This window comes from Callithrix jacchus, chromosome 5 (assembly GCF_049354715.1).
Source record: "Callithrix jacchus isolate 240 chromosome 5, calJac240_pri, whole genome shotgun sequence".
NCBI lineage: Eukaryota > Metazoa > Chordata > Mammalia > Primates > Cebidae > Callithrix > Callithrix jacchus.
The window spans coordinates 127,805,994-128,094,351 of NC_133506.1; the positions used below are offsets into that span (position 1 = coordinate 127,805,994).

Below are 288,358 nucleotides of genomic sequence, written 5' to 3' on the forward strand. Positions count from 1 at the left end.
AGAGAACAGGGTTTCACCACGTTAGTCAGGCTGGTCTTGAACTCCTCGTGATCCACCCATCTTGTCCTCCCAAAGTGCTGGGATTACAGGCATGAGCCACCATGCCCGGCCTTTAAAATAGTAAGGCTGACAGAGTTAGAGATGGATATACCCATCATCAGGGTTGAACAATGGAAAGATCTTCCCGCCAGACCCCAGTTTGCAATAGTTAAAAAACTGAGTCACACATGTGAGTAATGGGATAAAAGCCAGGGAAGACACACAGCCTCACTCTAGTCCCCAATATCTTAAAATTGGGAATACCAAGACCTAGAAAAATGTATTATGAGTCCTCTTTTTAGTCTTGTTTTTCTCAACACCCCAAAAGACATTTAAGGAGAGTATTGCTAAAAGCCCCAGCCCTTCTCCCTGCAGTGTAAATAAAAGGAGCACAAACAAGCAGCCATATTTCCTCATATCCCTGGGCTTTCTCTCTACCACACACACACACACACACACACACACACACACCCTGTGTTTGCTGCCTGTCTTCCTTTTTATGGCTCGAGTCAGTTTGCACAGATGGTTTTTGAATTGACTTCTTTTAAAATAACTTATATTACAAAGTTGGTTTTCTGTTCCTGCCAGCCTTAACTAGAACCATTTCTGTTGCCTCCTTAGTAACTCCCATCCCAAGCAGATCTTTCTGTCTTACACACACACACACACACACACAAGTTTATTCTGGTAAACTCCTACTCCTGCAGGAAATCAAGAAGAACCCATATTTTGACTTTTATACAGAAGTATCATCCCAGTACTTAAAAATATCTGTTTCACAACTGTAATCCTACACTATCGGGGGCTAATGTGAGAGGATCGCCTGAGGCCAGGAGTTCAAGACCAGCCTGGGCCATGTATGTAGCAAGAGCCCATCTCTACATTAAAAAAAAAAAAAAAAAAGGCACACATTTGTAGTTCCAGCTACTCAGGAAGCTGAGGTGGGAGAATCACTTGAGCCCAGGAGTTTGAGGCTGCAGTGAGCTATGTACGATCACACCACTGCATTCTAGCCTGGGTGACAGAGTGAGATCCTGTCTCAAAAAAAAAAAATTATCAGTTTCCCTAAAAGGTAGAGAATAAGAACCCCTTCTTATAGGCAAAGTTTATATTGTGGCAATTTCCTACAGTATATGAGTAAATCTTGTGTCATATAATAAGCTTTCTAATAAAATATCTATGTGGGCAGTAGTATTAGAAGAGAAAGTTTTGAGATAGAACAGAACAGGGTATTGTGGGTGCTTATAGCTTTTGGGAGAGTATTCTACTGCACAGAAAGATTCTAGAACTGCTTAACCCATTTTATACTGGGCTTTCCAGTCTCAGTTGGTGGCTAGACCAATAAAGACTGAATTCATTTTAGGTACTACTTACTAAGCATATTATTGCCACACACCAATGCTCCCATCTCAGGGCACATTTTTTTGTGAAAATGCTCCTAAGCATTTTTTTGTGAAAAACTCCTGCTTCTAAGCAGGAGTTCAGGAAGGGAATGGAAACTTCATCTTTATTCTCTTTCTTGTAGTCCAATAAGCTTATCCTGGTAAATAAATATCCCTGCTTACAACCAGAAAGTAAGCTTTTGGTTTTCAACCAGCTTCAACCATCTCTATGTTCTTAACTATAAGGAGAATGACAGAAGGTAGAGGATTCTTAAGCCTACTGCAAACCCAGAGCATTTTAGGATACAACAGAGTTTTCAAAAGAGAACTCTACAGATGTCTGGATTGGATTTCATGCTCAAGGCACTGTTAGAAGTAGCCGGGCACGTTGGCTCACGCCTATAATCCCAGCACTTTGGGAGGCCGAGGTGGGTGGACCACAAGGTCAAGATATCGAGACCATCCTGGTCAACAAGGTGAAACCCTGTCTTCTACTAAAAATACAAAACTTAGCTGGGCATGGTGGTGCGTGCCTGTAGTCCCAGCTACTCGGGAGGCTGAGGCAGGAGAGTTGCTTAAACCTAGAAGGCGGAGGTTGCGGTGAGCTGAGATCATGCCATTGCACTCCAGTCTGGGTAACAACAGCGAAACTCCGTCTCAAAGAAAAAAAAAGAAGTAGCCGTTCAGAGCCACTGAATATGATCACTATGAGCATTCCACTCTCTCTTGTATTCATTTTCAGATACATGCACTGATTATTTCATGTCAGTTTCCCTGCTTACATTTATCTTGCAAACTAGCCATTGCTACTCTCTGTTCCCATGCAACTTTTGCAAGTGTTTGTAGGCAAATTAATAAAGAATTCACCAGTTACCAAGGAAATTGCAGTGAGGGCTCCTCAATGTGGTACCTTTATTCCAATAAGATTTTCTGTCTCCAAGGTGGAATTCCTGCCAAATTTCTCTTTTCCCCTCATTTCCCTCCTATTTGAGTAAGGTGAGAAATGAAAAGTAAAGTAATAGGGTTGTATTTAACAGTGTCAGAAGTCAGGACACACTGCTCCTTCATTGTCCCGAGGCTTCCTAAATAGAGTCAGTGCTGCCGGGAATGTTTCCTCACTTCCAGCCCTCTTTTGCCCTCTTATTGAGTGTATCAAGCAAGTCAGTGAGCTGTGGTTTTCTCACCCAGGCCAAGGCAAGCAAGCTAAATGCACTTTGAGTGCTGAAAGGCCTCTGGGTCACTTCATGGTATGCAATGAATCAAACTTACCAGGGTATTGATTCATATTCAGGACATATTTAAATGTACAAGCAATCCCTGTTGTGATTTCCATTTTTATTTTTTTAATGTCTATGTCTAAATCTTAGGTGTGGTCAGGATTCAGATAAATACTAACATATTACAAATCATTTAGGTAATGTTTTATGTTTGATTTAGATTTAATTCTGCCATTCAGTATACTCCTTTAGAAAAATAATTTGTTGATTTATCTTTTGTGTTTGTTTTGCTGCTACTATATTACTGACTATGGGGAGGGGTTAAAAAGAGATTGTAGTCAAATATATATGGCATAAGACATGATGCTACAGACTCAATGTGATGATTAATTTTATATGTCAACTTGACTGGGCCATGGAGTGCTCAGATACTTAGTCAAACATAATTTTGGGTGTTTCTGTAAAGCTATTTTGGTATATGTTTAACATTTAAGTTGTAAACATTTCAATCAGTAGAGCAGACTGCCCTTCCTAATGCGGGCGGGTCTTATCCAATCAGTTGAAGGCCTAAATAGAACAAAAAGTCTGAGCTTCCCCTGAGTCATGGGGAACCCCCTTCTGCCTGACTGCTTGAGCTAAAACATTTTTTTTCCTGCCTTTAGACCAAATGAAACATTAGCTCTTCCTGGGTCTCAAGCTTGCTGGCTTTCAGACTGGAACTACACCATCCGCTCTCCCAGATTTTAGGCCTTAGACTCAGACTATAACCTCACCATTGGCTCTCTTGGGCCTCCAACTTGCTGACTGCAGCTCCTGGGACTGGCTTATCAGCCTTCATTATCACATGAGCCCATTCCTCTCTCTCTCTTTCTCTCTCTGTATAGCCATCCTATTGGTCTGTTTCTCTGGAGAATCCTAATATACTCTACTTCTCATCAAGTGCCTTCAGGATCTTAATAGATTCCCTAAACTCTCTAAGGTTTCCTTTCCCCTTATGCAACTAGGACAGGAAAAAAATCTGTTCAAATGCCTCCCAAAGACACTCAGATGATAAAAATGTAAATTGCAAGGAGATCCTTGAAGAAGACACCATAGATATACCCATGCACTAAGAAAATCTGTCTTATGATTTGTCCAGCAGAACCTACCAACCTTTCAGCTTTGTCTGAGAATGGAAGACAGCTCTCCCTCATTAGCAAGGAAAAGCTGTCATGTGCTGGCCTTAACCATTAAGATATTCCTTATTCCTTCTGAAAACTTGTCTCTTTTGGTGGAAAGGAATGAAATCTTATTCATAAGCATTTTTTGCCGATAAGTAAATCATAGGTGCTTAACATGAAGTAATTGAATGTGGACCTATCTCTAATCAGAGAAAAATGGTACTCAAAATATTTTTTGTGTAGGACAAAGCCTCTTTTTTAAGAAAAGTTGTACCCCAACTCTTAATGATTACAAAAAGGAGTCGAATTTTACTTTATAAAAAATGTCTCCATTTTACTAGTTCAAATTTTGGTGGACATAAGATTAACTTCAATATTTTGAAGAAATATCATTTGTATATTAGATTTGATTTATACAACTAAACATACACTCCCCATATCGCCCTAGCACAATAATTTCACATTTAATAACTATTTACATAAGTGAGTATCTAGATGGCTGGAATGTAATATTGCATGGTTGTGGAAAATAAAGACTGACTCAGACTGACCTAGCTAGAGTCATGCCTTTACAAGTTAATAAGCATATGACATTACAAAAATTACTGAACCTCAAGACTTGGTCTTACCATCTACAAAATGGGATGATAGTACTAGTGGGCCTTAAAGGAGTCATTGCATGCTGTACATTTAGCAGTATATCTAGCACATAGTAAGTCTTCAATAAATGCTATCACTGATTATTAGAATGATGGCCTATACATTGATCAGAAGTATCAGAGGTAACACTTTCCAACTATAGCTATATTGCTACTAAAGAAGAAGAGCTGCCTTCTCAAATTGGAGCTCTTTCTTTTCCAAAGGAAGAAGTAACAGGAAGGGCAAATTGACACAGGGAAAACTGACATCATAAAGCACACATTCTTCCTGATGCTCTCCTTGAAGGTTTTCAGAAGAAACTGGTGGGGAAGCTGAGTCACAGACAACCTCAAATATGATTAGAACACCGAAAAGGACATGGGTTTCTTTTCCTTATATAGCACATTGATGTAAAAATGAATGTTCATGATGCAATGGAATTACATGCTGTATTATTCTGTTCTCAAGCTGCTACTTAAGAAATATCCAAGACTATTTATAATTAGGGTCATTTACAAAGGAAAGAGCTTTCATTGAATCACAGTTCAGCATGGCTGGGAGGCCTCACAATCATGGTGGGAGGCTAATGAGGAAGAAAGTCATGTCTTACATGGTGGCAGACAAGAGAGCATGTGCTGGGAAACTCCCCTTATAAAACCATCAGCTCTTATGAGACTTATTCATGAGAATAGCATGGAAAAAACCCACCCCCCCCATAATTCAATTACCTCCCACTGGGTCTCCCTCCCATGACACATGGGGATTATTACAATTCAAGGTGAGATCTGGGTGTGGACACAGAGCCAAACCGTATCACTTGCAATGAGGAATAATTCATAAGCCAATGACAACAGGGAAGGGAAGGGGAAATAGGAAAGGAAGGATATGAAGAGAAGAGAAGAACAGAGAAGGGAAGGGGAAAAAGAGAAGAGAATGAATGAAGCAAAAGCTGGAAGCTGCATCTTTAGATAGAAATATTAGCACTTTATTTTGCTTTCTTTTTAATTAAACATGACTGTTCGATGGAAAAGGCAGAAGCTTCCATTATAAATTATGTTTTATTTGCTGAGACCTAATCTTCCCTGTGATTGCTCTAACTTAGTGTCTACTGTGTCCCAAATGGGCTCCAGAAGATTGTTCTCAAAAGTTACATTTTACTGTGTCTCTTATCCACTCAACATCCTTTGATGGCTTCACATTCAACTCGGAGTAAAACCCAAAGTCCTTGCAATACCTCACACACCCTATGTCTTGTGGTCCTTTCTACCTCTCCCATCTCCTCTCCTGTTACACTCTACACCAACCACACCGGCTTCCTCATCAAGCTTCCAGGAAACCTTTGCACCAGCTGCTCCCTCCACAGAATAATCTTCCCCTAGATAATCATATGTCTCTCTCCTTCACCTTCCTCTGGTCCCTGCACAAATGCTCCTTTATTAGAAATATCTTCCCTAGCCTAATCCCCCATCAGCCTCTATCCAGTGTCATAGATTACCCTGGTACTTACTGTCACCTCCATGTACATAATGTTTCATTCTCTACGTCTTCACTTCCTGTCCCCCCTTACCACCACCACTAGAATATCAGCTCTGGGAGGACATGGACAGTATACACTTTCCTCAACAAACGACAGCTTACAATTAGCACTCAAATATATTGTTAAATATGTAAGAGAATAGAAAAGAAAGCAGGTAGGTGGACAGAGAAGGAGGAGAAGAGGGAAGGAGAGAGGGTCATTGATATGGTTTTGCTGCATTCCCCCACTTAAATCTCATTTTGAATTGCCCCTCCCATAATTCCCACTTGCCATGGGAGACACCCGGTGGGAGGAAATTGAATCATGGGGGCATGTCTTTCCTGTGCTGTTCTCATGATATTGAATAAGTCTCATGAGAGCAGATGGTTTTATAAAGGGGAGTTCCCCTGTACAAACTCTCTTGCCTGTCACCATGTAAGATGTGACTTGGCTCCTCTGTCACCTCCAGCCATGTGGAACTGTGAGTCAATTAAACGCTTTTCTTTCATAAATTACCCAGTCTCAGGTATGTCTTCATTGGCAGCATGAGAACAGACTAATATGGTTATTATCGCTGGATCAGTTTACTTAAAATAATTCTACCTAAATGCAGGCTCAGTCTTCTTTTATACTCAGCTACAGTCTCTCTAGCAGATGTGTGACCTACTTGGTCCTTTACTTTAAGGACGCTGAAAGGCAAGGCAATAGGAAGCCAATGGCTCCACCATAGCACACTTACAGTAAGCTCTGCAGTAGCATATGGGAAAAGCGGAGAAGTCACAGGTGGATCATGGATATGACACAGAAAGCTACTGTTGCAGTCCAGGGCCACTCCAATCCTTAATGTCTTCTCTGTGCTAGTGTTTCTCAAGCTCCACTAATAGCTACTAGTCACTTAACACAGCACTAAGCTCTTTACTGAGTATTTTACCTATGAAAATCTCATTTAATCTTTGGAACAACTCTGAGCAGGTTATAATCCCATTTTTACAGGTGACAGAATAGACTTAGATAAAGTGGTTCACTCAAGTTCACACAACTAATACACGTTGGGAAAAGAGGCTGTCAGACTCCAAACACTAAAACTTCCAAAAACCTCTACCCTCCCCTGCCTTCTCATTGTTCAGCTACTGTGCCTGAACTTTTTTGTTGAATTTTCGGTCTTTCAAAGACTGAATCCCATAAGGATACAAACAAAAGAAACTCTACTCTCCCTGATAGGCCATTGATATATTTGATGTGAATGCTATCATTACCATTTTGTCAATGACCCAAAGAAATGCAACAATATTAAAAGAAATGTTTTTGCTTGCTATTATTACAAATTAAAACTACAATGTATCCGTAGCTTAAAACTGTTGTAATGCTACTGATTACTCAGTTTGCTGCCATGATAGCTACAGAAGATAAACATGATAAAGCAACAGTAAATATTATCCTACTGAGAGCAGGGCTTGCAGGAGATGCTAGGGCCAGCCTCTCTGTAGGGTGGGAGATGTGGGAGTTGAGAGAGAGGGAATTCTCCGTCATTTTTATAAAAGCTTTCTGTGCCACATAAAGGATATCTATGTCTCAGTGGATCCTACATTATTAGTCAAAAACTGCTTTATAGATCCCCCTTCCTTTTGACTCAATCAAGGGAGAGTAATTAATTCTAAACATGGCAATATATACTGGCCACTTTGTCTTTTTTTTTTTTTTTTGAGACAGAGTCTTACTCTGTTGCCCAGGCTGGAGGACAGTAGTGCCATTTTGGCTCACTGCAACCTCTGCCACCTAAGTTCAAGTGATTCTCCTGCCTCAGCCTCCTGAGTGGCTGAGATTACAAGTGTGCACCACCACGCCCGGCTATCTTTTGTATTTTTAGTAGAGATGGGGTTTCACCTTGTTGGTCAGGCTAGTGTTGAACTCCTGACCTTGTGGTTCACCCATCTCAGCCTCCCAAAGAGCTGAGATTACAGGTTTGAGCCACCATGTCCAGCCACTTTGTCTTCAATAAGGGAAAAAATCACTAGGCAGGGTTTCTAATGAAATAAGTAGAAAGGGAAAAAAAGAAAGAAGAATGATAATAAATACATATATGCTGCCTTATCTTCTTTCTTTTGATTTTAAGATAGAAAGCCATTCTATTTACATGCCTAGGAGCTCCATACTTAGCATAATATCATTAACAATGTTGCAGAGTCAAGTTTGGATTTTCTTCTCCTAGAAATAATTTGAGAAGGTAAAAGAGATGAGAGAGTAGGAGAGATGGAATTTGCATTTCCTTATAAAATAACTGCTAAAACCCATGCTTTTGATAGACACTGTGCTAAAAAGGATTGCATATACATTATTTCATTTGATTTTCACCACTCTGAAAAAGATATAATAACCATTCACTATTAAAGAAACTGAAACTCAGAGGATTTAAGTGATTTATCCCAAGGTCACATTGCTGTTGAGGTGGCAGACCGTTTGGGTCAGATCCGTGGCTTTTCCTGCTACACTTGTTGCCCTAGATGGATACAGCACGTGTTACTCCTGAGACAGCACTGCCATGAGCCTCAACACTCACAGATAAATTGCAAGGTTGCCAAACTCTCAAGGTTTACAGGGAACAAAAAATGACTAGGCAGATTTTCTACATTATAGCATCATTAAAAAAAATAAAAAAGCAGACCAGGCACGGTGGCTCACGCCTATAAACCCAGCACCTTGGGAAGCTGAGGCAGGTGGATCATTCTACTAAAAATACAAAAATGAACGTGGCATGGTGGCACATGCCTGTAGCCCCAGCTACTTAGGAGGCTAAGTGAGGCAGGAGAATTGCTTGAAACCAGGAGGTGGAGGTATCAATGAGCCAAGATCACGCTGCTGCACTCCAGCCTGGGAGACAGAGCGAGATTCTGTCTCAAAAAATAAAAAGTAAATAAATAAATAAGCAACCAGACAAACCAACCAAAAAGTCAGTCAGCCACTTTAAGTGTCCTCTCAGCTTTTAGGCCACAGCAGACCTTTCTAATCGGCCACTTCCTCTCTGTTCACTAGACAGTTCCAAATTGGATTAATATTTTATCTGATCTGTAAGTGTCGTTCCATCTTTGTGAGCAAACCTATCCGGGTTTTTCCAGCTTACAGGCAGCCAATCCCTCGGTGGAGTCAAAGTAGTAATTTTCTTATTCTGTTACCAGTTCTACTTGGTTAACTCAGATTAAGAAAAATTATCACCTTGTTTTGAAAGAACTCTGATTTCATAGGGACCGTGGTTATGCTAGTTTCAGAACCTCTGTCCTCCGAGGTCATGGTATACAGTAGCTAAGTGGAAGTACCGAATTAGAAGAGAAAAATGAGATCTCCTTCCTCTTCCTCCTCATTAATATCCCCAAAGATCACTGAGTCTCTGCCAAAACTGTGAGTGAGCATTCACTGGGGTTTTCAAGGAAGGTTCTGTGTTTGCTTAAGTTATATGGTAACTTTATCAGTTTGACTTCATAATCCCATCGCAGTTCAGTTTGATTTTAGGTTTCTGAAGTTGAGTTAGTAATTTCTAATAGATGTTAACTACTACAAACGTTCAGATGTAGAGCCAAACACATTTGGGCTGCAAGTTTTTGGAAAACTGGAACTGACTTCCTTGAGAGATTTCCAGCAGGGAGGGGTTAGTGCCTTTTGCCAAGTTTAGACCCCATTTCAAATCTAAGAGGGTTAGAACCCTCAATCTTGGCTTGAATGTTCTGCAAGATGAGGGAGAGTTCTGTTTTATTTTCCTCTAATTTAGCAAAAGTCTTCTTAGCTTTCAGAATTATACCCAAAGGAACCATGTGTAAATTTTTAGTGGCTCCAAAAAAACCTTTCAATGACTTCATATGATTTTTAATGCTTTTATGGTTTTGATCCTACACAGCCAAATGCATCTGCATTTTCTACTTTTTACTGTCTTAGCATGATTGACAGGGATGTATTCATCGGAGAACATTCACCTTTAAATATATCTTAGGAAATAGTTTTCTCTTAGGAAATAGGTCCAAGTTAGGGTTAAATCACTCCTCTAAAACAAATCATTTCTGCCCAATAGCAAAAGTCACTGCTTAGCAAGTAAATTGTGCAAATGCAATTTGTTAAGGCTCCATGTTACTTCTGTGTGTGGAAAAGACGTCATGGCCTGGGCAGTCAATATTAATAGAATAAGTGGAAAAAACAAGGTGTGGACTATATGGACTAGATAGGACCCGCATAGAAAATGGAAGGAAAAGGAGGCTTAAATCAGGAGACCTTGGTTAAATCCCCAGTTCTGCCACTCACTCACTGTAAGCTATCAATGGTAAGTTATTTAACTACTAATCTTGCCTGTAAAAGAGGAAAATGAATACCTGCTTTATTTATCTTGAGGGAAGATAATATACATGAAAGTACAACATAAATACACAAATAGACAAAATTCTAGGAGCTGTAAAAAATGCTTATGCTAAATTGTATAATCTGCATCCATTTCAGAGGATATGAAATAGGATTTGTTTAGATTATCCAATGTCATCATAGTCCTGTAACATGATGCAATTTTTCAGGAACAAAGTAATCGATGACTGTAGAAAACTGAATAGAAGTCTACTTCCCAGTCTATCTCTGGATTTCCCCATAAAAGGATCTCCTTTAAAACAGAGTCTGGAAAAGACCAATGATGATGACTGTCCCAAACTGGCAATGAACAAAGTCTCCCTCTTCTTTTTTGGGACCAATTAATATTCATGTAGTCCCAACCCTGAAGGGATTTAGCTACAGCATTTCATAAAATTGAAGCAATCCATCATCCAAAAAGGGCAAAGAGGCAAAATTTCTGAACCCTTTTTCTCAAACTCCATCAGAAAATATAAGCTCACGTTACTTCCCCTCTACAGCTCTTTGCTTCTTTATGAAGTGAGACTATTGTGGATAACTGTGGTCTCGTAATGCATTTTTGGCCCGACAAGGCAGTGCCATGGCTTCAGAAACTCTCTTTAGTAGGAGTTGGCCAGTGTTCTATTGTTTGCATCTGGGATATGGCCAGTAGAGTTCGGACATCTGCCCATTGTGTGAGTTCCTTGGGCGCCAGAGGGCTGAAGCTTATTATTCCACTGGGAGTTACGCCTCTGTTCCTTGAAAAGAGGAGTGACTCACCAACACGTCTATCACATCTGACATTTGGAAGATGAAAATCCTTTGTGAGGTCCAAGCTTAATTTTGTGGGTGAGTTTCTTATTTTAACCAAGCTGATCCATAAAGGTATTGACTAGAGTAGTTCTTTGGTAAGAAATATGGGAATCCCATTTATAGATGTGACTAGGATTATGCCAATCCAAACGGTCTGTCCCCTCTGGCTGCAAAACCAGAAGATAGAAAGAGAGAACAACTATCATAAGAGGCAGTGAGGCAATGCTGGCATGGCATCAGGAGCTGGCAAGTTTCTCAGTTCTCTCAGTAATTTTGTTTTTTTTATGCCCCTATCTTTTAAACCTATTGCAACCAATTCCCAGACTTATGAGAATCTCAATAAATACTTCTATTTTAATCTCCTATTTTTGTTATTAACTAGTAATGGCACACCGGAAAAGCTTATTATCCAAAGTTTCAATGTTTTGACTTAAAAATGGGCACAATATTAGCATTTACCACACAAGGCAGTGAAGGCTAGAGTGCTTAGTATGAGAGCATGGTACATACCAAATGCTCAGTAAAAGTCAGTGATAAAAATGATGACGACGCGGTTTACAAACAGCTCAGCACAGTAGTTAGCACGTAATAATGACTCAATAAATGAGAATCATTATTAAAATATTACATCATTACTTTTTCTAAGTAAAGGGTGAGAAGAGCTCAGTTAGCTTCTTTGTTAAAGTTTATTTACAGACTATTTCCCATTTAGGTCAACACCTGGCTTTGGCCAGGCCTGAAATCGAGGCCTGACCTTGAAATGCCATCACCTCTGCTGTTCAATGACCTTGCTCACAGAACCCATTGACCAACATTTCAGTTGTTTAAGGGGTTCCAACCTAGCCTTTATGGCTAACAATAGTCAATAACTTCCAGGAAAACAAAAAGCAGGATATTGGGGTCTTTTGGCCTCTGCATCAAAGAACAGCTGGATCCAATTCAGAGCTTTAACTGAAGAAAGAAAGAAAAATGGATGCCCTTCCACTGGTCATATGTCAACCTTTACAGACTGTGTCTCTACCACCTGCAAGAACAGATGCAAATGGAGTGTTTTTATTAGAGTCAGTGTTCCAGCAGATTCTAAGTAATGGCCCTGTGAGGAACCAGTCCTATTGGGAATTGGTTGACAACACCCTCCTTGGATGTCGTGGTAAGGTGTGACTCTTGGAGTGGAAGAGTTCTAGGTTCAAAGCCTGACTCAGCCCCCTGACTTTGAGCAGCTTTATTTATCTTTTTTGGAGCTTCAGGTGCTTCCTTTTACATAGAGTGGGTAGAGAATTACATACTTACGTAATACCTGGGAGGGCCACTCTGAGATTTCAATGAGATCCTATTCACTAAACCACATAACATAGCCTGTGAGACTTAGTACGTATCTGATATGCATTCATATGCATTGGTTTCCTTTCTTCTTAAGAATTTTACTGAGGAGTAAATATGTGTAGAGTGAGTAATATGGTGGCAAATATACGGCTGGTCCTCAGTAAATGTTACTTCTCTAAAAGGCAGTATGGAATTCTGAGTTCTGTGCTCCCTGGGAGTGAGACTCTGATGATGAGTTTTCAGTTTCCTCAAAGCCCACTATCCCTCCACTTGAGCTTGTTACTGACATGGCCTCTTTCAACTCCTTCCTCCTTTTCCCCAATTCTGTAGCTCATATGCCTGCCCCAAGAATCTCCGAAAAGCCCTTTCCTACTCCTCTAGGGAGTCTGCAATACAGGCCAGATGCTTTCAAAGATTAGAAGACTTTTAAGTCTATTCTTAAAAAAAATAAAAGTTCTATCTTTGTCTCAGGCCATTATTTCTTCTCTGATTTTACAAGAGGTAATTTCCCATTCTTCATTTGTGTCATTTTGCTGAAGGTATTTATGGATTTTCAGGCTATATGTCAAGTCTTCTCCTTAGTTACACCATATAAATTCAGTTCTATATATAAGCTGAAGTGACAACAACCAGAATCAGAATTAAATATATTTTCGGTTTTGTAGACAAGCAAAACTCATTTTTTCAACTCAGTATCTCTTTGGATAAAACATTATCCTCAGTCTATAAATTAGAATTTTAGTGCTGTAGGTACTGCCTCATTTTGTAGGAAAGAAAGGTAAAAATAAATTGCCTCACAGGATATTTTCTTGCTAATGGCAAGGTCGGGAATTGCTCACAGGTGCCCTGGTTCCTAGGCCTTTTGTCTTTTCAGTATCTGATGATACCTGACCTAGTAGGGTCACCTGAAGTTTAAACTACTCTGCATCATAGGAAAATATTTTTGTGTATGGGATCCTGCTGAGAACTCCTGCATTCCCTAAACACTGTTCAGGTTAGTGTCCACGGACTACTTCCCGTTCCTCCTAGCATGTTCAATGAACTTTCTTCCACTTTCTGTAATGATCTGTCTCAACAGTCTAGGTAGGAAATTAACTCATCCTCTAATGACCAACTCAAAGCTCACTTTTTTTCTGTAACTCTCCACAACTTTCTGAGAAAAATCAATCACTTCTCCACCTGTGCTCTAATAGAACTTCGCAAATGTCTCACTGAGTTACAGATCTTTGTGTATCTTTAGACTCCACTAGACTGAATTGTTCAAGGTTAGAAATTCTATCTGATTCATCCTTGTATCCACAGCTCTCCAAAGAGTTTGACACCTGGTAAGCCTTCGTAATTCTTGTTTTTGTTAATTTGTTTGTTTTTGGTTTTTGCTGATAATTTTTATGTTAGTTGCATCAAGTGAATAATAAGGCTTTACATGGTTTTGATTAACATCGAAATATGTGTGAACTGAGTATCTTGGATTTCTAGGAACTAGAAGTCCTGAAAATAATATTTGACAAATTTTACATGAAGGATTCGGTAACTTTATGCAAAAAGACTAAGAGAAAGTTTGTAGAATCAAAGCACTATGCAAAATACCTATGGAGTTCCCTTTATTCTTTAAATAGTTTAATTTGTTTCATAAAAATTCCAGAATTTTCTACTCTAGACAAAAATAATACAAAAATAAACCGACTTATGATACATAGTTCCATGCCAGAATATCAAGAAAGATAAAAGTTAAATTACCACAAAACACAAGCTACTATTTTGGAAACAGAATAATAACACAGCACTACACAAACCTCCAATGACTTCAAATTTAGTCTTTTATCCTAAAATGGTGATTAAGTCTTCAACAATAATTAAAATACTTCAATATCTTTTATCAATATCTCTTATAGTAGAAATGCTTAAAAAGTAATCTGAACTCTAAAGTACACTGCCATCCTCGGAAGATATCATAGAATTTCTTAAGTCTGTCATTTATTCTCTAATATTTTGTACTTCATTCAGTCTTAAAGCAGAAACAGAGGGGTACTCACATGCTTGGTCAGCGGCTTACAAGCTGCGAAACACGAATGTTGAATTACCAAAATGGACCTTTACATAGTACCTATACAGGCAAATTCTTAATTCTGAGACATTTGAGGGAGTCAGTCCACTGCCCCTCCCACCACTGACTTCCTTGGGTTGAAAGAATTGTTATTTCAAGTTGCATTCAGTTTACAACTTAGCTTGCCCTGGGATAACATCAGACTGATATTTTGAGCCATGTTTGGTTTTTCCCAGCACCAGACAATCATGGTTTCTACCAATCAGATGATGGCGTGCTACAATGAGAAGAAATGAAGTATTAAGAGATGTGAAAACTGGAAATATGTCAAATGCATGGAATGTACATAACACTGCAGGGTGATAAAGGAAGTAAGGGAGGCTTCAGGTGTGTGTTTTGCCTTAAGTCCAGAGAGCAAATGTCATTCAACACAAACTAGAAAAAGATAAAGCAGGAAAGGATGAACTTATATGTTGATATCAGCTTGAGTTAAAAGTTACAAAGGTAGGGGCCAGGCGGAGTGGCTCACGCCTATAATCCCAGCGCTTTGGGAGGCCGAGGCGGATGGATCACGAGGTCTAGAGATCGAGACCATCCTGGTCAACAAGGAGAAACCCTGTCTCTACTAAAAATACAAAAAATTAGCTGGGCATGGTGGTGCGTGCCTGTAATCCCAGGTACTCAGGAGGCTGAGGCATGAGAATTGCCTGAACCCAGGAGGCAGAAGTTTCGGTGAGCCGAGATCGCACCATTGCACTCCAGCCTGGATAACGAGCGAAACTCCGTCTCAAAAAAAAGTTACAAAGGTTGAAGCTATTTGATGTAAGTGCTGACGTTTAGATTTCTCAATATTCTGTGTCTACTTATTTGACTTTGGAAACTGAGGAGAAGGAAAAGAAATATCAGCTCCACAGGTGGAATCATTCCACAGATCACACTAAAAAGGCTCTCATCAGTAAAGTGGTAATGATGATGGTTAGCGTTCCATGCTGCATGTGTGTTTTAAGACTGTATGAACAATTTTAAATAGTTGAATCTGATTTACCAATTCCTTGCCAGAATGACTTTTTCCCCCTTTATTTAACATCTCTCTCAACATTGCCAAAATGAGGTATTTTGTTTTGTTTTGTGTGTGTAGACTCTCTGCAGGTCCCTCACTATTTGGAATAACTGTAAGTCACATAAATAATGAACTGCATTGGCCACTGAGCCCAATGGAGAGTTCAAAAGGCACATTGAGAAGAGCAAAATGTTAAGATGACTTCTGAAAACTGTGGTCAAGGAGACTGGCAAAAGCAGAAAGCACACCAGAAACTCATCTGTGTTAGGGTACTCCAAAGAACCGACTGTGTGTGTGTGTGTGTGTGTGTGTGTGTGTGTGTGTGTGTATACACGTATAGGTAAATAATGAAACTCATTATAAGGAGTTGGCTCACACAATTACAGAGCCTGAGAAGTCCTGAGATCTGCTCTTTGCAAGCTAGAGACATGAGAAAGCCAGGGGTGTATTTTGAAGGCCTGGAAGCTGGAGAGCTGACAGTGTAGATTCTAGTTGTGGTCTGAAAGCTGAGAGCCAGGAGCACTAGGGCAGAAGATTGATGTCCTGACTCACACTGTCAGGAAGAGCGCAAATCCTCCCTTCTTTCACCTCTGTGCTCTACTTAGGTTCTTATGGAACTGGATGATGCCCACACACATTGGCAAGGGCAATCCACCTTACTCAGTCTACCTATCTGAATGCTAATCTCTTTCAGAAACGCCCACACAGACATATCTGGAAATAATGTTTAACCAGATAGCTGGGCATACTATGATCCAGTTAAGTTGCCACTCAAAATTAACTATCCTAGAGCACACTGATGGTTTAGCATCTGACTGATTAGAGATTTAATCTTATCTCTACACTTCTTTATGCCTCAGCATTTCTACATATAAAATGAGAATAACAAAAATCAGTATTTCAATATAGGGTAATGAGCCCACTGCCTGACAGACAGTAGGCACATAGACATATTATTTTATATTTTGCTATTATATACCTCCATAGAAATATGTTACTTTGTTGTACATGTATATACATTTATAATTGCTGTTTTATATAATAGGTACTATTTTTGAGCTGCAGTTATGCATTAGGCAATGAGAGAGAAGAAATAAATAGACATGTGTTAGGCCATTCTTTATATTGCTATAAAGAAATACCATGCTTTCCATAAAGCCTGCAGAATGAGAAGAATTAAACCTTTTTTCTTTATAAAAGTGTTAAACTTCTTTTCTTTATAAATTACAAATCAGTATAAGTTACTAATTTTTAAAGAAAAGAGGTTTAATTCTTCTCATTCTGCAGGCTGTTTGGAAAGTACTGTGCTGGCATCTGCTTGGCTTCTGGGGAGGCCTCAGGGAGCTTATACTTGTGGCAGAAGATAAAGCTGAAGTGGAACATCACATGGTGAGAGCAGGAGCAAGCAGGGAGGGAGAGGTGCCACACACTTTCAACCAACCAGATCTTGTGAGAACTCACAATGATGAGGACAGCATGAAGCCATGAGGGATCTGCCCCCATGATGTATCACCTCCCACCAGGCCCAACCTCCAACACTGGGGATTATACTTTAACATGAGATTGGATGGGACAAATATTCAAGCTATATCAAAGCAGAAAATAAAATATAAATGAAGTTCTACTTCGCCAATAAGCTATAGATGGTGGAGAAAGTATGCAATTCAATACAAAATTCCAGAAACTTTGACAAGACAGATCAGTTTTTTTCTGGGACAGTCCTGGCTTATGTGTGTTGTTTCAGAATAATTATTAATAGGTTCCCCCTTTCTGAAGAGTGTCCTGGTTTGAGCAATTAAATGCTCACACTGATGTTTCTTTGCAGTAGGATAAGCCTGTTGGAGGGGAAAATGGGCTCAGAGTACTTGGAGTACCTGATCTATGAAGGAAGGCAGTGCAGGGGAGTTTTCCAAGAGAGGTAAGATCTAGGTTGTTAGCTTATAGATGAGTGGAAGTAGCTGTGTGAAAAATGAGGAAGTAGCACAGTAAGAAGCTCTATCTTCAAAGGGCAGAATAGCAAGTCCAAAAGCACGGCAGACTTAGGAGAACCAGAAAGAAATTAAAACACAGAAAGATCCTGAAATATAAAGAAGAAAGTTGGGAGGAAGAGTCAAGAACTAGACACAGCCCAGAAAAGCTTCTCCCACCAAGAGACCAGACCATCAAGTAGACTAGCACACTTGGAACAGATATTCAGAAAGAAGACATTGAGAGTGGATACAGGGAGGATGCAGATCCCAAGACTGAAATGGGAGGAAGCTGGGAACAGTACACCAGGTTGTTGAGCACCAGGACTCATTCCTGGCTTCAAGTGGCTCCCAGGGAAGGAGTGAGTGAAATGGACATGGTTCAGAGAACCTCTACAAGACAATTATAAGACAATTATCCCCAAGACATATAGTCATCCAATTCTCCAAGGTCAATGTGAAAGAAAAATCTCAAAGGCAGCTAGAGAGAAGGGGCAGGTCACATAGAAATGGAACCCCCATCGGGCTAACAGTGGATCTTTCATAAGAAACCTTACAAGCCAGAGGAAATTGGGGACCTATACGCTATATCCCTAATGAAAACAAATTCCAAATAAGAATTTCATATCCAGCTAAATTAAGCTTCAAAAGCAAAGGAGGAATAAAATCCTTTACAGATTAGCAAATGATAAGGAAATTCATTACCAACAGACTTGCCTTATGAGAGGTCCTTAAAGGAGAACTAAATATGGAAATGAAAGACTGATACCTGCCACCACAAAAACACTAACACTATGAAGAAGCTACACAATCAGGTCTATATAACAACCGGCTAACAACACGACAGGATCACTTTCTCATTTATCAATATTAAGCTTGAATGGAAATGGACTAAACACCCCACTTAGAAGGCACAGAGTGGTAAGTTGAATAAAGAAGCAAAACCCAACTGTATGCAGTCTTTGAGAGACCAATCTCACATGCAGTGACACTCACAGACTTAAAGTAACAGAATGGAGGAAGACCTATCAAGCAAATGGAAAACCAAAAAGAGGTGGGATTGCTATTCTTATTTCAGACAAAACAGACTTTAAATCAATAATGATCAAAAAGCATAAAGAAAGGCATTACATTATGACAAAGGGTTCAATTCAACAAGAAAACTATCCTAAATATATATGCATCCAACATTGGCGTACCCAGATTCATAAAATAAGTTATTAGAGACCCTCAAAAAAACTTAGATAACCACTCAGTAATAGTGGGAGACATTAACACCTCACTGACACTGTTAAACAGATCACTGAGGGCAGAAAATTAACAAAAATATTTAGGACCTAAACTCGACTTTTGACCATGTAAACCTAACAGTGATGACAAATACTCCACCCAAAATCAATAGAATATACATTCTTCTCATTTTCACATGGCACATACTTTAAGATCAATGACACACTTGACCATAAAGCAATTCTCAACAAATTAAAAAAATATGAAATCATACCAACCACATTCTTAGACCACCATGCAATAAAAATAGAAATTGACACCAAGAAGATCTCTCAAAACCATACAATTACATAGAAATTAAACAACCTGCTCCTAAGTGACTTTGGAGTAAAGAATAAAACTAAGGCAAAAATTTACAAATTCTTTGAACTGGCTGGGCTCGATGGCTCACACCTGTAATCCTAGCACTTTGGGAGGCTGAGGTGGGCAGATCATGAGATCAAGAGTTTGAGACCAGCTGACAAACATGGTGAAACTCTGTCTCTACTAAAAATACAAAAATTAGCCAGGTAGGGTGGTGGGCACCTGTAATCCCAGCTGCTCAGGAGGCTAAGGAAGGAGAATCACTTGAACGCAGGAGGTGGAGGTTGCAGTGAGCCAAGATTGTGCCACTGCATTTCAGCCTGGGTGACAGAGCAAGAATCTGTCTTAAAAATATATATATTTGAACTAATGAAAACAAATATACAACATATCAGAATCTCACGGAAATAGCTAAAGCAATGTTGAGAGGAAAATTTATAGCACTAAATGCCTATGCCTATATCAAGAAGTTAAAAAAATCTCAAATTAACAACCTAATATCACACCTAGAGGCACTGGAAAAACAAAAGCAAATCAACTCTAAAGCTAACAGAAGAAAAGAAATAACCAAAATTCAAGCTAAGGTGAATGAAATTGAGATGCAGGGATCCACACAAAAGATCAATGAAACAAAAAATTGGTTATTTGAAAGAATAAACAAGATTGATAGACTGCTAGCTAGACTAATAAAGAAAAGGAGAGAAAAGATCGAAATAAACACATTCAGAAATAAAGGTGGCATTTCCACTGACCCCACAGAAATACAAAAACCCTCAGATACTATCATGAACACCTCTATGCACAAACTAGAAAACCTAAAAGAAATGGATGAATCCCCAAAAACGTACTTACACTACCTCCTGAGATTGAACCAGGAAGAAACTGAACTCCTGAACAGACCAATAATGAGTTGCAAAACCAAATCAGTAATAATTACCAACCAGAAAAAGCCCTGGAATAAATGGATTCACAGCCAACTTCTACCAGATATACAAAGAAGAGCTGATGCTAATCCTACTGAAATTATTCCCAGAAACTGGGGACAGATTCCTCCCTAATTCATTCTATGAGGCCAGTATCATTCTGATACCAAAATCTGGCAGAGACACAATGAAAAACAAAACCCAGGCCAATTTCTCCGATGAACATAGATGCAAAAATCCTCATCAGAATAGTAGCAAACTAAATCCAGCAGCATTTTAAAAAGCAAATCCAGCATAATGCTAGCTTTATTCCTGACATGCAAGATTGATTAAACATACACAAATCAATAAATGTGATTCATCCTATAAACAGAACTAAAAACAAAAACCACGTATCATCTAAGCAGATGCAGAAAAGGCTTTCAGTAAAATTTAATATCCCTTCATATTACAAGCCATCAACAAAGTAGGTATTGAAGAAACATACCTCAAAATAATAACAGCCATCTATGACAAACCCACGGCCAACATCATACTGAATGGGCAAAAGCTAAAAGCATTCCCCTTGAGAACCAGAAGACAAGGATTCCTACTCTTACTGCTTCTATTCAACATACTACTACAAGTCTTAGTGAAAGCAATCAGGCAATAGAAAGAAATGATAGGCATCCAAACAGAAAGAGCAGAAGTCAAATTATCTCTCCTTAAGACAATGTTTCTTTACCTAGAAAACCCCATAGTCTATATCTAAAGCACCTACTAGTGATTAACTTGAGTAAAGTTTCAGGATACAAAATAAATGTACAAAAACCAGTAGCATTCCTATACACCAATAACATCCAAGCTGAGAGTCAAATCAAGAATATAATCTCATTTACAATAGCCACAGAAAAATAAAATATCTAAAAATGCAGCTAATCAGAGAGGTAAAAGAGCTATACAATGAGAATTATACAGCACTGCTGAAAGAAATCAGAGACAACACAAGCAAATGGAAAAACATTCCATGTTCATGCATAAGAAGAATCGATACTGTTAAAATGGCCATAATGCCCAAAGCAATTTACAGATTCAATGCTATTTCTATCAATGTACCAATGTTATTTTTCACAGAAGTGGAAACTCTATTCTAAAATTCATATGGAACCAAAAAAGAGCCCAAATAGGCAAAGCAATCCTAAGCAAAAAGAACAAAGCTGGGGGCATCATACTATCCAACTTCAAACTATACTGTAAGGCTACAATAACCAAAACAGTATAGTACTGGTACAAAAACAGACATCTAGACCTGTAAAACAGGTTCAAGATCCCAGAAATAAAGTCATTCACATACCATCATCTGATCTTTGACAAAGTTAGCAATAACAAGCAATGGGGAAAGTACTCCCTAGTCCACAGACAGTGCTATGATAACAAGCTAGCCATAAGCAGAAGATTGAAACCTAACCTCTTCCTTTTACCATATACAGAAATGAATTCAAAATGGATTAAAGACTCAAATGTAAGACCTAAAACTGTAAAAACCCTAGGAAAAATCCTAGCATACACCATTCTGGACATAGGCTTTGGCAAAAATTTCATGATGAAATATCCCAAAGCAATTGTAACAAAAACAAAAATGGACAAGTAGGTCTTAATTTAAGTAAAGAGCTCTACACAGAAGAAAAAATTATCAACATAGTAAACAGACAACCTACAGAATGGGAGAAAATAGTCACAAAATATGCATCCAACAAAGGTCTAACATCCAGAATTTATAAGGAATGTAAACAAATCAACAAGCAAAACCCAAACAATCCCATTTAAATATGGGCAAAGGACATGAACAGACACTTCTCAAAAGAAGACATACACACAGCCAGCAATCATATAAAAAAAATGCTCATCATCACTAATCATCAGAGAAATGCAAATTAAAACCACAATGAGATATCATCTCACACCAGACAAGATGGCTATTATTAAAAAGTCAAAAAATAACAGATGTTGGCAAGGTTGCAGAGAAAAGGGAAGGCTTATACACTGCTGGTGGGAATGTAAATTAGTTCAGTGTGGAAAGCAATTTGATATTTCTCAAAGAACTTAAAACAGAGCAACCATTCAACCCAGAAATCCCATTACTGGGTATATACCCAAAGGAATATAAATCATTCTACCAAAAAGACACATGTTCACTGAAGCAGGGTCACAATAGCAATGACAAGTAATCAACTTAGGTACCCATCAACAGTAGACTAGATAAAGAAACCATGGTCCATATACACCATGAAATACTATGCAGTCATAAAATAATGAAATCATATACTTTGCAGAAACATGGATGCAGCTGGAGGTCATTATTCTAAGTCAATTAACACTGTATCAGAAAACCAAATACCACATGTTCTCACTTATAAATAGGAACTAAACACTGAGTACACATGGACACAAAAATGGGAACAATAGACACGAGGGCATACTTGTGGGGGAGGTGGAGGGTCAAAAAATTAACCTTCAGGTACTATGGTCACTGCCTGGGTGACAAAATCATTTGTACACCATACTCCAGGGACATGGAATTTACCCATATAACATACCTGCATATGTACTCCCTGAATCTAAATAAAATTTGAGAAAAGACAAAAAAAGTTACAAAGGATGACAGATCAGAAGTGGTCATTTCATGAGGGTTCAGACAATCTTAACCAATGTACTTTAGGGACACTAAAAAGGCAGGAAAGGTGCCCTGCTTACTCAGGGTAGGCAATGCTGGTATGTGCTGTGGATGTTGGGGAGCTGTGAACCTAGAGAATAAAGGGCTTGTTTTATTTGGAAGCCCTTGGGAAACTGTTGATTTTTACAAGTAATATCACTTTCTTCATGGCCTTCCTCTCCCAGACCATGGAGGTGACATGGCTACGAACTCAAAGCATGCAGCATCCATTTTGCCCTTGAGTTTACATTTCAGCAGAACAATTCCAGAATGAATCATTGCCTGCACAGGTTGTTGCTTATGCCCAGTTTACAGCCCATTTTCAAAGCTGCCTTCTACTTTATGGTCCAAGCTGACTTTGCAGAGATTTATGTGGAGATTTCTTATTCTCCTTGAAAAATCGAAAATCTTTCACCAGCGTATTTTTCTCACTCAGTGAGGCAACGCTGAACCTCCTTGCTGTTATTTTCCATAAAGCCTTTTTCTACCACCATTAAATTGATCATTTTTTATTTAAGACAGAAAGGGAATAGTTAAGAATGGAGGAATTCGTTCTAGAAGGTGGACTGGAAACTGAGTGCACCCCTTGGAAATCAGTAGAAAGTGAGAGAGAAATCACTAACTCTATAAGACAAAACTGTGTGCCAAAAAAAAAGGAACTGAATTTTGGACGCTTCAATTACTCAAAATCTCTTACTTCTAAAACCTAACCTACTGCCTAAAAACTGCCCCAGGACTGGGCAGTGAGTGCTTGCCTGCAGACACAACAGTAACTCAGTGTTGGGGAATAAAAGAAACTTTAAAGAAAAATTTTGATCAAGGAGGCATCCTATTTACAAAAAGGAAAGTTATATTCAGTTTATAAAGAAAGAGTTTCGTGAGGAAAAAAATATACATAATGAGCTGCTAATTGTAGAATAATATAGGTCTTGAGAACTATACTATCTAAATTCAGGTCGGAGCCTTCAATTTACTTGCTGTCAAACACATAAGACACTTGACTTTGGATAAGCGTCTTAAGTTCTCTGAGCCTATTTCCTCATCTGTAAAATGGGGATGATAATATCTCATAAGATTGTTATTAAGAGAGAATGTGCTAATATTTCTCAAATATTTACAATAGTGCTTGGCACAGAGTAAGAGCTTGTTAATAATGACACAAATTTATCAATAATTGCTGTTCAGGCATGATGTATTTCTACTCTAAAATCTCTATGAATTCAGTTTCCATTTCTAGGAAATTATTTAGTCTCCTACTATGTCCCTTTCATGTACCTTAAGTCTTCTTGAAACCAAGTAAAATTAGTATCTCCTAGAGCAAAATTTATTTTAAAAATTGTATGAACAAAAGAATTCACAGTATCTTTCCAAATCTCCAGTGACCCACCTACCCATACACTGAGTCCCTCAGTGATAAGGAACATTTGTCCAAGTGACAATGGTAAGGCCAAGGCATTTTGTGTCACTCTGACAGAGCTAAGCAGGGTCAGAGTTTACTCTATCTTAATATCTCTTTGTCTCAATTTAGATAAAAAGGAAAGGTCCCAGCTTCCAGACATCCATGAAAACAAAACAAACAGGCATGTAAATGAGATGTGTCTTGGATGTGGGTTTATATATATTGGCAGGAAGAGCAGTGAAACTTATGACTCTACTTTCTTATTCTTTTTTCTCTCTCCTGTCCCACTTGGTGCCAAAGGAGTTATTTTTAAAAGCATGGGTTCATGTTTTTTATCATAATGTTATGGCAAAAGGGGAGATGACCTTTACATTTAACTGATAGCTGTTATACAATCGGGAAGCTCCAAATGGTAGCACTTCGGGTTCGGTCACCAATGAATTTGGGAATGCCATTGCCATAGTTGTGTGTGTTTGTTTGTTTCTTTTCACAGTTAAACAGCACTTACCAAGTCTGAACACGTCCAAATAGTCATTTATTTCTTACTTCGTTGAAAGGATATTTATTCCCTACCAAGTTTTGCCAAAGCATCTTGCAAAACTCCATCTGGTATGGAATCACATAGAGAGATAAGAGAACATACTAAATCTTTACCAAAAATGTAGGCATTCACTCAATTCTGTGCATCAGGATTGAAAGAGAAAACAACAGATGAAAGTGTCACTATGTCAAACATATGGAATAGAAATATCGCCTATAGAAGCAACCAATGGGATACAAGTCTGCTTAATTAACTAACACAGGCTTCTAGCTCAAGGGGTTCCCTTCAGCAAGAGAAGACTGGACTCTCGTAATTCATACAGTGCCTTAATACTTTAGAATAGAAATTCTCATTTTTAATTATTCTGTGGGGGTTAACAGGTTCTAGGCCAACTTCTAGAGGGGAAAATGATACATTCCTGGCAAACAAGAACAAAATGCTAATTTTATATGTTTTGTGTGCTAATGTTTCTTTTCCTGGGAAAAGAGGAAAATGAAATTACTTCTGTGGTCTGATACGCTTTAAGTCCTTACCTGAGAGACTAGTGAAAGTATTGTCTATATTATTCTACAGTTCCGACAGAAAACTTAACATTACCGTAAATATCCCAAATATTCTTCTTTATATAAAATGTTAAAACATGGAAAAATCTTCTCATGCCACTAAATTTACTTTTTTTGGGATATTTAATGATGAGTGGTCTAAAACTGTTTATTATACTCACACAAAATATATACTGGGAGAAAAGAATTTGTGTTCATGAAGTTTGAACTTTGCTATCGTTTGGATGTTTGTCTCTTCCAAATCTCATGTTGTAATATGATCCCCAATGCTGGGAGTGGAACTTAATGAAAGGTGTTTAGGTTGGGGGGATGAATGCTTCATGAATAGAATAATGCCTTTCTTGAATTGCACTTAATGGGAGGTGTTTGAGGCAGTTGTGGGTGAATGAGTTCTCACTCTTATTAGTTACTGTGAGCTATTTGTTAAAAGAAGCCAAGTACCTCTCCTCTCCTTTCCTCCCCTCCCCTCCTCTTCCCTCCCCTCCCCTCCTCTTCCCTCCCCTCCCCTCCTCTCTCCTCCTCTCTCCTTTTCCTCTTCCGCCTTCTCCTCTGTCTTCTCTTCTCTTTTCCCTTCTCTTCTTCTCTTCTCTTCTCTCTCTCCTCTTCTCCTCTTCTTCCTCTCTCTCTCTCTCCCTAACTCATCATATGATCTCTGCACATGCCAGCTCCCCTTCACCTTCCTCCATAAATGGAACCAGTGGAAACTCTCAGCAGGTGCATATTCCAGTGCCATGTTTCTTGTATTGTCTGCAGAACTGTGAGCCAAATAAACCCTTTTCATTATAAATCATCCAGCCTCAGGGATTCCTTCATACTTTCATAGCGACACTAAACAGACTAAGACAATTTTCATTACTATCATTTTGCTGTTAAAAACATCTTAACATCTAAATTCCCAAATCTCTGATCAAATAATGTCATTCTGCAGGGATAATTGTATTTAACAAAACTGGTATGAAATTAGAGTTGTTTCATCCAAAATAACCAAATAATTCTTACATTTCTTAAAAGGAGAGTAGAGCAATAAAATCTCAACGCATTTCTATGGAAGGAGAGAAATTTCTAAATTTCTATGGAAATTTAAATTAAAACGAGTAATGCATATAAGTTTTATTTCTTAATTTGCATCAACAGAAAGATGAATTAAAAGTTTAAGACCTAGGCCAGGCGCGGTTGCTCGCACCTATAATCCCAGTACTTTGGGAGGCCAAGGCAGGTGGATCACGAGGTCAAGAGATCGAGACCATCCTGCTCAACATGGTGAAACCCCATCTCTACTAAAAAAAATACAAAAAAATAGCTGGGCATGGTGGCGCATGTCTGTAATCCCAGCTACTCAGGAGGCTGAGGCAGGAGAATTGCCTGAACCCAGGAGGCAGAGGTTGCAGTGAGCCGAGATCGCACCATTGCACTCCAGCCTGGGTAACAAGAAAGAAACTCCATCCAAAAAATAATAATAATAAGTTTAAGACCTGAACTAGGGTAATCAGTGGTGGCTGAAGAAACAAACAACCTCCAATATCAGTGGCTTAGCCCAACCAAGGTTTTTTTCTCACACTTGCAAGTCTACTCTAAATTGCCTTGGGCAGCTTTCCTTCAACTTAGGGACCTGGATGCCTTCTGTCCTATGGCCCTGCCATCTTGAAGTCCTTTGCTTCCAGCTGCATAGATTGTGGAGAGAGAGAGAGAAAATGAGAGAAAGGGGGGAATAGGGAGAAAGAAAAAGAGAGAAAATGAAATATTGTATAGACAGTCTTGAACAAAGCACTGGACTTTTGAATTGGTTTAAATGACACATGACTGGCTAGGAGTCATGACCTCCAAGTCTTTCTGGCTTTAGTATTTTATATACAACTTGTTAAACAATTGCTAGATCTTTATAAATCATGTAATTCCTCTCAAAGGGTAAACAATTATACAAATAGGCTGAAACACAACTGCAAAAACCTAACTTTTTGGTGAAGAGTTAGTATAAATCATCTGTAGAAAAAGAAACAATCACATTTTGAACAAATGATAAAGCAATCTCTATTTAAGTGTTTCTCTCTATTCTTATCTATCCCTAAGATAAATGAATAGGCATGGCTTTACTAAGTGGCCCTTCTAATATGTTTATATGAGAGGGTCTTAATCATCTCTGATGAGTATCAAAGCTTCTCCCACAGTGTATCTAACTGATCTTAGCATGGGAGCTTGTCTTTCTACATCTCCTTGGAAATATTTATGCATTTTAAGTGAAGTGAAACACACCAGCGGTGATTATATTTAACAACAGGTAAGCAACCAGTCAGGATGGATGCTGACCCTCGAGTAGCATCTTGGAATCTAGTATTGCAATGGGCATTCAATCTTTGATTCCTGGATCACGAAGGAGCCCCTGGTTACGGTGGTGGGGTGGGTGGAGTGGGCAATTCTGAGTCATAGGCAGCAAATATTATTTACTAATACAGACATTGTTTCAATATTCTATCAATGTGTACTGTCATACTGGAGTCCAACTAATCCAAGACCACCATAAGACTCCAGCTTTAAATTTTCTAAGCCATCAGGGATTACATTCTGGAATTCAAGGTTTCATTTCCATTATATATTATAGCTTCTGATAAAATTTCTAGAACTCTTTTTAAACCTCTTATGAGATGCTTATAAAATTATTACTTGTCATCTTGCTCTGAATTCAACTGCTCTATTCTCTTTTGTGGCTGCTCATTAAATTATCTAACCAGTTTTCTTAACTGTTTACCTTTCTCACCCTTTGAAGGGTTTTGTATGAGAAGCAGGTAGCTGGATTTTTGTTTTAAATCATTGCATTTACAGTATTATAACTGGTCAATATTGTAAATGGAATGACCAACAGTTTGGTCATATCTTAATCATTTAGTCCCATGCTTTCTCTTGTGACCCCTTTTTTGATGGTTTTATTAGGTTCTCTAACCTTTGACACCACCCTCCAAAAAATGCCAATTTACTGTAACTTGACTTTCTCCACCCACCAGTTCAAGTACACACATAAACACCCTATCAATTCAAGTCCTCCAGGAAGCAGAGACTAAGATGGAACTAGAAGTGCAAGAGATTGATTGGACGAAAGATGAAGGGGAAATAAAGCAGTGAAAGGTATTTTAACACAGGTCTGATGCCTGGAAAAGAAGAGGGAAGAAAGCCCGGGTAGGAAGAGCTTCAGACCACAGGCAGCTTTGAAAATGTGTCAGTCAGCCAATGGGGAACCACAGAACAAAGAGAACTGAATTGGGCAGAAAGGGCCCAACTCTAGCTCCCTGCTGTGCTCAGCCATCAACTGGGAGCAGCCTAGGGCGAGCATGGCTTCATGTAAATGCTACAATAGATCCCAAAGATGTGCGCCCATACGTGTGACACTTCCCACATTTGGACGTGATTTATTTATTTTACATTTTAAAAATATTCAGACTGGGTATGGTGGCTCATGCTGTAATTTCAGTGTTTTGGGGGAGCTGAGGCAGGAGACTCACTTGAGGCCAGGAATTCAAAACCAGCCTGGGGAATATAGTGAGACCCCATCTCTACAAAAAACAGAAAAATTAGCTGGGCACGGTACTATGCCCCTGCAAGAGGCTGAGGCCGAAAGATCACTTAAGCCCAGGAATTCAAGGCTGCAGGGAGCTATGATGACACCATTGCACTCTGGGCTGGGCAACAGAACAAGATCCTGTATCAAATAAAATAAAATATTCTGTTTGGCTTTTGCATCTTTTTACACGTATATACATACATGCATATGTAAGGAATTTACTGAATTTCTACCCTCATCTGTATTATATGGCAGAGGTATCAAGCTCCAGTACCTAAGTCCAGCCTTGATACTATGTTTCTTTATCAATCTCTCTTGACTCTAATATTCCTAGAGTGGATCTAAGCAGTTTTGTCAAAAAGTTCACAACCTCTGTATTTTCATATTTCAGAAAATCTTTCTGTTGCTTTTGCTCATGAATGGCTGTATGGCATGTTATGAAATATTTGAGTATTGTCTGTTACCACCCCAATGTCTCTAAGAATTCCAAGATTATCTCTTAGTGTCGTATTACTAAGGAGAAAGGGCTTGCTTTTGTTCCTTTGTGCATAATCTAAGTTTTCTGCTTGCACATTTCGAGAATCTTTAAGAATCTTCGAAGTAAAACACTTTCTCGGGGTACATTTATGTGTGAGCCCCACTCTTTTAGTATGTTTGCATATGAATCTTACCTGGATTTTTTTTATTTTTTTTTTAACACGGAGTCTTGCTCTGTCCCCAGGCTGGAGTGTAGTGGCACAATCTCAGCTCACTGCAACCTCCACGTCCAGGCTCAAGTCATTCTCTGCCTTAGCTTCCTGAGTAGCTGAGATTACAGGCACACACTACCACGCCCGGCTAATTTTTGCATTTTTAGTAGAGACGGGGTATCACCTTGTTGGTCAGGCTGGTTTTGAACTCCTGACTTCATAATCCACCCACCTCAGCCTCCCAAAGCGCTGGGATTACAGGTGTGAGGCATCGCACCCAGCCTTACCTGGATATTTTTAATAGTCTCATTATTTATAGATTTGAGCTTTTTAAAGCAGAAATTATAATTTCCAATAATGAAAAAATCATTTCTCCACCCATTTTTTGGTTCCATTGCCTAGATACAAAAGTTTTAGCGCTATTGCTTTTTCTCTGAAAGTTCACTGGAAATAAATATCTCATGGTTTCCAGTGTCAGTGTTTATCATACATTAAAAAATCCCAAGAGCTACACTTCTAGCCATACTGCTAAATCCTATTTTTAAAGAATCATCTTAAAATTTGTCACCCCATTCCTTTACTTCTATTCCCCACCCAGTCTCAAGCACTCATCTGGGAAGCAGAAAGAGGTCTCTTAATCATCTGTATTTTATTTTATTAAGTGTCTAATATACTACGGGGGAAGCCAATTCTCTGTTTTTCCAACATTTCAACGGAGTATCAGAATTTGGGGCCAAACGAATATCAGCAAACCATTTTCTAATAGAAGAAAAAAATGCCTCAAGAGTTCTATAATATCCCAAACAGAGCAAACAAACCTTGGGCATTTAGGGTACTTATCCAAACAACTCTCCCACCATAAACCAAGTGCAACTTAATTTATCTCAAAAAAGACGAAAGGGTGAGTCAATGTGGCTGTAATTTGAACTTTTCAGTTCTAGGGAGTCTCGCCATTTCCAACCTAAGACTTAAACCACTAAGCTATCCCCCCTAGGAGATTTATTTGCTTCTTTTATATCCTTGGTTAAAAATGTCTGAGTCACCATAAACCAAATACTGCAAGAATCTTAACTTTTAAAAGAGCATTAAAACCACACTGATTGATTTGGCGAGATGTTGGAAACTCTGTTTTGTTCTCTGACAATTATGACGGACTTTACTTGGCTCTTGGCAGACCAGTGAAGGAGAATACAAATGTAATATCATCTTCAATGTCTGAGCCTGAGAAAGATCACTGTTCCTCCTCATTATTTCTTAAATGGACCTTTCCAGCTGCTCCTAAATGTGTACACACACCACGCATCTGAGAAAAGTGAACAACCAAGGTGTTGCCTGCAGCATTTCTTATGAGAGTATTGAGGACAGCATTCACTTATTCATCAAAAATGTGTTGAATGCCTACTATGTTTACTCTTTAAATGCTCATGATACAAAGGGAAACAAACCTAGGCCCTTGAAGACAATCAAAATATATTATTGTCATAATCATAATGAAGAGGGGAAGAAGATAAGCAGGAGAAGAGAAGTATTATTTCACCATTTTACAGATGCTGAAACAGGCAGACAGAGATAAGGGAACGGACCTTAGCTCACAACATTTATAATCATCAGGACCCAAATTCTAAGGCTTCAGTTGGATGAGTGCACAATCACAACTTCATGTACTATTGTATTAGTCCCTTTTCATGCTGCTATGAAGAAATACCTGAGACTGGGAATTTATAAAGGAAAAAAGGTTTAATGGACTCACAGTTCCACATGGCTGGGGAGGCCTCACATTGGTGGTGGAAGGCGGAGGAGGAGCAAAGTCACGTCTTACATGATGGTAGATGCAGGAGCGTGTGCAGGGGAACTGCCATTTATAAAACCATCAGATCTTGTGAGACTTATTGACTACCACGAGAACAGTACGGGAAAAACCTGCCCCCATGATTCCATTACCTCCCACTGGGTCCCTCCCATGACGTGTGGGGATTATGGGAGCTATAATTCAAGATGAGATTTGGGTGGGGACACAGCCAAACCATATCACTTATTGTCTCAACAGAAGACTGAACAGGTAAATTTAAAAGTAACTCAATACAACCATGCTTGTCTCTTCATTCAGCTGATGTCACAGTGGCCACCATGAACCAAAAGTTCTATCCTGTAGACTTGAACCTTTCCCTTTTCAAGTCTCTCTTTGTTGCTTTTGAGAGTTTCAAGAGTATCTGACATGTGCTCAGACACAATTTTTCCTTGTTCTTCAGATACTGACATAACATCTGTTTATTGCATGGCTGAAAGAAGGAAGGTGCAGAGTCAGATACATTAAGTGTGTACTTCAGTGAAGAAAACGATATGATCATAATAGCTATGAGAATCTTCATTCATTCAGCACACATGAAACACATTCTAGCATGTGAAAAGTATGCTACTGAGTATAAATAAAATGTTATTCCGACTCCTGAGAAACTCACAGCCTAGAGAGAGCCAGTTAGTACCAATATCATAGTACAAACTCAATGCACTAAGATGATCATTCATTCTGGATCACTAAGACAGTCCTAAGTCAGGTCTGCTGTTGTGATATAATGACTCATAATGCCAACTGTCACTCTTGGAAACACCCCATGTGGATGGTAAATTATACAGTCTCCCTAGCAATAAGAGAAGCACATTCAAAGTATTATTGAAAGGCAATGAGAGAGCAGCTCCATTGTCCATGGGGGGAAGAGCTGGTACTCTAAATGAGTTGTTTTGTGGTTTATAAGAAATCACTATTTTCAGTTTAAACTGTTAACCAAATTACTCTCTGTTAATTTTCTAGCTGGCAAAAAAAAAAAAAAATTTTTAAGTATGTATCAGAACGCATGTCTAATGCATGAATTGTGCTCTTTTTGTGAAATTGAATAATTACAAAAAGCCATTTTTGAACACATGCTACACATACTACATTCTAGACCCTGCACTAATGTACATGCATGAGTAGGTCATTGTCTTTATAAATTGACTGTAATACCTTAAGTGCAGAGAGTAAAACACACAAAAATTTAACACCGTAAATATAAAGCATGTACAGAGTGTTAAGTGAAAAGATAATTCAAGCTGCTGGTTCAGAGACTTCTCCTGGAGAAAACAGCTGAACTGAATCTTGAAGGATCAGTCGGAATTAAGAAAAACAAAGAAAAATAATTAATTTTAAAAGTAAAAGAGTCAAAAATTGGAATGTAATTTAAGGTAGAAAGAACAGTGGCCCACCCAACCACCATCAGACACAAACTTTCGGTTCTCTGGAGGAAACGGTGCCCCCTGCAAACAACAGGGTTTTATACAAGACAGCTGAGCTGGAGCCACGCCATGATCAATGTTTAGGGCTAAATTGAGCTAAGTCCCAGGCACACTCAGAAGACTACAGTTTAAAGCCAGTTCACAGGGAAACCATGTTATAATAGAAGTCACTCATTAACTAAATAGAATCTATGTGACTACTTAAACTGTTGTTCTAATTTGGGAGGATGCCTCTCTCTACTCCTATGCTATGATTTCAATTTAGTTAATTCAAATAGCATATCAAAATGGCTCTGATTTCTTTCTTATTTCCTGGAGTTTACCTGAAAGTCAACAGAAAGTGTAATCAATTGCCTCATCAGATGTTTTAAATCTAACAAATATCTTTCCATATCGGTTCCACCATCTTTTAAATACACTGAGTAAGTTGTTGCTGAATCTTTATTGAATTTTCTGATACTTAACTGATACTTACCCTATCTTCCTAATCTATCAACATTATTATTAATTATGTAAATAGCTTAGTTTGAAACTGATTCGTGCTTAATAATGTGAAATTGATCAGAGCCTTGTTTAAAGATGTTCATTAAACTCTTGGTGGCAGTGATGGGAGATCTACAATCCATGTTAGTTGGAAAGACACCACAGCTTTCTACACAAAGCCCAGCATTCTTTCGGAAGCCGCTCATGAGTTAAGAGTTGGAACCTGAGGGTAGAACAATAGGACAGCAGGGAAACGAAAACTCTGCATCATGGCTTTTTTTTTTCCTGTGTTCCAGAACACTGGAGTTCTATGCAACATTTGATGGGGTCTAGGAGACAGCGTGCCAAAATAGGACACCTTGGCATTTCAGAAAACAGCAGAAACAAGTATGCCACTCTTATCTTCTCCTAACCCCTTCTTCACTCTTATCTTCTCCTAACCCCTTCTTCCCTGAAGCAAGCCATAAAACCTAGCTGATTTCATCTAAAGTAGGTCATGAGACCTTCATTTCAGAAGCATCCTCCCTGTACTCAGAGGAAAAGAACATTTTTATTCACAAAGACGAATCTGAACAAACAGGCCTTGCTGAAGTTCCCCTCAGCTGAATATCATCAAGTCACACCTCCTTTTGTCCTCCCATCATTTCTCCACAACTATCCACTTCTTCATGAAGCAGCATAAAAACACACAGGTTTCCCTGCTTCTCTCTTTGAGATAAATTGAGCTTTCCCTCACTTCTGAGAGCTCCCATATCACCTAAGACTCCAATCAAATACATTTGTATGCATTTTTTCTTTCTTCTTCTTTTTTTTTTTTTTTGAAACGGAGTTTCACTCTTGTTACCCAGGCTGGAATGCAATGGCGCGATCTCGGCTCACCGCACCCTCCGCCTCCTGGGTTCAGGCAATTCTCCTGCCTCAGCCTCCTGAGTAGCTGGGATTACAGGCACGCGCCACCATGCCCAGCTAATTTTTTGTATTTTTAGTAGAGACAGGGTTTCACCATGTTGACCAGGATGGTCTCGATCTCTTGACCTCGTGATCCATCTGCCTCGGCCTCCCAAGAGGCCTGGACTTTTTCTTTCCTCTTAATTGGTCTTTTGTTATAGGGGTCTCAACCATAAAGCTAGCCAGGAGTGAGAAAAGTAGTCTTTCCTCCCTACTAATTTTACTTTTCAAAATTCTGCTGGCCAAAAAGCACATTCAAATCCATTATCCTAGCCATGCCAGCATGTCTGCTTCTGACAATGGAGCTATCGTTTCACTCAGTTTTGCCTGGTACTTAAATCACGTCAGAATGCTATTTTAAGTATGTTACACTATGTTTTAGTTGGTGTGTTTGCGTGTTTTTAAAGTTTACCTCTGATCGACTTGACCTTTACTCTAATATATTTCATAGCCAATGTTGAATTGTTGCAGAGAAATACCCAACTGCAAAATGTCAATAGCAGGGGAACTAATTTAAGAAAGAAAATATTAAGGTAAACTGGCGTAGCAGCCTAAGCTCTGGGCTGAGAATCAAAAGACCCTGTTTCTTTTTTGCCTCTGCCACAGAATAACTAAGCAAGGTTATGAAATGAAGGACTTGGACCATTTCCCTAAATTCCACTGCCGCCCTAAAATTCTGTGAGCAAATTTGGGATGTAAACATCATTCCCTTTTTGATTGGATAATCAGGAAGCCATCAGCATCACAGGGTGCACATTCTGGAAAGAATAAAAATATGCCCTGTGAATTATTTTGTCTGCCTCTGTTTCTGTTCATGAATGCAGGGAAGAATAAAGCGAAGTCAATCAGAGTTTTAGAAATTCCAGACAATGAGAAAAAAAACAGGAGACAGTAGAGAAGGAACCTAGAGCTTACAGATCACCTGTGTGATGCCCCATCCACTCTCAGAAGGATACTTTCTCGCATTTTATCCCATTTAGTTTTTACAACAATCCCCCAAGGTAGATGATACTATGCCCAATTTAGAGATAAGAAATTTTAGAATTCCAATAGCACTTGCCCAGGGAATTGCAGTTCATAAGAGACTGAGCTATAACCAGAAGATAGGCTGTGTGATAAACCATGCTAACTTTTGATTCAATGGGAGAGGTGGGTAAGTCTCTGTCATTAGAAATATGGCTATAAATTCTACACATTTGAATGCCTAGTATACTTGTTAAAGTATAAAGCTCAGAAAAAAAAAAAACTTTTGATTTGGGTTATAATGATTTTTGGTGAGGGGAATGACATACTTTATTCAAGCTATAGGAACATATCAAGTTCCATTAGCTAAGGGTTAATGACTAAGATACTGTATTAGTCTATTTTCACACTGCTTTTCTTCCCTGAGACTGGGTAATTCATAAAGGAAAGAGGTTTAATTGACTCACAGTTCCAAATGCCTGCAGAGGCCTCAGAAGACTTGCAATCATGGCCAAAGGGGAAGCAGGCACCTTCTTCACAAGGTGGCAGGAGGGAGAAGAATGAAGGAGGAACTTCCAAATACTTATAAAACCATTAGCTCTTGTGAGAACTCACTCACTATCATGAGAACAGCACGGGGAAAACGCCATCATGATCCAATCACCTCCGTCCCTCCACACGTGGGGCTCACAAGTCCCTCCTTCAACATGTGGGAATTAAATTCACAATGAGGTTTGGGTGGAAACACAAAACCAAACCATATCAGATGCCAGGCTGAAACCAGGACTTTTAAGGTCTTGGTCTAATTGAATATCATTTAAAAATATACAGTGCTTCATTATACTGAAAATTATTTTATGCCGAATCATTTATTACATGCTTTGTTATTTTACTTAAAAAGAAGCCCTGAACTGGGAAGTGCTAGGATTTCTCTTATTAGACCATAATTACCGGAAGTCTTGCAGGCTGAATGGGAACACAGGACCACGCACTGGACAGCAGCATATCCTACAGTGTCCAGAATATGCAAAGGGGAACAAATGCCTTCTTGACACTGATGCCTTGCAAACTGATTCCTCTAAAATAATGGTAAATGGCAAGAGTACATCATGATCTCTGATCTCCTAAAAATTTCACCTGATTGTTAATATTTTGCTCATAAGAATTCATTTCCCAAAAAATAAAATTATCTCACTTCCAGCCCTCAAAATCTCGTCATTTTACTTAAGAGTCACATTAGTTGAAGTGGGGTGGAGCGGGGATTAAATCAACTCCAACTTTTTTTCCTTCCTAGTAGCATCTCAAGTGAAGCTCGAAGCTTGGCTGACTCTTCCCACAGTTGCCCTCCTGCTTAATCTAGCAACACTCTTCCTGGGCTCCCAGGGAGAATAGGGAGGCCTATTGCTTGTCTGGGCAGTCACTAGCATTCAGAACTCAGAGACTGTAAGTAAGCTCCACCAACTCCAGCATCTTTAAAACTTCTCTACTCAATTTTTCTGATACACCATTAAGAACACCCTTTTTCCTATGGTAATTAGAGGGAAAATAGATAAACTGTAAGAAATCAAGCCTATGGCTATGATTTTAAGGAGAACCAAAGGTGAAATGTCAGAGTAAAAACAGGTAACCATCATTGATTTCCTACCCAACCTCTTGATGAAGAGGTTGCAAAGAAAGTAACAGGAAAGAGATCAAGCCACAAGTCCCTAAATATATATGTATAAATTATATATTAGAAAAATGTATATGCATGTATGTATTAATGTATATTATTTAAAATCCTGTTCTTTGCTTTTTCCCAGTATGGATTCCCCAGTGTTGATCAGGGTCTTTTCATTTCTCCAGTATTAAAATGAAATACAGTGCTGAGATTACAGGCACCTGCCACCACACCCAGCTATTTTATATATATATATATATATTTTTTTTTTTTTTAGTAGAGATGGGGTTTTACCATGTTGGCCAGGCTGGTCTAAAACTCCTGACCTCAGGTAATCTACCCACCTTGGCCTCCTAATGTGCTGGGATTATAGGTGTGAGCCACTGCACCCCACCTTTTGTTTTTATTCTGTTTTTTCTTTTTCTTTTCTTTTCTTTTTTTTTTTTTTTTTTTTTTTTTTGAGACAGTGTCTGCTCTGTCACCCATCCTGGAGTACAGGGGCATGATCTTGGCTAACTGCAACTTCCACCTCCTGGGCTCAAGCCATCCTCCCAAGTAGACTACAGGTGAATGCTACCACACTGGCTAATTTTTGTGTTTTTAGTAGAGCTGAGGTTTCGCCATGTTGCCCAGACTGGTCTTGAACTCCTGAACTTAAGCAATCTGATCTCTTCAGCCTCCCAAAGTGCTGGGATTATAGGCATGAGCCACCATGCCTGGTCCCAAGGTTATATTCTAACAGCAAATAACTTTTAGGGATTTATTAAGTCTTATTTGCATCCAAGGAGATGCCTCAGGGACTCTTCTTAGAGTGAGTCTGCCTGAATTTGTCTGATAACTCTGCAAGTGTTATAAAATGCAAGCAAGACCCTTAGTGGGAGATGTGTGAGGGTGGTTCCCAGGAGCAGGGCAGGGAAATAATAACCAACACTGAAGTTTGTTTCTTTCTGCAAAACAGGACACCAGTAACACAGAGATCTAATACCCTACGAAATTTTATTTTCAAAACAAGACATAACCCAACTCCAGCTCCCTAAGGAGAGCCCTACTTCCCAGCGCTGGGTCTGCATCAGGAGCCCTGGCATTTCCTCTTTAGCAGGGAGTGCAGCCAGCAAAACAATCAAGCTGTGATTGGGAGCTGAGTGCAGTGGTTAATTAAGGCTGCATCTTTTATTCTCCAGGGCAATTCAGCACAGCTTGAATGAGCCCCAGAGCCAGTCTGCGGTGGGAATGTCTCCCCAGGCAGTGGGAGAATCCAGTCTCAGGGGCTGTCTCATCAGCATGACAATAGCCCCAGGATGCACTTGGACTGATGTAATGGCCAAAGTTAGGGAGGGGGGATGAAAGCCTTGTTGCAGAAGCCTGGAGCGTTTGCAGCTGACTGGGGCTATTTCAGTGCATGAAATTCCTTCCGTCTTTCTTCCTTTTATAAGAGATGTTTGCTAATTGGTAGAGCTCAGAAAACAATATACCATTAAGAATCCCTTTCCTTCCTCCCACCCCCCACTCTCATTTTTTAAAAGTCCCTGCTTTCTTGCTTCACTGGAAGTCTCAACTTTTGTTCTGTGGTTTGCATGAAGTCTTAATTTTTCATTCTCTTTAAGAGGGAACTTATAAACAACGATTTACTAAAAGAGACTGCAAAGGATTCTTCTCTGTCAGAGAGGTTCCCAAACACACACCCCCCCACCACCGCCATCCTCACTTTGAGAATCTTGGCTGTGGTCCTGCTACAACTCATATATTTGCCTTGTTTGTGATACATTGATACAAAACATTTTGGAAAAGTGAGTCATGGAAAGTTAGTCTGATTTTGTATTTTTCTTCAATTTTTTGTTTTAAATTACAAGATCCGGTTTAAAGCTGAATTAATTGAATCATTTAAGTTGACAAGCTAATGGTCAAAATGAAGACAGGATAAGGAAATATCAACTGAGAATCTGGGATGAATGTTGTTTGACTCTGCCACAAATTCAGTAAGTGACCAGGGCAAGACTCTGTCCTCTGTTCTCCTGCCTAAGTCTCAATTTGCTCATCTGTGCAAGGGGATAAGGGAGCTCAGTGATTCCCAAAGTCCTTCTTGGGCTATCACTTCATAACTCACTGAGTGGAGCCATACTTTCCTATTTGACAGGGGCTGTAAGCTCTGATACACCAGAAAATGTGTTGTGTATTCATTCTCTAAAAGCACATGATGTCCATATTCCTTCTAGAAGTTTAAAATTAATGTTCTTAATGATTCTGGAAGATGTTTTTTATAAAGAAGCAAGCTGTTATCTGAACCACAAAAGGCACCATGCACAGATTCTGATGCATCTCATCTCAAATCACCTGAGCAGTACACAGCTGAGTAACAGAAATAAGAACAACGTTACTTTAGGAGAATGTTCTTCACGCTCCAAAGCATGAATAACTCCTTTTCCTACTCTGCCTTATTCTTTCTCTTCTTTCTGCTTGGACAGAGCCACTGGAGAGGCTTGAAAGGATCTTTTAAGGATTTCATATGAGCAGGTGAAAGAGGCTCTGGACACATCTCTGCTCACATTCTAACAAGTCACTTCCCACTCGTAGTCTTTCCTTTGTATACTCTGCTGTGAATCCTGACACATTGGGAGTATCCTTAGCTGGACCTTACTTGCAAATTCCATTAAATACTTGTTACAGTGCAGTAAGTGTTATTGCCATGAGTACCTCACCCGGACACAGCATTTCTTAAAGGCAAATCATTTTGGTAAGTGGTTTAGTAGTTGGAGTTTATTCCTGAAATCGCAATCAGCATACACTTCAGCTTCCTTCTTACCACTTCTGTAAGATTAGGTGAGTTGATCATAACTGAAAATACGATATCATCTTTCCTCCGGTATCCAGGGCTTTCATGAGGCAAAAAAAAAGCTGGTAAGAATCTTTGTCTAAAACTCGGAAGGTTGAGTAGAATGTGTATGGGGGAAATGGATTTGTGAAGACAGATAGCATCTGGGTCCATGTTGTGGTCATCTCTTCTTTGGGCTGTTGATATAAACATTTCAACATCTTTCAAGATGTTCCTATAAAAATTTTGTTAATTGTCTGCAGAACTGACTTCGGTTCTTCATCTTATTGTTTTCTGAGATTTAACAGAAGAAAAAACAATGGAACTCTCAGAAGCTATAAAATCTACATACAGCCCCTTACTTAAAATGTAACACCTCAATCACAAAAAGCCAGGACGCTGTCACCAAATAATTTCAGTTCTGGGGTTATTTCAGGTAAGCCAGGAGTTTGATCTTGCTGTTCCTGTCTTCTTCCAAAGCAGTGGGATTTCAGCAGATTCCCACTCTCCCCTCAGAAAGATCCTAGTCACAGTATCCAGATGAAAAGCCTCTTTGAACTTGGTAGGGGTCCATTTTATTATCATTATTATAAAACCTTAGAAAAGAATTCCGCTTGCTTGATACTTTTCTCAGGGCCAAATCTGAGGTTGAGTAAAGGGATAAAGACCAGCATCTTTTTAAAGGTGCCAGATTGCTCATCTGACTTTTTTTCTTGGCAAGGACACATACACACACACAGGCACACATACACATATGCATGTGCACACACACCTATATGTACAAGCACACATACATGCACACACAAACATATGCATGCATACGTGCACACATGCAATCTCTCTGTCTACACACACACACACATCCAAACAGCCATAGTTGTCCTCTCAAAAGAGAAAGAGACTGTCCCTGTAGTTTAGACTGTTCGCAGCGGGGAACACAATTGGGTAAAATGAAGACTGCACACCCCCCCTCCCCCTGAAGCAGCCAAAGAAATCTTTGTGCAGCCCAGGTGTTGGCTGCATCCTCTTCACTAACATCCTGTCTTGAATTATTCAGACTCATTCATTATGTATCCCACATAGAGACAATTAAATCCTTAACTTTCCCATCAACAGAACAGCAAAGGGACAGTAGCTCTCTTCCTTCCTCCTGGGGCTGAGAGCCGCCTGGTGGAGCTGCTGCAAAGGGGAATGGTTTGCAAAGAGGCAGTGGGCTGGGGGCACTCTCCGCTCTGACAGCTGGAACCCTACTGTCCGGCCAAGCTATTCAGCCACACAAGCACCTCTCCTGGATGTTTTCAAGGCATACGGGGATGCTAAAGAAGTACTAAGCAATTCAAATTTACTTCTGGGGTCTGTGTAAAGTCTCTGAGGCATTTCAAAACTGCAGACGGTCATCTGTCCAGGTCACATGACCTTTTGATCTTTCTTAAATTCTTCGGACATTTTATTTTATGATGAGTTTGTGTTTAGATTCAAGGAATCTGTGGACCAAAACTCCAAAGCTCTGCCTAAAAGCCTCTAGGGAGATAAGCAAATTCTCAGCCTTCTTGAGACTTCATGATGAGATGGAGCCAAAGGACTTTTAACTAAAAAAAAAAAGTGCTGCTATTGTACTATTTTTTCCAACAGATCTTAGTAAAAAGTGGCTTGAACAGGAAGGACCACTGCAAGACAGCTCAGGGTGTTAAACAATAAAATTATATCAAAGTTAGGTTGGGGGTGGGTGTGGGAAAGGGAGGGTTTCCATCGCTTTTGTGGGTCTCCTTGCCCTGCTTCTCTGCCAGCAGGTACATAGAACTTTGTGCCAGAGCTTTAAGAGGCTCCCCATACCAACCACGACTGTCATTTGTCACTGTCCATCCCTGTTGAGAACCGGCCACATGCAATTTGGTCATTATTCTTAGGTTCTTTGTGGTAGATAATGGTAGCCAACAAGAAGCTCAAGGTGGGAGAGGTTTAATGATCTATCCCACAGACTCATGACCAATTATAATAAAGCCAAGTGTCAGATCAAATCTGTCTCATACAGAGATATTAATGTAAATGTTTATTAGCAAACAGGCACAAAAAAAAGCTTATAGAAATTGTTCTGGGAGCTCCAGGAAGCCTCCATGCCCTGTCCTTTGAGGGGATCTGGCCACCACCTTCTATGAAACTCTACCCAAGGTTGACATTATAATAGCCCATGGCTAGAACTCAGTTTTCCTTATAATTGGTCCCCAGTAACCAGAAATTCTCTAAACTACTTGTTCTCAACTGGACAATTTTGCCCCCCAGAGGAAATTTGGCAATGTCTGGAGACACATTTGGTTGACAAAACCCAGAGAGGAACGAGGGTGCTATTGTAACTGGTGAGTAGACAGCAAGGATGTTACTAAATATCTTCGCAAATGGCCCCAAATGTCCATGGTGCCAAGGTCTGGAAACCCTGCTCAAAGCGGATGACTGGACATAGGCCTTTTAGATATTCGCCCCAGGTTCTCAATGCCCATATGAAGGCCTGAGCTGGATTCTCACACCCTCTACCCACAGAGGTAGCTGGGACTTTAAAATGTTTTAACCCTTTCCCATCTCAAGTGCTCTAAGTCTACATCAACATCCCTTCTTAATATCTCTTATGCTGATTAACAAACTTCTAATTGACAAACTGGTAATCAGTAAAGGTCTGATGCTGAGCACAGAGTTGTATGACAGACATGCGTACAGCATACACACCTGGCATTTGTTTTTTCAGACATATTCCCAGCCAACCATCCGTTGGGTGTGGACCTCTGATTAAAATGATAATGGAACCGGATGTGGGGGCTCACTCCTACAACCCCAACACTGTTGGAGGCCAAGGCAGGCGAATCTTTTGAGTTCAGGAGTTTGATACCTCAAAAGAAGTTAGCCTGGCTAAAATGGTGAAACCCCATCTCTACTAAAAATACAAAAGTTAGCCCAGCGTGGTGGTGCATGCCTGTAATCCCAGCGACTCAGGAAGCTGAGGCCGGAAAACGGGTTGAATCCAGAGGTGGAGGTTGTAGTGAGTCAGCCACGATCACACCACTACACTCCAGCCTGAGCAACAGAGTGACCGTCTCAAAAATAAATAAATAAAAATATAATAAAATGATAATGAGACAAATGATATAAATTCAGCTAACACACATAGGATATAAAATCCTATGCTGAAATATTTTAAAGTATATTAAGAATATCTCATAGTAGTCCCCCAGTAAATGTATGCCAGTTGACCAAATAATGGAAGAAGACTTGAGCTCAGATCATTTGATTGTCTTATTAATGGTTATACTGCTAGTTAGTGGCAAATCAGATAAATTCAGGCAGACCTACTCTAAGAAGAGTCCCCCAAAGCATCTCCTTGGATGCGAATAAGACTTAATAAATCCCTGAAAGTTACTTGCTGTTAAAATATAAACTTGAGGTCAGTCATGGTGGCTCAAGCCTATAATCCCAGCACTTCAGGAGGCTGAGGAGATTAGATTGCTTGAGTTCAGGAGTTCGAGACCAGTCTGGGCAACACGGCGAAGACTCAGCTCTACTAAAAACACAAAAATTAGCCAGTGTGGTAGCATGTACCTATAGTCTCAGCTACTTGGGAGGATGGCTTGAGCCCAGGAGGTGGAAGTTTCAGTGAGCCAAGATCATGCCACTGTACTCCAGGCTGGGTGACAGAGCAGACACTGTCGGGGGGCGGGGGGCACGGGGCAGTGGGGCAAGGCCAGGTGTGGTGGCTCATGCCTGTAATCCCAGCACTTTGTGAGGCTGAAGTGGGTGGATCACCTGAGGTCAGGAGATCGAGACCAGCCTGGCCAACATGGTGAAAACCCATCTCTACTAAAAAAATACAAAAATTAGCTGAGTGTGGTGGTAGGCACCTTTAATCTTAGCTACTTGGGAGGCTCAGGCAGGAGAACTGCTAGAACCCAGGAGGCAGAGGCTGCAGTGAGCCGAGATTGGGCCATTACATTCCGGCCCCTGGGACAACAGTGAGACTCCATCTCAAAACAGAATATAACTTAGGGGTTGATCTTTTGTCAACATCCAGTGATGTTAAAGTCTTTTCCATGAAGATTATGTGCCACTATTAATTGCTAGAATGCATTATTCACCAACAAATGAAATTTTCAAAGCAAAAGCCTCATTTTACTCAATAATTTCAACAACTTTTCCCTTCGAACTTCAACAAAAACTTCTAAGTGGATACTTACAGAGTTTATACTCCCTGGCAGCTGAAACAAACAAGAGACTGTGTTACACCATGACACAGAGACAGTGGGGTGGGCAGATGTACATTCACTTTGAGTGGCATTACCCTGCTATGGTCTCAAATGCCTACTTTGGTGCCAGAAAACCTGGTTCAAATCCTATCTCTGCCACTCAACCAGCTTTGCAGTATGTGGCACAAGAATTTATACTCCATGAGGTTAGCAAGTAGTACGTTTGTTTACAAAGGTATCTCAAGTGCTGAGAGAACAGGAAGACCACAGGTATGCATTGCAGAAACCTGTTAAACGGATAGGGGACTAAGTTACCTCTGCTTCAGTTTCTGTATCTATATAATGAGTTGTTTAGAGGATAACTATGTGAATGGACCAGTACATGAAAAGCTCTAAGGACAGCACCCAAAATATGCACCAAAAAGACAGTCGTTTCCATCACTATTGGTGCAGTGTATAAGGGGAAGAAAATCGGAGAAATGTCTGTATCTCTCTTCTTGGGGGGCGGCAGTGGTCTCATCAAAAGTGGTCAAGTCACAGGCATGTCTAGAGAAATAGTTTCCCCAGAAAGCAGCAACTAAAATAAGGAATTCTTAGTTTTCAAGTACTTGCTAGAGACATGAGAATTTACTTGCAAGAACCAGACAGATACAAATCATAAGACAGATTTGGAGAAAGGCTGTCTAAATACCCAAGCTGAAATGATTGTGGCTTTCTTCCTGGCTAAGGCTGGGGCCCTACAGAACCTGAGTGATTTAAAATATTGTCTTGACTTCATGTTCTTGACATTCTTTTTCAAGGGGAAAATTTCGGTATACATAGAAACATCCACAATGAGCCCAGGACACCTGTTAGCTATGAGTGTAAGCACTTAAAGTAACTGGCATGGGTTCTCCCTTTTGGTCCACATTCTGGTCGGGTAAAATCAAACATTTAGCTTTCACTTTTGCATGACATTTCATCCTACGTACACCTCTCAACACATGTCCATTAGCTGTAAATGGTCCCAAATGTGGGCCTTTCTGAGGTGTTAACAGGAGCACTATTAAAACAGTGATAGATTCTGAAAATATCTGCTACTCCATCACCAGCTTCCATCCCTTGCTTGCTCCCTCCCCATTTCCTACCATCTTGAATAGCTTAGCTTCTTTCATTTGCTAATAAACCAAAACTGAATGATCACAGCCTATCAAACGAAAAGAAATATGCATGTTAAAAAATAACATATAGGAAAAAGACATTATTAAAGAGGTGCCAATTATGACTTACTTTATAACTCTCCCTTTCCAAAATAATGCTCATAATGATCAGAATATAAATATAAAACCACCAGAAAAAAATGATGAGATACGAGCGACATCCAGTGTTTGCTTTAGATTGTAGAATACTTGAATTGGAATAGATATTAAAAGACAAACAGTTCAACCACCTCTCATCCATGTATTCATTGCTTCATGTGTTCATCCAATGTGTGTTGTGTATCTACTATGACCAAGCATGTCCCATGTTCCAGGAATATCAAGCTAAGCACAAACACAAACCTGACCTCAAGGAATGTACTATCTAGAGCCGAAGTTGGCAAATGTCTTTGCTAAAGGTCCAGAGAGTAACCATTATTGTCTCTGCAGACCAAAGATCTGTGTCACATCAGCTTAACTCTGCCAATATGGTACAAAAGCAGCCATAGGCGATACACAAAACACACAGGCAACAGACATGGCTAAGTTCCAATAAAACTTTGTTTACAGATACTAAAATGTGAATTTCATGTAATTTTCATGTTTAAAAATACCACTCTTCATTTGACTTTTGTTCAACTATTTTAAAATGCAAAAATCATTCTTACAGCACAAACTGTACAAAAAGAAGCAATAGGTCTGTTTGGCCTGTAGGCAATGCCAACCTCTGGGCTAGGGGGAGGACTATATAAAAAATCGCAACTTGCTAATTGGTTATCTGAAAAAGGTACAAAGGGGTTGTGATTAGATGTCACCATTTCCTTATAAATTCTACTGACAATGAAATAATAAAGGAAGATGAACCTTCACTTAGCCCACTATGCTTCCTAAAATCATGCCTACAAGATCTCAGGTGCAGGTAGAGAGCCCTGCTGCTGTTTCCCTCCCTATCTTGATCTTTAAATGAGGTCCTTGTACACCAGCCCATAAATCTTACGTCACCCAGGTGGTTATGGATACTTGCCTCAAGACAAAGAAGCCTTGAAGAGTCTGGATAATATCTGACATCATAATGAACTGGAAATATAGAGAATATAATATGAATGAAAAATGTAACTGGGCTAGACCTCTGGGTATCTCAAAATGTTCATCCTGACCAAGGAATCAAAGTCCTTGGGGCAAGATAGCATGATTGATAGGCTCTAGGAGAGTATGCTGTGTATTCTACAAGGACTATAAAGAAGTAGAACACCTAACCCAAGAAGGGGTAGGTGCAGGGATTTGGTAATAGTGGGTAAGGGTTGAGGTAAGTCCCAATAGGAGACATTTGAGGTATGTTTGAATATAAGTAGAAACTGGCCTTGATATTATCAGCAGTGACAATAGCCTGATGATTTGGGGTAACCACGGATAACTCAGCCCATCTTTAGGGAAGCATATGTGGTGGGAAGATAGAGGAAGAGTGACTCAGAGGCAAGAGTATATAGGTCTTGCATGATGGGACAAGGGTTCTGGACCAGAGGAGAGACCCAAGAAAATTTTAAACAGGAAAATAGCATAATCAGATTTGTGTGTGTTAAGATGATTATCTCTGGCCACAAGATGGAGAATGAACTCACATGGGAATCAAAAATATGAACATTTGTCTGAGATCACAGAAGTAATTACTGTATTAATCCATTTTCACACTTCTGATAAAGACATATCTGAGACAGGGTAATTTATAAAGAAAAGAAGTTAAATGGACTCACAGGTCCACATAGCCTGGGAGGCCTCATAATCATGGAGGAAGGCAAAAGGCACATCTTACATAGGGCAGGCAAGAAGACAATGAGAACCAAGTGAAAAGGGTTTCATCAGATCTTGTGAGACTTCTTTGCTACCATGAGAGTAGTATGGGGGAAACCACCCTCATGATTCAATTATCTCCCACCAGCTTCCTCCCATAACACGTGGGTATCATGGGAGCTACAATTCAAGATGAGATTTGGGTGGGGACACAGCCAAACCATATCAATTACAGAGAAACAACTACACACAAACCAAACAGACTGGAAAAAGGACTCTGATACCTCTTCTAGCATGTTCCCCTTCAGAAATGTTATTATTTGATCTCTAGTACCTGGGCATAACAGAATACCTTCAAGGAGAAGATGACAGTACTGATTCACGCTTTCAAATACCCACTCTTGATAATTTCTCCAAATGGGAAAATGCATTTGCTAAGAGCAATCCCTTCTTTTACCCTCCTCACAGCATTTCATTGACTACAAAGTGACTCAAGAACAAAATAAAGAAGCAATCTGCCTACAGATCAGACCTAATCCCAATGCCTTATAAACACCAGCAAAAGTTACTAAGAAAAATTAAAGCACTGTTAAAAAGATTTTTAACATTATTCAACCTTTTATCATTATTTATTCGCTTCATGAAACGTGGTTCTTTGATTACCACCTGAATTGAGAATAGAGGGTATGAAAGCCTTGTTTCTACTAAAAACACAAAAATTATCTAGGCATGGTGGTGTGCCCCTGTAGTCCCAGCTGCTAGGCAGGCTGAAGTGTGAGAATTGTTTGAACCCAGGAGGTGGAAGTTGCCATGAGCCAGGATTGCACCACTGCCCTCCAGCCTGGCAACAGAATGAGACTCTGTCTCAAAAACAAAAAGAAAAACAAGAAAAAAGAACTCAGAACACATCTACCATTTCTCCAGTTCTTGATACATTTTATCTCACAGAATCTTTAAAATATTGATAAGGTGGGTGATTTGATTCATTCTTCTCCATTCCCCTCATTTCACCAGCTCAGACTGACTTGATAGGTATTGGGGAGAGAGGAATGGTCGCTGGATGGAAGTTTCCTCTCTAAGAAACACCAGAAGGCAGGCACTTTCTCACAAAAGCAGGGGAGTCAGGGAGTGCCTATGGAAACAGAAATCTTAAAGTCTGCAGGAAAGGAAGGAAGACTCTAAACATCCAGGCATTCATCATTAGCCCTCTATCCTGTCCATGTAAAAACAATAAAAGAAGAAAATGTGGCCCAAAGCACAGATTAGAAGACTGCTATATTTGTATTGATCTGTGACATACCATCTAAGTAAAAGAAGTACCATCACCAGCTTTAAGAAAAGTTCTCTAGCTGCTCAACCACTGCAAGGTCAGTGCCTACGAACTTCTTGGAAGCCAACATCAGGCTTTTGAAATAAGAAGCTAAGATAAGAATCATAAAGGTGAGATGAGCCCCAGGAAGTTCTCACTTCTTCAGGAGAGGTGTTATGAAACTCAGCATATCCTCTACTTCAGCCCTCTGAAGCCTACTCATGGAACTTTGTGCATGACTGGGCTGCCCTGGCTTGAAAAAGCAGAAAAGGCACAGAAAATAGGTATTTTTATTCTCATTATACAGAATGCTCAGAGACACATGGTTACTAAGTGGCAGAATTAACATTCCATTCAGACCTACTTGGCACCAAATTCCACAGTGTCTTCAGTTGGCCACATTGCATCCAGCTCAACCAAGGTAAAGCATGGCAACTAATTGTCTAAGCGACAGAACTGGAGATCACATAGTATCCTGGGCAAGATATTGAACACTCTAATTGTCATCAATTTCATGTATGTAATTGAGCTACAAAGGAACATCCCACCAGCTAGCCCAAGAAGCCACCATTGTATGTCAGCCATTTATTCTATCTTCCTTCATTTATCTCAGTTTGGAGAAGTGGAAGTTCTCCCAGGAAGGCTTGATCTGTGTGCTCAGCATGGCTAGGATGCCCCCCAACCCCAGAGAGGAGGTGGCCTGCCAAAAGCTCTCATGCTTTCTCCCCCTTCACTCATCCCGTGGATCCTCCAATCCCTTTCTCCATCTTGATGCAGCTTCAGGGTTTCAAATGAGGCACAAGAGGAAGGAAGGTACATTATTTAGAAAATGGGAGCTAGTCTGGGCACAGTGGCTCATGCCTGTAATCTCAGCACTTTGGAAGGCCGAGGTGAGTGGATCACTTGAGGCCCGGAGTTCGAGACCAGCCTGGCCAACACAGCAAAACCCCATCTCTACTAAAAATACAAAAATTAGCTGGGTGTGGTGGTACACACCTGTAATCCCAGCTACTCAGGAGGCTGAAGCATGAGAATCGCTTGAAACCAGGAGGTGGAGGTTGCAGTGAGCTGAGATTGTGCCACTGTACTCCAGCCTGGGCAGCAGAGCAAGACTCTGTCACAAAAAAAAAAAAAAGAAGAAGAAAGAAAAACTAAAAAATGGAAACCAGAGTAAAAATTGATTCCGACCAGAAGGCAACTCCTCCAAATATAGTGGGAAATACAGTGGTATCCAAAAGAGGAGAAACAACTGGGAAGTTGTTTCTTGGCAGACCCAGAGGTCATGGAAAAAATCTCAATTGAAGAGAGGTTTGAGGCTATCCAGGATTTTCTGTTCCTGTTCAGTTGTGACTTACCCAGACCCGGATGGGGCTGATCATCTAAGATTGTTTTCACTCCTGTTCAAACCTTTGTTTCTGCTAGACTTTACCATGTCCAGGAGACACGGCAGCGTGAACTAATCGATATGGAATTACTTATGATAATAGTTTCCAGAGGGATTACATTACTTTGGGATTCTAAACACAGGTTTTGTTTCTAAAAGAAAACTATGTTATTGTTTGTTTCTAATATGGGTGTGTGTGTGCGCGCGCGTGCACGTGCTTGTGTATTTTAACACTTCTCCGGAGTTTTCTAAATGGAAAGCAGCAGTAGCAATATTATTTTTCCTAACTACAAAACATTCAAAGATCCATTTAGCAACTTATTGTGCATATATTTAGCCATAGTCCTATAGTTCCTACATTTCAGGGTGAAAAGAAAAAATGTATTCGATTACATGTAATAGTGGTATTTTCTTCAATTATCTTTTAAACTGATTGCTATTTTTTAACATTAAAGTGTATGTATTCTAGACATAAGATATTTAGAAAATACAAAACAATTATTAAAGTTGTATAAGCACTGCTAAGGAATTGGTTTGTCTTCTTCCCGCCTATTTCTTTCTCTCTTCTCTCTGTATATACATACATGCATATATACAAATATGCATGTACATGTATTTTGTGTACTATTTTTTGCTTAAAATACCATGGTATCATTACTATTTTCAGAGCAAACAAAAATCCATTGCACTCTCTCACATAAGCGAGCAATTTGCACATATACTGCTGTTTGCAACTCTTATGGATTATTACAGGCTTCTAGATGTGGACTGCTAAGTTACAGACCATTTCAAAATATAGTATCTACTGTCAAAGTGCACGACTCTACACTCTGAAATAATTGATTGCATCGTACCCTTGCCAGCATTGAACATTATTTTTTAAATCTTATTTTAAAAGAAGTGAATATTCTCTAATTTGCATTTATTTACTAAGATTCCCCTCTGTATTCACTCACAATTTGCATCTAGGGTAATTACCATTTCAAGGCAGAATGAATTAGCTATGACATGAGCTGACTGCAACACCATAAATGAGATGGCTTCTCTAAGTATTTTCCATTGCTTAGGTCCTATTATTGATTTGGTGAGCCTTGCTGAGACCAAGGCTGAGCTTCTCAATGCATGTTCTCTCCAAGAGGTAGGAAAGTATCAGAAGGAGAAGGCATCATTACGTCCACATGGGACAGCCAGCTTCCTTCTGTCTTGTGGCCTCAGTCATTTTAACCCTCACCATCTGTTCTGCTGATGAGTGGCTCTGGGATGCTGAAGAGGAGAGTTTGTAGATGATTCAATCACTCATTCATTTTCTTTATAATTTCAAATGTCCCACCCCTATACAAGTGAGACTTGGCATATGCTTGTTTAGTGACTGAGTAACTTTGACTCTGTCCCCTAAACACAGGCTCTAGTAATAGAAATACACATATAATGCAATAATACCTAGTGAGCAGTGCTAGAATAGATTTGCATGCATGCCAGAGAAGAGCATGTGGCTCTCTCCATGGAGGCTGATGCATAACAGATAAGGTAGTAGTCCAGTTAAACCATAATGCAGGAGAAGAGAACTAGCTATGAAGATACACAGCTGGAAAACAGCTTCCAGGCGCAGGTACAGGATGTGCACGGATCATAGGGTGCTTGACAAGGTCTTCACAGTTTGGGATGAAAAGAGCATAAAGTGTAGAGTCAAAGAATGGAGGAAAGTGAGACTAGAAAGAAACAGGTGGAAAAGATAATGAGGGGGCTTACTCTTCACATGAAGGAATCTACATTTCTCTCGAAGTGCCTAAAAGATCTGAGTAACAGAATTGTTTACTCTGGCACCACCCAGTAGGATGCATAAGAGGGAAAAGTGATTCAAATGAGTTATAGGTAAAGGTGGGTCTATTAACAAACAGGCAAATAAATTAAAAAATGAATACATAAAAGAAACTTGTAGTAGATGGGTGAGTGTGTAGATAAGGCTTAGGACAGGAGTAGGTGGGTAGATAAATGATACAATTTTAGACTTTACAGTCACCTATATGTAACAGGGAAAGCTAACTTACTAGTGTTCTACTAGCCTAACCTACCAGTATCACCTGAAGCAAGACCAATATATTCCAGCCAGTAAGAATAATAATAGCTAATAATGAGAAAAATCTAAGTTACCCATGTTTACGGTGCTTAGCTACGAAGAGTGAGATTTCCATAATTATTATTTTTTCTTTTTTATTCTGCTTACTTATGTGTATTTTTAGTAATTCTGTAGGCCAGGCATGGTGGCTCATGCCTGTAATCCCAGCACTTTGAGAGGCCAAGGTGGGTGAATCACCAGAGGTAAGGAGTTTAAGACCAGCCTGGGCAACATGGTGAAACCCGATCTCTACTAAAAATTTAAAAAATTAGCTGGGCACGGTGGCGTGTGCCTGTGATTCCAGCTACTTGGGAGGCTGAGGCACGAGAATCACTTGGACCTGAGAGGCAGAGGTTGCAGTGAGCTGGGGTTGTGCCACTGCGCATCGTTCTGTGCAACAGAGTAAGACTCTGTCTCAAAATAATAATTTTAAAAATCTGTAATGATGTGTATTACTGAAAATGTAAGTTTTGTATAACTAATAATAAAGGGAAATATAATAATGGCTACTGTTTTAGTATTTACCTATGGGTTTTAAAGATTATTCTGGGTTTTACATTTATCCCTCATGCTCACAACAGTCATATGAGATACTTTTTATCCTCAAGGAAATTAAGGAATTTATCTAAGCACACAGACAAGTGTAGCAGATTAAAAAGCAACCCAATTCTCCACTCCTTCCTATTTCTACACCCTTTACAATGTGCCTTTGCAGCTCCTGTTGAAATAATTAATTGGGGGACTCTGGCACCCTGGGTTCCTATGTTAGCAAAGTGACACCCAACTCAGCATAAATGATAAAATGAAATTAAGTTTAAGCACAAACTGTTAACTAACTAGGGACTTCCCACTATAATGACCCAAATAAGGCTACTGCTTCACTTTAACCAATCAAATATTTTCTTCACCTCACTTCTGCATTCACCCTCTAAAAGTCTTCCCCTCATACCCCTTTGGCACAGCCCTGACCTGCTTGATGTCTAGAGGTGCCCAATTCATGAATTAATGTCTGCTCAAATAAACTCTTTAATGTTTTAATGCGCCAATGTCGATCTTTTAAAAATACACCAGAAAGTTGAGCCTGTTTCCCCATCTCTTTCTTCGGCCAAGAGAATGTAACCAAAGAAAATGACAGCTCAGAGCTTGGGATTTGAGAACCTCTGCACACCTCTATTCTCTCTTTGCAGCCCTTCTGCTAACAGGTCGACAAAGTTAGCATGATGAGGCCAAGTGGCTCAGCCATGTTCATCACTCAGACCAATCATAAGATATCATCCATGGGAGTGAGACTAACCTAGACCAGCCTGACCCTGGCTGAGAATAGACCCCTGAGCAAGCCCAGTCAAGATCAGTTGTACTGGCCCAAATCAGGACTATCAACAGACCCAAAAATATTGTTTTAACCCATTTGGGTTGGGGCAGTTTGTCATATGGCAGTAGCTAACTGGATACAAGAGACAATGGAAGAGACAAGACTTAAACCTATGTCTAAGCTCAATCCTGTGTCTCCAGAGTTTCTTTAGTTTCCATTAAGCAGTGAGTAATAGACCATAGGCTTCACTAACCATAGGCAAATTATTTTCCTTCTCTTCCCTCCTGCAAGTGCTTTTATTTAGGAAGTTATGCCTGGTTTTCATTCCATCTCCCCTCAAGAACTAATTTGTGTTATATTTAAATGTGCAGACTCCTTCAGGACTGTCCACTGTTGTTTTGTTTTTGAGTAGTATGTCAATATAATTAAGCTCCTGGAGTGTAGGGTGTCCACACCTTAGTTCACTAATAAAATTAAAATGAACCCAAGAATATATTTTATTGTATGTGGCCTTCACACATTTTCTCATTTTATATTCATAAACCTATGGGTTTAAAAAAAGTATTATTGTATGAATTTTACAGGTAAAACAACAAAACAATATGAAAATAAAGGCTGAGATAGATGTAGGCTACGTGTCTGGGAGAGAGCAGTGAATCAGACACCCTGTCTACAAGTTCCATCTGCCCTCATCACCAGACCATGAAATCTAGATTCTGACCCAGAATTATTTAGTCCAGCTGTTGGTCTTAAGAAGCCATTTCACAGCCTGGCTTTCTAGTTAAAAATAACAATTCATTTCCTATTGCATTTCAAACACTGCTGGTTTAACTGAGATTCTTCATTGTCCCCAGAAAGAGTAAAAACACTATGAGCCCCTAAAGAGTGTAACCTTCATGAGGACAAGACCCTTTATTCTCTTTGCCATTGGATCCCTAGTGCACACACAAGGAACATAATGTATAATAAGCAACTGAAGGTATTAAGCATCTATGTGCTAAGCTCTTAAAAATACTCATCAAAAACTCACACAATCTCGTTTCTTGCAAATCTTCTCATTTTTCAGACAAAGCATTAAGATTCAAGGTTTTACATATTGTTTCTAAAGTAACTCAGGGAATAAGTGGTAGAGCCTACTTTTGAACCCAGAATTGCTGAGATCAAAATGAGCATACTTTTTCTAATTACCCTTCCATCTACCCAAAGTAACAAACATGCTTGCCTGCCAGACAAGGATACGATTTCTATATAAATAGCCCCAAGCTGCTATCTCCACCAATAATTAAGAATGAGGAATCAGGCTACAGCAAAAGCAGGATAAACAGATTAGATATTAATTTAAAAAGTATCTTCAGATTGTTAAATTTTTGAACCACCAGACTATGTTACAAATTAAAATGGGATTTTCTGATTTATGGTTTGATTCTGTAGGGAAACAATTCTAAAGGCAGCGTCGCCTATGTAATTGCACCAAGAATGCTATGATTATTTCACATAGTGAAATAAGCATGACTGTAGGGGCCAGATCATTCCCATTTTGCCTCCTGATTTGCTCTTCATCCAGGTCTTTCCTAACATAGCGTGAACACAAAGGTCAATTTCCTGCAGTCAATTTGAAAAAGGCCAACTCTCAATTAACTTGCAAAAGGGGTCAGAGGTGATGCGGAGAAATAAAATCCATGGGTAATGCAAAACACCCATTTGAGCTCTGTGTTCTAATAGCCACTACTTCCCAACACAACCCAAAGCTGCTAACCAGTAGTAACTCAGGTGGATTTGTAATCCGTTGCTCAAATTGCATCATTTCTGCCATCCATCTCAAATAAACAAATCAATAAGAGGAAAAGATGCAAGAAGAACAACTAGAAGGATAAGAAAAATGCAGAGAAAGGGACACAGTATAACATGCAAGCTGAATTGGTTTTTTTTTTTTGAGTCGGAGTTTTGCTCTTGTTACCCAGGCTGGAGTGCAATGGTGTGATCTCAGCTCACTGCAACCTCCGCCTCCTGGGTTCAGGCAATTCTCCTGCCTCAGCCTCCTGAGTAGCTGGGACTACAGGCACGCATCACCATGCCCAGCTAATTTTTTGTATTTTTAGTAGAGATGGGGTTTCACCATGTTGACCAGGATGGTCTCAATCTCTTGACCTCATGATCCACCCGCCTCGGCCTCCCAAAGTGCTGGGATTATAGGCATAAGCCACCATGCCTGGCCACAAGCTTTTATTATTAAGGCCATCACTATTTATATTTTATTAAATTTTTTCCTCCAACTTCAAATAAACATGCACGTTTCCCATTAATCTTTCATTGTCCTCCCTCTCCTGAGGATGAGCCAGCATTTCTATGCCATGCAGAGGCTCTGCTGACTGTTGAAAGGTCATCCTACCTTCCCACACTGCAGAGTAGTCTCCTAAATCCAAACCAGACAGGGTCTTTCCGTGGAGAGGGTCACTGTGGTCTACCAAACTTAAGCCCCGGTACTTACTGAATCCCTAACTGTTGACATGGGGCATAACCAGAGCCCTTTCTCTCTGCCACCCTCTTTAGGGAATGGTTCATTCAATCTTCTGGAGTAAGGGACATAAAGTGTGGGGCAGAAAGGGAGTGGGGAATCAGTAAAAGGCACTGTTCCACTTTTGATACAAATCCCTATAATCAAAACCATACATGGCCAGCTCAGTCTTACCTCCAAACTCCCTCTGAGATGCTATAAACATTGGCAGATAATGCATATAATTAAGGTGGAATATGTACTCATAAAATGTTTGTTTCCATCTGCTAGTTGTTTCAGTAAATGTTAGATTTCTTGTGGTCAGTCCGGAGAACAACAGAGGGGATTCTGAAATCCCCTCTGAGAAGCAGCTCATGATCATGGCACAGGGACAGTGCCAGAGCGTGCAGCCCGAGGAAGCAGAGAGAGATGGAGGTGAGAGTCTGTTTTCGAGTCTTAATTGTGCAGAAGCGGCCTAGGTGCCACAGCGACATAATCAAGTTCTCCCCTTTTGACTGTAAAGAAACACGGAGAGACTGTGCATATTGTTGTCTTTCAATACCAAAGGGGGAAGTGGGCGAAAGAAAGTAAGAGTGTTCTGGCACCAGAATAATTTCTCCATTACCTCAATTAGTTCCAATGATGTGGAAAAGTTCTGTCTGGAGAAATCAAACTGAACATAAAATCACTGAAGCACCGGTGGTGGCGGCGGTAGGTGTTGATACAGGCATTAGTCAGCAATACTGATTGCAGTGAAGTCACTCAATTGCCCTGTCGCTGGAACCCAGGCAGGGAAATAAACTCATTAGATCACCCCCTTCAGTGAAGCATGTGGTTTTCAGTGTGGCACCAGCACAACCTGGCACCCACCAAAAGTTTCAGCTGTCTGCCCTTGGAAGGCACAATTTACTAAGGTGTCTGGTAAAGAAATCTGCATAAATACCATTTTTATTTTCTACAGAAACATAAATATGTCTTCTTGCCTAAAAGGCACTTTTGCTGTAAGTTATGAGATGGTAGATTTTCTTTAAGGAAGGAACTAGTTCTCTGTGGCTATAGAGCACAGAACGGAGATAACTAAAAAGTATACACTATGAGAGAAACTTCGGTTCAGCACAGGGAAATTTTTCTGATACTTGGAGCCAGCCATAAACAGAATGGCTCCCACATGAGATCGATGTTCATTGCTACCCACCGGGTGGCAATGAAAAGCTAGGTCATAACTTGCCATGGATAGTACAGGAAGACTTTTTCATTAGATAGGTCAGTGAATACTTGAGAAATCCCCTTCTCTAGTCAAGATCCAATGAGCAGAAGTAGTTGAAAGAGGAAAAGAAAACATAGATTTCTTTTTCTCCCATGTTAGTATCCACATATCCCTTGACCATCTTCCTAATGGAGTCATTAAAAAAAAGCTCTACAGACTCTCAAAATGTTCTCTCATCTCAAGTTATATATTAATATACTATGCAATCCTTTACGTTTGAGATAATTGGTAAAAATGGAAAAGCTCTGTGATGAGTTGACCAACTTCCTCAGTAGTACATTTATCTCTCCCAGTTTTTCCACAACCTTCTTCAAGCACTTATTCTGATAAAAGGTTGATGAAGACAACATGTGGATGGATGGATGGATGGATGGATGGATGGATGGATGGATGGATGGATAAACAGATAGATAGACAGACAGAGTGTGTTGTTTATTTCTTGTGTGGTCAATGACCCATTACATAATCCCCAAAAAAACACACTATGGTATTATACTCAGGCTACATAACTAAGGAAATCAAATCTCAGAGAAGTTATGTAAATTGCCCAAAGTCACACAGCCGGAAAGCAACAGAGAGAGAAAGAAATTAAGGTCCAGATGAGATACACTCCCAGCTCCCTCCACTCTCACACCACCTCTTTATAGAGGCACAACTAGGGACACATCTTATCTTGATTTAGAGGACCTGCCTCAGAGGACTTAAATGTTAAGCCCAACATTAAAGAGGGGTGAGGATTCCTGTTTCTTTATACATTGTGTAGAGATGGTAACTGACAAATGACTGATTGATAGAATTTAAAATGCTTCCTCAAATGATTTTCCCTGATTTTTTAATATGCCAATCTAATGTACTGACAAAGTTGGAGTTTCACACCCCAATAAGAAGATGTAGCCAGCTGGCTCCAGCGTAGGCCTTAAAAACTAGAAGAGTAGTTAACAAAGGCATGACCCTCCCAGGGGTCACTGTTGAGGGAGCCAAGTTCTGAGTATGTCAGAAACTCAATGCCTAGAAGCAAACTCTGATCCCTTCATCTCAAATTTTATAAGATAGATGAGAGCAATGAAAATATGATTCTTCCTCTTGGAGATTTCAATAACACCAAGATAGTTTTGAAAATGTTGCTTGAATTTTTCAGTTCCTAAAACAGACTTTTACACCTTGACACAGATTAGAGTTCCATGCAAAAATTCAAGTTAGAAAGGATCCCTGATCCATGATATTTCCTCTAATTCTGAACTTTATGTTAGGGGATGTTTGTTCATTCAACTACTTTTCATAATACTATCTTTCAAATTACAAGTGGCTAGAACAATAATTACACTGTCAATCTGTTGTACATCACTGCATAGAAAATTCCATATAGTTCAAGACAGAACTATTTTAGGCTTTAGACTAAAAACCTGATTATCTACCTCAGTGTTCAAACAGGGATTGCAAAAAAAAAAGCCACAGGTAAACTGGAATGTGACACCAGGCATTAATTTCCATATTCTTCCATGCTAGTTAGCTCCCTAGAGTTGTTTTGAAGACATCATAATGATTTTCATTACATATGCCTAAATATCTTATGCTCTTTTTTGTCAGCTTCATCATCTCCAAAACTTGTAAACAAGGACCATGTCAGTCAGTATAAAGTACAGCATAATGATTAAGAGCTTGGGCTTTCCCCAAAAAAGAACCTGAATTCAGTCACCGATTCTACCTCTGTGAGATCTTGGGCAAATCATTTAACCTCTTGGAGCATCAAAAATAATAACAACGGATTGGTTGGTGAGAGAACTAATGAGATAGTTATTTAAAAGCACCAGCATAGTACCTGGCACAGAGCAAGGACTTACAAATGTGAGTTATTAGTATAAATATGCCCTCTTCCACAAACAGTTGTATGCTAAGCACTCAAGAGAAACTTGATGTAATAGTGATAATTCGTAGCATAGAAAGACAGTCATCACAGATTGGACTATATTCCAGGGTAATTCTGGGAGCCTAAAATTATTTATCCTTTTAATAGTTTTTGTAAAGCTTGTCTTTATTGTTACCCAATTCCTTCCCTGCCTCTCTTATTCTTCTGTTCTATATTTTGCCCAAGGCATCATTTAGTGTTCCAAAATATTACACTATTATAGGTACTCAGAATCCCCAGGAGAAATGGAATACATTTACAGACCCATAAACATCTAAATTAGTGCTATAAATGGGAAATATAGTCTATAGTTGGAGAGTGCCCAATCCATAATACGTTGTGGCATAGAAGAAACTTCCTTTCTGGTGGCTGGAAAATCTATTTGCTCTAAGTATTCAATTTTAAAATGGATAATAAAAATAAATAATAGGCATGCTTCTGCTTAAATTGCACCTTTCATAGGAGATCTCAAAGAGTTTTTCAACTGTTAATTTATGACTCCTGGGGAAAGGTAGGTGGCAAGTAAAATCTTTCTTCTTCAAATGGAGAAGCAGAAATAGCAAGGCCCGGGTGACTTGTCCAAAACTACAAGGCACGCTCCAGCTTTATGTAAACCAGAAAAGAAAATGTGGAGATACTCCCTTTAAATGATTGAAATCTGTTACTATCTGCTGATAAAACCTAAGATGAATGCTGACATCAGTTGCACAATTGTCATACACCTGACACTATTTGCATTAGTCTATCAGTTGTCTATTCCTATAAAACAAACCGCCACAAAAACCTAATGACACATAATGGTCTTTATTCTTGCTCATGCATCTGCAGATGGAATGGGATCTAGGCCAAGCTCAAGGCCAAGCTCAACTGGGCAGCCCAGGATTTAGACTGAGTATAGATATAATCCATGTGTCTTTCACTCTATGTACACCAGGGGTCTGGCCAAGTCATGGCCATCTCACAGCAATGGAAGCCCAGGAAAGCAAACCCCAACTATGAAGTGAATCATGTCACTTCTACTGATCCTATTGACCAAAACAAGTCAATGACCAAGACCATATTGAGGGTCACAAGCATATTATACCTCCAAGAAGCCAAAAAGTCCCATGGTCATACCCAAAATCAATTTCCTTGGAAGTGCACTCTCCCCATCGAGGTGAGAGAAGGGAGTGAATACTTTTAAACAAGAATCTAATTTATCATAAACAGCACTTTATTATTATTAATATTTCAGACATTTTTACATGTGCTAATCTTGAAACTGTGGCTGCTTCACATGCTTCGGTAACTCTGACTCAACCACTGGTTTGATACTGGCCTAGAAGGTTCTCTCTGAATATTAGTGTGTTATTCACATGTATTAGTTAACTACAGCATGATTCAAAGCTCTCCCTTTTTTCATGTAAACCAGTCTTTCAGCTGATCTCCCTATAGAGAACAGAAATAGTCAATGCAGGCATCGTTGATTGAACGCTTACTGTACAACAGATACGTACTAAACTCTTGACAGATACCATCTGCCTTGGCTTCATTTAACCAAGCTAAGAAAAGTATAATCCCTATGTCACAGATTAAGAAATGGAAAATGAGAGAGATGAAGTGATGTTCCCATGGTTACAGGGAAGTTAGTAACATGGCTGTGATTCAAAACTAGTATATCTGATTCTCAAAGACCAAATGTGAGACCAAGAGAATGCAGTGAGATGAGGGCTAAGACTGATGCAGTCTACATTGACAGCACAGACAGTGGCGTTATTACATCTAAATGCAGAGGAAGGAGGAGGTGCATAAATGGCTCTGACCACCAGACCTGCCACTGTCTTGCTGTGTGATCTTGGGTAAATTACTTAAAGTCAGTGAGCTTCTGTTTTCTCATCCATGAAATGAAGATGATACCATCTTCGTTTGGTTGTCATGAATTTTTTCTTTTAGACAAGGTCTTGCTCTGTTTCCCAGACATCAACTACTCTTTCACTTATTAGTATCTCCTTGGTACTAAAGATACTAATTAAAGTGATTTAAGAGGAAGTCTCCCAAAAGGGACATAATGCTAACTAATTTACATAAAATTACATCCATGTAAACAATTTACACTTATGGGTCTTTTATTTTTATAGAGATGGGATCTCACTGTTGCCCAGGCTGTTCTCGAACTCCTGGCCTTAAGCAATGCTCCAATCTCAGCCTTCCAAAGTGCTGGGATTACAGGCATATGCTACTGCACTTGGCCCAATATTTAAGGGTCTGTTCACAGGTACTCTTTAGTCCCTGAGATTCCCAAGGAACCAGGAATGCCTAACACCTATGAAAGGCTCAATGCAATACCTTTAGCACATTGGTATCATTGCAGATGAGGTCCTGTTACCTAATGGAGCTAAAGCTTTAGTGATATGTTTTGAATTTGTGTCCCCACCCAAATATCATGTTGAATTGTCATCCCAGTGTTGGAAGAGGGGCCTGGTGGGAGGTGATTGAATCATGGGGGTGGTTTCTCCCTTTCTGTTCTTGTAATAGTAAGTTATCACAAGATCTAATTGTTTAAAAGTGAGTAACACCTCCCCCTTCTCTCTCTTCCTCCTGCTTCAGCCACCTAAGACATGCGCTTTTCCCTTTCACACCTTTTTGCCATGATTGTAAATTTCCTGAGGCCTCCCTAGCCATGCTTCCTGAGAGCCTGTGAAACCATGAGCCAATTGAACCTCTTTTCTTTATAAATCTCCCAGTCTCAGGTATTTCTTTATAGCACTGAGAATGGACCAATACACTTACAAAACGCAAAAATTCCAAGATGTCACCTAAGGATCCTTTCCGGTTTGTAGCATGCTGGTATCTTGGTATAAATCCACGCTTCTCTTAAAGTCATTTTGTGCCACGTCTATACCTTTCCACCAACACTCAACTTGTTTCTCAATTTAGAAAAGTTTGATATCCATTGAGGATGTGACATTTGCTCTCTCCTCCTTTTCTCTCTCTTTCTCTCTTCTCACATTATGCAGGGCCAAAGGGGAGTCAAGGAGTAGATCTCCAGTCTCATCTAAATTTTCTACACAGCAATGCAATTTAAGATACCTCATTAAATGCAGTGCCAGCTGTTTTCATCTTAGGCAGCAAATGATATGAGAACAGCCTTCTACACAGCAACGCCCCATGGGGTAAGCTATAGAAAGCTGGACGGAAGATCGGCTGTCCCTTTGACACTTTACTTTGAAGTCCAGCTTTCTCTCCAAGGTAGCTGAGTCCTCTCCACATCACTGCCTCCAGGCTTTATCTAAATCACCCTCCTCTCCAGTTAAATCTGTGGGTTCCTGTGGGGAAGAGTGGCTCCCACTGGCTGAGGCCTATTTCTCCAGGTTATATATGTCAGAGTTTTCCATGCCTTTAACAAGACTCAATTAAAAATTAATCAGCCCAGCATGGCAATTTGGAGAGGTAATTGTTTCTTTTCCTGACTCCATGGCCATAGGCTAAAAGCACACCCAGTATTTGAATTAATCATCTAATTGGGATTTTTCCATACTCCAATCACTCAACCTTCCAGCGATCCCAGCAATGTGCTGCCTGACCTCGATAATTAGCTTGCCCTAGTGTCCACTCGGTGGCTTTCTCCCCTACTTTCCCTTCCAATTCCCTTCAGTAAAATAGAAAATAGCCACGTAGGCCGTTTACCTGGGCTCTCTCCAATTGCCAGGAGGCTTTATCTTCAGAAGATAAAATAGCACTTGTGAGGAAATATTGGAAACAGTGGGGCAAGTTCATATATTCAATATGGTTTGTAATAGAAAAAAATGATTACCAACTCATGATAGCACTTGATTGGCTAAATAAAGAAAGCATAGTATATCCATGCAACATACAACAACAGGGCTTTAAAAAGAAATGAGGACATGTCATATATGCAGCTATGGAATGTTCTCCAGGATGTTGAAGGGGAAAAAAAAAGCAAATTATATATCAATACATGAAATGTTATATTTCAGAAAAAGAGAAGAAAATATATGCAACGAAATGTGCATAGAGACATATACATATTCACACACGTATGCATATGTATATATTGCATCTATTGCATATATTGACAGATAAATATAAATATGCATAAATTTGTAATGCACTTAAATCATCTCTGGGAGGAGTTACAAGTAGCTATAAAATCATTTGCCTGTAGAAAGATAAACTGGGTGTCAGGAGGGGAACAGAAGAGAAAATTTTATTGTATATCATTCATGTGCCTTTTGAACTGTGAAGGTTCTTCCTGTCCAAAACATAAATACATTTATATCTTTGATATCATTTAATAATACTTGGTTTATGGTTAAAAATTCTCACAAACTTACATATATAACATAAATAGATAGATAAATAGCACATTTAAATAATTTTGAAAAAGAGATGAGTGGGGAAAAGGAAACCTAGTGCTGATTGAGCTGTGTGTCAGACCATGTATATTCGTCTCTAACACTCAAAGCAACCCTGCAAGGTAAGTGTCTTCATATCTGCTTTCTTCTTTAACAAATGAATATATTGAACACCCAAAGAAGACATCAGGCTAATACCAGAAGTACTTGTGTTGATTCGAAGTGACTAAAACACACACACACCCCTTTATATTTCATTTTAATATAATAAAGATATTTTGTTTATTCTTCCCAAATATAAGACAAACAGCAACCTTTTTAGAAGGAACCCACTCTCTCAATAACTGCATTAATCCATACATGAAGGTAGAGTCTTCATAGCCTAATCACCTTGTAACTGTTCCACCTTTCAATGCTGTTACAATGTCGATTAAGTTTCCAACACTTGATTTTTGGGGAATACAGTCAAGCCACAGCAAAGGTAATCTCGCTTCTGCTACTTTCAGTTCAACCTTTAGCAAGAAAAGCATGTATACCTATGCTGACAAGCAGCAGGTATATTGCACTTTGTCTTATCATGATAGCAGAACAATGCTTGTAAGTTTCAAGGACATCTGCTTACATACATGTAGGAGGTGAGAACAAGTCCAGTGTTTAATTTATCTCATTACTTAATGCGTACAATGAACATTATTCAAGTGCTAGATATACTTAAAGCTCAGACTTCACCACTATGAAATATGTCCATGTAAGAAAATTGCACTTGTACTCCTTAAATTTATGCAAATAAAAAACAGCAATAAATACATAAAGTGTCCTGTAAAATTCAGTGTGCATGCAGTCGGTTCACAGGTCCTATCTGAACATAAAATTATTCACACAGCTTGTAATGACCTATTATAGATGGTATGAGAATAATTCTTCTAATTATCTGTTAATCACACTCCCTGGACTTTATTAGCTCTATCTAGACAAAGCATCTCCCTGGAGAGAAGAATTTGCAGTAAGCAGGAAGCTCTGGCCTCTTCATATTCATATCATGAAAACTCAAGAGGACTCCCTATGACCTCTGACCTTTTCTCCATGGTTGAGGTTGCCTCAACCATGAGGAGGCCCTCTCCCATGGAGAAAGAACCACCACCAGCCTGCTGGCTCCTCTCTCCTTCCTCGCTCTCTGGTCAGCCTCACCTGTGATCACCCAGGGTAGGAAGAGAGGAAAGCCCTCCCTGGGCTCTGATAACAGGGTTGCATGACTGTTAATTACAGGCTTTTGCTTCCTAGCTACCCAAATGACAGTCACAGTCGAGACTGAAATGCCTCAGTCAGATGGAATCAATTACTGGGCAAAATTGGGAGGTTAATTTTCCCCAGGATGAGATATGCCTTTTAGCTTTGCCATCTCTTTCGCGCCAGCTGGTAGTTTATTTGGTTGCATTGTTCTCTGGCCATATGAACAAAGTTCCATTAGGAAGGATTTCCAAAAGAGTTGATTTGAAAAGGAAACTCCATCAACCCCCCAAACTCAATACATGCTGAATAGAAGGACTGTTATTAACAAAGCAGCATGGATGGCTAATCACTGGAATTTACATTTGACGGGCATGGGGTTAATCCAATAAGAAGAAATGGGATCTCTCAGTACAGTACCAGTTCCTTCTTTAAGGTCCCCTGGCTGAACTTTAGCATGGTCCAGCACTGGAGGAGTTTTACCTTCCGGAAACTTCCAAGAAAATAAGCCACTTCCCTCATTAGCATAGTTTTCTAAATATGACAAAGCATCTCATTGAAAACAAAATAAAAAAAAGACAAACAGTATTCATCTTCCTCAAGTGCAAACTGCCTCTTCTAAATGGCTTAGTAGAAGTGATAAAATGGCTTCCATTTAATAATTCAATAATAATAATAATAAAGATAATAATAGACTAAAATTTATTCATGTCCCATGTGGAAGAAAATGGTAAACATTATTTATTCATTAACTCAATCACCTCAGAACTACCCTAAATGAGGCCCTGAGAAATTGGATTACTTGCTCATGTTGACCCCACTGTTAAAAGAGTCAGAATGTGAACCCAGGTGACCTGAATCCTGTGCCTACAATTTAAAATCACTCTGCTGTATGAACATTGTCACTCCATATGTGCATAAGCATTTCAAAAGAGAAATATTCTTACCACCTGTAGCTGAGAAATTTGGAGCATGAAGATATAAACGAACTGAGGCAAGTTTAGAGAACTCTTAAATTAATGAAGCTGCAAGCCCATACCAGATCTGTCAGACTCAATAGCCTGAAGGCAGCTCATGAAACCCTGCAGAGGTTTTGCAGGAGCCACTATTGCAAGGCCTGGGTAATGGTTAGCTAAAAATAATTGGTAGTGGTTATCAATTCTGGTATCATGTATGTTCTTCTTTTTGTCCTCTTTAGTAGAATTTATGAGTCCCATAATAACATTGTATACCTGTATTGTATTCTGAATCCTACGCAGCTGTTTTCTTTATATCATCTCTTTAGCGGATCACTCCATGAAGTAAATACACATTCTTTAGGAAACAGACTTTAAGAGTTTGAATAACTTGTAAGAAAATCACTGGAATTGAAGTTCAGTGCCATCTCTACTACTGAAACCCAACAAACCCCATGATATCTGAAAGATTTAAAGGCAGGTACTTTATTATTTTCTGTCTATCTCTAATTCAGAAAAAATGAGCCATTATCTGCTAATTTTATGCCATTTATTAGCAGTGAAGCTTGTCGTGTTGGTTTAATCATTCAGCAGACATTTATTAAATTTTCACTGCATGCCAGATTAATAGCATGGTAGTAGACCACTATTAAAGTCTCAGAACAGGATACAAAATGCCCCTGCTCTCACAAGCCTTATATTCCACTGATAAACATGGCAAGAACTTTCGTAAATGCCTTTTACATTTTTTCACACATCAGATACATTATGTAATGTGGTTGGAAAAATTGGAATTAATGGCAAATAAGTTACTGTTTTCTAGGTGGAAGTAAAGCATGCTAGATTCTTTTCTTTCCCTAAGAAGTATACCATGATAATTAAGATACTTATAAATATCTAAAAGTGACCAATGAAAAAATAATCCAAAATGAAATTGAAAAAACATAATTTTTCAATTATTCTTTCATTTGTAATAATGTGGGGTGTGAGTGGTAGTACTTACATTACAGCAGGACTCCCTACTTTATAGTTCACATACATGTTGATGTACATGGATCTTTAACCTCATATATGAGTGTTATTGCAAAGAAACATGAAAAATATAGATTGAAAACTACATCTAATTTAAAATTTTAAATGGAATTTCTGAAGTTAAAAAAGTGGAATGGATAAATTCATAATTATACATAATATATAATATATAATTATAGAGATTATATATAATATTTTACATAATTGATGGATTATATTTACATAGGTCATTATAAGAATTTGATTTACCAGCATTACATTCTGGATCTGGATTCCAGATTTCATAAATTGAGGCTTACCTGTATTTAAGAGATGTCAAGGATGATACCATTTTGGATGTCAAGGGACATTGTTCTCAGTAGTCACTGAAAAATGATATTTATTTAAGCCAAAAGAAGCACATATGTATGCAGGGGCACACACACACACTTTTTTACCCCCTAATACTTTTAGATTAAAATAATGTGATTGTTTTTATTCAGAAGGGCTGACTCTATTGTTATGTTGACTAAGTAGTCTTCATTATATTTTTCCCCTCTATTCTTTTTTTTTTTATGAGAGACTATCTTACTCTGTCACTCAAGCTGGAGTGCAGTGGTGCCATCTCTACTCACTGCAACCTCCGCCTCCTGGGTTCAAGTGACTGGTACTACAGGTGCACCATGTAGCTGGTACTACAGGTGCACCATGCCTAATTTTTTTTGTATTTTTAGTAGAACACAAAAAAATTCTACCAAAAAAATAGAATTTTTAGTAGAATGTAATTATATGGGGATGTCTACTGCACTTCAACACCACAGTGTGTCTGCTTGTGTGTATTTTCTAGGTTATGACCATGTGAGCAAATGATGATTACCAAATAGACGTCGCTTAATGACTTTGATGGAGAAATGAAACACTTCCTTATAGATCAAGGCCTTATTTGCCTTGTCACTTAGACATTTTTACACTTTGTAGCATCCTCTGTCAGCATGCAATTTTAATTAGTCAATGACTGCAAATGTGTATTAGAATCTCCACACCATGGAGTTTCACCATATTGACAAGGCTGGTTTCAAACTCCTGGCCTCAAGTGATCCACCCTCCTTGGCCTCCCAAATTGCTGGGATTACAGGCATGAGCCACCATGCCCAGCTATCCCCTTTATTCTTAACCCTAGCTTTTCTTCTCATAGATTCTGTTTCCTTTTTTTTTTGCAAAAGATTGTCCCTGATAAAAGCTGGGGCATAGGCCTGGGCCAGTGAGCGCTGGCCTTTCCCCAATTACAGCATCTACAGTGTAGGTGTAAAAGGGGCTTTCTTATTATTATTATTTTGTGGCCAAAAGGTTGCATACACTATTTTTTTTCTGCTTCTGAAGCTTAGAAAGGGTGGAAAGCAAAATATTTTGATAATTATTCAGGCCATCAGGTTACATAAGAGGTTCCATAGCCTTCTGCATCAAACTTGAACAGTTGAAACCACAAATTCTGTTTTTGTAGCCATAAAACATTCGTAGCAAAAAAAGAGAGAGAGAAAATAATAAAATCCATTTTCCATTTGCTTGAAACTTATAAAATTTAATGTGGTGAAAAATGACAGTTTACTCCCAGTAGGAAACTGCTCAGAGCTGTGTTTCATAGGCATGGTGTGGAGATTCTACTACACACTTGCAGTCACTGAATAATGCAAGAAACTGCATGCTGACAGAGGATGTCACAAGGGGTAAAAACATCTAAGTGGCAAGGCAAATAAGGCCTTGCTTTATGAGGAAGAGTTTCGCTTCTCCACCAAAATCATTAACCAGCATCTATTCAATAATCACCATTTGCTCATACGGTCATAACAGAAAACACATGCAAGCAGATGTACCATGTGTTGAAGTGAAATTGACATCATCACACCAAGACTGAAGATATTTTGCTGTCAGCAGTAGCTGAATGCAGTTATTAGCATGGAAAACATTTAATTTTTTTCTCTGAGAGGGAGTTTCTCTCTGTCGCCCAGGCTGGAGTGCAATGGTGCAATCTCAGCTCACTGCAAACTCTCTCTCCCAGGTTCAAGCAATTCTCCTGTCTCAGCCTCCTGAGTAGCTGGGATTACAGGTGTTCACCACCACGCCCAGCTAATTTTTGTATTTTTAGTAGAGACGGGGTTTCACCATGTTGGCCACGGTGGTCTCCAACTCCTGACCTCAAGTGATCCACCCGCCTCAGCCTCCCAAAGTGCTGGGCTTACAGGTGTGAGCCACCACGCCCACCAAATTTTTTTTTTTTAAAGATATGGTGGCACTAGTTATAACCTCTACATAACATAATATTTACTTGTTTATATTTTTCTTTTTCTAATATGTCCTAACATATTAAAATCAAAACATTCAATGCAAAGTGGCAAAACTGCTGAGCTCCAGCTCTGTAAATAACTGGCAGAGAGGCTATAGATACGCCCTTAAACTCAACTGGCCTTGATTTCTTTCCTATAAAGTTAAGGGGTTGGACTACGTGATTTCCAAGCTGAACTTCATTTTAGCAAAGGATAATTATCTAGATATTCAAATCAGTAGAGTGATGAACCAATGAACAACTGAAAACAAGAAGTGTTTTGACTATAGCTGAGTAAAATTGAATATTATATGTGATTTGTGAAATTTCTGTGCCCCACTATAGCTTTAATCGTATCTTTAATGTTTGACTATAGTAGTTGTCTATTACCATAATTATGTTAATATTCCACCTCAAAACTTAGTGGTTTAAAATGGTAGAAGTATTTATTATTGCTCAAGGATCTACAGGTCAGCTGGTCGGTCCTGCTGCTCTGGGTCAAGTCTGGCTGTTCTGACTGGGTTTACTCATGCATCTGCAATCAGCTGGTGAACCATGTGAGAGGTAGTTGCTCCTACAGACTAAATGTTCATGCCTCCCAAACCCCCAAAATTCATAAGTTGAAGCCTAAAACCTCAATATGATGATATTTGGTGGTAGAGCCTTTGGGAAGAAATTAAGTAATGAAGTTGGACTCCTTATGACTGAGATTAATACCCCTATAAAAAGAGGAAGAGACAGGAGTCTCTCTGTCTGCTCTCCAACATGTGAGGATACACGAGAAGATGGCCATCTGCAAACCAGGGAGAGCACCCTCTTCCACCAGATGCCACATCTGCCTGTCCCCTGACCTTGGACATCCCAGCCTCCAAAACTGTGAGAAAGAAGCTACTCTGTCTATAATACTTTGTTATAGAAACTCTAATAAACTAAGGCAACTTACTTAAAGTATCTTTTTTTTTCTGAGACGGTCTCAACCTGTCCCCCAGTCTGGAGTGCAATAGCGTGATCTCAGCTCGCTGCAACCTCCGCCTTCCAGGTACAAGTGATTCTCCTGCCTCAGCCTATAGGCATGCACTACATACCTGGCAAGTCTTTTTTTTTTTTTTCTATTTTTAGTAGAGATGAGATTTTACCATGTTGGCCAGGCTGGTCTCAAACTCCTGACTTCATGATCCGCTCACCTCAGGCTCCCAAAGTGCTGGGATTACAGGCACAAGCCACCGCACCTGGTCCATTTAACGTATCTTCTAACATAAAGTTCTATTTACCTGTCATTTTAAATAAACTTAATATACTGCCATATTCCAGCGTAATGTTGGGCTCCTGTAATTCATTGAAGTCTTAAAACATACACAAATATATATATATTTGGAGTATTCTAAATACCTAAGCAAAAATGCCCAAGTTATAGATAGACATCAAGCAAGTGGTTTTGAAAAAATTTAGCTAGGGACAAATCTTTAGCTACATCAGATAATGATCGGTTTCATTCTACAAAACCTTCATCAGCCAGGCGCGGTGGCTCAAGCCTGTAATCCCAGCACTTTGGGAGGCCGAGGCAGGTGGATCAGGAGGTCAAGAAATCGACACCATCCTGGTCAACATGGTGAAACCGCGTCTCTACTAAAGATACAAAAAATTGGCTGGGCATGGTGGCGCGTGCCTGTAATCCCAGCCACTCAGGAGGCTGAGACAGGAGAATTGCCTGAACCCAGGAGGCGGAGGTTGCGGTGAGCTGAGATCGCGCCATTGCACTCCAGCCTGGGTAACAAGAGCGAAACTCTGTCTCAAAAAAAAAAAAAAAAAAAAAAAAAAAACCTTCATCAATGCATTTCTTCTGATAAGCTTATGAAAGTACTGAGAATGCTTTTCCAAACTAATGTTTTCTAACAATTCTGCAACTGCTCTTTACAAGGCATGTTCAAGTCCTGCCTTGTTATTAATAGCCTCTCTAAATCCAGGTTGATTAAATATGATCAAAAGGAGAGAACTATTTGAGACCAAACATGGTAGTGCACCTTGGTAACTCTTGTTTCATTCACTGTGCCATCCAGATAAAAAAAAAAAAAATCAGTAAATAATAAACAAGATGCTGGGTGTGGTTGCTCATGCCTCTAATTCCAGCACTTTGGGAGGCAGGTGTATCACTAGGTCAGGAGTTTGAGACCAGCCTGGCCAACATGGGAAAACCCCATCTCTACTAAAAATACAAAAATTACCCAGGCGTGGTGATGCATGCTTGTAATCCCAGCTACTCAGGAGGCTGAGTCATGAGAACTGCTTGAACCCAGAAGGCAGAGGTTGCCATGAGCTGAGATCACACCACTGCACTCCAGCTTGGGTGAAAGAGCAAGACTCCATCTCAAAAATAATAATGATAGTAAATAAGTTACAGTTTATACACATTGTGCCACAGAAAAATATAACTGACGTACAGATGCAGGCCATTGCTTTGCATTTTAGAATGAGTTCTGGTAATGTTTAGAGAAGAGAGATTTACCTTTATTTTCAGCATTTCCATAAACCTTTCAAAAACCTCTAATCTCTTTAAAGTACAAGATGGAGAAATACATTAGAAATTTCCCGAAAGGCAACCACAAAAATATAATATTACCAACTTAAAACCAACAGTATTCCTCCTTCCTTGTTAGAATGTGGCACATTTGAGCATTGGATACAATTAAAAATGTCTTTGAAGACTACAACTGAATAGTTTCTATGTAAGAAGTAGAAAAATGTCATGCTTGAAATGTGAAAATTAAAAAAAAAACTGAAAGGTAACCAAATATAAGACAGAGAGATTCTGGAATAAGCCATGTCTTCAGCATCTTAAAAGCTGAAGCCACAGCTTTTTATTGTTGTTCATGTGTACTAAGAGTATTTCCAATTGGCAAAGCAATGACAAGGTGCATATACTTTTTCATATTTTTTGTTATTTGTACAAAGCTATTTTGGTTAACTCTGTAAAAACACAGGGAAAATAGAAGCTTGGGGCCACCACTGTAATTATTCAGAACACAAAGAAAACCCATGTGTTTCATTCACACAGCAATTTGGGGTGAATGTGGTTTTCAGCCAATATTTCCCAGAAAAAAACACCGAATCCCACAAGTTTCTTCCGAGTCTGAGTCTCAACCAGAATCCCAGCTGACTGGCTTCATTCAGTCTGGAGACCCAAACTGGTCCAGGATATGCACTTAACGTTTTTCTGAACTCTGGAAGATCAGAGAAAATTTAAAGGTAATGTGAAAATAAGAAGTATTTGATGCCTTAGGAATTCTAGTAGGGCAGGAAAACATAGACTGAAACCCTACAACTTCTCAGTACAGTTGGAGCATTCTTGACTGTTTCCCATAGCCCTCATTTGATACCAACATATTAGTATCAACACTCTGCAACCAGGCTCCCTGAGTTCATACCCAGACTTTGCTGCTTACCTCTAGTGAAGACCTAAGTCCCTCTACCTCAGGTTCCTCACACATAACGTGAGGATAACAGTATATACCACATAGCGTTCTTGTAAGCCAAAAATGATATTATAAGCATAAAGCTGCTTACCACAGTGCCTGGCACATGTCAAACACTCATAAATATCAGCAATTAATATTATCATCATCATTGGTTATGTACAAGCAAATGCATATCTAGAAGCCTGACCATAAGTTCAATATCAAACTTACTGATGACCTAAAGTCTTTATTACTAACAAAGGAAGATCTAAGAACTGCTCCTAATTCTGGGCTCTAGTGCCCATCCGTGGCAAATCATTAAAGAGGACTGAGAATCCCATCTTTCAGTCAAGCTCACTTTAACCTCTGAAAGCCCCATTCATTTCTGGAATCATCAATCAGTATTTATGGAGCACCACATCAGACAGTGAGAAAATTAAAGAAGGAGGAAAGTCCCCAGCTCCAGACGGACTCATCTCCCAGGGAGGAGACAGCCATATTCACAAATAATTGCCATGCCTTAATACACACAGAAAGCTCAGGGCAACAAAGAGGAAGGGGGCTTACATTAGGCCCAAGGGGGCTGGAGAAGGTTTGACTGAGAAGGGACATTTGGTCCCGGTCTTGAAGGATGGGAAAGAGTTCATCAAACAGAGGAAAGGGAAGAAAAAGGACTCCACACAAAAAGTAGCAGACACCAAAGCCTTGTCAAAGCTCCTGACATGTAATGAACATTTCAAGTTAGATGTGGCTGAAGCAAGAGGCATCAAACAAGCAAGTTTGGAGAGGGAATCACTGGAATATATTCCTTCTCCCCATTATGCAGAAAACTGAAATGAAAATTAAGTAAAACATAAATCACTTAGAAATCTCCACACATACCACAAGTCTGAAAAACAGGACCCCCCCAAATTATCCCTTCCCCTCCAAATAAATCACTTTCTTAGTTAACAGCGCATTTTACGGGCTCTTGCAAAAATCTCCCTGCCAATGCCTTCTTTCTACAATCAGAATCTTTTTCTTTTAATGTACCAAAGGAAATGCAATAATATTTATTGTGCCTCTTGCCTGTGCTTCTTAGGAAAATGGCATTAGCCTCATATGGAAACACTTTGACAGGCCCCTGAAAATAATTCCTTAACCACAAACATGTCCTCTACTTGTCTGATCTCAAATTGCTTTGAATATCACAATTCCAGGTCAGATTTAAGGATATGACAGGCACTATCAGTCCATTAAATATGAATGATATATGAGGTACAGGGCAGAGGTGCTGGCACAGAAGATGGCCAGTTGCAGGGAAGTCTCATGCCAGGTTCCCTGCAGTGTCTGCCTCCCTGGGAACTTTCCAGGCCCACCTGAAGACACTTAACAGACACCAGCTTCCTCAGCACAAAGGAGAGGAGGAACAATGGAAGGTCTCTCTGTGTTCATCATCCAGATACCATCTCAGAACCTCACTGGAGCACGATTATTGGAGGCAAAATAACACAGATAGGATTTCACATGGGAGCTTTGGATATGGGGCTAACAAAGATAGAGAGACGAAAACAATCTCTCCCTGAGCCCCTCCCTTCCTCACAACTCCTTGTTGCTCTTTTGCTTCCAACTTCTAATTGGCAGACACCCGATCCGTGCTGCGATTTCATTTTCTGAGCACACATGGCCACTTGAGACTCTCTGATATGTGTGGGAAAGGGGCGGCCATGTTGCCTGCACCTGTTGCAGGGACCTGCCCACCACTCCTCCCTTCCTGCCATCCCCATTGTGTGCCACCTTATTCTGTTTCAGTAGTAGCAGGAAAGAAGTCAAAGTCACCGGCATTCATCATGAACATATACAAAAACGAAGCCAGAAAGCTTCCTTGTATCTCTTACCCCTGCCTGACCCCAAAAAGCCTGCCCCGTGGCATACTTCAATAGTAAGTGTAGCTATCCTACCTCTTTTCAGAGTTAGGGCAGGTGAGAATTGTAAAAGGCAATAACACAACCATTTCTTTGGACGGCCCGTTGAGTGCTATTGGTGTGAAATGGTTACACAAACACGCACACATACACACACACATACACAGCCTAATATGAGACTACTCGTATTTGATATCCCCATGCAGACCGTATCTATTACTTTTGTAAAACTAAGAAGATTGAAGATCAAAGGTGCTGGGGACTTTTAACTTCCAAGAGAATTGGTTGCAATACCAATAAACTTTCACAGCAACCACCTTGGAATGCAGACTAAAACTGAATAACTCTATGTACAGGTCTTAATGACAATGATAAGAACACACTCACATTCACAGGAGAGGGAGAAGGAAGTACAGCAGCTACCATCTTGAACAAACATGCAGCAATGAAAGGAGACCACATTTTGAAATATGATGGCCAAATGCCTTGGCTGGTGTCTGTTACCATGTGGATAAAATGTTAGCCTATAACAATTTGGTGGTAGTAATAATATATCATAAGACCTGGAAATAGAAAGAATCCATGAAATCATCAAATAATGTTTTGGCCAGCACAGGATGCAGTTCCCAGAGAATATTCCTTAAAGTAACCCTTGAGATGAGTTCTAAAGACCAAGTCATCTTATCCATCTCAGAACAGAGTGATCTGTCCATCTGTAGTATCTGATTTCTGCTATGAAATTAAACTTTGGCCTTAAGAGCATTGTTCCATACCAAACTAGTCCTTGGTACCAGGTTTTCATTAAGGACCAGTTATAGCCCATGGAGGAGGCAGGAAAGGTCATTTTATCCATTCCCCTACCTCCAGGCAGATCTTGTGTGAAATGACACCAGCCTGGCTCTTATTATAAAATTCCCATAGCAGGAAGTTCTATAGCCCCTGTTGTAATACTGTTTTCCCATGACATATAACCCTCATGTTAGAAAGTGTTTTCTGCAGTCTAGACACACTCCCTCCCACCACATTTTAAAACGTGTTCCCACAGTAGCAGAGAACTATTTACCACATTCAAGGCACCTGAAAGCAACTTCATATTGCTCCCTCCATATTGCTCCTTGGAGCATGGTCTTAATTTTAGCTTTTTAATATCAGAGTTTATAAAAAACAAAAGATGATGTGGGCTTTTTGAAGGCAATAGCAGTACTTTTTGCTATTTGTGGGTACCGTTGGGGATTTGGATTTGTTGTAAAGACAATGTTGAAAATAGAACAACATTCTTCCAATACTGTTAATTCAGATGTTGATATGGTGTGACACAAACTGGCCTGAAGATCTGTTTAACTATTCGGTGCATTATTTCATTTTCATTATATTTCAAGAATCATTTAGACATTTACTAAACTGGGCTGGGCGCAGTGGTTCATGCCTGTAATCTCAGCATTTTGGGAGGCCAAGGCAGGAGGACCCCTTAAACACAGGAGCTATCAGCCTGGGCAACATAGGAGACTCCCATCTTAAAAAAAAAATTACTAAATTAATTAAATATATAAAAAAGAATCAAAATCTTTAAAATATTCATCATATACTAATCATACATCATTATCTATTCTTTTATCACTTAAAATAGGTAAGAGGGCAGGATCTCCTATTTGCAATCCCCTATCATCTGACTTTAAATTGTTACACGTAATTGAAAGTAACGAAATAGCATGTCTCAGGTAAGTTTACAAGAACATTCATATTAAAATGCATATGTTTTCTTGCCAGCATTTACGAGAACTTCTGAAATGTATCACATGGATAAAAGTAAAAGGATATTCTCAAATTTAGTCACTTATATTTCATATATATTTCAAATTCTGAGAAAACCTTGAAGACACTATATTTTAGAGGTAAAAGTATGAGCTAGTTCCTTTGATAATACATACACCATCGTTTCCCTGTTCTGTCCTGCATTAGAGAGGAAGAGACGGGCAAGCAGAGAGGAGACATTTTCTTGAAGTTATCATTGAGGTCAGGAGTACTTAAATGAACATTGCAATGTGAATTCCCTTGTAAAGTTGTCAAACTAGAATTTCTTCACATAGAATAAGAAAATTTAGTCCTGTGAAATTTGTTTGAAAAACAAATACCTTAACTCAAAGTAGGTCCATAATCTTAAGTGTTTTCTTTTATATCCAATAATGCAATGTGTCTGTGAGCCCACAATACTTATATTTCAGAGACTGATAGAGGTATCAATGCTTGGTACTCACATAGAATATGATACAGGTCCTTTCCATTCCAGTCTCTGCCTCCAAAGAGAGACACACCTTTTATGGATTTCTAAACTCAGCCAGGGCTGTTGGGAAAACACTTGCTTATCTACACCAACAATAACAGCGAACATTTTACTGAGTGCTTACCATGCGCTAAACACTTCACGTGCACCATATTATGTAATTTTCATAATCACCCTATGAAATAGGCACTCTCATGGTTTCCATTTTACAGGTGAGGCTCGTAGAGGTTAAGTACCTTGTCCAAGGTCACACAGCTAGTAAGTAGCATGGCCAGGATTTAAGCCTAATAGTCTGCAGAGCCTCCTTTCGTATTTTACACAAGGCTTTGCACGCAAATCTCTTTAAGTATCACCTTTTACCATCATTCCACTTCCCTGGGTCCAACAGATTAAACAGCTTGGAATCATTAGAAAAATAAAAGCACACAGTAAAGCAAATCAAATAAAAACATTACTTTAAAATACCTGCTTTCAGTCTCGTAGTCAATAATCATGAGAGGAGAATCAACCCCTAAGTTAAATTTTATGTTTGTTTTAAAAGCTACTGGACACCAAACTGCCTTCCTAATTCTGATCTAATCATCATTCTGTAACTTTGAGTCACAGTTACAGCAGACCAGATCTTAGAAACAGAGCAAGTGAGAATGAGACTAGTCTCCTACCTTTCTGCTAGAAATAGTAACAGTAGCAGCAAGCACTTAAATCTGCCAAGGGCACTTCTAGGAAAATTTCTAAACTATCTGTCCTATGAAAAGAGCAAAATTTAACTACAGACAAAAAAGAACAAAAACAATCAGAAAATAATTACATACGTGCCATTTTCAATAAAAAACAATTTCTTATCTTAATGAAAGATTGTTTCTTTTCGTCCATTGTCTATTATTTAACAAACTATAAACAGGAACAATTCCATAGTAATGAATTGCTGCTTTTTCAGGGTTCAGCTCACAAGTAGAGCTTCTGCATTTATTTCAGATTTAAAAAACAATGCAATGCATAACTTATTAAATATGATTAGATATTTTTCGACACAGGAAGTAATTGACATAACTGGCAGTTTTAGTTGACCTTAGAACGTTTGTCTCTCTCTGGTCTGGCACTCATTGCTAAGAGCAAAGGATGAGTTTCAAAGCACTGGTTCGGACCGCTGGAAACAGAGAATCAACAGATGATAGAAGCGTACCCTTTTTGCGGGGTGGTTTTTGTTTTGTTTTGTTTTTCTTCCAGATCTTGTCAAAGGATGATTGATATGTGTGGAGCAGCCCTTCAAACGCCAGCCACAGCCTGAGGCACTTCCTATAATCAAAGCACACGCCCACCCAGAACTAATTAGACATTAGATTAGTGTCAACTGATTGATTTAAAGCAGCTCTCTCCCCTTTCCCTCTCCTCCACCCCCCCAGCAATGCGAGGATGGGGCTGGTCTACAAAATGACTCTCTCTCAACAGACAGACAAATTATTCATGGAAGCTTCAGGAAGAGACAATGCAGTGTGGCTGAAAAGCAACCAGAAGAACATTTCTAGAAGGAAAGGGTGGGGGATGGGGGAAGAATAGAACAGAGAGAGAGAGAGAGAGAGAGAGAGAGAGACAGAGAGAGAGGGGAAAAAAAGAGAGAATGAATCATGTTTCTGAGAGCCATGAAACCACTCGGTCCAATTTGTTGAATTAAGTTAAGAGAGAGTGTTTGTGATGTTTGAAAGAAAATTATTTGCAATTTAACCTAGGAGAGTTCTGAGTGCATTTGGCTACAATTTAGATACCATTTTTCAAAGTCTTTTTCCTTCTTTTTTTTTTTTTACTTCCTTTATAAATATATGAGCCTGGAACATTCAAGGTTGTCTTAATGGATTAAGCAGAGACAAGGCTGTAAGGAGCAAATTAAAAATGAAATAGTTACAGCTGTTGGAACTGGCATTGGGCAGAGAGGTAAAAAGGATTTCTCTTCTTACAGGATAAGGGAGATTTCACCAAGCCTTTGCAGAGTTCAGACATGCGTGGCTACAAAACGATCAGAGTGAGCCCTCGCCTACTTAGCCACTGCACAGTTCAGCTGCTGCTTAAGTCTGTAGAGGGGCCCAGGTAGTTGTATTTCAACTAAAAAATGGGCATATTCCCAGAAGAGACCACTGGAGCAGGAGGGCAGCCAGCGGCCAGTTTTAAACTTTTCATTTGCACATTAAAGGCCTTTTCCATTTGTCAGGGTCTGCTGCTACTGCACTCTGGAGTCAGGGCTGATCCAACACAAACACACTTCTGGAATTATTTCTGTAAATATGGCCCCCAACACCCCTGCCCCAAGAAGTACTATGAGAGCAATAGAAATGTATAAGAAAGATAGTACTAGCCAATGGAACTCCAACAGGCTTCATATAAGGACACTTCTATCCCATGGCTTGCAGAGGGCTAGCAAAAAGGAAGAGGGATTAGGTAATGATTTGAGAAGAAGGAGCAGAGGGTGAGAAGAGCAGCAATGGCCAAACAGTGGAACTGGCATTCCCATGAGTCATTATGCATATTTTTCAAGCTCTTTATAGCTTTCAAGGCTGTATGTATTATCTCATTGATTTCCCGCAACATCCCTAGAAGACAGATAATGTATGTGTCATTACTAATTTACAGATTTGATATTTCATGCATTACACATAAAGTGATGGAGGCCAGTATTTCTCCTTTTCCCTACCTAGGTCATGGAACAGGTCAACGAGATGAAGACTCAGTCTCAGATATGAAGACTTTCAGTTTCTACCTACCCGTCTTCCAGTATGTTGCTTTACCTCCCAAACCTCTGCCTCAATGTTCTGTTTTTGAGAACGAAGTTTCACTCTTGTTGCCCAGGCTGGAGTGCATTGGCACGATCTTAGCTCACTGCAGCCTCTGCCTCCTGGGTTCAAGCGATTCTCCTACCTCAGCCTCCTGAGGAGCTGGGATTATAGGTGCCTAGCACCATGCCCAGCTAATTTTCTTTTTGCTATTTTTAGTAAAGACGAGGTTTCACCAAGCTGGCCAGGCTGGTCTCGAACTCCTGAATTCAGGTCATCCACCCACCTCGGCCTCCCAAAGTGCTAGGATTACAGGTGTGACCCACTGTGCCTGGTCTCTCAGTGGTATTTCATATGTATATTTACTTTTCGAGTTTCAAACTTAGATACCCCATCCATATGAAAGGATTCTAAGATCTGAAGAGCTATCCCTCTTAGCTCAATAAATAAACCAGATCTCAAGCTGGAAAGGTAGGTTACTGGAGAGGATCTACAGGTTCCAGAGGAGGAAGTAATAAACTCTGCATTCAATACAGGAGAGACAACTCAGTTTTTATTTTATGCAAGAACTGAAGACTTAAGCCGATTCCCACGAAAGCAATCAAGATGCAGGGAAGAAGGTTTTGAGAACTTACCACTGCACTGCAAAACGAGTCCTTGAAAAGGACTGAAGTTCCTGGAGTCCAAAATGCGACCGGCACCAGAGCAGAACTGAATAATTGTTATAGTTTTCTTGTGTATGGGTCTTAGCATCCTAATGACAGCTTCTGAGAACTACTCAGGTTGAAATGTGAAGCCACAAAAGGCCATGAGTAGGTGAAGTCTGGACAATTCCTTCCATGTCAGTGTTTCTTCCTGGCTACCTGGTGTCCCTGTGGAGACAGAAATTTAGAGAACAGAATTGGAAAGCCAAGAGGGGTGAGGCGTAAGGGAAGAGTCCTCCAAATGCCGATTCGGCAAATTTTAACTTTTTCAGCCATAAACCTTTCAATACCTCAAAATAAATCCTTCAATTTTATATGAGAGTTTGGTTTCTGCAGCTGTAGATTTATGCGGTGTGCTGAGGCCAGGCCAAGAGAAGTGAACATAAACGATGTGACAGATAGTGTAAGGACGTTATTCAGCTTCTCACTCCAGCATGGCTCACTTAAGGACTTTCCAAATGTCAAGCATAACCCCTCTCACTAATTAGCTGCTAAAGTAGCTGATCTTCTGCCATGGACATGTGTCTCCAACTGCAGGCCCTCAGCTCTGAGAGGTACTGCAGACAGCAGTGCACTTCCTCATCCCTGGCCTGGGTCTGAGACACGTATCCCCACATATCACTGCAAGCGTCACTGTTGCAGATGTATCTGTTGACCAAAGGCCTGCGCTTTCTGTGTGCCAAGTTCTCCTTCTTGGTTGCTCGTGGGAAATGCGGTACTGAAATAGAACGTGCTTCAGGAGTCAGCTATATTTACCAGGAAATTGTTTAAGACAACAAGACAGTGTAGAAAAAAATAAACCTATCACCGTATCTCCTCGGTGGAACTGTTGAAGAATAAATTAACAAACAGATTTTGGAAATTTTTATGAATCAGGCTCTGGGCTGGTCTTCTTCTAAATATCTTAAACTTGGTAATAACAGAGCAAAGTAGACAGTACCAACTTCATTCTGCAGAGGAAGAAACTAAAGATCAAAGAGGTTCAATGCTGTCTTAGTACATCTTTACCTGCTGTAACAGAATGCGTGAGATTGAGTGATTTATTAGGAACAGAAATGTACTTTCTTGCAGTTTTGGAGGCAGGCAAGTGTAAGATTAAGGCAAGATTTATCTGATGGGAGCTGCATCCTCACATTGTGAAAGGAAGGGCAAGAGGCCCAAATGCTATGTGAAGCCTCTTTTTTGAGGGCCTTAATCCCATTCACAAAGGAGAAGACTTCATGGCCTAATCACCTCTTAAATGCCTTCTTAAATTTTAGAGGGAGCACATTCATACAACAGCAAATGCCTTACCTGAAAAGCATCCAGGTAGACATGTGAGAAATGACCCCATCTCCTTTATCTTCAACATCCTGTGATTAACTTGATAATTATTTCAAAAACAGCAACTTATAAATAGGAAAGTGAAAATTTTTATCTAGGTAGAATTTTGGAAGAGACCCAAGTTGTTTTCCTCATCCATGGAGGATGATAAAGCCATGGAGGCTTTATCATCAGAGCTTCAACAAGAGGCTAGAATTTATTAACAATGCCTGAGACCACTTTTTATGGAATTTTAATTTTTTCAAAGTTTCACATGTGTGACTTCCACTTCTAGCCAAGATGAAATAAAAAGAACCATATTTTTTGCAAACTACCCATCTGACCAGGGATTACTAACTGGAATATATAAGGAGCTCAAACAACTCTATAGAAAAAAAAAAAATCTAATAATCCAATCAAAAAATGGGCAAAAGATTTGAACAGACATGTTACAAAAGAAGACATATAAATGGCAAACAGACATATGAAGAGGTGCTCAAAATCATTGATCACCAGAACAATGCAAAAAGAAACTATGATAAGATATCATCTTACCGCAGTTAAAACGGCTTATATCCGGAAGATAGGCAATAACCCGTCCTGGTGAGGATGTGGAGAAAAGGGAGCCTTTGGACACTATTGGTAAGAATGTAAATTAGTGAAACCACTATGGAGAACAGTTTGGAGTTTCCTCAGAAAACTAAAAATAGAGCTACCATATGATCCAGCAATCCCACTGCTGGGTGTGTGCCCAAAAGAAAGGAAATCAGTATATCAAAGAGGTATCTACACTGCCACATTTGTTACAACTCTGTTCACAATAACCAAGATTTGGGAGCAACCTAAGTGCCTCTGAGTAGGTGAATGGATAAAGAAAATGTGGTACTTACACGCAGTGGAGTACTATTCAGCCATGAAAACAAATGGGATTTAGTCATTTGAGAAAACATGGATGGAATTGGGGGTCATTAGGTTAAGTGAAATCAGCCAGGCACAGAAAGATAAACATCACATGTTCTCATTTATGTGTAGGATCTGAAAATCAAAACAATTAAGCTCATGGAGATAGAAGGTAGAAGGACGGTTACCAGAGGCTCAGAAGGGAAGTTGGGGGTTCTTAATGGGTACAAAAAATAGAATGAATGAATAAGGCCTACTGTTTGATAGCACAATAGGGTAACTGTAGCCAATAATTTAATTTCACATTATTAAATAACTAAAACAGTATAATTGGGTTGTTTATAACACAAAGGATAAACGCTTGAGGGAATAGAGATACCCCATCTTCCATGATGTGATTATTATGCATTGCATGCTTGTATCAAAACATCTCATGTAACATATAAATATATACACCTATTATGTGCCTACAGAAATTTTAAATAAACAATTTTTGGCTGGGCGCCGTGGCTCACATCTGTAATCCCAGCACTTTGGGACGCCAAGGCAGGTAGATCACCTGAGCTTAGGAGTTAGAGACAAGCCTGGCCAAGATGACAAAACCCCATCTCTATTAAAAATACAAAAATTAGCTGGGCATGGTGGCTCACACCTGTAATCCCAGCTACTCAGGAGGCTGAGACAGAAGAATGGATTGAACCCAGGAGGTAGAGGTTGCAGTATGCCGAGATCGCACCACTGCACTCCAGCCTGGCTAACAGAGCAAGACTCCATCTCAAAAAAAATTAACTGGTAAAGTAAAATAAAATAAAATTTTTTTTAAAGAACCATATTTGCCTTCTTGTCTGAAACAAGTTTTAAAATTTGGGACAAAAATACATGAAACAATGGTTTTAAAGATATTAGACATCAGTCAATGAAGGATAGTGAACCCTGAAAGAGGAAAACAACAGAATAAGCCTCTATAACTGACCCAGCTTACTGCCTGTGGAGAATCTCAAACTTGCAGTACAGGGAAGGGGGAACCCAGGGAGCTTAGCATTCCCCTGGAGTTCAATAGACAGATACGATTGTCAGCTAGAGTTTGCAGGACAGAGTCACATATACAAATTATATATATACATATATATATATGCATATACAAATTATACATATATATGTATAATTATATATATATGTATATCTATAATCACATGCAGGGTGTGCATGTATCCAAGAGCCCTATATGACTCTCTATTATTTATATAGTCCTTTTGTACATGATAAATTTTTGTCCTATTTTCCTAAGAATATTATTCATATTTTTGAAATTTTCTTCTGCTCCCTGCATTGTTTCTATGCCTTTACATTACTTACTCTCTCTCACTCTCTCCCTTTCTCTATCCCCCACCCTTTTCCCATCTTTCACATTGAAGTGGTGACTTCTGTCCATGTCTGGCGATCCTTACCTATCACTGCCTGTATCTGAGAGAAAGGCTTTTGAGATGACGAGCTTCATTGTAGACTCACTGGGAAGGAACCTAGCCATTTTGTTTATGGAAGCCCCAAATATCAGCATATCTATCTTTCTCTGGGGCTTTTTCCTCCACCCCAGGGAATCATTGACTGCCTCTCCTGAGGGCACTAAAGGAACTTGATTTGTGGATAATGTACTTGGCATCCAGTAGCCTAGTAACATATCAATATATAAGCCTTGCCCTAGTTTGTGTTTTTCATATAAGACAAAATCATCACCGTTTTTTCATTTTCAGTTTTGTTTGGTGTTCTCCAGAAAGTAAATCCTGACTCCTGCTAGGCTAAGGCTTGGAATGTGATGACAAATGTTGGATGCTGTCTTTCAGTATTTTCATATCCTTTACTTTTGCCTTCCCTACTTCTGTCCTTGGAATCAGCTGCTTGAAATTCACTATTTCATTTACATAAACAAGCTTATTTTTAATTCACATATTTTGTACAGGTGCATGGGTTTCAGCTCCCTCCAGTCTGTAGAGTCATTTACCAAACCAGTTGTCCAGTTCTCATTAGCTACCTGTTGAAGAAATTTCTTATCCATTGTTTTCATCCTTCCTATTCTTTTAACCTCATGGATTTAAACTTTCTTTGACATTATTGTATGCTATGTTAGTAGGGTTTTGATGGGCCAAAGAAATGTACAGGCCGGGCAAAGTGGCTTATGCCTGTAAATCCAGTACCTGGGAGGCAGAGGTGGGTGAATCGCAAGGTCATGTGACCATCTTAGCCAACACGGTGAAACCCTGTCTCTACTAAAAATACAAAAATTAGCTGGGCGTGGTGGCATGGGCTTATAGTCTCAGCTACTCGGGAGGCTGAGGCAGGAGAATTGCTTGTACCCAGGAGAAGGAGGTTGCAGTGAGCTGAGATTGCACACCACTGCCCTCCAGCCTGGGTGACAGAGCAAGACTCCATCTCAAAAAAAAAAAAGAAAAAAGAAATGTACACACTATATGTTGTATTATACGTATACAAAAATGTGCTCAAACAATGAGGAGTCAGAGGTTAGTTTAGGGGAATCCTCTCCTAAATTATTAGCAGGCAGTCCACCTTCTGAAGTGTGATGGCCCAGGCTCACACCCTTGCTTATCTGTTTATTATCCCATTGTGCAGATGAGCAGGCTGAGACTGACAATCATTAATTAAGTTGTTGAAGGTCACAAAGTTATATTTCTATTTCAGGGTTGTTATGAGTATCACATAAGATAGATCACAGCATAGTTACTATCGCCTCATAATTGATTAAAAACGTTATCTTTCACAATTAAATGCATGGTCCTTGCTGATTCTCCAACTTCTGAATATGGTGCAGGTAGGCCTGCAGAAAAGTGGAAAGTGGAGCACTTGGAAAGATGCATGAAGGAGCAGGGCACGTTATGCTCAGCCAGAGAATAATGGCATTTCGCTGCAAGTAATACTAGCTACATCAACTCAATTGTATTTCTTAAATTTATTTTTGTGGGGGTTTTTGTGGTTGTTTTTGTTTGTTTTTACATAAGTAGGTTTGGAAACAAAATGCGTTGGAAAAATAACAACTAATAATTCTTTCAATAGCATAGGCTGCATATTTCCTTAAATTGTAAGAAAAATAAAGCATAAACCTTTAAGTCATTCCTTGAGCAAATATCTTTAGAGCTTACTAATGCTGCAGTAATTATATTTCCTAAAATCTCTTAATCTGCTACTTTTCTATTTGATTTTGTTTTGTTTCCAAGTAATGTCTGAAAGTTTCAGCCTGTAGCCTAAAAGGCAGGAATAACTGGTATCAGACTAGCTCTCCTGTAATAAACAACTAGCAAACTGGAGAAAATATATGAGACAGTTTTTGGACACTGAACAAAGAGATGCTACAGGGCTGTGATCCCTGAGAAAAGAGTTAAAAATAAAGTGAACCTTGGGATCACAGTGGCCTTCTGCCTGGAAGCAGTTTGTGAATCAGGTGCTGGAAACAAGCACAACACAGTGGTCTCCTTGAGCTTAAAAGACGGAAGTCAGAGTTTAGAGGTGGCTGGAATTTGTGTGGCTGAGTATCAAAAAGGAGAGATCTACACAGCAGAGACCCAGAATCTGTATAGAGGTTTGCCTGGGTCTCTGTTTATGTGTGCTTACAGTAAAATCCCACAAATCTAAACAAGGAACAATGAACAGAGATGGAACAACTTATGGGAAGGTCTCTGGAAGAAAATATTTGCATTTCACATATCTCAAAGAAGATTTAGATTCAAAATATGTAAAGAATACTCACAATTCAATAATAAGGAGCCAAACACACCAATTGAAAATGGAAAATTTGGCCAGGCGTGGTGACTCACACCTGTAATCCTAGCACTTTGGAAGGCCAAGGCAGGTGGATCATCTGAGGTCAGGAGTTCCAGACTAGCCTGGCCAACATGGTGAAACCCCGTCTCTACTAAAATAAATAAATAAATACACTGGCAGTGGTGGTGCATGCCTATAATCCCAGCTACTCAGGAGGCTGAGGCCGGAGAATCATTTGAATCTGGGAAGTGGAGGTTTCAGTGAGCCAAGATCATGCCACTACACTCCAACCTGGGCAACAGAGCAAGACTTCATCTCAAATAATAAAAAAAAAAGGATTTATTTGAATAGCCACTTCACAAAAAATGTATAGAAGACCAGTGAGCATATACAAAAGTACTTATTAGACAAAATAAAAATGCAAATTAAAACAATGAAAAAGTACTTTATAGTTACTACCACATACCCACTAGAATGACTAAAATGTGAAGGACTGACAATACCAAATGTTGTAAATGTTGCAAAGATTTGGAATGACTAGAACTCTCCTACACTCCTGTGAAAATGTGCAGCAATATAGGAGAGGTGCAAGAATGAATCTTGCTGTCCCAGTCCAGTCAGAGGATTCTGTGAAGCCTCTCCCTCAACCATTCTAGGAAACAGAGACAGTAACAACAGGATGTAGTTGAACTTCAGCCTCTTGGCAACTGGAAGGAGACAAAAAAGAATTACAAGAAACTGCCAGTCTCTTTGCAAAGCAGACTGACAGTTTCTTAAAAAATTTAAAAATATGCCCACTCTGTGATCTAAGAATGCTACTCCTGGATAGTTATCCAAGAGAACTGGAAACACAAATCTTCAAAAGGAGTCCAACCTGAATAAATGTTCACACAGATTTCTTTATCATAACTCTAATTGGAAACAACAGAAATGTTCATCAGTGGGTAAATGGGTAAATAAATGGTTATATATTCATATAGTGAAATATACCCAGCAATTTACATAAGCTACTGTCAAATACAGTGATAAAAAGGAATCTCGAAATCTTCATGCTAAGTAAAATAACATGCAAAGGATTCATGCTATAAATTTTAGAACAAGCAAAACTAATCCATTATATAGAAATCAGATCAATAATTGCTTGGAGCAGGATTGGCTGATGAGGGGCATAAAGACATTTTCTTAGATGGAAATATTCTCTATATTGACTTGTTTAATGTTTACATGAATATATAAATTTGTTAAAAATTCCCAAATTGTAAATCAAATGTCAGTGCTGTCTTAAGGTAACAGTAGACTACTCTGCTGAGCTCAAATTATTATTAAATGTTTCATTGCAACATGTTTCCATCTACTGAACCATTTAGAAGACTTTTTTTAAGAAAAAGGAGAAAAATAAGTGTGATTGATTGTAATTAAATATAATTCAACAATGTTTATTTTTAAATGTTTATGCTAATACTCTTCTCCAACCAAGAGTGATCTGAATTCTAAGAGAGGACAGAAGAGCTTTGGTGCACAATTAAAGAACACTTAGCTGTCAGAAGAAGATGAGGGGCCTCTGCCATGCCACTACAGTAGGAATTTGCAAAGTCAGGTAAGGTGCATTCCCCGCTTAACTTCTAAACCTTAGGAACTCTATAAGTCTGTTCTCACACTGCTAATAAAGACATACCCAAGACTGGGTAATTTATAAAGGAAAGAGGTTTAATGGACTCACAATTTCACATGGCTGGGGAGGCCTCACAATCATGGCAGAAGGCAAGGGAGAAGCAAAGTCACATCTTACATGGTGGCAGGCAAGAGAGCTTGTGCAGTGGAACTCCCATTCATAAAACCATCAGATCTCGTGAGGCTTACTACCACGGGAACAGTATGGTGGAAACTGCCCCATGATTTAATTATCTCCACCTGGCCCAGCTCTTGACAATGGGGATTATTACAATTCAGGGTGACGTTTGGGTAGGGACACAGCCAAACTATATCAGGGACCTATGAGAATTAAGGATCAGGCAACTAGCTCATGATCAGAAGCATTAAAATTAGAATCAGATATGAAGCATGTATATCAAAAAGGAGAAAAAGGGACAATATCATAATTTATTAGACATGTAAGCACAAATATGGTCAGGCTAAAGAATGGTAACTACCAGCAGAGAATGCCAAAGGACTTGGATTATCCTATCCTTTTTATTGGTGACTTGTTTTCCAACTGACTGACTGTAAGTTGCCCATCTTTACCATCATATTTGTACTCAAAGTTGAGTCTTCTCTGACTGCAGATCTAGAAAATATCCCAGAATATTTCTCTCTCTGCTACAAGACCATTTGGGAGTAGACACCAGAAATCATTGTCATTATAACAGTGGGAATCTACAGAAAGTTTGGCATTGAACTCCTTGAGACATATGTTATGGCAAATGATGCACAATTACAGGGAGAAATATGTAAGTCTACAGCATAGGTGCTAATCAATCTGAACATTTTCTTAGCCCTGAATTCCATTTTCAATCTGAACATTTTCTTAGCCCTGAATTCCATTCAAAGGAAAAACATTTTCTTTAAAAGTCATGAATCATTAATATTTCAATACACAAAGCTTAGATCTGGCAACTCAAGGAAATTTTTCAGAGGAAAGGCACACAATCCAAGTGAAGATCTTAATTACCTGCATCAGCCCAATTAATTTGTGGTGTATTTCAAGCTGAAACAAAGGTCCAGGAATGAGTCTTGCTGTCCTAACCCAGCCAGAGGATTCTATGTAGCCTCTCCCTCAACCATTCTAAGGAAGAGAGACAATAGGATGTAGTTGAGCCTTCAGGGTCTTGGCAACGAGGAAGGGAAGCTCCGCCTGAGCTCCTATCAGTGTGGAAAATCACTTCATAACTAGCTACAGTGAAGACAGTTTGAGAATCCAAGGTGCAGACTATAAAACATCTGATACAGGGAAAATTTTTAAATTGTCCTTAAAGATGAGTCTTGCCATCTGAATCAACCAATGGCTAAAATGCAAAACCTCCTCTGAGATCTTTAATAGCTTCTTGGTTGTATATGACTCCTTTTCCCACTAGGAGTCATTAGCACTGATGGGTCCCAAACTGGATCCTGGGAGGATCCCCTAATAGCCAGGTATTATCTACCCACTACCTGCATATCCCTACTCCCCAGATACTTCTTTGCCATGCTTCTTCTACCAGATTAGACCCTGGCATGTAGCCACCAGTTTATAGTAGGCTTGAACTTGCTCTATGAGATGCTCTACTTTGAATTGTTTCATCTATATAAGAAATCAATACTTAAGTAAAATAGATGAAAATCCAGGTGACATGTTTAATGGGGAAGCTGAGAAGTATAACTTTTCTTGGTCTCAACACCTGTAAAATCCCCATCAGCCCATTTCCGATGTCTGAAAATCCATCATGACAAGTTTATTTGGGAAGGGTTACAGTAGAAAAAAATCGACAAACATGCCAAAAGCACACTGATAAATAATTATATCTGTGTTAATCATTGACTACTTGCTATGACTTGTTCTGTTCTAAATGTTTCCAAGGAAACAAAGCACAATTTTTACAGGAAGTGAAAATGTAAACCCCAGACAGTGACCAAGTGGTAGGAAGCCAAGTGGGAGTAAAGACATTCAGGCAGCTCAGGGCACTGGAGATCTTGGGTGGAGAAAAAACACATCAAGAAAACGAAAAGAAGAACTAAACAATTGCCCAAGACATATTTTAACCATTTCACAAGTTTGCAAACTACTCTGACATAGGGAAAAGTCCATGGTCAACACCTCTGAAAGAGCAAAAACCCTAGAGTACCCATTCCCCAAGCTACTTTCAGCAAACAACTGAATAAAGTCAATGAAATGTCACAGCAGTCCCTCCAGGAATGGTAACATGCAGTAACTTCAGGCCATGGCATCATGCAAATACTGGATGACCACCAGCCTGCAGATTAGAAGAAGTGTTCCTGAACTAGCAGGATGGGCTGGGCTAGACGGGTCTCCATGGTTTTATTCAGATGTCTCTGAGAAGCAATGTCTTCTTTATTGTAGATGAGCCTGGAATAAATGATATGGCATTTAATTTTTTTCACAATCTGAAACATTTGACATGGTATTTAAAAATAAATAAGACTACCATCTATGTGATTAGGGCGCCTAACAAACATCAAATGCTCTGCTAGTTCCCATTTTCAACAAATGCACTATCTGGTAAGAGACAAGCAAACCAACAAGAATAGGGCTAGTGCTTAATAGAGAAATGTGCAGAATGCCAGGTGAATCTAGAAGAGGGTCCCAAACCCACTCTCAGGGAAGGCTCTGCAGTGCAAGCTATATTTGTGCTAAGGCTTGAAAGATGGAGGAGGGTGAATTCCACACAGAGGGAGCAGCAGCATAATCTCTCCACAGGAAGGTAGGCAGACCAGGGTTCTTGGAGAGTGTGAGGGTGAGAGGTGAAAGGGTGAAGGATAAAGCCAGAGAGGAGGCATGGTAGCTCATGCCTGTAATCCCAGCACTTTGGGAGGCCGAGGTAGGGCAGATCACAAGGTCAGGGGTTTGAGACCAGCCTGGCCAATATGTTGAAACCCTATCTCTACTAAAAATACAAAAATTTAGCTGGGCTTAGCTACTCAGGAGGCTGAGGCAGGAGAATCACTTGAACCCAGGAGGCAGAGGTTGCGGTGAACCGAGATCGTGCCATGGCACTCTAGTCTAGGCAACAAGAGTGAAACTCCATCTCAAAAAAAAAATAAATAGCCAGAGAGGAAGAGGCCAGCCTCCAAAGAGTCTCCCTTACATGTCCTGCTAAGCAGCTCAGGGAAGCATGTGTCCATGTTTGTATCTACGTCCCACCTTATTCCAGAAAGGATTTAAAGTGGCTGTTGCTAAAGAACTTGGATTGTATTATGAATGCAATTGAGAGTAATTGAAGGATTTCAAGCAGGGAATGACATGCTCAGGCATGCATTTAAGAAAGATTATTTGAGCAATGTAGAAAATAAATTGTAAGGGGTGCAGGGAAAGCAATGAGACTTCAGGCAGTTAAGGCAGAATAGAGGCAATTACAATAATCCAAGGGAAAAATGATGCAGGCCTGGACAAATGCAGTGTCCTTGGGAAGGGAGAGGACCGGATAAATTTAGGCGTATTTAAGATTGAGTTGAATAATCTCTAAGCTAGTGGACCTAATGATACTTAACTCTCCCAGAGTAAACTGAGTAGAAAGCAATTACTCAGGAAATGTATCTTGATCAGGAATCTGAATGAGAGAGACAGATGATCTAGACAATTTGTGTGATCTTAGACAGCATTTATAGCATGAAAATAAAATTTCAAGTATCGTGAGTTTACTTGGAATTTCCATGCGTATCAGCAGCCTTATTTCTTATAAGCATAAGCCTTATTTCTCTCAAGGTACAAACTTCTGGGATTGTCCACTTGTCATAGCTACTCCAGAAACGACTTGGCTAATTCTTCAAAAGATTATTGTTGGTAGCAACACCACAGAACAGAAAAACACATCACACCGTCAGGTAGAGTTCCCAGCATGGGAGGTGATTTTCCATACAGAGGGAAACCTCTTCCCAGTTGAAGTTGAACACCTCACACAGACCTCAAATCAGATATATGAGTCTTACCTGAAACCTGGAAGGTGCTTAGTTCTCAATAAGTATGAGTTAGACCTGAAAACACTTTTTAAGAACAGTTTTTTAAAACAACAGTTTCAATGAAAGAATTCATTGTAAAATGAATACAAAATTTGAGAAATCTCAATCCTATATGTAAATAAATGCAAGTGAAGGAAGAAGGCTTGAGAATGTGCTTTTGCCAACAGGGAGTGATTTTAAAAGAGGCAACGGGAAAGATTTCCCTCTATGGAACGTTAATACTTTTCTTCCAGTATTTTCAATCAAGATATCAAATCAGTTTCTGAAAGGAAATTTAAGGTATAAAAATACCTGCAGTCAAATGTGACTGTCTTTTAAAATATGTATGTAGCAGTAAGGGGTTATTCAAAAAACATAAAGATGGTTTAAGGTTAAGGTGTTTGTTAATGTGTTCATCAAGTCCATAAATTAAAAAAAAAAAAGTAATCTTGAGAAATTTCAAAAAGATTTATATGGTTTGGCTGTGTCCCAACCCAGATCTCACCCTGAATTGTAATAATCCCTACATGTTAATGACAGGGCCAGGTGGAGATAATCGAATCATTCGGGCAGTTTCCCCCATACTGTTCTCATGGCAGTGAATAAGTCTCATGAGATCTGATGATTTTATAAATGGGAGTTCCCCTGCACCAGTTCTTTTGCCTGCCACCATGTAAGAAGTCCCTTTGCTCTCTCTTCATCTTCCGCCCTGATTGTAAGGTCTCCCCAGCCATGTGGAACTGTGAGTCCACTGAATCTTTTTCCTTAATAAATTACCCCGTCTCAGGTATCTCTTGATTATCAGTATGAGGATGAACTAATACATTACATCGTGATTTTTTTAAAGTAATTTAGAAATGGGTGGATATTTACTCAACTTGAAGAATAATGTCTCCAAACCAATACCTAATGTCATCCAGATTGGCTAGAAAAATGTTCACGAAGGCTGGAAATAAGAAGAGGGTGCCATTGTTATTTAACATCATATTGGAAGTTCTAGGTAAATAAAATAAAGGGTACAAATATGTAAAGGGAGAAAACAAAGGTATGATTATTTGTGGATGATGTGATTATTTATATAAACATGATTCAATTAAAAAATTGAAACAAAAATAGAGAGATGATTTTTAAACAAATGTACAGAATTAATTGTCCTTCTGTCTGTATTGCAGTAATGTTTTTAGAAAGCAATAATAATTGATGGGAAAAAAGTGATCTAATTGGAAATCTGTGTTTTACTCACCTAGATTTTTTCTCTTTAGAATCAGTACACCTATACACCAAAGACACACACCTGTTGATTTCAGAAGGCACTCATTAACTTACTTCATATATTCATTAACGTATTCAAGAAACTGCTGAGAGTGGCTATTGTTCAGCTGCTGTTGTTCAGCACTAGGGAAACCAAGGCAAGTCCCTGTGCTATCAGAGCATAAGGGAGGACACAAACTAGTCTTGTAGGTTAGGGTCACTTGATCCAGATGATGTGTAGGCGTTATTTACATCCACAGAGGTAAGAATAAAAGAAAAGGTATGTGTAAAGGCTTTGAGGCACAGAAGAGCCTGATACTCTGGACGACGATATGAAGGCAAGTGGAGCTAGAGCTTAGAAGTCAGAAGGAAGGTAGCCTCAGAATATCATAAGAGAGAGAGGAAGAAGCCAGCTCAACAGGGAAGAGTAAACTATAGCAATTAGGCATCTTGATGACATTGAGAAGTAACCCAAGGTTTCGAGGAGAAACAAGAGAGAGCAAAGAAATGAGTTAGCAACATTTGGGAGGGAGAACCTTTGATGCTTGGCCATTGCTTGATGTGGCTGAATGGTAGTGCCATTTTCTGAGATTATGAACCCTGGGTAGGGGGTAGAGTAGGAGGGTGGCCTAAAGCAGGAACAGGCCCCCCAGGTAAATATCAGTACCACTGTGGTTGAGAGAGAATGTTCCCTAGGCTCTGACCACCCCGGTTCAAACCCATCTCAACCCCTATGCATGAATATCTTTACCATTCAAATGGTTTTGGGGTTCCTCATTTGTAAAATGGAGATGATAATAACAGGACCTGCCTTGTGGTGATTCTCTGAAATTACCCCTGTTGGGTTGAGCAGAATGTCTACTAATGTGACTGTCATCTTGTAGGTGTTCCTTGGAAGTATGGTCTATTGTGTTTAAACATATTTGTTCCAAAATGTCTATAAACTTCCTAGAGGGGGCATCTGAAAGGCATTTAGCCATTAAGGTCTGGATCTCTGGAAGGAGACTTGGGTTGGAAGTATGCATCTGGAAATCAGAATGTACATAGTATTCAAAGTATTTTAAACAGTGAGAAAGGGTAGATCACTGAATAAATGGTTTGTGGTAAAATTGACTAGTCATTAGAGATAGAAAACAAAGATTCTTCTCATAATCTGAAAATGTAAATTTAAAAGGATTGAATGTTTAAACATTAAAACAAATGGAAGTTTGACCAGCCTGGCCAGGATGGTGAAGCCCTGTCTCTACTAAAAATACAAAAATTAGCTGGGCGTGGTGATGGGCGCCTGTAATCTCAGCTACTTGGGAAGCTGAGGCAGAAGAATCTCTTGAACTGGGTGGGACTTGAGGGTTGCAGTGGGCGGAGATTGCGCCACTGCGCTCCAGCCTGGGTGACAGGGCAAGACTCCTTCTCAAAAAACAAAACAAAGATTGAAAGTGTTAAAATATTACCTTAGGATAAGAAAATTCTTTGTAAAACACAAACAGAAAAAGCAAAAGCCATCAAAGAAAGTACAAATATATTTGAATGCATTGAAATTTTAAACATTTACATTAAAAATATGTACATTTCAAAAGGATAACATAAAAACCAAGAAACAAGGTCCAATTGAAAAGTAGATAAAGCATATAATCAGGTAAATAACAAAATAAAAATTACAAACGAAATCAGCATCACATACTAGTTGCCAAACTGGCAAAAACACTTTTAATTTTAAAATTTTAATTAAAATCTATTCAGTGTAAGTGAAGATGAAAGAAAATATGTGCTCTAAAGCAATAATTTTATAATTTTTTGCTCACTTACCAGTAAAATTTTCTGAAATTATAAATGCTTTCAAATTATAAACACTTTCATATTTCAATATTTTTCTTAAAGTGTTACAATATTTTAAGTATTGACATTTAAAATATTTCTCTTAGTTTTTTAGTGTTATATAAATCTAACTATTACTTGATACTCATCCTCATATATTAAAGCCTCTTCTTTAGGATTTGGAAACTTGACTTAGTTTTGTTTTCTCCTTTAGTTTATAGTCATCTCTCTCTCTCTGTATTTTTATCCTAATATAGTTTATGCTTCTATAATTGTATTGAATATCTTTGGATGCTTGTCTACAACAACCAAAAAAATGTATTTAATTTAAAATTTTAAATAGAAACTTGAACGTTTTATTTCCTATGACCACAAATCTTTTTTGGACTGAATTATGTTTGCAGTTATTAGTAGTCTGTAATTCAGCAGAACTACATGCAATATTAAATATTTTATAGATAATCACCAAACATAAAAAGTAGAACTTTAATGAAGGTTTATCTCTGTGGTGGTCAGGGTAATAGCCTCCCAAAAATGTCCTTACTCTAATGTCTGAAAATGGTGAATATGTTTCATTACATGGAAAAAGGAACAAAGCAAATAAAATTAATCTCATGGACCTTAAAATAAGAAGAATAACCTGCATGATTTAGGTAGGCCCAATCTAATCACATAAATCCTCATAAGTAGAAAGGGAAGGCAGAAGAATTGGTCAAACAACGGAAATTTGTTTTCTCATAGTTCTCGAGGTTAAAAGTCCAAGATCAAGGTTCTGGTTAATTTGGTTTCTGGTGAGGGCTCTCTTCCTGGTTTACAGATGGCCTCCTTGCAATCTTCACAATAACCTTTCTCTGTTCTCTTACAGAGACAGAGAGAGAGATCTCTGCTGTCTCTTCTCCTAAGAACACCAATCCTATCAGATCAGGGCTCACCACTGTGACCTCATTTAACCTTAATTACTTACTTGGCAGCCCCATCTCCAAATATCGCCACACTGGGAGTTAGGGTTTCAACATGTGTATTTAGGGGAAAACAGAAATGTTCAGTCTGTAACATTCTGCCCCAGGTCCTTCAAAATCTATGTCTTTCTCACATATAAAATGCATTTATTCTATCCCAATATCCCATAAAGTTTTAACTCATTTCTGCATTAAGTCTAAAGTCTAAAGACCAAAGTCTCATCTAAATATCTGACCAGGCACAGTGGCTCATGCCTGTAATTCAGGACTTTGGGAGGTCACGGCGAGTGGATCACTTGAGGTCAGGAGTTTGAGACCAGCGTGGCAACATGGTGAAACCTCATCTCTACTAAAAATACAAAAATTAGCTGGATGTTTGTGGTGGGTGCCTGTAATCCCAGCTACTCAGTAGACTGAGGCAGGAGAATCACTTGAACCTAGGAGTTGGAGGTTGCAATAAGATGAGATTGTACCACTACATTCCAGCCTGGGTGACAGAGTGAGACTCAGTCTCAAAAATAAATAAATAAATAAAAATAAATATCATCTGAAGCAACTATGCAAGATACAATTTATCCCGAGGCAAACAAAATTCCTCTCCAGCTGTGAACTTGTGAAACCAAGTTATATGGTTCCAAAATATAGTAGTGAACAAGAATAGAATAGACATTTCCATTCCAAAAGGGAGAAATCAGAAGGAAGAAAGCGGGGATGGGACTCAAGAAAGTTCAAAACCTGATGAGGCAAATTCTATTAGATCTTGAGGCTTGAGAATAATCCTCTTTGGTTCTATGCTCTGTCTTCCAGTACCCCGGGAGTGGCAGTGTTACCCCACTGGCTCCATAGAACTGCCATCCGCTTCTGCTCTGCAAGGAGCCCTCGACCCCACACCTGGCCAGCTGAAGCCAAGAAGGAATTAGATTTACCCCCGGGCCTGTGGGAGCAGTGGAAGCCCTACAGTCTCTGAATTGCTTGAAAGGTCATTCTTCCCTTTTCATAAAGGACAATGCATGTTCAAAGCCAGAAAGCTCTATGGACTTGTCCAGTAGAATCCCAGAAGTCCAGCTGCCTCCCTTCATTCTGTTCTACTTTCTCTGTCCTTTTTAGTTTCCAACGGAGTTTCTCTGCTATTAGGATTGCATCTCTCTTTCTGGCTTCTGCTGCAATGGCTGCTTAGAACTGTGGGTCACACCCAGGCTAATATCCTGATCAAATACTTGTTCAGTTCAGAACATACTCTGTCATTTTCTGCAACATAGGCTGAACAGTTTGCAAAATTTCAAGTACTAGTTCCTTTTTGCCCAACAGTGCTTTCAATACAGCTCCCTCCTCTCACATCTTACTCTCAGCAGCAAGGGGAAATGAAGCCAATCCAATACTTTGCTTAGGAATCTCCTCAGCTCAATACGCAATTCCATCACTTGCAAGTTTTACCTTCCACAAAACACGAGAATACGATTCAACCAAGTCTGTTGACACCTATAACCACTTTATGGCTCAGGTGGAATAGCTATCTGCTCTCTCTCCTTTTTGCGGTTGAGTTTTGCTCTGGTCACCCAGGCTGGAGTGCAGTGGCTCAATCTCAGCTCACTGAAACCTCAGCCTCCCAGATTCAAGCAATTCTCCTGCCTCAGCCTCCCAAGTAGCTGGGACTACAGGCACCTGCCACCATGCCCAGCTAATTTTTTGTATTTTTAGTAGAGGAGGGATTTCGTCACATTGGTCAGGCTGTTCTCAGACTCCTGACCTCAGGTGATCCACCCACCTCCGCCTCCCAACTGCTGGGATACAGGCGTGAGCCACCGTGCCCAGCTCTCTTTCCTAATTTTATTCAATTCACACAGGAGTCCCCTAATTCCCCCACTGAATTCTGAATTCAATTTTACAATGTCTGATGTAAAGGGATGGAAGTTGTGTGGGTTGCTAATGTCTCCTTACCTGTGAGAGAAACGTTATAACAAGGAGAATCGCCTTTCCTCCAGGTTCCAAGAACGAGTTCTTCATTTCCGTCTGAGATCTCCCCAGAGTGGCCTTTACCGTCCTCATTTCTACTGGCATCCCATCCATGGTGACAGACGTATTGTATAAGATGAGAGCCTTCCTCCACGCCTCCTCTTTTCTTCCTGAATGTTCACCAGAATCACCTTAAATGGTCTTAGTCAAGCTACGTTGCCACCCAATGAAGGCATTATCTACATAGAAGGCATTATCTCAAGATCAAGAGCAGCTGAAATTGTAAACTGGTAAATAAAGCGACCAAGGACTTCATGGCTGACATTTTCACTGGTCTGGACAAAATTACCTTACAGAATATTGGTTCAGGTGAAATAGCTGTCTGCTCTCTTACTTCTCTAATCTTACCAGATTCATGCAGGAGCCTCCTAATTCTCCCACTGAGTTCTGAATTCAATTTTCGCATGTCTGATGTAAAGACAACACAGTTGTGTGTGTTGCTAGTGTATTTCTACCTGTGAGAGCAGAATGACAATTCTAATGGAAGTTTCTTCATTTTTTAAAAAAACTGCAGAGAAGTTTTGCATTTTTTTGGATGATGAGAAGACAGAACCTTCTAAGGCACAGAACATACTGAAGAAAAGGCCACGAGGATGAGCCATGGAGAGAGGCTCAGCACCCAGGGCAGCGCCGGGAGAATGACGCTCAAAGTCTGTAAGACTAATTCAGAGAGCGCATAAGATTGCCAGGACACCTGGAACCCAGTCCTGCTTCCCCACTAGTTAACTGTGTGACTTAAGCAAGTCACTTAACCTCCTGTTTTCATTCCTCCTTCTATTAAAAAAAACAAGGATTAGATTAGATGGCTTTTAAAGATTTTATTTCTAGTTCTAAAATTCTACAGTTCTTAATATGTTCAGACATTCTTTCACATGCTCTGACTACTAGAAGCTCCACCTTCTTTTAATAAATTCTGTTTACTTGCAGGTGGTTGGACTATTAAGAAAAGCAAATTGTTTAAATAATGTCTGACTTTTTCACTGACTTGACTCTCTTAACAGGCCAGATATATATATAATTTTTTTCTGAGTAGTGAATTTTTAGGTACATCAATCAAGCAGCCAGTATTTATTGCATGGAGCTAATTAACTTTCAAAATGACATTTTCATTTGTAACATCGGTTGAGATTTGAACTCAGATCTCATCAATGAAAAGCAGCTGCACTAATAACCCAAGTCCCAACGAGCCCCCTAATTCTCCCAGCTTACCCTCACCATAAATGTGTGATTAATCGCAGGTTTATGGGAGTTCTCAGTTACTGTGAAAACAAATCATTACCAGAATCTGGCATTCCCAATGTATTTTATTTTTATTTTTATTACTTATACCCTATTCTCCATATTTTCCATATGTTTTGGGTCCTACTTGTCCATTCGGGACCTTGTGGAAAGCTCAGGTCACCCCCATCTCCTGATAAACAGGAACATTTTGTTGTTCTCTCTTCACTCTTCATTCTTAAGGTGTAGACATAATGGTACTTTGCGGGAAGAGGTGAGGGAACAATGCAGTTGACAGACGGAGAGAGTGAAGACAAAGATATGTGTGGTGGTTCCTCACTTCAGGTCAGTCCAGCAAACACAAAACTTCATCCACTTACAAAATTCAGGCATGCAAGAGGTTAGGAACTTGGAAGTGGGCAGAGGGGTCTGGTGGAGGCTTCTCTTTACCAAATTCTCATTCACTTTACTATTCCAGTAAAAAAAAAAAAAAATTATATAAGGAAATCTAGAAAAAGCAACTTAACCTCTTTCCCCTTGTTTGTCAAGCCCCCAATATGGTTAGATTTCAGCACGTTTGCTTTGCAGGATCTGGGGCACACATTAAGACATGTATCAAGAACTGCCCTGAAAATCTGATGGAAAGAGACGCATCTTACTAAGATGACAGGAACAGAGAAGACAACCAATGCAAATATAACCCTAAATCTGAAGTCCTAGGGGGCAGCCTCTACTACCAGTCCTTAGGGTCCAGTGGAGTAGTCTCTCAACTCTGCAACTCTGTGCACACCAGAATTTCTGGTTGAGTAGCAGCAGGAGTTTACTTATTTAGCTATAGGGAATAAGACTCTCCATCAATATCAGGTCGGTTGTTCAGTAAGAAGTGTGTGTGTGTGTGTGTGTGTGTGTGTGAGAGAGAGAGAGAGAGAGAGAGACAGACAGAGAGAGAGAGAGAGACATAAGCCTTAGACTCTCAGACCTCCCAAGTCAACTGTGACAAAGTTGTAAGGTCGACTTTTCCATGAATATCTACATAAGTTGCCTTCATCCCCTGTCTTCAGAGACAGGCAAGAGACCTCTCTCCTAAAATATGTGGGCTTTCTAAAGGAACTTAAGCTTCTCGTAGTCACTTTCTCCAAGTTCCTGACCTTGTAGAACATTCCCTCTCATTTATGTCTCATATGGGTGTTCTCTTTTCCCTGCCCAATATAAACTTAGAACCAATATCTCTTCACTTGACTTTCTCCAAATACCACTATCTGGAGCCAGTTCTGTATGATCGGTGCATGAAGAAGTTTGAAGTTAAACAAGTTTGCAACGAAACAGTTAAAGTAGTTTCATCACAGGGTATCAGAGTAACCCACTGAGCACATCACTGCATTAAAATTCCACTGGCTGGGTGGCATGCTGTGGCTCATGCCTGTAATCCTAGCACTTTGGGAGGCCGAGACAGGTGGATCACTTGAGGCCAAGAGTTCAAGACCAGCCTGGTCAACATGGTGAAACCCATCTCTACTAAAAATACAAAAATTGGCTGGGCATGGTGGTACACTCCTGTAGTTCCAGCTTCTCGGGAGGCTGAGGCAGGAGAATAGCTTAAACCTGGGAAGCAGACATTGCAGTGAGCCAAGATTTCACCACTGTACTCTAGCCTGGACAACACAGCAAGACTCCATCTCAAAAACAAAACAAAACAAAATTCCATTGGCCAATCCCACATTAGAAAGTTTCTTGCTGGCTGTCTTTTGGCCTTGTGCCTCTGATTGTGACTTTCTTCTTTCTCTCAGGACCAGCTCCAGCTTCCTCCTTTTCATGGCTGACTATTCTTTTCTTCTGCAAAACACTGCAGCCCTCCATCCCCTACTTCAAAGGTACCCAGCCCACTTTAGCTATCCCAGAACTCATTAAGGTTGCTCTGGAAAACAAACGGGGTGTGACTTTCTAGCACGGTCAAATTCTTAGGCTGGCCAAACTTCCCCAGCAGTCTTTGTAAGCAAAGAGGAATGATATGGCATGCTACCTCCAGCGTGAATAATAAGAGCCCCTTTGGAAGGCGGAACCACCAGTAGGTCCATTTGCCATTTGGTTTGTTTCCAATAGTATATTTTGTTTGCCACTTCACATCTCTCAGAAGCACTCACACTTTTATGCCCTCACTTTCTTGTACACGTGTGTACATACACACACACACATATGTACACACATGCTTTTACTCACATATTCTTTTTAAAACCCACACACTGGTAAGCAACAGAAATGGACACACTACTCAGATAATCTATACTCTTGCAATATCTATACCAAGGGGACAGGAGAAGGCGGGAAAGAGGAAGTCAAAAAAGCAAGCAGGCCGGGCGCGGTGGCTCAAGCCTGTAATCCCAGCACTTTGGGAGGCCGAGGCGGGTGGATCACGAGGTCAACAGATCGAGACCATCCTGGTCAACATGGTGTAACCCCGTCTCTACTAAAATTACAAAAAATTAGCTGGGCACGGTGGTGCGTGCCTGTAATCCCAGCTACTCAGGAGGCTGAGGCAGGAGAATTGCCTGAACCCAGGAGGTGGAGATTGCGGTGAGCCGAGATCGTGCCATTGCACTGCAGCCTGGGTAGCAAGAGTGAAACTTCGTCTCAAAAAAAAAAGCAAGCAACAGGAAATGCAAACACTGGAGGTGAAACGATGGAAGTAGGAGGAGAAAGGAAGGAAGAAGTGAAGTAAGTCGTGAGTTCGTGTGTTTGACAGCAGAGGATCGAGGCGCTATAAGAAAGTGAGTTCTAAGTGGATGGGATGACTGCCCTGTCAGCTGTTTCTCTCTGCTCCCCATCTTGACCCTGCATCATCCCTAGTGTGGGGCCTATGTGTTGACACAAAGCCACATGCACGGGGAACATATCCTTGCAGAGACATCCCATGGACACACATGGGGCTCCCCCTTTTCCCCTGCAAAGGAAGACAGCCAGAGGGGAGCAAGGGCCCTGGGATGCAGAAACAAAACACACGCAGCACCAATAACTGACCTCTCTTTTATGAATTGTTTGGCCTGTGTTAAAAGGTTGTAAGGCTTTCAGCTGGTTCTCTGTGCGTTAATAAAGAATACTTTTATTTTTATGTTTTCCCTGCGGTTCAGGCACAATATAGACCAGAAATTGGGACAGCACAAAAGAAATTCAACACATCAAGATCAGGGTCTGCGTGTCCAGGCGAGGAATGGGAAGCTGCGTCCCCAGCAGGGCTCTTCTTGTACTATTTCCAGCCTTCTAATTCACCCTTTTGAGGTTTAGTGAAGTAACCACAGTAGCCAAAACTGAGGGTGTTAACATAAACTCAACCTCAGCCGCCTTCAAAGCTTCCTTCTGGTGACCCCAGAGCTCCCGCATAAGCTCTCGACCCTGAGCCACCGCCACCCGCATTGAGACCAGGGCTTTGGAGAGGATCATGCCACAGACGCGTCTTCCTATATGTGTGTGTGACACAGCCTCTGCCAACTTTCAGAGAGAACTCAGAGGCCAAATGTAACCAGTTATAGGAGTCCCCATCCTGTGTCTAAGGCATCTGTGTGTGGGAGGTTCTTCCCGAGATGCTGTTACAGCTGGGGTTAGAGATCACTGGGCTCCCCGGGAAACCTGTAAGCCATCTTCCTCAACTGGCATTTGCTCCCGATATGCGTGATGTTGCAACTGTATCTCTCAAGCTTTTGGGCCCCATTATTCTCACAGTCATATTTCTTTAATCTACTGGATACCACAATCTCTGGGGAAACTCGGACAGAAAGAGAAAATGAGAGAGCAGACACAGAACAAAACAGAGAAATCACTTGAAAACTGTCCCCAGATTACAGGGGAACTTCTTTTTTTCAAGTTCATCCTTCTGAAGAATGAATTGCATCAATTTTTTCTCCAGTTTCATGACACTTTCACCTGGATTCTTAAGATTATCATTGCCAGTGTTCTAGTTTCCTCTAATATCCCTATCTTCCATATTATCAAGTTATTCTACAAACAAACATCTAATTATATTTCTAACTTTTGTCTCTAGTAGCTCCCTATTCTCTATACCAGGGGTGCCCAACTCCCAGGGCTGCACAGCAGGAGCTGATGGCAGGCAGTGAGCATTACCACCTAAGCTCCTCTTCCTGCCAGATCAGCAGTGGCATTAGATTCTCACAGGTGCACGAACCCTACTGTGAACCGTATATGTGAAGGATCTAAGCTGTGGGCTCCTTGTGAGATCTAATGTCTAAAGGTGGAAAAATTGTCTTCCATGAAACCAGTCCCTGGTGCCAAAAATGTTGGGGACCCCTGCTGTGTAGTATGAAATATAAAATTTTAAATGCTTATACACATTTTCCCACCCTGGTTATGGACATCCATGTCAATATTCCACTACACAGTCTATATGACTCCTTCCAGAATGTTCTTCTCCTGCTGCTGGTATTGACAAACTGTTACTGCTTCAAAGGCCAACCTGTTTGGTCATCTGCTCTGTAAAGTCTTCCAAAATCCTTCAAATAGAAATACTTCTTCCTCTCTCTTTTCCTTGATGCTTACCTATATTTATCCTATTGTAAACTGGTAAACTGTTGTAATCCTAGCTAATAGTTTGGCTCCTGTCGTATAAAGTAAGCTCAAGGTGAGCATTAACTGCATTTTTAGGTCCCAGCATAAGACACGCCATATAAAATGTGTTCAATAAATACATGATACATATCGGAGGAAAATGAATAAATTCCTAAACAAATGCCTTATTCAAAGGCCCTAAAGCAAAACACACTTGGTATGGCTAATGTAAGCTAGTGGTTAATCCATATGTCATTCTGTGCATTTACATATATATGCAAAATAAGACAGTTCATGTAAAAACTAATGTACAGATACATATCAAATTCAGTACTTCATATGTTCTGTGGGCACATGCATGCAATTTGAATGTTTCAGAAAAAAAAAATACCCCAAAGGTCTTTCAGAGTCAGGTTTTCCTGTGTTCTTTTGGTTTTTCTTTTTAATTTTCTACCTACCATTATGAATTCAATGATAAGATATACCCCATTTTTTAGCTATTTTTCTTAGCCAAAAGATAGCTAAATTTTTTTTTCCTATTAGGAGCAATTGCTGCTATGAAATCCTTGGCTTTTTACATTTTTGTGCACATATGCATATTTTTCTTAAGGTTAACACTTGAGAGAAAGAGTTGTGAGGTCATAGGAAATGCACATTTTAAATGTTAATAACTTCTACAAAGTTATCCTATAAATTGGTTTTCAAATGTAACTACTTCTATTTTTCTATTCTTTCATACTCCCATTTTACCCTTCAATAAATCCCTCATTGATATCTTCTAAAACTTTAGTTCCAGATTTTTTCAATGAATGCTTATTCAACTTAACATCACATTTTCCTAATACCATTGGAAATGTGTATCTATTATTAGTCCTTCTATCTATTTTCTCTTGGATTCAGCTTTCTTGTTGTTGATATATATCTTCTTATAATACCTTCAGAGTGTTTGCAGCACTTTGTCTTAATACTCATATGTAGAAAGCTACCTTGCTTTCAAACTCATGCTTGAATAATAGCATTAGGTAGAGAATTTATCGGGTAAAATAAATTTTCCTCTAACATTTTAAAATTTAAGTTTCTTCCAGCATTTCAAATACTTACTGTATTCTTCTGTCCAATATTGATGAAAACTCATATGTCAACATGATTTCTCTTCTATTGTAGGTAATCTTTATTTTTTTCCCCTTTCTGATAGCTTTTGGGATTTTTCCCTTGATTCTTTCTGTTCTAAAATTTTACTACAATATGTCTAGATGAAATAGTAAAGTCGGTAAATAATTAAGAAACTTTGAAATATTTGGATGTTTTATATTAGATAGAGGTATGAATGACTAAACACATACTTACTAGCTATTATTTTATTAATGGGTACAATATAAAAGGGCAGAATGGAACTCTGATTTTCACTTGGCACTAATAGGCTGTGAGTGACCACTGTCTGGATTGGCAACTGCTGTAGGTATCATTGTCCTTGTGGGTAAAATAAAGAGTTATAGGAAGTACCTTCAAGATGGTTTTCAGTCACAAAATGCTATGCCAGGGACTCTCAGTTTTTAGAAACCCTAAGGGTTTTTACGTGGTTATTTCTTTTTTTCTCAAGACAATATGGAACCTAAATGATCTCAGTGACTTTGCTGTTTATTAGAGCTACTTCTTTGAAATGATTTCTAGAAACCAAACATCTCTTAATTCTCTTCTCTTGTGTCTCTTTTGTCAGCAGTTAAATGTATGATTTTTTTAACACAACATATAAAATCAGGAGACTACGTGGGTATAAAAATGTTGTTAGGCCGGGCGTTAAATGTTTCTTTTAATCTTGGAGCCGAAGTAAAAGGGAGTGTGTATAGGTCAGTGAATGAATTCTATGTGAGATACTTTATATTTCAAACTTTTGCCAAAAGGATACTTAAAACATTCACAAAGGGAATTATAAGAAGCCAAAAGATTTCTCCCTCCAAAAAGGCATAGGAGCCCTCTGAATTAAAGCCTCTGACCTCTGCGTACCAGGCTGCCCCTGATTAAAAACAAATGGAACATGTGCTATGGAGCATAAGTTTACCTGATTTATGGCTTGGAAAATTAAGTTACTATTACTTATGGGGCTTGGAAGCAAAGGCCCAATGCAATAGCTAATTGAGAGTAGAGAAGGGGTATATGTTGAAATTGGGAAAATATATTTTAGGGAATGGCTGAGTGAAGACATCAGGGTATGTAATTAAATGGCTTTTTTTTCTTAAAAAAAAGTCACACTCCCAACAACCTCTTATATCAAACAATTGGAATGTGTTAGTTTTATTAACTGGTCTTCTGCCATTAGCTCCATCAAGCTGGGTATTATAGAGTTCCCTTTCTTCATTGCCTATAGTAAACATATTAAAACTTGCATTACCAGGTGTCTCGTAATAATGGAGTATTCGTTTAGAGAAAAATTTGTGGTAGCTCTCCAACAATTAAAGGCAATTCGAAATGCAAGCAGTGACTGGGTTTTGGTAAACTACCCAAACGACTAGTGTCTAGGTTCTAACGGTATGTTTGGATGTGTTTTCTGACTCAACAAATGAATTTCCATTTAATCTTAAGAAGAAGTGTTATTTTCTTAGGAGTTAGGGATCAGGAAGTTCTGGTTATAAAAGGTCAAATGCAGGAAGACACGAGAAAGAATAAGACTACGCACAGGACCCTTCCTACCCATTTTCATTCCAGTGTAAATCTACTTTGCAAGCCACTCAGAAAGTCGCCTGGCAGGGAACTAAAACTCTCAATATTTCTTACAGTCGGGCTGTGACTATTTGAGTGATAAAATTGATAACATATGGAGGGAGTTTTTGTTTTTATTGGACAATCAATTATTGCTGTAATTCGTTAGAATACTGAAAGTTTTTGAAACTGAAGGGTGATACTGTGTAATCATAATAAATGTTGTCTAATCATAATGCTTTTGCTATCATTGAACTTAGTTACTGAGGAAATATGAATATATACTTATTTAATTACAGTGAAAGACAATTTTTGCAATTGAGAGTTATTTTACTAATTAAGACACTAAAAGAATATTTCTCTTACCTAATCTCTCTTTCAAAATTCATACACTTTATCCTATAGTCGTGGTTCTTATCTGGGGGTGATTTTGCCCTCCAGGAGACATTCAGCAATGTTTAGAGACATTTTTGGTAGAGGCCAGGAATGCTGTTAGCCATTTTATAGTACATAAGACAGCCCTAAGATAAAAAAAAATTTGTCAACCCAAAATATTCATAGTACCAAGGTTGAGAAACTCCAAAGGAACTTTTAACTATTCATTATATAGTTCATTAACTAAATAACTGAAAATTCACATAAATGCAAATTGATTACTAATACTCTAAATGGACTCCATTTTTGAAAATGCAATTTACATACAATTTTTCAGGAGCACATTTATTGTTGAACATGAGAGAGAGCTGTACAGATTTAAACCAAAACACCACCAAAAAGAAAACCTACTCGCCATCCGGTGTGCGGAGGAAATTTTCCAATGCCTGACCTGGCACTTTGCCCACAATAAGAACTCAATAAATTCTTGCTGAAAGAGCTTTTTAAAAAATCAATTATTTATTCAAAATATAAGGATAGGCTTTCTTGAGAATGTCTATACTTTCTTTTTAATAAATATCTAAAATGTCCAATGGGAGAAAAATTCCTTCCTAAAGAAACTAGATTTGTATCATATCTGAATTTAAAATAAAATTATTATTTTTTTATTTTGGTTTTAAGATTGCAGACTTTGTTGAAACAGAAGGTAGCTCTATGGCATTTTTAATCACAGATTTGGCTTTCTGTCCATATAAAAAACACTGACTGTTTCCAGATATAGAAATATTTGAATGACCTTCGGAGGGGTGTTCCAAAGTAGCCTTCTGCTGCCTGCAAGCCAGGCTATGCCAGGGACCCACTTTTCTCTATCAATCTATAGCAAGAATGAAGTCTTCACTTTAGCTCAGTAGCCTGGGGAAAAAAATATGTTTCACACCCGCTAATTAGGGGCTGTCAGGTAACCCATGTGACCTTTGAGATGCTAAGCACATGGGTAATGAATTGTTTGGTCACGCTTCCTGCCACTCTAACTCAGGGATGCTCACACACTAACCGTCCATCCGTGAGTCTCTATCCTTTTGGAGGTTTTCTGATCATGAATTTTGGGGAAAAGAAGAAGGGGAAGCCAGAGAGAAACAGTGACAAAAACAAAGAGAGCCCGAAAGGCTGGAACCAGAGAGACCAAGAGCCAGATACAGCTGCTTTGAGGTGGATGTTTTCAGCCTTTCACTGAAGTATCACACGTAAATACAAAAAGTGAAATGTCCTTAAGGGATGATCTATTAGTTTAGTGTTTCTATCTGTGTATAAACATATCTAGAAACCATTTTCTCGATCACCTAACTTAAATAATTGGCTCCAGACTAGTATAAGTAATTTTTCTTTATGACAAAGATTTACCAACATTATAAGGAATAAAGGTAGAATTAAATATTAGCATAACAAGGTTTGGAGTGGAAGTGAAAGATGTAATAACCCCTACCTCCCTCCCTATCTATTCATCTCTCTACCTACCTACCTACCTACCTACCTACCTATTCCTAATCTATGATGTAGAAAAAAGTATACTTGGCACTCCATGAAATCAGACATTATCAGAAATCCACTGAAACTCTTATTCGCAAACTTCCCTTCCAGCATCTGCTGCAAAAACTGCTCAGGACTTTCAAACAGATCTGTGCTTCCAGAGTGCAGCTATCGGTGCTTTGCAGGAGGCCAGTGTGGCTTATCTGGTTGGCCTTTTTGAAGACACCAACCTTTGTGCTATCCTTGTCAAACGTGTAACAATTATGCCAAAAGACATCCAACTAGCACGCCACATATGTGGAGAATGTGCTTAAGAATCCACTACAATGGGAAACATTTCATTAAAAAAAAATTATCTTCTTCCTGTTATTGGTAGTTCTGAACGTTAGATAATTTTTTTTCCATGGGATCAAAAGGTACCTAAGCATATGATTGCGAGTAGAAAAATAGGGGACAGAAAAAAGGTATTGGCAGTTTTTCCATTTTCATTTGTGTGTGAATTTTTTATATAAATGTGGAAACATGTTGGGAGGCCGAGATGGGTGGATCATGAGGTTGAGAGATCGAGACCATCCTGGTCAACATGGTGAAACCCCGTCTCTACTAAAAATACAAAAAATTAGCTGGGCATGGTGGCGCGAGCCTGTAATCCCAGCTACTCAGGAGGCTGAGACAGGAGAATTGCGTGAACCCGGGAGGCGGAGGTTGCGGTGAGCTGAGATCACGCCATTGCACTCCAGCCTGGGTAACAAGAGCGAAACTCCGTCTCAAAAAAAAAAAAAATTTGGAAACATGAAGCATTAATGCAAGTTAAAATGTTTCAGTGAACAAGTTTCAGTGGTTCAACGTTATGATAATTATAAATAAACCTGTTAAATTTTTCTGTGAAAAAAAAGAAAAAAGTGTACTAACAATTCTTCTCATGGGCAATGATACTAATAATATTTTATTTCTGGCAGTTTTATCTGTACTTGAAAATAAATTAGTGGCTCCCTGATGAAAGTCAGTGCAAGTTAAAGATGGAAAATAATTGTATTAAGAAAAATATATCACACAGACTTAGAATATTTTTAAAAGATGAGATGTTTTCACACACAAAAAATGCTGAACCTAACTTCACTTCTGAGTCATGGCACAGAGCACCAGGAAGGGTCAATCAGCACTTATTTATTAGAAGTGAGTAAATAAGGTTGATGCCATGAGATGGTCAGTTGTTTAAAAAGTAAGAAATCTAGCCTAATATCTACTTGTTTAATTAGTTTAACCATGTGAAATTGCTGAGTTTTTAGGCCAACAGTAAATATCAACAATTTTACACAGTGTAGCTTTGTAGCGTTATTTAAAAAAAAAAAAAAAAAAAAAAAAAAAAAAAAAAAACAATTGCTAAACAACATTTTAAATCTCCCTTCTTTCTAAATCATCTGTGAAAAGGAATCTTCAAAGTTAAATCCTGTTTTCCCCTCCTGTTGGCATGGAAGGAAATCTTAGAAATAATTTTCTCCTCCCTAGGCATCTAAAATGAATTTTATTTCAAGAACCAATTATTTCTGGATAAACTGGGATTATGTGGAAACGGGCCTGGGGGTCTGCAGCCATGGTGAGCAAAGGAGTAGGCAGAGGGCAAGAACAACGAGGAACAGCTAACACTCACAGAGCCAGACCCGATTCTCACTTTTTGACATGTATTTACTCATCTAAATCTCACAAGAAACCAATAAAATGGTATCATTATTAGTCCATTTTATGGATGTTGTAACAGAGACACAAGCAAGTTAATTCTTCTAAGCTCACACACTAGTAGATATTGAGACAAGATTCAAACCTAGGCAGTCTAGCTTCAGAACCCATGTGCTTAACCCAGGCACTGTATTTTTCCCCGACCAACACCCTGTCCTTCTCTATATCCCCTTCCTCTATTTGCCTTCCTTTTTTTCACCTCCCTCCACTGGTGAATAAATCTGCATGTCATACTCTTTGTCTTTGTCTCATGCTGCTGGAATGTCAGGTTTCTGACAATATGAACTGTGTCTGTCTCATTTGTTAAGGCATCTTCTTCCAGGTCTAGATGTGGGCGATGCTAAATCATTAGTTGTTGGAGTAAATTACTTTGTGAATGAATGAATGGTGTGTTCCAACCTAGGCTAAGGAACAAGGTACTATTTAAAGCATCAAGTCATTAAATTGAAGCATAAGATGCCAATCAAAGGCAAGATACAACAAAGAGATTGGGGGTCAGGCTTAAGGACATTTTCAGGGTCAGTCTCTGGGATGAGACTGCAGAGGGTACATTTTATACCCTGCCTTGGAAGGAGCACATGATATCAAGCCAGTTGGGTCAAAAACGTGTTCCATTCTTGCCTATTTGCCCGGTCCCCACCACCAACACCATGAGAGCAGCTTTACTTTTTAGCTGCTTCTCAGCGGAGCCAATGGACTGAGTCATGCACACTCTGTTTCTGATGCATTTCCAAGAAGATTGACCAAGATTCAGATTTTGCCCTGTGGTCCCCAATCCAGAAAATTTCCCCATGCAATCCAAATGGCCGAAACAAGAATTGAACCTGTGCCTTGGTCCTGATTAGCACCAAAAGGTGGCCAAAGTTCCCACTGTGTGGAGGAGAAACAGAAACAAACAAGGGACTGCATAATTGAATGTGAAATGTTTTCATGAATTTAAATGGGAATGGTTTAAACAAATTTACCCTTTTCTGGGTCATGATTCTGACTGCTTACTGAAGTTGCAGAAAATGGCCAGAAGCAGTGGCTCATTCCTGTAGTCCCAGCCCTTTGGGAGGCTGAGATGGAAGGATTGCCTAAGACCAGGAGTTCAAGACCAGCCTGGGCAACACAGCAAGATCCCAGCTGTACAGGAAATTTCAAAATTAGCTGGGTATGGTGGTGTATACCTGTCAGAGTCCAGGAGTTCAAGATTGCAGTGAGCTGTGATCACACCACTGAATTTCAGCTTGGGTGACAGAGTAAAACCTTGTAAAGAAAGAAAGGTGCAGAAAAACAAAAAAAGATAAATGTTAAACAAAATAGGATGATGAGCATTTTCTTTTTATATTATTTTCTAAAAAGTGAAACAAGAGAGGAGTGTAAACAGCAGCAGTTAATACAAAAGGGGACAACATATTTGAGACTTTTTCCTGGACAGCCAGGGCCCATGCAGACTCAGATGAACACACTCCTACAGATGCTTCTGTGGGAAGAGAGAAAAGAACGTGGGTGTTTGTGCTCATTTTCACACAACCCTTTATCCCCAAGAAGAAGAAATATTACAGCTGGAGCACTTCTTATTTTCCTCTGGCTTCAGAGTAAGGATGCCTCCATGTGTACATGCACACACAAGCTTATGTGGAAGTCAAGGTCCCTTAAGTATGGAGGCCCCATATGGTTCCTTCATACCTCCCCCATCCCAGAGTTGAAGCAATCATGGAAATGGGTGAAGCAGAGTCCACATTTATTCCTCAAGCTACATGCCCAGTCTTGAGTTTATTTCTTTTAATCAAAGACTCCTTATGAGCAATAATTATGATAAAAGGGCAATTAGATACAGATTTAAAGATAAACCACAAGGAAACACAGTGAATCCTCTGCAATTTAAGTCCACGTGCACTAATTCTAATTTTACATATTTCAATCAAAATAATAACTCGTGCTGCTTTATCTCCAAAGGCTATTTTGGATGGCATACTGCCTGTCAGTTTTTGGAAAACTCTGCTACTGAGGTTGGTTAGGTGGATGTATTATTAGTCAGTTCTCATGCTGCTAATGAAGACATATCCAAGACTGGGTAATTTATAAAGGAAAGAGGTTTAATGGACTCACAGTTCCACATGGCTGGGGAGGCCTCACAAGGATGGCAGAAGGCAAAGGATGAGTAAAGTCACGTCTTGCATTGTGGCAAGGCAAGAGAGAGTGTGTGCTGTGGAACTCCCCTTAATAAAACCGTCAGATCTTGTGAGACTTACTATCACGAGAACAGCAAGGGAAAGATCCACCCCCATGATTCAATTACCTCCCATCAGGCCCTTCCCGTGACATGTGGGAATTATGGGAGCTACAATTCAAGATGAGATTTGGGTGAGGACACAGCAAACCATATCAGTGGGTGTGGGCCTTCCCCAGCTGTCACAGCATTTAGCCCAGGAAAATGTATGCCTGTCCATCACTGTGTGTTCAGATGGTTTTCATTTGTCATTATACATGCTCACGGATTGCCTCTCTTCTCCTTAGATGCTGCTGGAGGATTATTAGATAAAAGCCAATTCCTTACTCAACCATCCATTGAGCCCCTGTTAGATCCCAAGCAAGCTTGTCCTACTCTCTTAGTATACAAAGATGACTCAGGCAGGGACCCCTTCCAATACTTTACAGTAAAATGGGGGAAACTGACCAGCTAAGAAACAAGATCAAGTCTGGCAAGTGCTGCAATAAAAATAAACATAGGATTGCACGGGAACACAAAGAGAATGTGGACTGCAGTACCAGGGTGGAGAGTGACAGCCGTAGAGCCACTAAGGGGTTTGAGACTTGTTTGACCTGGACACTGCATACAATATAGATATACCTGAACATAAAACATTTAGGGCTTTGAACTTCTCAACAGTTTGCCACAGTCCCCACCCTGCCTAACTGCCTTCATTTACTTGGGTGGCCGTTGCTGGTGACAGAATGACAAAACTGGCTGAGTTCATAAGGGAATGAAGAAATGATAACCAAGTTGGCTAAACCTAGACTCTATGTTAGCCACAAGGAAAGAGGGACTTCAGAAAGCAAACCTTCTGTGAAATGGAGTGTGAGCATGAATAGGACCCACTGCTGGAAAAGTCACATGGAGTTCCAAATTCCTGAGGAAGAATGGTGGAGAACACTTTAAAGAACCAATAAAAATTCAGAAAACTTTGGAAATTAATTATATATACATACATACATATATATATTTAGCATATATATTTAATATATATTAATATAGTGTTATATTAAATATAATTATATTTAATATAATTATATAGTTATTCTATAATTACATTAAATATATTTATATATTTAATATAACATGTTGATATATTTATATATTTAATATAACATATTGATATAGTTATATTTAATATATTTGTAAATATAATTATATAACATATCCAATTATATATTATAATATATATAGAATATATATTATATGTATTTAATGTATGATATTATTTACAAATATATATTTGCCTCTCGTGGCCATTTATTATAGATCTCAAACAAGGCTTTTGTTTAATTTTGTTTTGTTTTCCTTATTGAGCACCAGGTCTGGATTGAGGTTGCCAGATCAAATACAGAATGCCCAAATTTGAATTCCAAATCAACAATAAATTTTTTTAAATGTAAGTATGTCCCAAATATTACATAGGAACATACGCTAGAAAAAAAAGGGCCTGAATATTACACAGGACATACTTATACTGAAACAAATATTGCTTCTCTGAAATTCAGAACTCATTGGATGCCCTTTATTCTTGTTTGCAGAATTTGGCAGCCCTGGCATTCGTACTGGAGAGCCCCTCAGGACGGTCCTGTTTCCATGATGTAGCTTGCAGCTGGACAGACATTCAGATGCCTTCAGAAAGCCTGGGGAGTCTGGTGAGCACTCATTAGCTTCTTTCAGCCCAGATGCAACTCCCTGTTCAGTCTGTAACCCCTTTCTACCCTTTGATATCACTCCCTATTCTTGGGCCATGCTCCCAGACATCCTGAGAGTAGATTAGGAGGAAAGTGGGTGTGGACAGGTAACCCTGAGAACTTGGAAGCTGAGTGGGAGAAAGTAGGTAAGAAGAGAGTAAATTGTCAACAAAGTGTCAGCAGCCTGCTGGCAGAAGTTTAACAATAACCATGTTGCTTTAATACAAAGTGTGGGCTGGGCACAGTGACTCACACCTGTAATCCCAGCACTTTGGGAGGCTGAGGTGGGCAGATCACCTGAGGTCAGGAGTTTGAGACCAGCCTGGCCCATATGGTGAAACCCCATCTCATACAAAAACTAGCCAGGCATGGTGATGGCACACCTGTAATTCCAGCTACTCTGGAGGCTGAGGCAAGAGAATCGCTTGAACTTGGGAGGCAGAGGTTGCAGAGAGCTGAGATTGCACCACTGCATTCCCACCTGGGTAACAGAGTGAGACTTTGTCTCAAAACAAAAACAAAGTGTGGCCCACATTCTGCAGAGCCATCCACACTTTGGCCTATTAAGGGTTCCATTTCCACATAGAAGAAAGCTGGCCAAGGAGCCTGTTCTAGATGCAACTCAATCCCAACACAGAGGAGGTGGCTCCTTTGGAGTTATTTCCCCAAAGTGCAAGCATGTCACTCCTCACAAGCCCTGGTTAGCAACCTCAGAACCTGGTAGCCGGCAGCATTCCAAGCAGTTGACACCCTTGCAACAACCGTTTTCTGTCTTTTTCCTCTAATCCAGCCACTGATCCTGGAATGAATGCCATAGAAGCTGTCTTTAGAACAGAACGAGAAGGGACCCTGAAATCACCAGAGGCATTCTGACTTGATCTTCCAACGTGGAATTAAAATGTTAATCTGATTTGAGACAGTTATTTGGAGAATCTGTGGACTTGTCATGAGGCAGATGATTAAAGCAGATTTGAGATTTGCGCCTGTCTTTGTGAGGAAGACGTAAAAATGCTGGAGAAATTTGTTTTCTTTTTTTTTTTAACATCCCATGCAAGAAAATTAGATGATAGATACCAGACAATGTACTTGGTCTCAGAAACCAGGCTGGGCATGGGGGGAAAGGGGACAAAATAAAAGATCCTTTCTCATCAAGTTGTTAGTAATAACACTTTTTTTTTTCTGCTTTGTCACTAGCAAACTTGACAAAACATGCTGCAGAATAGAATGAAATGGATGTACTTTCTTTTAACCAAAAAGTTCTTATAGCTCATAAGCAATAATTATGATAAAAGGTTAATAGATACAGCTTTAAGGATAAACCACAAGGAAACACATTCATTCATTCATTTATTCATTTTGAGACAAGGTCTTACTCTGTCACCCAGACTGGAGTACAGTGGCACAGTCATAGCTTATTGCAGCCTCAACCTCCTGGGCTTAAGTGATCCTCCCACCTCAGCCTTCCGAGTGGCTAGGACCGCAGGCACACACTACCACATCTGGCTAATTCATTATTATTATTATTATTATTTGTAGAGATGCGGTCTCACTATGTTACTGAGACTGGTCATAAACTCCTGGGCTCAAGTGACCCTCCCACTTGAGCTTCTCAAAGTGTTGGGATTACAGATATAAACCACCTTCCCTAGCCAATGATTTCTTTTTAAATTCAAGTGTGCTAATTCAACTTTTACATATTTCAGTTAAAACAAACAAACAAACAAAACTCATGCTGCTCCATCTCCAAAGGCCACATCAGATGGCATACTGCCTGACAGTTTTAGGAGAACTCTGCTACTCAGGATGGTTAGGTAGGTGTGGATCTTCCTCAGGCCCAGAGCAGCTTACCTGTCATAGCATTTACCCCAGGGGAATGTGTGTCTGTCCATCCCTCTGTGTATTCAGATGGTTTTCATGTGTCCTTATACATTCCTGCAGATTCCTTATCTTCTCTTTAGGCACTGCAAGACGATCATTAGATACAAGCAAATTCCTTACTCAGATAAGGACAAGAGTCACCATTTTAGGCATCTAAATATTTTTTTGGCCCCAAGGCCAGGCAAACACCAACATTCAAGGATCAGAGAGTCGTAGTCATTCCTTCCACCATTCGTCAACATTAGGAAACCAGAATGTTATGTGTGAGGAACAACTGTTCTCATTTGGGATGCCAGCAATGGACTTGAGGTTCCTAAGCTGTCAGTCATTTCATGAAACTCATACAGGGGACACGGGATGGGGTGGAGGTGGCATTTCCTGAGGTCCTGATGTCACATCACTATTTTTTATAGGAGTCCTCCCACTCTTCATCTGAGAACTTCATTATGTCCCCTTCTGAAGAGGCCCTAAAGACCAACAGAGAGGCGTTGTTCCACCCTAGGTACAGAGGCTCCCAGACCTTGTTTTGACCTTGAACAAATCCCATAAAGTCTTGGGACTCCATTTTACCATCTATAAAATAGAAATAATTTTGCCTGCTCCTCCCAACCTCACAGGGTTGTTTTAAGGGCAAAATGTTGAGATCATCAATTTAAAAGTATTCAGAAGTCAAAATTAATGCAGCTTAGCATTCACGTAAAAATGGTCATCATGCTGATAAAAGTGTCAGCATTCACTGATTTTGTCAGTGGACAGCTACTGTGTAATCCCCTGCATGCATGCCTTGTCCTATTATACAGCAGATTGCTTTTATCTTCTCACTGACTGGTCCTTCTGCCTGGAATATTCTTCTGCAGGCAGCATCACAGCATGTTTCCTCCCCTTCTTCAAGATCTGCTCAAATGCCATCTTCTCAATCTCAACCACATCTTCTCCTCTGACTATTCTACTGAAATTACAACCCAGCCCCCTCCACTCTGGCATCCCTGATACTCCATGCACTGCTACATATTTTTCCATAGAACTGATTTCTTCCAACACACTATAAAATATATTGTGTTTAACATAATTGCAATTGAAATAATACATTAATTGGTATCATAAACACATCACTTATTATGTAGATGATCTATTACCTGTCTCTGTTTCACAAGAGCAGAGATGTCTGACTGCTTTGTTTATTAAAGTACCCCAAGCTTATTAAGGCCAGTGCCTGGCACAAAGCAGACCTTAACAAATATTTGTTAACTAGTTAATTAAAAATAAACCTGAGGACATCCAATGCACATAATTTTATGAACTCCGTGTTCCTTGGCTTAGAATCCAAGGCCATCGCAATGTAGGCTAAATTACCTTTTCGGCACTATCTTCCTCTTGCCACCCTTTGGTTTCCTCCTTTCATAAACCTACATCCCAGCTAATCTGGATTGTTCCAAATATCCTACAGAACTATGTAAACTTTAAAAAATCTTGTTACTTATGCTTAGAATACCTACTCCCCAAATGTTCTTATTTCAATCCTATTTATCTTTCAAGTTCAAATGCCTTTTCTTCTAGGCAGCCCTTCTGGATTTTCTTTTTTTTTTTTTTTAGAGACGGAGTTTCGCTCTTCTTACCCAAGCGGGAGTGCAATGGCACGATCTCAGCTCACCGAAACCTCCGCCTCCTGGGTTCAGGCAATTCTCCTGCCTCAGCCTCCTGAGTAGCTGGGATTACAGGCACGCGCCACCATGCCCAGCTAATTTTTTGTATCTTTAGTAGAGACAGGGTTTCACCATTTTGACCAGGATGGTCTCGATCTCTTGACCTCGTGATCCACCCGCCTCGGCCTCCCAAAGTACTGGGATTACAGGCTTGAGCCACCGCGCATTTTCAGACAAGGACATCATCTTCTCCTCCTCTTAACTGCCTCTAATATGGCCCTTATATTTACATTGCTCTGTAGTTATTTGGAGGCATATTAGTCTGCTGAGGCTGCCATAACAGACACCACTGGGCTTAAACAACATAAATATATTTTCTCACAATGATGAAGGCTGGGATTCTGAGATCAAGCTGCTGGCAGGGCTGGTTTGTCCTGAAGCCTGTCTTTTTTGCTTGCAGATGGTCATCTTCTCCTTCTATCTTCACATCACCATCCCTGTGTGTGTGCCTGGGTCCAAATTTCCACTTCTTATAAGGACACCAATCATATTGGAATAGGGCCTCCTCTCAAGACCGCATTTTAACTTACTTACCTCTTTAAGGTCTTACCTCCAAATGCAGTCACATTCTGACATACTGGAGGTTAACACTTCAACATAGGAATTTGCAGGGGAACACCATTCAGCTACTAATCAGCAGTTATCCTCAAGCTCTTACAATTTGCTCAAGGAGCTGTGAGTTCCTTTAGGATAGGCACTTGGTCTCATCTATTTTTGTGACTTGCAAGTAATCCACCACTGTTTCAGACCTAATTATCTCACAAAAACTGTTGAATGAGCCACGTTTCCCAGCACCGTCTAACGGAAACCACAGTATAGGATGAAGAGTCTCTTGACACCTTCATTTCTTGGTCTTGGCACCACCTGTCAGATCAACAGAATCTTCTTCAGTTCCTATCAACTTAGTTCTTTATCCATTTTCCTTCCCTCCAAGTTTGCTCCCCTAAAGATCCATTCTCAGTTAAAAACTATTTGCTTCTTCAATTGCTTTTTTGCAAATGAGAATAAATTAAGCATTTATTATAACTAAGCACTCTTGCAGCTTTCAATGAGGGCAAATCTTATGTCAATGGGCTTATGTCATAGTAGATAGAATATGGTTAAAACTTAGGGAAAACTTCTACCCGAACAATGTTATAACTAATTATTCTAAGAAAAGTTAGAACCTGTCTATTTTGCTTTCAGTACTTGTTGACTTGGGAGCACATGGTGTCCTTGACAGCCTGTACTTTACCTGTAGGATTCCTAAAGTTCTTTCCAAACCACTTGAATTGTGCATTTCAGTCAAAGTGTGAAATGCCCTTAGCTAATACAGGATTCTGTCTTGAGAAAACATTCATTGAAAGAACTCTAAAAACCTGTGTAAGGTGATTTGCAATATGAATACTGTGAGCCTGGAAACACAGAGAATACATAATTTTCTGGAAAATGGTTGACTTTTTTATAGTACTAGTTAAAGATCTCATATGTAGAAGTTCGGTCATCCATTAAACACGCCACTTAGCATTTACAAACAAAACTGTGACTCGCTGTTTTCTGTTACTGAAACAAACATACAACCCCCTCAGTAGTACTGAGGACACTGAAATAATGTCTTTGTTTTTTAAAAAAGCATATCATTTGGAAGTTTATGCTGAAAAACAAGAAGACCCAAAGCTCTCAAATTAAACAAAATAATCCCTGCAGTAACATTGAAGACTAGGACGTAGTGTCTACAGAAAAAAAGAAGACTGGATTAGGCTAGAAAATTTTAATTCTAGCTCTGTTTCTAACAGGTATTTCTATTGTTTTGGTGACTTGGGTGACTGATAATGGGTAACTGATAAGTGGGTAATCTTTGGCCTTCAATATCTTCATATTTAAGAAGAAAGGGCAGATGAAATAACCGTCATCCTTAAGGCAAGGCTGAATTTTGGCCTTTGGGAATGTCTCCATGAATTTGCATCGTATTGCAAAACCTTTCTCCACTTCATGGAAACCCCACTGATTATTTCAAGGAGTACTTGGAATGGATGGAGAACAAAAGGCAGAGTTCACAGCACAATGGCAAGGAAATGGGTCCCAGGACACACCATTTCTGTGAGGAACCATGACTGTGGACAGGGTTTCCTGATCCTCTGAGTGCCTCCCACCTGCTGAAGTGAGGACACTTAGACCATTCATCCAGAGGTTCCATAGTGAAGACAGTAAACACCCACAAGACACTGTGATGCTGAAGGCATGTCAATAAAACAAACTTAACCCCTTATGTCACACTATGTCACCTCCCAGCTATTTTATAAGGTGTGACATATAAAATACAATAACCATGACGATGCTATTAAAACCATAGGTCAGGTTCACATGGAAATAATGAAGTCAAGAGGAAAACTGACTACTTTTCCCCAAATTCCTAGATAAATGGGATATTGGTCCCGCGTTGTTAAAGTATGCTTGTCCTAATGAACCTAACTTTTTAGTAAATTTATTCTGAAGAAAAATTCTATAGCAAATGCCAGAAGCTGCTGAGATAGATGTTGCCTAACAGCTCCTAGAAAAACCTGCCTGTTACCATTCCTGATAGGTTGAACATCCACCAGCTATAGACAAAAGACCACGCATCCCTCAAGCAATCTGTCCATCAGGAAAAGCCCCAAATCTGGTCAGATTACCATGAAATTTCTTTGGGGTATTGTATATGAGCATGGTGTCTTCAAATCTCATCAAGCCCTAGGTGTGCAAAGTAAATTATTGAGAGTTGGCCCACTACGCTTTCAGAAACATGGAACTCAAAAAAAGCTCATTAAGTTAGACATCTACTAATTGAATCCCGTTGGCTTGTAAACTCCAACAGAGGAGTATCTCAAAGTTTATAGAAAGAGTAGTAATAATTACTCATGGAATGAGGCAACAAATAATCCATTTTTATACACTGACCTTTTCTTGACATTTCTTATGAATAGAATGATACAATATTTATAATTCTATACATGTTTTTTGCATATGACTTCCTTCATTTAATATTTTTAAGGTTCATCCATGTTGCAGCATGTATCAGTACTTTGTTCCTTTTTATTGCCAAGTGGTTTTTCATTGTATGGGATACTCCACATTTTGTTTATCCATTTACCAATTGATAGACATTTGGACTGTTTACATTTTGAGGCCATTTTGAATAACGCTGTTATGAACATTTACGAATAAGTCTGTATGGATATATGCTTTCATTTCTTTTTGGTAAATACCCAGAAGTAGAATTATTGGGTCATGGTAAGCTTATGTTTACTTTTAAGAAACTGCCGAATTATTCCAATATGGGTACAACATTTTGCATTCCCCCCAGCCATGTAGGAGCCTTTAGGTATCTTCACATCCTTGCCAACATTTGTTATTACCTGTCTTTATCATACTGGCAAGAGTTTCGAAGCTCAGCTTATCTCTTGGTCCATTCGAATCTGGATATTCTCTAGGTAAATAAGTATGCACAGCAAGAAAAAAAATTTTAAGCTATTGATGAATTGCCAGAAGTGCACGCACACTTAAAGGCTTCTTGATAGTCCATAGTCATTTCCTCTATGACATCAAAAGTTCCCAAATTACAACCTGTCACTCGCTTTACTCTGTGAAAATAAGCTATTGTTCTCTCTGCGTCTATGTGATTACCTCCAATGTAGTCTAGTATGAAAAAGTTTCAACTGCAGCCAAGGAAAAATAACCCAGAAGTGGTGAAAGAAGAAATGACAAACTGGAGTTTTTCAATAGACACAAGAAAGCATGTAGCCTGATGTTTCTAAAAAGGAAATGGAAACAGCTCAAGATCATAGCAGCAAAATCGAGGCTGTGAGCTTTGGCTCCTTCGCCAGTTACCAGCGGCTCTGCTGAAATAAAAAGGCTAGTCATTACTCAGTGGAAAATTTTATTGAAGGAAAATATATATATATATATATATATATATATATATATATATATATATACTTATGGAATATCTTGTCCAGACCACAAATCACTTTAGAAGGGACAATCAATTAGGACTCATAACACATGCACAAGACGGTTCTACCCCACATTGCAGTAAAGCCTTGCTGAATCTAATTAATTCTTAGGATGGATATTTGGAGGAGAGTATTGAGACACTGACATTTCATGAAAACTATTTTAGAACAGATAAAGGCCACTTATGCATGTTAAGGAAAAAGACCTTCCCTTTATTTAAGCCACCTAGAAAAGTAGCAGAATAAATCTAATAGATTTCTTATATGTTATAAGCTCTTCCTCTTGGGAGAGCATGGGTTAGGTGAGACTCTTCCCACTTGGTTTCAAGACATTTAATGGTATTTTCCCCCCTTTTTTTTTTTTTTTTTCTGAGACGAAGTCTCATTCTGTTGCCAGGCTGGAGTGCAGTGGCGTGATCTCGGCTCACTGCAACCTCCGTCTTTTGAGTTCAAGTGATTCTCCTTCCTCAGCCTCCTGAGTAGCTGGGACTACAGGCAAGCGCCACCATGCCAAGCTAATTTTTGTAATTTTAATCGAGATAGGGTTTCACCATGTTGACCAAGATGGTCTTGATCTCTTGACCTCGTGATCCACCCACCTCAGCCTCCCAAAATGCTGGGATTACAGGCGTGAGTTCCCGCACCCAGCCTATCTTCCTTATTTTTATAATATATAACTTTGACGAACACAGAGTAGTAATAGAGGTAGACTCTTTAGTTTGCAGTTTATTCAACAAACACTTATTGAACACCAACTGCATGCAGGCACTGCACTTCTTAGAATTGTCAAGTATTTTTTTATAGTAATAGTGTCACAGCACTAAGGTAGCTGGTAGTTCGTGCTGACCAGGTTGGGTGTGGGAGGTAGAAGAACCACAAGATAAATTAAATCATGAAACCTTTGTGGTATAAGAGAAGGAGCTAAACAGAGAAATTCCAACTCTTATTCTCTAGGTTTATGCCATCATTTGTGAGTCCGTTAAGTACTCTGTTGATGTTAGGGTATTCTATTCCCCCCAAATACAGAACTTTTCCAGCTTTGGTCCATGCTTGAGCCATCAGGTCAAGTGCTATTTTCAGCTCCGGCAGCTCCCTTGTTTTGTGAGTTCAGCCCAGACAGGAAACCACCCAGTCTGGGAAGATTCAGTTTGATCCCAAAGAGCACACACACTCAGGTGCAAGACCTTCAAGGCAGCAAGGGATGCTACAGTTAATCACACATTGCCTAAGAAGTGAACAGGCACTTGTTCTTCCAAGAGATGAATGCTATTGTGTGTGTGTGTACATGCGTGCAAACATTCAGGGTAGATCTAAAAGATGTTTTATAAATCCTGCTGTTCCCCTCCATGTAGACCATGTAGATTTTCCATAAATTTCCATAGAGAATTGGTGAAAAGCTTAGAAATAGTTTTATTCTAGAAAGCCTTTTTTTTTTAACTGGAAGTACCTCTGATTAAAATTTTTATGTGTAGGGGAAGAGTGCCCAGCAGATTTTATAAATAGACAAAAACTGCCACATACAGAAATGTGGCCTAGGGTTTGGAGAACTTCTTTAAGGCGTTCTTGACTTACAAGGAAGAAAGCTTATCTGAGGCTCCAATTGAATAAGTTCGGCTGGCATTGCTGGTCCTACCAATGTCAGCAGTGGCATCGGAGATTAAGGAAGAGAGGGAGAGGGCACTAGTCATCAGATCATCCAAAAGTACACGTGATATTTGGGACACACTTATACTAAAAAATTACTCGTTATTTATCTAAAATTCAAATTTAGCTGAGTTTCCTGTGTTTGCTCTGGCAACTCCATCACTGAAACTCATCACTCACTTTTGTGACTGAGGACTAAGCCCTGTTGTTTTTTTTTTTATCTTGCCCAAATTCTATCTAAGGGGTCTAGGAGTCATGCCCTATAAACTATAAATTCTCATCAGATGGGTTTTACTTAGTCCTATATATTTTGTCCTACTTTCCAATCTAACTCTGTCATCACATTATGAGACAAGGAAGAAAGTAAAAATATTTTACCCCCAAACACGTTTCTTTGCCATATCTCAAAATGGCCCTGCAAAGCTGTCCTTCGTGGGGGAGAATGTGCATCTGTAAGAATCTCTGTTAACATCGTCAGGTCTTTTTCTTCTAGGCCTTCCCAGTCCTAAAGAGTTTAAGTAAGAGTCTAGCACTGTTTTGAAGGTCTGAATAGGAAACATTTGTCATCTACTGTCTCTAAGGGCAGCCACTGTAAGACTTCGAAAGAACCTTGGTCCACAAGCTTTTATTTTAACCTAAACATTCCCTTTATTGGTCCCAGGTCTTTAAACAAACTCAACCGTCAATCAGAAAATGTTTGAATTTACCTATAGTCTGGAAGATCCCCTCACTTTGAGTTGTCCTGCCTTTCTGAACCAAATCAATGTATTTCTTAAATGTGTCTGACTGATGTCTCATGCCTCCCTGAAAGGTATAAAAACAACTGCACTTCAACCACCTTAGCCACATGTTCTCAGGACCTCCTGAGGGCTGTGCCATGGGCCATGGTCACTCATATTTGGCTCAGAATAAATCTCTTCAAATATTTTACAGAGTTTGACTCTTCATTGACACAATAATCCTCCTTCTTCAGCCTCCCAAGTATCTGGGACTACAGGCATGCACTCCCATGCCAAGCTATTTTTTGTAAAGATGGGATTTCGTTGTATTGCCCAGGCTGGTCTTGAACTCCTGGGCTCAAGCAACCCTCCCACCTTGGCCTCCCAAAGTGTTGGGATTAAAGGCGCCCAGCCTGTTTGATTTTTATTTGCCCCAAGGACCTAGTCCAGAGTTTGGAACAAAATACATCACCTACTAATGCTCATTGGATGAATAGATGGATGAATTATTAATGTAACTCAAATCTTCAATTCTTCTAAGTTCCATATTTCACATTAAGTGTCCAATTTTAAGTTCACTGGGGAAATAAAAGTCAATGAGGCCATTCAGTTACACTGATTAAGATCAGACTATTTGATACAGGAGTTAGTTTCTACATTTGGCATGTTGATACCAAATTGAGTTGAAGTGCTCTCCTGGAAGGTGAAACCAAGAAGTTCTATTCAATCATGAGTAGCTAACACTTATTGACGGTTCATTATAGGTCACTACATCTTTTTTCTTTCCTTTTTTTTTTTTTTTTTTTTTTGAGACAGAGTCTCGCTCCATCGCCAGGTGCCAGGCTGGAGTGCAGTGGTGTGATCTCGGCTCACTGCAACCTCCGCCTCCCGGGTTCAAGCAATTCTCCTGCCTCAGCCTCCTGAGTAGATGGGACTACAGGCCATGCACCACCACACCCAGCTAATTTTTGTATTTTTAGTAGAGATGGGGTTTCACCATGTTGGCCAGGATGGACTTGATCTTTTGACCTCGTGATCTGCCTGCCTCAGCCTCCCAAAGTGCTGGGATTACAGGTGTGAGCCACCATGCCCAGCCAGGCCACTACATCTTTATATTAACATTTAATTCTCACAAAACTCTAAAAGGTAGGAGATTAACTCTTTTTCACAGATGAGAAAAGTAAGGCACAGGTAAGTAATTTTACTCAAGGTCACACAGCTTTTTAGTATTGGAATTTGAAAGGCTTCAAAGCTTGTATCATAACAATATAGCTACACAGGATCTCAAATAGAAAGATACTAGGCATTTAACTATGCTGGCTCCATAGCTTTTGCTTCAGGAAGAAAGTGAATTCTTCTGGAGCATCTATGTTCAGCCTTCTTTCTCTACCAATCATAAACACAGCTGTCAGAGTCATCTCCTACAACCCTCTCTCTCCCTCTCCCTCATATAACTCTCAACCAACATTGCAAGTGGCTTTCCAAAATGGTGACAACAACATGCAAGAGAAACTCTCAATGGAAGTTACACCCCAACTTTAAGAGTTGAAGTAAATCCTGCCTCCCTCCAGCCTCTGCCCCAGAAAAGAGAACAGGGTAGAAAAGTAGAAACCATTAATACAGTCTAAGAAGGCATCTTACATGAAACTTGTGCTTCTTGAGTGGAGAGGATGGGACTGAAGATACCTCACAGACCGGAGACACAAGTCAATAGGGAAACAGAGACCCAGAAAGCTGGACATAATTTGTGTTATTAAAAGATGACTCGGGTGATCTCAAGTAACTCATAGCATTGATGTTTTGAGGAGAAAATAATTTTGGAAAATTTCTTAAAGTCATTTCACATAGAGAACTATAAGAATATTAGATGCCATGCTATTTGATCTGCATTTGATGAAGATGTAATGTGCCTTTATTATTCAATTTAAAACTAATATTTTAGGTGATGACAGGTTGAGGAGACTGGATTCACAGAACTGGAACTGGAAGTTATCAACTGGGAAAATCTAATGCAGCTTGACTGATGGCTGGAAGGAACATTAAGCTTGAATTAGCATTTTGGAAGTCCAACTCATCGGCTGTCATAAGCCAATGTGAAGGGGAAAAATAAAGTGTTAAAACATTAAATCTTTCACTTAGAAAGAAGGAAAAAACACTACAAAAGGCCAATGACTTCGCATTAAGAGACATTTCCAAAGAACGGTATCCAAAGTGTATCCTAAAATACTAAGTTTTTTTCCAGAACTACTTCTAAAGAAAACCAAATAATTATTCACTTGTAATGATTTGGGTAAAATTCTTCCTGGCCAAATAGGGATAACCAGAATGATGCTGAGAGTATTTGAATTTCATATCAGAGGGATTGCAGTTCAATGTACAGTGACCTGTATACATTTCTATTCCATCATCTACCCACATCTTGTCACAACAGCCCACTGGATTTTAGTGTTCCAAGGCTTAAAAACACAGCTAAGAGATCTGCTACTTCAGAAACATTGAAAATCACTGGCGCTGTCTTGAGATATCAATGTTCTGTATTCTGTGTTCCTCAACCAAGCAACCAGATGCCTCAAATCCATGTCACTTTCAGCATTCCAAGTATAGTCAGGATAAAAAGAAATGCCCACTCTATTTAACACCAGCACCCAAGCCATAGGGTCTTCTCAAGGTCAAGCTCAGTAGATACAAGCAAACCCATCACAGGATGCAGTAGGGGATGTGGTCCAGGTGTGTAGTTGCCCAGGTGTGTTGACCCATTTCATCTCATCAGGTTGCAAAACCTCATCTTACTCAAAGCAAAACTCTCAGCTTCACTCCTGGGTAGAGGTGATGGGGAGCACATCGATGAAACACAAATAATGAGAATGCAGAACTGCTGTGCCCTTCACGGAAGGGAAACTCGGGTAACCTTATCAAAGTGGATATGTCCAGGGGGTCCCATTCTTTATGCTTTGGATCTGATGTATTCTCAAGTCAAATTGGTTACCTCATTAAGAAATATCAAGAAAATTTCACACAGAAAACACTGATGGTGCAGGGAGATAAAAGATGGAACAAGAAAAAGAAAAAAAAAAACACAGAGCAAAGAGGGTAGAGAGGTTCTCTGAAGCCTTGCTCAGATTGAGACTCTGAAACTCTGCCAGGCCATGGGAAGCTTGCTGTTGTTTTTTAAGTCTCTGTTTCATTAATACCAGGAGTTGGGCAAAGTTCCCTCTTGATCATGGGGCCAATGTGCTTCTCTGTTATTGCTACCATTGAGAAGGAAAGAAAAAAAATATTTGGCATTATAGCTTAGACAAATTTACATTTCATTGTGGAAGATTTGTGTTTGTTCAACTTTACTCAGTTTCAATCTGTTCCAGCCAAATCACATTTTTATCCTTCTTCCTCGTGATAGTAGGGAACAAAAGGAAAGACAGAAGAGAGAAAGAGAGAGGGGGCGGGACAGTGACGGGGAGAGACAGAGGGAGAAATAGGATATAGGCTCCTAGGGCCCATTGAATCGTGCCCAGCCCCCTTTGAAAGTGGCGTATGTGTTCAAAGATTCGGAATTTGGATTAAACTGTTTCTTGATCAGCAGTTGTTTCAAGTATGGAAAGAAAATAAGGAGTCATTATGGCTTTGTTGTGTTTTTAAAAAATAAAAAATCGTAAATAAGGCTGAATACAATACAAGTAAGACTATCTTGGTTCCTACCCCCAAAATAGACCCTTGTTTCTAATATGACAAAAGAACTTCATTTTAGAGTGGTTAGATCCATCACACTATTCCATGTCTTGATCTTCTAAAAGAATGTTAACAGAATGCCTCAGGCTTGACCGGTGGGAGACCATAATCATGCCTAGCGGGGCCTTAAAATCCTGTGATCAAATGATTCGTGGCAATTTATCTTTTTAGCATTTATCAGCGTATTTGCTAGTGGTACAAAACAGTCCGTATTTCAGGAGAACTCTTCCATGTCAAGCTGTAGAACACAGAAAACGAAAGACAGAAAATTTTATAACAATTTTATAAAACCTGAAAAATAAAAATCTCGTCTTAGAAACGCATTAAGCAGACTGTAATATTTAACAACAACAAAATCTAAATAAATAAAGTAGAGCCACGAGACTTAAGTTGAAACCAGAACCAATTGTCCAAGCGCCTTATCAGGAATGATCCGAGCCCCGAGACGGAGGTGAAGTGAATGAAGTAAGCGAGCTGTAAAATCAGATCCTCAGAGAACACAAATCCACCCTTCTCAGGTTCTTATGCATTCGGAAAAGGTCTAATGCATTTGGAATTATTTGACTTTAAAAAAAAAAAAAACTGGTGACTATTGACTTCATTTTCCTTAAAAGTATAGATAGATATGTATACATGTATAGCTCTACAAATACACATTCCAAATAAATTAGGAAATGATATAATTAGTTTAGCATGGTGGTTGCAGTCACTTGAACAAAAAAAAAATAAAAAGGAAGAAGGGTCTAACTGCCTGTTTCTGGCTTAAGGAATTTAAAGGGCTCCACACAGATTTATCCTAGTAATGCATTATGAGTTTGGAAACTGAGTATCCTCCATCCTGATCAAAATGGCCAAAACTGATTTGGCCAAGTCTCTGAATTGTAGAACATTTCAGAGCATGTCTTGAATATTACCTGGTATTTGTCCTACACAGCCAGAAAAGGCCAACTCAGGAGGAATGGAGTGGGAAAGGGAATAAAAAAGAAGAAGAAAGAGTAGGCAGTCCAGGAGGAGAAAGGGGGAAGAGGAGAAGGGGGTGGTAGAGAAAAGAAATAAATAAAAATTACATTATGATACAAGACAGAGGTGATATATTTCCACCAATCGTCATCAAGAACCTGATACTTTCACCACCCACAGTGCAACATGCATGACCTTAGATCCAGCCCCTTTAAGCCATTTACCTAATGAATGATTCATACTTCAGATCAAACCCAAGCTACATGTAGCACATTGAGTTACCTTGAGAGGGATAAAAGAACCCACTATAAGCTCCCTTCCACCTGTTTCAAACTGAACTCCAAATCTCTTTCATTTTCTTAGGAGACTGAAAAACTGACCTGGCAGTAGCCCAGTGAGACTTACTGGATGCCCAGAGGATATAAATGTTAGGCATGGTACATTTTTTTTTCTAATTGTTATAAAATTTTCTTCTTCATCCACACTTACCTTAGCAGGCAAATTATAAGACAGGAATTCCGAAAGAATTGGCACTTATCTGATATAAATAAATCAATGGGAGAAGTGTGAAGTCTTTCTTGATCAGAACATTCTCATTGATTGCTTTAGTAAACCACATCACCAGATGACTGCACCAGCCCCACCTAACCCAACACTGCTGTATGTTGAAACGAAACAGAAACCAGAATAAGTGTCTGAACCACGTACTTCCCAGGTACCTACTGTTCCAAGCTCTATGCTGGCTGCTGGGTGAATAAAACATGGTACACAGGAGCGGCAGGATCATTGGTTTTACAGATTTTTCATCTAGAGAGTGAGAACGTCATTCAGGAAATAGTCATCCAAATGCATCAAGGACTGCAAACAGCAAGTGCTGGGTATTGTGACAGCACAAAGTGGAGGGACCTAATTTAGACAAGATAGAGACGGGGAAGGTATCAGCAGAAGTCTGGACATGTTGCAAAAAACTTATTTTCCACTGCACACTTAAAATCTCACAAAAGTGGCATAAAAGACTATCTGAGCAAAGCACTGAGGGTTGATTAATTCATTGGATTTTTAATTGTTGTCTTGTTTAAAAGAACCTTTTTTATCTCTAGGTAAATGGGACACAGGATTCCATTGAGAAGACAGAATTAACAAGACAGAGCAGATGGAAGCTTTCTGAAGTGGAAGTCAAAATGAGGCATCCACCATAAAGCTGTGGAGTAACTATCAGTGAATTTCTCCATCAGGTGGAAAGAATTCTCTTTGCTTATGTCATGGTGAAGGGATATCAGGTGACTGAAGCAGAACCTCACCCAGAAGCCCTGAAGCTGGAGGCAAATGCTTTCAGTCTTCATTACACTTCTCAGGAGCCCAGATCCTATTTTCTCCCAAGCTCTGAACTCATCTGCATAGACAGAATGTTCCATCCAGCACTGGGTCTCTGTGCTGTGTTGGAAACTATTTTAATAGCCCCTTGATGCCTCATAGGTTTACTATAATGACATTGTGCAAGAGTGGCCCAGCCCCTGGTCTCTGTTAAACTACTACTTTGCACCTTGAATTTCCATACACTGAACAAAATGTAAAGCCCTCAGTCCTTACCTATAGAAGAACCAAAACTAGGACTCAGGCTTCCTGAATCCTTGCCCAGAATCCTTACTAAAGTGTTTATTTTTGTATCTGTGGGTAGCAAGGGGAAAAAGGCACTTTTTCTTTCCCAGATTTGAGGTTTGTAAAATATTAGGTGCCCTTGTCTAAATTGCAGTGTCACTTTATACAATATATTTGTCTTATTAAAAAAATTGATCAAGTTAAATGACTGGTAAAATATGTGGTATGGCACCAAACAATTGCCAAGTGAGCTTAAATGCATTTCCAGTACCTGATGTCACAGAATCTCCTGTGAGCATCAGGAAAATGGTAAGATTTTATTTACCATAGTAAAAGTCATCTTAAACATATGCAAAATGCATTTAGCCTAATAGACGCTATAAGTGGATAACTGTTTAAACTAAATGTTTCGTTTAACTGCCCTTATTAAGTGCTCTGAGAACATGGGATATAGAATCACAAATTGCAATCCTGAAAACAGTCATTCAGTCCAATCCCTTATCAGGTGTTTAAATGTCTCTAGTGATAGAGGTCTCACTACCCCCTAAACAGCCCATTAGGCAGCTTTGAATTTTAAAAGCTGCAATCCAGAGGAGTAGTAAGAAAGAAAAAAAAAGTCTTCAACTCAACTTCAAGGTAGAGAACAGACAAGTCACCAAGAATACAAAATGGCATTTTACCATTTTGAAAAGAAAGAGAAAGAGAGAGAGAGAGAAAGAAAGAAACAAAGAAATGAAAGAAAGAAAGAAAGAAAGAAAGAAAGAAAGAAAGAAAGAAAGAAAGAAAGAAAAGAGAGAGCAAGAGAGAGAGAGAAAAGAGGGAAGGAGGGAGGGAGGGAAAGAAGGAAGGAAGGGAGGGAGAAAGGAAGGAAGGAAGAGAGGGAGAGAGGGAGAAAGGGAGAAAGGGAGAGGGAGGGAGGGAGGGAGGGAAGGAGGGAAGGGTGCGGGTGCTTGTTTGATCAAAGGGGAAATACTGATGCTATGTGGTGGATGCTAAATTCAGTTTCAGGAGTAAGATCTGTAAAGGCTTCCTGGAGGAAATAACCATGACCTATGACCTGACAGTCAAATAAGAAAGAGATGAAGTTTGCTGCAGATGGAGGCAGCAAAGGGAATTTCTTCTGCCAAAGCAACAGCAGGTACCCAGGTTCAGGGGAGTAAGAGTGCCTGACACGTAAGTGCGGGAACAGAAGGGCAAGGGTGCCCAGATCCGGGAAGGGCAGGAGGGCCAGGATTAAGCACAAGCTAGATGGTAAGCAAGTAGAGATGAGTTCACTTTCCGTTGCTTGGATCATTCCTTCATTTATTTATTTAACAATCGTTTATTTACTAAGATGTACTAGTCACCCTCACAAGAGCTCCATCTGCAGTGCCCGTGCCCATAGGTGTCCCTTGTTCTGGATGATATGAAAAGATGAAGGTCCAAGAAATACACTAACAAGCAATAGAACTTTGAAGATGGAAGACAACATTGTAAGTGTGTCTTCTTTCTAAGTCAATCTATAGTTAATCCATGTGGTTAATGTTTGCTCAATCAAAATGCCAAAAGCATGCTATGAAACTTGAAAGAGTGATTCTAAAGTTTATCTGACGGGCAGGGGATATGTGCAAGAAGAACCAATAATTTTCTGGAAAACAGATAGAAACAACTTGGGGAGAAAACTACCAGGTAATACAATATGTCATTGGCCACAGTAACTAAAAAAAGGTACCAATCCACGAACAGATCACTGACCATCACATCGCAGCCAGCCTGAAATTAAAATTGACATTTAAAAATCACCAATGATAGGTGAAAACAGAATGTCACGTTAATTTTCATTTCTTTCATTTCCATTAACATTGAAGGTTCTCCATACATATGTTTGTTGGCCATTTGTATTTTTTTTTTTTGAGTTGTCTGTTCAATTCCCTTTGCCTGTATCTGTTACTTGAGGTTTATTCACAGATTTGAGATTTTTCCGTACCAAGAACATTACATTTTGGTAGCATTTATCTGCTGGAAATGAACCCATGCATTCATTTGTTGATATGCCCGCACACTGTCTGTAGCCTTGATGTGCACACACCTGTACTTGTGCACACACAATTGCTTGCCTAATCATTTTTTCTCTCTCCACAATCATAACAAAGATGAAGCAACTGAATGAGACAAACATTATCATGGGACACTTTTTGGGATCCAATTTGAGCCCAGGAGTGAAACATCAACAACACAGCTTCCTTTTATGAGAAACCTCAGACTACCTGAAAAACACATCAAAACTAGGACATTTGAAAAATACATGTCAATTTTAAGAATTTTTCTAAATAAAATACTTGCACCTATCATTCACCCTCTTTCTATTATCTATCCTTGACTGTTAAAAAGTGAACATATGCATTATTTCTTTCTAAAGATTATATCTGTACAGATTCAATGGTGTTTTAGAGCAGAGAAGTAATTAGATGGGTAGCCTGACTCTCCACTTGTCTAATATCTGGGTAAATAAACAAAGAAGTCTCCCAGCAATGCGCTCACTCGCAACACTAACTCCAGTGTCTATGATTCTCCCTCCCTCAGAGTTGATTGACTTCTATCCTCAAAGCTTCCTTTAGGGTTGGGTGCCCACTGGAATCCTGGATTACAGCATGTGGTATATTTATCTACTGAAATATGAACTGTGGGTACAATGAGCAATGCTTTGCCACAGACACCCCATCCATCTGCTGAAAATAATCAACCTCAGAAAAGAGAAGTCCAGGGAAGTTAGATTTGGGTACATGCCGAGGATTAACAAGGGCGGAACGGCAGTTATTTGATTAAGTTGGAATCGGTGCTTGCAAAGGGATTTGGTTATTTACCATTTGTCTAAAAAATGCATCTGTCATATAAAGGCTGGAGTTTCAGTCTGCACAGCAGCCAGGCAGATTATACAGGGTCGCCTTTTGGATGGGAAATGACGTATTTGTCAATGATGGCTGATCATTCCTACTCCTGAAGTAACTCATGCTCCAGATTGGTCAGCTTGGTTAAAAAACCATCACACCATCCCATGTTTCCACGTTTCCCTTAAGTTTGACCGAATATAGTATTAATGACCAATAATAATAACGATGATGATAACAGCTTACAACATTCATTGAGTACCTGTGATATACTAGAAAATTCAGTAGCAACTAAATAAAAATCTCAGGTAGTTCTCCTAAGACCCCTTTGAAGTAGTCATTATTACATTTAGTTTATGGGCTTACTGGTAAGCTGAAGCTCAAAGAATATGTCACTAGAAAGTTACAGAAATGAAGATTTGAACCCAAGCCTCCAAGACTCCAAACCCACTCACTCTTAAGGGAGCACCACACCATGAGAAACTTAGGCAAGACTGGGTGTTTGTCCCAGTACAATTTTCCTTACTGGAAAAATAAGAAATACCCTCCAGTTTTCATCATGCCAATCTCAGATTGACAGGATATTCGCTAACCAGGGTGGAGAGAAGTATTTCTAATAACATCATCTCTTCTGGAGAGTTGGGGAGATAGAGGACTAAAACCCTAAGTGGCTCTCCATACATTATGAAACTCAGGAAGATAACACACACGGCCAAGCCCACCATTTTTCTGGGCAAGGCTGTCTGCAGGCATTTGGCCTTTCCACCCTTGTTCATGGGAAGAGCTACCTGAGCCATGACATACTCTCATCACTTCCCAAGTTAGGTTTCCATATATTTACTCCCAAAGGAAAGAATCTGGTTCAGATGTGAGATGGTTAATAACTGAGTGTCAACTTGATTGGATTGAAGGATATCAAGTATTGATCCTGGGTGTCTCTGTGAGGGTGTTGCCAAAGGAGATTAACATTTGAGTCAGTGGACTGGGAGAGACAGACCCACCCTCAATCTGGGTTGGCACCATCTAGTCAGCTGCCAGCACGGCCAGAATATAAAAAGCAGGCAGAAAAATGTGAAAAAGACGAGACTGGCCTTGCTTCCCACCCTACCTCTTTCTCCCGTGCTGGATGCTTCCTGCCCTTGGGATCAAGTTCTTCAGTTTTGGAACTTGGCCTGGCTCTCCTTGCTCTTTAGCCTGCAGACAGCCTGTTGTGGGACTCTGTGACCATGTGAGTACTTAATAAACTCCCTTTTATACATATATCCTATTACTCTGTCCCTCTAGAAAACCCTAATACAAGGTGGAAAAGGATGCATACAAGAAAAAGGATAAGAAGAACTTGAAGCAAAAAGTGAGAAGCAGCAGTGTTGCAGGGGGCTCTCTAAATTTCATCCTGGATAACAACAGAAACTCTGAGTCAGCTTGACTTGGCTGTGAACCCAGACCCTAACATGGAAAACTGACTTATCTCATCATCTATAGAAATTAGGCAAGAAGAGAACCTATTGAATGGGGTTGTCATCTGAATTTAATGAGATAAAGCACGTGAAAGCTTGGAACATCGAAAGGATTCAACATAGGGCAGTTATTGTTATTTCTATTACTATTATTATGTTCCATCCATCCCCCTTTTAGCATCTATGATACACGTTGCAGACTTTCCTTTTCACCTGCTTCATACATCAAAGTGTCACCGCCGCTTATGTTTGCAGGGTTGGAAGGACAGGCTTATGGTGAGTAAGAGAGAACTGGCTTTCCTGCTTGTTTTTAAAATATTTTACCAACCTTGCTCAGTTTCAGATACAGCCAATGATGAATGGACTTATTTTCATCCTTTTCTTATTTGAAGTAGAAGCAGAAAGAATGGAATTCTGATGGTCCAGCTATTCTCAACTCCAATTTTGTTTCTTAATATAAACAACGAATAGCTCCTAACTTGGCATGTCAGCTACCCACACTCTGCTGTCTGATATTTGAGCAGAGGTACCATCTCCTTTAAAGATCTCTTTTCCACCTATAGGGTGTCAGGCTGCCATCTTCAACATACTGTTTTCATAATGCTTTTCCTTAAAACCAATTGACCAAATTGTGAAAGAAAATTTTGGGGAAAGATGTAGGCTCTCAAAATTCGGTGCTTGAAAATCAGAGCTGGAAGTAAAGAGAGTTAACTTGGAGTAATTGTAGGAGACTCACACACAAGTGCAAGGGGTAGTGGCTAGAGAAGAAGGCAACTGGAAGAGGGCACAGAAAAGTGACCTGATACTCACAGGACCTGCCTAAGTTTCTAGAAGTTAACTGCTTCTGCTCAAGGAAGGCACTCTATTTTGGTGCAGAATCACCGCTCTTTTATGTTCATAAGCATAGCCTTCTGATTATATTCATACAAACTGGAGAATCACTTCCAAAGAGTTCATACGCCAAAACAGAGATAGGCAGCATAATTCACTGCCAATAAAAAAAAAAACCAAAAACTCAGATCAGCAACACTATGGAAGCAAAATCCAAATAAAATAAACCAAGGGAGTTTCCTCTGTTGACCTGGAATCACAAACTATATTTCGTATCCCACACAGAGAGACTTTTCCCTGTACAGTCCCAGAGATGAAGCTGAAGTGTCAGCTTCAATATGAGAATTTAATTCTACATTTCCTTTGGTGGATCACTAATTCCAAGGTTCAGCATGCCTAAATGTTCTGTGGTTGAGTAGATTTTAGTGGTCTTTAAGAGATTACCTCAAATGCAACAGCCTCTCAATATGAGACCAGAAATATTTTGAAAGAAAAGAAAAACACTCTCTACTTCTTTATAATTTAGCTTTCAAGAACTTAAAATTATTTTAGAACATATTTTTGCATCAAAATTGTGCCAGCTTTCAGACATAGGAGATGTCCTCTTCTTGTTTTGCAGACAATGTGTCAAGTATTTACTGGATCTTGAGTCATGCATAGCAATGTGCAAAGGCAGTTGGAGAACACGATAAAGAGGGAACAGCTGCCTGCCCTCAGTGGACTTCCAGTTTAATTGGAAGCCCTTTGTTTCACGTATTCTTCTAATTGTTATTATTTTCCCTCTTCTGGACATACAATTGTTTGACATACAGTCAAACAACAAACAGAAGAGTCTCATCAACTGACTCATCTCAATTTTGTAGGATGACTTCAATCACTGATCAATGGAACTTACATCTGTATTGCAACTTTTTTTTTTTTCTATTTGAGGCAGAGTCTTGCTCTGTTGCCCAAGCTGGAGTGACACGATGCCATTATAGTTCACTGCAGCCTTGAACTCCTGGGCTTAAGGGATCCTCCCACTTCAGCCTCCAGAGTAGCTGGGATTACAGGCATGTGCCACCACAACCAGCTGATTTTTTCTTATTTTTTTCCTAGACATAGGGAGTTTCACTATGTTGCCCAGGCTGGTCTCAAACTCCTGGCCTCAAGTGATTGTCTCTCCTAGGCCTCTCAAAGTGCTGGGATGATAGGTGTGAACCACCACACCCGGCCTGTCTTGCAACTTTTTACATGAAGTTGCCTAAGGATGTTTATTTTGTAAGATGAGGGACACAAATTCCTATGTAAAGGGGACGTGAGCGAAGCCAAAATCCATGAGCTGAAGCGAAGGAGAGGGAGAGTGCTGAGCAGTGGCAAGTTAGGTCAGAAAGGAGGTAACGGGCAGGAGTGGGGTTGAGAAGAGAGGAAAAAGCACTCATTCCAAGTGAAGAAGGTAATAGATGCAAAGACACGAAGTGAGAATGAGCCAGGTGTGTGAGACGGCTGGGAAGCCGAGTGGGCTAGCTGTTCTCTTTGCTTTGGCGAAGATAAAGTTGTGGGGAGACGCATTCACACTGAACTTTAAAGTGTAAGAAACAGAAAGTGTTCTGTCCCCTTCGGAGAGTGTCCCATTTTCCACTCAGGCCACAGCCCTGACTCGGCGATCCTCCTTCAATGGGCGCTTATGTTCTCGCCAGGAAGGGCAGCCCTTGCTAAATGTTATGGTTTGGAAGGATCCTTCACAAGGATGGAAAACCGAGTTAATTCAATTAAGGCCCGGGGTCTTGGGCTTTGAACCAGCCACAGTCTCAATTTTATGAGAGGATGAAAAGTTAATTATTTGTCGAGTTTGAGTGAAGTCTACTTTGAAAATCGCTTTCCAAAAGAGTAATTTCCACATCGTCTTCCCTGTGGAAAATCAAGGCAGGTTGAACCAGGGTCATAAAGGGAACTTCAGGAACTGGGTCTTCAGATGGGGTCCAGCACCCGGCAGCTCGCCTGTCTCCAAACCACATTCGAAGGGCTGGGTGGTGTCTGAAGCCTCTATGTGCCCCCACAGGCTACTTTGAAAAACAGAAAATAAACTATAAGTTGAATTCAGGAAGTCAGGGTTTTTAGGGTGCTTTTTTTTTTTTTTTTTTTTTTTTAATGGTGTCTCACTCTGTTGCCCAGGCTGGAGTGCAGTGGTGCAATCTTGGCTCACTGCAACCTCCACCTCCCAGGTTCAAGCAATTCTCCAGCCTCAGCCTCCTGAGTGGTGGGATATACCACCACGCCCGGTTAATTTTTGTATTTTTAATAGAGACAGGGTTTCACCATGTTGGCCAGGCTGGTCTCGAACTCTTGGCCTCAGGTGATCCACCGCCTCCGCTTCCCAAAGTGTTGTGATTACAGGGGTGAGCCACTGCACCCGGCCGAAAAGAACATTTCCAAGTCAACACCTCCTGGCAAGAAGAGTGGACTTAAAATAAGGAGAATCCAGTTCTAGCTTTGCTTTAAGTTTTTCATCAACCCCAAAGAAATGACAAACTCTCTAGGCCTGCTTTCTCTTTTGTGGAAAGAAGTTGAGTGAAGCGAACTAGAAGTTTCTTCCACATGACTGTGGAATTTATACTCTGTGTGCATTGCTTGACAAGAAACCTTGCCGTCAAGGCTATGACAAACCTACATCGTAAAAGAACTCTGGGTGAGGGCTAAAGGATTCTATGATAATTTATGACATTGCATTCAATTCTAGTGAAATGAGACAAAATGAAATGCAAAATGGAAGTCTTTTTTTGGATCCCTATGCTGACCCCTCGTCAATTGATGCTGCATTCCGTAGCAGAACATATCTATGATAGAAGTTCATAAAAAAGAAAAGTGCTTAGAAACATCTAGCCAACAAATTATTGAATCTTACCACATACAAGAAGGATTTCAAAGAGCTGTGGGGGCATTATGAAGCTAAAAGAAGATTTCTTTCCTTAAAATTGCCACCATGTGGTAGAAGAGAAAATGCATGCCCATAAAAAGATCTCTGGAAATAAGAAGGTTGAGTAGTTACGATTTGGTACCCTATCTTGCTTCACAAAAGGACTTAAAGAGACTTCAGAAAGTTGTATATACTAGACAAAATGCATTAAAGAAAGTTAGAAAAAAATAATACTTACAAAATGACAAGTATGGGTGTAAGATTAAGATAGGAATAATGTTTGTGCACCCAATTCATTCATTAAAATGCTACACGTCACATCTTTACGAATTCTGCCATTCAATCCGGGGGGGAGCGGGGGAGAGAGAGAGAGAGACATTAGACATATTGATTAATTACAACAACCAAAATCATCGTAATAACAGTTAACACTCATATAGGGCTTACTATGTGATGTGGCAGTCAACATTTTAAGATTTTTCCATAGAGATTAATTCGTTTAACCTCATGGTAAACTACAAACAAAGTACTGTTATTATCCCCAACCTACCAGGGGAGTGACAGGCACAGATTGGTCAAGTAACTTACCCAGGGTCACCCAGCTGGGAAGTCACAGAGTTAGGATTCAACTCCAAGCAGCTTTCCAAGTCTCTAAACCTGAAGCATCACAAAACCCTTCACACATTACCTTCCAGGTTATGAAACCAAGGAAGGGGGTTCATTTTTGTTTTATTTCTTATACTTTCACAAGTGCTCCAGTTTCTCTGGAAGCAAATATGGCAATATGTTTTTTACAATAAGAAAAATAATTTATTTTTTATAAAAACAAGGAAGGATAAACTTTGGGCCTATTCACCACAAGAAACAGGAGAGGGAGTCACCTGTGATGGGGTAGTCAGAAAGCCTTCCTGGATAAGGTAAATCTTAAAGGACAGGTAAGGCTGAGAAAGAAAGAATGGGGGAAACAGGAATTATAGGTAGACTAGCATATTTTTCAGGAGCAAAATTGAGCTCCTGAGCAAAAGTCACATGACAATTCAGCTCAATCAGCACACAACCCAAAGACGTTGACCTTCCTGTACTGATAGATCAAAGAGAGAAAAATTAATTTGAAGAACCACACATTTTCCTTGCACGTGTTTTCGTATGTCTGCCAAGCCTCCAATGCCCTTTCGGGAAAATGGACACCACTGGGGCCTGTGTGCTGTCTTCTTTTTTGCCTTTGTTTTTCTTCTCATTCATGCATTCCTAAAGTCACAAATCCACGACTCAGATGAAAATGACATAGCAGCAAAGGGAGGATTTGAGGACTGGGAGATAGAAAAAGAGGTAAAGGCAATTAGTCTTTGGATCCTGTTCCTCGGTGATTCCTGCCATGACACCAAATTGCAAAGATGCAAAAACCCACTCTCATTAACAGCCTGGTGACAGATATGAGAAAGGTCACCCAACTGAAGCCACTGGAGGTTCCTTGTCTCTATGAATCCCAGGCAAACCAGAAAGGCCCTGCTAGCAGATATTTTCAGAACATTCATTCACTTCAAAATCAGATCAGTGAAAGGTTGAGAATATTCTCTGGGAAATCTGGTCTGTGTTTAAGCTGAGGGTTCTAAATGCAGTCATTGACTCAGTGATTAAGGAGAATAATTATCTCTTCCCTTTATTCTGCCACAGAGAATTGCTAGAGGCCAAGAACCGATTAGTGCTGGCTAACAATTCCCACTCTACCCCTCCCACATCTCCCTGCACCCAATGGCTCCCAAATGAAAACCTGCAAAATACTTTTCAGCTGAACTAATTCATGAAGCTATAAAACTAGCAGCCTTGCTTGCCATTCACCATTTGGGATTTAAAAACTCAAGAACAGGAGATTAGACAGTGTCTTGGCTTTATATGCTGTTACTACAATTAAATAAACAGCCCCCTGTGTGAATTAATCGCCTTGGTGCAGGCAAACTAGTGCAAGAATCTAGGCGAGATTTTGAAAAATGTTTAGACTGATTTAGATCGACTAGGAATTGCTAATGGTTTTTATAGCTAATACTTTCAACTCCCTCCATCCAAAGTAAACATACATACACACACACACACACACACACACACACACACTCTCAAAACTCAGGAAAGCAATGGTTGAGTCTCAGTTGTGCAAACTTCCTCTTGCAAAATGAAGTTTTTTGTCTCTTGCATCTCGACATCCCAACATGGCTCACTAGACACAAAGACTAACATGAGGATAAGAGTCTTTTTTTCAAAATTGAAGTCATATGTTTTACAACCCACCTGGTGTTCATTTTATCATGAGATCTTGGACCAGAGCCTTCAAGTGATTGTCAAGTAGCAATTGAAATAAAACATCAATGTGATATAATGACTGCAATTTACATGAAGATAGTCAGAGAATCTTAGTCCCGTGAAAATCTCTACCCTAAAACAGAGAGGTTCAAACTATAACTCTAGATGTTTTTAAAGACTCCCTTAAGAAAGGGAAGAGACAGAGAATTAAAGAATAGCTCTGTGTGTGTGTATGTAAAGCCAATCATATTAATTTAAAAAAATAAATTTTCCCAGCTTTATTAAGATATAGTTGACAGATAAAACTTGTGTATATTTATGGTGTCCAATATGATGTTTTGATAGATGCATATATTGTGAAATGATTAATTCAAGCTAATTAACAAAGAAAACCTCAATATCATTTGTGTGTGTGGTGACAAGACTTCAGATCTACACTCCTAGCAATTTTCAGGTATACAGCACCACAACAGTATAGTTGTTGCTGGAAAGGGGTCCCAACTCAGACCCCAAGAGATGGTTCTTGGATCTCGAGCAGGAAAGAATTCAGGGCTAGTCCAAGAAGTAAAGCAAAAGCAAGTTTATTAGGAAAGTAAAGGAATAAAAGAATGGCTATTCTACAGACAGGGAAGCACCGAGGGCTGCTGGTTGGCTCTTTCTATGGTTATTTCTTGATTATATGCTAAGCAAGGGGGGCGTTATTCATTAGGTTTCTGGGAAAGAAGTGGGCAACCCTCAGAACTGAGGGAAACACTGCACCTCGCATTTTTAGACCACATAGGGTCACTTCCAGATATTGCCATGGCATCTGCAAACTGTCATGGCACTGTAGGGAGTGTCTTTTAGCAAGCTAATGCATTATAGTTCTCATATAATGAGCAGTAAGGACAGCAAGAGGTTGCTTTCCTTGACATCTTGGATTTAGTGGGTTTTGGCTGGCTTCTTTACCACATCCTGTTTTATCAGCAGGGTATTTGTGATCTGGATCTTGTGTTGACCTCCTGTTTCATCCTCTGACTAGGAATGCCTAACCTGCTGGGAGTACAGCCCAACAGGTCTCATTCTACCCAGCCCCTGTTCAAAAGGGAACCTCCAAGAGGAACCCCTGTTCACTCTGGTTCCAACGCCTCTGACATAGTCACCATGTCATACAGTAGACTCCTAGAGCTTATTTATCCTGCCTAACTTGACCTTTGTACCCGTTGACCAACATATATGCATTCCCACCACATCATGTTAATTTGTTTTTATTAAAAAGTAAAATGAAAGAAAAATTATACCCAATCCTTATGGGAAAAAACATGCAGACGCACTGCCCTGCAGAGGTGGCCTGATGATGCCAGCAAAGAGACGAGTGGCACTGAATTCAATTAGCTTCACTCTTGCAAGAAAAGAATGGAAAACCATATATACCACGGGCAGTACATGTGATAGTCCTAGAGATTATCGAGGGCAAAGAACTAAAAATGAACGAGTTCAGCAGGAACTATGACAGCCTGGGGTAATGAAGGAGAGGGGGGCACACGATGAAAGCCCCAAACACAGCAGCAGGTGGAGAAGATGTTGACTTTATTTAGCATTAATTGCAGGAAAGCGTCTATAAAATGTGGTCAAAAATTATTAAACCCTCGATGTTATGCTAACATTATGCCATCCCCTTTTCCAAGGCAGGTGTATTATTCCTAGTCCCTAGGATTAAAGTAAATCATGGCTGTTCCATGTATTCTGAATATTGCATTTCATTATTTTTTACTGCCCTGTTTCTCTGGCTTTTTGTGGCTTAATAGGCTCTGCTATTTTTAAACTCATCATAGGTTCCATGTTGGGGGGAGGAAATGTCAGAAAAAAGAATGTCCCTTCAACATTCCCCTTTCACCCTTAAATCTCTATGTGAACATACTCTACAGACATTTCTGGAAATCTCTCAAGTCTAACGTATTTCCAGTGATGGCCACAGATACATCTCTCTCCTCCCACTGGATTTGGGGTACTCGCTTAGATTTAAGAGACTTACTTCAAGATACTCACTCATGGTTATCTGGAGAAGCCCAGACTTGCATACTTGATGCCCAAAACATTGTTCTAGAAGTCACAAAACCATGCTAATCATTTCAAACAAAAAAGGATCTGTTTACCCACAAATCCAAAATGAATCTAAGCATACTTTTTGGCTGTGACAGGGTCTCGCCCTGCCAGCCAGACACACTTTTAAAATCTCAATTAAAAATTAAAACATTCGCTGGGTGCGGTGGCTCACACTTGTAATCCCAGCACTTCGGGAGGCTGAGGTGGGCAGATCACCTGAGGTCAGGAGTTCAAGACCAGACTGACTAACATGGAGAAACCTGTCTCTACGAAAAATACAAAGTTAGCCAGGTGTGGTGGCACATGCCTGTAATCCCAGCCATTCGGGAGGCTAAGGCAGGAGAATATCTTAACCCAGGAGGCAGAAGTTGCAGTGAGCTGAGATCATGCCACTGCCCTCCAGGCTGGGCAACAAAAGCAAAACTCTGTCTCTAAATAAATACATAAATAAATAATTCAAGTAGCATATTGCAGAAGGCTCTCACCATTACCCACTCAAATATTCTCGAAGGCTCAGAAATGATGAGATTCTACAGATGGGCTGAGAAAAATGAAACAATGAAAAGCATGCCCCTGAGTCATCTCATGAAGCCACTGCACACATTGACCTGCCCAACGGTTGGTCAACACCACCCAGGACACAAGAGTCATACCAGCCAGAAAACAGCAGCCTCCCTTATGTGTCCTGATTTGGGAGGTGGCCAAAATACTGTAACCATAAATCTCTTCTCACACCCACTCCCTATTCTCCCCTTTTTCTGTATCTTTTCATCTTTAGTTCCAGAAAACGAAAGGATAGGCAGCCAAAGAATAACCTGAAAATGTTTCTTCGCTTCCTAGGATGCAGAGTGGCAGCTGGAGAAACAGAGAGACAGCAGCACCCTAGAGACAGCACAGCCAGGAAGCGGAGCTGAACGTGCATGACAGTGACGCTTGTTCAAATGCCAATCGCAGTGCAGAGGGTGGCGGAAGAGAACCCACCCTTGCAATCGTGCTTTTTCAGTATTTCCCAGTCTTTTTTTTTCCTTTGTTACCTCCCTCCCAAGCAAACCTTTTAGACTTCTTTTCCCCTCACTGGCTTCCTCTCCATGAAATTTCATGCCACAGATAAATGGTTATATATGGCTTTACACTTAGTCTCAAAGAACCAAATTTTGTCCACTTGGTAGTATCTCTCTCCCTTCTTGAGAATGCATGTGCATTCTCAACGTGGGAGTCAGGTTATGTGTCTACAATGAATTTGTTTATCTCCCCCGTAAGGCAGGGTTTCTCAGTCTTTTCACCATTGATATCAGAGGCAGACAATTCTTTGCTGTAAGTGCCGTTCTGTACGATGGAGGGTGTTGGACAGCATCTCTGGCTTCTAGGTGCCAATAGCCCTCCTATCCCCCATTCTCCTTTGTAACAACCAAAAATGTCTCCAGACCTTGTCAAATGTCCCCCAACAGGGCAAAATGGCCCCCTAGCTGACAACTGCCTCTCTAGAGGTTAGGAATATACCAGTGATTAAGGTAGGTAAAGTTTCTACCTAAGGTTTTGCTACTAAATGGTTGCTTGATCTTAATAGTTCTTAACGGCTCTTATTTGCTTTACCTCTCAAAGAAAAAAAAAATATCCAAGGTCCTCTCTAACTCTGTCATCCTATGGCACGTGATCGCTTTGTGTGTTTTTAATTAAATCTGATTGTTTAGAATGACTTTTTTTCCTCTAAAAGTTTGAACCCACATCACATATACAGTGAAATTTAAAAATAAGTGTAAAAAGCATTTGATAAATATCATTTTAAAACAAATACATTTTTCCAAAAATCAGTGTGTGAATGATTTTATCCTTAGAAAGTTATGCAAATATCACCTCCTTGTAGCTTTCAGTTCTGAGCAACCCAAGATCTTGTAGCGAGCAGAGAAACATACAGAATTGGACATACGGTAGATGTCATGCTAGACGGTATGAAGCCATTGGAGAGTGTCATAAAATCACATTGAGCATTGTTAGAGATTTCATGGGCTTTTTTTTTAAGGCTCCTCTTTTCTTTTCTAACATAAACTCACGTTTTGCCATTCAAAACTGAAGTCCAAATCAAGTGACTGGAGTTGTAATAAAATGATAACTTATATTAGTATCCACCTAACATAAAAGTCACTTGATCTGAACCAAAAAAAATCTTGTGGTGTTGATGGTAAAAAAGGTGTTGGTCTGAGTTAGGAAGTGATGTAGAGAAGTGAGGCTAGAAAAGTTAAATGTTGGGCAGGAGGCTGAGGCAGGAGGATCACTCAAGACCAGAAGTTAGAGGCCAGCCTGGGACATACTGAGACTCTATCTCTAAAATAAGAAAGAAAAGTTAAAAAATGACAATAGAGTCTTCCCATAGGTCCTTTCGGCAAGTGATAAGGGAGCCTTTGAATGTCATTAAACGTTTTCTAGTCATTTTTGCTACTGCCAAGTCTTATTTGCCCAAGGTCACTGAAATATTATATTCCTGAAGCTAGGAATAAACTCAGAGTATCTCTGGGTAAAAAGAGGATGGAGATCAGTTTTTGATCGAGGAAATTACGTGATATCTTGATGAACAGAGGTGAGAGTTATATGGATTCTTTTATCCGTGACCTTGAACAGAGAATTCTAGTGGGGAAACGGAATTAATGTGAGGGCCCAAAATTAGGGCTAGGATTCATTTACCCTTTGGAGTGCTAAGGCTCCACACTTGCTTGATGTTTTCAATGGCAAAACTATCATCTAAGAGTATTGGTGACCCATTTGCTTTGGAAATTCTTAAACAACTGAAGAAGTGCATTGAGGATCAGAATGAGCCTCAGACCTTCATGCCTTGGGTCACTTTCGAACAAACTAAAGAACTCATGAAAATACCATTGCTTTCTGTTTTTGTGTAGAGAAAGGAAGCTGGCTTCTGTTTTCCTCCTTGCCTCTCCAACTAGAATAAGCCAATTTTGATGGCCAAATCATTTTGAAAGAGGAGGATTTTAAGTTCTTAGAGCTTACAACTTAACTTCCCATCTTGAGGCTGGTTTGCATCTAGGAAGCTTGTAAACATAATCTGCTGACTTGTCTCTAAACAAACCCCTTTAATGTTGGATCTCACTGAAAGAATGGAGGGAACTCCTCAAGGTCATATTTCCACAGCCGCTAGACTTTAAATTCCTACCCAAGGGGACCTAGGAGGAGACGTCTCATGTTGGCAATTTCAAATATTCCACATGGGCTGATTAAGCGCATGCTGTGGTCAACAACTGAAGAATGTTACCAGAAAGCCTAAATGGTTATTATCCTATTTTGGAGGCTTCTCACTCCCTGGCCAAAAGTTAAAATAACTGGCTAAAGAACCAGGAACTTATCCTAAAGAGGCATCCAAAGGGAAAGTCAAATAGCTCATAAAATCCTACTCCAGTCTGTAAAACAGCAAAAAAGACACTTAGCATAGGGTGTTGTTTCCTTGGTTCTCTTTATTTTATGAGGTCTCAATAAGTTTCCTGGGGCTGCTATAAAAAAGATTTCTTTATAGTGGTTTGCTAGGCTCCATTCCCCCACCCACCGTCACACACACACCCTCAATCCCACCGCCTCTCCACACCTCCCCTCCCTTTGTTTGATTCATAAAACTTGTTCCATGTCCTGTGTCCTTTTTCCATGTTCTGTCAATTGGCCCTTTTGCTCAAAATGCTTCTTTTCTCTCCAGGGCAGTGTTCACTGCTGATTGGGCCTGTTACCGTCCAAATTAAAGGCTCATTGAGACTCTCTGTTTAGACTTTTACTGACAAATGAAATATGCCAGTAATTCCTCATAATTATTTGAAGTGGATGCTGTGATGTGCCACTCAGACTTCCCTTCAGGAGTGGAAGCTTGATGTCTTTAGTTGCAGGTTGTGCTGGGATGGACCTCAGCTGTCAGCCTTCTTCCAGAAGTGCCTCCACTGGAGAAATCTGCTTCAGTGAAGCTTGTATCTTCCTCCAAAGCAGCTCATAACAGCAACTCATCTACATGAAGTTCAAAGGCCCAGCCTCCTCCCGCTAGCGCTGGACAATTCAGAAGGCAATTCTAGCTCCAGAGCTTCCTGTGGTTGCTTCCGCACTGCAGCCTGGTATTTCTGTCTGCCCAGTGCTCCTCGCTTCCCCTTTTGATCACAAGATGTTGATCCCAGGAGCTCTCTGTCACACCAATCTCTGTCTTGGAGTCTGCTTCCCAGGGAACTCAGCCTGTGACAACTGGTGCCAAGAATGGGCTGAGATAGCAGACAGTAAGATGGGACTTTGGAACTTAATCCCTTTCACCCAGCTGGCAATGAGGACCCCTTCACTGGTGACAGGTGAAGCACAGGTAGTCCTGGCAGATGCAGGAGTGCAATTTTTGAACTTTCACCACCGGTGGACCGGGGTGGGGTAGCTGTGGAAGGGACTGTGGCACCCAATGCAATGAATGAGACCTTTACAAGGGGGCAATCGTAGGACAGTGGAGTTGAGTGGTCATTGCTCTACTTGACTGACACTCTGGGGGAGGGGTTGGCGGGGAAAACTGAGTGTAATGAATCAGCAATTAAAAGCCAAGTGGGAAAGGCAGAGGATTTTCCTGGTCACATCAAAAGAGGCTCTCACTGCCTCTAGAAGAAAGCAGACAACTGGGCCAAAGATGGCTAATTTCCAACCAAGTTGGAGTGGCTTTGCCAAGTCCATGGCCCTGGCCCCTGTTGGAAAGAATGGGGCCTCAACTCATAGGATTAGGACGTGTGGGTTGATGATACTCACAAATCTTGAATCCCCAGATTCCCTTGAACCATGCTATGTTGCCCAGGCTAGCCTTGAACTCCTGAGCTCAAGCAATCCCCCCACCTTACTGGTATGGTTGTACTCTTTCAGAAAAGAGGATTTAACTCCCTGCAAAGACCCCTGGGAAATGGCATGAATGCATTGCTAGAATGCCCCCCCCCTCCGCCCACTGAGTGAGGTAGAAGTGCCAGAATTGCCGTGGCAGGCATTGGAAGAAGAGATGAAAAGCCAGAGAAAGAGCCACCTTAAAGTGGCTTAAAGTCCAACCAGAGAACAAGGTTCCTGAAACAACTCAAAAGAATGACCATTTTCAAAGCAATGAGGAATGTTCTGAGATGGGCACTAGCCCCTATAAGTTCAGTGGTAACTCTCTCCTGTGGAACAGAGGCAGAGAGAAAATGCCGATTCAAAACTGGTTCCACTAATAGCAATAGGAGGATAAGACTACAAAGCAATAGAGGCCAGGTGATAATGCTTAGCTGCTGGAAGTCAGGTGGATACAATTAACATCATGCACAGCAAAGTGAGAGAGCAGCAAAGGTGCCCTAGCTTGCAGAGACTGCAAGAAATGGACGGACCTGGCAAAAGAAAGGAGAGGCCCACAAAAACATGGTCAACCTTTAAAATAAAAATAAATCAAAGGTGGCTGATGAGATGAGGCCAGTTGCCCCTTAAAAAGTCATAGTCCCAGCTGGGCGCAGTGGCTCATGCATGTAATCCCAGCACTTTGGGAGGCCAAGGCAGGTGGATCACGAGGTCAAGAGATCGAGACCATCCTGGCCAACATGGTGAAGCCCTGTCTCTACTAAAAATACAAAAAAATTAGCTGGGCTTGGTGGCATGCTCCTGTAGTCCCAGCTACTCGGGAGTCTGAGGCAGGAGAATTGCTTGAACCCGGGAAACAGAGGTTGCAGTGAGCCAAGGTCGCGCCACTGCGCTCCAGTCTGGTGCCTGGTGCCGGACTAAGTCATAGTCCCTTGTGTACTTTTCTGATCTGAGCCAGTTTGGGGCCCTGGAACCTATAGATTGAGGAAGAGGTGGGATCTCCAGGACAGAAGATGCTGTAACACCATTACAAGTGTACACAGTCATGATTCCCCCAGTTCTTCCTCAGAGGAGCATATTGCCATTTACTCAGGCACTGTATACAGGAGAAAAGGGAATCCCCACACATTTTGAGGATTGTTGGAGATAGAGTCTGAGCTAACATAGATCATCCACACATCTGAAGCAGACTCATTGCCTCCACTGTTAGAATGAGAGCAAAAGGGGACTGGGAAACCAGTATGGTCCTGGCTCAAATTCAGATAACAAAGAGTTCACTGACATCTTCAGCATCTCTGGTTGGTTAATATGATTTAGATATTTGTCCCTGCCCAGGTCTCATATTGAAATGTAATCCCCCAGTGTTGGAGGTGGGGCCTGGTGGGAGGTGTTTAGGTCATAGGGTGGATCGTTCATGGCTTGGTGCTGTCCGCGTGATAGTGAATTCTCTCAAGATCTGACTGTTTAAAAGTGTGTGCCACCGCCTTCCTGTCTTTGTCTTGTTCCTGCTCTGGCCATGTAACACTCCTGCTTCCCCTTAGCCTTCCACCATGATTATAAGGTTCCTGAGACCCTCACAAGAAGTCAAGCAGGTGTTGGTGCCATGCTTGTACAGCCTGTAGAACCATAAACCAGTCAAATCACTTTTCTTTATAAATTTACAGTCTCGAACATTTCTTTATAGCAATGCAAGAATGGCCTAACACCTTGGTCATTTCTCCAGTCCCTGAATGTATTAATGGAATAGCTCTATTGGGTATTTGGCTCAAATTCTCATAGTGGGTCCTTTACTTATGAGACAAGAGCCACCAAAGTAAGGAAGGACAGGTCGAAGCCTCTGAAACTGCCCTCCTGGACAAGATAATAAATCAAAATGAATATATCATCTTGAAGAGTTCAGCAGAAATCGGTGCAACTTTAAAGACAAGGAATTAAATGAGGGGTTGGCAAACTAGACCACCCTGGCATGCTACCTGTGAGATTTACACTTTTGAATGGTTGCATTTTAATAATGATGTAGATAGATACCTACATACTAATCTCAATTTTGCTGCTTGGCTCATAAAAGCTAAAATATTTACTACCTAGCACTTTACGACAAATGTTACCAAGCTCCACATTAAACAGGGGTCTCCATCTCTTCTCTATTTACTTACCAGTCTGTCTTTTGCACAAAACAGAAAGATCCTGGAGGTTAACAGTAAACTACTGCAAACTCAACCAGTAGTAGCCCAATTTGCAGCTACTGTGCCAAATGCGGCAGCTTTGCTAGAGCAGATTAACATGGGTCCTGGAGATGGTACGTGGCCATTGTCCTGAGGAACGTGTTCTGCTCCTGTCTTATTAGAAAAGGGGGTTAGAAACAGTTTGCTTGTCTTGAAGGGAGAGCAAAATAAATTCACCATTTTGCTTAAGGGCTATGTTAACTTCCTCACCCTCTGTCCTAACTGTCTGAGGAGATCTGGACCGCCTAGACAGTTCACAGAATCACACACAGATTCCTTTTATTGATTACATTGTGCTAATCAGACCAGATGAGCAAGAAATGACCAGCACACTGGAGGCATTGGTAAGATTCACATGCTGGGAAGATCAGTGGGAAATCCTGCAGAGATACAGGGTCCTGCCTTGTCAGTAAAGCTTTTAAGGTCTTGGCAAGGAGGCATTTTAGTACAGAGGTCAAGACAACAGTCTTGGCTGTTCTCTACTATACAAAGAGTAGATGCGCAGAAATTGAGAGTTCATATGATTATGGTACTGATGATAATTATAACTTTAGCCCTGCATCTGCTGTGAACTTTCCAGTATCTTTAAGTTATTAACTTTGTTACGCCGTGTGGCAATGTGATGCCTTGGATCTAAAATCCTGGAGCTTGATCAAATGTTGGCTCTGCCGTCAGTGATTGTGAAACTCTGAGCATGTTACTTCACATCTCTCTGAAATATGTACATTCTCCCCTGTTAATGATCACTTTGGATTAGATAATATCTAAGATAACTTCCATCTTGAATACTCCATTGTGGTAGCTGCTACTACATGCTTCTATTTAAACTTACACTTAAATGAATTTAAATTAACTCAAAATTTAGTTCCTAGGTCACACTAGTCACATTTCAAGTGTTCAATAGTCCCACGGGGCTAGTGCCTACCATATTGGACAGTAGAGATAAAGAACATTCCCAACACCAAAAAAGTTTCTTTGCACACTGTTGCTCTAAAATGTGATAATATATTCCAATCTTTTTAGGTTCAGTGAACATGCACACACATTCACAAATAAAATATACCCTAGAGCTAACAGAGTTCTAAATCAGTCATACCATAAGGGCTGAGTACGAGGATATTAATATATATCACATCAATGTTATAATTGTAATAACCTTATGAAATTGGTGTAATCATTCCATTTACAGATAAGAAATCTTAGTTTTCAAAGTCACCCCTCTGCTCATTGAGTTAAATGCATATCTGATTGTCCCCTTTGGAGAAGCTAATCAGAAACTCAGAAGGATGCAACCATTTGTCTCTTATCTACCTGTGACCTGGAAGCCCCCTCCTCGCTTTGAGTCTTCCCACATTTGCTTTGAGTTATCCTGCCTTTCCAAGCTAAACCAATGTTTATGTTGCATTTGTTGATGGATGTCTCAAATCTCCCCAGAATGTCTAAAACAAATGTGCTCTGACCGCATTGGGCACATGCCATCAGGACCTCTTTAGGCTGTGTCATGGGTACACATCCTCAACCTTGGCAAAATAAACTTTCTACATTAAATGAAACAACAAAAAAAAAAATCTTAGTTTTTTTCAAGTGATACCACCCTTGTCCCAGTCATACACCTAGGTGAAGTAGAGACCCAAACCCTTCTTTAAATCCTCACCCTTGGGCTCCGTTTCCTACTGTCTTCTAATGTGCTTGGATACTGATTGCAAGTACAATGCAATGATCTTCTAAATCCCAACATGGCAGATTCTCAGGGGCTGGAACTCAAGCATCTAGGAACTGATTTTCAGGCCCTTGGAGGTAGAGGCTTGCTTTGTCTTCCTCTTGGCCCTCAAGGCAGCATGTCAGAAATAAAGGGAACATTGCTTGAAAAGGCTTGATTCTTTCTGGCTTTCCAGCCAATTACTTCTTGCCTCAAGCTGACATTGTGACCACTTTGTGCATCTCTCCCCCAATCTTCATGCATATCGTCCTTTGTTAACACACACATTCACACACATGCACATACACATCTATTTTTCCCTATCTTGTAGCCTGAAAATGGCATAGATGTCTGGATGCTGTGTTGTTCCATTAATTTAATAATAATTCCAAAAATATTCCTCTTTCATCCTATATGCTTCTTTTAAAGTTTGCATAAGTGCACACATTTGCGTGTGAAACAAGACTACCTCATTTTCAGGACAGGAGGTTCAGAAGAATTCCTCGACACAGGCAAGTTGAGAACTGAATTTTGTTTTGGAAGGAAAAGGGGGAATCCCACGTGTGAGTTGTGAAATCTAACTGACTGAAGTTCACCTGGATTTAAATGTTTTTTAGATGAAATGGTACTGTGCATTTTGAGGGATAATAATGTTGCTTAAAAGCAATCTAACTTGGAATTTAAAGACCTCAGTTTTGGTACTAACTCTGCCGATCATAGATGTAGGACTTTGGGCAGACAGTTAACTACTGAGTCTCTTTCCTCTTCTAAAATGGCCATCATATTAATACTGTAGTGGATGCTGTAGTATATAGCTATGCCTATATTGGATGTAGTGAATGCTGTGATGTATGGCTCAGACTCCCATTCAAGACCAAGATAATTATTTTCTAGGTGGAAGAAATGGTTATTTTTATTTTTTTAATAAAAAAAATTTTAGAGACAGGGCCTTATTCTTCCACCCAGGCTTAAGTACAGTGGTGCTATCATAGCTCAGTGCAGCCTTGAACTCTTGGGCTCAAGTGATCCTCCTGCCTTAGCCTCCCAAGTAGCTTGTCTTACAGGCATAAGCCATCACACTTACCTGCTGACACCTCACAGCCAATTCTGTCTCCAGGAACTGCCCTCAGCCTAAAGCAATCACCTTGCCCAAGGTTACACACCCTTACCAAGAATAGCCCACACATCCAAAGAGTGATGTATGTAACATACAGAGATCCACTCCTTCTACCTCAATTTGGGATATCTCTGAAGGGCTATCCCGGCTCTAGAGCTTTCCATGGGATCAGCTGATACCTCGCTATAACTACATTTCAGTTCAGTTCCTCCGTTTGCCAAATTCCGCTTTTCTCACTCCTTCACAGACGGTAACCTCATGAGCCTTCTCCAATAAATCACATGTAAGCAAATCTCCATCTCAGAGTCACTTGGAAATCACATGCTACAAACCTCAGTTTTGTTTTGTTGTGCTCATAACACAAACATCAAGACAAATGTACTATTACAAATATTTTCTCTTTCTATACTGAAGCATTTTTTTCTGAAACACTCAAATCAGGAGAAAATGTTGAAAGATTTAACTCCTTAGCTACCAATAAAATAACTGTAATCTGGATGCAACTGAATTATTGCAATTAAACAATTGCAACATTTAGCATCTTGGCCATTTTAAAATAGCATCTAAGGTAAGAGTTAACATAACCCGTTTTAGAATTTTAAAATAAAATCATCAGAAAAAAACTTTTTTATTACCCAAGATAGTTCATGCTGTAATACTTCTGCACACTCTCCATTTCATGATGTCTTCCGCGACACTCATAGTCAAAATGAATCAGTCTTTCCTTACTGCCTTTGTAAAAGACAAGCATAGTTATTTTCATATATGTTTTTCTCCTCCATGGGGTTGTGATATTTCTATAAAGCAGAGACTATGTATTATTCATATTTTATCCCCCAGAATTAAGTACATTGTTTTTATTTAGGAGGCTGTTTATAAATGTTAGCTGAATGTCAGTTTGGGTAGTTATAATTGTTATAGTTTACAAGAAGAGAAAATGTCTTAAACTGAAAGCTGAGGGATTTAAGTAAGAAATAAACGAATATTTTTGTAAGTATGATATAAACAAATATTTTATAATTGTAAGACTTATTTTATGTTAGAAATGTCTACTAATACCCATTCAATTGTGGCCAATTGATCCTTGACAAGGGTGCCAAGACCATTCAAAGAGGGCAAGATTAGTTTCTTCTAAAAGAAGTGCTGGGACGACTGGATACCCATAGGTAAAAAAATAAGATTGGAATCCTACCTCAAACCATATACAAAACTTAAAATGAATTAATAACTTAAATATAAAAGCTAAAACCATAAAACGTTGAGAAGAAAACAGTTAAATCATCATCATCTTGGATTTCTCCATTGATTCTGATATATGACACCAAGAGCATAAGCAACAAAAGACAGGACAGATAAACTAAACTTCATCACAATTCAAACTTTTTCTTTTTTGAGACAGAGCCTTCCTCTGTCACCCAGGCTAGAGTGCGCTATCATAGCTCACTTGCAGCCTCAACCTCCTGGGCTCAAGTGATTCTCCCACCTCAGCCTCCCAAGTAGCTGGGACTACAGGTGTGTGACCACGCACCACACCTGGCTACTCTTTATTCTTTTTTTTTTTTTTGTAGAGACGAGGTCTCGCTATGTTGCTCATGTTGGTTTCAACCTCCTGTGTTCAAGCAACACTCCTGCAGGGATGTGAGCCATCACATCTGGCCAAAATTCAAAACTTCTGTGCATCGAAGGACATCCTCATGAAAACAGAAAGCAAATTCATAGAATGGGAAAAAATATTTCCAAATCACATATCTTATAAGAATCAAGTATCCAGAAGATATTAAAAATATTTATGACTCAACAACAAAAAGACAATAGAAAATGGGCAAAGGACTTTAATAGACCTTTTCTGAAAGAAAATACATAAATTGCCAACAAGTACATGAAAATATGCTCAACATATTTGCCATTAGGGCAATGTAAATCAATGATGCAATGAGATACTACTTCATGCCCACTAAGATGGCTGTAATAAAAAAAGAATCTCCACCAGTGTTGGTGGGGATGTAGAGAAAGGAGTACTCTTGTACATTAGTGTAGGAATGTAAAATGGTTCATTTTACAAATATAGCTGTGATGGTTTATTGGATTCTAAAATGTTAAACATAAAATTAGCATAAGACCCTAGGATTTCACTCCTATATGTATACCCCAAAGAACTGAAAACAGAATTCAAACACATTCGTGTACACACATATTCATAGCAACACTATTCACAGCAGCCAAATGGTGGAACAGCCTAAATGTCCCTCAGTTAATAAATGGATAAACTAATTGTAATAAATGCATATACTAGGGTATTACTCTTCCATAAAAAGAAATGAATTGCTGTATTAGTTCATTCTCATACTGCTATAAAGAAATACCTGAAACTGGGTAACTTATAAAGAAAAGAGGTTTAATTGGCTCACCGTTCTGCAGGCTGAGGAGGAAGCACAGCTTCTCACAGGAAGCACAGCTGAGGATGTCTCAGGAAGCTTACAATCAGGCATGTCTTACATGCCCAGAGAAGGAAGAAGAGAAAGAAGGGGGAGGTGATAACACACACACACACACACACACACACACACAGCAGATCTCCTGAGAACTCAGTCATTATTAGGAGCACAGCAAGAGGGATATCCACTCCCATGAGCCAGTCACCTCCCACCAGGTCCCTCCTCCAACACTGGGGATTGGGATTGCAATTTGACATGAGATTTGGGTGGGGACACAAATCCAAGCCATATCAAGTAATAACACATAAAACAACATGGATGAACCTCTAAAACACACTAAATGAAAGAAGCTAGACACAAAAGGTCATCAACTATATGATTCTATTCTATATATATATGTGTATGTGTGTGTGTATATATACATATAATGCTGGTGCAAAAGTAATTTTGGTTTCTTTTACACCTACCTAATACATAAAACATCCAGAATAGATAAATATATAGAGACAGAACACAGCTTGATGACAGTCAGAGGATAAAGAGAGTGCAAAATAAAGAGTAATTGCTTCATATGTTTTACTTTGGAGTGATGGAAATATTTTGGAACTAGATAAAGGTGCACAACATTGAGAATGTAATAAATGTTACTTAATGTTCTCTTTAAAATAGTTAATTTTATGTTCTATGAATTTAACCTCAATAAATTATAGTATTTAAAAATCTTGTAATGACTACTAAGGGAGGTTTTGAAATTTCTTATGTGTTAGCCATTTAGACTTTGCAGGATTATTTGGCTGTTTTGTTGATCCAAAGTCAAGGGAATAGTAATTATTTGCCCTTCCAGGTTCTTTCTAAGTTGGCAGATAGCAAACATCAGTACTACTCACCAATATCTTCTTCTCCTCTATTTTTGGATATATGAAGAATGACACTTTCTTGGGGTCCCCTTGCATTAAGAAGGGCCATGTGACGAGTTATGGCCAAGGAGATGTAAGCACAAGTTACATGTCTGATTTGAGGGGTGAGAGATTGTCCTTGTTCTCCTCCTCTGCCATGGTAATAGAAAAAACAATGCATGGGTAGATATAGAGGTGTGTCAACTTTGAAACCATTTAGAACACTGAGCTCCCGATGGAAGAGAGCTGTCTCATAGAGTAACCTGGACCTGAAGTGAACTTTAAAAATGCGAGAAACAGACCTTTACTGTGTCACACTACTGACGTTGGCAATGCTTGCTACTCCACATAATAGCCTATCGTTGCTAACACAAGTGGCCCATGGTAAGAAAAGGTTTGTGTTTTCTCAGATCATTCAGGTTAAGACTGTACCTCCCACTTAATAGGCTGCTAAAAAGAAATAAAACACACGGGTACATGCTTAACAATAAATGTTAGATTTGAGTCATGTCATTTGTAATGCTTCAGAACAATTAACAAGAAAACATCATAAAGGAGAAGAAGTCTTGCAGAAAGACTTTCCTAGAACAATTTGTAAATATCTATGCCATTCAGGAGAAACCACAACTCCTCTCTCTCCTTCTCTGCTAGCTCACCAGTAGGGTTGGAGTCTAGGATTCGTAGGCTGTTCCTCTTCAGGGCATCTCTCTCAGAAATTGTCTGGTGGCACAAAACCAGGAAGAAATATCTAGGCCAGGTGAGTATCACCTCTTTTTAAATACATCCCTTGATTTATGTATCTCTTTGAGAGTATCTCAAAATCACATCGGTGAGATTATGAGATACTCATCTTGAAAGAATACAGAAATTTCCTTGGCCTCGAGTAGTCTCTGATTTCTGGTTGTCACTCTACAAAGAGGTAAGGAGAAGACAAGAACAAAATCAGGATGCATGACTGATGCATCGCATTTTTAGAAAGGAAGAAAGTGAACTGAATGCTAAAAATGCAAATGGCATCTGCTACACTAGATGTCAGTTAAGGGAATCTGGAACAGAAATTTGAAGATGAGTTGTTTCATCCAGCAGATAATCTCAACGCTTAAGTGCAGCTTTTTATGCCTAAAGAAATTGTTATTGAACCATGTTAATTCATCTGGAAAATCCGAGGGAGAAAATTTATTGAATTATCTCAGAATTTAAGCTGTGGAGTCAGATGATCTGGGTGCAAAGACTAGCTCATGTACGGACTACATGTGTAATCTCAGGAAACTTAATTCATCAGTTGATATTTCTGTTTTATCATCTATCAAATGGGTAATTATGCTTACTAGGGTATTTGAGAGGATAAAATGAGTTTATGTGTTAAGGGTTTACAACAGTTCCTGGCACACAGAATGTCCTATATGAGAGTCTGCCAACTATTATAAAGAGTTAATCAAATACCTGAAGGCTTTGGTGGTGAGGACTGGCTTTGAAGTAATATTTGAGCTGGAGTCCTGTAGCTGTAGGACTTTAGCTAGCCAAACTCTCTGAGTTTTAACTCTTCCTCTGTCACATGCACAATGTTTTTGGGAGGGATTTAGCAAACCAAAGTATTCAAATAGTTTAGCACAGGAGGTGATAATAATGAGTGAGTTTTCATGAGATCTGATGGTTTAAAAGTATGTGGCAGTTCCCCCCGACCCCCAGCTTCTCTCCTGCTGCCATGTAAGATGTGCCTTGTTTCCATTTCACCTTCAGCCGTGACTGTAAATTTCCTGAGGCCTCCCTAGCCACGCAGAACTGTGGGTCAATTAAACCTTTTTTCTTTATACATTACCCAGTCTCAGGTAGTTCCTTATAACAGTGTGAAAATGGACTAATACAGTATACTAGTTCAAAAATACACAAAGTAACAATGTCTTCCCATGAGCTCTATCAAAAATCTCAGAATTCACTCTCATTAGACTGACAAGATCACATGCTCACCTTTGAATTAATCACTGTGACCTAAAGAAATGTACATGCTAATTAAACTGAGCTAGACAGAGTGGTGTTTTTCTGCTCCAATCCCAACAGAGTCTGAGAATTCAAAAGTAGTTTTCCAAGAGAAAATGGAAGTAGCATGTTACTATTTGAAGCCGAGAGGATGGAAGCTGAGTGGGCAAACAGATCATCTTTCTACTAAAAAAGGTATGTGTGGGGTAAAAAGAAAAGTAAAAGGAGATACCTGGCAAAAGATTCAGAAAACCTGGGGCATTAGAAGTTGCAGCCAGATTTTCACATCCTAAAATCCATGGTGGGACTTTAACTTGGAGTTGTGTATTCAGTGGTAGGGAATGGATTTTCTACTGTTGTATTCAGACAGGTTTCCTTGCCTGGTTCCTATTAATGAGCAGCCAACAGGAGTTAGGTGGGGAGTTTTTGGTCACAGGGAACAGCACTGTCTACTGTATTTTATGGGAATTAAACCTGTGATCTAACTGTGAATAATCAGAGATTGAAACTTTAGATAGCTGTTTGCTATCAAAAAAGGGGGGGGCAAATTTATCAGGATATATCAGCCTACTATTAAAAGAAAACCCACATTCAAATGGCCTTATTTAAGCCATTTCAATTAATGGCTTAAATAAGGCCATTTGAATGTGGGTTTTCTTTTAATAGTAGGAAATGCATTCATTTATTTAGCTAGGAATGCAGAGACAGGGCAGTTTCCAAAAAATACGTAAGCATTGATTCGTTAAAACTTTACTTTCTGGCCAGGTGCAGTGGCTATAATCTCAGCACTTTGGGAGTCTGAGGCGAGAAGGTTGCTTGAGGCCAGGAGTTCAAAACCAGCCTGGCCAACATAGTGAGACCTCTGTATACAAAAACAGAACAACTTAGCAAGGCCTGGTGGTACACACATATAGTCCCAACTACTCGGGAGGCTGAGAGGGGAAGATTGCTTAGTCCGGGAGTTTGAGGCTGCAATGAGTTATGATCGTGCCATGACAAGGCAGCCTGGGCAACGGAGCAAGACCCTGATTCCAAAAACCCTGCAAATCTTTATTTGTATTTCCATCCTCAAAATCTGCTATAGCTTAAGACTGGTGGTCACCAGATGGCTGCAAGTAGCTTCACGCTCCCTTGCTCTGGTCTAGCATAAGAGAGAAAAATCTCCTTCCAAAGCACGAAACATAAGTTTTCCCTTTTGGTCTGCCAGAATTAAGGAAGGTCATGCAATATTATATGGGACATACTTTCACTAAAAATAATATTTGGTTTTTTTATCTGAAATTCAAATATAACTGGGCATCCTGTATTTTATCTGCCAACTCCAGTCCTGACTGATGTAGACTTATCCAAAATGTCCTCTAGAGGGAGGTAGGGAGGACAAAGGAACAAAATCAGGCTTCAGTGTCTGTCTCATTTTTAGAAAGGAAGACAGTAAACCAAATGCTAAAAATGCAAACAGTATCTGCCGGACTACATGTCAGTTAAGGGAATTTGGAACAGAAATTGAGGATCAGTTGTTTCATCCAACAGATAATCTCAAGGATTATACTCTGGATGAATAAAGCATTATAACTCAGTCCAATTGTACAAGTACGTATTTAATACTTTTTAATCAGCAAGATGCTGTTGAAGATTCCAAGGGATCATTGAGTCTCTGCCTCCACCATGCTTCCAGTATAATGGGGGAATTAAATAAGCACAGGAGGTAAGAAGCACCCTGAAAATGATACAGAGCCATGAGGATCCAGAAGGCTTTCCTGGCAGAGCCAGTCTTGGAAACATGCCTCGAAGGGTATTGAATAAAAAGGGACATAACAGAGAACTGGGACATAAAGACCAGAAAAATATTTTAGGGCTAACTTTTACAGGGAAATTTCAATTCAAATTGGAAATATCTACAAATTATCCAATAGTGAATGTGGCAAAGAAGATTTTTGAGCAGTGGTATGGTATTATTGAAGCTGCATTTCGAGAAAAATCAATCTGACAGCAATGTGTAAGTTGCATTGGAGTGAGGAAGAGATTGTCAATGAAATGGTCTAGAACAATACTATGAGATCTAACACCCTCTTTTGGTACCTAGATTTTGTTAAGGCTACTTTACTGTCTTGAAATGAAATTCAGAGAATATAACCAGCCTGTAAACATAATTCTAGAAAATTTAGGATCAAACTCTAACTGTAATAGAAATGAAAAATAAATTCTTTTATAGTAAAACATATATTCTACTATAAGTGTCGTCAAACAACAGACCCAATACATCTTTCCACCTATTTTTATACTGTCTATGAGAAAATGCTCAATATAAAAATTGGCAATATATAATGAGAAAATGACTTACTGTGTCTAAAGTGAAATGCAACAGCCAGCAAAATCATGCCTTCAACCCACCAGGTTCTGAAGGTCTTGAGAACACTTATACCCTAGCAGAATGAGACAGGCTCCCATTCTAAACAAATCTAAACAGACCCAATACAACTTTCCACCTATTTTTATATAGTCCATTGTTTCCTTTTTAAATGCTTTATTTGTCTGCTCTCATGCTGCTGATAAAGACATACCCAAGACTGGGTAATTTATAAAGGAAAGAGGTTTAATGGACTCACAGTTCCACAAGGCTGGGGAGTCCTCACAATTATGATAGAAGACAAAGAAAGAGCAAGCAACGGCATGTCTTACATGGCAGCAGGCAAGAAAGTACATGCAGACGAACTGTCCTTATAAAACCATCAGATCCTGTGAGATTTACTCAGTATTGCAAGAACAGCATGGGAAAGACCCACCCCCATGATCCAATTACCTCCCACCAGGTCTCTTTAACAACACACCGGGATTATGGGAGCTACAATTCAAGATGAGAGCTGGGTGGGGACACAGCCAAACCATATCAAATGCTTAAATTTTATATAATCATGTAAGTTCCTGGCTTGCAAAGCACAAAGTATTTACTATCCGGCCCTTTACAGAAAACTATTGCTAAGCTCTCTCAGGAATAACTACTGAATTTGTGTGACCCACTTCAAAGTAAAATTGAGGGCTCTTTTTAAAAAAATTATTAAGGACAATAGGGCAGTCAAACAAGAGCAGAATTCGTATCCATGGAGCCAGCTATCTATCTCTGTTCTAGTATGTAAATACTCAGACACACCTCCACTAACAACATAATGAACCAGTCAGATGTGTGTACCTGTGAATGCACCAGTTGCAACTACACACTAAAACAAATAGGACCATGCGTACCGCACAGCCCTGGATAGGAGCCCACTACAAATGTCATTTACAGGCAGCGCAAGTGCCAGGGTGGTGTTTCCATTCCTGATATGACTTTTTAAAATTGCAAACAACTCTTGGGGAATTTTCAAATCATATAATCTTTTTTCAATTTATATGAAAGTTGCATCTCTGGAATACTCGTGGAATACTAAAACATAAAGAACTGCACTTAGATGTGAGTTCAGATAATTATGAGCAACTTTTATATGACTGTTCAATGACATCTTTGAAGGGCTGTGTGGGGCTCAGAACAATTGTTTGCTGTGAAGCACTGGCCACTATATTGCAAAATGGATAATGCTACTGACCCCAATGTGCTCAACACCAGTAATGTCTCCAAGGTCTCTCCCCCTGTAACACCCACAAAGCCCACAGTCATTTTCAAACCACCCTGTCGGAGGTGGGCCTACCCAAGTTGAAAATTATCAGTCTAGACAATGGAAATAACAATTTGACCTCGGGTAGTAAGGGTGAGATATTGTATCAACGAAGTTTTGGGCTATTAGCTATTGGGCTGCAATGGTACAAGCACGAGAAAAAGTTAAAGATGAAGAACATAACGTCTTGCCCTGGCACAGCCCTTTTAAAAATGTATCTAGTCAAAATTGCACAGTTTATCTCACTTTCTCTTTGCAACGTTCTTTTGAGATAGGTAGGATGGATGCTAATAATATCAGTACTTTAGATCAGGAGTCTCCAATCCTAAGGCCACAAACTGGTACCAGTCAGTGGCCTGTTGGAACAGGCAAGCATTACTCCCTAAGCTCTGCCTCCCATTAGGTCAGTGGCAGCATTAGATTCTCACAGGAGCACAAATCCTATTGCTAACTGCAGATACAAGGGATGTAGGTTCCATGCTCCTCTGAGAATCTAATGCCTGACGATTTGAGGTGGAACAGTTTCATCCTGAAACCATCCCCAGCTTCCCACTGTCCCTGGAAAAATTGTCTTCCATGAAACTGGTCTCTGGTGCAAAAAAGGTTGGGAACTGCTGCCTTAGATCAACATAAACTTTTATCAAAAAAAATTTTTTTTTATTTCAGAATACAAATATTCAATCTGTTAACATATTTTAATTAAAAATGTATATTCATTTCAAAGTTAATTGTTGACATTCATTCTATGTAAGACATGTAGTTTGGGAACACAGAAAAGAGTCTGAAACCTACAAAGTAGAGGCAATTTGACCTAGTTCCCATGACATATAGATGGTAGGGCCAGGACTAGAATTCAGCTTTCATGATTTAGTTCTGTGTGCACTGAATTTTCTTCCCTTCATGGGGTAAATTGAGCCCAGCACCTGCTTTGAATAGACAAGCATTTCAACTTGCAACTTATAGATAAGCAACGAGAACACATCATCAAGAATGATGATCCCCCAGTTCTCTTCCAAGTCTAAGAAAAAGAACTCACTTGGCACCTTCTCTAATCGAAAGAGAGAGTAGTTCACAGACAGTAAGAACTGCCAAGTGACTCTCCGTAAAGAGAGTCTTCATATGTGTACTTAAGCAGAGCCCATGGAAAACACAGAGAAATGAGATGTTGGAGTATTTTTAAAAATTATTATTGTTGAACCTGGCCCAAAACTCCATTACAGATCATGTATGTCTGGAATTGGCAAAACCTAAAATTTATGGTACCTCATACCAGGAAGGAGGCTCATACAGGGTAACCACCTTAGCCCACCCATAAATAATCTATGTTAACATCCTAAGAGAGGTCAGGGACTGGAGTAATACGCTGACATACGTGTGCTTCTGGCAGAATGGCTTGTATGGTCTAAACAGATGAACTTTAATTGGTAGTGGGTTGTCCCAACAGAGGGTAGCTTGGGCAGGAATGGTTATGTGGACTACCCACTTCGGGCCTGGCTCCTAGAACTCCTGGCATATTGTCAGAAGTGCCATGGTGGTTACTGCCAATAGGTCTGATGTCACCGGATGGCAGCCTCTTGGTCTACCAATATCATTGGAGGGAGAGTTCTTTGTAGATCTTACCAGAGATACCATGGTGCAACTTGGCTATGAAAACTTGGGAGGTGGATGAGAAGAGAATTCGTGAAATAGACTTGCCTTTAAGGGAGTTTCCTAATGAAATCTTTGTGTTTTGGAGCCCCGATTGCTACTTATTCTTTTTGAATGTGACACATTCTAAACACTTCCAGCAGTAGGAAGAGATATGAACTAGATAGTGAAAATTTAGACTTCTTTCCTACCACATATGAGTTAAATGGCAGAGGAAAATGCCCATAGGTCATTGTAAAAAGCCAAGCAGCTGAAGGATCACAAGTTCTATTGTGCGGATGTAAAACAATCAGGTTTCTGTTTCAGATCTAATGAGAAAATAACTTACTGTGTCCAAAATGGAATGAAACAGCCAGCAAACCATGTCTTCAATCCACCAGATCCCAAAAGTCTTGAGAACACATATGCCCTGAGCAAAGTGAGGCAAGCTCCTTTTCTAAACGAATCTAAACTAAACTAAACTATAAAATATTCCTGTGGTACCTGACCCTTAGCTGAGACCTTTGGAAATTAGACACATTATGTACATTCAAAACTAGGTTAGCCGTGGGTGAGAACCAGAGCTGAACTCTGCTATCCACAGTAAAAGCATGGAATGATTTGTGGACATGTGAGCATTTAGCCAATTTCCTGTTGGGTTTTTCCATTGATGGCCTTGGAGTTTACTCTTTAGTATTTGATGGTAGTGAGAATCATACTCAGCCAAGTCAGCCATCCTCAAGCTGAATAGAAACAAATGAGCAACATGATAATAATCTTGTGTGTCTTCAGAGCTTCAAGCAGATAGTATCTTACCTAACAACTAACATAGGCCAAGGCTGACTCTCTTTGCAGTTTCCCAGACTTAAGAATTGACATAATATACTCCTTTATACGGAAATCCTAAAAGGTCAGGAAGGATATTTATACATGCAATTTAGAGGACACTATATTGCCTTGGTGAGAAAAATCTCTTCCCTTCAGCATGAAGCATTCCGTACGAAGACAAGAGGCTGCCTTCTGTTTCAGACAAGGTGACCTTGAGGGAGGCTGAGAGTGCAAGGTCAGAGCTCCTTAAGCAGGGAGTTTTATAAAAGCCATGAGGCCCTTGGGAAGTATATAGATAAGAAGAATCTGGTCCATAGGGGAAAAAAAGTCTTAAAGTTTTTCATACACGTATGTGGAATATCTTCGATCAAATATATTATGACATGGGCAAAGAATATCCAGAATAGGAAAGATTGCAACAATTCAGATGCAAATTTCATGGATTTAAGTTGAAAGTTATCTCAGGTCAAAAGTTATAGGCCAGATGTGGTGACTCATGCCTGTAATCCCAGCACTTTGGGAGGCCAAGGTGGGCAGATCACTTAAGGTCAGAAGTTTAAGACCAGCCTGGCCAACACAGTGAAACTCCATCTCTACTAACAATGCAAAAATTACCTGGGCATGGTGTTGTGAACCTGTAATCCCAAGCTGAGGCAGGAGAACCACTTGAACCCGGGAGGCAGAGAATTATGTAGAGGTATTATCTGTTCATTCATTTAATTGATATTTAGAGCATGCTAACTGTATTTTGTACACTGTTTTAGATGTTAGAAATGCTGCAATGAATAACAAAACACAAACCCTCTACTTTCATAATCTTTTATTCTGGTCGGGGAACTAGACAATAAATTAATAAGTAAGTACCAGGAGAGTGAGTAGAAAGTGACTAGGATGTGGGGATGCCACTTTAAATTGTTTGGAATGCAAAGTCTCTCTCCAATAAATTAAATTTGAGCAAATATCAGAATAGTGTCACAGAGCAAGCCATGAGGATATACATGAACAGAATATTCCATGCAGAGGAAACAGTAGTTGCAAAGGCTCAGATGCTTGATGTGGATAAAGAAATTTCAGGAGGTCAGTGGAGCCCCCACCAGATTGAAGGTGGGGACAGAACACACAGGGTCTCACATATATGTTTCCCTTTGTGAGATTCGAGTAAAAGATTTTATGTTCTCATTGTATATCTTGTAAAGCTCTGAAGCAGCAAAAACAGCTAACATTTCTTGCGGGCTTGCTACGTGCCAGGTTCTGTGCTGAGAGCTTGCCTGCAGTCACATCATCTTGTCCTCACTACAACCTTAAGGTAGTGAGGACCAGGTACAATTATTATCCCCATTTACAAGTCAGGAAACTTAGGCTTAAAGGTTAAGCAACTTGCCAAAGTTGTCCTGCTCGTAAGTACCAGAGATTCCAAAGTAAATAAGAATAAACCACAAAGGGGTTAAATGGCTCTCCCTGTTATTTGAAACCCCCTCCTCTGTGACAAAATTCCAGTAGACTTGGGCTTGGCCTTGCTCTTCTTAAAGAAGTAAGGCAGGGAGAAACCAAGAGACAAACCCTTTGCAAGAGTCAGTCTGTCGCTCTCTCTCTCCCCACCCCCTGCCCAGACATTCACTAGGCTTCTAGACCCCTCGTTCTGCAGAAGCTTTAGCTCTTTGTGGGTCCCTGGGTTTATGTTTCCATTGACGCTGAAAACCATGTTGAGTGCTGAGAAGCCCACAGTATTCTTCACCCCGTGTGGTTAGAGGTGGCAGAAAGGCTGGGCAGCAATGCCAGGGACCGCACCTCTTTGTCAGGAACATGTAATTAAAAAGGAAAGAAAAAGGGGAAGGGGGAGAGCAAAGAAATCGCCACCCAGCCCCAGTTTTCTTAAACACATGCTCCTGCGCGCGCGTGCACACACACATTAAGCCAACAAACGTCCGTCACTGGGGTCCTTGGGATTCTGATGAAAACATTTTCCACCTGGCACAGCTAGGCATTAAACACTCCTCTAGCCCAACCTGAGACTTGGACCGTCAGTGGAGATATTTTTAAAACCATGACACAGAGGCGTGTGACACACTTGGTTTTCTCAGTGGGTGGGTAGAGTGTTGTTTCATGTTGTTCTTGTCACACGGCCCAACATTACAAGTGTGCACTTTATTACTACACAGAGAGTGCTTTGCAGCCGGACCCAGCACAGGGTGTTCCCAGCCAGGGAAAAGGCAACCTGGACAGGCGCAAAAAAGAGGGAGGGGAAAACTGCAAGGGACAGAGGCTACTCTTTGGGTTCTCCCTCATGCATTCTGCTCGTGGCAGCAACATATAAAGTGTCCCAATTGCTGTCATTTAATACTCTGTATCCATTGGTTGTTATCCTTGGGAAAATGCTAGCTATTCAGATATTCTGTGGCATTCAACCAATTCCTTGACTGTTGAGTATTTTTCAATCATTCTCTTGTTCTTCTTTTTCTTTTCCCTGATGGGGGTTTGTTCTTAACCTCACACACACACAAAATTATGGTGGAATGAGGACCAAGTATCTGTATCTCCCCCTTTACATGGAAAGTGTGAATCAGGGGCCCTATTGCTTCCTTGGGACAGATAAGATGATGATGTATGGAGGGAGCAGAGGAGAGTGGGTGCATCTGTCCTGAGCACAGGCAATAATAAGGTGAATTGCAAATAGAGAATTTAAAAGTAACTGAGAAAACGGATTATGGCTCACACCTGTAATCCCAGCACTTTGGGAGGCCAAGGCAGGCAGATCACTTGAGGTCAGGAGTTTGAGACCAGGCTGGCTAACATGGTGAAACCCTGTCTCTACTAAAAGTATAAAAATTAGCCAGGCACAGCAGCACATGCTTGTAATCCTGGCTACTTGGTAGGCTGAGGCAGGAAGATCGTTTGAACCCAGCAGGCAGAGGTTACAGTGAGCCAAGATCGCACCATTGCACTCCAGGCTGGGCAACAGAGTAAGACTCCATCTAAAAATATAAGTAATGCGAAAACAAGAGTTAATCTGTTTTATGTTGGCCCCTCGCACTGGTGAGTCTAAGCAATTTCCATGCTGAAAGATTCCTCTCCATCTAAGTGAACCACTCCCACCATCACTTTACACCCCACCCCCAACATGAGCCATTGAGTGGGATGGGGCTGGAAGATTGGCTTTATAGGGAATATTTCATTTCTGCAGAAAATCAAGGCCCTCTGAATGAAATTAGCCTTATTTGCCTCTAAGTGAACTGGACACTTATTATTCCATTAATAGCAATCTTACTTTATCAAACCACTCTAACAAGAAAATAAACGTTAGTATTGCTTGCCTGAAGAATGAGTAAAAAATGCCTGCAGAATCAATGTGATAAAGTGGAAAGGTGAAAACGTGATCTCAAGAGGATATCTTTGATTCTTTACTAGCTCTTAGCTCCCATATTTACTTCATTAGCAGCAAGACTGCAGAGTCAACTCTAAAATGATCCCAAATACTGCCTTGCCTCCTTATATCCTATGCTACAGGCAAAGCCATCACCACTTCCAGTTTAGAATAGATGTCTGCAAACCATGCCCCACAAGCCAAATCCAACCCAGTGCCTGTTATTAAAAGTTTTGGGGACACAGCCACATCCATTAATTTACATATTATCTATGGCTGATTTAGCACTGGGACAGCAGTCAGCAGTTGTGACAAAGATCCCACATGGCCTGTGATATTCTTTGGCTGTGTCCCCACCCAAATCTCATTTTGAATTGCAGCTCCCATAATTCCCAAGTGTTGTGGGAGGGACCCAGTGGAGGGGGCAGTTTTCTGGTCTCTTTGTAGTGAATAGGTCACATGAGATCCAATGGTTTCTTAAGGGAAAATCCCTTTCCCTTGGTTCTCTTTTTTTTCTTTTCTTTTTTTTTCCCCCTACCTCAGCCTCCCAGAGTGTTGCGATTACAGGTGTCCCTTGGTTCTCATTCTTTCTTTCCTGCCACCATGTGAGATGTGACTTTCACCTTCTGCCATGATTGTGAGACCTCCCAGCCATCTGGATCCATGAGTACATTAAACCTCTTTTTCTGTATAAATTACCTAGTCTTGGGTATGTTTTATCACCAGTGTGAAAACAGTAAATATTTCAGGCTATATTAGTCCATCTAAACCATGATTTTGAAAACTTTGCTCATCCCTACTGTAAAATATATTGCAGAAAGTTCCTAGCTCGACACACTGGCTCCTTTTCTTGATCTCTTAAAACCCATTCTTTACAGGCAGCTAGAATTACCTGTAAAACATAAATCATGTCATGAGACTTTCCTGCTCAAAACTGTCCATTAGTTTCCGTAACAATTAGAATAAAATGGCAGGGCACAGTGGCTCATACCTGTAATCCCAGCACTTTGGGAGGCCAAGGCAGGCAGATCATGAGGTCAACACATCAAGACCATCCTGGCCAGCATGGTGAAACCCTGTCTCTACTAAAAATACAAACAATTAGCTGGGTGTGGTGGTACACCCCTGTAGTCCCAGCTACTCAGGAGGCTGAGGCAGGAGAATCACTTAAACCTGGGAGGCGGAGGTTGCAGTGAGCCGGGATCATGCCACTGCATTCCAGCCTGTGACACAACAAGATTCTGTCTCAGAAAACACAAACAAAAACAAACCACAAGTAGAATAAAACACAAGCATGAGGCTTTTGCAGGCCAAGATCTTTCATAACCTAGCCTCTGACTACTTTCATCACTCCTTGTTATGAACCAAAATGTGTATCCCCCAAAAATTCATATGTAGAAGCCCTAACATCCAATATGACTATATGTGCAGATAGGGTCTTTAGGAGATAATAAAAGTTAAGAGAAACCATAAGAATGGACCCTAACCCAATAGGACTGGGGGGCCTTATAAGAACAGGAAGAAGGAGATCTCTGTCTTTTCTTGCCCACACCAGAAAAAGCCACGTGAGACACAGCAAGAAGATGGCCACAGGCAAGCCTGGAAAAGAGCCCTCACAAGCAACCAAATTGGCCAGAGTCAATTGATCTTGAACTTCCCAGTTCTGTAAGGAAACAAATATCTGTTGTTTAAGCCACCTACTCTATGGCATTTTGTTATGGCAGCCAGAGCTAATGCACACCTCAATCTGCTTCTGGCACTCTAGCCTTGCTTTCTTCAGACGAGATATATTTTTGACTGCCTCATGACCTACACACTTGTGGTTCTCTCTGCTGGAATGCCCTTCCCCTATATCCTGCTAAAGCACGTGCTTTCCTACTGTTCAGGAAGGTCTCTGCTTTAATGTTACTTTCTCAAAGAGTTTATCCTTGACCCTGGTTAACAAATAACACTTCCATTTTTCACTCCCTTCCGGTACATTCTATCCCCACACTCTGCTTCATAGCCTTGATCAGTTCCTTCCCTTAACATGCATTGTAGACATACTTGATAGACTTGTCTCTGCAATAGGAAGAAAAGGGAGAAGCCAAGAATGCTTCCTCTACTTGATACCTGAATAGCTCCCAAGAGAATGGTGACACCCTTTACCGAGATGAGGAAACCTGTGAGAGGAGAGTATTTTAGGAGGAGAGTGAAGGGAAAATTCCAGATTTCCATTTTGGACATGTTATATTTAACATATCTATTAGATGTCAGGATGGAGATGCCTGGTAGGCAGTTGGAATATGTGAGTCTGGAATTCAGGGGATAGATTGGTTCTGAAGATAAAAACATGCAAGTCATCAATGTACAGATAATGTAAAGCCATGATCCTGCTGATGAATTCTGCAAGGGAGTATAAATATTGGGGAGAAGATGACCAAGAGTTAAGCCCTGGGGTAAGAAACTATTAGAGGATGGGGGAAAAAAGAGGGGAAACAAAACGTAAGAAATTGAGAAAGAGACTCCCTGAAGGTAATGGGAAAACCAGAAGATGGTAGCATCCAAGAAGCCAAGTGAAGAAAGATTGCCATTTCCAGCACTGCTGCAAGCTTCAGATAAGGACTCAGACTTGGTCCTTAAATCTGGCCAAGGGCAGAGACAAGAGACAAACAATGGCAACAAAAGCCTTTTGAGACAAGGTCAGTTGTCTGTAACTTCTCCCTACCCTTTCTTCACCTTCACCTCGCAAGGTGAAGAAAAGGTGTGGAGAAGTTATAGACAATGTTAGGAGGAGAGTGAAGGGAAAAAAAAATCAAGATTTCCATTTTGGACATGTTATATGGACATAGCTTCTCTCTTTTCTTCCTATTGCAGAGATAAGTCTATCAAGTATGTGTACAATGCATGTTAAGGGAAGGAACTGATCAATGTTATGAAGCAGGGTATGGGGATAGAATGTACCAGAAGGGAGTGAATAAGGTGAAGAAGGAAGGGGAGAAGTTATAGACAATTTCAAGGAGTGTTGTTATAGGGCAAAAAGAGAATGAAGTGGTTATGAGAAGAAGGTGTGTGGAAAGGGAGATATTATCTAGAATGGGAGAGATCCCAGTGCGTTTGCAGGCTGACCAGAATGAGACACAAGACAGAAAAGATGGTATGGAGGGGAGAAGAGATCATGGCTGGAGCAAAGTCCCTTAGCAGGCAATTCACGGTAGATCTGGCCCACCAGCAATGGGGCAGGCCTCTGACGGGAGCAGCTAGAATTTGCAGGAAAAGCAGAACATGTGGGTACCCAAGGAAGTAGTGGATGACTCATTTGTAGGTGGATGAGCACGTTCTCTTCTGTCTGCTTCTGTTTTCTCAGTGAATTGAAGGTGAGGTCATCAACTGAGAGTAAGGAAGTGGATGTCAGGAGAGACGGGCTGTGACATAGTAGCCCTGGAGAACAGGACTGTGAATCAACCAGGGAAATGCAATAGGACTGCCAGGCAGTGTGGGGGCCCCAGAGAGGTTTGTGGTCAAAAATCAACACGTGACCAGACAGCCCTGCTTTCTGTTTTCCTCCAGCCAGCTCCAAGTACTTCACAGGAGCAGAGGAGGTGAAAAGTGAGGCCGATGCAGGGTAGGAGATTTTCAACTCTGTAGGCGGGAGGGAGAGTCGGAAGCTCAGGGTTTATGCAAGACAGAGATTATTACAAAAGAAAGAAGACAATGAGGACATGAAGGAGTAGAGAGGACATGAAGGAGTAGAGAGAACAGTGCCAAATGGAAGGGACAATGGATTAAAGGTCTTGGCAAGGTCAATAAATCACTGAGGTCAGCGTAGCAGGGAGAATCCTCTGGAAGATAGAAGGTTTTTGTTAGAGATGAAGATCCTTAAGAATGAGATTTGGGAGAAAAAGCAGTCACTGAATGGCTGGATAGGACCTTAGAAGGAGTGGCTGTGGAAGCATAGAGGACAAGGTCCATGAAAGAGAAGAGACAAGGACTGAGAAGCCTGAGCAGTGAAAGGCCTATGCGATTACTGAAACAACTGCGGTAAGAATAGGTGGGGTGCTTACGGTGAAAGTGAGCCAGGTACAAAGTCTTCTGTAGCTAAGAGGAAGGTCGCAGTTGACTCACCAAAGCAAGGGGTAGTTATCGCATGGAGTCTAATACTGTGGGTATCCAAGGAGCTAGGGTTGGGCATGGGGGTAGAAAGTGGACAGATGGTCTTGAAGATGGGATGTGAAGCAAGCATAAGACATCACCCCCTCGTAGGCCCTGTCTCCATGGCGGAAAAAGAAAAGCCATAGCCCGAGAAGGCTGGAAGGGAAGCCAAGACCTCCAGGGATAACTGGTTTTAGTTGCAGCAGGCATTGGAAGAGAACATTCTTAGAAACAAGTGAGGATATGGGTCATTTTGATGATGAGCAACTTTGAGCTATAGGGCACAGTGAAAAGGTTCTGAGGGAGCAGGGGATGGGGAGAGGGTGTGATATGGTTTGCCTACGTCCCCACCCAAATCTCATCTTGAATTATACTCCCATAATTCCCATGTTTTGTGGGAGGTACCTGGTGGGAGATAATTGAATCATGGAGGCAGTTTTCCCCATACTGTTCTCTTGGTAGCGAGTAAGTCTCACAAGATCTGATGGTTTTATCAGGGGTTTCTGCTTTTACATCATCCTCATTCTCTTTGACCCCTGCCATCCATGTAAGAAGGGACTTGTTCCTCCTTGCCTTCCACCATGAGTGTGTGGATTCCCCAGCCAGTTTAACCTCTTTTTTAAATAGCCCAGTTTATCAGCAATGTGAAACAGACTAAAACAGGGGCCTTATTAGATTAGGGAACATAGGGAGTCAGAAAATGATAAAGGTCTCCATTTCCCAGGGCTGTTCTAACAGAGTACCAAAATCTCTGTGGTTTAGGACAACAGACATTTAATGTCTTGCAGCTCTGGAGGCCAAAATTCTACAATCCAGGTGTCAGCAGCACTGTACTCCCTCTAAAACCTATAGGGATCCAGGCTCAGGCCTGTAATCCCAGCACTTTGGGAAGCTGAAGAGGGTGGATCACCTGAGGTCAGGAGTTCAAGAACAGCCTGGCCAACATGGTGAAACCCCATATCTACTAAAAATACAAAAATTAGCTGGATGTGATGGTGCACATCTATAATCCCAGCTACTTGGGAGGCTGAGGCATGAGAATCACTTGAACCTGGGAGGTGAAGGTTGCAGTGAGCCAAGATTATCCCACTGCATTCCAGCCTGGGTAACAGAGTGAGACTCTGTCTCAAAAAAAAATACATGAAACCTATAGGAGAACCTTCCTTGGCTCTTCCAGTTTCTGATGGCCCTGGATGTTGCTTGGATTGTGGCAGCATTGTCCCGCAGTCTTCACAGGGTGTTTTACCTGTGTCTCTTCACACATTTCTCCTGTGTCTCAACTTTTATAAGGACACGGGTCATATTAGATTAGGCCCACCCTCATGACATCATCTTAACTTGGTTAAATGTGTGTCTTAGTCCATGCAAGCTGCTAGAATAAAAATACCATAAATGGAATGGCATATACACCACAGAAGTTTATTTCTTACATGGAGAAAGGGAAGTTTAAGATCAAGGCTCAGCAGGTTTGGTGCCTGGTGAGGGCCCTCTTCCTCACAGACAGCACCTTCTAATTGCATTTCCCCATGGTGTAAAGGGAAAGTGAGTTCCACCGGGCTCCTTTCATAAGAGCTCCAATTTCATTCATAACGGCTCCATCTTCCTAACTTAGTCACCTCCTAAAAGACTATCTCCTAATAGGATCATATTGGCTATTGGGTTTCAACATATGAATTTTGGAGGAACACATTCAGACCACATCCATCTGTAGAGACTCTATTTCCAATAAGTTTACATTCAGAGGTGTTAGAGGTTAGGCCTTTAACATATCTCTTGTAGGGGACACAATTAAACCCACAAGAGGGTCTGAGTGACCGGAGATGTTTCTACAGGCTTGGAGTTTAGTGGGTCAACTGCGATGTAATACACAACGAGATGTGTCTTAATGGTCTCTTGGGTAGGAAACCACCCTTTCTCTCAGGATGCTTTCTGCAAGAGTTTGTAGGGTAAGACGAATGGTATTATAACAGGGGATAGGTAGGCTCAGAGAGGATACATTAATTTCAGAATGAACAAGGGTCTGCGGGCCTTATATGCAGAAAGTGTGAGGTGGTAGGCAGAGGAACTCATGCTATTCTTCTCCCTGTTCCCTTTACTCACTATACTTTAGCTCCACTTTCTGCCTCTACCTCAAAAAAATACAGGTTGGGCATCCCTAATCTTTCCAAAATCCAAAATGCTCCAACATCCAAAACTTTTTGAGCACTGACATAAAGCCATAGGTGGAAAATTCCACACATTAAGTACTCAATGCAAAATTTGTTTTATGCACAAAATTTTAAATATTTTTTTAAACTACCTTCAGGCTAGGTGTGTGCAAAACAAATACATTTTGTGTATAGGCTAGGATCTCATCTCCAAGCCCTCATTATCTGTTTGCAAATATTCCAAAAATGTGAAAACAATCTGAGATCCAAAACGCTTCCGGTCCCAAGCAATTCGGATAAGGGAGGTTCAACCTGTACCTCAATTGTTCCAGCCTCGAGACCTGTGCACTGGTCATCCCTTTGCCTGGAACATTCTCTCTTGGAGCTTCTCATGGCTGGCTCCTTCTCATCACAGAGAGCTCACCTTAGAGGCCACCTGCTTAGAAAAGCCTTCTCTGGCCACTACACTTAATGTACTGCCACCTCCTTCACTGTTTGCATCATTTTCCAAAAAGGTGTTCTTTTCACACTTGTTCATCTGTTTAATGCTAGTTTCTCCAATTACAAGGTTCACAATACTGTCCCCCACCCGCTTTGTTCAGCATTGATACCCATTGCACAGAACAATGTCTGCTATACACAGGTGCTAAACAGCAACCAAAGGAGAAATAGTAATACTCATCTTTGATTGGATGAATACACGTAAGCACATACAATGCAGACGTCATTTAACCTCCCTCGACCTCATTCATAAGTAAGACTTTCACTCAGGTCTTATCTTTAAGATCCCTTCCGATCTTATGCCAGTTGTATAACAGCCTGATAGAATCTGAGACCCACAGGAATGTTGCCGTTCAACATGTGCATTAATATCCCAAGGCCAAGAGAAGAAAGGTCCCATGTATTAGACATTTTAAAAAAAAATCTCTTATCAGGTCAAGCTAACTGATCTAATGTGAGCAAAGAACGGTTGAACTTACACGTTATTTCCTTTCACTTCACATTAATCCTTTAAGCTGAGGCTAGACTATGCGCTTCAAAGGCGAGGCTAGGGAACGCAATGATCCCATAGGTGCAGCATGGCTGACCCAGCCACCATTTTGAACCATTGGGTGAGTTCCATTTGGCTTTGACTTTTCTTATACGTTTAGAGTGTACATGGAGTTTCCTAAACTGTAGAAGTAGTCTCATTGATCCAAGAATCACCAAGACCTTTATCAATAATCTTCCTCCAATTTTTTGGTAAGGCATTGAAACTGACTGAGTTGGCCATTAGCTTCTTTTGCAGCCATGATTAATCTAGTGCCTACTATGGCCTCTGTCTTGAGCTGAGGAGGTGAGAATTCAACTCTTTTCCTCAAGCTGCAACATGTTTAATACTCCCTCCCTTCTAAACTCTGCTGAGCATAGGATCATCTGGTGTTCCACCACCCTACTCACTTATGCTTTGGCCAAAAGATTCAGATGCCTGGAGAGGCAGTTTGAAATTTCAAAGGTCACAGTTATTTGGCAGAAGTTTCACTCGGCCTCACTGACTGTGGTCCTGTGTTGCCTCTTTTCCCTTCCCAGCTCTATGCCATTTCACTTTATTACAGAGGTATCTTTTCTTTACCCCGCATGGTTACAGCGTAAGCTCCCCACTTCTCTTCCCTTTCCCTAATTCCAAAGCACAGATCCAGAACCCCCTCCTAGGCAGGTTAATGCCCCTTTTGGGGTTGTAGGATCTTTACGAGGCCCAGAGATGGAAGCCAGCAGGCTAGCACCTCTGCTGGAGGGGAGGAAGCCACGAAGCAGGGAAAGCGGCAGAAAGAGTCTGGGAGGCAAAGTCTGACTTTTTTGATGACTGATCTAAGGGCTTCGTACTTGAACTTTTCGTTTTATAGTTCTATAAAAGGCAGCTGACAAAAGACAACCCGTTTTGGGAGGGTCCAGCTGGCCGGACTGAGCTGAGCTGGGCGGGGCGGCCCCAGCATTTGAGAGCCAGGGCTGATTTTCATCCATGATGTCAGAGAGGCGACGGGATTCCCACTGAGCCAGAGGATAGGAGAGCAGACAGTCCCAGGCTGGGCCCTGCCAATGCCGGCAACAGTTTCAATCCTGCCTTCCTGGCTCTTCTGCAAGATCCTTTTCCTCCTCGGAGACTCTCTGCAGTGTTTGGAAGGGAAGTTCTCTCACTCAGCCTGCCGGTGTCTGCTGAGGCAGGAGAGCCGCTGGCCTCTCTCCTTGCTTCCCTCCTTGGCTTTCTGGCTCCCCCACCCTCTGCCTGGCGCAGCTCTCTGTTTCCTTTCGTTTCAGTGGAGGATGCAGGGAGACTGATGGGGCTGGCTGCCCAGCGGCCCACAGCGTTTTATAGACCTATCGTCCTGAGCTCTTGCACTCCAGCCCCCTGCTTCTGGATTTGGTGGGGGGCAACCTCTGCTCCCTTCTCTGACTCAGAAGCAGACCCTGAACTCCAGGACTGGAGAAGCTGCCCAACATAGGAGAAGTGGTTGGGGTGGATGGTTGTTTTCAATTAAATCTAATCTGAAGAAACGTGGGGAGTTTTTTGGTTGGGGTGTGTGTGTGGGTTTCTTTGGGGGGGTTATTTTTCTTTTTGCTTATTCACATCAAACCATTGCTCTGGCCCAAGCCTGCAGTTTCATGCGGACAAAGCAGGTCTCTCTCCAAGCCCTGGGGGCTGGGGATGAAGCAACTGCTACTCACTCAGCCCTGACTCAGTGGAGGTTCCTTTTTCCTGGCCAGGAGCAGCTGCTGCCCAGTTCCAGGGAGAGGCCGGGAGGAGCAATGGAAGGGAGCCCAGAAGGGCAGTTGCAGAGGGTGCCGAGCACTTATTTCCTGATTTGTGAAGGTCTTAGAACTGAGTGGCTCTGGCCAGCAGGCAGGTCCCACCATGGGCCTAATCTGCTCCTTCCTTTGGAGACTGACCAGATTTACCCCATGAGCCTGATAGCAAGGCCAGGAGAACAGGGCTAAAGCAAAATCCCAGGGTAACACAGCTGAGTAGCTTAAAGTACTAAAGCCATCCATCATCATCAAAAAATTATCATGCTATACTACTTAAATGTCGTCTGGTGTTTTCTCAGTGTTTCTTTGAGCTGTCCAGCAACACATCATTCCTGCACTCATTTCTTCATCAAAATGTCAAATGTTATTTTCTGGACCTACTATGCACTCGCTAGGTACTACTGAACAACAAAGAGGCATTTGGTAAGTGAGCCTGAAATAACACAGTGCCTTATGGATTAACAAATTCCCAGAGACCAGGGCTTTTTTCTTTTTTAAACAAAGGGTACAGGGGAATGTGTTTTCCTCTGTACCAAGGGGGCTGGGCACTGGGGGTGGCTCTCTGACCCCCATGACCTATGTTGGGTGGTGCATATGGTTCCTTCAAGACTGTCCCCTTCTAATAGGAAGGGTCCATACTGGAACTAAAGTTCAAGAAATCTCCCAAAGAGATGAAAATGGAGCTTCCTCTGCTGGAGCAAAGGGGAGAGACTGTACAACTTTCGATATTCTGTTTCCTCCCTTCTCTTTTTTTTTTTTTTTTTTTGCTTTCCTTTTATTCATTAAATATTTATTGATCGACAGTTGATAGCCTCCTTATTATGACGCATTGTTGTAAATATGTAAATCAAATATGTATCGTAAAAAAATCTATCAAGAGAGCAACACCATAAGCTTGGTAAGAAATAAGTGGGGTGAACTGTGAGTGTTGCGTAGTGTGTGGGAGCAGACACAGACCTCTCTTCTGACTATCTTAGTGAGGTCACAGAAAATGCTTGTAAACAACATGCTTCTTAAAGCACTTTTTCACTATCTCATTTATCATTCCAGTGTCCCTAGAGAACAGAACCAGGGGAGTTATGACTATTATAAAGATGGATGAACTGTGGTTTGCAGTTAAGTAACTTGCCTTTTGGTAGGCAAACACGTAGTTCCTGGCAGAAAAAGAACTTTAGGACTTAGAGTTAGTATCAGAGGATTCTAGCAACTGCACCAGACTGGGTAAATATAGTTCCATCAAACGATGCATATTTTTCTTCCTTTTTTCTTAATGAATACTTTGGGTAAAGATAAAACTTGAAAGAGCATGCTAGTTGATCCATGTTCTAATACTGCCTGCATTAAAACCTAGGGAGATGGTAGCATGAGAAGGACTTAGCCACCGTTGCTGGCTTTGAAGATGGAGAAGGGGCCAGGGGCTAAGAAATGTAGGCAGCCTCTAGAAGTTGAAAGGCAAGGAAATGGATTCTTCCCAGGGAATCCAGAAACACAGCCCTGCCAACACCTTGATTTTAGCTCACTGAGACTCATTTCAGTTCTGACTTCCAGAACTGTAAGATAATACATTTAAGCTACTGTAGGCCATTATGTTTGTGATTATCTGTTACAGCATCCATTTGAAAATAATACAGAAGAATAAACTTCAGTCTGGATAACCCTAGCTGGGTTCCCACCGGTCACCCCACAAGCATATGTATGGATAATTACTTGTACACGAGTTACCTAACAAGACAGCTCTGAGAGCTATGAGAATTTCTCAACCTAGCTAATTCTCTGAGGCCGCTTACATGATATTCCCATGTCAGGGCCAGTCAACATCAGTGAATCCGGCTCCTCACTGCCTCCCTCCATCCTTTTTAACAGCAGCTTGCCACTGAGGCCAACACCAAGTTAAGGGGCCCAGCCGTAGAGCACATGGACAGAGTAACAGCTGTGTGGAGACCTCATGGCTCTCATTTGTGGCCAAAACGCAGCCTTAGCAAATCACAACTTGTAAGAGAAACCACAAAGCCCAGAGCTCTTCGGGAAAGTCAGGGCCATGGACGTCAAACAGGCAAGTTTCAATGCATGTCCACAAACTCCTGATGTCAAGACATCTTCTCCACCTACCTGTGGACAGAGGACAGGCAGTCATCCTGATGTGATGCTTATATTTTGGCAGTTGACAGAGGCTGCAGATGATCATGACCCCATCTGTGAAACTCACAGGAAACCCTCAGCAGAAGTGGGCATAAGGATATACAAAACTCCAAGCTCTTTGCCTGGATGATCATGCAAACACCCTGTAAGTCACAATTATGGAAAGGCACTTGGTGCTTGGCAGATAAACTATAAGCCAGAAGACAATTTCTTGCTTACTTTTCCCCCTTAATATTTAGTTTTACAACATAATCATACTGATGAACATATGAGGGAGTGGCCCTTGTTCTCAGCATAACTTAAGAATTCAAAGCCCTGTGGTCCATTCCCCTTCTCTACCACTTCCTGTTGTGGGGCACCCCCTTAGCCTGCTTTAGCCTCATCTGGCTCCTTTGCAAAGTGGAGATAATAATAGTGCATTCATTGTGTAGCTTGGAAGATGTAATGAGAAAATGATTGAAAAATGACTAGCACATTACAGACAATCAATAAATACTAACTTGTTTCATTTCTTTTCATCTATATAAGCTTAAGCTATATTATCCATATTTGTCCTGATCCTTCACTGGGATGAAGGATCTAGCCCTCTGCCTTTAAAAGTGACCCTAAACAGTTCCCAAAATGGCAGGAAGTATTATGTTTTAAAAATAAACAGTGAGGCTGGGTGCAGTAGCTCACGCCTGTAATCCCAGCATTTTGGGAGGCAGAAGTGGGCAGATCACCTGAGGCCACTAGTTCAAGACCAGCCTGGTCAATAAGGCAAAACCCTGTCTCTATTAAAAATATAAAAGTCTCAAGCCTGTGATCCCAGCACTTTGGGAGGCCGAGGCGGGTGGATCACGAGGTCAACAGATCGAGACCATCCTGGTCAACATGGTGAAACCCCGTCTCTACTAAAAATACAAAAAATTAGCTGGGCATGGTGGTGTGTGCCTGTAATTCCAGCTACTCAGGAGGCTGAGGCAGGAGAATTGCCTGAACCCAGGAGGCGGAGGTTGCGCCATTGCACTCCAGCCTGGGTAACAAGAGCGAAACTCCGTCTCAAAAAAAAAAAATATATATATATATATAAAAGTTAGCCTGGTGTAGTGGTAGGCACCTGTAAACCCAGCTACTTGGGAGGCTGAAGTAGGAGAATTTCTTGAACCCAGGAGGCTAAGGTTTTAATGAGCCAAGATTGCACCACTGTACTCCAGCCTGGTTAACAGAGCCAGACTCTGCCTCAAAAAAAAAAAAAAAAAAAAAAATCAACAGTGGATCACACAGGTTCTACATTTCCTATTGGCCCACCTTACCTTCTGACCTCTCAAGCCCACTTGCTTTTATTCTGTCCTCAGCAGTGATACAAACTGTTCTTACCTTCTGCCTATACACAATGCAGCTCTTTGCAGTTCTTTGAGACTGTTTCCTCCATGTCACGTGGGTGGCCTTTGGGAGGCTCTTGATTGAAGATATGTGTTTACTAAAGTGTTGTTAGCCTTCAGGAATTCAAATTCTCACATCCAATGTCATGCTGTAAAAAGATTCATTCACTGAGTCCCCATAACACATTCCTTCCCTCCACACTTACAGAAGGATGCCATGATGGTTTAATCAGGGAAGCATGTCCCAAAGATGTTTGCCTGTAGGCTCCTGGGTCTCACATTTGACCCAAGGCTGGGATGATGGAATGCCATTCCCATCTAGTAACCGGTTTCTTGGCTTAGAAGACAGAAACCCAAATCTTTGAGCCAGACTCTCAGCAGGCCTTCCCTTCTATTGTTTTTACTTGTCCCCTAAACCTTGTCACTGGGAGTAGAGATGACTCTTGTTGGTGCCCAGGTCCCTGGAGCAGGAACACAATTCTTTTTAATGATGCATTCATTCTCTGAACTCTCCCACAACCACCAGGGAGAGAACAAAGAGAGGGGAGACAGAGGACTTACTGTTGCAAGCTCTGTAAGCTCTTTCGGGTCACTCTCATGAGCTAGGATCAGGCTCTGGCTCTGCTCAACCATCTACGGTGTGTCCTCTCGTCCTTGGTTTCCCCTCTGTAAAACGGCATAGGCACTAACCTGAAATTAGACAAGGGAATTTATTTCACTATTTCCCTGTTATTTCACTTTTTAAAAACAGCTGGTAGTCCTTGATACATTCCTGCCATTTGCCAAAGATCTTCCTAAAAATTTGTACATCAACACACTGAATCTCTGTAACACTCCTAGGACTGGGTATAGTTTTAATTCCCATTTTACAAAATGAGGGAAGTGAGGCTTAGCAAGGTTTGGTGCCTTACACAAAGTCATCTCAGCTAGTAAGAGGTAAACCTGGAGGTATCATTGTTTCAGAGAATATTCTCACCTTTACATATTTGGATCTCTAACTAGTTGTTCAAGACAGCTTCTTAGAAGTGCTTATTTCTAGATCAAAAGGTATAGCCTTTTGTTCTTTCTAAGGTTCCTTTGTGTAGCAACAACTTGTTTTACATAAACACTTCCCACCAATAGTATAAGAAACTGTTCAAGACATCCTGACTCTAACAGAAACACTGTTACATTATTCTGGTTTATTTTGCTGTTCTTTGCTAATTAGTGAGGCTAAACTTCTATATGTTCATATGTTAATATATTTGTGCTTTCTTCAGTGAAATGTCTGTTCATACCCTCTGCCCATTGCCAACTGAGTTTCTTAAATAAATTTGGAAGGACCTTTTGGATACCTAAGGATATCATTCTTCCCCCTGCAATATTTGTGTCAAGTGCTTTGTTTTGTTTCTGAGTTTGCTGTTTGCCTTTTAATTATTTTATCATGTTTTTTATGGAAAGATGAATTAGCAGAGTTTTTCCATGAAGGGCCAGATAGTAAATATTTTAGACTTTGTCGGCCATATGTTCTCTATCATAACTAGTCAGAGCTGCCATTGTAGCTGGGAAGCAAAGATAAATAATACAAAAACTAATGGGTGTGGCTGGATTTGGCCCATGGGTCATAGTTTGCAGAGCCTTGATGTAAATAATTTCTAATTCTTATGTTAGAAAACCCACCAACTGCTCCTCGTTGAGGTTTTTTCCACTGCTTTTATATGCATATAACCCAGATATTTGAGACGCAGCTTCTGCTCTGTGGAGACTGGTGAAATCCAGCCCAAACTCCAGTGTGGTAGCTGGTGATAGTTCAATATCTTACTCTTTCCTGTCACTTCTTCGACCTCCCCTCCATACACAACACGATGTCTTCCTACACCTTTGCTTTCCTTCCTTTTGCTTCTCTCTTGGGCTTCTTCCTCCCTTCCTTATTGGAGTATAAGCAAACTCTGCTCCTTGTTTCCAGCAGGGAGAGTTTATCACTCAGCCCCCGTGGTTGTCTCCCGTTCTAGTTTCTACAGGAATTTTTTCTAACAAATGAGTTCCACTCATAAGTAGAAGTGGAATTGTGGTGAATACAATTTTCCCCATCTCATCATACATAGGCAAACTAATCCAAACTCAAGATCAGAGATCTATCCATCTACGTTTTATTTTGGTTTCTTTGAGTGCATTGGACTATTTAGTCCTTTCGGTCTTTATATTGTGGTGTATGCTTTGAGAAAAGATGCCAACTTTACTTCAACTACTTAACCGCTTATCCCAAAAATAGACTTTAGTATACAAAGAAGAATGAGTTTATGATTAAATTTGGCATTCAAAATTAGAGCAGAAAGAATCGTTAAATAACACAGGGACATCTCTGCGCATTTCTCTGCCTATCAGTTTTTCTACCACTACCACGCTGTTTTGATTATAATCTACCATAATAGTTCTGAAAGAATTTTCCTTGGCTACTTTACCATTTTCTGCTTCCAGATAAATGTTAGAATCACCTTGATCCATACTATTAGAATTTTCATTATTATTTAAATCATAACATAATGGAAGAATAATATATATCCCTAATCATTTAATCTTCTGACCCAGGAATATCTATGCAAATCTTTTTGTGTGATTTTTACACCAATCATGACTAATCAAAGAACCTTTTATTTCCTTCTATTTAAAAATGTCCATAGTTCTTTCATTGGGTCTTTGTTTTCCCTCCTCCATATTGATCATTTTCCTCTTTATCTTATCTCGCTATTTTTAACCTTTCTCTCTGCAGTCTGGGAGATTCTTAAATTTGTTTCATATCACTGAGTTCATTTGTTTCATTGATTACAGCACCAGTTCCCCTCTTTGCCATCTCCAAGACTAATATCATTTCTAATATGACAACTTTCTGCTTCTTTGCAGTTATCCAATTTCTCTTCACACGCCTTTATATTCTTTAATGACTTGGTTCTACTCAGAGGAATTAAGAACGACTGGACTCTATGAAACCGAAAGTCAAATCCAAGACGAGGAAAAAGAACAGCTTAACATTAAAAGACTGAGAAAATGTTTTTTTTTTTTTAATTTTTGAATCATATTGCTTTCTATAGCAAATAACTTCCAGAGGTGTACTTTTTCTTTCCGTTTTCAGGGTAAATTTGTCTGCTTCATGTGACATGTTTTTCCTCCCATAAGTAGCATGTTGACGTTCTTTCTCTTTCGTTTGGAAGGAAGAGACTTCTATCTCTCTCAGGAATGTTTGCAAGTGGCTTCTGGCTTTGGAGTTCCCTTAGTTGCTCTCACCATTCACCTACAGACTGAAACTGCATCTTCACTGGAGGGTCAGCTGAAAAGGTAGATGAGCCCATAAATCAATGAATTATAAAGGGACAGGTTAAGGAACGCATTCCACAACTCCTTCTCCAGTAACAGAATGAAGATTTCTGCCAAGATGTTCACGGACTTCCAGGTCTAAGATTATAGTGTGCTGTGATCTACAGACGGTGACATTTGTAAGTACTCCTCTCAGATGGCAGAGATATACCCCATACGGCTCTGCAGAAGGACAGCACAGAGCCATGGGAACCTGCCAGGGGTGTAGGAGGCAGATCCACTCTGCCCTACAGATCTCATTTCCAGGCACAGAAGATACAAGCAGCAACTCAGCCTGTGACTCAGTGATTCCTAGCTGTGTGGGTGCTGATTACATGAATCCCCAAGGTTAAACGCGGGCCACAGGGCACTGAGTATTGGTCTTGTGCAGCACAGGAGCTAGGAAGGGGCCAGAAGGATCCCTGAAAGAAGATACTAAACTATGCCCCCTTGGAATCCAGCAGCACGTATGGTAACATTAAAATGGGATGGGAGAAAGTGAATTATGAAGCTCCACAAAGCTGCTTGGTATCCCTAATTAGGCATGAGAGCATTTTTCTGAAGGGCAGTATCATGTAGTGGTTAAAAGCTCAAAGTCTGTCTCAGACGTAGTAATTTCTATTAGTCTGCCATTTTGGTTTGCCTCCTCATGAAGGGGAGGGAAGAGGACCAGCTCACCAGCTTGCCATTGGGGCCATATGGCTAGTTTCAGCCAATAAGCTGTGAGCAGAAGTGGTATGTGTCATTCCCAGAATATGACTGCTAGTGAGACTTCCCATCATTCTCTTCCCGGCTATGGCAACCATGGGCTATGTTCCCAGATTGTGATGTTTCAAAGTGGTAAAGCCTCCTTTATCCTGGGTCTTTGAGTAATTGTCTAGGTATGTAACATAAGTAAGGAATAGACTTGTTGCGTTGTGCCATAGAATTTGAGGGTCGTAGTGAGCTTTAAGGGTTATTGGTGGGTTTTGATTGCTATGGCATAACCTAGTTTATTCTTACAAATACGATCTCTTATTAACTGAGTGATCATGAGCAACTCTGAACTTCTGAGTATCGATTTCCTCATTTGTCAAAGGGAGAAAATTGCAGCACTTGGCTCATAAAATGGATGAAAAGCATATTGCTTATAAAGTGCCGAGGGATGCATCCAGCACATAATGAGTGCCTTGCAAATGTTACTTACCTCTTAGCCAAATTTGAGTATCCAGGAGATAGAAAGAAAAAAGAGAATTCATTTGTCAAATTACCTCAACTCATGTCCAAAAAGAGAATCAAAAGAGAGAGAGAGGGGACAGGAAAAGAAGAAAGAGATAGAGGAGAGAGAGAAGAGATAGAGAGTAGGTGTCCTCCGAAAACATATCTCATTTACAGAGCAATTAATGGGACCCTCATCAAAACAACCAATACTTTATTGGCCAAATCACATATGCCAATGTGTTCAAAGCCCCATGAAATCCAAACTACTTCAACTATTTTCAGATAAATATCTGCAAAGGGGAAAAAAAGGCTTTAACTCCCCAGAACAACACTCTTCTGCATCATTGCTCTCCCTCCTAAATATATCCCAAGATAGGCAGTGGCAGACCTCTGGGAAGGCAAGAATGATTTCTAGAAGCTCTTCCTTAGGTTCTCACAGCAGCGGGAAAAGCAGGCTCAGGGTGTGGCATCCCTGTCTGCCTTCTCCACACACACATTCTCCTTGGGGTGTCTCAGCATACCAGAGGTGTGGTTAAGGCGAGTATCACTCCACCCATCAGATGTCTTCTTGGCCAAGCCTCATGTGACCCAAAGTCTCATAAATAAAACTGTGCAGTAGCAGGAATGATGGGGATGTATTTACTGTTTTCTATTGCCTTCCCCAATAGACTACTGGGTGTGTCAAGAACAATCTGCCCTCAACAAAATCATCTTTTTCAAAGCAATTCCTTGAAAGTCTCCTATTCGAGTATCCCCTGGCTCAGACAAGCTTCTTGAGTAAGGCCTGACACCATCACAGCCCAGATGTGGTGGCAAAGGGCCACAGAGTTTGGGAAGGCCTCACACTGGTGCTGCGGTGCTTCCCAAGCATCACCCTTGGGAGAGCTAGCTTCTCAATGGGAGCTGTTCTGGCTTGTCCTGATTATAACCACACAGTGGAGTCAGCAATGTCCTAGGACATTTTTGAAGTTATTTGAAGGTAGCATGGCATAGTTTAGCTCAGAGTCTAACCCCTTCTCTGGTGAGGATGATATCACAAAAACCAGCTTTTCTCAAACACTCATCTGGCTCCCTGTGAAGAAATGCATGAACCTTCCACTTATGTTCATGGTGGGTTGCCAACATCATCCTCTGAACCATCACCTAAGAAAGACTCACCTTAAGAATCAAAGAGGCAGGCTTCCTAGGAACCTGGACACAAAATTATTTTCATGCAGAGACAGTATACAAAAGCCTGTGCTTATAGGTCTTTCAAAGTGACAGAGTCAAAGATGAAATGCTTGGACCCCAGGCAGAATCTTTTTCAATCCCACTTCAAAGGGAGCAACGTTTTTGTAGACCCTCCATAACAATGGAATAAATTGTCCTATTTTCTATCAATATTGATAGTGGAGGATAATATGAAGACCCTATTTCCTCACTCTCCATCTATTCTTTGATCCTTATAGATACACATCCATCCACTTCCCTCTGTTCTGTCAAGTGCAGAGAGAAGATGGTTACTTTTGCAAGAAGTCTAGACCAAGTTAGAGAAATCTCATCACACAACACCCAGAAGTCTCCAGCTGTGGAACTGTACAGTCCACAAGCCCAATTCCACAGCAGATTGAAGGTTCTGGAAAAAAAAGAGGTGGGAAACTCATGCATTCTTGTTTATTTTTTTATGCTGTCTCTACCTGTCAGTTGTTTTTCATACTACATTCATGATTCATAGATTTCTAGTGTTCATGAACTCATATTAGATTCACATTCACGTTGAGACATCTAAAACGACATCATCAAGCCTGGTTTCTATTTTATGGACTCAGTGCTTCATCAGTCTCACAAGGAAGTCAAGAAACCTCTGGGAAAGTGGACAATGGAATGTGGAGCATCTCCTTTTTTTTCTCCTCACAATTCTAAATTTCTTCTCTTACCCATAATGACTCCAAGAAGCTACAAGATATAAAATAATTGATGGACTGTAATTTCTTTTCTCATTCTAAAGTTCTGTAGTTGTAGATTTTAATGATATTAAGATCATCTGAATCTAGACCACAACACAGCAATTAATCATTTGACATTTATCACTGACCACCCCACGACCCCCACCCAGTAGTATAGTGCAAACATAATAAGAATTGGTTCTTCCTGGCTCACACCTGTAATCCCAGCACTTTGGGGGGCTGAGGCAGGCAGATCATGAGGTCAGGAGTTTGACAGCAGTGTGACCAACATGGGAAACCCGTCTCTACTGTCTCTACTAAGAATATAAAAATTAGCTGGGTATGGTGGCCCCTGCCTGTAATTCCAGCTACTCAGGAGGCTAAGGCAGGAGAATTGCTTGAACCCAGGAGGGAAAGGTTGCAGTGAGCCAAGATCGTACCACTGCACTCCAGCCTGGCAATAGAGAGAGACTCCGTCTCAGAAAAAAGAAAAAAGAATTGGTTTTTGTTAAGACTGTTTATCTAGGGCGAAATTTCTGAAATGGATTTCTATAATTGATGGAACTCATTTACAAATCCCAAGTAACCAGCATCCATTGATCCAACGTTTCCTTTCTCCACAGGCTGCTTCTATCATTCAAGACAGTAAAAGTTCAATACTTCTTTCCTGAACTTTCTTCCAGTTGACTTTATAGATGGGGCCCACACTGTGTACAGTGCCTTGTAATTCGCAACTCAAAGAAGGCATTTCTACATGGACAAACTTTTAGCTACATTGAACTCTATCAGATAATGTACAAATTTCAGAGGAAATAGTCTCTTGTAAAGGTTATTCTCATCCATACTGAAGTCCTCATATGAAAAATAACAAACATTGAGCACATACTGTGTACAAAACAATTTTGGTCTGTTTATTTTTCCCATAATACTTTCATATTTCATCTATTATTTTGAAACAAAACTTTTTTAGAAGGTCAAGGCAAGCTTTCTCACCTTCAAGCCTAGTCCATGTTCTTAAAGTCACAGAGAGTTGTCTTTCAGGGTCCCCTTCAATGCCATCACCTCACCACCACCACCAATTTCAAGGGACAATAAATCACCTGTTTCCACACTGAAACTGAAACTGACAACTGCTGAGAGCATCTGCCAAAGGGTGTGTCATAGCCAGAGGCAGTTAGAGTCCCTGCCAGAATCCCTTTCTCAGACTTGGGGACCTGAGATGCCACTGGAATTTGCCTAAATGCCAGAATCAAGAGCACAGCTCCCAGTGGCAGGTTCAGGATGTCCCCCAGGCCACTCCCTTAACCTGCTGGATACAACATGCTTCTTGTGGGAAGATGCCATGGATGTGAACCAGAGGACCCTAGAGATGCTCTGCTTGCAACCAATCAGAATCCAACACCACCAGTGGCAATGTGCATTGTATTATTTATCTTGCTTTTTTATTTTAAGATGGGAGAATCTTTCTAGTCTATAATACTATTTGAAATAATTACTTTTGATGTGTATCCTCGTTTTTCAATAGTGCTTATATGTTGACATCCTGCTTTCTCTGTTTATACCTCCTTGACTTTCAATCTTCAAGAGAATACATGAAAACCTAAACTATCGCCATCACGGACTTCTAGTCAAGTTTTAAGACAGGAAAGCTTGATTTATTTGGGTGTGTTACGTCCATTTAATGGATGAGAAACATCTTCCTTAGATGGAATGAGTTGAAGAAAGAAATCAATCAGGATTGATGAATAAACCAGATTGCCCTCCAGGTCTTTCCAAGTTACTGAAGCCACAGTGTAGCTTTGTTGTTTGGCTTAGAGGAAATTCCCACTACATTAGCAGAAACACACAGAAAGACGATAACACTAAACAGAACTTTAAAAAAATAATAATAATCTGCCATTGTGTTTATTATCTCAAAATTCAAATGATCCAGTTTGGAAATTTTTTGATAATTGTGTGCACGTGTACACACAAGAAAGGAAAGTGATATAGTTATACGAACAGATCATTAGTACTCTAGAGAGGTGAGACATTGAAGATAAATTAAAGAAGCCTCTACCCAAGTAAAGCAACTTAGCAGAAGTCTTACCACAAGAGAGATACATGGAATCAGTGCTAAACTCTCAGCAACAGCCTACAAGAATTAAGGAAAAGACTCTGCTGAGATACATGCCATGTGTTAAGACCACTGCTTGCAGCTCCATAGCACACATAAGCCCGCTTCTTTGTTTACCCATGTGATGCTACATTTGACAAGGTAAGATAGTAGTTTGAGTAAGGCATTAATTGTTTTAGTAAAATGGTAAATTAAATTTAGAATATATGAGCTATTTACCTTTTATACCAGATTATCATGTACAGTCTGGCCAGCCTGCAATGTGTTCTGTAACATACCATTTTTAACCTGCTTCTTCTCTTCCTTACTTTTTATGAAATGCAAATGCCTGCAGAACACGTGTACTTCTTTTAAATGCATGGAGCAGAAACCAGGTCTAAAAGACAGATGCCTGGCTGCTTATGTTGCAACTGAAGATGATATGCCATCTTGCTTTGTCTTTTAACGCTAAACAACGCCTGTCTTCACACCGTACATACAAGGCAGCTAATTTGAGATTCTCCGCTTCTGCACACTCATGCTATGAAAACGTATGCACACCCTCAGCTTTACCCGTCACCTGTATGCTGTTGGTTGACAACTCTCCAATCTATTTTTTCCACTTCTTCTATTTTTGCAGAATTCCGCAAGTTCAACTGTCTGGTAAACATCTCCACTTAGGTGTCTGACAAGCACCTCAAACTTAATATCTATCATCCCAAACTGAAGGCTGCTTCACAAAGGGAATTAGAGCCCCATCGCATATATATTAAGGGAGAGTCTGCAGTTAAAATAACATCCAAATCCTAACCTTCCCGATCATAGCCTACAAGATCCCTCCTTAACTTCTCTCACCCTCCCGCACACTCACTTTGCCCCCAGCACATGGGACTTTCATCACATTAACAAACCTGGATCACTCTAGCCAGGAAGGCTTTGCATTTGCAGCTCACTTTCCATATGCTTCTCTAATATTTGCCTATCTGTGCCCTGATAACCACACAAGTCTCAGCTCAAATGAAGCTTTTCCAAGAGGATTTTCTTGTCCCACAGTTTCCCTCTCTATTGCTGTACCCTGATTTATCTTGCTTATGGTATCTTCAACATCAAAAGCTCTTATTCCTTTTAAAAATGCTTTATTCCTGCCCCCACGAGAACAGCAATTTCGCCTGGCTTAGTTATTATGTTGGAGCAGTGCTGGCACATAGTGGGCCTTCACTATTTGTCCAACAGATGAATGGGTGAAAGAATCCATGATTCATCACTCTCCCCGCAGAGGGGTTCTTCCCTTTTCCTCCACCTTGGCAAATGTTGCTGCCATTCACCCAATTACTCCAACCAAAAAGTTGGGTTTCATCCTAGGTACTTCTCTCTAACCTAAACCCATTATAAAATTACCCCCCAAAATTATCTCCTGAAGTATTTCTGAAATCTAACCCCTCCCCACTCTCTCTGGGTCACTGCCTTAGTTGAAAGATCACTCTTGGTAGCACCACGATTACTGCTCTTGATTCCAACCCTTCCACTCAATTGAACCATGTGAATTTACCATGTTGATCTACATCTGACCATATCACTTCCCTGCTCAACAGGCCTTCAATGGCTTCTCATTGTCTAAGGATGAAATGTGAATTCCCTATCAAATTCTGTTAGGTCTTTCATGGGGTGCACACCTGTGTGCCAATCTAGTCTCCTCCCACCTCTTGCTTAACTTCAACCATACAGCACATGTTCTCCTTCCGCTCCCTGGTTGTCTCTGCTCAGGTGCTCTACTCTGCCTGAAATGTCCTGCTGTGTGATAAATTGCTACTAATTAATAAAGGCTTAGCTCAGGCATTTTCCAACTTGTCCAATCTCACATATCAGATTTTTCACATCATGATACTCTTTCTACATGTCTGTTTTCTCTTCTTAGACTATGACATCTTTGAGGGGCTGTGCCTTCTTCTCCCTTTTATAGAATCTAATATATGACCTTGCCCTTAGAAGATACTTTAAAATGTTTGTTCTTGGCTGGGTGCAGTGGCTTATGCCTGTAATCCCAGCACTTTGGGAGGCTGAGGCCAGCATATCATGAGGTCAGGAGATCAAGACCATCCTGGCTAACACAGTGAAACCCTGTCTCTACTAAAAATACAAAAAATTAGCCGGGCATGGTGGCATGCATCTGTAGTCCCAGTTACTTGGAAGGCTGAGGCAGGAGAATTTGTTGAACCTGGGAAGTGGAGGTTGCAGTGAGCCAAGATCACACCACTGCACTGCAGCCTGGGCAACAGAGTGAGACTCTGTCTCAAAAACAAAAGTTTGTTCTTGCTGAGTTAGTGGGTAAAGAGGTGTCATTAAATATCCAACAGATGGCCAGATGTGGTGGCTCACACCTATAATCCCAGCACTTTGGGAGGCTGAAGCAGGCGGATCACCTGAGGTAAGGAGTTCAAGACCAGCCTGGCCAACATGGTGAAACCCCATCTCTACTAAAAATACAAAAATTAACCAGGCATGGTGGCACATGCCTGTAGTTTCAGCTACTTGGGAAGCTGAGACAGGAGAATTGCTTGAACCCGGGAGACGGAGGTTGCAGTGAGCCGAGATCATGCCACTGCACTCCAGCCTGAGCAACAGAATGAGATTCCATTCAAATAAATAAATAAATAAATATCCAATGGATACATTTTATGGTGAGTTTTTAATCAGTTGTAATCCTCTGGAATTTTTTGACATGCTGACTTCTAACTAGGAGCCATCATTCAAATGGTGAAAAGATCACAACTCCCATCAAAGCATCTGTTTTAGGTGGGGCAAGTGCAGAGGGCTTTAGTAATCACTGCAGCACGTGATAAAGAGGACAAAACCCAGTCTCTGCTGGCTCTGAGTTCTCCTCACTTTAATTATTGAGAATTTGTACATACTTAGTTTTCTTTCTACAGCATAGCCATCTGTTTTTTACGTTTAAATAATAAGAGAAGGCTTCTGCTTCAAGCTCTCATGGAAAACTCATATTGGAATCGCTCTCCTCTGTAAATAATAACAAAATTGAACACATATAAGGCACCCGTTTCTAGGCACGGCAAACTAGACAGCCCTCTATTGAGATTCTCGAGTTAAGGGAAATGCATAAAGTAAGCCCCATGTTCACCTGGGCTCTCTGCCAGGGACAATTTCCCAACTGTGGCACGTGGACATAGAACCGAAAGAACATAGCAGTCCTGCTGAGGTGAGGAGGCAATGATCTGAGTTTAGGAATGCCTAATCAAAACGGACATTTCAGGGCAGTATTCTAGAAAAAGTAGAAGTGCATGGGTTGGGGAAAGTAAGGAGTGGTTTGAGATGCCTGTGTGGTGTTCTCTATAAGACCTCAGCTAAACGCTGGGCTGAAAATGTCCATGGTGAGACTCCATGGGGCTATGGAGACAGACTACTTTGAGGTTAAGAATAAAAATCAAGAACTTAGAGATCATGGCTATGGGTTTGAATATTTGATTCTCCAAATCTCATGTTAAAATCTGATCCCCAGTTTTGTAAGTGGAGCCTAATGGGAGGTCATGGGACAGATCCCTCATGAATGTCTTGGTGCTGTCCTTCAGGTAATGAGTGGGTTCTCATTCAATTAGTTCCCATGAAAGCTGGTTGTTAAAGTGAATGAAGCACCTCTTCCCTCTCTCTTGCTTCCTCTTCCTCCATATTATCTCTGAACACCCAGCTCCCCTTTGCCTTCCAGCATGAGTGGAAGCAGCTTCAGGTCCTCCAGATGCAGATGCAGATGCTGGCATCATGCTTCTTGTACAGCCTGTGGAACTATGAACCAAATAAAACTCTTTTATTTATGAATTAACAAGCTTCATGCATTCTTTTATAGCAACATAAAAATGGAGGGAAGGAACCCAAAATGGCTGAATAGATGCAGCTAGGAAGAGCATTTTTCACCAAGATATCAAACCATCAAGAAGACGGACACATTCTGAGCACATCTTCAGGAGGAAGACACTGAGAGTGAACAGAAGGAGGATATAGACTGTGGGCTAAAGTGGGAGGAAGCTTGGAACCCTGCACAGGGCTGCTGAACATGAAGACTCATTTCTGGCCTCCAGAGACTCCTGGGGAAAGAATGAGTCCAATAGGTAAGGATTGACTCATTCTCACCATAGACCTCCAGAATCATAGTTACAGGTGACCTCATGACCCTCACGGATATTTGATCTGACAGAGATAGCTGCTTGAAGAAGGGGTAGGGTCAGGGCTCCAGCCTGTGCAGAGCCCAAAGGATTTGGCATAGGAAAGGCTGCAGTGGAGCATGGTCAGGGACACCCATTCTCCAAAGATTGCAATGTACCTCTAGGTGGTTTTTACCCTTGTTGAATGTCAGACCTGGACAGAACAGGTTATCTTGCCCACTGGATGGAACTAGTGTGGTCTGAGTGCCCCCATCTGCCAGCATTTCCTGAAGTTCCTGCTTGGCCACGCCCATTTGCAGCACAGCCTCGGATGCCTAACTGAGGTTCTTCCCAGTGGCTACCACCACAGCTCCTTTCAATCATACATATCCCACCTAACAATTAAGGAGCTTCAGCAGGCCAGCCCTCACTGAGAAGCAGACCCCTGCAGCCTCCTCTCACTGCTTGGCAGGTGCACAATCTCCAGCAGTCTCCCCCAACTGCTTGGCCGGCATGTACTAAGCTGTACCCTCCCCTCACTGGTTGGCCAGCATGCATTCACACACAGCCTCCCACACATGTAGACATCACAGCCCTCCCACCACCGGCATGAGTTCACATGTGTGGGCCCCAGGGCCCCACTGCCACTGGTGGGAGTGTACATGTGCAGGCCCCACCACCCCACCACTAGCGTAAGTGTGTATAGCCTGCTGCCCCACCACCATCTGCACAATCCGTGTTGCACCACCGCCACCATTCACATGCATGGACCCCACCATGTAGCTGCCAGTGGCATGACTGCAGGCATGCTGACACTGCTGCCAGCAAACTGAGAACACCTTGGCCCCCTCAGCACAGCAGATGCTTAACTTCAGAGGGAACCAAGAACAAAATTGTGGGCCTGGTACTAGTGTCAGAACACACAGCCTGGAATGCAGAGCTGAGCACTGGCCCCCTGATATCATCCAGAAATGAAGCCAGACAGCTGAACTTGACTTTTAGCACAGTCAAACTCTCTAAGTCATCAAAGAACATAAAAGCAAAAAATCCTATCCAGAAGAGAGCAACTTCAAAGATTAAAAGAATATCACCTGGGGTCTATTGGGGGGGTGACTAGGAGAGGGATAGTGGGATGGAGGGTGGGGAGGGATAACATGGGGAGAAATGTCAGGTATAGGTAGGTGATGGGGGAATGGAGGCAGCAAACCACCTTGCCATGAACGTACCTATGCAACAATTTTTTTTTTTTTTTGAGACGGATTTTCGCTCTTGTTACCCAGGCTGGAGTGCAATGGTGCAATCTCGGCTCACTGCAACCTCCGCCTCCGGGGTTCAGGCAATTCTCCTGCCTCAGCCTCTTGAGTAGCTGGGATTACAGGCACGCACCACCATGCCCAGCTAATTTTTTGTATTTTTAGTAGAGACGGGGTTTCACCATGTTGACCAGGATGGTCTCGATCTGTTGACCTCGTGATCCACCCGCCTCAGCCTCCCAAAGTGCTGGGATTACAGGCGTGAGCCACCGTGCCTGGCACGAACCCCAGAATCTAAAGTACAATTAAAAAAATTAAAATCATCCTCAGCAAACTGAAACAAGAACAGAAAATGAAACACCGCATATTCTCACTCATAGGTGGGTGATGAAAAATGAGAACACATGGACACAGAAAGGGGAGTACTAAACACTGGGGTCTATTGGGGGGAAAAGGGGAGGGCCAGTGGGAGGGGGAGGTGGGGAGGGATAGCCTGGGGAGAAATGCCAAATGTGGGTGAAGGGGAGAGGGAAAGAAAAGCACACTGCCATGTGTGTTCCTACGCAACTGTCTTGCATGCTCTGCTCATGTACCCCAAAACCTAAAATCCAATAAAAAATAAAAAATTAAAAAGGAAAATGAAAAAAAGAAAATAAAAGAAAAAGAATATCACCCCACAGACATGAGAATGAACCAATGCAAAACCTCTGGCAACTCAAAAAGCCAGAGTATCTTCTCACCTCCAGATAACTGTACTAGCACCTTAGCAATGGTTCTTAACGACGATGAAATGGCTGAAATGATAAACACAGAATTCAGAATCTGAATAGCAACGAAAATCATTGAGATTCAGAAGAAAGTTGAAACCAATCCAAGAAATCTAAGGAATCAAATAAAATGATACAAGAGCTGAAAGATAGTAATTTTAAGGAAGAAATAATCAGATACAACTGAAAAACTCACTATACAAATTGCATAATATTAATACCATTAGAAGTATTAACAGCCAAATAGACGAAGCTGAGGGAAGAAACTCAGAGCTTTAAGACAGTTATTCAAATCAGCTCAGACAAAAATAAATAAAAATGAATAAATAAAACCACTGAGAGGCCAGGCATGGTGGCTCATGCCTATAATCCCAACCCTTCGGGCTGAGGCATGGGGATCACTTGAGGCCAGGAATGCAAGACAAGCCTGGGTAACAAAATAAGATCCTGTCTCTACCAAAAAAAAAAAAAAATTAAGTAACCAGGTATGATAATGAATGAATGTCAATGGTCCTGCTACTTAGAAAGCTGAGGTGGAAGTATCAACTGAGCTGGGGAAGTCTAGGCTGCAGTGAGCTATGATCTCACAACCACTGCATTCCAACCTGGGTGAAAAAGCAAGATTCTACCTCTAAGAAAAACAAAATAACAACAAAAAACCTCTATGAGAAACATGGAATTATATAAAGAGACCAAAGGAACAACTCATTGATGTCCTTGAAAGAGAGGGACAGAGAACAAGCAACTTGGAAACAATATTTGAGGATATTGTTCACAAAAAATTCTCCAACTTCACTAAAGAGGTCAACATTCAAATTCAGGCAATTCAGAAAACCCCTGTGAGATAGCATACAAGAAGATCATTCCTAAGACACAGAGTAATCAGATTCCCCAAGGCCAGCATCAAAGAAAAAATATTAAAGACAGTTTGAGAAAAATGGTGGGGTACCTACAAATGGAACCCCATTAGGCTAACAGTGGGCCATTTATCAGAAACTCTACAATCCAGCAGAAATTTGGGACCTATATTCAACACCCTTAAAATAAATTCCAACCAAGAGTTTTCTATCCAGCCAAACTAAGCTTCATAAGCAAAAGCGGAAAAAAAAAGATCTTTTTCAGATGAGCAAATGCTGAAGAGACACTTTATAAGAGGCTTATGGCTGTGTTAAATATAGAAATAAAAGACCATTACCAGCCACCACAAAAACATACCTAAGTACACAGACCACTGATACTATAAGGCAACTATGCTATCAAGACTGCATAACCACTAGCTAACATGATGGCAGCATCAAATCCACATATATTAATATTAGCCTTGAACGTAACTGGGCTAAATGCCCCACTTAAAAGGCATAGTGTGGCAAGCTGAGTAAAGAAACAAGACCCAACCACAGCTGTCTTCACGAGACCCATCTTACATGCACTGACACCCACAGGCTCAAAGTAAAGGAATGGAGAAAAATCTACCAAGCAAACAGAAAACAAATAAAAAGGAGCAGGAGTTGCTATTCTAATTTCAGACAAAAATGATTTTAAACTAGTAAGAATGAAGAAAAGACAAAAGAGAGCATTACATAATGCAAAAGGGTTCAATACAACGAGACGACTTAACTATTTAAATATATACTCACCTAACACCGGAGCACAAAGATTCATAAAACAAGGTCTTAGAGACCTACAAAGAGACTGAGATAACCTCACAATTACAGGAAGAGACTTCAACACCCTCTGACTGCATTAGAGAGTTCATGGAGGCAGAAAACTCACACAGATATTTGGAGAATTAACTCAAAACTTGACCAAAAGACCTAACAGACATTCACAGAACATACCACCCAACAACCACAGACTATACATTCTTCTCATCTGCATTTGGCACATACTCTAAAACTGACCACATGCTCTGTCATATAACAATTCTCAAAAAAATACAAAATAATACCAACCACACTCTCAGACTATGGCACAATAAACATAGAAATCAATACTAAGAAGGTCTTATAAGACCATATAAAAACATATAATTTAAACAACCTACTCCAGAATGACTTTTGCATAAACAATGAAATTAAGGCAGAAATTAAGAAATTCTTTGATACTAATGAAAAGAAAGATACAACATACCAGAATCTCTGGAACACAGCTAAAGCATTTTTCATTTTTAAAAGAAAAGCTTATAGCACTGAATGCCCACATCAAGAGATAGAAAAATCTCAAATTAACAAGCCAACATCACACCTACAGGTACTACAAAAGCAAGTGTGAACCAAACGCAAAGCTAACAGAAGAAGAGAAATACCCCAAATTAAAGCTGAAATGAATGAAATTGAGATACAAGAAACTATACAAAATATTATGGAAACCAAAAGTTGGTTTTTCCAAAAGAATAAATAATACTGATAGACCACTAGCTAGATTAATAAAGAAAAAATAGAGACGATCTAAATAAACACAATCAGAAATGACAAAAGTGATAGTACCACTGACCCCACAGAAATACAAAAAACTCTCAAAGGCTACTATGGACACCTCTATGCATGCAAGCTAGAAAACCTAGAAGAAATAGTTAAATTCCTAGAAACATATAACCTCCCTAGATTGAACCAGGAAGAAACTGAAACCCTGAACAGACCAACAAGTTCTGATATTGAATCAGTAATAAAAGCCTACCAACCAGAAAAAGCTCTGGACTAGAAGGATTTATAGCTGAATTCTGCCAGATGTATAAAGAAGAGCTGGTACCAATCCTACTGAAATGATTCCAAAAAATTGAGGAGAGATTCCTCCCTAAATTGTTCTGTGAGGCCAGCATCATTCTGATACCAAAACCTGGCAGACACACACACACAAAGAGAAAACTTCAGGCCACTTTCCCTGACGAACATAGGTGCAAAGATTCTAATACTAGCAAACAGAATCCAGCAGCACATCAAAAAGCTAAGCCACTATGATGGTTAACATTGAGTGTCAACTTGATTGAGCTGAAGGATACAAAGTATTATTCCTGGGTGTGTCTGTAAGGGTGTTGCCATAGGAGATTAACATTTCAGTCAGTAAACTGAGAGAGACAGACCCATCCTTAATCTGGGTGGGCACCATCTAATCAGCTGCGATTGTAGCTAAAATAAAACATGCAGAAGAACATGGGAGGACTAGATTTGCTGAGGCTCCTGATCTACATCTTTCTCTCATGCTGGATACTTCTTGCTCTCAAACATCAGACTCCAAGTTCTTCAGCTTTTGGACTCTTAGACTTACACCAGAGACCTGTCAGGGGCCTTTGAGCCTTCAGCCACAAAGTGGAGGCTGCACTGTTGGCTTCCCTAATTTTGAGGTTTGGGGACTCATATTGGCTTCCTTGCTCCTCAGCTCCCAGAGGGCCTACTGTGGGACTTCATCTTGTGATCTTGTGAGTCAATACTCCTTAATAAGCCCCCCTTCATATATACATCTATCGTATGAGTTCTGTCCCTCTAGAGAACCCTAACTAATACACCCACCATGGTCAAGTAGGCTTCATTCCTGAGATGCAAGGTTGGTACAACATAAGCAAATCCATCAATGTGATTCCTCACATAAACAGAACTAAAAACAAAACCACATGATCATCTCATTAGATGCAGAAAAGGCTTTTGAGAGAATTCAACATCGCTTCATGTTAAAAAGCCTCAAACTAGGCATTGAAGAAACATATCTCAAAACAATAAGAGTTATCTATGACAAATCCACAGCCAACATCATACTGAATGAGCAACAGCTGGAAGCATTCCCCCTGACAACTGGAAGATGACAAGGATGCCCACTCTCACCACTTGCATTCAATATAATACTAGATGTGCTAGCCAGAGCAATCCAGCAAGAGAAAGAAATAAAAGCATCCTGACAGGAAAAGAGGAAGTTAAACTATCTCTCTTTGCAGAGGATATGATTTTATACCCAGAAAACTCCATAGTTTTGGCCCCAAAACTCCTAGATATTATAAATAACTTCAACAAAGTATCAGGATACAAAAATCAGTGTACAAAAGTAAGTAGCATTTCTATACACCAACAATATCCAAGTTGAAGCAAATCAAGAATGTAATTTTATTCACAATAATTTTTAAAAATAAAATAAAGTACCCAGGAATACAGCTAACCAGGATCGGGAAAAATGTCTACAACAAGGATTATAAAACACTGCTAATCTCCCTGGTGGTCTAGTGGCTAGGATACAAAACACTGCTGAAAGAATTAGAGATGACATAAACAAATGGAAAAAAATTCCATGTTCATGGATAGAATCAATATTGTTAAAATGGCCATACTGCCCAAATAAATTATAGATTCGATGCTATTTATAAAAAGGTACCAATGATATTTTCCTTAGAGTTAGAAAAACCTACTTAAAAATTTGTATGGAACCAAAAAAGAGGCTAAATAGCCAAAGCAGTCCTAAGCAGAAAGGACAAAGCTGGAGGTATCACACTACCCAACTTCAAACTATACTATAAGACTTCAGTAAACAAAACAGCATGACACTGATACAAAACTAGACACATATACCAAAGAAACAGGTTAGATAACCCAGAAACAAAGCTACACACCTACAATCATCTGATCTTCAACCAAGTCGACAATAACAAGCAGTGGAGAAGCAGCTCTTCACTCAATAAATAGTCCTGAGGTAATTGGCCAGCCATATGCAGAAGATTGAAAGTGGACCTCTTCCTTTCACCATATACAAAAATCAACTCAAGATGGATTAAAGACTTAAATATAAGACCTAAAACTGGAAAAACCCTGGAAAAAAAACTAGGAAATACCATCCTGAATATAGGCCCTGGAAAAGATTTCATGATAAAGACTCCAAAAGCATTTGCAACAAAGACAAAAATTGACAAATAGACCTAAATCAAACAAAAGAGCTTCTGCACAGCAAAAGAAACTTATCAACAGAGTAAATAGACAACCTACAGAATGAAAGAAAAATATATCCAAACTATGTATCTGTGAAAGGTCTAATACTCAGATTCTATGAGGAGCCTAAATCAACAAGCAAAAATGAGATAATCCTATTTTTTTTTAATGGGCAAAGAACACTTCTCAAAAGAAGACATACACATGGCCAACAAGCATGATATAATTTGACTGTGTCCCTACCAAAATCTCATCTTGAACTGTAGTTTCCATAATCCCCACATGTCACGGGAGGAACCCAGTAGGAGGTAATTGAATCATGGGGCAGTTACCTCCATGCTGTTCTCATGATAGTGAGTGAATTCTCAGGAGACCTGATGATTTTATAATAGGCTTTCCCCACCTTCTCTGCACTTCTCCTTGCTGCTGCCATTTAAGGAATGATATGTTTGCTTCTCCTCTGGCATGATTGTAAGTTTCCTGAGGCACAGCCCTCAAGCCCTGCAGAACTGTGAGTCAATTAAACCCCTTTTCTTTATGAATTACCCAGTCTCAGGTAGTCCTTTACAGCAGCATGAGAACAGACTAATACAAAGCATATTAATAAATGCTCAACAACACTAATCATTAGACAAATGTATATTAAAACTACAACATGATACCGTGTCACACCAGTCAAAATAGCTATTATTAAAAAGTCCAAAAAAAAATAACAGATGCTGGTGAGTTTGTGGAGAAAACTGAATACTTATACACTGCTTGGTGGGAATGTAAATTAGTTCAGCCACTTTGGAAAGCAGTTTTGAGATTTCTCTAAAAATTTAGAAAAACCACAAACCTAGCTATTTCATTACTGGGTACATACCCAAAGGAACATAAATTATTCTACCATATAGACATATGCACACATATGTTCATTGCAGCACTATTCACAATAGCAAAGACATAGAACCCACCTAAATGCCCATCAATGGTGGACTGCATAAAGAAAATGTGGTACATATACACCATGAAATACTATGCAGTCATAAAAAAGAACAAATCATGTATTTTGCAGCAACATGGAGGAAGCTGAAGCCCATTATCCTAAGTGAATTAATGCATGAACAGAGAACCAAATACCACATTTTCTCACCTATAAGTGGTAGCTAAACATTGAGTACACATGAGCACAAAGAAACAAACAATATACACTGGGGCCTACTTTAGGGTGGAGACTGGGAGGATGGTCAGGATAAAAAAATATATATACCTATCAGGCACTATGTTTATTACCTGGGTGATGAAATAATCTGTACACTAAACCCCTGTGATGTGAAATTTACCCAAATAACAAACCTGCACATATACCCCCAAATCTAAAATGAAAGTTGGAAAGAACAGTAAATAAATAAAAATGGACTAAGACAGTCACACAGTACTGGGAGACACTGGATCTTTGTCCCATCCAGGATACAGAAATACTGTTAACATCCCAGATCTGCAGCTGAACACCAGGGAGGCCATTCTTTAGCAATAAGATACATGACCTACTGCAGAGATCAGCCAACTATGGCCCTTTGACTGGCGAATTGTTTTTTAAATAACATTTTATTTGGAACACCAGCATGCCAATTTGCTTATATAGTCTATGGTTGATTATATGCTACAATAGTAGAGTTGAATAGTTGCAACAGAGACAATATGGCCCATAAGCCTAAAATACTTACCATCAAGTCCCTTAGAAACAGTTTACCAACTCCTGTGCTGGAGTAAGAACTACTCTTAGGCTTCCCTAGCAAAGCCTAAAGCCAAGATCCAACAGAATCAAAGAGAACTTCTAGTATATTATTTGCCTGCCAGAATGTAACTTAACAATCTTCAAAAAAAGAAAACATAATTCACACTCGTGACAATTTATTATCTACAATATTCATCAGATAATTTTAAAAGTACTAAATATTCAAAGAAGCAAGAAAACCTGACCCAAATCAGAAAAAAGCAGACAATATGAACAAACAATAGAAACAGACCCCAAGATGGCCCAAATGTCCACAGCTAACAAAAACTTTGAAATAGATATTAAAAATTTGTTCATGAAGTTAAAAAGATTGATAAAATATCAAGAAGTCTAATATATGTACGAGTGGTATCTCACAAGAATAAAATATATAGTGTATGGGACAGGAAAAAAAAATTGGAGAAAACATGGTCAAATATTTCCTGAGTTTGGTAAAAGACATCAATCTGCATATCCAAGAAGCTGAGAAAACTCCAAGCATGATAAATACAAAGAAAGCCATATCTAGGCTCATCATAGTCAAACTGCTAAAAAACAAATATAAAGAGAAAATCCAAAAAGCAGCCAGAGAAAAGCTACGTATTACATAGAGGTCCCTAACAGTATAAATGTTAGCTAATCTCTCACTGAAACAGCAGAAGCCGGAAGGCAATAAAATGATGGCTTTTACATGATGAAAAAAATAAAAAGGTCATCCTATAATTCTCTCCCCAGTGAAAACATTCTTCAAAAATGATTGTAAAATATGCATGTCTTCAAGAGAACAACATTAAAACAAATACTAAACACTTTTAAGTCTAAAGCAAAATGATACAAAATGGAAACTTGTATCTATAGGAAAAAGAGAAATGTACCAGAAATTGTAAATACATGGGTATATTTACAAATATTAGGTTTTCTTCCTTTGATTTCATTTAGAGACAAATAACTCTTTAAAACAAAAATATGTAATCTTGGGTTCATAATGTACATACAAGTAAAATATGTGACAAAGGATGGAACTCTGGTAAATGAAATTATTCAGCTATAAGGTTCTTATATGTGTGATGTGTCATAAATGAAGTGGTACAACTCTAATTGTAAGTGGACTATGATAAAATTCTTAAAAATGTAATTCCTAAGCAACCACTAAAACAGTAATAAAAGGTAAAGATAAAAACAAAGTAAATAAAATGGTTAAGTGAAAATAATTAATCACCACCACTCCCTTCCCCCCACCCCCAAAGAAAGGAAAGCGAAAAGAGCACAGAAATAAAATAAACAGCATATTGGACAAATAGGAGACAAGTAGCAAAATGGTTATTTCATACATAACCAAATCAATAATGATGTTAATTGTAAATGAACTATTCAAATTAGAATGTTTGTTAAATTGAATAGAAAAACAAGACCTAACTATCTGCTATCTGCAAGAGACTCAAGTATGTACCTTATTTTAAACAAAAATAGTTTGAGTAAACACTAACAATAAATAAATCAATATTTAGATTCTGTGGATTTTTTTAAACAATGGATTTATTTGGCTTACTTTATAAACAGAGAACTACAGTGTGATAACCAAGCAACTAGATGGAATTGTTTAAGAATATGAATATTATGTGATTTGTCTTCAAAATTTCAATGAATCTCTCTCTTATGAGAGCATATTACCCACCATATTATTTTGCTTACATGTCTTATCTCCTTCCTAGATTAAAAACTCACTGAGAGTTCAAACACTGAATAAATATCTACCAAGCACCTGTCACTCAGTAAATATGTCAGGCATTGAAAACACAAGGAACAAGTTTCACCAAAAGCTTATAGACTAGTAGAGGAAAATTACAAGTGAGCAGACAGTTGTAAGAAGGAAGTCAATGATTAGAGATATGACCGATATTTGACAGATAGAGAGAATTAATAAATGGGCAAATATTCTCAAAGTACTAGTTTGCATTTCTAAATTAAGTTCAACCATAGCCTAAACAATGCTGAGGCATTTCCACACGCTGGCAGTTAGCAGAAAAGAAAGCAAAATATCAAACAAGAACTAAAACTCCTTAATAGGGTTTGCCCTGAAAACGTGGCATTTCATAAACCAACAAAGTAAAGGCATTCTACACTCTATTCCAGTAAAGTACAAACAATATCTTTTAAATATATCATATGAACGATAAGTTTTTGTGATTCTTTAGTCTTAATTGTAAAGAAATGTAGTATCATGTTTTGTTCCGTGAAGAGGAAAATAATCCATGCATAATTCCTACCAATGAAAACAACTCAGTATGAAGTCTAGTCTCCTAAATATCTCTGTATTTCTCAATTTTATTTTCCTCTTTCCTTTTTTTGAGGATTTGGCATTAAATCAAACTTGAGTCCGGATGCAGGTCTTACACAGTATAGCTACTGTTGCTCCCGTTAGAGACAGGTCTCTAGCAAAAGCTTTAAAGGACACTGGTTCACCATGTTATGGCTTTGTCAGTGATGAAATTTCAAGAATTCAATGTCACTTCTGGTAACGTTACCCAGAAAACCAATGTAATAGTCTAATAAAGACAGACAAAGGCAATCAAATAATTTGGAATTTGGAGTCCACTTATCTAAGCACAGAGTCCTGAGTATTTCAAGGAAGATATTTGGCTGACTTTTTTTTTTTTTTTTTTTTTTTGAGATGGAGTCTCACTGTCACCAGGCTGGAGTGCAGTAGCATGATCTCGGCTCACTGCAACCTCAGCCTCCCAGGTTCAAGCGATTTTTCTGCCTCAGTCTCCTGAGTAGCTGGGAGAACAGGTGCGTGCCACCACACCCAGCTAATTTTTGTATTTTTAGTAGAGATGGGGTTTTACCATGTTGGCAAGGATGGTCTTGATCTCTTGACCTCATGATCCACCCACTTTAGCCTCGCAAAGTGCTGGGCTTATAGGCATGAGCCACCATGCCTGGCCACTTGGCTGACATTTAAGAAGTTAATTAACCTTTGTCATCTTTCAGAAGAACTGTTTTTACCCATCTCATTGAAAACATCCCGCAAGTTCCCTTTATGGTATATTGTGCTGTAGGGCAGCCAACTGTCCCTCACTGACCACATCACTGACCCTTTTCCACCCTTCCATGCTGACCTGCCCTTACTTTGTTCAGCTCCTCAATCCTACATGTGACCCAAAAGTGATGAATATTGACTAACCCAACTCATTCATGGTTTTTTTTCTCCTTGAGAGGGATTGATTTTAAAAAGTATGTAGGACTCAATTCTTACTAACAAGATAGAAGGAAAGTCTGAGGGAAACGTTTCAGGGAAAGTTTTTGTTACTATAAAGAACTAGAAAGCAAAGGTTCCTTTCTGCACAGGATGATGCCTGTGACCCTTGAAACTGCCAGACCCATCTTGCACATGCCAGGAAAGCTGGAAAAGGACAAAAATAATATGTTAAGAATGGGCCAGGTACAGTGGCTCACACCTGTAGTCTCAGCACTTTGGGAGCCCAAGGCTGGAGGATCACGAGGTCAGGAGTTTGAGACCAGCCAGTTCGAGACCAGCCTGGCCAACATGGTGAAACCCTGTCTCTACTAAAAATATAAAAATTAGCCAGGTTTGGTGGCATGTACCTGTAATTCCAGCTACTTGGGAGGCTGAGGCAGGACAATCACTTGAACCCAGGAGGCGGAGGTTGCAGTGAGCCAAGATTGCACCATTGCAGTTCAGCCTGGCTGACTGAAAAACTCCATCTTGGGGAAAAAATTTATATATATATATATATATATAATGTTTATATTTTATATTATATATACATGAATGACAAAGCAGTTACAAAAAACCCAAGTCCCTGAAAAATGTCTCTGAACCAAAGAATTAATCAAACCTACATTTCCCTATCAATAGGATATTTCACTGCATGACTTAATAAATCTTTCTTATTGAGACAGTCGTGTCACAATTGTTTTTCCCTGAACCTAAGGGGATCCTGATACAAGTCTCTGTTTTGGTCCATTTCTAGGATGATCACTCTGATTCAAAGATGAAGACCTGTGATGGGGAATAACATGGGAGACTTGAGTTACCATGGCAACTGAAATTCAAGGTAACATTACTCCCAAAAGGTACTGTTCATTTTGGGGAGAATTTACCAAGTTAGTATCTCACAAATTATATTGTAAGCCACAAGCTACCAGGCCAGAATGGGGCATAGGAGTTGAAGCCAGTAATTTCATTCCACTAAAAATAAGTGGAGTGAACCTCTGGGAAAATTAATCAGATTCCACATTCATCTTTTTCAGCTTCAAGAAGCCAAACTCTGCTTCCAGAATAAGCCTACCACCACAGAAAGACAAGCTTTGCATGTTCTCACTTATTTGTAGGTGCTGAACCTTAAAATAATTGAACTCATGAAGATAGAATGATGGCTACCAGAGGCTAATAATTATATATACTTAAAAATAATGAAAAGAGTATCAATGGGTTGTTTGTAACATAAAGTAATGATAAATGCTTGAAGTGATGGATACCCCATTTAGATGTGATTATTGTGCATTGCATGCCTGTATCAAAATATCTCACATACTTCATAAGTGTATACACTTATTGTATACCCACAAAAATTTACCAAAAAAAGGGTAAGCTGGATATTTGAGATCTAATTGCTTTTCTGGCCTTGGTACATAATAATGGCAACTTTTCATCAATACCCTCCATCCTCAGCCAATATCACGTAAGCAACAAAGTTATAAACCAAGCAACAGAAGGACAAGACCACTAAGTAGTCATTTTTAATATGAACACAAGTAAATTCATACTAACAAGCATTATGTAGTTGCCTATTGTATGACAGGGATGGTCTTGGATCCAGTCATTCCCTTGATTGACATAGCATTAGGCCATAATCTCTGCCTTATGAATTACTGTCTGGAAGAGAAGAGAAAATAGGGATGTGTCAAATAATTATAGCTGTAAAGAAAGCATGAGTATTTCAGGTCAGAATACGTACAGAAGTATAAATGTAACAATGAATAAGTGATGGGTCATAAAATGTAGTTGGTCAAGGAAAGCTTTTTGGAGGACTTACGCATTGAACTAAGTTGTGAATGAATTGGTGACTATGAATCAAAGGACTTAAGTTACTGACTTGGATAAGAAAATAATTTTGAGTAGGTAATTTAACACAAGTAAAGCTACCCAACAGAAGCAACAGACAGACAAGCAAACAAATAAACCTGCAGGCCGAGCGCGGTGGCTCACACCTGTAATCCCAGCACTTTGGGAGGCCGAGGCGGGTGGATCATGAGGTCAAGAGATCGAGACCATCCTGGTCAACATGGTGAAACCCCATCTCTACTAAAAATACAAAAATTAGCTGGGCATGGTGGTGCGTGCCTATAGTCCCAGCTACTCAGGAGGCTGAGGCAGGAGAATTGCTTGAACCCGGGAGGCAGAGGATGCAGTGAGCCGAGATCGTGCCATTGCACTCCAGTCTGTGTAACAAGAGTGAAACTCCATCTCAAAAAAACAAAAAAACAAAAAAACAAAAAAAAAACTGCAATATATCCAGAAAAGATTAAGGAGGACTTAAGTGCCTAAAACAAAATTGGCCACATTTTGAACACTGAAATACAAATGCTGACATAGAACTAAGCAGCTAGTCTATGCTGAGTATACATATACATTAACCCATTAATTCTCAATACCAACAGAAAAAAATATAGCTAGGAGGGAATTAAGGCCAACAAATTCGAGACCCTTACCTAATTGGCACAGCTGATAAATAGAATTCAAAATCCAATTTCTTTCTTTTTGATACTAAAATGCACATTTTCCAGAGTATCTCTGCTTGTCAAAAAATATAATTATGTCTCAAACACCAGGAGAAAAAAAAATCTGCATCAAAGATGCAAAAGAAATGTCCAAAAGTAGTACTTAACTGGAGTGTGCTCACCCAGTTCACCTCCCCAGTTGTGTCAAGTCCACACAAAGCACTGTACTTGAGACATGTTCACATTTTCCCAGACATGACAAATGGCCAATGTAATACCATTTTGCAGAGCATTACCAAACGATTTCTTACATCTTTCCTTTATATTATTTCTCATGGCTTCCTAACATCTAAACATCTCCACATTTATTTACTCGTTTAGTTTTATAAATCCAGAGGAAAAGTGGGCTCTCTAAACACCATCGTGGATTAGCCATCACATTAATTCTTTTAAACAATTTAAGAGAAAGATTTGATAAGGCATCGTGACTGATAAAATAGGTATATGAAAGAACTCAGCCCAGTTTATCTGCAGTCTGCTTTCAGCGCATCTAACAAGGGTTTACCTGCTCAGACACAAACTCTTCAAGCCATCATACAAAGTAAATTGGAGCAGAGGCATTCCACGGAGTTGAATGTAAACTTAGGGTAAAGTCACCTATAAGTCTCCCATTACAACTTTGTTTCCCTGGAATGAAGACATGGGGTGAAGGAAGTTGGGGTACAGAAGAGTGGAAATGTATTTGTGTGCCAAACTCTGTCCTTTAAATAAGTTTTTATTTCATTTTCATTTGAACCTTCTAGTTTTGGGAATATGACTCCCATCTTATAGATGAGAACAATAAGTATCAGAGAAATTCAATAATTTGTCCAAGGTCATCAGTTAAAACCTAATTGAGGCTGAGTATGATGGCTCATGCCTGTAAGCCCAGGAATTTGGAAGGTCGAGGTGGGTAGATTGCTCGAGCCCAGAAGTTTATGACCAGCCTGGGCAACATAGCAAGACACTGTTTCTATAAATAAAAAAAATTGTTTAAAATATAACCTAATCAAACATCTGAGCTAATGGATCATCCAGGGAAGATCATTTTTCTGAAGTTAATAGAATATATGGAATATACCTTTTCATTTTGTTATATTTCCTCGAAGAGTAATAATACAAGTTAACCAAAGTAGTTTTTAAAACCTGAAGCTTTATCCTAACAACACTGTTATCTTCAAATAGTTTTGTCTTCTTTAAGATCTACTATGTACTTGACTTGGTGCTGGAAACAGGATTCCAAATTCCCTGATGAGATCTAACCTGTCATTTTTATCTAAGCTGTTCAAACCCACAGCATGCATACGAAGGTTGAAACCAACAAAGAACATAGAGTTTAGGTTTACAATGTGAAAAAAAAATAATTCTGGTATTTACATATCATTCACATCAAATGAATAAATGACATGAATTACCATCATTTTTCTTAGTTAACAGCTTAACCACTTGATTCTAGGGTTGCACCAATTTACCGCGGATAGACTTAAGAAAACCTATGCCAGAAAGCTACTGGTTTCAAATCCAACTCCAGGAGCAATTAGGAAGAGAGCAAATAGAAGCATTTGGTTTTCAGGAAACAATTTCTGGTCTGTCCCATTTGCACACTCAAGAGGCAGCAAAACTGCATCTTATGGAGATCTGATTGGGGAGAAGAGGTGGTGAGAGGTGGGTGGAGAATCAGGAAAAAGGCAGTCTGGATATGAGACTCCCTGCAGTCAGTCAGATTCAATTGCTAAAGTCTCAGGAAACCCTGAACTATTTCTCCTGGAAATTAAACTGAGATTTGAAACTAATGAGGGGCCAAAGTATAGGAGAGTGTTGGATAGCATGTGCAGCTAATTATTTCATCCAGGGAGCCAAAGGGACCTTGGGACATTTCCATATAGCATATAAACTAGAGAAATTAATCCTAAAAGCTTAGAGGAAAAAATTAGGTTTCCATCATAAAAGTGCAGATACTGAATTTGCTGGTAATTTCACCTCACCTTCCTAGGAGGTTACACCAAGGCCAGGTAGAAAATTGCATTCTCAATTAAGATCAGTCTGGCTCTTTAGTGAACATTTGGCTGGGAACAGGAGTGCTCTAACGGGGTGGGTCCTGCGCTGCTCTAATATCTAAGAATTCAGTGCTCTATGGGTACAATGTTATTTGCATAGGGGAATTCTTTCAGAAGAAGGGGAAGGGAGTCAACACATCTCATCAGCAATCATGCTATCTAGTCATTCAGATAACTAGGTTTAGGCACTCTGTATACAGGCTTCTATCTTGCTACTTCAGTAAGAAACAGGAAGAGACTTGGGGGTTGAAAGGCTAGAGACTGTTTTACACAGGAAAATCTACTTCTCTCTGAAGGAGTTTCAAATCAGGTACTAACTGTAATACACATCTTATCTCTCTGAAACAAAATAATTATGGTTCGGTGTCATTTAATGACAGAGATCTATCATGAAAAATATTGCTCCTAAACTACAATCCTATACAATACATTATGTGCTGAATGAAGCAGGCAACTGTAACACAGTGGCCAGTATTTATGTATGCAAACATATCAAAACCTAGAAAAAAAGCAGTAAAAATATGGTATAAAGGAGAAACAGATGGCACTCCTGTATAAGACACTTAGCGTGAACAAAGCCTGCAGGACTGGAAGTGGCTGAGGGTTAGTGTTAAGTGAATGTGAGGAACTCGGACATTACTGTACGTGACTTTATAGACTTTATAAACACTACATTTAGGCTATGCTAAATTTATTTTTAAAAGCATTTTTCTTCCTTTGATAATAAGTTAACCTTATCTTACTATAAGTCTGAAAAAAAAAAAAAGGTTCGGTTTTTTTACTTTCCAGACATTCCAATTTTTAAAAACTTTGACTATTTTGTAATAACACTTAGATTAAAACACAAACACGCTGAATAGCTGTACAAAAATATTTTCTTTATGTCCTTATTTTATATGCTTTTTTTCTATTTTGAAATTTTATTTTTTGCTTTTTTTTTTTTTTTTTTTGAGACGGAGTTTCGCTTTTGTTACCCAGGCTGGAGTGCAATGGCGCAGTCTCGGCTCACCGCAACCTCCGCCTCCTGGGTTCAGGCAATTCTCCTGCCTCAGCCTCCTGAGTAGCTGGGATTACAGGCACGTGCCACCGTGCCCAGCTAATTTTTTGTAATTTTTAGTAGAGACGGGGTTTCACCATATTGACCAGGATGGTCTCGATCTGTTGACCTCGTGATCCACCCGCCTCGGCCTCCCAAAGTGCTGGGATTACAGGCTTGAGCCACCGCGCCCGGCCTATTTTTTGCTTTTTAAACACTTTTGTTGAAAACTAAGACACACACACACGCATTAGCTTAAGCCTATACAGAATCAGCGTTATCAATATCACTCTCTTCCACCTCCACCTCTCTTCCCACTGGAAGGTCTTCAGAAGAGGGGTAATAGCATACATGGAGCTGTCATCTCCCATGATAGCAATTCTGCCTTATGGAACACCTCCTGAAGGACATGAGGCTGCTTTACAGTTCTTTTTTTTTTTTTTTTTTTTTTTGAGACGGAGTTTTGCTCTTGTTACCCAGGCTGCTGGAGCGCAATGGCACGATCTTGGCTCACCGCAACCTCCACCTCCTGGGTTCACGCAATTCTCTGGTCTCAGCCTCCTGAGTAGCTGGGATTACAGGCATGCGCCACCGTGCCCAGCTAATTTTTTGTATTTTTAGTAGAGACGGGGTTTCACCATTTTGACAGGATGGTCTCAATCTCTTGACCTCGTGATCCTCCTGCCTTGGCCTCCCAAAGTGCTGGGATTACAGGCTTGAGCCACCGCACCTGGCCTACAGTTCATTTTAAAAAAAAAAAAAATGTAAGTGGAAGGAGTACTCTCTAAAATAGTGATAAAAGCATAGTATAGTAAATAAACTAATACATCATTCTTGCTATCAAGTGTTATGTACCATACATACTTGTATGTGCTAGACCTTTATATTATTGGCAGTGTAGGAGGATTTTTTACACCAGCATCACTACAAACACATGAGGACTGTCTTATGCTATGGTGACTACAACATCACCAGATGATAGGAATTTTCAGCCCCATTATAATCTGTGGGACCATTGTCATACATGCAGTCTACCATTGACCAAAATGCTGTTATGTGGTGCATGAGCTTGTCCAGTTGTCCCCAAATGAGGCTGATTCTTACTATCACTGGTGGGACTTAAAGACAAAAATCAAACAAAAGTCCTGGGCTCCATCTCCAGATCCTGCTTCATTAAGCGCAGGCTTGTTTTATTATTATTATTGAGATGGAGTCTCACTCTGTCACCAAGGTGGAAATGCAATGGTGCGATCCTGGCTCACTGCAACCTCTGCCTCCCTGGTTTGAGTAGCTGGGACTACAGGTGCACGTCACCATGCCAGCTAATTTTTTTGTATTTTTAGTAGAGACAGGGTTTCATCACATTGGCCAGGCTGTTCTCAAACTTCTGACCACAGGAGAACTGCCTGCCCTGGCTTCCCAAAGTGCTGGGATTACAGGCATGAGCCACCACCCTGGGCTAGCACAGGCATCTTTTAAGATCCTTTGGTCTCCTGAATACAAGAAAAAAAACAAACAAACCCATCCAAAAGTGGGCAAAGGATATGAACAGACACTTTTCAAAAGAAGACATATATGAAGCCAGCAAACATGAAAAAATGCTCATCATCACTGGTCATTAGAGAAATGCAAATCAAAACCACATTGAGATACCATCTCATGCCAGTTAGAATGGGGACCATTAAAAAATCTGGAGACAAGAGATGCTGGAGAGGATGTGGAGAAATCAGATCACTTTTACACTGTTGGTGGGAGTGTAAATTAGTTCAACCATTGTGGAAGACAGTGTGGCGATTCCTGAACGATCTAGAAATAGAAATTCCATTTGACCCAGCAGTCTCATTACTGGATATATACCCAAAGGACTATAAATCATTCTATTATAAAGACACAGGCACAGGTGTGTTCATTGCAGCACTGTTTACAATAGCAAAGACCTGGAACCAACCCAAATAGACTGGACAAAGAAAACGTGGCACATATACACCATGGAATACTATGCAGTCATAAAAAATGATGAGTTCGTGTCCTTTGTAGGGACATGAATGAACCTGAAAACCATCATTCTCAGCAAACTGACACAAGAACAGAAAATCAAACACTACATGTTCTCACTCATAGGCAGGTATTGAACATTGAGAACACTTGGACACAAAGAGGGGAGCATCACACACTGGGGTCTGTTGGGGGGGCTACAGGAGGGATACTGGAGGGGAGGGTGGGGGGGATAAGGTGGGGAGAAATGTCAGGTATAGGTGATGGGGAATGGTGGCAGCAAACCACCTCGCCATGGATGTACCTATGCAACAATCTTGCATGATCTGTACATGTACCTCAGAATCTAAAGTACAATTTTAAAAAAAAGATTCCCTGGTAATACTGATGATCAGCCAGTTTTGTGAAATACTTACCTGATTTATAGAGCATCAAACATCTGGGAATATGGTAAACTTTGAAGGATTTTTACAAATCTCTTTCCAGATAACCATTAACATGCAGAATAGCCTAAATCCAGAGGAACAGAAAAAGGTAGATGACAATGCTATACATATTTAATATAACTTTTTAAAAGTGATTTTCTATACTACATGTAATGATGGGGCAGTCAATATACACACACCTAGTACACAAAAGCAATCAACAATTACTAGCTAGTGTTATTATCATCATTATCTGTAGCATCATAGTGTATGGGCTATCTAGAGCAAGGGTGAGCCAACATTTTATGTAAAGAGATGAATAGTAACTATTTTCATTTTTGTGGGCTTATAATCACTGACATGCTTATTCAACTCTGCAATCATGGTGCAAATGCAGCCATAGACAGTTCATAAATGAATGACTGTGGCTGTGTTCCAATAAAACTTTATTTATGGAAACTGCCATTTGAATTTCATTTAATTTTTACATGCCATAATTTTTTTCCCTCCAACCATTTAAAAATGTAAAAACTATTCTTAGCTTGTGGCCATACAGAAACAAGCTGTGGGCCTCATTTGGCCCATGGACTTTAGTTTGCTAGCTGGTGGTCTAGAGTTTAGGCTGTTATTCATGGAACAGTCTGCAAAGAATTCATTAGATTTGGGAGACCCAATAATCATCCAGTAATATGTTCCATCATAGCCAAGAGTGGACATTTCCTCTATGTCAGAGGAAGACATAGAAAGTTTTACAAAAATTTTAGACATAGAAATTCATATTTTTACTGAACCACTGTACTCTTTTGACATTAGCTAAATTCTAACTGCTAGTCACAAGGTCAGCATTGGTGAGTGGCTGGTCCCCCATGATGCCATGAGCATGGTGCACCTGCCATTAAAAAAGAAATCCTTGCCATCTTTAAGGGTTTTCCCATCCCCAGCTGCAAAGAACATCTGATTTTCAGCATAATGTAAATCCCAGCTTTGCCTGCCAGTAAATTCATGTACATCATGTTAACATCAGGTTTATATTAAACATTTACATTAAGGATTGGAATGGAAGATTAAATTGTTTGCATGCGTTGCAGCCACAGAGGGAATGGTCTCATTATCCTCCCTGCCTATGGTGCTGAGTGCCAGCAGAATAATGATCAGACAGTTACCCATCAGAAAGGCAGGCGAGCCACTAATGCACAATCCTTGTTAAAGTTGGGCAGCCTCTGTCCACTCTGCCTGTGCCCTTAGCAACTACCAGGCAAGCTATAAGCTATACTAGCATCCCCCGCCAAGTGAGGTTTCATTTATGACCAAGGATAATGATTTCGCTCCAACTCAATACTCAGAATTACCGTCTTTTCCCCGAACTAGAATTTTTCTACACAAAATGTGCTTTTTTTGTTATTTTGATTCAAATCCGTCATGATGCTGGATGTTGTAGGGTTGAAAATATTTGGTTGTGCAACTTGAATATTCTGCAGGAGATTATATGGGCGATAGACCAAAGGTGGTTCTAAATCCAGTCTCTAAGGAGCGCTGCTGTCCTTTCCCTCTGAAATTCAGATCCAGAGGGAGAGGACTCTAAGAGGAACTGAGATCTGCAGGTTTCTCTGGGCCAGTTCTCCCGGCCATGAACATGAAGAGTTGCCCAGGACACTCTAACAAGCAAATGGTCTGCAGAACAAATGTTTTTGTGGGGCGAAAAAAACCCAGCAACCACGGATGCCAAGGCAAGTGGCTGGAGAAGAGTGATGTTGTTAAAGTGTATGATTCATTAAGTCTTGTCTGAGGGTCAGATGTTCAGCATTTGGTGCTATTGCCTCCAATTTAAATCATTTTTTAAAGAAGTGCCGAAAAAGGTGCTGAAAGGCACCTCACTCTGTTCCCGCACTTGAAAAACAGTGTCTGCTTGTGCACTGTGGTAAAACTTTGCATTTTGGCTAGACACCCTGTGTGGAGCTGTGCTGAAGCTGGAGAGGTTTCTTTTTTCTTTTTTTTTTTTTTTAAGTTTGTACAGTCACCAAAAGGCAGGAAGAGAAAATAGTGTTTCCCAAAGTCAAAGATCCCTCCTGATGGCATCTGTGAAATAAAGACAGAAAGCACTGCAATGGTGAGATTTCCTCTGCAGTGAGAAGCCCCATCACACATTTCCATGTAGTGACTGCCTGCAGGTAAAAGCATGTGCTTTTCTGCTGGGAGTGCTTGTCTCCTAGAATTCTTTCAGAACCCCCGGATTGTCAAGAGCTGCTGATCATGGTTGATCATCACCCATTACAAGTAAGCCTAGCACTGATATCTCACCTTGGATTGTTGTGAGTACCCGATGACCTCATGGAAACTAAATGCCTGGTTCCTCCAGACCCCTAAATGCCTCCAGGGGAGTAGCCACTGATTCCTCCTCATGCAAAAAGGGTGACCCATGTCCTAAGAACGGTCCTTGGGAACATGATGCTAAATGAAATAAGTCGTCACAAAAGGAGAAATACTGTATGATTCCACTTACATGAGGTACTGAGAATAGACAAATCTGTAGAGATAGAAAGTAGAGTCATGGCTGCCAGGGGCTAAGGGAAGAGGGATAGGTAATTCACATTTAATGGCTACAGAGTTTCCGTTTTGCAAGATGGGAAGAGTTCTAGACAGGGAGGTGGTAATGGTTACACAACAACGTGAATGTACTTAATGCCACGGAATTCTACACTTAAAAATTGTTAAGATGATAAATTTATGGTGTGTGTATTTTACCACAGTTAAAAAAAAAAAAGATGGTGCAGGTCAGAAAGTGGTCAGGAAAGTCCCAGTTAAGACTCCAAGGACTTCCCCAGGTTAGTGTGATTTGGCATCCATGAATAAAATGTGGCTTTCTGGATATTAATCTGAGATCTGGGCCTCCATATTCTCAGGCACTTTATGACAGGCATGTTATGAATTTCATTAGAAGTGCAATTCCTGCTGATAGAAACTTCCCCAGCTCCTCAGGCTCCTGCTGACCCAGGCCTCTAGCAGTAGCTATAAGATGCTTAAGATTTAGCTAAAAAGTGAAGGTGATAGTGTTTCCTCCAATTCGAAGAGAACACAGCAGGTGGTAGGCCAGCACTGGAGTTTGGTTGGGGAGAGGAGTGTATTAGTCCATTTTCACATTGCTCTGAAGAAATACCCAAGACTGGGTAATTTATAAAGGAAACAGATTTAACTGACTCACAGTTCTGCATGGCTGGGGAGGCCTCAGGAAACTTATAATCATGGCAGAAAGAGAAGCAAACACATCATTCTTCACCTGGCAGCGCCAAGAAGTGTAGAGTGAAGAAGGAGAAAAGCCTCTTATAAAACCATCAGATCTCAAGAGAATTCACTCACTATCATGAGAACAGCCCCCATAATCCAGTCACCTCCCACTGGGTCCCTCCCACAACACTTGGGGACTATGGGAACTACAATTCAAAATGAGATTTGGGTGGGGACATAGTCAAATCCTATCAAGTAGGTCGACACAGACAGGTAAAAGCCACCAAGGCCATTTGAAATATAATTGCACCAAGGACATAAACACACTCTTTTCAAAAGAAGGCATACATGTGGCCAACAGTCATATGAAAACAAAAGCTCAACATCACTGATCATTATAGAAATGAAAATCAAAACCAGAATGGGATACCATCTGATACCAGTCTGAATGACTATTATTACAAAGCCAAAAAATAACAGATGCTGGCGAGGTTATGGAGGAAAAGGAATGTTTATCCACTGCTGGTAGGAGTGTAAATTAGTTCAGCCATTGTGGAAGACAGTGTGGTGATTCCTGAAAGATGTAAAGACAAAAACACCATTTGACCCAGCAATCCCATTACTAGGTAGGGGTGTGTGTGTGTGTGTGTGTGTGTGTGTGTGTGTGTGTGTATGTGTGTAGATAGATATAGATATATATAAAGAGAGAGAAATAGTAATGATGTGTAACAAAGCATATACTTCCAAATATTTTCACAAGTATGAATCACACCATCCTCACATCAAACAAGTGAATATGAATCATTCTATTCTAAAGACACATGTACATATATGTTCCTTATCCTACTATTCACAATAGCAAATACATGGAATCAACCTAAATGCCCACCAAAGATAGACTAAGAAAAGAAACTGTAGTATATATACACAACGGAACACTGCACAGCCATAAAAATGGATGAGATCATGCCCTTTGCAGGGACATAGATAGAGCTGGAGATTGTTATCCTTAGCAAACTAACACAGGAATAGAAAACCAAATACTGCATGTTCTCACATATGAGTGGGAGCTAAATGATGAGAACACACTGGGCCTTTTGGAGGGTGGAGAGTGGGAGGAGGGAGAGGATCCAGAAAAATAACCAATGGATACAAGGCTTAATACCTGGGTGATAAAATAATTTGCACAACAAACCCCCATGACACAAATTTATCTATGAAATAAACCTGCACTTGTACCCCTAAACTTAAAAGTTTAAAAATAAATATAATTGTATCAAGAAATAGTAATGATGCATAATTTAACAATGCATAGGCTTCCAAATATTTTCACAAATATGAATCACACAGTCCTCACATCGAACCTGTAATTAATGACCACCATTGAGGTCCTGTGATGTTCTAAGTATCATTGTTCATACATTGCATTATTTCATCTTCCATCTAGATTAAGAGGCTCAGAGAATCCAAGGCCATTTAACCAGCAAGTGAAAGAGATCCCATTCTAATATAGGGTTGTTCAGTAATGATGATGGTGGTCATTTTTGTGGGGTTTTTGCTTTTTGTATTTCTTTTGTAAGCTCCAAATCCTGTACTTTGCCTTTTTCCAAAATACAGGAGTCAAAAGGAAAGAAAAGGGGGATGAAATCCTAGAGGTCTCTAGATGACATGGATTTCAGGCTTTCAAATAAGCTAGAACAGCATCCCATTCATTCCCATCTCCCCAAGGCTTTGGGAAGCATCCTTTTTGATAAGGAATCAAAATCAAGTCCCTAGAATAAAATAAAATAAAGCAATGGTAGTATGAAGCACTAAGACATATTTTTAGTTTCATTGTGTCAGTTTTTTAGCAGGACAATGCATGTGCTGAGCAAAAATAAAGACAATTTTTAAAAACAATAAAACAATCACTGTTATTCTCACCATCTGATGGCCAGTCCCTGGGATGATGCATTCTTTAGGTCAACTTCTGCATGCCATCATCTAAAAAGCAAACTTCTTCACATACTTACCCTCCCTTCCCTCCTACCCTGAGTGCAGATGCCCACCTAACCTCATCTTTCCTACACAGCAACTATGGACAGATATCCCCAAATAACAGACTTGGTAAACAACAAGGAGCCTCAGAACAGATCTCAGCAGGGCTGATCTTAATCCTTTCCAGACAAATAAGATATGATTTCAAAAGATCTTCAGGAAATGTGAATCCCCTTCCTACCTTGGTGACTTGTGTTGAAGCTTTATGTATGTAATCAGAAAAACCTTCCTTATCATTACTGTCAGGTTCATCCTGCTGCAATTTCACCTCCTTTAAAAGTGGCGTCCAATTGTATGGAAACCCTTTGAACATAAAAATGAATTTGTAAACAAACGTACTGAGCTGTGGTAGTTAACTCTCAGAATACAACCATATTCTGCGAAAGAATGAAGTGTAGGGAGTCTTTTAGTAATGCTCATCCTAATATGTTTAAAATATGATTCAGTACAGAAATATTTGTGATATAGAAAACCTAACAGAGGCACAATTAATGAATCAGATTCAAGACTTGGGCACATCTGAATATATGTAGACAATGCCTTCTTCGTGTCAGTTTCATGTATCTGTCCCTATCACATGCTGTGCCAGCAAATGAAATTTCCCAGCTAAATCCACATTCATGAAGCTTTGCTGGTCTCTATGAATCTGCATCTGCCCATGAATGAGTCCATTTCAAGCATATGTACGTGTCTGTGCATGGGTAGAAAGATAAGCTTAGTAATTGTGTGATTTGTTTCTGCTTAGGCAGTAAGTTACTAATCTCCTGATTGGAACCAGATTTGTATGAATTAGGAGTTGAAATTGGAACAGTCACTGCTGTGTGCAGGATGTAAAGTGAATAAAATGAATGGGGTATTAACCTTCAACCACTGAATATTAATCAGCTTTTCATAAGAAAGAAAACACAGAGCTTGCCACACTAAATATTTTCAGCGCTTATTGACAGGATATGATTTCTTTTCTCCCTCAGCCCTGTTACTTCCAGTCAAGGGCCTGAACATACCAGACAATAGTCAACTTGACACAGATTAATGTACGATTTGAAAAACCCAAGGTACTGAGGGTGGGTTGATTCTGAATGTGTCAAACCTGATGAAATGATATACCTTTATCAAAAGCAAGCCTGTCTTCCAGTCACTCCTGCAAACACTCCTTTGGGCCAAACTAAGCCCAAAGGGAATTCACAGAGAGACCATGGATGGGAATTCTTGAGGACCACAAAATGAACATGTAAAAAGAATATGTTTTCCATTACCCTAGAAAGAACTTGCAATTAGGAAGTGATTCTGTTTGAATATTTGGATGAGACCTACATCCATTCCAAGGGGAATTTTAAAAAGAGTCATGTAAAGATGGACTCTGAGGGAAAACAAAACTTTTAATATTGCAGTTACTTGTGCAATATTTATGTAATACTGCAATTGCTTTGGTTCAAGAATGCAAAGTCTTATATTTAAGTCCATATAATAACATGGCAATATATTATATGGGCTTCAGCATTTAGCTCTACGTATTTATGCCTCTATAGGTAGAAATACGGACAAAGAGAAATATACATAAAGTATATGTGCATGTTATAGCACCAAAGAAGGCAGTATATTTTTGCCCTTTAGATACTTTGAAGCAGCAGATATTATATACAAACATTATCTGTATCTATAAAGCTACTTGCACAATATTACAAAGAGTACATTTCATGCGGCTAGGTTGAAATTGTAATTGAACTCAACTTTTAAAACTAAGAAAGGGAAAAGGGAGAAGAAAAGAATTTCTTCTATACTCAGCTCATGCAAATGTCTTCAAATATTTTCTCAAATGTTTAATAAGAAATTCAGTTTTTTCTTTATTATAAAAGATGTGCTTTGAATGAAGACAATGCATATTTCAACAGTATTATATTATTTATACATCAGGAGGGTACTTCTCAACTGCAAACATATCAGAATAGTGTTATTGTGTTTCCCTTTGGAAAAAAAATCTCTCATCATTTTGTTTTTCTCTAATAGGGACAATTTCACCAAGCCTAGAACCCCACTCCCCTCAATGGCTCCTGCCAAAAATTTCTAACCCCTGACCATCTCAAACACTGAATTAATCTCCCATGTAATTTCTTATGTAGCAATTGTTTTTAAAAATCATCATATTCCCTTTACCTGGCAGGGATACTGGAAATCTGTCCATTAGGCTAATTCTACAAAGACGTTAGTGAGTGATAATGGCTTAATATGTTACCCCGCAGGAGAGTGCAGTACAAAGGACCGTAGAGATACTTTCTCCATCCCAAAATTCCCGACCCTTGGTTATTTGATTACTCAACTTGGTACTTCTGTGAAGGGACTTTGAAGATGCAATTAAGGTTGCCAATCAGCTAACCTTAAAGTAGGGAAAGTAGCCTAGATCATCCAGGTAGGCTCAATGTCATCACATGAGTCTCTAAAAGAAGAGGAAGACAGAAGTATGTGCAAGACAAGAAGCCAAAGGTGAGGTGAAAATGAGAATTTTGACTTGAACTTGCTGGTTCTGAAGGAGGAGCAAGGGAGACAGAAGCCAAGGAGTACAGGTGACCTGTCTGACAGCCAGCAGGGATACAGGGTCCTCCATCCTTAACCTCAAGGAACTGAATTTGACAACAATCTGAGTCAACTTGATTGACGCTTCTGGTGAAGAACTTGATTCTTCACCAGAGCCTCCAAAGAAACATCCCTGCCAATATCTTAATTTGAGCCCACTGAGAACCATGTTGGACTTTTGAACCTACAGAAATTAGGAGATAATAAATGTGTGTTGTTTTAAACCACTAGGTTTATGGAAATTTGTTATGGCAGGTATAGAAAACTAATACAGGCAACCACAGAAGGCTCCAGAGAAAGAAATTTGTTAATCCAAATGAGTTAATCTCAAGTAAGCCCAACAATAACCTAGGAAGGAGATGAGTGTTATGGAAGAAATAGATCGCTGTCATAGGGCAACCTTAGATCCTATCTCTAGGTTACCTGTATTTACCATTGCTCCTAAGAAATGAAAGCTTCCCACCTCCATGTCATGGCTAGAGGGTGATTAATTCTTTTATTGAAAAATATTTGCAAAAAGAAGAACTAGGCAATAGTGACACAGAAATCAGTGGCAACTTCCACTGGCTTTCCTACATGACATCTTAGCCTATTTAATTCCCACTGAACATCTCAAACCTTCAGAAAAGTTAGAGGACTTTGTCAAGGTCATATGGTTGGTTATCGGTAAGTCAGAAATTTGAGTTCAAGTCCTCACAATTTTTTCATGTCATTAACCTTAATTCTTACTTATGCAAACTGGCTGGAATGCAAAGAGAATGCATTTAATAAATAGGCTACAAGAAAGTGTGTTGTATTAGCACATGGAAAAGGAATATAGGCATTTATCTGGATTATTTATAGCCCGAGTCCCATCATTAGTAGGTAATTCTGGGTGTCTGGCTTACTGATAACTCAGATTAAAAAAACCATACCAAAGATAGCTAGATACTTGGGACAAGCATAATTTCAGTTTAGAGGACACAAATTGATGCTTTGATGATTCTCTCTTGTACTTCTCCCAAGATTGCATGGCCATTTGACAACATTGAATAACCTTGGTACCAACAAGCCTGAGTCTGCCTTAGCAGATAAAATCAATTTGTAATCCTGGAAGGCAAATTGAAAAGCCCTTGGATGAAAATGAAATGATTCAGCATGCATATTGAGAATGGAATCCAGGAACACAAGACAGGCAAGTGTCCAGTTATTTGAAGGGAGCCTTATTTGGAGCACCCTGGAGTCCTCCCCACTCCCCACCCATCTGAATTCCACCAGTATTGCCAGTATCCTCCTTTTGGTGTCCTGGTTTCCCCCCTTCCTGTCATTCTTAACCAAGAGCCAAGCACCTCAAACCCCAGAATCCTGAGGCCAATAACTGTTGTACTTTGCTGGGCTGTGGAGCCCCACCACAGATCCTTCCCCATTCCAAGTCACCTCATTCAAAACATCCAGAGCTGGAGAAAGATTCAGGAGGTTTCTGCTGAGACTGATAGACAGCTACACATGGAAGGAACCCTTAAAAAGGTAAAATCATTTCTGTAACATCTCAGCTGAGATCATAAAGAAGTGGAAAGCACATCCTCCACCTTCTAGATTGAGATCCATAAAGAAGCAAAATTATCAGGGAAGCATCCTCAAAATGCAAGGGATGAGAAATGTTCACTTTGGAAATTCCTGTCGATATTTAGGTTTTGGCCTGAGAATTCCATTTTAGTTTGCCAGAGCCATTACATCTCTAGCTGAGCTTAAGATAAATTCAAGGACAACCCAGACTTCTACTCATGTGTACACAAATACAAATTTATTCCCAAAGTGTTAGTGGCAACAAATAAATGGAAATAATCCAAGTCATTTATTATTATGTCTCACCAAGAATGCAATACTAAAGAAAATATGGCAAATTATTCACCTTTGTTGAAAAGAATATTTGCTAAAAAAAAAAAAAGACACCATCATGTCTTTTGATTTTACTGCTTAAATTTCAATAGAATGTTTAATATAAAAAATAAGATACAGCTGGTGACTTTCCATCTCAGCACAGTTTCTTCAGTATTTATCTCAAGAATAAGTTCCAAGGAGTGTGTGGATGAGGCTGCATCAATGGGAAAGAGTGAGACAGAAAGAGAGAGACAAATAGAGAAATAGAGGTGGGGGGAGAGAGGGGAGAGATGGGGTGACAGGGGAGATGGGGAGATGGGGAGAGGGGAGAAGGGGGGAGGGGGGAAGGGGAGAGGGTGGGAGAAGGGGGAGGGGAGGGGGAGAGGGGGAGAGAGGGAGGGAGAGAGAAGGGGAGATGCGGGGGGAGAGAGAGAGGGGAGAGAGAGGAGAGAGAGGGGATAGAAAGCAGAAAGAGAGGAGAGGGGAGGGGGAAGGGAGGGAAGAGAGGGGAGGGCAGGGGAGAGAGGGGAGGGGAGGGGCGCGGGGGAGGGGAGAGAGAGAGCGTACAAACAGGCACGCAGCTTCACTGTATGGAGAGGAGCACATTTAGAAGCTATAGAGCCTAGTTTCATCACTTCTTGAGGACAGCTATACTCTGGTCTTGTGTTCTGAGAAATGCTATTCAGAACAAAAATTATCTTCTTTTGCTTATATTCATTCTCATTGATTTCTGGTGAATCCTTTCAAAAGTCCTAGATGTTGTACATAGTGACTCCTGGCAGGTCAGCCTTCCACTGACAACTTATGTTCTACATACGTGCAAAGAGCATACAGTAAAACACAATTAACTCATATAGAAACTTATCAGGAATTAAGGAAGACCAAAAACCTGGCCTTGATTCTGATAATACTTTTTATTTGCCCTGAAAGAAACTGACTTAACTTGCTTGAACCTGAATTTGTTCGTCATGAAAATGGTGCCCTCACATGTCCCCACTGGTAAATGAAGAAGATGGGCTCCATTCTTGGGAGATGGTAACTCCGTGAATACCAGGCTGTCCTGAAGCAGGGAACCTGGAAAGTACGTGAAGAGAGACTTGAGACATTCATCTGATTTTTCTTTTTTTTGATGGAGTTCAGCTTGTTGCCCAGGCTGGAGTGCAATGGCACGATCTCGGCTCACCACAACCTCCACCTCCTGGGTTCAAGCAATTCTCCTGCTTCAGCCTCCCGAGAAGCTGGGATTACAGGCATGCGCCACCACGCCCAGCTAATTTTGTATTTTTAGTAGAGATGTAGTTTCTCCATATTGGTCAGGCTGGTCTCGAACTCCCAACCTCAGGTGATCCACCTGCCTCAGCCTCTCAAAGTGCTGGGATTACAGGCTTATCTGATTCAAAAAAAAAAAAACAAAAAATGATGGCCTCATTCTCCAATGAGGAAAATAAAGGAAAGAGAGAAAGTGCAGTTGGACAAAGAAATGGAGTGGTATCGGACACATCTCCGACTTTCCCTCCACCCTCCAGCTCCTCTAACATCACCCACTCTCTAACATCATTAGAAAGAGCTGCTAACAATGAATTAGAAAAGAAGAAAAAAAAGGAGGAAGTATCTTGATGTTTATTTAGTCCTTTCTGGCCAGAGGAAGCAACACAAATCTCCTGGCACATCACTTACTTGCCTCTGGTCCTCTCTACATTATGATTTCATATTCTTTGGAAGCCAATACTAAGAGCAAACCCTCAAGCATGACATTGGCAGTCCTCGACCTCCAGCTGTCACTCCTACCATACACCACACAACAGTGATCTCCAGAGCACTGCCCTGATTCTTTCTGCCTCAAAGACACAGTCATACGAGTTCACAGGACCAGATATAAAAGTGTTGTGGCCTCTTATCCCCACCACCTGGTTACCTTTTTTCGATGTCACGTTTAAAGCAACATCATTCAATAGTTCTACAAGAGTATAGAAAGTTGTCAGCTTTGAAAAATGCGTATTTCCTCAAACTGGGAAGTCTTTCTGCAAGTCCAGAAGGATTATGGAGCAAGCATGTTCTGCCCTTGGGAACTTAAGCCTCAGAAAACCAAGGAGAGTGAAGGTCAGGGACCTTTCTTTTTGCTGTACAAGCCTGTTCCAGGAGGAGAGACCTAGGATGATTAAAATACTGTTTTTGCAGCTGTCACACAAACACTATTTAAAATTCCCATTCCCTATCCCAGGATTTAATGCAAATTGTCCACATGACAGAGGGTCAAGATGACAATTTACATGCAATTAGCCAGATGTGTTAGAATGATATTTCTCCCACCCACCCCTCAAAATTATCTGAATAATTTACACATACATAATCACCTTACTCCAGTGGGAAAATAGCATGCCTTTATTTATTTCCTTCAAGTACCTAGATTTTCCAACAGTGTTAGAACCAGAAAGTGTCATGTCCAGAAAAGCAAATAAGATAACTCGGTGAGGCCAGGCTGGCCCTCTTTTAAATGCAGACAGAATTAATTTGTGTTCATTAACTCCTTATCAAGTTACCTGACTTTGATTCCCAGCACAAAATGCATTTAAAAAGGGGTTGGGGCAGTGGTAGATTTTCAGGAAATAGCGAGCTCTTTTTCTACCGAGATAAAAATCATTTGGCAAGCCAGGGTGAAATACTTCCAGTTTTAAGAGGGAGAGAAAGGAAAGAGAAATTTAGAAGATGATAATGAACCACAAAAGGAAAAGCAGGAAAGATTTTTAAAAATCAGACTTTACTTTTGAAAACAGCTCGGTTTGCAGTGAATTTTTAAAGAAATGTCAAAGTTGCTCCTTTGGGAGCTAGGTACGAGCTAAACCAGGCCCTAAGATGACGGCAATGAAGGACTGAGAAATTCAGGTGACTTTAATTAAAAAGTTCAGAATCCTCAGAACTGATCTATCAGACCCAGCCTTTCATCCCCATAAAAGAATGAAGCTGGTAAAAGCCAGTGATATGGGGCCAAGGGAGCGGGTCTCTGAACCCTGGATTCCAGGCTGCACTGTGAGCTGTGGCTGACTGGACAGCAGACTGCTCCTTGGGAGGGCAGTTGGCTTTTACAATAAGGCAGCTGAAGCAAAGAGGTATGTCCTACAAGTTAATGGGAAAAGTTGAAACCCTCAGATGACTCCTAAGTTTCACTTGGCCTCTTTTAATTGGGAGGCTTTAGAACCCCTTGGCCCCAAAGTGGCCACCCTCAGGCTGCTCCCCAAGGATTCAGATGCTGCGTGGGAAGAGACGGTCAACAAGGCCTGGGGAAGAGGGGACAGGAAGGGAAGCTAACAGCCAGGGTGATGGCCCTGCAGAGGATCAGCTCTATGCTTGGAGCTGTTTTCATGCCAAGAGCAGCAAGGCTTCACTTGGAACCGACAAAACTCCCGAAGAAAGCAGCCCTCAGTCTATGGGTGGAAAAGGCCATAAACCCGGCTTCTATGGTAGTGAGAAGACAGAGGCTTGTTAATTGGGATCAGGTGGGACGGTTGAAGGAGCGGTGTCTGGAGGAGGAGAAAGGATTGTGTCTTACTGCCTGCATTTATTCAAATGCGAGGGGGAGCTACCAGCCTTCCCTCCTCCCCATCTGGGAAGGACTAACACATTTGAGGACTCTGAATACTGAAAAAATTACTGTCCCCTTCACCTCACTACTTGTCTCTCTGAAAAATGGTGACTGTGAGGCTGTTCCTCAGTATGCTGGGTTTTCTCATTCCATGCACATGGGGGCAATGCCACTCCCCATCTCCTCAAAGTCAGGTATGCCATGAGATATGCTCTGGCCAAAAGAACATGAACAAGAAATGAGACCTTTTCAGACAGAAGACTTTAAGAGTCAATGCAAACCTTCCCATGCCTCCTCCTCTATGCCACTGAGGCCAGGGATATTCCAGTTGGTGGAAGGTCTTCCATATTGCTTCCTCTGCTGAGGACAAAGTGGCACAGAGCCATCTCACCTTACAGCATCATCCCATACTCCTGCTGGCTGACCCATGGTGTATTAGTTTTCATAGGGCTATAAAGAACTGCCTGAAACTGGGTAATTTATAAAGGAAAGAGGTTTAATTGACTCACCATTCAGAATGGCAGAGGAGGCCTCAGGAAACTTAAAATCATTGTGGAAGGCAAAAAAAAGCAGCAAGGCACCTTCTTCACAAGGTGGTAGGAAGCAAAAGTGCTGAGCAAAGAAGGCAGGCCCCTCCCCCTTATAAAACTATCAGATCTCCTGGGAAATCACTATCATGAGAACAGCATGGGGGAAACCACCCCATGATTCAGTCACCTCCACCTGGTCTCTCCCTTGACACATGGGAATCATGGGGATTACAATTCAAGGTGAGATTTGGGAGGGGGCACACCCAAAGGCTAACCATATCACATGGCAAATGTGTAGTGTAAGTAAACAATACATCTTCATAATTTTCAGCCACCGAGATTTTGACTGTTTTTTACTGAAGAACCAAAAATATAAAACACCCAACCAAGAAGTCCAAAAGATTTCAGTTTCCTTAATGATGACTTTAATAATTTGGCATTTCCATAAATAACCCAATTCTTTTAAAAACTTCTCTCTCTTTTTAAGCTTCTAGTATGATGCAGACATTAAGTATGCACCTCATCTGGTCTGACTATTAGGAAACCTAAACCTTCTCCCTTTAGAAACTCTGCCCTGTGGCAAATCACGGAAGAATACACTGACTTTTAGAGACTATGTGAGGATCTCCTCTCTCTGCTGTCATTTACCAGCCAGTCACATGTTTTTAGAAAATTTATTCCAACTCTCTAAATCTCAGCTTTCTTATAAAATTAGCACCTATCTTTCCAAGTTATTGTGCCCTGGGGATTAAAAAAAAAAAGTACACCAAGTATAGGTGACTGTCCCAACCCACTCCTGACCACCAGCAGACACATTACTCAACCCTCCCGAGGAAGGGTTTCCTTTCCATAAAATGGGATGACAATACCTACCTCCCAACTTGGGGTCAGGATTAAATAAATGAGTCAACATAAAGCTCTCAGCAGGCCTCTGCACCAAGCGCACAGCAGGTGATGTAATCATCATCCTCATCATTAAATGGTTAAATTGCATAGCACCTAATATACATTCAATAAATCTTAGCTGCTTCCCTCGCCCTTGGAGAATGAGATCTTCATGTTTAGGAATCGAATCATTTGAAATAGCATTATCAACAGTCAATCAGCAGGGTGGCCAACAACCTACTATGAAGAGAAAAGGACTCAGTCTCTGTTTTAGACCCGTTTATGGCAAGACATGTCTGGGGCCTTAGGATGCCAGGTTGTTTCCATTCTGCGAACACATGGCTTCCATTAGTTTACTGATACTGACACATCCAAGGCTTCCAAAGTACTCCGGGCCCCTGATGAGTGAAAGGTTTGCATGCCCAACAAGCAAAAGATAGGCTCCACAGGCATAAAACTGCTGCCAGGGGAGGGGCAGAGGAGGTGTTGAGTTTAGGTAGGAGACCAAATCTGGCTCTGTTTTTAATGACCACCCTGTCCACACCTGAAAATAAACTAGCTACACCTGGGGAAATTTCTAATGCTTCTGGAGCTGCAATGCCGATGTCAGTGTGCATATGTAGCCTTCATTAATCAGAGAGGGTGTCATGCGGGTGTGTGCAAACAGGGACTGGAGAAAAGTGAATAGTTTGCACAGCGTACACACACCATCTCTGCTGAACTTTCAAATCCAAAGCAAACCCAAGCGCGGAGGTTCAGCTCCTTTTATCACGTGTTCTAAGGACATCGTTGTTTGGTTGGATTCTTTCAAACAGGCCTGAATTCCAATTAGTTTGCCGTGTGAGGCTGCAGAATGGTAACTCAATCCCTGGCTAAACTTTGTCATCTGTTTCCCATCTTCAAAGCAGGATGGTCCACTTTTGTGCTGTGCAAAGGTGATGCCGGGGACCTCATTTTGTGCTCTGCGTCTCATAGCAACGAGGGCTATTTGAAAGAGGGGGAAAGGTGGGGCCATCGCTGACCTAAGTTTGGGACAATTCATTGTTTTAAGTTTCATCCCCAAGGGGAGGGTTCCAAAGAAATCAGGCTTTGTGTCCCTGATGACAGAAAGGACCTACCTTGTCGGGGCAGTCCTATGAGCTCTCAAAATGTTTGCCACGTCAGACCATACAGCAAGAGTGAGCAAATAAAAGTGTGATGAAAAAATAATGAGGGCATATTTGGCTAATACTTGAAAGCTAAGAATGTGTTTTCCCATACACCAAATCATCTGATTCTTTCAACAGCCCTACAAACCGGTGAGCAGTTTGTATTGGCCCATTTTACAGGTGAGGAAAGTAAGACTGAAGGACGCCAGCCTACCTTGATTTGCATCTTGTCTCCTGACAGCTAAATTCTTAAACCCTGGGCAAGCTTCTCCATCTTTCTGTATCTCTGTGTCCTCATCTGCAAAATGCAGAAAACAACATTGCTACTTCAAGGGTTGAATGAGTTACTATATGTAAAAACCAAAATGTGATTAAAGATCACCTGTGATATAGAAAGGGTTGGCTATGGGTTGGCTATTTTGATTACGAGGAAAGGGATCAGGTTGGTACAAAAGTAATTGTGGTTTTCGCCATTACTTTTTTTGTTGTTTTTGATACAGAGTCTAACTCTGTCACCCAGACCAGTGGTGACATCTCAGCTCACTGCAACCTCCACCTCAAGGGTTCAAGCAATTCTCCTGCCTCAGCCTCCTGAGTAGCTGGGACTACAGGTGTGTGCCACCATACCTGGCTAATTTTTTGTACTTTTAGTAGAGATGGGGTTTCACCATTTAGCCCAAATGGTCTCAATCTCCTGACCTTGCGGTCTGCCCGCCTTGGCCTCCCAAAGTGCTGAGATTATAGGCATGAGCCACCATGCCTGGCTGTCATTACTTTTAATGGCAAAAACCATGATTACTTTTGTACCAACCTTATAAAGTTGAAAATGTGGGACCCCAGAAGCTCAGAATTGAAACTATCCATGGGAAGAAGAATTGGGCTGAGATGAAATCCATAGAGAAAATGAGAACAGAACACCCTTGTTCATGTGTCTGTTCAATTCCCATCCTGTCTACGCTCCACACTCAACCATGGATGGATGACACACTGCTCCAAATCCCTCAGGGTCATCAGGAAGATTGTGACCCAATCTGACATCTGGTCATGGAAAGTTGTGTTTCCTGCTTATTTTATAAAATGCATATGGAGGTGGAGAGGGGAGACCAAGTTTGACCCTCTCCAATCCATTTAATAATAGCTAATAAATTGAGCTTTTCTTGTGTGCCAGGCACTGTGTTATATATATTGCACACATTTTCTCATTTGCTTCTCATAGAGGGGGACGAAGTGTATCAGTTTGCTCAGCACTGATGGGCTATCTAGAATTTGGCTGTATTAGTCTGTTCTCATGATGCTAATGACGAGATACCCAAGACTAGGTAATTTATAAAGAAAAAGAGGTTTAATGAACTCACAGTTCCACATGGCAGGGGAGGCCTCACAATCATGGCAGAAGGTAAAAGAGGAGCAAAGTACTGTCTTACGTGGTGGCAGGCAAGAGAGACTGTGCAGAGGAACTGCCATTTATAAAACCATCAGCTCTCGTGAGACTTATTCACTACCATAAGAATAGTATGGGGAAAATCACCCCCAAGATTCAATCACCTCCACCTCACCCCACCGTTGACACGTGGGGGTCAGTACAATTCACGGTGAGATTTGGGTGGGGACACAGCCAAACCATCTCATTGGCTATAACTGAGTGTCCTGGGCAAGCTGGGACAGCTGGTCACCCCCAACAAGGAAGGTGCTTAATTCTGTTTTGCAAATGAAAGACCTGAAGTCAGAGGAGTCTCAAGGCTAGCCAGGCCAGTAGGGATTTTTCAACCTGTGCTTTTAAAGCACTATAAAATACCAGCTAGGGAGAGCACCTTCCTATGGAAGAAAGTTGTAGCACATCAGTGAATGCATGAAATTAGCTGTTGCCTTCTCTTTTTTTGAACTTTTAGGTACACATGCAGGTTTGTTAAATAGGTTAACTTGTGTCACAGAAGTTGGATGTACAGATCATTTCATCACCCAGGTACTAAACCTAGTAGTCAATAGTTATTTTTCTGCTCCTCTCCCTCCTCTGATCTTCAACCCTCAAGTAGACCCCAGTATCTGTTGTTCCCTTCTTTGTGTTCATGAGTTCTCATTATTTTTCTCTGACTTATGAGAACATGCAGTATTTGGTTTTCTGTTCCTGTGTTAGTTTACCAAGGATAATAGCCTCCAGCTCCATCCATGTTCCCGCAAAAGACACAATCTTGCTTTTTTATGGTTGTATAGTATTCCATGGTGTAGAGGTACCACATTTTCCTTATCCAATCTGTCACTGTCGGGTGACAGTGTTTGCTGTCCATGTGTTTGCTATTGTGAATAGTGCTGCAATGAACGGGCAAATGAAATGAAATTTTTCAAATGAAATGAACAGACATTTTTCAAAAGAAGACATACGTGCAGCCAACAAGCGTATGAAAAAATGCTCAGCATCACTGATCATGAGAGAAATGCAAACCAAAACCATAATAAGATACCATCCCACACAAGTCAAAATGGCTATGAAGTTTAAAGAAAAAAAAGATACTGGCAAGGTTGCAGAGAAAAGGGAACACTTATACATTGCTGGCAGGAGTGGAAACTAGTTCAACCATTGTGGAAAGCAGTGTAATGATTCCTCAAAGAGCTAAAAGCAGAACCATCTGACCCAGTAATCCCAATGCTGGGTATATACCCAAAGGAATATAAGTCGTTCTGCCATAAAGACACATTACACAAATGTTCACGACTGTTGCTCTCTTTATTACAAAGGGTTTCATATCTTCCTGAACTGAGATCCTCTGTTGTTGATGCTGTTGGGTTTTGTCTCTTCTGCGGTTGCTATCCATAGGATTTGGAGGCATAATCTGAAATGTCAAATAACAGACTTTTATTTTTCTAACTAGTGTCATTCTATCTTTGGAAAAAAAGGAAAGAATAGTGTCATTAGCATTAACAACTCTGAAAGGATCAAGACCTGATCCTCCAAGTTCTATTATTTTCTTTTTCTATTTCCCCCTAAAAAGAGGTCTTAGTTATCAGTAACTTCCTATGAATTACAATTTCAGAAGTGATCAGGGACTCTCAAAGGGCATTTTCTTCATGTTCACATACCTTCCAAATGTATATCAAGACTTCACATCCCCTATTATGCTGCCTCAGTAAAACAGGCTCTCAGAGTGGGATCCATGCCAAGCAAAGAAGTCATCATCTCAAGTCATAAGGAAGTTCAGGAAGAAAGATTTCACGTGGAAAAGGGTTTTCTAATCTCCTAAATAATGTCCATGAATGGATTTACTTAAGTACACTTCAGAAGAAACGAGTGATTACAGTTGCAAGATGAACATTGCGTCAATATAAAGGCCACTTAGGGACACTCTGAAATCCCAAGGCAAAATTGACTGTCTTGATTTGACAGAGGAATAGGGCCAATTGGGGGTTTAGGCTGATTCTGTTTTTTTGTGAGTCATTTTGTCTGTGGACATGCTTCACAAATTAAAACAAACCAAAAAAATCCCTAGGTGTGAGATGATTAAAGTTTCAAATCTGGTCATTTGAAATCACAAAAGCACTGGATGAAAGCCATGCTGTTTGGAGGCTGTTATTTTTTCTTGTTAAAATCCTAGGGTTTGCTGAGCTTATAAAGACTCCATGAGTCAAATAAAAAGTGAGGGCTTTTGGAGAGAGTCATTCTCTTCAGTATCAGATGCATTTTAGTCTATAATTTTCCACTTTGGCTTATGTGGCTGTCTAGGCTTGATTCCATCAACTCATTTAATCTCCGATTTCATAAAAAAGCATGCTTTCTGTTTATCTTTGTCCAACTGAGTGCAATCTGTGCCTTCTAGCCCTTCTAACAATCCCAACTTTTTGAATTTTGTATCAGAATGCCTGTGTGGCATGGTAAATCTAGGCTGGCCTTGACAGGTTGGAAACTGCATACTCCTAGTGAGAAAATTCAGTGACGCTCCCAAAGACACTCACTTAGCAAATTCTAACCTAAAAACAGATCATCACTTTAATTTTCTGTGATTAAGTGAAGTGGGAGAGAGAAGTTAATACAAATCAATGCATAGCTATAAGTTTTCAAAAAAATAAATGATGTTTCCCCCACAAACACTTAATTTTCATATACAGTTCAAGCTAGTTGCTGAAGTAGGGAAAATTTAGCATTCGACACAAGCTCATCTGAAACCAACCAAAAACAGAAACTTGAACTGAATTTGCTTATTGCTTTATCCCTCTATTTTGTAAAGCTGAGAAGACTGCTTATGCTTCAATGAAAGTTTGATAAACAACCATTTGACCAACAGAGGCTTGACATTTTAATATCATTTTAATATCATACAATCTGTATGTATGGGTCAGAGCTGGCCTACTGACCCATACATACAGATGAGATGTCTGGGTAAAAAGATTGGTCTTTTATTACTAGTCAAGGTCGTTGTTTTATGTATTAGGTTGGTGCAAAAGTAATTATGGTTTTAAATATAATTTGCGGATGAATTTATACAGATATATTCTACCTTAATGTATGTATCATTACACTAAACAGATTCCCAACATTCATTCAGTTGATCAACCATCCTTACAAACATTTGCTTCTCAAAAATATTTATAAAATTCTGTTTGTTAGCCCCTTCAGATACGTTTTGGATCTGTCCTGTCTCAAATTCTTACTACCTAGGAAATGAAGGCCTAAAAGAAGTATTAATCCTCTACTCATACATGCACACATATAGCAATAACTTAAAAACAAGATTGTGTTGGGGAAGAAAAGAGAGAAAGAATGGTCTACCACATGTCCTGAAACAGATTTGCTTAATTTCACTCTTTATGGGGAATAAAGTGTTAAAAATAACCCAAAAAGCTGAAATGAAAGGCAATACTTTTGATTATTCATCTGTCTTTATTTCCAACTCCTCATCTGTTACACAACTCTGGACTTTTAAAAATGAACCTATTTGTAAATAAGAATAAGGAGTTGGCAACTGGATTCAGGTCTGGCCATTTTACCTGAATGGTGCAAAAATAAATGATGTAGTGGTCTGCAAAATCATCTGACTCCCCTCTGAAATCCTCTTGTTTCCTCCTGAGATTGTCTAATTATAGAGTAATGCTGAAAGTGTTCTTCACTTGCAGATTAATTAGTTGATGCTGAAGCAGTTCTTTGAACACAAAAGGCAACATGTAAATCTAAGTGTAATCAATCATCCTCAGAGTCATGGTCACTTAATTAGTGCTTTCTGCTGGTTTAACAGTTCATAAAGAAGAGGGCAATTTGGGGAAGGGTCTCCCACCATTGCAGAGAGGTAGGATGTAGCTATGAATGAAAAACGATGTTCAAAATGAAGGTTTTTAACATTGGAAATAAATTGGAAATTGACTCTCTTCTTCTGGTGACTAACAGCCAGGAGAAAACTGAACATGAAGCTTATCTTTTGGCAGCATTTGCATATTTCCAGAATTAGGAACCACAGTTTAAATTGGGCTTATCTGCTCTTTTGCGGCAAAATCAAACCCTTGAGATGATATTTATAGGGCAGGAAGAAAGTTAACTCTGGAGGGTTTGTAAATATTAGGAGGGCTTAACTTTCTGCATTCTTAGTAATATGGCTTCCTAAATAGAAAATCAAGTTGAAAGTCATACGATAAAGCTAGTTGTTTTGTAAACTACTTGTATTAGACCTTCTGACATGATTTACTAATTATTTCTGTATTGCTTCCCCAATTTGATTATATACTCAAAGCCAGGTACCTTGCCTATTTCCAGCCTTATTCAGCTAAGAGTCAGCATTCATTGAGTGAATCAATGAACAAACAATAACTGGAAATATATCTATACAACTAACATGAGCAAATGTGGCTTTGGGTATAAAAAGTATTCTTCTGAACTCAAAAAAATATTATGTCAAAGAAAATGTAGACAGTTCTGTTTGTCAATTAAGTCCCCATTCTAATGCTGGGCTGTTAACACAAACATCATCACAAAGAGACAGTCCAGCCAACATGCTCAAGTTACCCAGCACTGCAAGGAGATATGCTGGTTTCTCTAATCAATCCCTGCATCACACGACTTTTTAAAGCCACAGTTTTCTCAACTATGAATTGGGGCAACTGTGACAGTTAAATGCAATAATCACAAAACCAACTAAAGTAACTTTTTAATAGGTGTCAGCATGGTTAACATCAGTTGATTTTTCTTTTTCAAAACTTTAACTCAACAGAGAAAAAAATTTAAAACCTTGCTAAATATATGTGTAGCCCTACCTTCCCTGGACAAGAATTTCCATTGCCAACTGATAATTAAGTAGCACAAAAGCAACATTAGAGATCAGCACTGATACCTCATGATGGGTGAGAGGTACACACCTCAAACCTAAGCTTTCAGGGATGTTGTAAAATTCATCGCTCAAAAAAGAGTTTTAAAAAGTCAATAGCAGTTATGAAGATATTTGTCATATTAGCTTTTTTTCAAAAGAAAAAAGTATACAAAGAATTTAACTTTGTTTATTGTTTATTGAAATAAACAATAGTATAATTAGGGTAATATAATAGTAATTCTATTTGAAATTTTACTCCAAAAAAGAAATACTTAAACAATAGTAGTAGATGAGTGTCTCAAAGTACTCAGACACTGACCCTGTTTTTCAGAAGGATGTTTTTCATGTTTCTATCAGAACTCATGGAAGAATTTCCATATGCAATTTCTTCAACAAATCTCCACATCTAAATCTGACAACACAGAAGTGTTGGGCATTCCTTACCAAATAGCATGGTCGTACAGCAGCACGCATTTGACCGCATTGTGAAACACGTGTCTTAAGAGGCTCTTCTGAAAAGGTCCCTGCAGAAGATGCATGCACAGCATCTGTATTAGACCCACACGTAAAACATTGGATGCAAAAAGCACATTCACCCTACAGTCTTTTGACAAACGTTTTGCATGACTTAGCCACTGACTTCTCTTATGTCTTGAGTGGATTTAATACCACCGACTTCTACAGGGTATAAATAACCTTGGTCTATGCACCCAAAGTCACGTAAGATAGTAGAAAAGAACCTACCTCAATTTCATTAAACATCAGTTTTTAGAAAATCATGAATCTGTTTAACACAAGGCAGGAGAAAAGCAGATATTGCTCATACCAATTAATTAAAGCTTAGACCAAGAAAAAAAAGCTACCACTTTGTAAATATTATAGTAGACAAAACTGAAGTGTTGTCTAACATTTTTCCTCGGTTCATTTTCTGAATATGAATGCTTTCTGCATTTGCTTGAAATTATGAGAATTTTTTAAAATTCCAAAAAGAGACCAAAACTTTTTATCATTGCTGATTTATTCTCAAGCTTTCCCTCTTTTAAGAAAAGAGGGAAAATCAAAACCATATAGAGCAAATAAATACACCTAAACAAGAGATGCTGGATTCTGCTACATTTATCATTTTGTAGATGCAGGAGTTAAACAAGATAAAGTGGTAAAACACGTGAGTGCTCATTTACAGAAGTTACAAGCTTCATGAAATGCAAAAGAGCTGTATTTTGCCATAGAAAGCCAAGTGCAATAGAGTAAAACAGAAGTCGATCATATCCAAACAATGCAAATACAAACATATCTCATGAAGACTCTGGTTCTAGAGCTGCTCTCACTGTCTACTCCCTTTTATTGGACCCTCTGAAACCATTTTTGCTTGGGGCAGAAAGTAGATTTTAGTATAGCAGGAAAAATGCCAAACATCCATGGCAACTTAGAATTTTTCCACTTTCTTTACATGTTCAATTGAGACCTTCATAAAATTATAAATGAAAGGATACATTATGAGCACTTTCTTTGATGGGGAAAAAATGTGGGTGGGGGGAGGTCTTGCCTGGAAGTAAAATTTTGGAGTCTATATCCTTCTCTGCAGAACACTTGGGAGCTTTCTCTGCCAACAGCAGGACCCCCAGAAAAAAAAGCTTGCCTTTGCCTTCAGAATTCAGAAAAGTAGAACCACCAGTTGCTCCCCTGACTGTGGGTGAGACGTTGATCGCTAGGTAGGGACTGGAAAGTCCTGGGCTCCACTTTCTTGTCCCTCAAGGACTGAGGTCAGTGTGTCTTGGCGCCTTATATCCACTCTCTCCACCTTCCTGCCTTCCCTCCCCCGACCAGGGATTCACTCCTGTTTACATTGGGGAGACTGCAACTTCTGTTTCCTAACGTTTAAAAGAAGTTTAAAAGCTTATAAAAAGGCTCTTAAGATTTCTTGGACACCAATCACCTCTTACAGAACAATATTTTGATGAGTTAAGTGTAAATGAATCAGAAACGTATGTATTAAATTTCCCTTGACATGAACATCAGTTTAAAATATTAATGGAAAAAATGCCCGGGGCACAAAGTGCTGGGGTTTTTCTCAAACCCAAAATGCTTGAACGTGGAGTGGAAATCCATTCAGATCAACCAGGTTTGCTGATCCTCCCTCTCCACCTCTCCTAGGTCGTAGTTACCATGGAGGGAGTAATATTTCTGGCTGTTGACCATCTGGCTGGGGAACAGATCACATTCCTGGTCATTATGCTTGCATCTCAGCAGAAGCCCAAGGCTGGGCTGAGGCTGTTGAGATGTCCAGCCACTGTTCACTGAAGGTTGACCCTAAAAGCTGTCTTTTTTTCCCCAAGACCAAATGAACTAAATAAACAATCACAGAAGATCATAAATCACTGACAAAGATATTTAGATTTGGAACAGCCCTTAAAAACAGAATGTGCCACAATTTATCCCTCAAAGATTAACTCAGCCCTGGGTCCCGTAATTGTGGATCCCATGACTTCTGATGATAAATGACACAAAGGTCAAAACTTGAGAACCAGTAGAGTGTTTTTGTTTTGTTTTAAATATTGATTCTAGGTCCAAGGAAACACCCAGAGGAACAGAAGCAACGCAAAATCCTGAAATGAGACTTGATCCCTAAAAATCATCACTATTGATTTTTTAGGTTAGATTTTCATCTCTGTTTTGTTTTGGGAACGGATGCCCGCACACACTCGGTGAGTGACAAAATAAGGAGATGGAACCGAGTGAAAGAGATTTCAAGCCTCTCCTCTTTGGTCACGTTAGCTAATCTGATCATTCGGGACATGTGTCACAGACACTACAGCTGTGAACAATTGCTAACTTCTTGGTGAAACACACCATGCGTTCAGTGCTTTCTAAAGTACTAATGAGAGCGTATCTGCGTAATCGTCAACCCAACGCTCATTCTAGTAACGCACGTGAAAGGGTTCTGTGAACTGTCATAAACTATCTCCACATAAGCTGTTTTTACTATCATTTTCAAACATCATATCCCTCACCCCCTTAAGGAGACCTTACAGTCCTCAGTGCTTTAGAAGATGCCCATAATCACCTCTATCTCAGTAGGGGTGAGACACAAGAGTTCCCTTCCAATGGAATATTTTCCCTTGCTCATTCTTTCTCAGACACGCGCGCTCAAAGTTTCGGCAGGGTCTGGTGGTCAGGGAAGAGTACATATTTACAGAAACATACCTTTTAAAAACAGTGTTCAGCCTTGATCTACTCAAGGCCATGTGCTGGATATATGTTTGTTGAATGGCTAAGTGAGTGAATGAATGAAAAAGCATAGCTCTTTTACAAGAAATTTGCATAGATGAATGTAAAATTAAAAGTCTTATCAGAGGCAGGTATAGCACAAATTCCCCCCACCTCAAATAGCCATCCCTTCACTTCCAACTCCTCCCACCACGGAAGATGATTAGGGTTTTCAAGGAAAAAAAGAGAAGGTATACAGCAATGAAACACCCCAGAGAGAGCACACTGATTTCTTTGCTTTATATGGTTTATAATGTTTAACCTCTCTGGCAGCCACCAGTTCTTAAAAACTCCTAAGCATTTTCACAGAAAATATAAGGAAGAGGGAAAACCAGCAAGAGTAACAACGTCAATGGAGCTGGCAGACACAGAGAGACTTGGGAAAACTATGGAAGCTCTACAACACCTGATAACAAATCTCATTTCCTAATACAAGATCTGGGGACTGGAGAAAGTGTTATAAGCCAACGCAGGGAATAGGATAGACATCAGAAATGCCCAATTCCAACCCATTTTCTGAGACTCCTTTCCTGGGCAAACCCCAAGTTTGTGCAGACATAAATACAGTCCTACCATAAATGGATCTCTTTTTATCCCAGGTAATCAAGATCCAGTCATCTCCCCCAAGTTGGGCTTCTCTTGCTCTATCTGGAGATTCAGCATACACTTGTACTCTAAGTTTTGCCTGGATAGATGAAGGAGGCAGTAAGCATGCAGCTACTGGGGTTAGCGGCTGTCCCTTGATCGCGTGCAAAGATGGAGGTCCATAGTTTATCCCCAAAACGTTTCCATGCTTTTTCCTGGCATTTTCTCTCATGCTTTTACAAGCCTTGTTCAGGGAGTGAAAATTCATCTTAAAGGTAGTTTAGACCCACCCCTCCCTTAGGGGAAATTTCAATGCAGAGGGAAAGCAAAAAGGAAAGTTATACTTCAAAGCCTTACAAGATAACCACGTGGAGAAGGCTCAGTCTTCCCAGTTACTCAGCCCTCCCCTGTACTAATTGCAGGTGATAGAGCCTGACTGTATTATTATTTGCATACTTGCTCGCAAGAAGGGCCACAGAAGGTCTAGAAACTCGGCTGGTGTTTGACTGACATCTTTTCAGACTTGGACCCCCACTGCCCACCCCCAGCCCCCCCTCCACCACCACCACCACCACCAGTCCAGGACCTGATGTAATATTGCCACAGTCTGATTCCCGTTGCCTTTGATATGGAATCTGTGCCTACAGTCAGCTCTCAGGGCTAAAGGAAACAGCCAGCTCCCGAGGCATCTGATTTGCCTCCTGCCCTCGCTGCTGTTAATCTGCAACACGCCGCGGCCTCCCGATCGCTGCCGTTCAGAGTCGGATGTCAGGGGTCGACCGGCAGGGGTCCTTTCTTCTTTCTGTTTGATACATCCTTCCTTCCGCTGCTCCTCGCAATCAACCGCTAGGCCAAGGAGGGGAGCAGGCAGGAGGGAGAGCGAGAGACTTCCGGAAACCTCTATCCTCCCTTCCCTGCACAGGTTGCCCCATAATGACCCTGGAGACTCCCGCCTGCCCCCAGTGAAGGAATTGGTTACTCGCCCAGAGCCCTCCCGGGCATCGCCCCCTTCTTCACTTCCTCCTCTTCCTGCCCCCAGCCTCTACCCCTCCAGCCTCCTGTGGCTTCACAGCCAAGTGCCCCATCTCAGGAAGGAGTTAGGTGATGGTGAGCCTTCAGACTTCCCCGCCTCCCCGAAGGCACAAAGGCAAGCAGTGACTTCCCTGGTATCACTTGTCAATCTAGGAGCACAAGGGAGCAATCAAAGACGGCATGGAGCATGTGCTCCTTTCTCTTAATAAATAATACTATTCAGACGTGCTAGAGGAAAAATACTTCTTAAATTTTAAAACTGGTTTAGAATTATTTTGAATGTACAGTGTGTGCTTTCCTGGAGTCCAATTGTAACATTAACCCCAAACCTAGGAGTTCTGTTTTTATACATCAGGAAGGGGACCCCACCCACTCACCCATCCACCCATCTTTCGACTCACCCACCTACTCTTGCTTATCAGTAAGTGATTTATTTTGCCAGCACTAAACTATGCAGCTTGTTTCCCCTTTGCCAGCCTCTGCAGACAGAAAGCAAAGGCTGATTATTCTCAATTCTCAATTGACACGTACATGCCTCCTCTGAAGCCATGGCTGGGTGACACCTCAGGCAAATGCACTGATGTGCAGAAGTCTGTCTGCATATTTTCGTTTTTGATTCTTTTACTGGAAGAATCTTTATAGGTGGGAGGCAGGTGCACATCCATGGCAGTCAGGGGTCAGATATTAGAGTACTTACAGTGCTTATAATTTTCATAGGATCAGCCTCCTCATTGCCAATTTCACTCTGTTTCTGGGTCACAGATCATACCTCTAATCATGGCCAGTTGTCTCACCAATGTGTGTTACAAGGGCGTGGGGCAAGAAGGTATAGCTGACCCAGCATAACCGTTGCTTCGATTGCAGAGAAACTCAAAGGGCACGTCCTACAAAGAGCAGAACACTATTAGAGGCAGGCGTAATTGCAGGCACTAAATTAGCATGGGTCTCTCAGCCGGGGGCTAATCTAAGCCAGACCTCACGTCATGGCAGGCCATGAGTACACTGCAATTACAATTCACAAGAAAAGAGAAAAATCACCCTCGATTCTCAAATGTTTCTTTTTAACACGGCAGATGCTTAGCAATTATATCAGAGGCTGAGGCATCTGGGAGTAAGCAAGAAAAGTGATTTGGGTTAATAGTCTTAGAAAGGCTAAAGGATTTTCAGTGTATCTATAGGACTGAGCCCCGTGGGTGCTCCCCTTTCTCTCCCTGACATCAGCCATGTCCACCCCACCTCTGCCATTACAGGTTGGTGCTACCCAGGGTCTCCATGCATGCGTTGTTCCCCTGCGCCTCACACTTCATCCAGACCCTCCTGCTGACCTGCCCTACCTGGCTGACCTACTGCCTCAATTCTCTAAAACAGTACTTGAACCCTCCCAGTTCCATCTCTTCTCTTTGTAGGTTTTCCTGATACCCATGGGGCCCCATGTTTTTAGACTATGCCCTAACACAGGGCTTTTAAAGCTTACTTCCACATGAAGGCAGAAATCAATCTTGGGTGGTCAAAACAAATATGTTTTCTCAGTGGTAGGCTTAGAAGTGATTTTTTCCCTCTATAATCAACACATATTCATTTTACATTGAAAAACTGTGTGTGCATGTATGTGTGTGTGTGTGTGTGTGTGTGTGTGTGTATGTCTGTGTTTAATTCAGTTTAAAAATCTAGTATACAAACACACCAAACTTTGCTTCTTCTGGCTTTTTAAATCCTTTTCACATGCCACAGTCCTGGATCCACCAGTGCAATTAATCTGCCTTTGAATTTGCCAACTGGCATTCTTTCTGGTGGGGAAGCGGGGAGGTTGGAGTGCAGTGGCATGATTGTAGCTCACTGTGGCCTCAAACTCCTGGGCTCAACCAATGCTCCCACCTCAGACTTCTGAGTAGGTGAAATTACAGGCATAAGCCACCATGTCTAGCTAAGTTTTTAATTTTTTTTTGTATTGACAGTGTCTTGCTATGTTGCCCAGGCTGGTCTCAAACTTGTGGCCTCAAGTGATCCTCCTGCCTCAGCCTACTAAAGCACTGAGATTACCCTGGTCTTTTTTTTTTTTTTTTAATTAATCAAAGAAGAAATCACAGACCCATTGTATTTCTGCAGGTCAAAACCTTACACTGTTGCCAGGGATTAATTTCTATGAGTGGATGAGAAGTCTCTTTTTCACAGTTTTCTTTTTGCCTGGGGACTGCTGCCCTGATAAAACTTAGGCCTTTCCTTGTTAGGACATAGTAACCCTTCCAGCCATATTATAATGAATTTTGTAAAACCTGGCCAAAAAGTGGGCTGTACTGGAATACTACCTTTTTAAATTTCAGAATAAATAGGCTATCAGCAGGATCATGGACAAGTTTTGATCATACAGAGACAGTCATTGTAATAGGACTTTTTCTGTGTTAATATAATGATTTAATAAAGCCATTTGGCACATGAATAAGACTCTCTTAGACCAAGCTTTCTTAACAATGAGAGAATTGAGATCAGCCTATAGGGTGTATTAGTAAAAATGTCTTTTCTAGCTTTACTAAAACTCTTCCATCTGTTTAGCAATAAATTTATTATTATTAAAACCCTTCTGAAATACATGTGGTAAAAAAAAAAAAAAAAAAAGTTCTGTCCCTGTTATGATACTTTCCAAACAAGCTTAAAATTGCCCAGAAACAAAAAGCAGGAGAGAAAAGAAAGGGCAGTGTCTCCAGATAATGAAGTTCTGCCTTTGTGTTTTATCTGTGAAACAGCACGGTTTGAAAAGTCTGGATCCCATTTCATCTGAACTCGACATAAATGTAGTGCCTGGAATCCTCCCAAATGAATAAATTCTTTTCCGATAATTTTTAAGTGAGGAAAGATCAACAGGATAGGGGCATGGGGTGGCGGTGGGGGGGATTATAGGCTGCGGTGTGTGTGTGTGTGTGTGTGTCTGTGTGTGTCTGTGTGTGTGTGTGTAGGGTAGAGGGCAATAAAATACAAATTAAGGAACACAAATCTGGTCAAATGTACCCATTGCTTTCTTTTTGGTGAGCCATGCTGAATTTTTGTCTCTCTTTCTTGAAAAACCTTAATAGACTGATATATTTGTTGACTAAGTTTTCTTGTTCATTCCTATTCCACTTCCCTGTCCCATCTTAAGTATATATTCCTCAGATGGCAACATGTCAAAGCTCCCTTCCCTCAGATGGTATGCAAGCTCCTGATCTTCTTTTTCTTCTCCCTGGATTGCGCACAAAATGATGTCAATTTATGGTGGGCTAAGGGGATACACCATGGATCCCTGATCTCTTTAATTTTCCTCCATGTTGTGAGGTCTTGCTGAGCGCAGTCTGCAACTTCTGGAGTGATGAAGAGAACAAAAAGCTGTACGCCTGTCACACTCACTCTCAGGATCAAGGTTACCAAAGAGGAAATGTGTAATTTTTTAAATAAATGGCTTAAGCAGACCTCAAAAAGTTCTGCAAAGAACACAGTTCTCTTTAGGGCTTAATGTTCTCACTTTGCTTCTTTGTGTTTTTCAAGAAAAAAAAAGGGAGGAAAAAAAGGCCATTGATGATCCTCCTCCTTTGACCACTGGAAGAAAGGTAGAGAAAAAGAAAAAGAAAATTAACAAAGAAAGGACCCATGTCCCTCCTGCTTCCTCCTCCTCTCCCCATCCACAGGCAAAATCTAATAACGATGATTAAATTACATGTCTTTTCCTCCCATTGAAATCTACTGCATACTATTCAAATATTAGAACTCAGGAAATAAGGCAGGACAAGGTCCCTCATGAAACCTTAGAAGGCAGCACAGGGGTCTGAGCTGGAGGTCTGCTTGGCTGGGCAGCTCTAATTAAGAAATCACCCTGCTGAGCAGAACTTAATCTAAATAAAATATAAAAAGGAATCCAGTGAAAGCCATTACCTCCACAGCCCACATCCTCACACACCTCACATCCATAGCCTCCATTTCCCTAGTCCTAGGGAACTCTGCCTCCCATCACCTGGGAGTTCCATGTTGTTCTCTGAGCCCCACAGTACAATCAAGTGTGAAGTCTCAGCTCTAGAAGAGGAAGCTATGTCTTGTGCTGGCCTCTTGCTGTTTGGCTGGCCTTTCCCAGGGCGAGAGGCAGACTCGGTCAATGTTGTCTTAGTTTGCAGCGGGATATGAGATGGAGATTTGATCAAGGATTGATTAAAAGAGTTGGTTATCTGCTATAGTTAACAACAAGGTATTGTGCATCTCAAAATACCTAGAAGAGAGGATTCGAGATGTTCCCAACGCATAGAAATAATACATACTAATGATTGTGGATATTTCAGATACTCTGACGTGACCATTACAGAGTCAATGCATGTAATAAAAGATCGTATGTACCCCATAAGTAGGTACAAATATTTGGGTCAACTTTTAAAAAGCAAACAGAAAAAAAAAGAGTTGACTTTCTGGTCAGCCTTTTGATTCTTAACACAATGAACTGCCAACCCTCAGTCTCTCTGCAGGCTAGCTGGGTTCTCCATCAGTTGTTTTTGATGGAGTAGCCAACTGAGAGCAAAGTCCATATCCACTTAACTTGATACTGCTCAATATCCTTGTACTAGTTAGTCCTTTATACTGTATTGAATCAGCCTCAGACCTCTGCCCTACCCATGTCCTGGGTGCTCCCTCTGATGTTGGGGAACATTTGTTTAGACTCATTTCCCACTCTCCTCCATAGAGATCTGTTCTGAGTTCTCACTGATCTCAGTGTTGACCCCATGAGTGTGCTGTTCTCTATACTACACTTTTGTGACTTTGCATGGACTGCCATGGTGGTGGTTCTTAAACTGTTGAAAACCTGTGGAAGGAGAAAAACTCTATCCCTAGAGTTTTTTGACATATGTGTGGGAAAAGCACACATATGTACATAAACGCAAGGTTTGCCAGCAATTTCAGGGAGTACCTCACTCTCTAAGGAGTGTGTGATTGCCAACTTGACCTATTTATGCCTGAGGTTACAATTTTTGCAGATTGTGGCAATGATCTTGAGCAGTAGAAGATAAATGACTCCCACATGCCTAGTGTTCCAATAATGGAACACTAGACATAAATGGGTCGAACCATTGAGATCGATTATCCCTTTCTCTCTTTTCTCCCATTTTTGGAAAACTCCTACTTATCCTCAAGGAGACCTGCACAAAGTTTACAGACTTCTGCCCTGTGCTCCTTGATGTGTTTTGTCTATAAGGCCAGTATACCACTTACCACAGGACAGTAATTTGTTCGTGTGTCCACCTTCCTCTAGACCAAAGAGGGGAAAATGTTCTCTTAAAAGTAGCATATAGTAAATATTATAGGCTTTGTAGGTCATATGGTGCCTGTGGCAATTACTCAACTCTGCTATTTTTGCAAAAGCAACCACAGAGAATGTCTTAGTCTGTTTGGGCTGCTATTAAAGAATACCATGGACTGAGCAGCTTATACACAACAGACATTTATTTCTCACAGTTCTGGAAGCTGAGAAGTCTAAGGTCAAGGCTCCAGTGGATTCCACATCTGGTGAGGGCCGACTTCCTGGTTTGCAGGTGGTGCATTTTCTCTATGTCCTCACATGGCAGAAGGGAAAAGGGAGCCCTCTGGGATCTGTTTTTATAAGGGCACTAATCCCATGCATGAGGGCTCCACCCTCATGACCTAATGTGTTAGTCCCACACTGCTGATAAAGGCACACCCAAGACTGGGAAATTTCCAAAATAAAGAGGTTTAACGGACTTACAGTTTCATGTGGCTAGGGAGACCTTACAATCATGGCAGAAGACAAGGAGAAGCAAGTAACATCTTACATGGACAGCAGCAGGCAAAGAGGGAGAGATTGTTCAGGGAAACTCACATTTTTAAAACCACTCTCTCATGAGACTTACTATCATCATGGGGAAGACCTGCCCCCATGATTCAGTTACCTCCCACCAGGTCCCTCCCATAACACATGGGAATTCAAGATGAGATCTGGGTGGGGATACAGCAAAACAATATCACCTAATCACCTCCCAAAGTCCCTACCTCCAAATACCATCACGTGGGGGATTAGATTTGAACACAGGAATTCTGGGAGGACACATACATTCAGTCTATAGGGGATAATATGGAAACAAATGGACATGGCTCCATTCCATTAATACTTTATATGCACTGCAATTTGAATTTCATATTGTTTTTATGTCATAAAATACTTTGTTTTTCAAATGTTAAAAAAATTTAAAAACTATCTATTCTTATCTCTTGAGCTATTCAAAAACAGATGGGGTAAAGGGCAGATTTAACCCACAGGACATAGTTGCAACTCCCAGTCTAGATAGAGGAGAAGCCCTCAAAGGTAAATCTTACTCATTTTTGAACTTCATTATCTAATCCCTCAAAGGTAATTCATCATTGAGTTTCATTATCTAGCATTAACTGATACAAAACATGCATATAAATATAGAATTGACCCTTGAACAACATACATTTGAACTGTGCAGGTCCTCTTCTTGGATTTTCTTCTGCCTCTGTCACCCCTAAGACAGCAAGAAGAAGACCAACCCCTCCTCTTCCTCCTCCTCCTCAGCCTAGTCAACGTGAAGATGGTAAGGATGAAGCCCATTATGATGATCTGCTTCCACCAAATGAATAATAAATATATTTTCTTTTCTTTATGATTTTCTTAATCTTTTTCAAGTCTATTGTAAAAATACAGTGTATAATACATATGACATACAAAACTTGTATAATCAACTGTTTTTGTTATCAGTAAAACTTCCAGTTAACAGTAACCTATTAGTAATTAAGTTTTCGGGGAGTCAAAAGTTATATGCCAACTTTTGACTGCATGGGGTGTTGGGGCCCCTAATCTTGAAGCATTGTTCAAGCTTCAACTGTAATAACAACTATAAACAACAATGACATTTTGATGACAAAAAGTGCCTTGAGACAGAGCCTGAATAGAACAACCATAAGTGTGGCTTTAGGGATGCTGTGCGGCTTCATGTTTCATCATGATCAGAGACATAACACCTCAAAATAGCCACCAACACTCCAATCACAAATTCTGGAGGTCTGGGATTATTCCATAAATCACTGGGTAGATGCAAAACTTTCTAGAGCAGTCTAATATCAGTAAAGTAAAAAATATCTCCTGTTAAAGAGAAGATTTCTTTACCACTCCCCACTTTCTCACAATCACAGCTGCTTTGAGCCTCTCTTTAACAATCTCTTAAACCTTCTGAGTAGGCAGTTCTGATACAGCTCCCAGTGATCTCCCTTCCTGGTATTCAAGCCCTGGTGTAATCCCCTCTTCTTGAATATGGGCTGGACTTAGTGATTTGCTTCTCATCAATTGAATACACACAAGTAATGAGCTGTCACTTCCAAAATGAGTTCAGACAAAGCTGTAACTTTTGTTTTGTAAGCAGCCTCTCTCAATCGCCTTCTCAGCTTGTATGCTTTGAAGAAGCAAGCTGCAGTGTTGGGGAAGACCCTGTGGCAAGAAAATGAGGGTGGCCTCCAGCCAATAGCTGATGAGAAACTGAGACCTTCCTTCCTTCCAGCAATCATCAAGTAACTGAATCCTCCCAACACCATGTGGGTGAGCTTACAAGTGAACCTTTGTCTAGTTGAGGTTTCAGATAAGACCACAGATATTATACTAACACCTTGATTGCAGGCTTATGAGAAACACTGAAATGAGAAGACTAAGTAAAACCATGTCTGGATTCCTGACTTACAGAAACTGTGAGATGACAAATGTGTGTTATCTTAAGCCACAAAGTTTTTGGGGTGATTTGTTACACAGCAGTTGATAATGAATACCTCAACCTATAGCGATAAATGGATGTCTATTGACTCATTCTCCCCACCAAAATGTTAAGTTCCTGTAGGGCAGAGGTTAAAACATATTCATCCTGATGCCTCTTCTCACAGCTCATAACATACAACCTGGCCCACAATACATGATTAATCAATGTTTGTTAAACTAACTTGTATTTTGAGTTTCATTGAAATCAGTTAGTTGAAGTGATAAAGATAACAATTAAATGTGCATCAGCAGTAGTACAAAGCAGATAGCTGGTTAGGATACAAAGTTTTTGAAAATTGTGAGGGGGAAAAAATTATTTATATTTGTACCCTGTAGTACCCAGCTTAGGTTTCAAAAACTTTCAGGGGGGTTTTATTCATTTACAAAAGACTTCAAAGTTGGCACCTCCCCACCACACCACAGAGGTCTTTACCCTTATTGATTCAACAATACTGACTTGTCCGGTGCATAGTGGGAGCTATTATAAGGAGAAGGGAGAAGAAAGAGAAACAACTGTGGAAAAAGTTAAAGAAAAAAGAAAGGATAGAAAAAGAGTAGAGGAAAAAGAAGATGTAGTTAACATCCAAGCCAGATGCAGAGAAATGATTCAAAAGAAAAAGTCTGATTTTCCTGTCTGTAGTCATAAATATTTTGAGAAGGAGCTAGGCATTTATGAAAAAGGAGGAAAAAAAAAGAATAACAGAGGTTGTCTTCCAAAGGACCCAACACTCTTGGAATTCAATGACCTAATTCTGTATATGGTTGCAGTGTAGAGATTGCCTCTCTTGTCTGATTCTCATGGCACTGAGACCTCTGATTTCTCAACAGCACATGGCACAGCATTATCAGAGGTCAGGAATAAAGAACAGAGAGGATGTGAGGGACAGTCTAGATATTATGCTCCGCAACATATTTTTAAGTCAGTGTAGATTCTCACTCTCTATCTTGCTGGTTGCTTATCTTAGCAGTTAAATCAACTTTTCATTACTTTTGTAGACATTATATAATATTTTCTCCCCGCAGCTCCAGCCACCAGCTGTTAGTCAGCAGAATGGGAGAGGGATTGGGTCAGCTTGATCAGAATAACTTCCATGCAGACTTATGAGGGAACCAATTCCCAGCCACTGAACAAACCTAAATGTACTGCAATGACCACAGAACCAAAGAGATCTTAAGAGAGAAATCTGAGAGCATTCAAAGGTCAGAACAATTAGAGCTAGTTCCTTCAAGCTTAAATATTCTCATCTGTAAAGTGGGGACAATAACAGTGTGTGTCTCATAGGGTTATTTTGAAAGCTAAATATGTGTAAAAGCCTCAGTCTACTGAAAGGTCACTTGACCGTAATACTCTTCATTTTGTGTGGGATAATCCTTTGTTGGGGGTTAGGGACACTGTCATGTACATTACAGGATATTTAAAATATCCTTAGCTTCTATCGACCAGATGCTAACACCCCACCCACAGACCACCATTCTCTCTATCATCACCATCAAAAACGTCTCCAGACATTTCCAAGTGTCCCCTGAGAGGGTAAAATCACCCCTGGTTGAGAACCAGTGTTCTAGTGCTTGGCATTGTTCCATAAATATCGGATGATATTTTTATCATTATAAATATCAGTAAAGGCAACACCACCCTCCTATGGTGACAACTCCTCAGTCTCACTGAATCCCCAAAATAATTGCTACATTTCTGCATCTTTTCAAGAGTAAGGGTTGCAAAGAGACATGGCAATTCATCTGACAACAATCCAATAGGAAACCTGCTGTCCCCGTAGAAACTCTTTTCATGGAGAGAAAAGGGGCTACCATTTTGTTCTGCTGCAGGAACTAGCTCTATTCCTCAGCCTCACAGTTTGCGAAACGCCACAGACTTTTCCATGGGCATAAATTCTCCAACTTTAGGGATTGACGGTGTAGTTGACTCTTGAAGCTGCTGTTGGATTTCCAAAGGTACCACCATCTTTACCTGAGAAAGGAAGGAAAAAGATATTCAAGAAGGAGAATTTTTCAACAGAAGTTACTCCATTTGCTGTTTTTGTGGTTTTGTGCTTGTTTGGGTTTGCAAGTATGTTTTCTGCCCAAATTGTTCTTGCATATTCTAACAGTGTTTGCTTTACGTGTTTTGATACCACGCTGTTTTGAAGGTACAAATGTTTTTCATGGCATGTCTTGTGTTAAGTGTACAAATTGAGAGGTGAATATCAGGACTGAATAGAGTACAGTATTCCTCAAAGTTTTTAACCAAATAAACGCTAAGAGGAGAGTGAAGCAGGATTTCTAGAGGTTTGGAAGTGGCCGGCTGACAATATGGCATCTCTATATCTCCTCTTTTTATCTTTAGACTAAATGCAAATTTTTCTTTCTGTGCTAAAAGAATGTTTCATTCGTTTCAAGGTAAAAATGTGTAAATAGGCTCTCCATATTGGCTTGTTTATTCTATGGTTTCTCCTACCCCCTTTTTTAAAGTATGTGCAGTGAATTTCCAAAGATCATAATCTAGAATCTAACAGAACTGAATTCTAGTCCTTGGCTATACTGTTGATAGAATGGGTTAACTTGGGCATATCACTTAATACTGGTGACCCTCGGTTTCCATATCTGAAACCAGGAAATAAGAAGTGACTACCATGTCGCACCATCATAAGCAGTAAAGATAATATACGTAAACAATAGAGCCGAGGGCCAGGCACAGAAAATTCTTGATAGTCAGTAGCTAGCATAATTATTATAAAGAAGAGCACTTCTGATGTAAAACATAGGCAGAGGGTCATAAGTGTGTTAATCTGCCCCCACCTCCCAACCCTCTACCTACCCTCCACACCTGGCCACCTGCCTCTGTGCAGATCTTGCCTAACCTTTCCCAACAGGTAGAAGCTGGGCTTTTGTGAAATAGTTCCAAGGATGAAACTAACACAGCTCATTAACCCTCCCAAATATCTGTGCTATAAAGATTTCCTGTCACTTTCCCATGACTCTGAATTACATCTACCCTGAGCACCACAATAAAATCTGGGACATTGCTTTGTAATGCTGATGGTTTCCCACATTTGCCTGGCTTTGTTCACAGTGCTTCCCAGACCCCTCTTCTGAAGATTCTGATTTGGTTGGCACAGGGAGAGGGGCAGAGAATTTATACTTTTAGCAAGCCCCCTAAGATTTTCCTAAGATCGTGCAAGTTGAGGAAGCACTGCATTGTGCAATCTGCTTCTGCTGCCCACAGTACCAGAACACATCTCCATATATCTAGAGCAAAGAACAGCAAATTTAATATCTTTATATAAAAAACCTGATCTTGGCAAATTTAATATTAGTCTAAGTATCTGTCAGAATTCAAACATACACACTCCTTGACCCAGCAATTCTACTTCAAGAAATTAGTCTTAACAAATATACTTCCAGATCTACAGAAAGGTGAATGTAAAAGCATTGTCTATAATGCTGTGCAGAAGCTTTGCAGTCTCTAATTTAATGGAGAAGACTGTGAGAAAAAACCTAATATCCAACAATGGGGGAAGAAATTTATGGCATAGTCATACAATAGAATATTATGGAGATTTACAAAGACAGCTCTCTGTGTTTTGGTATTTTATATCAACACAAGCGATTCTGTACATGTTGAATTAAATAAAAAGGTCTTCGAGTTATATTTTAAATTTAAAATGGCAAAGTGCCTAACAGTATGGGCAGGAGTCAATCTGTCTCCTTCCTCTCTGTACACCTTTCTATCTTGATTGTATGTGTCTTGTGCATTATAAGATAGTCGGCAACATCCTTCGCTTCTATCCAGCAGATGCTAACACCTTACCCGCAGACCACCATCCTCTCCATCACCCGCAGACCACCATCCTCTCCATCACCCGCAGACCACCATCCTCTCCATCACCCGCAGACCACCATCCTCTCCATCACCCGCAGACCACCATCCTCTCCATCACCCGCAGACCACCATCCTCTCCATCACCCGCAGACCACCATCCTCTCCATCACCCGCAGACCACCATCCTCTCCATCATCACCATCAAAAATGTCTCCAGACATTTCCAAGTGTCCCTTGGAGGGTAAAATCACCCCTGGTTGGGAACCACCATTCTAGTGCTTGAATACATGCACTTACCATCCCTAGAAGGATATCCAGAAGCACCAGTGCCTGTAGGGTAGAGGACTGATGCCTAGGTGGCGAGGCCAGGAGGGGACTGAATTTGCACAACATAATTTTTGGACCTTTTGATTTTTGTATCATGCATGGATTTGACCTATACAAAAGTTTATTTTGATTTAAAACAAAAGCCCTCAGTCTAGCTAGCCCTCATACCCGACAGTTATTCCTTCCCCTTATGGTTCTCTTTCCTTACCCCACAGCTTTGCTCCTCCTTTCACATTAGTAGAATCTTTTCCTGTCCTCCATTCCCACCACGGTGTGGACTTCCTCTCTCCCTAGTTCCACTCTGCTTATGCCCCACTCTTTCCTGAAGGTATGTCTGTCACCTTCAAAGTTCTACTAAAGCTGCCTTGAATCGAAGCCACCCAGGAGGGTTTGCTGCCCTGATGAAATATACTCCATGACCATACCCTTCCTGTGTATCCACACATTCCTTATCAACTTATCACATAGAAATGCTTTAAAAATAATTCACTTTAGTGTCAAACTTTTTTCTCTTTTATTTTACATTTTCATACATTTTTAATCTAAGGATGCCTAGAAAAGAGTGATGTCTGTTTGAATTTGACAAGTGTGTTTGCATTTCAAACATAAATTTCTCAGTAAAGAACAGACTCCCTATTTATCCTATACAATATCAATATGAAAAAGACCTACTTTTTTTTTTATTGGATTTTAGGTTTTGGGGTACATGAGCAGAGCATGCAAGACAGTTGCGTAGGTACACACATGGCAGTGTGCTTTGCTTTTCTTCTCCCCTTCACCCACATTTGGCATTTCTCCCCAGGCTATCCCTCCCCACCTCCCCCTCCCACTGGCCCTCCCCTTTTCCCCCCAATAGACCCCAGTGTTTAGTACTCCCCTATCTGTGTCCATGTGTTCTCATTTTTCATCACCCGCCTATGAGTAAGAGTATGTGGTGTTTCATTTTCTGTTCTTGTGTCAGTTTGCTGAGGATGATGTTCTCCAGATTCATCCATGTCCCTACAAACGACACATACTCATCATTTCTGATTGCTGCATAATATTCCATGGTATATATGTGCCACATTTTTCCAATCCAGTCTATTATCAGTGGGCATTTGGGTTGATTCCAGGTTGAAAAAGACCTACTTTTAATATCTCCTACCAGCCTAATTATAAGCTCTTAGAAGGGGGGAAACTTATCTTTAAGCATTCTACTTTCTTCTTAGGGCTAAGACCCTTAAGAAGTACTAGTTGAGTAAATATCAGAATGAAGTAGTGAATGTACTTTTTTTTAAGTTCTGGGGTACATGTGTAGGATGTGCAGGTCTGTTACGTAGGTAAACGTGCAATGGTGGCTTGCTGCACCTATCCACCCATCGCCAAGGTATTCAGCCCCGTATGGATCAGCTATTTTTCCTAATGCCCTCCCTCCCCTTTTGACCCAGCAATCTCATTACTGTGTATATACCCAAAAGAATAGAGATCATTCTATTACAAAGACACATGCATGCATATGTTCATTGCAGCATTGTTCACAATAGCAAAGACATGGAATCAACCCAAATGTCCATCAATGATAGACTTGATAAAGAAAATGTGGTACATACACACCATTGAATACTATGCAGCCATTAAAAGGAATGAGATCATGTCATTCACAGGAACATGGATGGAACTGGAAGCCATTATCCTCAGCAAACTAGGATATCTGCAGGAACAGAGTATACTATTCTAATTCATTTCTAGGGTCGTTAGTTGATTGTATTTTGGCAGAAGCACATATGGTTTGTGATACAGTGTCAGTACCATGATTGCACAGTCTGTTTGTTGCCTTACAGTTGTTGGCTTGTTCTTAGTATAGTCACGGAGTATCCCTTGTTGACCCTTGATCCCATCTATGTCCTTCAGAGCACCAAGCATAGGGATTTGCCTACAGCAGTTATTTGAGAAATGGTATGGAATGAATGTCCTTTGATGAGCAATATAAAGAACATGTAGAAAGCTTGGGAAAAAGTAAGCAGTGAAAGTAAACAAGAACCAACTTGCCCCCAAATCTGCATAAGGTTAGATTAAATGTTCATCATGGGAGGAAGATTGTAGGCATGTTTGGGGAGTTGGCCATCTCTCCATACTTTCTAGGAAGCTGGGTTTATGTCTTCTGATGTAAAAACTGGAGTAGAATATAGTTTTTCTAGATATTTGTGCTTTGCTATCTCCTGTCTTCCAGGGAGGGGGACGGCCTGCCTAATACGAGAAGGATGTGATCCTTTGGGCTGTCAAGAACTTAATTAAAAATCATAACTGGGGCAGGGCATGGTGGCTCAAGCCTGTAATCCCAGCACTCTGGGAGGCTGAGATGGGAGGATCACCTGAGGTCAGGAGTTCGAGACCAGCCTGGTCAACATGGTGAAACCCTGTCCCTACCAATGACACAAAAGTTAGCTGGGTGTGGTGGTGTGTGCCTGTAATCTCAGCTACTCAGGAGGCTGAGGCAGGAGAGCTGCTTGAACCCAGGAGGCAGAGGTTGCAGTGAGCCGAGATCGTGCCATTGCACTCCAGCCTGGGAGACAAGAGCAAAACTGTCTCAAAAAAGAATCGTAACTGATATTAACAGACATGGTCAGAGGCCAATTCCTTTGTGTTTTTCCACTGATACGTGCTCTCAGGACTCTCCAAATGAAGGCTGGCCCACAGTCACCACAGTTAGGGAGGGTAACATTCATGGAGGGAAAGGGACTGGGGTCACCCTAGAGACCAAGCAATCCACAAAACTGTGATAATGATTTTACCTAGATTGAGGCAAACATCAGGGATTCTAAGCACTTTCCCAATGCTTACTTTCCACTGGTAACCGGTAAGTTGGCAACACTTAATGTGCGCATACTGAGCATTTCCTCTACAGGAACAAAAGCTTAAATGGAGCATTTCACAGTCTTACCAGAAGAGTTTGCCTTTGACATCTCGGTGACCAGTGTGAGTCAACTTAGAGACCACATTGTACTATCTCTCTCTTCTGATCAGATGAGGATGTAAGTGGTCCTCCAGTCCACAGAACCCATCCAGGTATGACAGAAAGACAACAGCTTTGGGGTGAGGCATTTTTCACTTGATGTAACTGTCTTAGTCTGTTCTCACACTGCTATAAAGAACTACCCGAAGATGGGTGATTTATAAAGAACAGAGGTTTAACTGGCTCATGGTTCCACAGGCTGTAGAGGAAGCCTGGCTGGGGAGACCTCAGGAAACTTACAATCATGGTGGAAGGTGAAAGGGAAGCAGGCACAATCTTCACATGGCAGAGCAGAAGAGAGGAAGGACCAGATATCATGAGAACTCACAGCAAGGGAAAAATCTGCCCCCATAATCCGGTCACCTCCCACCGGGTCCCTCTCCCAATGCTGGGAGTTATAATTCAACATGACATTTGGGAGGGGACCCAGAGCCAAACCGTATCAGTCACTAAAAAGTAATGAAATTATATCACCTCTATCTGAATAGAATTCAGTTGTTAATATAAGATAAATGATCCAAAAAAAAAAATCTTCAAGTGAACCCATCACCTCTGGGTATGACCTATCTTTCCAGAGTCAAGCTGCAATTAGATGGAAAACTGAATGCCCACGAGAAAAGTTCTGCTATTTTGGAGACTGTATTTTAAGGAAAATACTGCACAGGAGGTCTTCCAGGATGACCTTGTCTGGTGACCATAGTAAAGCTACTGAAGATGGCATCTATAGAGCAGGTCCAATGATACCTACCACATGGAGTTGTTGTGAATGTAGGTTGACAGACATACGGTACATGGCACTATGTGACTGTCAAGTGCCTGGAACACAGTAGGAACTTAACAAATGCTTAACCTGTGGGAAAGACCATTACCCAACTACACACCCAACTTCAGACCCACGCAAGGACTTGATTTCCACTATAGGCTCTAATGACACAGTATTAACCAAGGCTAAGACTGCAGGAGGCCAAGGGGGACATTCCCGCAAAGCCCATCTACGGCTCAGGGAAGGTTCTGAATTAAATCGTCACCATGCAGGTCTAAGTGACACAGCAACTGTTCCATGTGGGACTTTAGATAACTGTCACTTGCCTGCTGTCTAATTCTCAGTACTGAGGTTGCTTCCTTCCCTTGTAGTAACTGTCCACTAGTTAGCTCATGGCCAGTGGGCTGGAAAATGGAAGGTGGTTGGTGTCAGCCTCCTGAGCTGCCAAGCAGAGATATTTTTCTCAGGTTTGTGGGTGAGTTTTTAAGCCAATGCTTTTGAAAGGGAAGCAGAGCCTTCGTGCCACAGGCATCTGGGACACAAGGCCTACGCAGTATTTTTGAAAAGTCATTATCGCTCACTGACGATAAAGGGGCATTCATGGTGAGCAAAGCCTCTCCACGGGAATGGGTGGAGCTGGGGCTACCAGGCAGGCTGCAGACCAAGTTTGCAGCCAGTTTTCTTTTTCCAGCATCTCTGGACTTGAGCAGATGCCAACACAGCTAACAGCTTTAGGAGGCCCCCGTGGACACAGATAGCAAGCCCCCATCTTTTCCATGGAATCTAGCAGTAGCTACCAGGGGCGTCATCACACTGCATTAATTTTTTCCCTTGCCTGTTTTCCCACATTCTGTGACCACCTTAGTGTGTGCCAGGGAAAATATTGAATGCCTAGGTAAACGAAGGGGAACCCAGCATTCACCAGTCTGGCCTTAAAATAGCCAGTGGAACGCCCCCATCCCAGAGAGTACACAGGCAGTGACTGCAGCTAGTGTGCTCAGAGCAGCCACCCGCCCCACCCCAATGGCTCATCTGATTCCCATGAAAGCCTATCTCAGAGAGGACAAGGAAGCAGCCAGGCTCCTTTGCTGCCTCGTTCCCTTTCGGTTCAGGAAGATAGGTGAATATTAATGAACACCAAGTGACCTGATGCAAACCAGTGCCTGCCACTGGACTGGATGGGGTGAGGACACTGGTGAAATATTTGGGGTGAGGTACGGGGCTGGGCAGAGCAAATGGGGAGAGCCAAGAGGAAGAGTGTTCCCGCAGGAGTGTGGAGGCCTCGGGCGTTACGAGGCTGAGCTCCCAGGCAGAAGGGAAAATGTTTTCACACTGACTGCTGGGCAGCCTGGTATGTAGCTCTGGAACGTGCTGCTGTGTCCTGAGGCTGCACATCTTGGAATGAGTGTGCACAGAAGGGAGAGGCCCAATAGGAAGAGGTGCAGAAGGAGGAAAGAACAGAGAGATCATCTACGGTTGAGGAAAAGGAAAAGTGCATAGCATAGAAGCTTTATTTTCCCCTTAAAAACTTGCCTGATTTAGCACATAAACATGCAGCATACCCAGCGAAATCTGAATTTCAGATTCACAACAAATATGGTTTTCAGGATAAGTATGCCCCAAGCAATATTTGAGACATACTTTGACTAAAGAAACAAAAAATTCAAGTGTAACCGGGTGTTCTGTATTTTACAGGTGTCCCTATCCCCACCTCTTGCTCCCTGGGCTATACTGGAAACCCTCAAAGGCCAAGACTGTTTCTGCCATATCCTCCCTGCATTCCACGTGCCACTTTGCTCTGCAATGCTGCATAGAAAGGCATCATAGCAAGGGTAATTGTGAACACTCAGCAATCTGGATGTCCTAACTTCACCTGTTATTAGCCCTGTGATCTTGGGCAAGTAACTTAATCACTGTTTTCCTAAATTTCCTCATCTGCTAAATGGGGATAATGAGAGCTGCCTGACTTAGAGTGTGGTTATAAAAAAAAACATACATGGAAAGCATTTACGGTAACACAGGTTCATGGAAAGTACTCAATAAGTGCCAGCCATTAATCAATATTGTTGTTACTATTATTTGATCCTCAGTAAATAAGGGAGTTTGATAGAAACTAACTCATGAGTATTAGAGACCTGTCTGAGATAACCCTAGACTTCTGCAACCAGCTTTGTGACCTTGAGATAGTCTTTTACTTTGGGGTTGCAAGACAACTTCTAATTCTAAAATCCCATCATTTAAACAGATTGAATGAGTAAGAACCAAATTAAATAAAACTACGTCAATAGATGTGTGCATGGGCTAAGAAGGTTAGAAGGTAGAAGTGCAATGGAGGATGTTTCACCAGACAAAATGATGATGAAGATGATGAAGATCATGATGAAGATCATAAGCCTGTTCCCAAAGGCAAGATGTCTGGCCTTAATGTTCTGATCTCAGGAAGGCAAGGTTTCAGAGACTTAGGCAAAAGACAACTGCATTAGAGCAGAATATGCCTGTCTCAACTTGGATTTGCAGAAAACAAAACAAAACAAAACAAACCCTAGTGCTATGGTCTAAATGTCTGTTTCCTCCAAATTAGTATGTTGAAATTCTAAATTCTAACCGTCATATTAAATTGAGGTGGGGCCATTGGGGCATGATTAGGGCATAGGGGTGGAAGCTTCATGAACGGGATCAGTATCCTTACAAGACAGGCTCCAGGGAGAGTGTCATCCATTCCGCCATACAAGAACACAGAAAGAAGGCTTCATCTGTGAACCAGAAAGTGCGCCCTCACCAGATACCATATGTGCTAATGCCTTGATCTTGGACTTCCCAGCCTCCAGAACTGTGAGGAATAAATTTGCTATTTATAAGCCACCCAGTATGTAGTATTTTCTTACAGCAGCCAGAACAGACTAAAGCAGCTAGTGTAATACCAGAATGCCCAACAGGGAGAACCTTCCCAGTTGCCAGCCCACCTGGTGGCAGTAAAGACATTCAAGGCAGCCAGCACCAACACAGCGGAGAAGCCTTGGTCCCTACCATCCACGATGCCTTTGTGGCCCAAAGTTACTCCACTGTGATTTCCAGTGGTTACAGATAATTTCAATATTTCAATTCTCTCTGGTGATCTTTATAGCTATTCCTCACTACCAGTGTGAAATTATTACATAGCCACAAATAAAATACTGTCCTCATGTTATTTTCAGGAAAGAGTATCAGCACCAAGAAGCCAGGGATAGGCAGACATCTTCACAGCAATGGTTTCCTCCCAGATGACTCTTGTAGCAGGTGATGAAAGGGAACAGAGGAGAAGAGGGGCAGCCAGCAGTCTACTAGCAATGTGGACTCTCTTTACATTGGGCTCAGGAGCCTTTGGGGAATGATGCAATAAAGAGAAGGTACAACCTCTTACCCTGGCATATTCATAATATGCACGGGAGGCAAAAGCGTCTTCAATACAATGACAAGAGGCTGAATGTAGAAATATACAGGTGCAAATAAATCTAAGGTAGATGGAGCGAATTTGTGCTACAATAGCAAAGCATGAGTCACACAGGCCTAGCCAAGATACAAACTTTCAACAGGTACATCATTGGTTGGGGAAGAAAGTGAGAGTCAAGAGAATAATGTTCTATGTAAAGATAGGAAGGTTTCAAGAGCGTGACAGAGAATGAGCATGAGTGAGAACCTAGTTAAGGAACTAGGTAGGAGGCATGTGAGCTCTGCAACATGGAGGCTGGGCTCCTGACTCATTAAATTAGCTCACATATCAGGTTGCTCCTAAATAATTGTATTTTCTATAGTTGTTCCTGTTGTAATGTGATTTAAGGAGATTTGCAAAAGCACTGAATGGTCTACTGATTAAAAAATATGTCCTCCACCAACCCAAAATTCCATCCACTGAATCTTTCTGATTATATTCTACTGAGGGATTATAAATTGACTGTCTATGGAAGGCAACAGCTCATGAAATTACAAATCACACCTTTGTAAGTAGCCACTCACATTCAGAAATTTATCCTGCAGGTATACTTGAGCACGGACCAGGTTATTTATTTCAGCATTGTTTACAAGATCAAAATATTGAAGCAACCTAAATGACCATCACAAAGGGCCTCATTGATTCAATTATGGTATTCATGCGTCCACGGAATAAATGCACATTAATAGAAAACATGGCAGTTCTTGAGTTATTGACATGAGACCATCTCTAAGATATGTTGTTTCAAACAAAAAGGCAAAGCCTGTAGGGTATGTTGTCATGTGGCAAAAAATTAAAGGCAACACAAGGAGAAGGACCGTAACTCTCTACTCATTGAGTCTGGGCTGCATTTAGTGACTTTCTCCCAAAGATTACAGTATGGAAGGGAAGAGGAGTAACTTCACTCTGGAGAAACCTGACACACACTACCTTGGCGGGGTGATCAAAGTTAACATATCAGCAATAAGCCGTGTTGAAGTACAAACCCTTGATATCCCAGGATGAGAAAGGCACTTCATCTCTGAGGTCATCCTTTCAAAAGCCCATATCTAACCATGAGAAAAATATCAGTCGAACTCAAATTGAGGAATCTTCTTCAAAATACTTCACCAGCCCTCCTCAGAAACGTCCAGGTCATCAAAAACAAGGAAAGTCTGAGAAACTGTCCCAAATCAGAGGAGTCTCAGGAGACATGACAGCTCAGTTTAAGATGGGATCCTGGAACCGAGAAGGGACACTGGGGTAAAACTAGTGAAATCTGATAAAGAGTGGAATTCAATTAATTCGAATATACCAACGTTGGTTCCCTAGCTATGACCCATGGACCACAAAAATATGAGATTTTTAATTTTTATTTATTTTTAGACGGAGTCTCACTCTGTTGCTAGGCTAGAGTGCAGTGGTGCAATTTCGGCTCACTGCAACCTCTGCCTCCCAGGTTTAAGCAATTCTCCTGCCTCGGCCTCCCGAGTAGCTGGGACTACCACGCCCGGCTAATTGTATTTTTAGTAGAGACAGGGTTTCACCATGTTGGCCAGGATGGTCTCGATCTCTTGACCTCAATAATCAGCCCACCTCAGCCTCCCAGAGTGCTGGGATTACAAGTGTGAGCCACCATGCCCAGCTGAGATGTTAACAAAAGGGAAAACTGGGTGATGCAGTATATTATCTTTGTAACTTTTCCTTAAATTTAAAATTAGTCTAAAATACAGCATTTATTAAAAATTTAAAAGTGGTAGAGATTTTACAATTGTCCACATGTGCATAAAACATCTGTGGAATGATAAGCAATAAACGAATCACTGCATTTGCCTCTAGGAAAGGACCTGAGTTCTGAGTTGCTGGGGGAGGTGATTTTATTTTTATATTTTGAAATATAATTCATGCAACTGTATGACCACTTTAAGAAAATTTACATCTTACATAAATAAAAAAGAATTTTTAAGACATTTTAAATTTGTTTCTAAAAGACACCTTAGCACTCTTTCTGAGTAACACATTCAACCAGTAGCTCCTGCAAAGAATTCATTAACTTGGATTAACTGTTTTTTATTAGTAAGTTGGATGCCCTAGAAGTGCAAGGCTTTGAGGATGAACGGTAATAGGGGTATGTAAGTCTTGAGGAAAAAGAGAATATTGGATAATGGTGTTCTTGGGATAGTGTCCAAAAACATCCCAAGCCTCCAAGAGACAAAAAGAAAGTATGAAGTACCAGAGAGATGATGGAAAAAGAGATAGAATACCACGCAGACCAACTTTGCTGACATGAAAAAAAATGTATCAGGATTAGCTCTCCTCTGCTTCCCAATAGACTATATTCTGTATCATCCCGGTTCCAAAATGAGCCTTCCCTCTCCCTCTTGGCCCTTAACCAAGAGAAATAGACTGAACTGGTGCACTTCTAAAGGACACCCGGACCCCGAGAGAGCTGCCTCTGGAGCCATTCTTTCCTGCATTTTCCCAGCACCCTTCTGTTTCAGTCACCACTTGGCAAAAACCAACTGAGAGGTGACTGTGAATTGAATTCAAATTTGACTCCAGGAGGGAAACAGGGCCCTCCAGGCAGAGCTATAAGCCCGAGAGAAAGGGCACAAGATTAACAGGTCACTGAGCCAGCCAGGGCGAGGAGCCAGGAGGACACCCACCAAGAGAGAGGCAAGGAAACGGTTAATAACTCAAGGTGACAAATTAAGCTGGCTACTCAGGGGCTCCAGTTTGGCTGATTGTGAAGTCAAAACAGAACTGTCGGAAACCGGGAAGGCGCTGTCACTTTTACTGTATTTTTCCACACGTAGTTTTATTTTATTTTTTAATTTGGAAATGTTCGTGGGGAGCTGGAAAATGCAGGCTGGAGGACTCCTGGGGTCTGGGAGGGGAGACACTGTGTCTTTGCAGGATCTCCATCCAATTTGGACCAGCCGCTCCCCACAGGCTCCAGCCACCAGGGGCAGTGGGTCTCCTAGTGGTTGGTCCTCTTCTCTGTCCTCTGCCCCCCACCCTGTGGAGACATTCTCACCTCCTCTCATTTTCGCCGCCCCTCCGTGCCAGTGTGCAGCCTCCTGCCAAGTTACACTAACAGTGTTCTCCATCCACCCGCCACACCAGCCTCCTTGTTGCTGAACCCAGCAGCTGCTTAAAGGGAGCAGATGGAGAAAGGCCTGGAACTCCCAGGCCGGAGAGGCAGAGGAGAAATAAAACGCTCTGCACTGATCCCAGTCGGTATGTGGCAGGCACCTGGCTTCCTCAATGCCCCACATTTAAACAACTAGCCCATGGGCGTTCCCTAAAGGGAAAGGGTGAGCTCAGGATGTTTAAAACGATTGCGGGCCCCATTTTGGGGAAAGTGAAAGAAATTAGGATGAACTGTGACAAAGGTATTCTGAGGTTTACCTGCCCTTGAATCTAAGAACCTTTGAGCTTCTTAGTGTAGCCTTCTAGGCCTAAGTTTTTACTGTGCACATACTTTCTAAGTCAGAGGATGTCTGCTCATCACGAGTTAACATTTAAATGATACTGTGTACATCAGAGGATATGCCCACTGCATAGACTCATCTTGTAGATTATTTTAATACCTGGTAGTAGGATTGATAACTTGACTTTAATATTAAAGACAAATATGGCCACCACACACACACACACACACATTCACCGTTCATTCTACATTGCAATTCCCAATTTCAATTTAATGTCATCCATTCTGAAGAAGACAAAATGGTTTTACTAAGTGAATTTTAAGCAAGAGAAAAATGGAGAGAAGGCAGCACACACAAATGCAGGCACGCGCAGGCATCACCCCCCACACACACCCTTTCACACCCCTTTCTCTTCCCGTGAGCACCGCACTTGCTTCTGAGCACCCAAAGAGCACTAGATTTGAGAACCCCCAAATAGCTGCTGTTTTTGAAATGGCTCAGCTAGGGAAATGCTTCCCTATCATTAGGCCAAAGCTTTAATGCTCAAGTCCTGGGTTTCTTAATGACAGTTTGGGGTGAATGCCTGGTGGGTCATCCCCTGAAGACCTTATCCCCCCAGTTGCAGTCCCCGACTGCATCTCATGGAATGGTGCAGAAACACAATTCTCCCATTGTTCTCTGATTTGGAGATTGGGGGGGAAGGGGAACACAAACCCCCACCTCGAAAAGATTAGCGCAATTATTAGCCAACAGTAATGGCGATAAGCCAATCTGTTCTCAAATCCTCCTGAGCACCAAGTCACCTTAGAGTCTCTTAAAGCCCCAAACACAAGACTGTGTGTTTGCTTGAATTTTGCCATGTTGTTCTCAAAGGCTGCCGGGCCGGTGGTTAATATTGCCCTTACCCACAAGGCTAATAAGCAGAGAAGGAAACCGTGAATAAGGCGTGTGTCTGAGCCCTGGGTCCCCATACCCCCATAAGTCTGTAAAAGGCAGATGTCCGGTCCACACAACATTGGCAGCCGCTTCACCTAGTGTTGTTTGGGCAAAATGCTTGTTAGAACACAACCATAGATTGCGACTTGTAGTTAGCATTAATTGTAGAATTCTCGAGCAGGGATGTGCTTTTTCCTTCTGTCACCTTATAGGAATAGATTTTTTTGAGCCCTGTGCTACCATTAGCTCTGCTGGTCATTTGAAGTCTCCCGTTAGGAAGTATGAGAAAAGAAGTTAAATTCTGTTCCAGGACTTGGTACACCTGACTTATACTGCATGTGTATTTCAAACTGTAGTCTCAGAGAAACGAGGTCTTATCTTAGACCGCCCGATGTATATTGATTAAATGTAGATGATGGGGCCGGGCGCAGTGGCTCAAGCCTGTAATCCCAGCACTTTGGGAGGCCGAGGCAGGTGGATCACGAAGTCAAGAGATCGAGACCATCTTGGTCAACATGGTGAAACCCCGTATCTACTAAAAATAGTAGAGCCTGGGCAGGGTGGCACATGCCTGTAATCCCAGCTACTCAGGAGGCTGAGGCAGGAGAATTGCCTGAACCCAGGAGTCGGAGGTTGCGGTGAGCCGAGATTGTGCCATTGCACTCCAGCCTGGGTAACAAGAGCGAAACTCCGTCTCAAAAAAAAAAAAAATGTAGTTGATGATGGGAAATACAAAGAAGAAAAATTCAAGGATACAAAAGTTTTCTTTATATATTTACATAATGCCAGAGCAACCGATTAACTGACTGGATTTAAGACGCTAATCAATTAAGTGAGACATTAAGATAAGAACTTGTCACCTGAGTCAAAAACTGACTATACCACTCAAGAAAGCACACCCCTCTGTAAATAAATAGAGAGGTGTGTATCAACATAAATCAATACCTACAGTCCAGGGAACTATTCAACCATTCCTTCAATCTTCAAACCATTACTGAATCCCTACTATGTTCCTGGCACAGTTAAAACCAGAGGCTTGATTTATTTTAGAGTAGCCATATTAAACATTTCTTATTTCTAAAGAAATTTATACTGCTTAGAAACCACAGGCAAAGGAAAAAAAGCCTCAAAGCCGAGCAAATAAAGAGGTTATTTTCTATGCAATGGCAAGCTGAGGAAGCTTTCGAGCACCTATGGTTCATTATTGGTAATACCTATATTTCACTTTGTACATGTCTATGAAACACATTTATGAGGTAGTAAATATGACCCCGTTCGTACGAATTAATACCATGTCTTTGCAGTGTTCAGCCTCACTTCTCACACAGCAGGCTATCAGAAAAGTCTCTGTTGAAACATCTAGAGCCTAAGTCACCAAGTTACAATGATTCAATATTCTCCAATATTTATTCTCATACATACACCTTAACAGAACAAGCGATATACGGCTACACTTGCATACACTTCCCACGATGTACACTGTAATACATACACTTAAACACACGTGCACACACAAATCTCTCTGTCATCTGGGAAGGCTAAGATTTTAGTTAATCCTCAGAAAGACTTCTGTGTGATAATTGGAAGATAACCGAAACCCCTGATGATTTATTTTCTCTACTCACAACTCACAAGATGTAGGTTAATAAAAATAATAATAATAATAAATGGGTCATTTGGAAAGTACCTAAAATCCTGAGGCTAAATATATTGTGTAGATGGAGGAGAATCTAGTGTTACAGAACGTATGCATCAGACCACTCTCTGGCATTATTCACTGGTCATAAGATAGATGGGAATATACAGCTACTAGAAGAATTTTCTCCTCGGAATGCCTAGAACTAAGCCTGATATCATCACTGTCCGTAAGCCATATGGCATTTTCAAAGCATTGTCAAGCGAATATTGGAAGTGTGTATGTCATATTCAGTTGGACATTTCTGTGCAAATACAAGCACAGGCACAAGTCCATTGAAACCCTGTACTCCTTTCTGCAAAACCGATATAACTCCGTTCAGGTCTATTACTTGATTATATACCCGACAATGATTATTGTGATCCAGGAGAAGGAGAACAAATAGCAGAGCAAAGAATATCGAGGCTCTGGGAAACACAGAGCCCCAAACCCCTGGGTCCCACTTTCAACTTTAGTTACTTGTCAGCCCAGAGGCCCAGCCTGTGGGAACCCAGCTCACCAGCACCTGCGTGTGGATGAACTTTCTGGATAAGCGCCCTGGGTACTAACACGCCGCAGGAAATCCGATCCACAGCTGGTGCCGCTGCTCGCTCACTTAACTTTCTTGCCTTGGAAACCAGGCAGGGGCACTTCACAATTTCCAACAGCTCCCTTGTTTGCTTATAGGGAATCATGTAGATTGAGAGCAAAGGAGAAATATACAGGAGGCAAGGGCAGGGGATAGAGGCCTGGCCAGGAGCAAGAAGACCCGTGGCAAGAAAGCCTGCCCTTTGGGAGAAGTCATTCATACCTCTCTCCATCAATCCCTTGCTGATTATCCTCCTTAACTCCCTTCCCCCAATTCCTACTCATCAGTACAATTCCTTTGTAGAGGTTGGCCTGCTTCTCCCCCAGCAGGTGGCCAGAAAGGGAGATTGCAAATCACCCCTAGTGCCTACATTGAGGCAAACATAGAAGAAATGAGGATCACAAGTGGATCATCTGTCAAGGTTGGCAAAAACAAGATTTGACTGACAGCTTTTTAGCTACTCACCCGGATCTGGCATGAGGCTTGATCAAGTCAGGTAAAACTCCAAAATCCAAATGAGTAAGTCCAAGAGTCTCTACCCTGCCATGTTTTCCTCTGCCCCTTGGCCATCACCTGTGGTTTAGATGACCAAGGACATGGTCCTTTTTAATTCAGCAAGGCTGTAGAACTCCCGGGTCTCAGTCTAATTTTGCCTACGATTCCTCGGTCTCGAAGCTGCTTTTGAAGCCCGAAAGCACAGCGGTGGAGTGCAGAATGCTTTCTCCAGACATTAAATGAGCCCACAGAATACCTCAATCTGATCTTTTATAGTGCTTTGTTTATTACCTGTGTGCCCTTATTTCATAAGGGAACTGAGAAAGAGAGAGAGAGAGAGAGCAGGAATGATGAAGATGACTATTAGTAGCAATCCAAAGACACCTTTTCTTAAGCCTCATTCATAGCAGCAAACGTGGTCAAACAACCTAGCAATTGTTCTCTCAAATGTCACCTTTCTGTATGGGCCACTGTGCCGATAAAACTGGGCTCTCTCGTTTTCTGCTCCCCCTGCAGCCCCTCCCTGAAAAATTACGTTGTTATCCTCCAAATATCTCTAGAGAAATTGAACCGACAAGGAAAGCTTTTCTTCTTCTCCCTCCCCACAGCCTCCTCCCATTTTTTCTTTCTTCTTCACGCAGCTTGAACAATTTGGCTCTGTTCTGGGTGCATTCCTGTGGCCCATTCTCTTTTGGTCCCCTGTGCAGGCCTGAGGACGGTGGGCTAGAACACAGGCCCACATTCAGACCCAGGATGGCGCTTGGGGGGAGGGCCGGGGCGGAGGAAAGTGAACCAAATGTACCTAGGATTGTTGCGCCACCAACTTAATACCTGGGCAGAAAGACAAAGGCTCTTTAGAAAGAGCCCAAGCTTCGGGGTAACCCATCCCCCACCCTCCCAGAGTTCAAAAGATAACAGGAGCTGAAAATAAGGCGCTCACATAATTAAAGTTTTCCAAGTCATTTCAGGGAACATTACACATGATGACAGAGGACTCGCTGCTAACCCTTTTTGATGAACAATCTCTGTTAAGAAGAGAACCTTTTTCTCCTTGTGTGTGTGTCCTTGTGTGCACAGGCCCCTGTTTCTGCACAGGTGCATCTGTGTTTGGTTGAAGTGCCTTTTTACATAAGCAGAGGCATAACCATTGCTTGTAAATCCTCTGATTTCAGGGGAACCTACAAAATGAGGAGTCCCTCTCAACATGAACTCTCTTTTATTCTCAACGAAGGGTATGTTGGCATTTTAAAATTTTTACTCATGTATTTATTTTTGCTTGGGATCCAGAATTTGTACTTGCCCATGTTAGAGGGTAGAAGGCTTGGGAATCAGTTCTGAAAGTAAAGGAAAATTAATTCCTGGGTCCATATAATCCATAAGGTGTTTAGAGGACCTTTCTTCCCAGTGAGGCAGGTGACACACCTGCTAATACAGTCAGACCTCAAAAGGCAACTTGAGGACATCACCTTCTCATCCTTAGCGTCATGCTCCTTAGCCAAACTTTTTATTAAGATGACGAATTTTTGGCCAGAAAGCTGGAAAGCCCTGACACAAAGAGCCAGACCTACAAGACAACTGGGAAATAAAAGGGAACCAGTGACTGGATGCAGTGGCTCACACCTGTAATCTCAGCACTTTGGGAGGCCAAGGAGGGTGGATCACCTGAGGTCAGCAGTTTGAGACCAGCCTGGCCAACATGGTGAAACCCCATCTCCACGAAAATTATAAAAATTAGCCAGGCATGGTGGTGGGTGGTTGTAATTCCAGCTACTCAGGAGGCTGAGGCAGGAGAATCACTCTACCCTGGGAGACGGAGGTTGTAGTGAGCTGAGCCTGGGCGACAGAGCAAGACTCTGTCTCAAAAAAAAAAAAAAGAATGGAACAGGTGTGCACCTTAACACCAAACAGGATTTCTGCTCTCTTTTATTTATTTGTAAATAAAACACAAACACACACTTACACCGCTGCTCTAAATCACTGCTTGTTTGTTTTTCAAGAAGACTATTTGCTCCACGAGACAGGGACTATGTCGCTGAATCCCCGGCGTCTGGCACATAGAAGTACTAAATAACTCTCTCTGAATGTTGAAAAACTCCAGATTCACGAGAAAGAGGAAAACAAATATACAGTGGTATGCTGGAGCTGATCCATACCCACTCACAGGAGCCGATTATTAAATTTACGAGAGTTTTCTGAGCCAATTGTTAAACCCGGCCCCTATTAAAAGTTAAGTTCTATTAACTTAAAATTAAATAAATTGTATTAAAAACAAAGGCAATGAGCTCATCACTTCCTTATTATTTTACTATTACCTATACTCTGGAGGTTGTTTACATCTGCTGTGTTTATATGGTGGAACTACTGTGTCCTGGGAACTACCATGCATCTGTACCCTGTTCTTATTTCAATGCTGTCACATTTTTAGCTTAAAATAGGCCATGGTGGGAACACTGACACCATGGAAATCTAAAAATACCATAAATCATGGTTTTATAGTTTTGTAATTGTCTAGACTTGAGACAAGGATGAAGAAAATATTAATACAGATTAAACATAGAAGTAAATCATGTCAAGGGTTTTTACATTGAAAGTAGCAAAATAGCGACAAAAACCATTAAGAAAATACTCTTCCAGTATTCAAAAACTACTCCTTGATCGAGAGAAGAAATCACTTACATCATTGACTAAGGACTGACCTTCCAATATACATCTTAGTTCTTTCATTTTTTTTTTTATTTTTCTATTTCTTTATTTTGAGACAGGGTCTCAGTCTTTGAGGCTGGAGTGCAGTGACGTGATCTCAGCTCACTGCAACCTCTGGCTCCCAGGTTCAAGCAATTCTTGTGCTTCAGCCTCTCAAGTTGCTGGGATTACAGGTGAGTGCCACCACCTCTGGCTAATGTTTATATTTTTTTAGTAAACACGGGGTTTCACTATGTTGGCCAGACTGGTCTCAAACTCCTGGCCTTAAGTGTTCTGCCTACCACCCAAAGTGCTGGAATGGCAGGCATGAGCCACCAAGCCTTGTCATTCTTTCATTTCTCAACAGACATGAAAATGTCAACCAGTATTTATGTTGGAACTATACTCTTTCACCAACTGCAAAAGAAAAATATCAGTAAAATGCTTTTGTAAGAATCAAGCAGGTATATGGAATGTATAATAAAGGGTATTTTGTATTTCATAATTATTTGCAAATTGGGTGCCACACATTCTTCATATCAATAAAATTTATGAATTTATGTCTATATATATATTTTTTTATTGAATATATTTTTCGAGAGCAGGTTGTTAAATATTTACCATCATACTACTGTCCAACAGCACACCTATATGTAAGGAAAGGGGGTAATTTGAATAATTTATAGGATAATTAAATAGAGATATAGGAGTATGTGCATATGTGCATGCATGTATGTGTCCAGTCCATCATTTAACTTGGGGTTAGCAGAGGCAGATCACAAAACACAGAGGCTATTGGTAGAAAAATAAGGCAACATGAGCTATTCCTACCTGCCTTACTGTTTCATCAGGGCCACTGAGAACAAGACTTATCTAAGGACAGGCAAGAAACAGCACAAAAACCAGAAAGACAAATACTGCATGTTCTCACTTATCAATGGAAGGTAGTAATGTGTCCTCATGGACATGGAATACAGAATGATAGACATTGGACATCTGGCAGGGCAGGGGAGTGACACGGGGGCAAAGAATGAGAAAATACATAATAGATTCAATGTACATTATTCAGGTGATGGCTACACCGGAAGCTCAGATTTCACCACTACACAATATATCCATGTAGCAAAATTGTACTTGTTTCCCTTAAACTTATACAAATAAAAAATTAATTAAAAAAAACCAACAACAACCAAGGAGGCAAGAATACACTCTTAAATTTTTCACACATATGGATAGTGTTTTATAGTTTTCAAAGGACTTTTGTAGAAACCATATTGTGAGTCTCATAATTTTCTTGTGAGAAAGACGAAGTAGAGTGTATCCACTTTGCGGATGAGCATATTAAGGCTCAAAAGGGTTATGTGGTTTGCCCAAAATCAAACGATGGAGAATGGTTAAGAACAGAATCCAGCTTTTCTGATTCTCATGGGAAAGTCAAAATGCTCTTTTTGGAACAGCTCTTCTGGAAAGTTCTATCCCTCTTAGACCTCAGTGTAAGCAAGGAGGCAGTTCAGTGGGAAGAGAGGGAATCTGAAAGCCACATTGTCAGTCCCAACCAAGCTTACTAGCTGTGTCTCCTTGGGTAAAGAGCATCTAATATCAGAGCCCAGGGTTCGAACTGTGGACCCACTTCAGCCACTGCACCTCTGGCCCGAGTAATCAAATTCAATAGACTCATAACTATCACAGAGTCGAGGTCCCACAACACATTGAAGAAAGTGCTGGTTTTCATACTTATTTTCAGAATAGCAAAACCCTTTCTATATTTTCCAGCAAAATCCTATTTGAAACCATAAAATATAGTTCAGAGAAAAGGAAACGTTTCTGTGGTTAAATGGGAATAGTGGGATGATGGTGGTTGGTTACTCCAGCTGGCTGTTCATGGGGACCCTTAAGCACCCCCAAAGAACCCTAAACTCCTTGGAACCCTTTAAAAATACCTCACCTTAGCATTTAATGCCATTGAGGGGAGTATGTTTGAGTTGTGTTTGTGTTTTATTACTATATGTGCCTGTGTATGTGTGTGCATGTGTGTATACTGAGGTGGGCAGAGGATTCTACCTTCTATAGGATATGAGTCTCCTCCTAAAGCCTGGGTAGATATCTTAGAATCTCCTGCCACTGACCACAAGAGACCAAAGAGAACAAGTCATTTGGGAGAACTGGGTAAAAAAATATATATAGCTCCAAGCATACACCCTACCACAGCAAAGCAAGTGGTGAATCTGCTTCCATAATAACGGTTAATGTCACTGCTGGTTAAGAGGCAGGCACTGCTCTTTGCAATTTAAGTGTGTTAGGGTTTTAAATCTTTTATCATATCCCTTTGAGATAGCTGCTGTCATCTTCATGACTCTGTTGGACTGAAAAATCGATGCATAAAGAGGTTAGGTAACATTCTCAAGCTTTTACTGCTTGTAAGTGGTGAAGCTGAGCCCAGACACATGGAGAGTCAGAGTCAGAAGCACACCCTGTGACATATCCAGATGGGGAAGGCAGCAACCAATTCCACCTCGGGGAGAGTTTCTCCCCAATCCGAATCCAGGTTTTGAGCACATCCTGGAGCCCAGTCTAGGGTGAGTGGGGATTATGGACCCGTGACTTGCTGGTTCCTGGCCAGGACCTGGCATTCACATTTATCACTGGGCCCCATAAATGATGTGGGGCTGGCCCTGGTTGAAATACAAACCCAGATACCTCAAGATAGAGATGGAGCTACCAATCACTATGCAAGATACTTTGCTCTTCAATCCTTAAGAGCTAGCACCTTTTTATTATGCCTTCAGCTGTTCAATGAGCTTCTGGCTCCAGCATTGGTGGACTCCTCCTTCTTCAAAGCTCAGATGAGAAGAAGAGGAAATGTGTGTGACTGATCACCAGAAAGCCCCAGGGTTTGTCATACGCTCATCCCATTGGGGATTTTCCATTCCCCCCAGATGTCTTATGCTTATCTTGTATTTTCTTCAGGTTCTCGTAATCATTATTCTAACATCACTAATTAAGGTAAAAATCTCCCAAAGGATAAAGGGCCAGGTTTCCTGAGTTTATGAAATAGCCTATAATATTGGAGCTTACTCTGGTGAAAGAAAAAGCCCAGGCAAGGAGCCAGTATCAGTTCCTAAAGGAACCCCTTTTCCTGAGAGTCCCAACTTCCTAGAATCCTGAAACACGTTCCAGTGTTTTCTTGGGATGACTAACATACAAATCCCCAAAGGGTAGGAGCTCTCCTTAACTCACAAGTTACTGGACCAGGACCATGCCTTGCAAATGACAGACGCTTTATAAATATTTAGGGCATTGGTGTTTCTTTGCAGGGGGATTGTGGGTACTTTGGGGGTTTGTTTTTTGTTTTTAGAGATGGGATCTTACTTTTCCACCCAGACTGTGGGTGCACCCTGTGAGTGCAGTAGCGGGATCTTAACACACTCAAATTCCTGGGCTTAAAGGATCCTCCCACCTCAGCCTCCTGAGTAGCTGGGACTACAGATGTGTGCCACTACAACTGGGCACTGCGTTTTTGAATGGACCTAATTCACACACTGATATTGGACTCCTTAACTCTGTCACTGGCATCTGTATCATCTTTTGGTCTAGATTTTTACAGTTAAGACTGAAGAGGAAAATCCTCATCCTTTCTCTGGTCTGTTCCTTCCCTTTTTATCAGCCTCTGCAATAACCAATAGCAAACAAGCCAGGGACTCTTGGCTCTTTAACAAAGCCAAACAGGTGTGAGAGATTAGCTCCCTGGATGGAGCCTCTGTCCAACAAAACAATGTCAAATTCCCCCCTAATAGAGTCCAGAGCTGTAAGCAATTCCCCCTTGTTATTAAGCAGGAAAGAAAATACAGCCGGCTCCTTCCCAATTAGCTTGAAGGACCCTCCAATGAGCCGAATTTAAACCAGAGACCTGCCATGATCTGGCTTCCACCATAAATAGGGCCTGCCTTCTCCGGAGAATGAAAACTCACTGGCCCAGGCTCCCAGCTATCTTGGCACAATGGTGCAGACAACCCCCAAGCCCCCACCCCAATATCCATGGGCTGTCTCTGCCTCTGATTCAAACCATCTTTACAACTCCCTGCCAAATCCCTCGCTTTGATTTTCCATATGGAGGCTTGGTCTCATTTGCCAGGTTGGTGTTTCTAGGGATGGGTTTTTTGACAGTTTCGCTGTCAGTGAGACGGAGGATGGGACCCCACCCCTTCAACATGATTCACTTTCTTGTCATCCAGAAAAGGTGTAAAGATCAACATTCTGAAGCAGTAACAACAACAAAATAGAAACCCCAGAGGTATCTAGCAATGGGAATGTCTCGTCTCTCCTTCCCTCTCCCTATCTCTGGCCTCAGACTAATAGGCCATGGAGGGGAAAATGGAAAGTCTCCAAGGTGCTTCAAAGAATGGCCTTTCGCTCATGTTTACACATGGGGTACATAAACGCAGACTGCAAAGGTGACCTGATCTTTCCTCCACCCCGTATTAGTGTTCAGAGATAATCTCTTTCAATCTTGAACATCTTACCTGATAGAGAATGTTTAAACATTCTTCATAATAATATCTCAGTAAATATTGTGATGGCCAGGCTATGCCCTAAGGCTTTAAAGGGTTGTATTGGTCTGTTCTCACACTATTGATAAAGCCACGCCTGAGACTGGGTAATTTATGAAAGAAACAGGTTTAATCGACTCACAGTTCCACATAGCTGGGGAGGCCTTACAATCCTGGCAGAAGGCAAATGAGGAGCAAAGATGTGTCTTAAACAGCAGCAGGCAAGAGAGCTTGTGCGGGGGGAACGCCTCTTTATAAAACCATCAGATCTCATGAGACTTATTCACTATCATGAGAACAGCACAGGAAAGACCCACCCCCATGATTCAATTACCTCTCACAGAATCCCACCCATGGTACACGGGAATTATGAGAGCCACAAATCAAAATGAGATTTGAGTGGGGACATAGCCAAACCATATCAAGCATCAATTCATTTAATTCTCTCAAGGACCCTATATTAGTCTGTTCTTGCATTGCTATAAAGAAACACCTGAGGCTGGGTAATTTGTAAGGAAAAGAGGTTTAACTGCTCCTAGTTCTTCTGCAGGCTGTACAGGAAGCATGATGCTGGCATCTGCTTGAGGCCTCAGGAAACTTACAATCATGGTGGAAGAAGAAGGAAGACCTTGGACTTCACAGGGTGAATGCAGGATCAAGGTGTGGGAAGGTGCACACACTTTTAAACAACCAGATCTCAGGAGAATTCACTCATTATCATGAGGACGGGACCAAAGGAATGGTACTAAACCGTCTGTATTAATCTATTTTCACACTGCTTTAAAGATACCACCAAGACTGGGCAATTTATAAACAAAAGAGGTTTAATTGACTCATGGTTCTACATGGCTGGAGAGGCCTCAGGAAACTTACGATCATGGTGGAAGACAAAGGAGATGCAAGCCATTTCTTATATGGCAATAGGAGAGGACAGAGACAGCAAAAGAACCTGCTACTTTTAAACTATTCAGATCTCATAACTCCCTCACTATGACAAGAACAACATGGGGGAGACCGCCCCCATGATCCAATCACCTCCCACCAGATCCTTCCCTCGACTCACGGGGATTATAATTCAAGATGAGATTTGGGTGAGGACACAGAGCCAAACCATATCACCATTCATGAGAAATCTACCCTCATGATCCAGTCGCCTCCTACCAGGCCCCACTTCCAACACTGGGGATTACAATTCAACATGAGATTTGGGTGGAGACACAGATCCAAACCATATCCAACTCTGTGAATTTCTTCTCATGTTTTAAATGACATAACTGAGTATTTTAATTTACTCATACAAAGCACACAGCTAGCCACTGGTAGAGCTAACATTTGAACCCAGCATTCAGTTCCAGAACTTTAATAGACTTCCAATTGTCTAATATTCCTGATCCCTTCTTAGCCCCACCTTCTGGGCACATCCCAGGTGTATAAGTCTATTCTCACACTGCTAATAAAGACATGCCCGAGACTGGGTGATTTCTAAAGGAAAGAGGTTTAATGGACTCACAGTTCCACATGGCTGGGGAGGCCTCACAATCACAGCAGGAGGCAAATGAGGAGCAAAGCCACGTCTTACTTGGCAGCAGGCAAGAGAGCATGTGCAGAGGAACTCTCATTTATAAAACCATCAGATCTCATGAGACCTATTCACTATCATGAGAACGACAGAGAAAAGACATGCCACAATGATTCAATTACCTCCCACCGGGTCCCTTCCACAACACATGGGAATTATGGGAGCTATAATTCAACATGAGATTTGGGTTGGGACACAGCCAAACCATATCAACAGGACTACATTTCTTGGGCTCTGGTATTTGGTGGGGCCTTGTGACTGGTGCTGGCTAATGAATTGTGAAGAGAGGTAATGTGTATCACTCTTTACCCAGGCTGAGCCAATGTGCATTCCCCCAGAATGGACTGTGCCCTCTGCCATGCTCCCTGGCAATATTTCAGAAAGTTCCAGCCTGAGTTCCAGAATATGGATGACAATGACAAGCAGGAAACACCCTTAGCTTCTGATGATAGATACAGAGTGTAAGAAATATACTTTCATTGTCTTAATCCATTAAGATGTGGGGACATTGCCATCATAAGAGTCAGGAAGATGGCTAGTTTTCAAGGGAGAGAAAGGACAAAGCTTATGAAGGGATTTCTGGGGTGACTACCTATGCCCTATTTCCCAACCCAAGTGCTGGTTACAGGGATATTAGCTTTCTAATAATATGATAAATATTTGTTTTGTGGGGGTTTCTGTATCTGTGTTTTATTTTACACTAAAAGGTTACAAAATGTTGGAGGGTTGTTTGTTATGACACCCTAATGCAACCAATGCTGACTGATACACTGTCATGGCTCCTTTCATAATGGGCTTCCTTACGTCTCAGTTATCCCCCTCCTGCTTCAATATCAACAAATTTCTATCTTCTGAGATATGAGAACTAAAACCTTTGTTTTTTTCTGGTAAGTTTAAGTCTCTCAATGGAAAGAGCAAACTAGAAATTTGAAATGAAACGTGAAATGAATTATGAAGGCAGAAAGCCTTCATATATTCCTTATCTGGGATTTCCTGAGGGATTATGGCTTCATTCCAAAAGGCAAGACACTATTGACTCTAAAATAGAGAATGCAAATGTTGGACCTCATCTGAACCCTCTCGCTGGGTCTACTTTTCCCTCTTTCAGATCCCACAACACAACTCCTTATGGTTACTTTAATTTTTTTTTTTTTTGAGATGGAGTTTTGCTCTTGTTACCCAGGCTGGAGTGCAATGGCGCGATCTCGGCCCATCGCAACCTCCGCCTCCTGGGTTCAGGAAATTCTCCTGCCTCAGCCTCCTGAGTAGCTGGGATTATAGGAATGCACCACCATGCCCAGCTAATTTTTTGTATTTTTAGTAGAGACGGGGTTTCACCATGTTGACCAGGATGATCTCGATCTCTTGACCTTGTGATCCACCCACCTCAGCCTCCCAGGGTTACTTTAATTTTTAATGTATGGTGCTCTTATTAGCTGTACACACAGAATGAGGGCAAATTAAGATACTAGCTTCATAAGATATTTATTGAGGAAGGCTCTCCCAGGGGAGGAGAAAGTCTTGATGACTTTCAACTTGTTCTTATTGGCAAATTTCTGAAAGACATTCAAAGGAAGGCTCTAACACATCCACAGAAAAGCTGGGGTACAAAGGGCAGAGGGAAACTATAGTGTCTCCCCTGCCACGAACCTAGCTCAAGCAATAAAGAATGGCACCTGTGATATAAAGGAGCTTGGAAAGATAGGGAGTCAGTAGATATTGTGCCAAAACAACTCCCACGCCCCAACCAAGGTTAGCCATAAAGAGGCAGGATGCTTTCCTCTTGGGGCATCAGCTAGTGTGATAGTCTATAATCCATTCCCCTTCTATGTACCTCCTCTCCTAAATAAATCCATCGTTGCAAAGGGAAATGACAAAGACTGCCATTTCTTTTTAAAAAATTTATTGTTTTGGGGTTGTTTTACTACTGATCTACTAATCAACAGAAGTTCTCCGCAGTTTCAACTGTATTTTAGAAGTCTTGCCCTCTTGAAAACCAACTCCCAAACCAAGTCTCAGATTCTTATCACCCACCTGCAAGGCAAACTGCTGAGCATTCACTCCAGATTCAGCCCATTGAGGGTCCTCTGTCAGCACTTGGAGACTGTTGACCAGTATCTATTTCCCAAGCTCTGTGCATGCTAATCTAACCTCATTAAGCCAACGTAAGAAGCCATGATTGATTTATCCTGTATAATAAAACCAGGCTATTACTCACAGGGCAACCTGGCACATTACCTGGTCCCTTCTCCGAGAGGTAGTGCACCAGCAACATAATAAACCACCTTGCTATTTTGGGAGAGATAAATTGCTAATCTGTGGTTGTCATACCACACATGGATTTTCATTACAGTCTGGGGCAACACTAAACTTCAAGGTCCTGCAATTATAATCCATTGATTTTTTATTGTCACGCACTAAAAGCAAAAGCATAAAATATTATCATTTTAACACCAAGTTCCAGTTGAGTGTGAACCCTACTGCTGTAAATTACAGGTGGCAGCCAGCGACTCCCTTCTCCCTCATACCCGGAAACATGACCAAGAGATGCCAACATCAGGGATAAATCATTTACAAAGGCATCAAAACAGGCCATCTTTTCCAAGTGCACGGATCTGCCCTTTCTCTCTCATGACATTTCTCTCCTTCTACCAAACATCTTAGTTATTTGCAAGAGATTAAATAACATACCAGTGCAGTCTATGGAATCGGGAGGCAAAATACTGTATTTTGAATCCTGGATCCTATTATGCTTAGTTGCATAATCTTGAGCAGCTGTGCCTTGGTTTTCTCCTCTGTGGAATGGATTAAGTAATGAAAGTGCTTACCCACCTCGCAGAGTTATTATGATGACCAAATGAGTTAGTTCATGTCAAGCACTTAAAACTGCACCTGCACAGAGAAAGCATTCATTGCATGTCAGGTATCATTCTTATTACTATTAGGACTACCACAGGAAAGAAAGTTTGGGTGACTGTCATTCCTTGCCTTCTAGACTGTAGGTCACTTTCAGTAGGAAACTTGTTTTAGACATCAGATAGATTAGATAGATAGATAGATAGATAGATAGATAGATAGATAGATATTTAGACTCTGAACTTATTAAAGGCAAAATTTGATGTCCCATGGACCCAGCAGCATGCCTGTGAGGCTCACACCCCATTTGGACCTTGGTGGTAAAGTGATAATGTTTTATGCTTCTGCTTTTAGATAGAGATATACATATTATGGATAGATAGATAGATAGATAGATAGATAGATAGATAGATAGATAGATAGATAGTCAGTATTCAACAACTATTGAGTGAATAGAGGTTTGAAGTAATTTCCCACTTAGGAAGAAGACATTGCGCTATGAGACTAAGCCCCTAAGTGAACTGTGATTCCCACACAGCTTTACTATAGGAAGGATTTCCACATTAAACAGAAGGTTGAACCAGAGGACCTTTAGTAACTTTTGCCAGTCTAGACTGTGAGATTCAATGACTCCATGATGATGATGCTTGCAACTTCAGCTTCAGATTTCAGCCACTTTACGAGAAAAAAGAGACACATAGAAATCTCAGACCTGGGACTTGCAACCCCACAGGGGCATTTCTCCAAGAAATGGATGGTTTTCACCTGTGAGAAACAAAATAAATGTGAAGGTTTTTAACAAAAGGAAAAAAAGAGAAGGATCATCCAGCAGTGACTACAGATGGCCTAAGGCTCATCTCTAAAAGTACCCAAAGCAATGAACTTTCTCCTTGTGTATAAAAAAGGCCTTTATGCCCTATATTCTCATACTTGAAAGAGGTAGACAACAGGAGGGGGGCAAAATATGGCCTTCCAGATGTGTCAGGGTTGTGATAAGTCATGTTTAAACTTTACCCAAAGTGAAATAAAGTGTCAACAGAAACTCCTGTCCAAACTCTCTGATCAGGTCAGGCAAACAACCAATCAAAAAAAATCAATCAAATTTGAAAGGTGGCCCAAAGGGGTGGGAATGCTCAACTCTGGGATTCCCATAGAAGCCAGATCCATTTAGCAACATGTTTATTGCCAGCTGCTTCTTCTCCTTGGGGTCATGAAATAGCCAGAAGCACAACAGAGGGTGCCCTTTCATGAGCTGGCTTGACCGTGAGCAGGCTGAGAACTTGCAGGGATTTGCCAATGCCATGGAGATGGAAGGATGTGGGAAAGAATGGGCTCAAAACAGATCATCCGATCAGCCCCAGGGTCAGTGCTTTGAGAAGAGAGATGGCCTATACTCCAAAGAGGAATAGGAGATTTAGCCTTGATCTGGAATTCTATAAATGCTCAAAGGAGTTATTTAGCTCTTGAGGGTGAGAGAGGAGTGCAAAAATGTACAAGTAAATGTGACAGAGTGATAGCAATGTGCTTCCACGTGGCCCATCCAGTTGGAAACAAACTGCATTTCCCTAGGGGTAAGGAGTCTGCAGGAATCAGACAGAGGCTTGAAGCCCAGTCAAACAGACTAGTGTTTAGGACAGGGTTTCAACTGCAAGAAGGAGGTAAAGTATATATAAATCAGAAATGGGAGAAAGGACCCAGTCTTATGAACTGAACAAATATGGCAGAATTCAATGGGTTTGGTGGACAGGAAGGTGTTTGGTTCTGACCTTGCACAACAAATCTAACACTAGACCCCTAGTGCAGACGGAACTTCTAAAGCACCACCATTCTATCCAGGTACGTCCAGGAACCAAATTGGCTGATGGTTTCAGTTGGATAAGGCTGGAAGACAGCAAGCACTTGACATGGAAATGTGCTCGCAGACCCTCCCACCTGTGACAACTGACTGCAGAGCATACCCTCATTCCCACCGTTTTATATTTTAACACGGGACTGAGACTGGGACAGAGGTTCATGAGGCATCTCAAGCCAGTCAATAACTAGATCCAAATAACTGCATTTGATGTGGAAGTAAAAATTACTACAAAAAAAAAAGTACACATACTTTAACCAAGTAGCTGTAATTCTATTATCTTATTTTTAATGAAAAAAATGCATTAAGGGTAGAGAAAGAGGCCAGGCACAATGGCTTACACCTGTAATCCCAGCGCTTCAGGAGGCCGAGGTGGGCAGATCATGAGGTCAGGAGTTCAGACCAGCCTGGCCAACATAGTGAAACCCTGTCTCTATTAAAAAATACAAAAAATTAGCCAGGTATGGTGATGGGTGCCTGTAATCACAGCTACTCAGGAAGCTGAGGCAGGAGAATTGCTTGAACCTGGGAGTGGAGGTTGCAGTGAGCTGAGATCACACCACTGCACTCCAGCCTGGGCAACAATGCAAGACTCTGACTCAAAAAAAAAAAAAAAAAAAAGGCAGAGAAGGAGAAACGTAGGTGGACAGAGAGGAAGGAAGCTGCAGAGGAAGACATTTTGAACATGTATCACTATTATATTAGGAAATTTACATGAACCATCTCATTTCCCTCTCACAAAACCTATGAGATTGGGACAATGCTGCTTATAATGACATTGTTAATAATAGTGAAAAATTGAAAAGAGCTTCTTGTATACTGCTAAGAGTGAGTAAGCGTTATGCTGCACCCTCATGCTGTTTTACCACAGAGCCTTTAAAACCGTTTACAAAGAATTCTGTCCTGATATGCAATGTGCATAGCATGATGGTTGTAGAAGTATACAAAATTGGTCATGCAATGGAATTACCAAAACAGTTGTATATTTTACTTGTTTATATGTTTGTATGTATGCAACATGGCTGTATCTTAATGTACGCACATGGATATAAAAAAATTCATGTTATAAATGGGTAGTGGGATCATGAATTTATTTATTTTCTTCTTTACTCTTTTCTATGCTTTCCAAAGTTTTTACAATGAGCATAATTACTTTTATAAGACGATGAAAATCTTTAATAAAAGTAGCTTATTTACCATATGCTGTTAATGCTAATATCTGAACATACAGTACTTTGCTAAAACACCATCATCAAAGGAATTGACAGGGCTATATTTGCCAAACAATGACAAACTACAGTCAATTGGAAAACACCTAAAATATGTCAATAAACGCCCTGCTGCTATCAGCCTCGCAATATACTTTATCTAGTCTCATAAAAAACAACATCATGAGGAGTGTGACCCAGACAAATATATATTCAGTGTCTGTCTGTTCTGAAAACAACACGCCCTGATAATGTTCTCCATTGCTATTGAGACTACTTTGCAACTAGAAACATTTGCTTAGAAAATGGTTAAAATCATATATGTTATTTCTACTTTTTAAAATCTAAATAGTAAGTTGTAGTTTGTTGCATGTTTTATTATCAATGCCAATCCTGAGATAATAATCCTAAGATAACGTGTGTCATAAACATTTTAATAAGAACATATGGTGGGGGAAATTGATAGAGCCAAGCCTTGGAAGGGTGGTTTTCTTTCTCTAAAGCAAAGTCATAAAAGGCTTTGGGAGATGAAAACAGATTGGGCAGGACCCGGTGGTCCATCACTGAGTGTCCTAGTCCTGCCTTTTCTGAGGGAATTGTGACAGGCAGCGGGGGCTTCCTTCCGTCTGCTAAACTCTACAGCCCACCTGTGCCTTCATCAATGGCCTGGGACTCTAAGTCACAGAAGGCTGAAAAGTGCTAATGAGACAAATAGGAAGGCAAATCATATTTAATGCCAGGAGACTTAACTGATTTGCAGGTCAGCAGCTATAAATCATGACGATTCCAAGATAATCCAGATGGGAGACTTTTCATTATATTCAAGAGTTTAGATTTCGGCAAATAGGGTTATGTTATCTACAGGCCTCTATCTTGTTAAATATTCAAGTGTGTTTCCAAGGAAGATTACACAATATCTTGCTTGGAATATTACTGTGGATAAGGTAGATATTAAGAGTAAATGATTGCCTACAAACAACCATTTGAAAAGCAGTAAACGAGACCTGCAATCAAAAGTGTTTTCTTCTTTAAAGTATTATGAAGGGTATTACCACTGGAAAACTGAGCTAAGTATTATTTTTCCCAGCAACCCCCTTTAGAAAGGCTAACAGAGTTGCTAATGGTAACACAGTGCAAAGAGTTGCTGACATTTGGCCATGCAACAACAAACGAGCATGTGTTCCTCCATCAGTGCAGAGATCTGAAGTAGTCAGAACACTGCTCAGAGAAAAGGGCAGAGACTCCAGAGGAGTCAAATGATGGAAGGAGAAGTTGTCCCTGGAAAGCAATGTTGAAAACTGCATAATCCTCAGTCCTAGCTTAGGTGGCTCCTTGGTTTGGTGCTCCAAGGCAGAACAAGGGATGAAATAGTCACTAACGGTCCCTTCAGATCCAGAGTTTCTACATCCAGTTATTACAGGCATTGCAAGTCTCTTGGTGACCCCCTTTCCATTTCTCACACTGTGAGTGGACAAAGGAACCACCAGAAGGGGAGACAGCCACCTTTTGAAGCCAGTCTTGATAAAGGAGGTGCTTCCTTTCTACCCCATAGTCAGCCAATGTGTTGGCCTTAAGCTAAAAACCAAACCTAAATGCTGAATCTGAAATTCAGCACAATGACCACGACCATCTGAGCTCTCTGGAACCTACGGGTGCTAAACAGGGTTTCTCAACCACAGCACTACTGACTTTTGAAACCAGTTAATCCCTTGTTGTGGGAAAAGGGGCTGGCAGCTTTCCTGCACGGTGGAGGGATTTTAGTGGCATCCCTGGCCTCTATTGACTGGGCTTCCCCCAGATGAGAACCACTGTACTAAATGAACAGAAATCTTTATTCTCGAGAAATGCAGGATACATACGTGCAGTCCCGTCTCATTCAACACTATATGCCAAAGTTCCCCACTGGACTTGCAGCATGATTATAAACTCAGGGGTAACAGCAATGGATGTCTTCCAGGTCTACACAAGAGCTTAAACAATAAAAAGAGAATTCCCATGACTAGGAGACACCTTCCCAAGAAGACCATTGGCCTATATGACCAAAAGCCATTGGGTTCTCTGGATGCGTGGTCCTAATTAGGAGATCTGAGTAGCATATGTAATCAAGGCATCTACATCTTTGCCTATCTGCCTATAGTTAGACAAAGGCAGTTAATATGGGGAGTTATCATCTCCATAGGGGTCATCTCAGTTGACTCACAGCAGAGACACCATAAACATCTCTGTGATTCCCCATGGCATATTGTCACTGCGATCCTTGGCTGGGTTTGAGAACATATATAAGATAGTACAAAGAGTCTCTATCCCATCCTGGTACCATAGTTCAGTGGCTCATCTGGAGTTAGAACCTACCTATCCCTTGTCTTCAGAGTTAATGAGGTATCTTAGAATCAAAGACCATAAAAGTCAAAGCTGGAAGGAAGATAAAAGACCATCCAACCAGCCCCTCATTTCACAGCAAAATAGGGAAGAGTCACCAGCTAAAAATGGACTGATCTAGTTCATGGCACTAAGGACAAAATAGCCTCAAAGCTAACAGAAACCTTAAACCAATGGCAGTCAACCCTGCTTGGGAGGCTCTAGCTCTCAGAGGAAAGCAGTAAGAGCCTCACATATTTTTTTCTTTTAATATTTTTAACTTGAAAAACTCAACATGTTCTATTTTTTTTTTTTTTTGAAACTGCAAATGTTTAGAATGACAAGCTTTTTTTTTCTTCAGTCTGAAAGCACTAGACAGACTGGTAGAACAAGGGGAGGCAAAGGTGGATTATTTTTTAAGCCACTCAGTTATCCCCACTTCCTCTGATCCTTTCCCCTCCCCACACCATCCCCTGCTGTCATTTATCAAGACTGACCCAATCCTGTGGAATTCCACTCATTCTTCGTCAGGGCTTTGACCTCCTCCAACCAAACAAGCAAGGTACATTCTGGGAGAGCGTTAATGCCAGGGTATCAGGGGCACAGAGGAGGAAACAATCGATGCTCCAGGACTTTCCCACACTTAGTGAAATCAATTTTATCGGTGTTTGGACACTGGGTGTCAAGGTTGGTCAGATGGAAGCCAAAGGTTCTGTGGGGGAGGGGACTGACGGAGGCGGCTGCTGCTGAGGCTTTCGTTATGGGACAGCATCTTGGAAGTGGCTGGTTCCCTAAAGTCCAGCTCATTCAGAGAGATGTGAGGATCTCACTGTCTACCTAGATGCTGAGGGTCCCCCCGGCCCCACCTAAGATGTGAAAAAGACCCCAAGCGAAGTTCCCAACGTGCCCTCTCTGCACCTTAGAAAGCCACAAGGAAATAGGGATTAGTTCTAGAAAAAGGCAGATGCCACAGGCACGGTGCCCTGCCTTCATGAGTGCATCAGAACTGTTCACACAGCTGCCTTCTCTCAGTTATCCAAGAGCTGTTGGTCTTCATGGCATCTTATCCAATTCTCCTGCCTTTTCTCTTCTTTCGGCTGTTCCCTGGGATCATGATGATTATTGCTCTCATCAGAGGTGGGAAGAAGGTGATATACAAACCGGTCAGGCTGCTGCAGGATAGCACGTCTGCACAGAGAAGGCAGGTAAAGCTGCTGCCTCAGTGGAGACCATGACCTTCTACCTGCTGTCCCTCCCACTTTCTCAAGTGTACCAGTCTATGCTCCACCTCTGGGCTGAGTTCATGTTGCTTCATCATTCCATGGCCTTTTGTCCCCTGACCCTTGCCATCTACTGAGCATCCCTCCTGATAGCAGGACTCAGCTCATGTCTCCCAGGTGAAACTGTCCCTAATGTGCCCTGGTAAGTTACCTCTCCCTCGACTCTATTCCCATTCTGCCAGAAATAAAGTGACTATAATTTTCTGTTATTGTTTGATCTCCCTGAAAACAGATTCATCTTTACCTGATTCATCTTCACATTCCCCAGTCCCAGCACAATGGTTAGTATATATTGGATGTCCTCTCATTATTCAATGAGCACATGGATCTGTAGATGTTTATAATCATGATTCTTTCTACACCTTAGACTTCCAGAAACTGGAGCCTTAACTGGGTGCAAATGTTTGTCTAACCCAATACGTTGATTGCGCTACAAGAAAACGCTGATCGTGGTCCTTCAGATACTCTGCCAGGTGCCTCTCTGCCTAACCCCTGACCATAGCCTCAGCCCAACTGCTCTGAAGCTTCTAGTACCTGCATGGCTTGACAAAGGATACTGGCATCACCACCCACAACCCTGCATGCTGCAATTTTCTTCCCACACCAATCCCACTCTCTCTGCCCCAAGCAAGAGGACTATGCAAACGAGAGAAGGCCTTGGATCTCACCTGCCAGCTCTAGGCATACCTATGTGAGCCGTAGACTTCATATTAAATCATCCTCTTCCTGATACCAAACATCCTTATGGATGACTGGTACATTTTCTGGTAATGCAAAAGTGTCCTACATACTTGTGTGATGTAGTAAGCTACTGTCTCCCAGCTCCCAAACCTCTCATGTCCTCCTCTGGGACCCTAAAAGGGACTCTGCAAATCATGTTTTTCCTTTGCCAGTTGCTTCTACTAGAAGGCACTAGAGGGAGACTGTAATGAGGAGAAGGGAGAATGCATTCCTCCACCCCTGTTTTTTCACCTGCTGTTCTCACCAGTGCTACCTAGCAGCAATACTTCATTCTTACAGCAACAGTTGAATACAGCCCTGTCTCCTAGAGTCAGCCTCAAAGTGCTTTCTGTAAGCACTTTGAGAAAGGTGCAAGCTCTAGGGAGGCAATATTGCTTCCTCTTCAGAAATCTGAATTCCAACTCTATAAGACCCCTCCTTCAATCTCCTGAGGTGCCATCAGCAGCCACACAGGGCCTCCTCCTCAGAGGTTGAGCTTCAACTCTTCAGAGCCCTTCCTCTGATGTTTTAGGTTCCAGTAGACCTAATATTTTCCCTTATTCTCCAGCCCCAGCAGGGGTAGCTTTTTTATGCAGTTACTATCTCTCTGTGATTTCATTGTTCCCACTTCATTATTTCAGCCTTCCAAAAAGGCTGAAATATATATAACCAACCTCCTAAATTCAATCCCCTCTGTTGAAATACCTAATATGCTCTCTGTTTTCTGGCCTGTACCTTAATGAACACAACATCCCAAAATTCTTTCTGGTTGTTACCTAGAGAAGAAATCTGAAAATCAACTCAACGTGATGCTTAGTTCAAAATGACTACAGAGTTTAACACAGGTAAGTACTTCACTATGGTTTTGATACTAGTGAAATACTAGTATCAGATATACTTTGAACAAGTAACAAACAAGTATCGTACTTGTCCAAAGTCATCTGGACAAGCCTACAACATCCTCGAGTTTCTAGTCTTGAAACCATAGTGGGAGCAGATAATTTCAGCTTCTTGCTCTGTCTTAAAAATGTAGTAAAAAGACAATCCACGTAAAAGAGCTTTAAGGTCTATGTTAGAAAAGCACCATCAGCAATACATAACTACTTTGACTAACAACAGGCTGCAAAGATACTCACTAGTTTTTAATCTCAGTAGGCTCTGCAGAAGTTTTTCACCTATACCAACCACGCAGGAAATATTTCAGAGCTACCGCTTTGTGAAAGGTTCATACCTTGATGGAAAGAAATTTAAATCTCCCATTTCCTGTATTGATAAGAGCACGATCACCTATTTTCAAAATAAGGTTCATTCTCAATATTGCAAGGCCATCCTCTCTACTGAGAGAAGTACTTGTTGGAGGGTATTGGTTTTGAGAAAAGGATGAGAAGCAGAAGGGAGGGAAACAGTGGAGTGAGGATAGGAAGAAATTTTTTTTTCATGTCTAGAGCCATGCCAAGGTGTTATATTCCCATTAAGAATGGCTAGATCTGGAAGAAACTCGATGGATTAGAGGAAAGTGGAGGTGGGGGAAGACGGCGGCATCATCAATTGCTAAAATTGGCCCCAGACAGGTTTCCTCATTGTTCTGCCAATTGGTTTTGCAATAAATTGGAGGAAATTTGGCGAGATGTTCAACCATGGACAGTGTACTGGAACCAAAATAAACAATGGTGAATAACTTGGCAGTTTTTCACTGGATATTTCAGAAGTGAATTATGAGACACCAAGTTGTGAGTTACTTCTTATAAGTTTACTAGTGAGAATTAAAATAAAGCCATAGATGACATGTTTTGCTCTTAAAATTCAGGAGACAAATATCAAACAGGAAATCCAGTTATGAAACAGACAACAATCTAGAGAAGAAAGAGAATAAGGTCAAATATTTGACATTATATAGCATATAGTCAACAAATTGAACTGAAAGGATTTAGCCCAGAAAAACCACAAACAGAAACTACACAGAACATCTAGTAACTGAGGATTTTTTCTTTCTGGAAAAAGATAATCCTGAGATGCAGCTGTTGCTGCGTTTTCTGGAATGGGTATCTATGAATTAACAGAGACTTTTAATAATTTGTTTACTGTCAACTCTTTTGGATATTTGGTGAAGTCTATGAACTTCTTTTTAGAATTACATGTGTAAATGCATAATTTGAAACCCACTTTATTATAAAATAAATTATACTGCAATGCAGTTGCAATCTAAAAATATTTAGAAAATAAAATTTTGAAACATAACATATATGCTTCCTGATTAATATAGCCAATAACAAGACCTGAAGGTGGGTCTACTAACTCCCATAATTTTGAAGCAGTGAGGAGTATAGATAATACCTTGAGATTTTCACAACACTGCAGTGTCATATAAAAATATATATTATTTTGTTGGTGATAAAGCCTTAGTTTTGGCCAATACTATTGTGTCTTGTCACATACACTTGTAATGGAAAGAAATACTACATTTCAATTAGAGGTCAGAAAAAATAAAGATGTAATTTTTTCCTATCCTAACTCAAAGATTCCAAGAATTCTATTCATAAATCTTGTTTGTAGAGATATATGAGCACTGAGCTAAGGATTCATGGCCAATTCTTAGACCTAAATATTCACATGATTTTTAAATAATCCCTTTTTTTTCCTATTTTCCCAAAAGATTTACTCTATCAATTCAAAAACAAAATGGTTTCTTTTTAACATAAATCAGGTAAGACCACAGCCTTATTAGAGACTTGGAATGAAGCCAAATGCCCATCAATGATAGACTGGATAAAGAAAATGTGATACATATACACCATGGAATACTATGCAGCCTTAAAAAGGAATGAGATGATGTCCTATGCAGGGACATGGATGAAGTTGAAAGCCATTATCCTAGGTAAACAGATGCAGGAACAGAGAACCAAACATTGCATATTCTCACCCATAAGTGGGAGCTGAACAATGAGAACTCATAGACATAGGGAGTGGAATAACACACACCAGGGGCGTGCCAGAGGATATGGGAGGAGGGAGAACATTAGGACTAGTAGCTAATGCATGAAGGGCTTAATACCTGGGTGATAGGTGCATGGCACACATTTACCTATGTAACAAACCTGCACATTCTACACATGAATCCTGAAGCCTAAAATAAAATAAAATTTTTAAAATAAATAAAGTGTATTTTTTTTTTGAGATGGAGTTTTCACTCTTATTACCCAGGCTGGGGTGCAATGGCACAATCTCGGCTCACTGCAACCTCTGCCTCCTGGATTCAGGCAATTTTCCTGCCTCAGCCTCCCGAGCAGCTGGGACCACAGGCACGCACCACCATGCCCAGCTAAGTTTTTGTACTTTTAGTAGAGACGGGGTTTCACCATGTTGACCAGGATGGTCTCAATCTCTTGACCTCGGCCTCCGAAAGTGCTGGGATTATAGGTGTGAGCCACTGCGCCTGGCCAATAAAGTGTGTTTTTAAAAACAGTGTATGGTTCCAGATCTCAGGGGTAAAGATATCACATTGGTAAATACAAAAAGGATAAAATAAAATAAAATGGGTGAAAAAAGATTCTTGCTGATTCTCTTTGGTCTATGTTCTGTCCTAGGTTTTTCACATTATGTTTATGTAGCTCAGAACCACAACAGGTAGCAGATGGCACATTCAAAAAAAGGTAACTTGAGAAAGGTTTATTTACAAAGGTGTGGGCCTAGGAAAATCACAAGAGACAATGCAATAACCTGGGCCTTGCATTTTTAGACTCAAAAGGACAAAGAGAGGCAGCAGTTACTTGATCCTATTAGTAAAAGGAAGGACAAGTTGAGCTGACCAGCTTTAGAGAGTCAATGATCTTCACTTGGGGGAAACAGCCAACCCAAAATGACTTCTCATGTAGGGGAGCCACTGGAGAAAATACCCTGATCTTATTCTCCTCCCTTTTTCCTGCCTCTCGCCAGGGTTCTCCACGGAGTGAACTTAACCAGAAGCCAACGGACATGGAAACCCACTGTTGTCCCTCCCAGAACAAGGCGGTTGAGCAGAAATTGATCTGAAGGGACAAATGGAAGAAATACAATGCAGCATTGATGATATTTCATCCTCTGGCCCTCTTCCCTCCATCACTCTCACCCTTGTTCACAGATACTTCACACCGCGGACATTCCAAAGCTTCCCAAATATTCCAGTTCTTTCAGTTGTCTACACATTAACACAATCTACACTAGTATACCATTGCCTCTTTCTCTAGTCGAGCTCCTGGTTGTGTCC

At 40.5% G+C, this 288,358-nt stretch overlaps 1 protein-coding gene and 1 long non-coding RNA gene across 2 annotated transcripts; both read right to left on the reverse strand.

Annotated features, from left to right (window-relative positions):
• Window positions 1–84,705: 84,705 nt before the first annotated feature.
• LOC118153514 (uncharacterized) lies at window positions 84,706–239,157 on the reverse strand. Its single transcript, XM_078375435.1, has 14 exons — window positions 239,146–239,157; window positions 238,323–238,778; window positions 237,725–237,836; window positions 234,329–234,408; window positions 230,257–230,428; window positions 229,740–229,907; window positions 227,815–227,898; window positions 211,759–211,852; window positions 205,266–205,370; window positions 179,648–179,776; window positions 179,082–179,235; window positions 177,693–177,865; window positions 97,137–97,321; window positions 84,706–89,584 (listed from the first exon to the last, which is right to left on the reverse strand). The coding sequence occupies exons 1-6, from the start codon at window positions 239,155–239,157 to the stop codon at window positions 229,855–229,857; spliced, it is 885 nt and encodes a 294-aa protein (XP_078231561.1). The 3' UTR covers window positions 84,706–89,584; window positions 97,137–97,321; window positions 177,693–177,865; window positions 179,082–179,235; window positions 179,648–179,776; window positions 205,266–205,370; window positions 211,759–211,852; window positions 227,815–227,898; window positions 229,740–229,854.
• On the reverse strand, window positions 120,798–152,639 carry LOC108591853 (uncharacterized). The gene is made up of 4 exons (XR_013536404.1): window positions 152,384–152,639; window positions 137,742–138,813; window positions 128,577–128,759; window positions 120,798–127,131 (listed from the first exon to the last, which is right to left on the reverse strand). It is a non-coding gene; the product is annotated as an uncharacterized LOC108591853 (long non-coding RNA).
• Window positions 239,158–288,358: the final 49,201 nt, after the last annotated feature.

Excerpts from the sequence above, each read along its gene's own strand:
- LOC118153514 (XM_078375435.1), bottom strand. Across the intron at positions 230,429-234,328 it reads CTGTACGACCATGCTATTTG|ATTATGCCTCCAAATCCTAT; the intron begins GTAAGGAATGCC and ends TTGACATTTCAG. Across the intron at positions 229,908-230,256 it reads AACGACTTATATTCCTTTGG|CACTATTCACAATAGCAAAC; the intron begins GTATATACCCAG and ends CGTTCATTGCAG.